This window comes from Phyllostomus discolor, chromosome 4 (assembly GCF_004126475.2).
Source record: "Phyllostomus discolor isolate MPI-MPIP mPhyDis1 chromosome 4, mPhyDis1.pri.v3, whole genome shotgun sequence".
Classification (NCBI taxonomy): domain Eukaryota; kingdom Metazoa; phylum Chordata; class Mammalia; order Chiroptera; family Phyllostomidae; genus Phyllostomus; species Phyllostomus discolor.
The window spans coordinates 126,737,246-127,025,603 of NC_040906.2; the positions used below are offsets into that span (position 1 = coordinate 126,737,246).

The window sequence follows — 288,358 nt, forward strand, 5'->3', positions numbered from 1 at the left end:
AAATCAGTGACTTCAAAGACAAGGAAGAAAAAGAAAACACCCAGGCAGAAAAGCAAAAAGAAAAAAGAATTTAAAAAATGAGGAGAGCTTAAGAAAACTTAGGGACAAGATGAAGCATAAAAACATCAGAATACCAGAAAGGGAAGAGTTTGGGCAAGGGATCAAGACCTACTTGCAGAAATAATGGAAAACTTCCCTAGCTTGGTGAAAGAAAAAGGCACACAAGTCCAGGAAGCACAGAGAGTCCCAAACATGATAGACACAAAGAGGTCCCCATGAAGCCACATCATAATTAAAATGGCAAATCTTAAAGACAAGGAGAGAATATAAGAAGCCACAAGAGAAAAATAGTTAGTTACCTAGAAGGAAGCTCCCACTTGATTGTCATCTGATTTCCCAATAAAAACATTTCAGGTTAAAAAAGATTGGCATGAAATATTCAAGGTGGTGAAAAGCCAGGATCTATAGAGAGTCTAAAAAAAAAACATAAAAAGAACAGTGAATCCAAGTGTTGGTTATTTGAAAATATAAACAGGATTGGCAAAATTTTAACCAGACTCAGCAAGAAAAAGAGAGAACCCAAATAAATAAAATTACAAATGAAGGAGAAGAAATAACAACAGACACCAAAGAAATACAAAAAATTATAAGAAAATATTATGAATAACTATATGCAAACAAACTGGAAACTTGAGTGAAATGGATAAATCCCTAAAGATGTACAATCTTCCAAAACTAAATCAGAAATAACTAAGAAATCTGATTAGATGGATTTTACTTTGTGAAATTGAAGCAGTAATAAAAAAATCTCAACAATAAAGGCCCTGGACCATGTGGCTTCACAGGTAAATTTTACCAAATATTCTAGAAGAACTAATGCTTCTCTTCCTCAACTATTTTGAAAAATTTAAGAGGAGTAAAGTCTCCCTAGCTTATTTTATAAGACCAAGATCATTCTAATTCCAAAACCAGATAAAGACACTACGAAAAATAAAATTTTAGGCTGATACCCCTGGTGAACATAGATGCTAAAATCCTCAACAAAATATTATCAAACCAAATACAGCAACACAGCAAAAAGATCATACATCATGGTCAAGCAGGATTTATTCCAGGAATGCAAGGTTGGTATAACATTTGCAAATTAATAAATGTGATGCATCACATATACAAAATGAAGGATAAAAACCACATGATCATATCATTAGATGCATAAAAAGCATTTGATAATATGCAGCACCTATTTATGATAAAACTGTCAGCAAAGTGGGAATAGAGAGAACATACATAAACATAATAAGGCCATATATGACAAAACCACTACCAGCATCACACCCAGTGGGCAAAAACTATAGGCATTCCCTTAAGATTTGGAAACAAGTGTGAGATAAACATAATATTGGAAGTCCTAGTCACAGCAATGAAATAAGAAAAAGAAATAAAAGCCATCCACATTGGAAAAGCATATGACATGATACTGTACAGACAGAAGCCTAAAGACTCCACCAAAAAATTGCTAGAACTGATATATGAATTCATCAAAGTAGCAGAATACAAAATTAATATCTAGAGATCAGTTGCATTTGTATATGCCAAAAATGAACTATCAGAAATTGAAATTAAGAAAGCAATTATATTTACAATTGCTTAAAAAAATAAAATACCTAGGAATAAATCTAACTAAGAATATACTTGGAAAATTATGACACTGAAGAAAGAAATTGAAGAAGATACAAACAAGTGGAAACACATACAGAGTTCATGGATAGAAAGAATTAACATCATTAAAATACCTGTACTACAGTACACAAAGCAATATACAGATTCAATGCAATTCCTTTCATGATACCAATGACATATTTCACAGAACTAGAACAAATATTTCAAAAATATACATGGAATCACAAAAGGCCTCAAATAGCAACAGCAATCTTGAGAAGCAAGAGCAAAGTTGGAGGAATCATGCTACCTAATATCAAACTATTCTACAAGGCCACAGTAATCAAAACAGCATGGCACTGGCATAAAAACAAAAACATAGATCAATGGAACAGTATAGAGAGGCCAGAAATAAATCCAGACCTTTATAGTCAATTAATATTTGACAGAGAAAGAGAGCACATACAATAGGCTAACGGTAGTTTATTCAATAAATGGTGTTGGGAAAATTGGAGAGATGTGTGCAGAAAAATGAAACTGGACCACTTTCTTACACCACAGACAAGAATAAATTTAAATTGAATTAAGTCTTATTTGTTTTAGACCCAAAACCATAAAAACCCTAGAAGAAAACATAGGTAGCAAAATTTTAGACACTGCTCATGACAATATTTTATTTAATATGTCTCCTCAGGCAAGAGAAACAAAATAAATAATGGGACTATGCTAAAATTAAAAGTTTTTACACAGTAAAGAAAATCACCTACAAAATAAAAAGACAACCCAAGGAACGGGAGAACATATTCACCAATACATCTGATAAGTGGTTAATATCCAAAATTTATAAACTTATAAAATGCAACACCAAAAAAACCCCAAATTATCCAATTAAAAAATAGGCAAAGGACCTAAATAGACAGTTCTCCAAAGAGGGCATACAGATGGTAGATAGACATATGAAAAGATGCTCAATGTCACTAATCATCAGACAAATGCAAATTAAAACCAGAGAGAGATATCACCTCATACCTGTCACAATGGCTATCATCAATAAATCAACAAAACAACAAGTGTCAGTGAGGATGTGGAGAAAGGGGAACCCTCTTGTACTGTTGGTGAGAATGCAGATTGGTGCAGTCACTGTGGAAAGAAGTATGGAAATTCCTGAAAAAATTAAAAATGGAATTGTCTTTTGAACCAGTGGTCTCATTTCTGGGAATATAGGAAGAAACCCAAGACACTAATTCCAAAAAACATAAGAACCCTTATGTTCATTGCAGCATTATTTACAATCTCCAAGATATGGAGGCAGCCCAAGCGCCCATGAGTATGAGTAGATAAAACATGGGAAGGTTACACAATGGAATAAAAAACGAAGAAAATTTTACCCTTTGCAACAGCATGGATGAACCTGGGGAACATTATGCTAAGTGAGTTAAGCCAGTCAGACAAAGACAAATATCATATGATTTCACTCATATGTGGAATCTAATGAACAAACTAAACTAATAAGCAAAAGAGGACACATTCATAGATGGAGAACAGAATGACAGCTCTGGTGGGAGGAAGTTGAGAGAGCAGAAGGATCAAGCTAAAAGTAGAAAGGGTGCATGGATTGAGAGGAGTGATGGAGTAAGGAGGATAAATAGTGAAGGAAGAAAATACAATAAAAACAAATTAAAAAATAAATAAGGAACAGAAAAACATCCCAATATAAATTGGCAAACACAGGCTTAGGCAATTCTGAAAATAAGGTGTGCAAATTAATGATAAATGCATAAAAATCTAGTTAAACAAATAAAAGCATCTGTCAAATTAGCAAATAATTGTAAATTATAACACCAAAAGTTAGCAGATTTATAGTAATAAAATCACTCTCATATAATACTGGTGAAAGTTTAACTCATTAATTCTGTAAGTAGATATTTGTAATATGACACAAACAGAAATGTGCATTTCTGATCACTTTTTATTTTGGCATTTATTTAGCAAAAAATTGAAATCATCTTAAATGTTGGAAACATTTTGCAAGAAAGGGTCATATAAATGTATATAGCTTGGGCAATCTTTGAACATCATTTTCAAGTGAAACATATAACAAGAAACCTTTCATTTAAAACAGTTCTAATTAACAAAAACCAGGCTACAAAACTATACAAACCCAGTTGGCTCCCCCAATAATTATGTGTACTTGTATGTGTGTGTGTGTGTGTATGTATTGGGAGTCATTATGTACCTAGTTACACAATTACATATATCAAGCCTGGAAAGAAAACTGTTAGTAGTGCTTATCTTTGGATGCTGTATGACTTAAAAATACTTTTTAATATTATTCATGACCTACCTCTCAAGGGAATGCTTGGCTGCAGTTTGAGAGGAATTAGCACAGTAGAAGAGAAGAAAGGATGAGGTGCAAAGTCGAAACAAGGGAATCTTGACTTCATTTGGGTTTCTGGATCTATCTAGTCAGGCAAAAATACAGGTCCCTGTTGTCTTCCCACAATTTTGTTAAATATACACATATACAATTTGATATGTTTTTTCATTTGTCTTTACTTATGTAGGTTTAACTGGATTTTATCATTTCAATCAGAGCAGTAAAAGGATTAATATAAACACTTATGAATTAGACAGCAATGAATTCTCCATACATAAGTCTTTGCCCTAATTTCTGCCTTTTCCCTTATAATAGATTCCTACAAAGTACCAAGTGTATCAAAACATTATTGGCTGCTGTTGCAGTTAAAAGAACTATATCATAGAGATGTTCTCCAGACAGATCAGCCAGTTGTAAAGGCAGGGTTTGAAAGGGCGATCATGCAGGGATGTGTTTGCCATTTCTAGGTTCAGACCCTCAGTTTTGAAAGTCAAGAAAATGGACTTTCCTTAGTAAACACAAAGTTCAGAGAAAAACATATCAACTCCAATAGAAATACCAATTTGTTGCATCAGAATTTTTTATTACCTTCATGCCAAATGAAATATTCATGGCTTTGATCAGTACAAATCTCTCTATAGGGAAGCCAAATCCTTCCACCTTCCAGGGGAACTTGGCAATGTCCTACTGGCATAGAGTTCATAGACCAGGAATATAGCTAAGCCCCCTACATTACGCAAGACAGTCACCACCATGAAAAAGAATTACTAATCCCCCAAACATCCACAGAGCCAAGACTGAAAAACCTTGCAACATAGGCATACACTAACTTAGAGATTCAAACCATTTATCCCAATTGGTCATCCATCTATCTATCTTCTTTCATAGTAAGTAAGAGGTGCATGAATACAATTTTTACCTCTGTTGTCTCTATTTCTAGGCTCCATGCTGACCATTTATCACCTCTTAATTCAGACACCTCCAAATAGGCTATAATACAGTTAATTAGATTTCAACCTTTTTGGTTCCAAACACATTCCATTCTTATCACCTTAGCATTATAACTGAGTTAACTCATTTAGGAGTTTCCAGGTATGGCCAAGTGCTTGATTTACATAGAAAAGCTGGATCATTGGGTTATGGATGTTTTAGCTTTTCTAGAAATCACCAAATTGTTTGTATCAGCTTACATCCCTCCAACCAAGTTTTACTTTATATCCTTACCAGTATTTTGGTTTATCCAGACTTTAACTATTTGTCCATCTGGATACAATGCAGTATTACATTATTGTTTTCATAAGCACTGTTTATTTCTAAGGCAGTTGAGAATCTAGCAATAATTGATTGACAATTCAGGTTTTGTCTTTTTACTATTCCCATGATATTCTTCAATCATTTTTGTTAGCTTTTTTTATAGTGTGTTTTACTGACTTACAAGAATCTTTATATTCCTTTTTTGTTTCACATGTTGTAATACAATTCAATAACTTGATAGCAGTCTGTATGATTAAACAGACATTTCAGATGATTTTTAATCTAAGAAAATATATACTTAACCGTTAGCTTCAAAATATGCTACCCTAATAGTCTACTAACTTCATAGAAACAGAGGCCTCCAACAGACCTCTCAATTACTGCATCTCATGTTTGAATGTCTTTGTCACTTTTGATAAAGTTCAAATTATAGTATTATTTCCAGTTTTACATATATATTTCAAGGTTCCTTAATAAGTTATTTTACCTTTGAATTTCCTTCAAATTCCAGATTTTCTGTGTTTGTCAATTATTTGCATTTATGCCATTCAAAGTGCCTATAAATGTTTCATTAATGATTTATAAATAGACTGATGTAATTTCCTGGTTTTTACAATGAAGAAACTATAATAGGGATTTATTTTCTACAGACCTGAATGGTACCTCTCACATTTGCTTATTCAACCCATATTTATTGCATTCTCACTGGATGGCAAGTGGTATTTTAAGTAGAGAGAATACAGTAGGATACAAAATAAATTTAACTTCTGACCTTTTGAAACTAACATTGTAGAGAGAGGGACAAATAATAATTAAGATAAAAATGTAAAATATGTTGGCTAGTGAGTGATAAGTGCCTAGGACAAAATTTAAGCCCAAAAAGAGTATCTGTGTGGGAGGTAAGAGTAGAAGTATGATTTTTCATAAAATAGCCTCTCAAGAAAGCCTCATTAAAATGACTCTCAGAGATTGAAGAGCATTTCAATCAAAAGGCAGAACAAGAACAAAGCTATTGAAGCATGAGGCTTTAGCCATGAGGCTTGGATGTTCAAACAGAAATGATCTTGTAAGAGAGGAGTAGGAGATAATGTAAGAGGCCATATTTAGAATTTGGCCTTTTCTCTCAGTAAGACTGGACAGTTAGTAGTAAAGAGTGATTGCATTGAACTTTGGGTTTTCAAGGGATCATTGTGACTTCTATGTTGAGGAAAGTCTGCCTGGAGACACTGACATAAACAAGATCAGTTAAAAGATGGACTTGTCTACACTTGTCCCTTCCTCCATTCCTTTTTTTTTTTAATTGAATGTATTGGTGTGACACTGATTCACAAAACAATATGTATTTCAAGCGTACAACTCAATAAAACATCACCTGCACACTACATCATGCACTTGTTGCCCCAAGTAAAGTCTCTTTCCATCCCCATTTTCCCCTCCATTGCCCACCTCTACCTACCCAATCTTCCCTTTTGTGACAGTATGGAGAGACCTGCAAATTGTTACATTAAGTGAAATAAGCCAGTCAGAGAAAGACAAATACCAGATAATCTTACCTATATGTAGAATATAATGAATGAAATAAACTGATGAACAAAATAGAAAAAGAGGCATGGATACATGGAGCAGACTGATAGTTATCAGAGGGGAGAGGGACAAAGGGACAGGATAAAAGAAGGTAAAGGAATTAACAAAAATACATATACATAACACATAGACACCAACATTATTTCTGGTCCAGATGGAGGTGTAGGTAAACACAGCTTTTCTTCTCATAAACCACACAAAAAAAATTATAACTAAACTATAAAATAACTATACCCAGAATTGTCAGAAAATCAGCCTGTATGAAAGTCCAGCAACCAAGAATTAAAGAAGCACATTCATCAGACAGATAGGAGGGACAGAGACACGGAACGGGCTACCCCACACCCATATGTAGTAGATAAAGCTCAGGAGTGATGCCTTGGGAGTGAGGGATCCCAGCACCACAACAGATCACCCAGCCCAGGGTTCTTGTCCCAAGAAGATAAGCCCCCATAACTTCTGGCTATGAAGCCAGAAGTCTGGCTATGAACCCCCCAGTGGGGGTTGTGGCGGCAGAAGAAACTGCAGGATTCTCAGGAGCCTCCCCTTAAAGGAAATAAGCAATGGCCTTAGGACTTACACAGACTCCCTCCCTCCAGGTTCTAGCACTAGGGAAGCAGCTGGAAGGGCACCAGTGGCTTATGGGAGAAACTGAAATGTCTGGCATCAAGGTGAATGCCAGGGGACAGCTTCCTCCCAGACAAAACTCCAGAGGCCAGGCAGTAGCAATTGTCCCTTTTTTTGAGCCTTCTCCCACACAGAGCCACAGAGCACAACACCATATCACAGCATATGGGTTGCCGCACCTTGGTGATTACCTTTGGCTCTGCCCCATCTAATTTACAGGTACACTTTTCTACTATAGGCCATGCTACTCAGGGAGTCAAAGCAGCTCTACCTGATACATAGAAACAAACACAAAGAGGCTGCCAAAATGAGGAGACAAAGAAATATGGCCCAAATGAAAGAACAGAACAAAACTCTAGAAAAAGAACTAAACAAAATGGAAATAAGCAATCTAACAGGTGCAGAGTTAAAAACACTGGTTATTGGGATGCTCAAGGAACTCCATGTATACTTCAACAGCATAAAAAAGACCCAGGCAGAAATGAAGTTTACACCAAGTAAAATAAAGAAATATTTACAGGGAACCAACAATGGGGTGGATGAGGTTGAGAATCAAACCAATGATTTGGAACATAATGAAGAAAAAAGAAACATCCGATCAGAACAGCAAAGGAAAAAGAATCCAAAAGAAACAAGGATAGGCTAAGGAGCCTCTGGGACAACTTCAACCCTACCAACATCCAAATCATAAGGGTGTCAGAAAGAGAAGAGAAAGGGAAATAAATTGAAAACTTATTTGAAAAAATAATGAATGAAAAAAAAGATGTTCATAGCAGCACAATTTACAATAGCTAGGTGCTGGAAGCAACCTAGATGCCCATCAGTAAATGAATGGATCAAAAAACTATGGTACATTTACACAATGGAATTCTATGCAGCAGAAAGAAAGAAGGAGCTCCTACCCTTTGTAACAGCATGGATGGAGCTGGAAAGCATTATGCTAAGCAAAACAAGCCAGGCAGTGAAAGACAAATACCACATGATATCACCTTTAACAGGAATCTAAACAACAAAACAAAAAAACTAGCAAAATATAACCAAAGACACTGAAATAGGGGATAGTCTGACAGTGACCAGAGGGGAGAGAAGAGGGAATTTAAGGGGGGAATGGGTAGGGTTTACAGGAACAAATTTGGAGGACACATGGACAAAAACTAGGGGTGGGGGGTAATGGGGGGAAGGGGGGAGGGTTGGGTGGGTGGGCTGGAATGGGAGTAGGGGGGAGAAAACTGTACTTGAACAATGATTAAAATTAAAAAAAAAAAAAAGAAAATTTCCCTAATTTGGTGAAGGAATTAGACATAAAAGTCCAGGAAGCACAGAGAGTCCCAAATAAGATGGATGCAAAGAGGACCACACAAAGACACAGAATATTTAAAATGCCAAAGATTAAAGATAAAGAGAGAATTTTAAAAGCAGCAAGAAAAAAGCAGAGTTACCTACAAAGGAGAACCCATAAGACTGTCAACTGATTTCTCAAAAAAGAAACTGCAGGCAAGAAGGGACTGGCAAGAAGTATTCAAAGTAATGAAAAGCAAGGATCTACAACCTAGATTATTCTATCATTTAGAATGGAAGCAAAGCTATCATTTAGAATGAAAGGACAGATAATGTCTTTCCCAGATATGGTAAAGCTAAAGTAGTTCATCACCATCAAGCCATTATTATATAAAATGTTAAAAGGGACTTATTTAATAAAAAGATCAAAACTATGAACATTAAAATGTCAATAAATTCACAACTATCAACAATTGAATCTAAAAAACAAACTAAGCAAACAAGTAGAACAGAAAAAGATCATAGATACGGAGACCATTTAGAGGGTTATCAGTTGAGAAGGGGAAGAAGGAGAACAGGGAAAAGGTTCAGGGATTAAGGAGCATAAATGGTAGGTACAGAATAGACAGGGGATGTTAAGAACAGAATAGGAGAAGCCAAAGAATTTATATGTACAACCCATGGACATGAACTAGGAGGGGTGAATTACCAGAGGGAATGGGGGTATTGGGTGGATGGGGATGAAGGAGGAAAATTGGGACAGCTGTAATAGCACAATAAATAAAATATATTTAAAAATTAACATAGACAACAGTGTGGTGATAGCCACAGGGAAAGGACCCACTTCAGCCGAGTATTTGGCCTCACCCTTTTTCTCTTATTAGGAGTAATAATGACTTCCATACAGAGTAAACTCTGTGATTGATTCTGGGTCCTCAATTTAATCGCCATCTCTGGACCATTTGATTGATATTCTTGATATACTTTTTTCACTTGGCTTCCAACATACCACAGTCTTTCTGTTTACATTCCTCTCAGCTTCCCTTTGCTGGTTTCACTCCCATCTCCAGGCACATAATGTACAGAATCCCAGGGCTCATTCTTCCTTTTCTCTTCTCCATCTACACTGACACCCTTGATGATCTCGTTCAGTTCCCTGGCTATAAAATACCAGGTAAATGCTGACAGTTCCCAATTTCTACTTCTACTGAGACTTTGCTGTTGAATTAAAACCTCATATATCCAACTATCTGTGACATTCATCCTTAGCCGTGCTCTATCTGCAGCCTTCTTCGTGTCAGTCAATTCTTCAGTTCCATTCCTCCATTTGGTTAGGATGAAAGCCTTTGGTTATTATAAAAAATTAGGGCTAGAAAACTAGGCTAGAGATATAAATGTTAGGATTATCAACATATAAATGATTTTCAGGGAATCTCCTTGAAAATTACATTCTCCTTTGTCTTAACAAGACACAAGAAGTCCCCTTTCTTTGTTAAAAGTCATGCTTCAATACAAATTAAATTGGAGAACACTGAAATGAATTTGTAAGTAGATAAAAAACTGAATTCCTCCATAGCAGAGTCAGCAAGTCACTTGAACCTCTATCAGAGAGAGTTTATTTGCATGTCTAAAGGAAGAAATTATTTTCCAACACTGTTAGTTACAATTTACAGAGTTGTGAAATACGCAAAGGAAATTAAAGATACAGAGCACTCAGAATCACACAACCCAGAAAAGGCTGCTGTAAACAATACAGTTTTTCACTGGAAATACTCAATAAACAATTTGCTTATTTCAAATTTCATTAATGAGACAGGTATTTATATTTAATGTCACATAAAAGAATTTAAAAAAATGAGAAGTAATAAAATAGAAAGGGGTAACTGTTTTTCACTAATTAAAACATATTTAGATTTTTAAGAGAAGAGGTGTTAAATACAATAAACATTCTAGTAACAGCCATTTTTCAAATGATCTTACTATGACATAAAATGTTATGTTCTTAGTCCTCAAGGTTATATTCAAATTTTCTATTTAATTGTAGTAATTCAATCAGTTGTGATAATACTAGATGACCTATTAGAAAACTGTTATTCTCTGTAATAAATTAGCACTTGAAAAATAAATGTCTTGAAATGGGTGGTATAATAAATAATTTCTAGTTTTTGTGCCTGGTTCCTGTCTTAGAGTTTCAAAAAACCTTGGATTTTCCAGAGTAGAAATTTCGTGAGTAGGAGTGGATTCGTTGTGCTAATTAGATGACTCATGTGGGCAAGGGATAACTTCCGGACCAGGGGCTGGTGTCCAGAAAGACTCACCACGTGACTGAATCTTTGGGCTACCCCAAAGTCTTGCAAGAGAATAGGAGCTGGAGTCTGAGTTCATCACTGGGTTAATGATTTCACCAAACACATCCACAGAATGTAACCTCAATAACAACTCTGGACAACAATCCCAATGTGTTTATGGGTTGGTGAACACAATGTCAATGTCAGGGAAGGTGGCATAACTAGAGTCTGCAAAGAGAGAGCATGGAAGCTTTGGACCCCGAAATTCCACCCCAGACATTACCTATATGTCATTTCCATTTGCTGTTCCTGAGTTGTACCCTTTATAATAAAACTGTAATCATAAATACCATGCTTAGGTGAGTTTTGTTAGTCATTCTAGCAAAGTACCCAACTGGAATGTTGTGGGGATGTAGTTGTGGGAACCCCGGCTTTGTAGCCGGTTGGTAAAAAATGCAGGTGTCTCTGAGTGGCACATAACATCTGAAGTGGGGCCTGGGGTCTCATGAACTTTGCCCTTTACCTATGGGGTTGGCACTAGCTCTGGGTAGTCAGTGTCAGAATTAAATTGAATTAAAGGACTTCTTGGAGAATTAGTGTCACAGACAAAGGTGAATATGATCAGCATAGAATAATATATGTCAGCAATAATGGGGAAATATTTTGCTTAAATAAAACACATAAGGGGTGACCAAAATTATTGCTGAATCTGTCCCCTTGATGCTCAATTATTGGCTCAATTAAAATAAATCAATTTATAAAACAAATTAGATTTTTTATGAGTATTGAGATCTCGTTGCACAAAAATTACAATAACTTTTACCCAAGTAACTTTTCCAGAGGATTTCCTTTCCCACCCACATAAATATACAAAGAGGAAGCTTCTGGGCCAGTTCTTCCTACTGCGAAGTAGAAATATGGCAGGTATCCAATGCATGTGAATAGTGTAAGTGGTAAGCCTAGATGATGCAGGAACAAAACCTACTTTTTAAGTCATCATATTTCATTGCTTACACATCTTTCTGGCATCAGCACATCTTGATTTCATTTAACCAATTCTTTCAGCCATCTACAAAATAAAAATGGAAGGCTCTTACAAAAAAATATTGGGAAAAATAAATCCAGATATAAACAGTACGTCTACAGAATTGTTATAGCAGCTCCAATCATAATGAAAGCAATGTTTTTAAGCTTTCTTGCATTATGAACATAATGCTCCCAGTATTTCAGAAGCAAGGGGTCTATTTATAATGGTCTTGGCCTCACTATGCCAAATCCTTAGCATGTGAACGAAAGCCAGAAAAATCAAGGATCCAAATTACACCATGTAGAATGCCAATGCTAGTTTCTTTTCCATTTCCTAAAGCATAATAAGACTAAGAATTTAGAAAGTCCAGCTAAAAATATGCCTACCCTTGAGTCTTTAAATGTGTGAAGTATAAAACAAACATTTGATCTGTTTCTTGATTCAAATCTACATAAAGCAGCACAAAAATTATTTGAAACTGCTTTTATGGCAGAGAGGAAGCATTACAAAACTTTAAACTACACAAAGGAATTAAATCAACATTAGACTTCACCTCTTTCTTGCAGGACACAATAGAGGAAGCTTACTAGTTTCAAGGGAAGAAAAGAAGCTGCTATTCTGTTAGAAGATCTAAGGATGAAACAAAGCACTGCAATTATGCCTGCTATCTGTAAATCTCAGGTGGTGAAGAAAACAAAACAGCTGGATGGTTGATGATAATTACTGGAAAACTATGCTCTGTTATTAAGTGAAATTAGTTCACTATGAACCTTCATTTCTAGGGAGGTCATAATGAGAGTATTGGTCTCCATACCTACATGTTATTAGGATATTTTATAAACTGAAACACCCAAACTCTAGAATGTGAGCTATTTTTCTGTTTTCCATTTCAACTTTTGAATGAGTACCAAACCTTCACAACTGTGTGTTTATTAATACACAGGTTAAAAGCTATGAAGCTTTCCATTATAAAAGTAAGTTTCTTCCTAAGAGTACTAAAAGTTTCCTTAGCTTGGATATTTCCAAAATATTGTCTAATCCAAAAATGAATTCTAAAATTTTAACTCCATATTTTCAACTTGGAAACAATAAATAAATAAGCATTCTGTTGAGCAGACATTGGCTTTATTATTACAACTCAAGAGATACATCGATGCACCACCTTCTCCTGCTCAGTGGTCATAAACATTATAAAGTGCCACACCCAGTCAGCCTCATGGCTCTGCTGATTGTCCACACCTACCAGGAGGGAGGCCCTTGGATGGAATATCTGCCTGGATGGAATATCTCCTTGGTCAGTTCCCTTCAATGCACTGCACCACTTCAGAATTCCTTAGGTTACTCCAGAATCCCCTCCTTACAAGGGACTTCTCAGGATTATTTATGTCTTAAAGGACAGTTTCCAAAGAAGGCAATGCTTAACAAAAAGATATAAATTATGCCAGAGGTATTTCAAGTATTCCACATTGCTTGTTCAGCTTCCACATTAAGCTGTTCCTGTCTCTGTAATGATGGAGATTACAAATTAGTTTCTCCTCTACAACCATGAAACTAATTTGATTTAAAAATACTTAGAGCTGATCATTTTAACCCCAAATATTTACTTAACATAGAAATGCTATCTTTTGGTGGATGGCATTCATTCTTGATGAAAGCCTTCTTTCTAAACCTAGAGCATACAAATTATTTCCTACTTCAACTTGTCTATTATGTATCTCAGTTGGCCTTGATATATTCCTTTCTATAGTCCCATGCTGGTACTAATACTTAACCAAAATCTCTATTTTCCTAAGTTACTTTTGTAGTTTTCATAAATATAAAAAACCTTATGAAGCCACATTAAGAGACAATAGTCATTCTCCTTCACAAAATGAGAATTGAAAAGGTTACTTATTTTAGAAGCTACCATAAGCAATTCATCTAAAAATCCCACTATTTTTATTATAGCACTTGACTTTATTTAGCCTCAATAAATCAGAAGTCACTCTAATAGTGATGTGACCTCACATTTTCTATCTATTTAGACAGCATTTTACTCCTAATTACTAAGGTTTTTGATCTATTAAATGTATAATCAGTTATCTTTTAAAACTTAATATTTGTAGTACATTTCCACATAATTCATTTATTTCCACATAAGTAAATAAAATTCAATTTAACAGTGTTGTTTTGTGTGTATTATTTGAATATACTCAATGTGTTTAAGAACAGGAATGCAGTCTAGATTTTAAAAGTAAAGAAAAGGAAAGGAAAGAAGTGCCAGCATAGGTTTAAAAATTTGAAATAGGTACCTGAGCAAGATGGTAGAAAAACCTCATGAAAAAGGAAACAAGCTTTTTCATGTTACAAAAGTAGTTACAGAAAGGAACTTTCTTCATACTTTTTTCCCCGATTTTTAGAGGCTTATTTACTGTGTTCTTTGTGGAATTTAGAGAGCCCTACCACAAAATCAATAGGGTTGGAAAAGCTATTCACTGCCATGTTCAAAAGAGCTGGAAAACATAACACATGTGGATTGCCCATCTTCTTTGGAAAGAGAAGAAACATACATTGATTCTTTTGAAAAGTGCCATGATTAAAGTGCTTGTGGTGAGACCTTTCTGAAATGTAGATATAGGTTCACATTCATAACTCGTTCCACCGGACCATTCCGCATTCCCACAGTGTTGCCTTAACGTCAAACCTCATACACTACTGTTCTGTTCAACAGCAACGGCACAGCCAAATCCATGCTTCTTATTTTGAAAGTTCTGTGTTTTTAAAGAGTTTGATCAATGCCTTCTACCCATTAAGTCAGCAAGAAGTATTTTACTAAGACCAGTTAAAGGGATGAGGTAAAGGCAGGCAAGGCAGGAGACTAAGCGTGGGGGGAGGTGAGAGCATGTGATGCAAATGGCAGAAAAGAGAAAGTGCTCCCAGGATTTATGGCTTATTACAGCATAAGTAACACAGAGAAGCACACTACAGGCTGATTAGCAAGGTTTCTTAGAGATGGTTTCACTCTTCTTTGACATAGCTTATATCATGTAACTTTTTTTTCTTTCATGGCCATTCTTAGGATAGTCTGCTTGTTTGACCTTTGCATTTATGCTTCACCCCAAGTGTAAATGCATTTCTCCAACAAGTGTTCAACTTAAACTCATGAGTACACATAAGCCTCAGGATATTTTTTAGTAGGTAAAATGATTTGTAACTAGATCTTCTCTTTTCAAATTAAAAAGTTAGATGGTATCTTTCATATTTTCTGATACTTGACTAGGGAACTGTGTAATTTCAGAAATGTACATGCACACGGGTCAGGAGAAAGTCTGAGTAAATTGCACAGTACAAAGTTTGGGGATGACAGTGAATTATCTGTTTGAGAAGTACTGAAAACATTTCTGAAAGGAAATGCTGACAATTATTTGAGAGCATTTTCTAAATTTGCTGGGAAAAATTGCCAATCTTGCTCTGATGACTCTTTTGGATCCAGAAGGCTGTGGTATTAAAAACTTTTTTATTTTATCTATCTTTAAATTATACATGATTTTAAAAATTAAATAGTGAAATATATGTTAAGTACTTTTTGTCTAATGTCTGGGAATCCATTTGATTTGGAAATATAATCTGACCAATTTTTGCTTTGTTTTGTTTTCTCTTGTTTGATTTTTGTAGCAGTGCAATATACAATAGATTTTGCCATTATAGGCCCAGGAAAGGAAGATCAGATCAGGCTTAAATGTAAATGTATAGAATGTGCAAAATGTCTAATATAGCTCTCTGCATATCACAGCCTCTAAATAAATAAAAATAGTTTAAAACACTTAGTTTCTGCTATGTACCTCCCTACACACTTACTAACATAATCTTTATACTAAGAGGTAAATGGGGATATCATTATCCCCATGTTACGGACAGAAAACTGAAGCACAGAGAAGTCAGGCAACTTGCCAGAGGACAAACAGCCAGTAGATTGCACAGGGTGCTTTGAATCTGGTAATCTGCTGGGATGATAACAATGTGGGTTAAAAGGGCAGGTGAGCCAACTGCAGAAAGTGAATGGAGCATGGTGCCAGATGGGACTGGAGAAGTGGGAAGGGAGCCAATCACAGGGGCTCATTAGCCATTTGCAGTAGTTTTCTCTTTACCCTAGGAACTCTGGGAAGTCATTGAGAGCATCTTCAGCAGGAAAATGCATGAACAGATATGCCAGATCATTGCTTGACTGCTGTGTGGAAAATGAATATCAAGAGGCAAAGTGGATATCAAACCACCACCACTTAGAAGGCGTTTAAGGTATCTATTGAGGAGATGTTTTCTGGATCTAGGAAGGTAGTTTGGGAGATAAAGAGATGCTTTGGGGAGTCATTTCATATCCTAAAAGCATTCATTTTCTTCTAACTAACATTTCCATTAACTAAAGTTCATTATCTTCAGAGGCCACTTAAAACAACTGAAAACAGCAGTATAAACAACTGATTTAATAAGGTTCAAAATTAAGCATAAATGCTGCTTTCTCCAAGAAGCTTTCCTTGAACAATTATCCTGGGTTAGATGCCTCTGCTAAAGGCTCCAATTATCACCTGTGACAGCATTTGAAAAAAGTGTCTTGTAATAATCTTTTACTCTCCCGTCCCCTCTGTGGAACCCCGAGCTCTTTGAGAATGCTATGCCCTTCCTTGTGGAATCTGCAGGGTTTGACGCAGTGCTATCTCTTTAGTGGAGTTTGAATGGCAAGGGAGAGTAGCTGTATCCCCCAAGAGCAGTTAATTAGTTCAAGTAAATTTGTCCTGGGAAAACCTGGGTCACATATGTGTTAGGGTAAGGAGAGTTGTGGTGTGTGGGTGTGGATGTGGGTGGCTGGAAGATGGGAGATGGTAAGATGCCCTTCTCCGATAAGGCACCTCTTGCTACTTAACAGGCCATTAGTTTCATAGTAGGCATTGCTTTTGTCTCATGCAGCCTCACTTCTGGCTAAATCAGTTGTCCCTTGTTGTCATCACACCTACCAACCCTATTCTCAAGCAAAATACTTTCACACTCACAAAAGAGTCTGCATTTCATTGGAATTAATAAAATAAAGATTTCATGGAGAAAAGTCCTTCAGAGAGTTCCTTACAATTGTGAATAACAGAATGAACACTAGAGAGAAACTTGTGTTCATACATACTCATTCTATATAAGCAATTAGAAACAGTGCACAAAAATATAGTTTTCCAACCATTTGACCTATTTCCAAAGTCAACTGGAATTGTAATTTTTATATAAACATTTGTTGAATTTATTGAGTGCCTATTACATGAAAATTTCTGTGAGTGACACTATGAGGACTACAAAAATAAAAATAAAAATTGTATTAAAACATTCATGTGTAAGTTTATATAAATAAATTCTATATTCTTATGACTTGAGAAAAAATACAGCCACCCATGGAAGTCAAGTCTTTCATGGAAGGTTCTCAATCACTACACAGTAATTACATGAAAACAAATAAAAAAAAACCTTAAAATTCCCTGAAGGGAAGACGGCATTTTCTAACCAAATATAACAACAGATGTACCCAAATCATCACTTTAACTTTGCTAGAAACCATATTGTATAGTTTATAAAGGACTTATTTTGAACTGTAGCAGATGTAGGTTCTAACCCCATCCTTTAATTATCATTTAGGGCTCTTAATTTACTTACCTATAATAACAGACAATGCCCACCTTGAGTGGTAGGACTCTAGGGAAGTAATGTACAATGTGTTAAATATCCAGCTTTGTGCCTAACATATCGTAGCAATTAGCCACAACTAACAGACTGACAGGCAGATCCCAAACTAAAGCAGTCTTTGAGAGTTCAGCTATGGGTCCTTCAGATTAATAAATGTCACACATAAGTTGAATGTAGAATTTCAGAAAAATATGCCAGAAATATTAGAGAAACAGGAGTTGGGAGGGTGGGAATGGGAATGGGCTGCATTTTTATGTGTGGTTCCCCACTTAAGATTTCTTTCTTGGGTTTCAGAGGCATGAAAGAGATGACATTTTTTTTCCTTTTTGTTTCAGTGTTGTTCAATTACAGATGTCCCCATTTTCCCCCCATTACTCTTACCCTATCCTACCCATCCCCTCACCTCCCACATTCAACCCTCTCCCACACAGTTGTCTTTGTCCATGTGTCCTTTACACACATTCCTTGACGACCCTTCCACTTCATTCTCATGTTATCCTCCCTTCACTCCCCTCTGGTTACTGTCAGTTTGTTCTTTATTTCAGTGTCTCTGGTTATATTTTGCTTGCTTCTTTGTTTTGTTATTAGGTTCCACTTATAGGTAAAATCATATGGTATTTGTCTTTCACTGACTGGCTTATTTCCTTTAGCATAATGTTCTCCAGGTCCATCCATGCTGTCTCTAAGGGTAGGAGTTCCTTCTTTATTTCTACTGCATAGTATTCTATTGTGTAAATGAGCAATAGTTTTTAGATTCATTGATTTACTGATGGGCACTTAGACTGTTTTCAACACTTGGCTATTGTAAATTGTGCTGCTATGAACATTGGGGTGCATAGGTTCTTTTGGATTGGTGGTTCAGGATTCTTAGGATATAATCCCAGCAGTGGAACTGCTGGGTCAAAAGGCAGTTCCATTTTTAGTTTTTTGAGAAAATTCCATACTGTTTTCCACAGTGGCTGCACCAGTCCGAGTTCCCAGAGATGATATGCTTAATGAAGCTAGAAAGACTGAGAACAGTACCAACTAGACCAATGATTTTCAACCAGTGTGCTGCAGAATTTTCACTTTTTAATTTTTAAATTAATTTTCTACCACCATATTTACCCCCATATCATCTTCCACCTCCACCCACCCTTCCTACCTCCACAATCACTACACTGTCATCTGTGTCCATGTTCTTTCTCTTTTTTCCCCCATTTTTACTCAATCCCTCCACCCCCCCAAACACTCTCCAGAGCTGTCAGCCTATTCTCTATCTATGAGTCTGCCTCTATTTTGCTTGTTAGTTCAGTTAGTACCTAACAATTTAGTCACAGGCACTGACTCATGATCTTTTTTCCTTAGATTGTCAAGTAAAAAATGACAACATCCAACACAACAATAGCCATCTAGGTGCAAATGCCCTGTATTGAACTGTAAACATATAGGTCATATAACAGCATTGTATCTTATTGTTCAAGTCGCATAATAAGGTTGTATCTAATTGGTTAATTCTTGGTAACAGAAATCATTATGTACAACTATAGGCACCTGATTTTTCAAAATCAGGACAGGACATAGCTGAGCAGTAGCTATTCTTAGGTAGGAGCTGGCCAGCAGCCATTCCCTGACAGCAGCGGTTCCCAGATAAGCAGTTATCTCAAGGTCATACACTAACCCCCATGATAAGCTCCTGTGCTCTATAGCTTCTGCAAATGTCCTCCTGCGCTTTGTTCCTTTGTTTCCCATATAAGGTAGCTAGACCTAACTTTCGCCGTTGGCTTCTATAACCTCACTTCGCCACATAGGTAGGAAGCCCGGGGCTATTTAAACCCTGGGAAGATAAAGTTCCAGGCTCAGAATCTGGAGGTTCTCCTCTGAGCCCAAGCACGTAATAAAGGATTGTGCTCCACCATCTCTCCCATGTGTGAGTTATTTTCCGCAACAACTTTGGAGCAAAGAGGGTAGGTAATTACTAATTTTTTGTGAATCAAAATTATACCTATTTTTTGTGAGAGTGGCAAAAACTATAAAATATCTTTTGATGTACTGTAGAATTTCAGTAATTAGTCTGTATGTGCCATGAGGTGAAAAAGGTTGAAAATCATGGTGTTAGACCATATCAAATACGTATGAAGGCTAAATATGAATAGACTGATTATTTCTTAAGCTGACTACTATGGATTTGCTCCATGATCCATGGAGTAAGTTATAGGTGTTTTGGAAAAAGTCTGGACCTCTGCGCCCATAATCCATGACTGGTTTCCTCAGCTATGTGGTGATCCACGTAACACCCAGGAAAACATCACTGAGCCCTGTGAGCTCCACCTCTTCTATGTCTCCTTAACACCCTTTCTCTGGAGGCTAAAGAGACATATGGAAAAGAGAATAGGCCTCTATATTTATTGTCATAGAGTACCTGCTTGATGACATTTATGACAATCTATCTGAGATGTGACTAAATCTCTCAAGTTGAAATAGGTATGGTGAGAACGTGGAGCAAGAACTCCAACTAAAGAGCAGCTGGAATCAAGACGCAGTCACCCTTACATGCGATCCACTGAGATGTTATGATTGAATGGAGTGGAAATTGTTTTGAGACTAACATTGTTATTTAGGATTTTAAAAGCTGGTTTAAGAGCCAAATTCTTGCTTGCAAAATATATATTAAGTTTAGTTAAGATCTGCTACTAATCATCTGTTTGGAAAAGGAACAGTATTTTTCAGATCTCCTGTGGCAAATCACACCAAGAGAAATATTGAAGGGATACTCGCCACTTGTATATATTTGTGACTGGTCATTTCAAGAAGGTGTTGCCATAACTGCATGCTAATATTTAAGTAAATGCTATCCACTGAAATTTATACCACTTAATTATAAATTTGGTCACTTCAGTAACTTTACTGCCGATAAGCAAAATGAGGAAGTACTCACGGGACCATGCAAGCTTTTACAACAACTGAAAGCCCATAATGTTGGCAAGCATTTAAGTAATTTTCAACATTGTCAGCTCAAAAAACAAAACTCCAAGAAAAATAAATACCCAACATATTTAAATGTCATTAATGTTTAAAAAATAAATATTTAATTGTCCATTTAACTGCTAGGACTATGCAAAACAAGAGCCTAAAATGCCTGAAGGTTGCTAGAAATCCTTGTAACACTAAATCTCAGCCATTCTTGGAGCAGAAGTATGGCTGAAATGGTAAACCTAAATAGAGAATCAACCATGTGGCCTTCTTTCTTTGCTCCCTACCTACTTCACCAACAAACGACATTTTAGTTTAAATAATAAGGCTAGCAATATCGAAAAACTAATAACAGAGAGGACAAAGCTTTATATTAGTTTTGTAATTCTAATAATATTAAGTAGATAAAAACTCTAGCCAGTTATAATGCTGAAAAGTACCCACTCTATGGGTTGTTACTTTCAACATATTACAGACACCAAGATTGATGCTGACTGTGGGAGTATTTTATTTCAAAGAAGACACTAATAATAAGAGATAGGGCTTGAATGAGAAATAAATACTACTGACATTATTTCTAGGATAATTAAATATAGGTATTTTAAATATACACTTAAGAGTATATTCACGATGTTGTAAAATGAATTTTTAAATAATATACAATAAAACTTTGGGGAAGACAAATCATCTGTTTTCTCAGGTATAAGAAATGAAAATGTGAATGCAAAATACAATTTATTAAGGTGAAAAAAGTCCCTATTAAGATGGTATGTACCCAAATCCTCAAGTCCTTTTCAATGTTTACATAGGTTCTAAAATTCCTAATGAATTTAAGAGTCTAATATACACATATAAGGTATACACTCTTAAAATTTAATTATTCCTCATTTAATCATTCCTCTTCATAATGGTCTGGCTTGACATCAGAGAATGATGAAAATGTAGAGTACATCTCACAAACTGACTGCAAAGAATAATATGCTTACTGACGATAAAAATAATATTAAACACTTACATTTTTAAGAGTCCTTATGATTATACAAGTAGAGCTAGACTGTAGTCACCTTTGGAAGTTATTTAAAGTAAATGTTTTCAATGTGAAATTTTTTTAATGAGGAAAGAATCAAAAAACAGTTTCAAATGATAACAAGGATTTATATCTACCCACTTTCTTTTAAAAGTGTGACATAGTAGCTGTAGATTTTTCCCAACATTTGGGGTCAGGATGTGAGGCCAGGCAAAGGGCAAAGATGATTCAAAACCAGTAGATTAATTTACTTTTAGCCAATTATAATTAATATCACATGAAGACTGTTTACATTTTTGCTGTCATCCATATGCATTAGCACCAGGTTAATGTTCAAGCCATGAACCAAATAATTGCTTGCATAAATCTCCACTGCTGTTAGATAGAAAGTCCATCGCCCTCTCATTACTTCCTGGGAATAACCTTTGATCTTCAGATCAACAGTAAAATAATTACTAACTTTGGCCAAACTGGGATTAGTCATTCCAGTTCTGAGTAGCTGCACAGCTGGAAACAGATGTGCAGGTCTCCTGCACAAATCCTAAAGGATCTTCCCCAAGCATTTATATCATGCTTGTCATCCGTTTATCAGAGGCCAAAATGTTTCTCTTTTGTAAACGTGTGTAGAACATTCTCAGAATTTCAAACAATAACAAAGCAGGGCTGAACGTGGCCGAAATGCAAAAAGGAAATCCCCCATCTGTCCAAATCAAATAGTTGCATTATCGGAAAATGAAAGGTAAAAACAACACATACACATTATTTTAATATACATTTTCAGTAATTTGTCCAAGAGGAGACACTACACAGGGAAAATGCCATAAGTTTAAACAAGACAGAAATTACAATGGAAAAAATTTTTTACATTTTTAAAATTATTGTTCTAGCACAGTTGTCTCCATTTTCCCCTCACCCCAGCCATCCCCACTTCCCACCTTTGACCCTACCCCGCTTTGGCTTTGTCCATGTGTCCTTTATACATGTTCCTGACCACCCTTCCCCCATTTCACCCCATTATCCCCTCCCACCTCCCCTCTGGTTACTGTCAGTTTGTTCTTAATATCGTAATTGTGAAAATATAGTTTAAAATGTATTAACCCATGGAGTTAATATTTATTGTTAAATTTATTTTGCTTCTTTCCCTTCTTATGCATCAATATCAATAGTTATTCTTGAAAAAAATTATCTATATAAATACAATATCACATGAAAAATTTTAAACTAATGGTTGATACTTTTCAATGTCATTTGTTCAAAAAAGATTATCCATTCAATTATTCAACAAATATTTATAGTCTATTAAGTGCTAGACACAGTTATAGGCATTGGGAATAAAAAATGTGAATAAGACAGAATGTAACTCTACATGGGCTCACATGGAATTGTGAATTCTACTGAAAAGAGACAGGCAGTAAACAAATAAAGTTAATTTCAAGTGGTGATTAAAGCTAGGATAACGACAAAACCAGTGATATGACAACTGGGGTGTGTGGGCAGCCTGCTTTAGAATAGGTACCTAGTCCAGGAAGACCTCCCTGAATCTGACGTCCTTGGTGTAAGTCTTAATGATGAGAAAGAACTAATGATGGGGAAACAGGGACTAAAACCATCTAGGACTGTAGGTGGAATGAACAGCAAGTGCAAGAGTCCTGGGAGACTGAGCTTGATGCAGTTAAGGAACACAGAGAAAGCATAACTGGAGTGTGGAAGCTCAGGGAACTTGGCAGGCACTAATTTTCTCTGGGTCGTGGAGGTATGATAAGGACAACTGATTTTATTGTACACATATATTGGGTTTTTCCTAAACATATTTTGAATCTTTTCCCATAAGGAACACTGATGGTATGGAAAAGCTAGAACTTTTTAAATATAAATTAATAACTAAGAAAGAAAAATAGTTACAATGAGGCCTATACTAATATTTAAAAATTTAATTTAATAGGCTCTTCTTGTTTTGAAAAAGAAATATGTAACCCAGCCAATTTTTTCCCTATCTCCTTAGGCTATTGTCAAACACAGAGTGATAGGAAAATTTCAGGTTAGATTTCACAACTGTCAAAAACCTCCTGGGGCTGATTTTTACATTTTATTGAGTTTGGCTCCTGGACTGTCTGATCTGACAGAACTGACGTGACTCGGGTATCACACAGACGCAGACTAAATAAATTTGCAGTTGGAACTCTATTGTTTTGATTCCAGTTGTTCACCACAGCTGAGCCCCTTCCTTGCTCACTTGAGGAATGATGATTCAGGGGTCACCCTCACATGAAACTAGCTCACGATTGACATATTTTTATAACTTAAGCAATACATTTCTGAAGAAATTAATAGCATTTTACTAGAGAATGAATTAAATAAATATTATTTAATTTAGCTTCCCAAGGTTAATAATTCTACACTGATTAAAATCCAATACATGTCTTGTAAAGACAACTAGAAAAACACAAAGAAAATCTCACATGCAGTTCCACCACCCAGAGATAGCCACAGTTAATATTTTGGTGTCCACCTTCCAAATAGTAAGGTTTTTTAAGACTACCTAATTATTACTTGTTTTTTTTAATTTTATTTATTTTTAGAGAGGGAAGGGAGGGAGAGAGAGAGAGAGAGAGAGAGAGAGGGAGAGAAACATCAATGTATGGTTGCTGGGGGCCATGGCCTGCAACCCAGGCATGTGCCCTGACTGGGAATCAAAACTGCAATGCCTGGTTCACAGCCTGCACTCAATCCACTGAGCTATGCCAGCCAGGGCTCTTGTTTGTTTTTTAACTTAATTTTTGGGGTTTCATATTATTCTAAGGCACAGAATTATTAATGATAATTAATGAGCCACAATTATATAACCAATACCCTACTGCCAGATTTTTAAATGATTCTAAATATTTCCATATATGTGTATATATATGGAAATGTATATGTATATATATGAAAATATATATACACACACACAGATGTGTATTCTTAAGCCATAAAACTAGAGGAAAACTTAGCCAGTAAGCTTCTTAACTTTGACCTTGGCAATGATTTTTGGGGGTTTGACACAAAAGCAAAAGCAGCAAAAGCCAAATGAACAAGTGGGAAATCAAACTAAAATGCTTCTGCACACCAAAGGAAACAATCAACAAAATGAAAAGGCAACCTATGGAAAGGGCTAAATCTTCACAAAATTTATATCTGATAAGAGGTTAATATCAAAAATAAATTTAAAAACTCATATAGCTCAATAACAAAAAAAAAGAAAAACAGACAACAATCTGATTAAAAATGGGAAAAGGATCTGAATAAACATTTTTCCAAAGAAGACATACAGATGGCCAGCAGGTACATAAAAATGTGCTCAACATCATTAATCATGAGGGAAATGCAAATCAAAAGCATGTCTATGTTTACTGCAGCATTATTTAAGATAGCTAAGATATGAAAGCAAGCTAAGTGTCCATCGATAGACAAATGGATAAAGATGTGGTAAAATAAATGAACAAACACACACATAGATACAAAGAACAGATTGATGGTTGCCAGATGGGCAGGGACTTGGGGAGATAGTAAAAAAAGGTGAAAGGGATAGAAAAAGTACAAATTGCCGGTTATAAAAATGGTCATGGTGAAGTATAGCAAAGCGGAGGGAATATCGTCAGTAATATTGTAATAACTGTGTGTGGTGTCAGATGTGTGCTACACTTCCTGTGGTGATCACTGCATAAGGTATAAAAATGCCAGATTGTTATGGTGAACACCTCAAACTAATATAATAATGTATGTCAACTGTAATTGAAAAGCAACTATTCTTTTAAAAGGCAAGCTATCACATTTGTTGAAATGGCTATTATCTAGAAGACAAGCAATAACAAGCATTGGTGAGGGTATGGAGAAAGGCAACATTTGTGAACTGTTTATGGAAATGTAACTTGGTGCAGCCACTGTGGAAAAAAAAATGTGAAAATTCCTCAAAAAATTTAAAATAGAAATACCATATGATCCAGAAATTCTACTTCTAAATACTTATCTGAAGGAAATGAAAACACTAACTCAGGAAGGTATCTGCACAATCACATTTATTGCAACACTGTTTACAACAGTGAAAACATGAAAATAACCTTAGTATACATTGATGGGTGAATGGATTAAAGAAAATGTGATATATACTTATTAAAGAAAATGTAATGTATATATAAATAATGGAATATTATCAGACATTAAAAAGAAGGAAATCCTGAATTTGCAACAACATGGATGGATCTTGAGGGGTTTTGTTAAATGAAGTAAGTCAGAGAAAGGCAAATACTATATGATCTCACTGATATCTGGAATGTGTAAACAAACAAAATAACTCAGAGAAACAGAGAACAGATTGGTGGTTGACAGAGGTTAGAGGTAGAGGTGGGTGAAGGTGGGGGTAGAAAAAATGGGTGAAGGGGGCCACAAGGTAAAAACTACTAGTTATTAAATAAGTAAGTCCTGGGCATGTAATGTACAACATGGTAACCATAGTTAATGTTAGATACTGTGTTGTATATTTGAGCATTGCTAAGGGAATAAATTTTAAAAGTTTTCTGCACAAGGAAGAGAAAATGTAACCATGTGTGGTGACAAATCTTAACTAGACATATTATAGCGATCATTTTGCAATGCATACAAACATCCAATCATTATGTTGCACACCTGAAAGCGATATACTGTTATATGTCGACTATATCTCAAAAAAAAAAAAAAAAAAGATTACCTGGTAATCAAAAACTATTGAAAGCAACAAGATTGAGAAACCTGGCTTAAGATAAGAAATATGTAATCTTTGGGATTAGAATGAAATCTGTGTTTTCTGTGAATGGCAGATCAGCGGTAGTCAGTCTACAGAGAATGAGAAAAAAGAATCAGTTTCTCAAGAGAAGTAGACATAACAAGGCTAATAGTTTCCTAGTCCTTGGTCTTTATACATTGAAGGAATGGCTACATTCCTCCCCTCTCCAGCTGTATGAGGCATTTCATAGTATCCTTATAGTAACTCCTACTTAAACTAGCTAGTTGGTTTCTGCTTCTTGATCTTGCTATGTGCTTTAAGAAGTGGTTCCCCAAAAATGTACTTTTTGTGCAGAATATAAATGAAGAATTACTGATTAATACACAAGTAAGATAAAAAAGCAAAAAGAAAAAACCCAAGAACAAAACTACCTACCCTGGGAAGTAGGAAGAGAAATTACCAGTGAATAATAAACATGAAAAAAATGCCTTCACAATAAGCTTATGTTTTTAGAGGGCAATGACTAAATTTCCTGGGTAGTAAATTTAAATAAGAATATGGAGTAAAATATGTTCCTCTTTACTTTAGATAAGTTGCCTAAGCTCAATTCCCTTATATGCAAAACCAGGGTAATAAAAACAATATGTTAGAACCTTTCACTTGAAATGAAAAAAAAATCTATTTTATGAATAATTTGTGTGTGGCACAATCCTGGTGCACTCTAAATTGGAAAAGTCCTTAAATCTTGAACACATCTAAAACCAGCTACTTGTCTGCAGTGACACAGACCTTTCTTTATCTTTCTGCTTCCAAGTCTCTGCTTCATTCATCTTTTAAATAGCAGTTTTCTTGAAATATAATTTCTATAGCATTAAGTTCAACTAATTCTAGCACATTTAATACCTCAAAATGAATCCCATGCCCATTAGTTTTGACTCGTCATTCTCCCTTTCTCCAGCCCTGTTCACTCAGTAATCTACTTTCTGTTTTTATGGATTTGCCTATTCTGGATATTTTATATAAATGGAATCATATACGTTCCTTTTTGTATCTGGCCTCCAGGTTGATCCATGTTGTAGCATGTATCATAACTTTGTTCCTTTTATCTTTATTGCTTTGGTGCTTCATTTTTCTAATTCTCTCTGGAAACCAAAGGCTTCAACTGCTCTGGTCCATATGGAAGGAAAGGTGGCTGCCAACAGGTCTGGAGCTTAACTGCTTACAGATTCGCTCACTGAAGTCAGACTGGCTTGACTCTCTGAGACCCAAGTGCACACACAGGAGCTCTGGTTAGTTAAACTCTGGGAAGGCTCATCTTTAAACTGGTCAACTGAGGTTAATATCTGAGTAGCTTATGTTGGGTTTCTCCTTGGTACCCATCAACTGTAGTCAGGGAAACAGCACCAGGTTATAAAAACGCCTGATAGGAGGACGTCACATAAAACAAAGATGAAGTCAGGTTTGGGAGTTACATTACCCAGAATATTTGGGGATGGATGAGTGAGGAGATGAAATAATGTGTTTAGTATAATTCATATCTGTCAGACTAATGAAGAATAAGAAAATAGACATAAAAATAACTTAAATATATGCCAGTACAAGATGGTGTCAGTTAGTTTACCCAAGAGAAGCTTAGACGTTCTAGAGAAATTGTGAAAGGATAGTGAAATATATTTGTTTCCAGGGTTTTGATTAATGGAGACCTCTCAGTATCTTCCCTTAAGAAATGCTGGGGAATCTGTTAGCTACTTTTTTTATATGAAAGTGTAGGGTTTTGTGGGGTGTAGCAGAAATGAAGGCCTGATGAATTGATGAGTGAAATGGACAAATAAGTGGCAGTGTATTTATACAATGGAACACTGCATAGTAGTCATAGCAGTTAAAATGTTTTAATTGCAATCACAGGCAACAATAGATTAGAATCTCAAAAATGTACTGTTGAGCAAAAGAGGTTACAAATAAAATATATATTTTTATATGTACAAAGTTTAAAAAGAAGCAAAACTGAATATCATAATTTATAAATTATTTATATATATGGTGTGTGTGTGTGCACACACATACAAACTGTGGGGGAAAGCAAGTAAATTCAGAATGATAGTGATTAATAGGCGAGGGTAAAGAACTTTAAAACAGGGGCAGGAGCCCTGCCATTGTGGCTCATTTGGTTGGCCATTATCCCACAGACAGAAAGGTCACCAGTTCGATTGCTGGTCAGGGCACATACCTAGGTTGCTGATTGGATCCCAAGTTGAGAAGCACACAGAAGGCAGCCAAATCAATGTTTCTTTCCCTCTTTCTCCCTCCCTTCCCCTCTCTTTAAAAAATAAAATAATATATATATTTTTTAAAAAAGGGAGTAAAGTAGTAGATAAGGAACTGCAACAGGAGAAGACTCCATTCTTTCACTTTGGTTATGGTTGTATGAATACATATTTTTATTATTTTTAAGTTATAGTGTAGTTTTTATTCACTTTTGTGTGTATATTTCATAATTTTAAAAATTATTATCCCCGAAAAAAATGAAGGGAGGGAGGGAGAGAGAGAGACTGTGAGAATGAATTCCATTTTTTGTTTTTGTTTTATGAAAAAGACAAGTGTTTCAAATTTGCTGTACCTTTTCTCTCCTGATAACTGGCCAGCATTTATACATTGCCAAAGACATATGTGGAATGAGTAGTGGGGAGCACATTTCATGCAACCTTCAAGGTAAAAATAATGTCTTTAAAACAACATAAGATAGAATCTTTAGAATTTATTTTAGAAAATATTTCTATCATTGTAAGATCTTATAGCAAAAAACTGATGTGTATTACCTATAAAAATTACATATGCAAATATAAAAATACATGAAAAAATGTTTAAGTACTTTAAAAACATTCAAAATGAAAATTTTCATTGAATACTTAAATCAATTTGTTAAAATTGTTAATGATTGAACTTCAAAATAGTTTGAAAGAAAGGTGATTGACACTTCAGAAAGATAGAAATTTACCAGACAAATTATAGCAAAAATTTTGGATCTATGTATCATTTTGAGTTACCTTTTCTAGCTGACAGCTTCAAAACCAAGCTTGAAAAAACAAAACAACAAAACTTGAAATCAGAACAAACCTTCAAACTGCTGTATCACACACATTATTAAAAAGACTTTAAAAACTTTTAAAAATTAATCAAATTACATTGCATTCACTGCAGTATTAGTATTTATAAATCAGTTCTACCATTAATAGTTAAAAACAAATTAATTTAGAAAAATATTTACTTAAAGCTTTAATTTATTTCAAATTTGCCAACTTATTTTAAAATCTTATTTTAAGCTTATCATTTTATCACATTATAAATGTATATTTTGAAGCCAGCAGAGTAGAGCAGCGGAAGTGTGCTGGGCCCATAAATGTATATTTTGTGTACTGTGTAATATTTATTGTCTCCAATTTCAGTGGCTTATAGATAACATTTTTATGTAAACATATAATATATTGCATTGTTGCTACAAAATTATAATGATAAAAGTGCATAATTTTTAAAAGTTTGAAGACTAATGGTCTAAATTCTTTCTATCATCGCAAGAAATACTAAATTTGGGGGGAGGGAAGACGGCAGTGTGGTAGATAGGAGCAGAGATTCCACTTCCCCCTACACACGGGAGAAAAACCTAGCTGATCTAAGGAGGAACAGAGTAAACAGCCAACAGTACCACAGCATATATGAAAATAGGAGATCAAAAATTGTAGCAGACATTGAAAAACCAGACAGTAAGGAGAGTGCTTCAGGACAATAAGGGCCCAGAGATGAGTGCGGGGACCAGCAAGGCTCCAGGACCAGCGCTACCTGGGTCTCCCGCAGGGTTCTTGGTAGAGAGCTGGGTCAACTGCTCCCTCCCAGGCCAAACAAGGATTGTGCAGCATGGGGGAGGCCTGGTTGCTTGAAGGTGCAGAGAGGGGAGTGAGGACTGAGTGGCAAACACACAGGGGCTGTGAGCACCCACAAATAGTCCTGGGAAGAGTGAGAGTCAGAGCTCGTGTGACCAAGGGTGGCCTGGCCCTGCAACCCAGGTAAAGTGTGCTTTGTGGAAGACCAGGAGCCCACACCCATAAACCCAGGGGGAGTGTGCTTAGGAGGGCCTGGATCCCACACTCAGGGCCCTGCAGAGAGGTGCCAGAGGTGCCAGACTGGCTCTGGGGAGAGTGCAGGGCTAGCCCTGGGGAGAGTACAGGGGGGCTGACTGAGTGCTGAACAGGAAGGGAGAAAAGCAAAACCAATCATTGCCCCTAAGCTGCTGCAGCCAGCAAGACCAGAAAAACTGGTTTGGCCAGTTTGAAACCAACAAGAGGTTTTTGTTTGTTTGTTTGTTTGTTTGTTTGTTTGATTTGGGGTTTTCTTAAGTGATTTTTTATTTTTTAATTTTTATTATTTTTATATCTCTCAATTCCTTTTGTTTCTCTTCCCTTCTTTCTAGTTGTATCCTTCTTCCTTTCCAATTTTATCTCTTCTTCCTTCCTTCCCTTTTTTCCTTTTTCTTTTTAAATACCCACAAGTGAGACAAAAAAAACCCCAGAACTGTTAAAAAGACTAGAGTTGGACCCAAAGAAAGGGCATCCCAACAGCTGAGACAGCGAGACAAATTCCACTTTGCTATTACAGAAAACCTGCAAGTTATTGCATATTTGTATTATTATTTTTCATTATTTGTACATCTTTTATTTTAATAGCATTTTTGTATTCCTCTTCTTTCTTTTTAGTCTTCTTTGCTTGGCTGGTTATATTGTATCATTTGACAGGTTTCCCCTGTTATCTCATTCATAGTGTATTGCTAATTTACTGTCCTTCCCTTCACTTGTGTTCCATTAGTACACTACTCAACGTTCTATACTCACTATTATTGTTATCTAGATCTCAAAGATTCTGTCATATGATTGTTGCTGTAATATTACTGTAAATAACAGCTATTCCATATAATTGTAAATACTATACAACACCCCTCTCAGATCTTAGCCCACTTCATGGTTTCCTGAACTCTATTACTATAGTAGTTAACTCTGTTCTCTCACACACTACACCTATCTACTATCCTTTACTCCCATCTTATCTCAGAACCTGACCTCCCACAACCTCACTGCTTTCTAAATCCAACTCACAAGCCTTCCCTCCCCAACAAGAATCTTATCTTCTTTCCATCCTTTCTAAAAAGTGGCTAGTTGGGTGTAATATCACAGTTAACACTATAAATAGCCAAAGGATCTCCTATTTCTTCTATACTAGCTGCTACTATAAATATCATAGAATACTCTCTTCCTGTCTTAAACCATTTTGCCTTACCCCTCCAACTGATCACAAAGAAGAGTAGGTGGAAGCTGTGAACACCAGGATACCCAAAGGAGACTACACCACTGAATCTCACAGGCATTCTACCACAGAAGTTCATGCCATAAACCCAGGGAGCCAGAACAGATCAATTTAAGAAGCTGAAGCTAAGAAGAAGAGTCTCACAAACAATGGGAAGACAAAGAAACAATCCCCAAATGAAGGGAAGGGAGGAAGCCTCAGAAAGAATGCTAAATGAAATAAAGGCAACTCAACTATCAGATATTGAGTACAAAACAATGATTATCAGGAAACTCAATGAGCTCACAATGAGCCACCAGAAACTATAGGGAAACCACAATGAACTCACTGAAAATTATATCAACATGAAAAAGGAAACACAAACTATCAACAAGGGCCAAGAGGAAATGAAGAATACAATTTCTGAACTGAAGAACACAATAGAAGGAATGAAAAGCAGGATCGATGAAGCAGAAGATCAGATCAACAAGCTGGAGGACAAAGTAGAAGAAAAACACCCAGAAAGAGTAAGAAAAGAGGCTCAAAAAGAATGAAGAGGGATTAAGAGAAATGCAAGACAATATGAAACATAATAATATTCATTTAATAGGGATACCAGAAGGAGAAGAAGACAAAGGATAGAAAACCTATTTGAAAAAGTAATGATGGAAAACTTCTCTAATTTGATGAGAGAAAAAGTCACACAAATCCAGGAAATACAGAGAGTTCCAATCAAGAGGAACCCAAAGAGGCCCATCTCAAGACACATCATAATTAAAATGGCACAATTTCAAGACAAAGAGAGAATCTTAAAGGCAGCAGGGGAGAAACAGAAAGTAGTATACAAGGGAGCCCCAATAAGGCTAGCAGCTGACTTCTCAATGGAAACACTCTAAGCCAGAAGAGAATGGCAAAAAATATTCCAGGCAATGAGAATGAGAGGTCTGCAACCAAGGCTACTTTACCCAGCAAGGCTCTCAATCAAGACAGAAGGCCAAATAAGAAGCTTCACAGACAAAAGAAGTCTAAAAGAATATGCCTCCATCAAACCAGCTCTGCAAGAGATGCTAAAGAGCCTGCTTTAAGGAAAGGAAGGAAAATAGAGAAAGAGGAACACAGGTCCAAAAATGGCAATGAATAAGAACCTATCAATAATAACCTTAAACATAAATGGATTAAATGCCCCAATCAAAAGACATAGAATAGCTGAATGGATAAGAAAGCATGACCCACACATATGCTGCCTACAAGAGACCCACCTCAGGATAAAAGACTTACACAGGCTGAAAGTGAAGGGCTGGAAACAAATTTTCCAAGCAAACAGACAGGAAAAAAAAAGCTGGGGTAGCACTACTTATATCAGACAAAATAGGCTTCAAAAAGGCCATAAAGAGAGACCCAGAAGGTCACTTCATAATAGTCAAGAGAAGAATCCACCAAGACATAAACATTTTAAATATATATGCACCTAACATAGGAGCACCCAAATACATAAAGAAAATCTTAGAGAACTTCAGGAAAGATATTGACAGCAACACAATTATAGCAGGGGATTCTAACACCCCACTGTCAAAAATGGACAGATCTTTCAAACAAAATATCAACAAAGATATTGCGGCATTGAACAATGCCCTAGATGAAATGGACTTAACTGATATATATAGAGCCCTCCATCCCAAAGAAGGTAAATACGCATTCTTTTCAAATGCACATGGAACATTTTCAAAGATAGACCACATGATAGGACACAAAACAAGCCTCAACAAATTCCAGAAAATTGAAATCATACCAAGCATTTTCTCAGATCACAAGGAACTGAAACTAAAAACCAACCCCAAGGGAAAAAGACCAAAACACTCAAAATCACAGAGATTTAATAGCATGCTATTAAACAATGAATGGGTCAAGAATGAAATTAGGGAAGAAATCAAAAGGTTTCTGGAAACAAATGAAAATGAACTCACAATAACCCAAAACTTATGGGACACAGTGAAGGCAGTCCTGAGAGGGAAGTTCATAACCATATAGGCCTACCTAAAAAAGATAGAAACATTTCAAACAAACAACCTAACACTACATCTACAAGAACTTGAGGAAAAAAAAAACAAAGATGGCCCAGAACAAGTAGAAGGAAGGAAATAACCAAGATTAGAGCAGAATTAAATGACATAGAGACTAAAAGCACAATTCTAAGGATCAATGAATTCAGGAGCTGGTTCTTTGAAAAGATAAACAAAATTAGCCCCAGCTGGCATAGCTCAGTGGATTGAGCGAGGGCTGTGAACCAAAGTGTCCCAGGTTTGATTCCCAGCCAGGGTGCATGCCTGGGTTGCAGGCTATAACCCCCAGCAACCGCACATTGATGTTTCCCTCTCTCTATCTCCCTCCCTTCCCACTCTGAAGACAAATAAATAAAATCTTTTTTAAAAAAAGAAAAGATAAACAAAATCAACAAGCCTTTACCTAGTCTCATCAAGAAAAAAAGAGAGAGGACCCAAATAAACACAATCAGAAATGAAAGAGGAGAGATTACAACTGATACCACAGAAATACAAAGGATTGTAAGAAATTACTACAAAGAACTTCATGCCAAGAAATTTGAAAACCTAGGTGAAATGGACAAATTTCAAGAAAAATAGAGTCATCCAAAACTCAATGAAGAAGAAGCAGAAAGCCTGAACAAACCAATAACAGCAAAAGAAATTGAAGCAGTAATCAAAAAACTCCCAACACACAAAAGCCCTGGACCAGATGGTTTCACAAAAGAATTCTACAAAGCATTTAAGGAAGAGCTAACCCCTATCCTTCACAGACTATTCCAAAATATCCAAAATGATGGAAGACTCCCAAACTCTTTTTATGAAGCCAGCATCATCTTAATCCCAAAACCAGATAAGGACACAACAAAGAAAGAAAACTTCAGGCCAATATTGCTGATGAACATAGATGCTGAAATCCTCAACAAAATATTGGCAAAACGCCTCCAACAATACATTAAAAAGATCCTACACCATGACCAAGTGGGATTCATTCCAGGGATTCAAGGATGGTTCAATATTCCCAAATCAGTAAATGTAATACATAAACAAAAACAAACACAAAAATCACATGATCATATCAAGAGATGCAGAAAAAGCATTTGATATGGTATGGCACCCATTTATGATAAAACACTCAGCAAAGTTGAAATAGAGGGAGCATCCTCAACATAATAAAGGCCATATATGAGAGACCTACAGCCAACATCATACTCAGTGGGCAAAAACTAAAATCTTTTCCACTAAGATCAGGTACAAGACAAGGTTGTTCACTCACCACTTCTATTCAATATAGTATTGGAACTTTTAGCCACAGCAATCAGATAAGAAAAGGAAATAAAAGGCATCCAAAGTGGAAAGGAGGAATCAAAACTGTCACTGTTTGCAGATGACATGATAGTGTACATAGAAAATGCTATAGACTCCACCAAAAAACTGCTTGACTTAATAAATGAATTTGGCAAAACAATGGGATACAAAGTCAACATCCAAACATCAAAGGCATTTTTGTATACCAACAATGAAACAGCAAAAGCAGAAATCAAGAAAAAAAATCCCTTTTGATATAGCAAAAAAAAAAAAAAAATACCTAGGAATAAACCTAACCAAAGAGGTAAAAGACCTGTATTCAGAAAACTACACAACACTGAAGAAAGAAATCAAGGAAGACACAAACAAATGGAAACATATACCGTGTTCATGGATTGGAAGAATTAACATAATCAAAATGCCAATACTACCCAAAGCAGTTTACAGACTCAATGCAATGCCTATTAAAGAACCAATGGCATACTTCACAGACATAGAACAAACACTTCAAAAATTTATATGGACCCATAAGTGACCCTGAATAGCTGCTGCAATTTTGAGAAAGATGAACAAAGTGGGAGGGATCACAATACCTGACACCAAACTGTATTACAAGGCCACTGTAATCACGTTTATGCCTGTACTGGCATAAAAACAGGCCCATGGACCAATGGAACAGAAGAGAAAACCCGGAAATAAACCGAAGTCTCTATGGTCAATTAATATGTGACAAAGGAGGCAGCAACGTAAAATGAAGTAAAAATAGCCTCTTCAACAAATAGTGTTGGGAGAACTGGACAGCTATGTGCAAAAAAATGAAACTCGAGCACCAACTTATACCATACACAAAAATAAATTCAAGGTGGATAAAAGATTTAAATATAAGCCATGACACCATTAAAGCCCTAGAGGAGAACATAGGCAGGAAAATCTCAGATATTTTCATGCAACAATATTTTCACTGATATGTCCCCTAGAGCAAGGGACATAAAGGAAAGAATAAACAAATGGGATCTCATCAAAATAAAAAGCTTCTGCATGGCTAAAGAAAACAGTACTAAAATAAAAAGAGAACCATCTGTATGGGAAAACATATTTGCCAATGATACCTCAGACAATGGTTTGATCTCCAAAATATATAAAGAACTTACACAACTCCACTCTAAGAAGACAAACAACCCTATTAAAAAATGGGCAAAGGACTTGAACAGACACTTCTCCTAGGAGGACATACAGAGGATCCACATGAAAAGATGCTCAATATCGCTAGCTATCAGATAGATGCAAATTAAAACCACAATGAGATACCACTTCACACTGGTCAGAATGGCCATCATAAACAAAGCAACAAACAACAAGTGTTGGAGAGGTTGTGGAGAACAGGGAACCCTAGTGCACTGTTGGTGGAATTGCAGACTGGTACAACCACTATGGAAAACAGTATGTTATTTCTCAGAAAACTGAAAATGGATCTGCCTTTTGACCCAGCAATTCCACTGCTAGGATTATATCCTAAGAACCCTGAAACACCAATCCAAAAGAACCTATGCACCCCAATGTTCATAGCACAATTTACAATAGCCAAGTGTTGGAAGCAACCTAGATGCCCACCAGTAAATGAACGAATCAAAAAACTATGGTACATTTACACAGTGGAATTCTATGCAGCAGAAAGAAAGAAGGAGCTCCTACCCTTTGCAACAGCAAAAGTATGGATGCAACTGAAAAGTATTATGCTAAGCAAAATAAACCAGGTGGTGAAAGACAAATACCATATGATCTCACCCTTAACAGGAACCTAAAGAACAAAATAAACAAACAAGCAAAATATAACCAAAGACACTGAAACGGAGGACAGGCTGACAGTGACCAGAGGGGAAATGGGAGGGAATTTCAGGGGAATGTCAGGGGAAAATGGTAAGGGTTTATAGGGACAAATATAAAGGACACATGGACAAAAACTAAGGGGAGTTGAAAATTGGAAGGGGGATGGGTGGGTGAGCTGGGATGGAAATAAAGGACAGAAAACTGTACTTGAATGATTGAAATAAAATTAAGAAAATACTAAATTTGGATTTCTTACCCTTGACCATAAACATGTGGTGAGAGGACCAACATTAGCCATCAGTGTAATTATGTAAGTATTAAAGTTCCAGATCTTTTGCCATACAAATAAGTACTCTTACATCATGTTTGCATGGTAAGTGTTCTTTAATGTTCATATTATTTAGCTTTTTCTTTAACCTGAGTTTCTAACCATTTGCATAGAACTTGCAAAAGTCTTCTAGGTTTTCAATATTCAACATACCAGTTATTAAACAGTATATTATACAAACATATAAGTAATTCAATCTCTAAGCAGAAAGGAAATGAATTTAGAAGGATGACTACTTTCTAATATATGAACTGTTCAACTATGATTTTAGGCCCTTTGTAGTTGCAAAGCTTGCAAAAATATATTTGTCTACAGGAAACATCTTCTCTCATTTTTTCTGGCAAATACTTTGAGAGTCAGCAGACAGAATAACTACTGTATGAAATAGCCTTTGTCTTCCTCAGTCTAAGGCTGTCTTTCTTCTGGCCTTTCTCTTCTTACTGTATAGGTTTCATTATATTTTAAAATATTATTTTTATAAGAAAAATTGTTAAGAGCTAACATGTTTGTCTCAGTCAGTAAACTCTAAATCCTTTAGGACAGAGACTGTGTCATATTATCCAAACTTGTAAGAGATGATCCAAGAATTCTTTTTAATGAATAAATTAGTCATAGATGCATTTTTCCTTACATCAGTGTTTTACAAAAACTGTTCTAAAGAATAGGACTACAGTAAAAATCTCTATGATAAAAGAGTTCCATTGCTGAATGTTCTTGTGTGATGTAATTTCTGTATTTCCTTACTAGAAATCCAAACTAGATATCAGTCTGTTAAAAACCTGAGAATTCTTACAGTAAATAAACCTGTTTAAATTCTTTTAATTCAGTCTTTCCCAATATATATGTCAAATGCCCTTGACTTTCTAGAACATTTATTAATGTCCTGTGGAAGTGGTTTTCTATGCAGTAATACTTTAGGAAATGCTATGTTACAACATTTCTGTTGTTAAATGTGCATGCAGAGAAAGCATTCAAGGGTAAGAGTAATAATTATACTTAAGTAATTTAGTGGGCTGTCTGCAACTAAAGTGAAGGAAATGAATTCTAAAGAGTTAAATTATTTACCCATGTAGAACTATGTAATCTGTTTATATTAAAAACATATGTTCTAAATTGAGAGGTAAATTTGATTCCATGTACATTTTTAGAGGGGGGAAGTTTTGTAGTTTCACTTGTCTAAAAATGACCATAATATAAAAACTAAAATGGTTTTAATTTAATCAACAGAATTCATAAATCGAGCAGCAACTATTGTATGCAGCCCTCTGCACTGTCAGCCTTGACAATCTCCATATTTAAAACCATGGTGTTAGGTAACTCTAGGGATAGGTCACCAATCACAACAGAAAGTCATTATCATCTTTTGATTTTTGACCTCAAAAAGCATTACAAATTTGACCACTAATTTCATTCTTCAAATTTGGATTTCAATTCTCTTACTCTATTTTTCTAAAGCAAAATCTGTTCTTAAGTGTATAAAATTATATTACTGAAGCTAATGAAAAAGAACTCATTGGATAGGTGAAAGTAGTTTTTAATTGTTAATATTCACCCTGAAATATAATTTGACATTTAAAAATCAGTCTCATTTGTTTACATAGTATGCATAGTAGAATGCTTCTATATGAATTTAATGATGAATCTGTTATTTGTAGTACTACTAAAATCACATATTTGAGGTGAACAAAATACTGAAGTAAATTGCAAATAGTAGCTCATCTTTATTCCTTCAAAAGGTATTACTTTTGTATATAACTAAATAGAATACATATCAAGCAAGATTTATTCTTAGAGTATATGTCTAGGTAGCAAAACAGTTTAAAGTATGACTCATTTTAGTGTCAAAAATATTATTTGATGGATTTTTTTAATATGGAAAAACAATGTTATTTCATTCAACCTCAATCATGTGATTTATGGAGAGTGGGGTAAGGGAGGCAGAAATAAACATGAAAACTTAAGAACTTGACCCATAATGATTTGGACTCCTTTTGCTACAGTTTGGGAATCATTCCAAATGTGTTAATATAGATTCTGCAGACTCTTAACTCTTTGCTCCCATAGAAACCTTCAACACTACAAAAGGGGAAAGTAATTTTTAATTTTTTGTGCATGTTACTTTGTTCCTTGGTAAAAGAAGTCAAAGGAAAAAAGTCCACTTGCTGTAAAAGAAGCATCAGAAAGAATAAAGGAGAATATTTCTTAGAATAAATTACATTTTTCTCCTCTTCTAAATGACTGAATTACCTGACATCAGTACAGGAGTAATGGATAAATTAGTCACATATGCTTTATTCCTACACCAGTGTTTCACTCTGCCCCTGGCTGGGACACACAGGGTAGGCAACCAATCAATGTTTCTCTCACACTGACATTTTTCTCTCTCTCTCTCTCTCCCTTCCTTGCTCTCAAAAATCAAACATATACTCAGGTGAAGATTTTTAAAAAGTAAAAAGAAAAGAATATGACTGACTATGAAATCAGTAAGAGTTAGGAGGAAGTAATAGTCACTCTATTGCCTTCGAACTATCCTTGAAGAACTCTGTAACGGAGGTGGAGAAGAAATAGGACAGTGAAGAGAAAAATAACCCTAACTTTGTACAGAATTTTGGACTACACACTTCAGCTTTTTGAAAACTACTTTCCATGTAGCTTTCTTCCCTTGCAAATGTTATTAATAGTATATTTATATTATTAATATAAACATATACTGGGACTAAAGTGGGATGTTTAATAAAGTGAAGCTTATGAGTGAAGAAAAGGAGGACAAAGTTATTTCTAAATGCTGGGAAATGCAACCTTCTTTTCAAACACTGTGGAGTACCACACACTTTAATAGTTAGACTGTTAGCTTCTTAAAAAATTATTTATGAATGGTATTTACTTGGTTTTTAAATAAAATCCATAGCTATTTCCTATTTCTATATACATATTATTATCATTGTGAAAATTTCAACAACTTACATTGATTTAAAAAAATTAGTTTCACATTTTTTAATTTAGAAGACTGATGAGTTCAGATCACACTATGTATCCATTTCTAAACATTTTCACACATAGTTACACTACTAAAATGTAGAGGTAACTATAAATTGTATCAAAATAGAATGCCCTGTAGCATATATTGTCTGTGATCTATGTAGTATGACCCTGTTTATTTTTTTAAAGATTTTATTTATTTATTTTTAGACAGAGGGGAAGGGAAGGAGAAAGGGAGAGAGATGTCAATGTATGGTTGCCTCTTGTGTGCCTCCCCACCAGGGCCCTGGCATACAACACAGGCTTGTGCCCCGACTGGGAATCAAACCAGTGACCCTTTGGTTCTCAGGCCAGCACTCAAGCCATTGAGCCATACTAGCCTGAGCTGTTTAACTTTTTTTTTTAATTTATTAACTGTAGAGAGAGAAATAACCATCAACTTATTATTCCACTTATTTATGCATTCATTGGTTGCTTTTTGTATGTGCCCTGACCGAAGATCAAATCCAAAACTTTGGCATGTAACAGGATGATGCCCTAACCAACTGAACTACCCAGTCAAGGATATGATCCTGTTTAAGAAACAACAGTTGCACAAAGGAAAATGTTAACCTACTCGAAAATAGTCTACTGACTTAAAATCTCATTCTATAATGAGATTTTCTGTTTTTAAGAATGCCAGCCATAACTGCAAAAGTGAAGCTTAAATGAAACTTGGTACACTGACCCTTGGGAGGGGAATGAGTAGTTCATTGGATCCCAGAGGAGCAGAGAGAGCATTTACCTAAAGCTGTGGGGGATAACAAAACAAGAGAAGTTTAAAGAGTCAAGAATTGAGCTGGAAGCAGATTTTAGTGAGCTATAGAAGTGAATCAAAATTAGGAAACTAAAAAGCATATTAAAATGTAGAAGCAGAGAAACCTGAGTTGAAAAAGTAGGTAGAAACAAAGTAGGGATGAGCTGTGAATGTTAACCTAATCTACGTGCATATTATTGTCCATGGCTAGCTTTAAAGAACCTAGCAAATCGTGACCTATAGAAAGTTTGGCATGTAAAGGACTCTCAGTTCTGACTACCTCATTTGACATTTTCTTTTCAAATTTATATGTGATTCATTTTTTTCCAGCAAACTAAATGGTAAACCATTTGAGTAAAGACAGTATTTCTTCTAGTTCTTATCCACTTAAGGAACAAAATGAGGTATCAGAAGAACTTGGCTCCAGTTTTAGTGTTTGTATTCGTGTTCTATTGTTGTCATAACAAATTTAGCAGGTTAAAACAGCACAAGCTTACCTCCCACTTTTATAAGTCAGAGTCTCTGCTTGCTTCATTTTTTTCATAGGCTGTAATCAAAGTGTCAGCTGGATAGACTTTTAAGAAATTCTAGGGAAGAATCGGCTTTGAGGGTCATTCAGTTTATAGGAAGGTTATTCCGGGTATTCCTTTCAGTTGTAGGACTGAGTTTCCCATTTCCTTGCTGGTTGGTTGTCTGTTGATGATTGTTCTCAGCTACTAGAAGCCCACCATGTTCTCTGGCTGTGCTCTTCTTCTTCCATCTTCAAAGTCAACACTAGTCAAGACCTCCCCTTCTGCCTCACCTCTGTAGACTTCCTCTCCTGCACCACTCGGTCTGCCTTTTCTGTCTTCACCTTCTGCTTTTAAGAGTTCACATAATTAGCCCTCGCACAGTGGCTCAGTTGGTTGGAGCATCAACCCATACACCAAAAATTTATAGGTTGATCTCCACGTAGGGCACATCCCTCAGTTTCAGGCTTGACCCCTGGTTAGGGCACATTACAGGAGGCAACCAATCAATGTTTCTCTCTCACACTGATGTTTCTCTCTTTCTCTCTCTCCCTTCCTCACTCTCAAAATCAATAAACATATAGTTAGGTGACGACTTTTAAAAATTTAAAAAAAGAAAAGAATTCACATGATTCACTGGGCCCACCCAGGTAGTCCAAATTATTCTCCCTACTTAATGTTACCTTATTAGCAATCTTAATTTCATCTGCAACTTTTCTTTTAACAGCAGTGCCCAGGAAAGGCAAGCTTACTGGAGAAGGAGAAACCTTTAGAATTCTGCCTGTAACTTTTACTACCAAAAAGTTCTGTGATCCTGGGCAGAAAAGGCATCTTCCCTTAGGTATAATTTCCCATTGCAAAATTAAGAAATGAGGCCCTTTAAATGCTAATATTCTTTCCAGTTCTGTGTCTATACCTAAAATCTCCAGACCTTAGCACAGTGACAAGTATTCATTTGAGCCCAATCAATATTTGAGATTAAATGGCCATCATTGTTGAATATTGATCTTGTCTCATTTTTGTTTTATTTTTTAAAATTGCATTAATAAAAGTGTATACAATTTATATTTTATTATATATAAACAAACATTTATATAACATTTGAAGAGTAACACTGGCAGACTTCAAAAAATAAAAAAGAATAAACACACTCCACTGCCACATACTTTATCCACAGATGCTCTTCCAGAACTGGCAAATTCTGTTTACATTGTACTATGCTTTAGTTATGGCTTTTTAAAAAACATACATATACTCCTCTGTTTTGATGTAGAATGCACCTATTGCTTAGTCACAATGAAAGATGAAGAATTTACCAAAATTACACTCCATTACCATTCTTCACTTACATCCCAAGTGCATTGGTGATTATGGCAGTTTATATTTTCCAAGATATGACTTTCTACCACTCATCTTACAAGGTGATGTTGATCTCTCCTCTCATCAAGATGTGGAATGCTTGCCCCTACCTTGAATCTCACACTCTTGTGAAAACTACTGATGTTATTTGACTTTTGAGGATAGGTCATAAAAAGACAATACAACTTTCTCATGGTTCTCTTGGGATGTTCATTCTTGGAACCTATCCACCATGCTTTAAAGAAACCCAGATCACAAAAAGAAGCCATATGTAAGTGTTCCAGCCAACAGGCCCCTCTGAGATCCTGGTAGACAGCCAGGATCAACCACCAAGCATGTGAGGAAGCCTTAGAGAAGACTCCAGACACAGCTACCACCTGACTGTAGCCACATGGGAGACCCAGAGAGCAGTGGAGCCAGGTCAATCTTCAGAACCATTAGGGATAATAATAACGATTATCGTTGTTGTTAGCTACTAGATTTGGGGTCAGAATGGTTCATTTTAATATATGAAGACTAGAAATGAAAAAAAAAATAGTGGGGACTTCTCGCCAAGATGGCAGACTAGGTAAATATCATGCTTACCTCTCCCCACAATCACATCAAATGTACAAATAAATTAAAAGACAACTGCCCTTCAGAACCATTTAAAGACTAGATGAACAGAACTCCTATAACTAAAAACATAAAGAAGCCATGTCAAGGCCAGTAGGAGCAGAAAAGACACAAAACACACTAGTCCCACACTAATGTGTGGAGGTTAAGAACCAGAGAGAAACAGCTATTGCCCCCTGAGGAGCAAGGGGTCCCAGTCCCACACCAAGCTCTTAATGCCAGAGCACCAGTGCCAGGCAGAGGAGTGCCCATCACCTCTGGCTATAAAAATCAGCAGGGATTCCATCCTTGTGAGATGGAGGACTCCTGCAGACCCAGGCATTCTCTAATAGGATGTAGCCCGAAACTCACACAACACAAACACTTGTGCTGAGCTCCAGTAAGGGGACAGTAGTTCAAAAAGCATCACAGCACTTAGGGAGGAACTAAATACTCTGGCTTCAGGGCAAGGGCTGGAGGGTCAGCTATATCTGGGACAGAAGTGCTGGCAGGCACTTTGTTCCTTTGTTGAGCCCTCCCCAACTCAACAGGCAAGTGCATACCATACCCATCAATTTGGTTAAAACAATCCATCAGCTTGGCTAACACTGCTCACCCTATCCTGATGATTCCCTGAGACCCTGCCCACCCAATCCTCAAACCAGCCCAAAACTCATTCAGTGGCTATTCTTCAAAAGCTGTCAGCTTCAGCCCAAGATGTGGACTTTCCTGAAGTCTCACAAATGTCTGAAAACCACAAACAAACAACAGCTGGACTCAGCATGACCTATACCTCTTGGTAAATGGCCTCTGGCACTAGTCTCAGATGGCCTCAGTTTATAGCATAGCTTCTCCCAGGGGTCTCCAAGTCTCGCATAGATAGCTACCAACTGCAGGTCACTTTATAGCTCCTACCAGGTAGCCCCAGACCAGGCACAGACAGTGGCTTATCTGGGCCTGCACCAGTATCCCTTGCAAAAGTCCCTAGAACCAGCATACCTGGTGACCAACTTCAGAACTCATAGAACACCACCTAATTAGCTCCACAAATGACATACCCAAAGGGCAGACTCAGCTGGCACCAGAACTCCACTACAATAAACCCCACTCTGTGGGGCCTGCCTCCACAACAGAGCTCTAGGGAGCTGCTTTAGTCATGACCAGTCCTCATAGCAGCCAGCTTGATGATCAGTTCCATCCACTGATATGCAAACAGCAATTGAGGCTCAATTTTAATGGAAGCATATATACAACTCATATGAAGGACACCCAAGGAGCACCTGGCTCAGGTAACCAGGGATATTGCGCCACTAGGCCACAGAGGAAAACTACTATATGAGGCCATTCTACCAAGAACAGGAGACTAGCAGGTCTAGTATTCAAAAACAAACACAGTGAGGCAGCCATAATGAGGAAACAAAGGATCATGACCTAAAAGAAAGAACAGGACAAAACTCCAGAGAAAGAAATGAACAAAATGGAGACAAACAATCTTCCAGATACTGAATTCAAAACACTGTTTATAAAAATGCTTAATGAACTTAGGAGAAGAATAGATGAACTCAACGAGAATCTACACAAAGATAGAAACCATTAAAAAAACAGAAATGGAGTATACGATAACAGAAATGAAGAATACATTAGAATAAATAAACAGCAGCTTAAATAAAGCAGAGAATCATATCAGTGATTTGGAAGACAAGGTAGCAAACAACACCCAATCACGACAGCAAAAAGAAAAAAAATTTTAAATGAGGAAAGTACAGGTGACTTCTGGGACAACAGCAAGCATAACAACATTTGCATCACAGGAGTACTAGAATCAGAAAAGAGAGAGAAAGGGATTGAAAACCTTTTGAAAGAAATAATGACTATAAACTTCCATAACCTGGAGAAAGAAATAGACATTCAAGTCTAGGAAGTACAGAGAATCCCAAACAAAATAAACTCAAAAAGACCCACACCAAGACACCATAATTAAAATGCCAAAAGTTAAAGACAAAGAGAGAATATTAAAAGTAGCAGGAGAAAAAAGAAGAAAAAACCAGCTAGTTTCGTACAAGGAAGTTCCTGTAATAGCGTCAGCTGATTTCTCAACAGAAAACCAGCAAGCCATAAGGGACTGGCAGAGAATATTTCAAAATGATGAAAAGCTAGGACCTACAACCATGATTACCCAGCAAAGCTATCATTTAGAATTGAAGGAGAGATGAAGAGCCACTCAGACAAGAAAAAGCTAAAGGAGTTTATCACCATCAAATCAGTACTACAAGGAATATTAAATGGACTTGAAAAAGGAGGAGAAGGAATATGAATAATAAAATGGCAATAGTTACATACCTATAAGTAATTACTTTAAATGTAAATAGATTAAATGCTTTAATCAAAATATTTAGGGTAGCTAAACAGAGAAGAAAATAAGACTCATATATATGCTACCTATAAGAGACTAATTTTATTTATTTTTTAAAATTTTATTTATTAATTTTTAGAGGGGAAGGGAGGGAGGAAGAGCGGGAGAGAAACATCAATGTGTGGTTGCCTCTCACATACCCCTTTCTGGGTACCTGGCCCTCAACCGAGGCATGTGCCCTGACTGGGAATCAAACCAGAGACCCCTTGCTTCACAGGCCAGCACTCAATCTACTCAGCCACACCAGCCAGGGAAAGAGACTCATTTTACTTGGAACAGCACACAGTCTGAAAGTAAAGGAATGACAAAGATCTTTCATAGGAGTGAAAAATTTTCAAAAACTTGTATAGCATTACTTTTATACCAGACAAAATAGGTTTTAAAATAAAGATCATAACAAGAGATAAAGAAGGAAATTTCATATACAAAACTCAATACATGGCAGCAACCTAAGTGTTAATAAATGATTGTATAAAGAAGATATGGTACGTATATACAATGGAGTATTACTCTGCCATAAAAAAGAATGAAATCATCATTTGCAACAACATCAATGGAACTAAAGGATATCATACTAAGTATAATTAGACAGAAAAAGACATACCATATGATTTCACTAATTGTTGAATCTAAAAAAAATAAATGAGCAATCAAAATGGAAACAAACTCATAGCTACAGAGCCTACCTTGATGGCTGGTACATGGGAGTGGGGCTTGGGGATAGGTGAAAAACATGAAAGAATTAAGAGTTACAATTTGGCAGTTACAAAATAGTCACAGGATGTAAAGTACAGTATATGGTTAATAATATCATAATAATTACATATGATGCCAGGTACATGTTGGATTTATCAGGGAGGGTCATTGCATAAGTTATATAAATGTTTGATCACTGTTGCATGTATACCCATAACTAATATGATACTGAATGTTTACTATAACTGAAAAACAAAAGTATTACTAATTACAAAAAAATAATAAAATGAAATTTAGTGTATTATGATATGCAGATGTGACTTAATTCAGGATTAAGAAATGAGATCAAACCAGTAGAGAAGAAATGCCTTCCTATGTACTAAGTCCCTATAACTCAAAGGAGAATGTCCCAAACATCAAGGTCCAATATATTCTCTACTAAGGTTTTAGCTTTCTTTTTATTTTCTTGGTCTTAATCAGCTATGACTCTTCTTTTATATAAAGACATTCTATTCTTACAGTGCTTCTTCTCATTTTGCTTGAGTAATTTTATCTTCATTAGGAGTACCATGCACAAAAAAAATATTGATATTATGTATTTGTAATGTATTTTGTCCTCCTACTTTCTTGATAATGTGGCTTGCTATAGAATTCTAAATTTTAAATACTGTTTAAAGGAAAATTAATTCATTGCTCTATTATTTTCTTTCCTGATGTCTAATGTTATCTTTGACTCAGTTTTTATTTTCAACTCATTTGTACACAAAAGCACTTAATCTAGTTCTCTAAAAGAGTTTGGAAAGTTCTTCCTCTTCTCTGGGATTTTGATTTTTTACCAGAAGGCATTAATGTGTAGGCCTCTCTTAGCTCATCCTTTTTGGCAAGTATGGGTCCTTTCAATTTAAATAATTGTGTCTTGCTGTAGCTTGGGAAATTTTCTTTTATTATTTAATTAGTTTCTTCCACATTTTTGTCTCTTTCCCTCTGCTTCTGGACATGCTTTTAAATACCTCCTAGATCTAGCTTTCTTGTCTTCCATATTTTTTCTCATGTTGTTTTCACATTTGTTTTAGCCCTACCCTATGGAAGAGTTCCTTGTTATTGGGTTATAGACCATCAATTTGTTTTTCTGGCCTAGTCTATTTTATTTTTGGTCCATTCATTAGATTAGTTTCAATTAAAAGAAATTATTTCTTATAATCTATGCCTTGATTTATAACTTATTTTTTAGTAATGATCTATTCTCAATTTATATAACAGTCTCTAAAATCTCTCGAAGTATTCCCATTGTTTCTCAAGTGAATTATTCCCCCAGGGGATATTTGACAACATGTGGAGACATTTTTGCTTGTTACAGGATAGAGGGTTGCTACTGATGTCTAGTGTGTGCAGGTCAGGAATATTGATAAGTACCCTACGACTCACAGGAAAGCCCATTAACAGGAAAAATTAGCTGTCCCAAAAGGTCAATAGTGCCAAAGTCCAAAAATTTTGAAATGTACCTCTTAGAAATTAAAATATTTCTTTGTTCCATATATCACTTTGGATTCCTCTGGAGTTAGTAGATATATTTTCTTTCTTCTGGTGCATGTATCTGTGTTCTCCAAATACATGTCGATCTTAGTTCTTAGTTCATGCTTATGCAATGAATACAAAGCTGATTCATGGATTTTTTTTTCTCTGATTGTGTTTATCTTTTTTTCCCAGAGCTTCTCCACTAAATGAGAGAGCCAACTACTGACATCTGTTAGACGGGGAGCCATGTCAACTGGTCAATTCCACTATAGAGTTCCTGTGTGTGGAGCAGGCATGCTAAAGATCTCTTCAATTATCAAATTAAAGAGACTTTTACTCTTGGGATAAAGTAATTTTCTGTATTTTACTACTAGGTGGAATTTTCTTTTTTCCTTCTCTCTCTTTCAAAACATGTTCTCAGTGTCTGCTTAAAGATATGGAGTTATTTTAAATCCTTCTCTACCTCTCTGAGACCCAAAATCATTCTAGAATACCTCCCAGACAGGTTTTAGGGACTAGCCTGGAGGCAAATACTACTGCTGTCAATCACATCATTTCCATACATGGCAGAGAAGGAGGGAAAGGGAATAGGATTCTCTAGGCCCAGCTATTACTAAAGCATTTATTTAATTAATTAATTTCACTGATGATTCCCAGGTCCCTCTCCTAGTCTTTGTATTGTCACTGATCTTACAGTTTCTCATGGGCTCCATCTGGATTAATTGCTCTCACTTCTGGAATCTTGGCTTGGATTCCTCTGCTCTGTTTTCTCCATTAATTCCATTCCACCTGTTTTTTAGCTTCCAGGGTTCGTTTAAACTTTCTGGTCCACTGGTAGCTGTATTTCCTGTTTTCCAACACTGTTGTGTTTTGATTCCTTACATTAAACCTATGTCCTAAACATTTTGTGGAAGCCACAGGTAGGAGGAGAGGTGAATATGTATACCAGAAGCTTCCCTGATCAATTATGGTACAAAGCTTAGCTCTACTAGGTATTTGTCACATTTGCCATGTATTTGGTCATGTTCCCTAGAAACACAACCTTAGGCAATGGTCCCTATGCAAATGATTTACTGAGGAAATGCTGCTAAGGGAAACTAGTCTGAGTATAGGGGAGAAGAGAGGGAAAAAGCCAAGTGTTATAGGAAAAATAATACCTTCCTTCCAGAAAAGAAGTCATATTCTAATCTCCCGAACCTATGAACTTGTTAATTTTTATAGCAAAAAGAACCTTACCATTATGATTAAGTTAAGGATCTTGAGATAGATTATACTGGATTATCTGGGTGATCCAAAAATAATCACAAGAACTGTTAAAAGTGAAAGAGGGAGGCAGGAGTGTCAAAAACTAAGATTTGAAAATGCTACCTTGCTAGCTTTGAAGATGAAGAAAGAAGGGCCCACAGCCAAGAAATAAAGACAGCTTCTAGAATGTAGAAAAGAGAAGGGAACAATTCTATCTTAAAGCCACCAGAAGAACAGCACTGCAAGACTGTATTAGCTCAAAGGAACCAATTTTGGACATCTGATTTTCAGTTTGCATACTTTTAAGCCACTGAGTTTGTGGCATTTGTTAAATTTGCAATAGGAAATGAATACATCAAGCAAGGGCAAAATCTTAAGCAAAATCCATGAGAAAGCATCTTTGGTCTGATCCCACAGGAGCACCTTAGGGTGCCAGAACTATCTCAGAGTTGCCCCCACCTGAGGCAAGGGGCCTGAAGCCTGGATACCGCATATTTGCCCTGTTGATTGTTATTGTTAAATGCCCAGGTATTTCTGGCATTCAGTCTGAGATGCAGAAACTGACCTGGTTCACTATACCTTTACTCATCTAATTTTCCCCTTAGAAACTCTGTCATTGTGTGATCAAGATTTTAGAGAGGTAATACATGTCCAAATGTCCATTTTCCAAGTCTAGGTCTTCAGCAGAATTGATTCTCTATGAAACTTATTTGTAATTTTTTTTATCTAGAAAAGTCCTCTTTTGACTAAGATACAGTCATTTTCTATTTATTGTAACATAAATTTTAAACAACATAGCAAATGGACTGCATGGAAAAATATCTCCAGAAAAAATGTGAGGAATTTGGTATTGGTAATCTGATGGAAATAGGCAAGAAGGTAGCAAAATTCTCATTAATATTCCAAGATGGGAATCAAACAGCTCTTAACATAAAATGATGGCACTTGATTAATGGTATTATCTAAGGTCATCAGTAATCAAGGGCCAGTAGGAGGCAAACATCTGGGGTATTGTGAGTCTGGTCCTAGGAAACAGTGTAACTGGTAGAAGGAAATCAAGACTGTGAGGTAAGTAAATAATTCTGGATTTGAAATGTTTACAGAAACAACCCTTCCCCCAACAAATCTAAATACTAAATAATAAGCTCAAGGAATTATTCCAGTTTACACACATCCTGAAGTCTAAATCTCTGCACTTAGCCTAATAAAAACAAACAACAAAAATAGGATGGTTTCATTCATCTTTTCTTTTGTCTACTCATTTATTTGAGTGATGATTATAACACATACATTGGCACCTGGATAGGTGTGTGAAATACCAGGGATGATATTACACATACATATAATCTTTTTCTCCAGGAAGTTTTTGACTTCATACTGTAAGACACATACAGAATCTTAAATATAAAATACATATATATTTAATAATGTAAAAAAATTAATACATTAAGTATATTAAATACATTGAAATACATTGACCCTCATTAGGCTGAAGCTGATAAAAACAGAATTCTAGCAGTTCAATCATTAAAGATAAACTGGCTCAAGAGATACCATGTTTGGTTAAATAATTACCTTTAAAATACGAGATAGTCAAAAATACCTAATCTAGGTAACATATTCCTTCCCACCAACACACGCTTCCTGATTTTACAAAGAAATTTCCATCAGCTTTTATAGAAAAAGTGTATTATGTATCATCTTCACCATGTGAAAATGTAATTGTCTGTATCACCAAGTCAACTTGGTACTTAAATGTATAAAGATTTAACCAGCTGTTAAAACAAACAAAAAAAAGTTACACTTCTTTGATTATAAGGATTTTTTTTTTAAATATTCAAGTTTAAATCTTGAATTCAAAGAACTCGTACTTGGTTTTCTTGGCGTTGAAATCCTATCCAAAGATTTAAGAATACAATGAAGTTTTTAGTGTCCTGAAAAAAATGTATATAAATCAGTTGTATAGCTCGGGTTTTGTCAATTCAGTCAGATATTCTGAAATACAGGTGAGACAAATTATGATTAAACTAAATTGATCCCCTTTGTGAGCCAGAACTACTCCAGTCAAAATTTTAAAACCTTAATCATTTTTGTAAAAGATACTTGCTTAAGTTAAACTAATAACTGAAATGCTTGGTAAAATAGATACACAACCCAATTATCATATTGCTCTTCTGGTGTTGCTTTTTACACTCGTCAGCATATGCAATATTTTCACTTTTTAATATAAAGGCTGCTAAGGCATTTACTTTTATTGAAAACACTTATCATTGTTTTTTATGGTGCACAAATTTTTAACCAAGTCTCAATTGTTTATCATCGCTGCTCCTCTTTCACAGATTATTTATTGTTATTGTTGATGGTGATGCTGTTTTTGTCATAGACAATGTCAGATAAAATGTCATTTATTTAGTCAGTTGTCCAAGGCCAATGTTACAGAGAATCAGTCCTTGACAGTTGATTCCTGGACAAGGAAAGTACAGTAAGTACAGTACAGTTTGTATCTACAAAAGGAACCTTTAACCTGTTGAAACTGAACACAAGAAAAGGACTAAACAAAAATGGCACCCAGTAGTTTATGGTATTTGGTTGCTTAAGTAGAACAGAGAAGAGACAAAGGTATTTGCTGCAGGAACACATACAGGCATGTCTGAACTGGCCTTGTGAGCTATATGGGCCTTCCAGACACCTGGGAGAGAAATGACCAGGAACAGAATGGTATTCTTTTAAAAACAAATCCCAAAAGAGGGATGGGGAGAGGTGAAAAGCAATGTGGTCTTTGTACTCCCCCACATTTCTCAAGATCGGGCTTTCATGGACAAAACACAGCAAATACTTTTCTAAAGTGTTTATTCTCCTTTTTAAAAGCTTCCAATTATAAAAACTTATGAAATTATTTTTATTCATGTCTTTCATCAGAGAACAATCAACCATTTTTAATAAAAAATAACCTTATATTAATGAGAACATATAAGAAAAGATGGCTAACAGCCATATAAGTGTTCATAAAACAAAATATATCAGCTGGTAGGAGACAATATCTAAGTGTAAGGATCCTTATACTATGTAATTAAACTAAAAAGTATTCTTTTATTTATTTGTCACTAAGTAGTTGCCTTGACACAAAATAAGCAGGATTATTATTATTATTATTGGGAAATAATTTGACTTTCAGCTCCCTAGATTGAGAAGATGGCAGCCAAGTAGATGGAAGCTGAGTCCACTTGCTCTGGCCCCAACTTGGATTCTTGGCTGATCTTCCAACAGATAATCTGAACAATCTACAGAATCTTAGCTAATATGAAATTTTGAGCTAAGGAGTACAGAACACACTTCACAACAGGCAGTAAGGAGATTTTAAAAGTCAAAGGGGAAATACCTTGTGCATGGTGCCTATAGATGCAGACAGATTGGTCAGAAATCACAGTTTTGTTGCTCCCTCCTTTCCCAGGGCAGTGGGGCCAGGGTCCTGAGCAGGAAGCCCACAGACCCAGGCCAGGAGAGACTTGGGAGGATGTGCAAATTGGGGAGATCTAGGCAAATGTACCTAGTGAGCAGCACATCATCCATGGCTGCAGCACCCAACGCCAACCAGGGGAGTACCAGAGAGAGAGAAGGACCCTATCTGCTCCTGGGTAGGTGGAAGCAGGCTGCGACCTGCTATGCCCCTGAGAGACTTCTGTATTTTTGGAGATGTGTTGAGGGTGGAATGCTGCACAGTAACTTGGTGCTGCAGTGGGTATGCCACAGAAAGACTTTTTAAAAAGGGAGCTGAAGTATGCTGGGCAGGGACCTTGTGCACAGCTGCCCTGCCAACAAAGGGACAAAAGTGAAAGTGGGGTTTGCTCCCACTTAATACAGCTGGGCAGGGAAAGCAGAAAGTTGCACTGTAACAGGGTTTTTGAGCTCTAGCCCAGAGCAGCAAGCAAGCTGAGGGCTGCAAAACAGAGAGTTGGGAACTGTGTCTACTGGGAAGGCAGTGGGCTGGGAATTACACAGGCAAGAGACGAGTGCCTGAGATAATTCACAGCCAGGCAGAATCCCCATCTCCAGTAAAATTCAAACTGCCTGGAAGGGAAGAGTGTACCCAGCACCTACCTCCTGCAGAATTAGCAGTGTTACAGGAAAGCAACTCAGACAGTGCTGGAGTTTGCGACGTGGAGTTTTATTCACGCATGCAGACCTAGAGGAGAAAGCTTCCAAATTCTGGGCTCCGAGCTCAGGCTGGGGCTTGCTTATATTCTTGTTACAAAGGCAAAAGGATGAGGGGGAAGGAGTGCAGCTGTTGAAAGCAGGCGTACAGAAGCAGAAAGCCGGGGTTAGCGTACGACCTTGAGATAATTGCTTATCTGGGAATGGCTGCTGTCTGAGAATGGCTGCTGTCCAGCTCCTATCTAAGAATGGCTACTGCTCAGCTATGTCCTGTGACGGCAGAAGACGCAGGACAGGCTCAAGAACCCCCTGTAGCGTGCATATCTATAGGAGAAAGGTTAAGAAGAGACTCTCCAAAAGGACCCATTTTGAATGACTGTCAGGGAGACAAAATACTCTGGTTGTTCCTAGGGCCCTATTCCACTGAGGCCAGCAAGGAGGGAGATTAGAAATCAGTGCAGCAAGGGATAACCAGGGCCCTGACCAGCTTCAGCTATCACAGAGCTGCCAACAGCACCAAACAGGAAAGAGCTGACTTTCTTAGATTGACTACTCCCATGAAAAGGACAAATAATTCAGCAGAAACTATACAATTTTCCCTGAGGACAGAACAGGGCCTCCCAGGCACAACCCAGAGGTCCAACTCTCTCGATCACAATAGAACCCCCTCTAGTGGCAGGTGAAGGTGGTACATACAGTGCTGCTAGAAGTCCAATGACCCACCCACCCCAGACCTTGAGCTGATGAAAAGCCAGAAGCAGGTCCAGAAGGAGAAGACAGAAGGCAAACACCAAACTCTGCTGAGATGAATTCCACCTCCTTCTTCAGAATTTGTGTTTTTTCTCTTGCATAGCCCTTTACCATTTCTTCTTTTTCTTCCATTGTATTTCAACAAATTCACTACTTTTTGTCTTTTTTTCATTCTTTTTATTTAGACTTTTATATATATTTATTTTCAAGTCTCACATTGTACCCTCCCCCTGTCTGACTCCATTTTACCTTCTCCATGATCTTTATTTTAGTTATAAATTTTACTTTCCCTCACACTGTGCCTTGTTCCTATTCCTTATACTTACTATTTCTCCTCCCTCTATCCTCTCAAAACAATTCTTCCTTCTTTTAGTCAGCTCACCTTCTTTTTCCATTTCTTATAATATTCTTATTTTCTCTCCACCTTTATTAATTGTGGTTTATTTGGCATAGATATTGTGGTAATTACTGTTTTTCTTCAACTGTATTCCTATTTGTTCACTATTTTTTATTACAAATCCCATAGGTTACTTTCCCCTTCTCTTATTCCATTTTACTTTCCTCCTGCCCTTGTTTAGTTGTGGATTTATATTTTTTCTGTTTCTTAGTTTGGATTCTATTCCTTACTCTTATTGTTTCTCCTCCATTTATCATCTCAAAATCATTTTTTAACTGCAGACACCTTGCATTCTCTTTTTCTTTCTTATAATATTCTTACTGTCTTTCCACCTTTATTGATCTTTGCTCATCTGTCATTATTATTGACAGATGTGTTTTTCTTCAATTTTGTTCTTTTGGTTCACTATTTTACTTTATTTCAAACCTTATATTATACTATTCTCTTTTCTTATTTCATTTTGCCATTGTCCTTCCCTTTCTTACCTCCATCTTATGCTCTCCCTTTCTTTGTTTTGTTTTTATTCCTTACTCTTATTATTTCTCTTCTCTCTCAAAATCATTTTTCTCTTCTTTAATCATCTCACATTCTTTTTTCCTATCTTGAAATATTCTTAATTCTGTCCACTTTTATTAATCTTTGTTCATTTGCTGTTGATATTGCTGATGTGGTATAAGGGTATTTTTTCTTTGTGGATTTGGTTTTCAGGGTAGTGTAGCTTTGTTAACTAGTACCTGTACAACAGCATAAAGACATAGTGGGGATTGCTACCTCCAATAAGCCAGGTGGGGTGGGGGGAGAATGCACCAATGAATAAGCCATCAATAATCAAAGCCCAAGTACAACAAGAAAGATCACATACACTGAATAAAGGGCATCCAGATCAGGAGATCAAAGAGACTGCACCAGTGAGTCCTACAAAACTCCTACCACAGAAGACCCCTTCACAAAGACAGTCAGTCAAAGCAGAGCAATGTGAGACAGAGAAACAAACAAAAATAATCACTTAAAGTGGGAAGACAAAGAAGTAACCCCCAATCAGAAGGAAAGGAGGAACCCTCAGGAAAAAAAAAAAAAAAACTAAATGAAATTGAGGCAAGCAATCTAAAAGACACAGAGTTCAAAATAATGGTTATAAAGATGCTCAAGGAACTCAGTGAGAGCTACAAGAAACCTTATGGGAGCTATAAGGAACTTAGTGGGAACTATAGCAACATAAAAAAGGACATAGAAACTATTAATAAGAGTCTGGAAGAAATGAAAAAATGCATTATCTGAAATGAAGAATACATTAGAAGGAATCAAAGGCAGGCTAGATGAAGCAGAGGACTGAATAGGCAAGCTAGAATACAAGGTAGAAAAAAATACATTCACAGCAACAAAATAAACAAAAAGACTCAAAAAGAACAAGGGTAGCTTAAGGAGACATCAGGAAAGAATGAAATGTAACAACATTCACATCATAGGAATATCATCAAAAGTAGAAGAAAGGAGCAAAGGACAGAAAACCTGATTGAAAAAAAAAATGACAGAACACTTCCCTAACTTGGTGAGGGAAAAAGTCATACAAGGTCAGAAAGCACAAAGGGTCCCAATAAAGATGAACCCAAAGAGGCTCACTACAAGAAGCATCATAATTAAAATGTCAAAATTTAAAGACAAAGAGAGAATCTTAAAGGCAGCAAGAGAGAAACAGATAGTAATATACAGGCAGCTCCAATAAGGCTATTAGCTGATTCAACAGGAATGCTACAAGCCGGAGGGGATTGGCATGAAATATTCCAAGTAATGAAAAGGACAAACCTGAAACCAAGACTACTCTATCCAGCAAGGCTCTCATTTAAAATGGAAGGAAAAATAAAGAGTTTCCCAGACAAAAGAAGGCTAAAAAGACTACATCTCCACCAAGCCAACACTGCAAGAAATGCTAAAGGGACTATAATAAGAAGGAGAAGAAACAAATACAGAGATAGAGAGAGAGAGAAAGAGAAAGAAAGAAGGACAGAGAGAGTGAGAGGAACACAGGTATGGAAAAATGGCAATGAATAAATATCTATTAATAAACCTTAAATGTAAATGGATTAAATGCTGCAATCAAAGATATAGGGTAGCTGAATGGATAAGAAAACATCACCCACATATATTCTGTTTACAAGAGACTTGCCCCAGAACATAAGACCTACACGGGCTGAAAGTAAAGGGGTGGAAAAATATTCCAAGCAAATGGACATGAAATAAAAGCTATGGTAGCAATACTTGTATCAGACAAAATAGACTTAAAAACAAAGCCCATAAAAAGAGACAGAGAAACTCACTACAAAATACTTATAGGACTGGTCCAAAAAGAGGATATAACCCTTGTAAGCATATATGCACCCAACATAGGAACACCCAAGTGTACATAGTCTGGCAGAAATAACACCTGCTTGAGTGTGGTTGGTAGGGTAATAATGCAGGTGTAATAATTTATAGTTTTAATTTGAACATTTCATCTAAAATGCCATATGGTGTGCTTGAGTGTGATATTACTATGCTACAGAATTACCTGCTTATAACTTTGTAATAAAAAATTTTGTAATAAAAAAGGGGTGTTATTTGTGCCAGATCCTTTATAAGGAAAAGTGTGGTGGACTTCAAGAAAGATACCGACATCAACACAATCATCATAGGGGATTTTAACACCCACTGTCAACAATGGATAGATGCTCCAAACAAAGAATCAACTAGGATATGGGGCATTGAACACTTTAGCTCAAATGTACTTAATTGATATATACAGAATCTTTTACCCCTGATAGGCAAAATATGCATGATATTCAAATGTTCATGGAACATTTTCAAAGATAGGCCACATGGTAGGACACAAAACAAGCCTCAACAAATTCAAGGACACTGAAATCATATCAAGCATGTGATTGGATCACATGGCTTGAAACTAGAAACTAACCTCAAGGAAAAAACTCAAAAACATTCAAATACATTGAGACTGGATAAAATTTTATTAAATAATTAATGGCCTAACAATGAGATCAAGGAAGAAATCAAAAGTACCTGGAAACAAATGAAAATGAACACATGACAACCCAAAACCTCTGGGACACAGCAAAGGCAGTCCTGAGAGGGAAGTTCATAACAACACAGTCCTCCCTAAAGAAGGTAGAAAAATCTCAAACAAACAGCCTAACTCTACATCTATTAGAACTCGAGGAACAACAACAAACAAAGCCCAGAGCAAGTAGAAGGAAGGAAATAATCAAGATCAGAGTAGAATTAAATGATGTACAGACTTAAAAAAAGGCAATTCAAAGGATTGATAAATCCAGAAGCTGGTTCTTTGAAAAGATAAACAAGATGACAGATGTTTAACCAGACTCATTAAGAAAAGAATAGAGAGGACCCAAATAAATAAAATCAGCTTCCCAAATTGACAGTGTAGGGGTTTGCAACAGAAATGTACCAGTTCTTCTTAATTGCCATGAGGACTAAAGTATCAGATACGGTACTATCTGTATATTACATAGTACTGTCTGCAAAATTAAAGAAAAACACATTGTGAAAATAATTCCAACTATGAGACAATGCTATTTGTTTAAAGAATAATAATTACCTTTGTGACTTAATAACCCCATTGAAATTTATTGGACATTATAGCAAAAATTAACTTTAGTTTCTTTCTTTTTTATCACAGTGTAATATGGGACATGATACAAAAAGTAGATTCTGAGTTTAACTCCCCTAGGAAAATAAATATATGAGAGAGATTGTGCATCTACAATCATTCTAGATATATGCTGTAATAACACAGATCTTCACACTGGCACAAAGCTAACATTTCTGAGAAACCAAAGCATAATGATAGCCACATTTAGGGCTTTGTCCAACCAAGTGTCATTCACCACTGAAAAAAGAAAAAAAGAGCACTTGGGACAAAATTGCACCTTATATTTATTGCTCTTATAAGAGTAAGCTAAATCTACAATAATGCTGTGTACCAGTCAACCACAGAAATCTCAATAGCACACAGGAAAAAGCATTGATTTACTCACAAGTCTTTAGCTAATCTAAGTTGGCCAGCACTTGGCATCTCTGTTGATCTGACTAAGTTCTTTCATACATCTGTGGGTTCTTAGCTCCAAGAGTTTCTCATTCTTCTCCTGGAATAGCAAGCTAACTTAAACATATCCATACGGTATCAGTAGAGAAAGCCCAATAATACACATTCTTTTCAATGCTTTTTCTCATATCACACCCTCTAATTTTCCATTAGACAAAGTAAATTATGCGGTCATGTTCAAGGGGAAATATACTTTAACTTTTTACTGAGAGAAACTTCAAAGTTCAATAACAAAGGATTTGGATATAGGAAAAGGTGACTGACTCCATTAATACAGTCCGCCATAACCCCACTGCAAGCACAAGGAGTTGATCCCAAATTCTATGATTTCCTTCTCTATTTCATGGACTGCAAGAGCCATCACATTTTTTACTGGTGATTTTCATTTGCTTTAAACATGTACTTACCACTTAACCATCTTACACAAACCATTCACAATGATTTAAATATAGTCAAATCTTTCTTTATCCATAAAGACGTAACTTAGAAAATGTCTCTTCCAAACTGCCTAAGTGGGGAAGAGATTTAGGGGAATGTATTATCTGTGGTTTATTCTTTGGGGAAAGGCTATTATCATAGGCCAGCACTTGAGCATCTTCTTTTAGAGGGGCCCTAGCAGACACCCAGTGCACACATATGCGGTAATGAGGAGGCAAAGGATAAAAAGAATATGGGTAATGGATGTTCTCCCACCTCTGCTTCGTGCTTCCCATCAATTCTTTAAATTGCAACTAGGATAATCTTTACACTTAATATTTTCTTTTAAAATTTTTCTCTTTATTATTTCATCCCCATTTGTTTTAAATTCTTTGCTATGAGCCATATACATCTTATATGACAAGGTAAACAATTAAGATAAACCTCAATACTTTCATAAATTTCTTTTGGCTTGAACAAGGTTAAATACTCATACACAATTTTCTAAACAATAAGCTCTTCCCCCTGTAATTTTTTAGATTCCAATTTCAGAGTTTTTATAATCAGCTCACTGCTTTCATAAGGATCCTAATAATAATCCAGAATATGATTACAGTATGAGATTTTTCTGACTTCCCACATTTCCTTGAATCATTGTGTGCAATGCTTGGCAAAACACAAGTTCTATTTACTAAGTAATCTTTATTTGTAAAAAAGCAGGCAAACTCATGTGAAGAAAATAAAGGATCATCTTCACATTCTTTACACTAGCTTAACATGAACTTGGGTTTGCCGGGATGCAGGAGGATTGTTCTAAGAACTTGTTCAAGATGCAGGAGGAGACCTCTCTTAAGAATACCATAAATCCTGATAAATGTGGAAACTCCAGAAATTTGATCACATTCTGGGTTCAGAAATCCTCCTAAAGGTTTTGTGCTGTAAAAAATAGCTTTTATTGTCCATGATTAAAATAGCTTCTATAAGGCCAGTTTGTATGCACTGAACTCTGTTAAACAGCCTGTTTGCCTTTCTAACTTCTTGCTTCTCAGAGTCACACCCCTTGATGACTTTGGTGTTTTCTCAGAATTCCTTTGCCACAAGAATTGTAACACCACTTACTAACTTCTTTCTTTGTACCAAGCACTAAAGTATATTATTTGAAAATATTATTACCAATAATCACAATAATCAGACAGTTATTGTTATTATTTCCAAATAAAATCAAGGAAACAGACTCTAGAACATTAAGAATCTTATATGGAATGTTAAGGACTTAGGATATTATTACCTAGGAGATGGGGAGTAATTGAAGGTAATGATGTGATCAGAGTTACATTTTAGATAAATTATTCTGATGTCACAATTTATCTAATCCTTAATAGATTTCATGCAGATAAGAATGGAGGCAGAGTCTTATCAGCAGGTAATCATAGGAGGAGTAATGGGTAATAATCAGGGCTAGATCTAAGGCAGTGGCATTGTTAATGAATTGCAGCTTCACACACGTTTAACCGTGTGCAAACTCACCATAAAATTTTTTTCAACAAATAATCTTCCAGGCAGCCCTTACTAATACATGAGAATTGACAAGCATAAAAAATATTTTTTGCTGTTCTATCTAGTTAAAGTTTTGTACTGGCCTTCTGAGGAGTTTCCCACCATACTTATTTTCACCCTGCTGCCTGATACCTTATATTACAATATAGTTACTAAAATGGCTAAATGCTATAATACAAGCAACCCAAAATAAAAATAAAGTCAGTCTCTCTTCCTCCCTCTCTCGCCCTCTCCCCCCTCCCCAACCCATACTCATCCAGCTAAAAATTCTAACATTCCAACATTTCATTTGAATGATAGGGAAGGAGAAGGAGTCCATAGGAGCCAACTTCCTTGATCCAAATGAGGAAAATGTTGCACATGTCACTTGACTCCCATTCCTTGGTGAGAACTTAGTTATGGGGCCAGAACTGCTGCACGGTGGGCTGAGAATTATGCTTTCCAACTGGGTGGCTACATGTCCAAAATGAAGAGAAGAAATTTGAGGGAGACATAGAATTCCTCTGTAAGTTTTTAAAGTAATTCTCTTAAATATTTTTCAATTATTTTAATTTACTCCCAAATAAGTTTCATACACTTTCTGCTATCATTCAAGTCCCTGTACTATCTGACACCTGCCTGTATAAACGGTATTGTTTCCAACTGCTGTCATTTAAGTGTATTGTTTCACTTAATTAAACAAATTCCCCTTCAACCTCTCCTTTTCTTGCTTTAAGCTTACTTATTCTGCTAGACTGTCATGTGTATTCATCGACCAAAACCTGAAGCCTGTACAATCATCAAATGCCATATCAAATGCTTCCTTTTCAACAGAGTCTGACTTGATAGCTTTGAAGAGAACAACTCTTTCCACATTATCATCCTGAACTGTTTACCTATATCTCTAAGTAGGTGTTAATTATTTTTTATAAGACTTTTATACATTTCATAAATGCAAACTAATATATAAAAATGAATGAGATAGATTGTTATAGTAATAATCCTCAACTTGTTCATGCCTATTTATATTTATTTCCCTTATGAATTTCCCTCGCACATGAACTCTGGGCTTGGACACATGACTGCCTCTGGCTTACAGAAAAACACAAAATGTGATACAAGACCCTACAAATGGCTTGTACATAAAGCTGTGCTTTCTAACTTCTAGGAATCCTGTGATCACTAACATGTAAATCGGCCTGAGTGAGCCTACTTGAAGATATATGGCCTAACCATGACCTTCACTCCTAGCTGACACCTAGCACAAACCAATACCCAAAACCGACTGCGAGAAATGTGCATGAGGCTAATAGACCACCCAAACCCATCAGATGCATAAACCAACTGCAGCTGCAGGAGTCCAGATATAGGTGAGCCAAGTCCAAAAGGCTGACCCACAGGATTGTCAGTTAATAAAATGTTAGCCCACTAAGATGTAAGGGTATTATCTTATACAGCAAAAGCAGAGACACATTCTTAAAAATTTTAATAAACCACCATTTTTATTATCACCCATAAAAAATAATAGCATGGTGCCTGGCTGGCATAGCTCAGTGGATTGAGCGTGGGCTGTGAACCAAAGTATTGTGGGTTTGATTCCCAGTCAGGGCACATGCCTGGGTTGCAGGCCACAGCCCCCAGCAACTGCACATGGATGTCTCTCTCTCTCTCTCTCAAAATAAATAAATAAAATTTTAAAAAAATAGCATGGTAAATAGCCCCCTCCTCAATTAAAATGATTATTTTCCCATTCCTATGGGATAACCATTATCTTGAATTATAAATTTTCAAAATCTTTACCTTGCTATTTTTAATGTACATATATAAGAACATATTATTTAGTATTGCTTTATTTTGATATTTATAAAAATTACATTATACTATATGTAATCTTCTATGATATACTTTATTTTTTCAACATTATGTTGTGAGATTTAACCATAGAGCTGTGGCCTATATATTTTCACTTTTACATGATATGAAATATTTGTCCATTTCCTGTGTAGATGAACACTTGTGTCATGTCTGGCTTTTTAGTTTTAACATATCATATATATATATATATATATATACACATATATATTCACTTGTTCATTAATTTGCTAAAACGAACACTTTTGTCATAAACCTTCTTGTATAATTTCTTTGTTCAGACCTCCACAAATGTTTTTGTGGTAAATATTTAGAAGAGGATTCATTAGGTGGTAGAGTATTGAATGTTATTTACATGATTATGCTCAATTGTTTCCAAAATTATTTTACCAATTATACTACCATTAGCAGCATAATAATCCATCTTCTCTCCAAAAGTCAATGCTGAAGCAGTCTGTAAAAACTACTTATCAAGCTGGTGTGAAATGTTATCTTATTGTGGTCTTTATTTGCTCTCTCATAAATGTTAGTGAGGTTGGACATTGTTTTATATTTACATGTCCTTTACTCCTTTTTTTTCAAGAAGTGCCTGTTCAAATTTTTACTCATTTTTCAATTGTGGTGTTCCTATACCTTTTTTTATCCATTGTTGTATTTTATTTTCTGTCTTCTTAACCTCAGAGTGTGGCTCATATAAAGTCAGTTAATAAGTAGGAACTCAAAATCTTCATCAAGGAAAGCTACTTATCTTAGACAACAGAGAATGGCACGTGTTAATTTATGCAGCTTTTTCCACAGGTAATATTATAGTAAACTGGTTTGAAATTCTTATTTCAAAACAGATTAAACATTTGCCATTCTATTATGATTATTTTTGTCACTCAAAGAAATGCTTAAAAGAGATGCTTAAAAGAAAAAGTAAGAAAACAGACTTCAAACTGTTCCTCCTACTTAAACATTCAAGATACTTGGCTCAACTCTTCCAAACCAACTCCCACAATATCATCGAGGATACACCGCTCCCTAAGAGGGCTGTCAGAAACCTTGAATAATAAAACAGATAAAATACAGAGCATACTTAAAAGACTTCTTCAGGCTCTAGAGACAAAATTTGAGGCACTGAAATTTAAAGCTAGTAAAATTGAAATAAAAGTGACCAAACAGATTAAAGAAAAATATGAGAAGAAAAAATTCTTACATTCTATGGTTATTACTATTACATTAATAAGTATAATGATAAATAAAACACCTTAACCCAATAAATATAATGTCTATCTATACAATAGTTACACTAGTACTACTACAACAAATTAAAGACAGAATTGTACCCTGTCAATGTTAAAAAATAGGGAAGATCAAAAAGCAATAGCACTTCTATGGAAGGGTTTTTCAAAATTTTTTCTTAGAGAGCCATCTTAATGTTCAGTAGTATTTTAATGCAGACATGCCTTCATTTTGTCTCTCCTAAACCTTTTTTACTACCATTAAAGCTCTCCCCTCATTACATATATAGAATTAATGGAAAATAATGTATTGTTTTTGTCTTATAAAGAACTCATTTGCATGCAGTGTTTATTTTATACATGTTCTCAGATATTCAGCTTCACCCATCTTTTTGTCTCATTGCAATGTTTGCTTCACTAAAGCTCTTTGGACTATTTAAAATGCATAGCAAGAATGATTTACAAAATATATGAAGATGTTTAGTAAACTTATACCTGTTAAAACATTTTATTTTCTGCAAAACTTATAGAGAGTTGCAACTGACTTTTCTCAGTGAACAGGGATAACCTGTTTCATAGTGTCCTGTGGCAGAGTGAGGCAGAGCTAAGGTGATGGTCTTCAGGTACACACCTGTTTCCCATGATGGGGCATGATCAGGCTGTGGGTAACAACAGCTGGAGAAGGGTTCTCACTTATTGCTAGTACCTTGTACCTAGCAATAGTGGTGATTTTATTGATTACATGGCTTTAAATGCCATCATATGCTAATGATTTACAGATTTGTATCTCTGACCAAGACCGCTCCATTAATCTAAGGATTTGTATTTCAAGCCACTTTCTGGACATCTCACTCAGAAGTTAACATGCCCCAAATCAAATTCTCAACTTCGTGAAGCAATCCCTCCCTGCCTTATGCTGGAACTCAGCAAACATTTATGCCTTCCTTCCATTTCTTCTGGTCATAGTAGTGGGAACCATTCTCAGTTCACTCTTCTCTTACCTCCCATTACCAAATCCTATCAACTCTACCTTTCAAACATGATCGGATTTTAATAAATTCTCACCACTTCTACAATTACCACACTAAGTCAAACTACCATGCTGTCTAGGGCAGGATTTTTCCAAAATCCCCTAAACTGCCCTCTCTGCTTCTGCTCTGGCTGTCCTACCCAGTGCTCTCCTCACAAGAGGAGAGCACTGTTCCTTTTAAACAAAATGACCATGACCTCTTCCACTCAAAGCCTCCTAGTGGCTTTGCGTATCTGGGTAAAATTTAAAGTCCTTACAGTGGCCTTTAAGACCCAACATCATCCAACTTCCTGCTACCAGCTCGAACTCGGGTCCCTCCTCTCTCCCCAACACTCTCACTTGCTTCTTTGCTATGTCTGAGAAATGCCAACCACAGTTTGGCAATTGCTGCTTTCTTAGGAATGCTCTTCCCACAGATAGCTACATAAATCACTCCTTCTGTCTCTGTGTTCAATTCTGTGTATTGCCCCCAAACAAATGAGGCATTACTTTCCACGTCTAAGGGGGCCTTTTTCCCCTCTAATAGCCTAGAAGTACTGAATCATCCTGTGGGCTCCAGATTCTGCTCCTTGTTTTATCCGGGTTTGTGTGCCCTACAGGTGCCAATTCAAGATGTTGACTAGGATGACCTTGACCTCAGTTCCTCCCAGAGGCACACTGAAACTACAGGTATATATGGAACAATTTCCTCTAGCTGGAAAAAAACCCTAAAAACTGGCTGACCCCTTCACATTCGGCAAAGGAGAAGAAAACCACATCCAACAGCAGGGAAGGCTGAGACACAATCGCAACATAGGCCTACGCCCAATGCAGGGACCACCTATCAGGCGGGAACTAGAAACCCCCAGCACCTCCCTGAGGAACAAAGGGTTCCCGCGTTGGACACCGGAGAGAGGAGCCCCCAAACAGCTGGCTTTGAAAATCTGTGGGGCTGGTACCCAGGAGACCGAGGGCTGTGACAAGATGAGGAACAATTCTTCAAGGACATTCATAGACTTACCTGCCCCAGGGCCCAGCACAGGCGCAGCTGTCAGAAGAGCAGGCTGACCTCACCTGAAAGAAACTCATTCACTCCTTTCCAGTGTCGGTCTGAGGGGCAGAGGCTGCTGGGATATTCTACATGGGCTGGTAGCTGCCATTTCCCTCCTCTCCCTTGCTTTCCTAAAGTCGGGGGGGGGGGGGTATGTTTATATTTTTTTCTTCTCCTGTTTTTTATCCATTTGTAATTGTTTCTGCCTTTTTCAGCAGATGCCACCCATTGCACTCCCGCCCGCTGTGCTCAAGCCTGGGGCGCCATCACTGCGCTCTCTGGAGGGCCAGTGTCGCCCAGGGAGGAATCTCCATGCTCTTCTGCTGGCCCGGTTTTCATGTCAGGTGATCCGGTTTTTTCGGCCTGCCTCCCAGGGGACTCCCCGTGATCACTCTCTCTCGAGGCCCGGGGACTGGAACAGTTGGAGAAACTGGTTTTAGCAGCCTATCACTGCAGAGCACTGCACAGACCACAGACGAAAACAAACCCTCAGTCTTTCTGTGAACGAAGCCTATACCTTGTCCAAGGAGCTTTGACCTAAGGAGCAGGGTGCTACTGTAGCACACTTACAGGAGCCTAATCTTTGTGCTTTCCTGCCTCCTTCCTGCTGTCAGGATCTTCCAGAAAGGAGCTTATAATCTTGTCTGGTGCTCTGATTTTTGCAGCTGCTGTCAGAGGACACCACACCACCTGGTCTTGTGGCCAGTGGGGTGTTTAGACTTGGAGCACCAGAGGACTGTACACATTTGCATTCTTTAAAAGCTGCTGCCTGATGCTCTAGCTTCCAATGATGCTCTAGCTTCCAACCAGCCTGAATCTAGGTGCTGACTGAAATCCTCATTTTTGGGTCTTGGCACACCCTCAACTCCTGGGAGCTATGAAAAATAAAATAGATTGCTTAGACAATTACAAAGATTTGAGAACATCCAAGAACTGGGGCAATGTTGAGCATTAAGGTTCCTGTACACAAGGCCAACCCTTCAAGACTGGCAGAGGTGGCTGCTTTATCCAACACATAGACACCAACACAGAGAATCAAGCAAAAAGAAGAAACAAAGGAGTATGCTTCTTTGTTTTTTTAAATTTATTGTTGACACTTTTACAGGTGTCCCCATTTCCCCACTTACCTTTTGGCCACCTCCACCCAGGAATATGTTTCAAACAAAAAAAGATAAAACTTGTGAGAGGGGAGCCTTGATAAAATACGATTAAATGCCCTAAAAGTGAAAGATAAAATTTAGTCTCCTTCCTGTCTTGATTTTGACAGTATTTGTTTTTTTGTTCACTCTTTCTTTTCTACTAAAATAATAAAGTAAGTTATTTCTATTTATTTCCATGTCACTTAGAGAACAACTCTGAGAACACAATGATTTTCAAGGAATTAAAAAATGAGTGAACATGGTGGGATTTCTTCACCTTACAATGTAAGCGTATTAAAATTTTTTCAAATAACTTGTCTATCCTCACGGATCTTTTTTTCTCTTACTCTATCAGTGAATGAGAGAAGTTTGCTAAAACTGCTCACTGAAATGGTGCACTTTTAATTTCACCTTGTAGTTTTAACGATTTTTACTTTATAGAGTTCTCAGACATAGAATACTATGCCTTACATAAGCTTAGAAATGAGAAGTGATTAAAACTGTTATTGATGTATTTTGATTCTCATTTCTTTCATAATGACTATTGTGTATTAAAATGCAAATACACTTTGTTAATATGATTAATCCAGTTTCCCTATGATAGGTATTGTTCTGGTATATATTTTACCTTCATTTTACTTTCAACCTGCCTATGTCTTTGGGTTCAGGTGTTCCTCTTTTGAACAGAATGTACCTCATAATTATTATTTTAAACCCCATCAAGAAACAGTGATCTTTTCAGTTAATTTACTTTTAATGTTAAATGACAATGTCTGGATTTAATTTTATATAAATTATTATAGGTAATATTTCTCCTTTGTTATGTTTCTTTTATCCCTTTACATTTTTGTGCCTTGTTGAATTGATTGCACTTTACCACGTTTCAATTATTCTCTTTACTGGTTTAGGAAATGAATCAGCACACTAGAACCCATGGGCCATATCCCACCCACCAGCAGTTTTTGTAAATAAGGTTTTACTGGAACACAGCTTTTCATATCAGTGTACATCTTGTGTGTGGCTGCTTTCACACTACGGCAGCAGAGTTGAGTAGTTATGTCAGAAGCACAGAGCCTAAAATATTTGCTATCATATCTTTGACGGAAATACTTTGTCAATTCTGGTTTAAAATATACATACTATTTTGTGTTCTGAGGTCAATGAGTCTAATGTAATCATTGTCATCAAATGAAATGCAAAACCTATATTTTAACCATCCATCTTCCATCATACATTCTATAGTTGTATGACATATACATTCTATAGTTCTGAGTTTTACTATATTTAACCCTATTTAATGCTATCTCTTACTTGCTTGTTAAATAATTGTTAGACATTATTTATGTCTACCCTTCACTTACCTTGTTCATCATTTTTGTATCATTTTTCCTTTTGGAGATAATTTTCTTCCTTCCTGAGGTGGAACCATACCTATGGCTTAGCTCTTGATGGTAAATTTTTTATCAGTTTTGTTTTCCTGAGAATGTTTTTATTTTGCTCAAATTTTTAACATAGTTTTGCTGGATACAGAATTCTAATTGACAGTTATTTTTCCTTAGCAATTTGAAGGTAGTAATTACTTGTTGACTGATTTTCACTTTGAGAAGTCAGCTTTGATAGAGATGTTAGCTGTTAGCCCCCAAATGGTTCCTAATCTTCTGCAATACTGATTAAATGGGCGTTATGAGCTCCTTTCTGTCCCCATGTACATCAAGTTCTTTTAGACTTTGCATCAGTCTATCTTTCTCAATCCTACCTTTTGGATAATTTTTTCATATCTATCTTGCAGCTCAGCATTTTTTTCATTAGTAACATCCAAGCTACTATTTAACACATCCAATGAATTTCAAATTAAGTATTACATTTTTCCTTCTCAGAGGTTCTAATGGTTCATTTAAAATACAGGATGAGGCAAAACAAGGTTTACAGTTGTTCATAAGGAATATTATACAATGATTAATAAATATGAATACAAGAATAAACTCTATGTCTCCCATCATCACAACTATAAACCTGTTTTCCCCATCCTGTTTCATATTCATGTTTCAGTGCTCTCATCTTTAAAACACATAAAATATATCATTTATGCTCCATATATATATATATATATGTGTGTGTGTGTGTGTGTGTGTGTGTGTGTGCATTTCATTAAAGAGAATATAAAAACATATAGTCTAAGACATCTTAATTGCCTTGTGGTTCAAGGTAGAGAATTATTTTCCTGTTTGGACTTTTTCTATAGGTACATGCAGAAAAATAAACACTGCCCAGCTTTTTAAGTAGGTTCTATTCTATTTCACCAGGTAGTGGTATTCACACCTGACTACACCATCAGTTTTGGTACTATTTCAAGACTGATTAAATCTCAAGGCTGCTTATATAGTGTTACCTCTCTCATCTTCCTATCTGTAGATCGCAAAATCTGAGGCTATCAACCCATCCATTCCCCTTTGTGTACATATTCAATGCATTCAATTTGAGACTAGCTAGCTTTGAGGTTACCTGCCTCTGTCAAATTGAAACTAAGATGCAAAGGTTAAGGTGCAAGTTTTTAAATGCCAAACATTTCTTTGTCATTTTTAATGGCTATATCTCATCTGGTTTCTCCTGTCTTTGAAATTCCCATTTTTCAAAAATCCTTTAACAAATATTACAATTGACTTGGAAGTAATTTTTGCAGAACTTTTGCTCTTTTTAAATTGCTAAGTTGGATACAGTGTCACTTTTATGCCTAAATAAGAATAAATTCTGGCATCTATTTTCCTACCTTCCCTTCAGTTATGATCTTAACCAAACTTGATAAAATACAGATGTATAGATGTATACTAAGCAATGAATATGCTTCATTGGCAAAGCCATCTTCACTTATAACTTTAAAAATTTGAAGCCAAAAAAAATGCATGTGAAGAGAAAACATAGACAAGGAGGTAATCCGAGATGGAAATTGGATGATAGATTGAGCACTTGACTAAGTGGTTATGAGACAATGACTTGTGTCTGGAAAGGAGGATTCCTTCTGCCTTTAAGGTAGCTGCAGCACTAGCTAATTATTCATTGTAAGTGTCTGGGGAGATGGTAGTTGCCAGACTGTATAGTAGCCATTAGACTCTGGCTCAGATTCGATGATGGTGTTGCAGGAATTATAAAATGAGAAAAAATATGTTTGAATGTTCTTTCTCCTGTTTTTATTTCTTTAGTTCAATGTAGACATTCATTTTTGCCTCAGTTTTAAAGAATTTGAGTATTTGTGATTTATGCCTTTCTATTTTCAAAAAGGATTAGGGACACATTATAAAGCAAAAATATGTAAAGCATAAAAATTAGAAGCAAACATGGAACAAACAAATCAATATATAACTACCTGAAAAGACTCAAGTACATTGGATCCTAATAAAATAGGCCAATTTATTCTGATTTCTATTAATAGCTTGAGCACAACCAAAGTAAAACTAAGAAATTACCACAACAGTTATTTGAGAATATATGACTGAAAATGTGTATATCCACATATATACATAATTTGAAAAACATAAAAATACCAATGTCAATAATCTCCCTTCTTAAATTAAATAGAACAAGTAAGATATTTTTCCATTCTCATCATTTTTACTCTTTAAAATATTTCTTTGTTGTTTGAACAGATTAAGAAAAAAATTAATTCATCAATTTTTGCTATGCTTATTTAGTAGTGAGTTATTTATTACACAAAAACTAGTTTTGGCAATTAAAAACAACATAAAGAATCATGTAATCCACATAATTTTTATATTTGTATTTTTGATGTTCTTATGGTCTCAATTTTATGACATACATGTTATATCACTCTTAAATAAAGAGTCAAATCAAGAAGCACAATGGAAACTAGCATTACAAGTTTAATATATTTTAAAATATAGAAATATATTTAAACAGCACATTTAAAGAATAATATAATAGACTTTCATTTCTTATTCTTACAATGGTATGCCATTAATTCAAAAATATATTACTTAATGTACCCCAATATACTTATTATCAAATCTTTAAGATAAACTGTATTTTAAAATAACATTGTAACATACCTGAATTACAAACAAAACCATAACATTTGAAGTTATTTCTATGTTTATTTGAAAGATCCAAAAGGGTGAGTAACAAATGGTGCTTTATGAATATTCTACAAGGGGGGACCCAAAAAACTCAGAATTTATTTATAAAACGTTGTATATTTATTCTCACATGTTTAAACTTTAGTCATTTTCAAAGAACTCTCCATTTGATGCAAGACACCCATCAAGACATTTTTTCCACTGCTCAAAACAACTTTTGAACTCCTTGATTTTGATGCCTTTTTGTACTTCTGCTCTTTTTTTGTTTCACCTCTTCCACATTGGCAAAAATGTTTATTTTGAGAACTTTTTTCATCCAGGGAAACAAACAACAAAAAATGTTTCCTGGGGCAAGATTGAGTGAATAGGGAGGGTAGGGCACAGGGGTCATGCTGTTTTTGGTCAAAAACTGCTGAACACTCAGTGAAGTGTGGGCAGGTGCGCTCCTAAATTACCCACCATGAGACGAGCAAACATGTTGAAAGAGTCTTCAAAAAAAATTTGCAGAGGCCAAATGCAGCCTCTCACAACAACAGCAGCTGGTACACTGATGCAGATGGGTTTTTAGCTCACCTAGCGGTGGAAGCTGTACTACAAGGGGCCCACCCTTCAGAAGATAATTCTGGTTTTGGGGGAGTTCCCCCCCACAGATGAACCATAAATAGGCATAACCATGGAGCCACCATAAATAACAAGTTATTCATCTAAATGGCATTCTTTAAGAAATCAGTGTGTGTTAACGAAAAGCCTTAGAAGGCAGAGAGAGAAATGGAGAGAGAAAATAAATTAATTTCAGAGGGAAGAACACACATGCACATATACACAACAGAACCTTTCCATTTGGAATTATTTGTGCTTGGAGGAGGGTTTACAAAATCCCTTTACAAAATAAGGTTTTCATTGAGCTCATTCTCAAAGATATGAAAAATGGATTTCAGCTGTTCTTTCAAAAGGGCAATTCTGTCAAAGCCATTCTGGGATTTTTGGTAATTTCCCCCAGTTTAATTTCAGTGCTTTTACTCTAAATAAAATCCCTTGAATCACATCAATCAGTGGACTCAGTTGTAAAGGAGAGCTAAAGAAAATGGCTCTGTCGGCATCTTGCTCCAGGATATTTTATGCATGCAGTGACTCTTGTCTGTGGGGAGCGGAATGGAGCACGTGTAAATTTTTCTTTATTTTGGACTCCTGTTAAATCAGGAAAAAAAAATCTGCAGCAGCAGTGTTCTAGATAGTAGGCAGACATGATTTATTTGAGGTAAGAAGGTTGTACTGCAATTTTTTTAGTATTAACTTGGAAAGTTATGGACACAGACTCAAGCCTGTCTCTACAGAGTTCCTGAAACTTTGAGCTCTTTGCAAAATCTACAATTCACCAGCCAAAAAGGAATGTGCTCCTACAGCTAGACTGATTCTGTGAAAGCAACAGTTATAACAATCATGTGCAATCTTTCAGGTTCTGTGTTCTGCCTACCATTTATTTTTTCAAATCCAGTTCAACATTTCACTTTATCTAATGAAGCAGAAACTGAAAAAAAGATGTTTAAGCATTTTTGTTTGGGTTAGTTTTAAAGTTTGATTTCTATAAATATCCGATTGTAGTTTTCATTTGTTCAACATAACCAAATTCATTCAATTTACTTCAAAATTATTTAACAGTCAAATGAGTTCTAATTCCAAAGTCCTATAAAAGTTGTATTAGAAAAAAATGTTGAAATGGAATTGAATTGGACTTAGCATATCCCATTGAAAGTTAGACTGGGTAATCTATTGTATAATGTAGTGACCTATAAAATAGATTTTAATGATAAGGCATTCACAAAGGAGAATATATACCTTTAAATAAATAAAAGTAACTATATACATAATATTGTACATAGGTAGAGAGATGAAATGAGCCAGACTAATTTTACAAAATTCTCCTTTTGTCTGACAGTATACTTTTTATTGTATCTGTAAACCTAAGAACAGATCTTTTTCTTATTCCCGTTATTATTTAACATTAGTGGCAGCCACAAGAGCGCACTACCATATTTCTGTATTTTTTCAAAATGACGTTGGAGCTGTCATCAAAATACAGCACAGAGATGGCGTTTAGTTTGGTTGGAGCACAGCAAGGCTTTGGTACATGGTCAGGAAACATCAGATGAACCTGGGAAAGAAAAATTGTTTTGTGTTTTAAAGAAATAGCATAGATATTTTGTCTGCAGCTTTAAAATAATATGCTTGCCTTATCCCTCGCAATCAGGCCCACCTTTCAGCTACTATTCTCCTCTTTGTGTTCAATAGCTGGGGTGGGCTGGGGAACTGGTAGTAAAGGATGTATTCTTACGCATTGATACCTAGAATCAAACCAGTAGTTCTAATTATGTGCCAGAGGCTTGAAAAATGTTCAAACAAGTAAGGAAAATTTCCTCTATGTAAAAAGTAGTGGAAATTTTCCTGGGAAAAAGAACATGGCAACTAGTACTAAGTTGCTTTTGGTTAAAACAATGTCTGTTTACTTCATGAGAAATACAGAAGTTATAAATGCAAATCAGTAAAGCCACACAATTGGACTGTAGAAAGATTTGGGTTTACAAATTATTTTTCAAGGGGTAATTAAACAATAAGTCATAGAATTTATGCCAACACTTAATTTTCCGTGGTAAAGGAAGTTTAAATATCACAGCAAAATAAACTCCAGGTATCTTCTAATACTTGCTTTAAAACCATGGTTTCAACTCTTCTCCACAATTTTTTTAATTTACTACCATAAAGAAATGTTCTTTTACTAAGTTATTACTGGTTCATGAGTATCTCCACAGAATTTTGTAGCAGATTGGCCAGAGTTTAATATCCTCTTAGTTTCTTTCTTCTCTAGACAAACTCTGAGAAGCAGGCTAAGCTAAATCAGAAGTAAAGAGCATAGAAATTTTACAAATTGAATACCCACCTCCTCCAAAAGCCTAAAAAAAGGTGGCTGCACATGGAAAGTGCAATGCTTAAGAAAGGGGTTTATTCTCATTCTGATCAGACTGGCAGTCTGCCTGTGGTTTGAGCAAGGAGCCAGAACCCGGTTCCCCGTTCCTACCCATCTACCCTTGTTCTTCCCTCAGAGGAGTTTATGGGAAGTCCCACTGATGAGTCCTAAGGGATCCACAAAAAGCAAATGTAGCCTCTTAGAGTTTGGCTGTACAATGTCTTGGCTGAAATGATATAAGAGCCCTGAATGTGGACAGAAACAGCAGGAAAAATGAGGTGATCTAACATGAACTTGAAATTTCCTAAGGCCTCACAAAGCTAAAAGTTGGATAGTTTCTACAAATTTCAGATGTAGCGTGTGTCCCTCATCAGTTTTGTCTTCCTTAGCACACACATGCATGGCTGATAACCTCATTTCAACAGAGCTTGGCTGCCTTACGAAGTAGTTGCTACAAAAAAAAAAAAAAATAGACCGTTCTTGAATGGTTTCTCAAAAATATTAGTCACAAACATGCTCTCTTTTAACAACAAACATGCCTGTCTGCTTGTTTCACATCCTTCAGAGAACAAACACAGAGAGCACAGAATGCCAGGAAAAAAATCAGACTTCCCGTGTGTGCTTCGAGTTTTGTGGTGACTTATGTCCCACATCCCAGGACAGTGATGCAGAGCAGGGTCTTGTTCCAAGTGCATGTCAGATTTTTTTAAATGTTTGTTTTTCAACACTGCCTTCTAGATTATAGCCCTAAAAGCTGACAATATGTAATTGTATATTAATTAAAAAAAAGAAAAAGAAGAGAAAAGGTAGTGTTTATAGTTTTGTTTTTGTCCAATAATTAAGCATTACTGAGCCTGAGGGAAACATTGATACACTATATACATATCTCAGGAAGCAAATGTCTACTTTCTGTGTCATTGGAATGGCAGTAAAAAAGAGGCAAAGAAGTTTCTGAGAAATTAAGTAGCTTTTTTTTTTTTGTGAGCTGATAGCGGCTGTTGCTCAGTGACATCACAGAGAGACAGTGATGTACCATGGCTGTCCTCTCAAGATGTGAAACAGCAGCATTCTCACAACACAATCAGCTTTCAGTCAATGAGGATTTTCAAGATGTGGATAAAAAGCTAGACTTCACAGAGATCTTTCTTTTACTAGTGGAAGTATGAATGTACAAGCACCCATCCTTACAGAACATGCCTACTCCCCAATAACATGGTACAGAAATGTTATTCTGTACCATGAAGTACTTATCTTTACCGATAGCAAAGGCAAAGACCTATCACACCTTAAAAATTCCTCCAGGAATTTTCTCTATACTTGGTATATGGCAAGGAAGTAAGCAATCTTATTAGTTAAGAATCAGAAAAAGAAGAAAATTTATAAAGGACTACGTTTCAAAATACATATGTGGTTTATCTCTCTCTGTTTCTGTGAAACCACAGCTTTTTTCCAAAATTTTTGGCAGTGCCATGTACTAGTTGTCATAGATGTATCTTCGGTATCTCTCTAGTCTGTGGTGTCTATGAAGTCAGTGAAGACACCAGCAAAACATTGGCATTCAAAAATTTAATCTGTGTATATATACCATTCCTCATTCAGAAGGAAACTCAGATTCTCTTTTCATCAGGTTTAAATTTTAAATTAATTATGAAAAGAAAAGTAACTTCCCGAAGAACTAACTCCTGACAAAATCTAATAGTTAATCTTTTTTTTTTTGGTCATAAACAAGCCTCATCCACAGAGACAGATTTTTTCCCCAATAGCTACTGCTCTCTTACTGCCATCTACCAAATAACCCCATTTCTATCATTACATCTGGAGACTAAAATAATTTGTTCCTTTCCTTCTCTACTAACTACAAAGAATTTTCATATTAATTAAAACATTAATTTGGAGTTTTATCACATAGCCTATTGCACCTTCTAGGAGTCTCTCACTTAGTGCACCAGAGGTTGTCCCTCCACCACATCAGTAAGTCACACACCATAAGGCAGGTACGTCAGACTCGCAAGAGATTTCATGAGCTCACTAAATATAGTGCAACCATTTAGAGACCATGAAATCAACATTTCATTATCTTTTCACAAAAATAAGCCTAGGTTACTACAGATTAAATCACTACTGAATTCCTGAGTCCAGATAGGAAGAAAAAGGAAGATTAATTTCTGCTTTAAGGATTACACAAAAAAAGTGTCAAGAAATAGAAATGTGCCTTCTACTTATATTCTACATTAAGAATTTCCATAATGTCACAGTGTGTTGTGGATTATCTTTAAATAATTAGAATAAGAACCCTCAGATGAAATTCACTACAGCTATTATTAAATGTTTTTGCAATGATTACAAATGAATTGCTAAGTTAAGAACAGTCACTGGGAATCTGTGTGGTTAGTCATGCTGCACAGTGAAGAAATTGGGGCAGAATGACCACATCATGTGATTACCCCAACTTTCCTAGTTGAGTCCTTCCCCAATCTGGAATCAGGATCATTCTTTAAACCAGCCTAAATTTTCTGACTATACCAATAATGTGTAAAAAGTGCCAAAGGAGTTTGAGAAGAAAAAATAATGCATTGATAACTGTAAATGGATACTTTTCTTTAAAATAACTTTACATGAGTCTTTCATTTTAAACCAGTTTCTATCCTACAAAAACAAAGCATACCAGAGTTTGAACTATGGCATGGTTGGTGGCATTCATATGGGCATTGAGTGGAAAAGAACATTCTCCATCACAATAAAATGCAGCATATCCTTCTGGTGCTATAATCCAGTCCTAAAATGCACACACACAAAAAAAGAAAAAAGTATCATCAAAAAATAGTTTTTAAAAATCCTCAAACAGATATAAATTTTGATAGATTTCTTTCTCTTCTTGGTCCAACGATTAGTCTAAAAGGATAGCCTCCTCCAAGCCCTTGATTTATTTCTACATTGAAGTTTACCAAAAAAATATAAATATTTTCACAAGAAAATATCCTCTGTAATTTCTCCCAGGAGATTGCTATGTACAATATTCATAGTATGTATAAACCCATGCATTCATGAATAAAACCATAATCATAAAATAGCATTCTAAATATTCTTTAAACAGGAAATGATAAACTCTGGAAAGTTCAAGTGAACCAGAAAAAAAAAGTATAAACTTGAGATAATTCTCATTACTTCTTAATAACTCATTCCTGGTTTCAGAAGCTTATCAACCTCCTAAAGCTTGAATATTTATTTGTTCCTTGTACTGTTTTTCTTTTCATCCATGAATCAACTTTATAGTCTCTTTAGAAGAAATGAATTGGAGAAAATTCCTCAAAATTGTACATTAAAATTTTTAGGAAGCTAAAAAATTGCCATATGTAATAACTGCCCTAATTTTTTCCAGGGAGGCAAAACTTGGCTCAAATGTAAAATTTGAAAATGTTTCCATTATAATATTACTTCTCAATTAAATAGGCCATATTCTGAAAATCATTGTAATAGGACAATATATTCTAAAAACTTCAGTTTAAGTGATTATTATAAAGACTGGTTTGTAGTCTCTCACTTAGTGTTCCAGAGGTTTTCACCCTGTTTGTGAAGCTGATCATATGTTTATGAAGCAAATGTAAAAGAGAGTTAAAAGTTTTAAGTTCAGGAACAAAAAATGATTGTCTGATTTTTTTTATGACAGAGACAGTATAATTGAGAATTCTATTTCTTAGGCTGATAGTTTGGGAAAATTGGTGGCAGAGGAAATTGCTTGAGGTAATCTGAAAAAATAGTTTTTGAATTAAAAGTTTGAAATATTTAGACAATAGTACCTTTTTTGTTTTTTAAATACTATAAATATCATTTGTTCTTCAATAGTTTTTCTTTTTACTGTAAAAACTAATAATTATGTGAAACTAATAATTTCACTGTTATCCTTCAATAGTGAAAGAATAATGAATAAATAAAAATATTGTGCATAATACATATATTTAATAGTCAGGAATTATTATTATAAAGCTGAATGGAAGCACCTGAATTGTTGGATCATTCTTACCTGCCATCCGAGATCCCGGAAACTCACATAGAGTTCATGCTTTTTACAGGCTTGTTTTTGTTCACTTGTATTATAATCTGAAGATAAAAATCAGATTTTAAACAAATGGAAGCTTATTGAGTATACTAATCATGTTTCTATTGTAAAGTCACTATTTAAAAAGAGGCTATATTTAAAGTTGTGAAATAATGAGTTTGAGTCTTAAAGCTAGAGCAACTTACTAACCACGTGAACTTCAGGTAGGTCATCTGTCCTGAGTTTCTTCTGTAAATGTGAACAATACCATGTACCTTTTGGGGTTCTAATAAGGGTTTGGTTAGACCTCCCTCTATGTATGGTGTGCAGCCTAATGCCTGCCACTTACTGAATAGTAGGTGCTCAATAAATGCTCATTCATTGATTTGTACACACCATAGTGGCACTCAATATATTTACACATATTAAATATTTATACAATATTCTTTAACATTGTCCCTGAGGAAGTCATGGGGAAAGTACCACTTGGGATCATACGGAATTGATTTTATTTTAATAAATATTTTAAACTCAGGATACCCAAAGTTGACCTTTAGGTTGTCCTCCCAAAACCTGTGCCACCTCTCCATTCTTGACTGATAGCAGTAAAGGTGTAATATTTTTTTTTACAAAACCAAAAAATATTGAAGTAAAAAAAAATACTCCTTTTTTCTCTCCCACATATAATATTTCAGGAAATCCTACACATTTTACCTTCAAATACATCCAAAATCCACCATTCCCACCACCTTGATGACGGGTACTTGTGCAAGCCACCATCCTTTCTCACCTGAATTATTGCAATATCCTCATTAATATTTTCCCTGCTTCTGCCCTGGCTCCCCTACAACAAAGCAGCCAAGCAGACCATTTAATAAGTCAACTGAATTATATCATTCCCTAGCAAAAAGTCCCATAATGGTTCCCCATAACCATGAGAATGAAATATCCGCACAGTGGCTTATAAGACTTTGTGATTTGGCTCCGTTACTTCTCTGACTCATTTCCTTCTCCTCTCCACTCCACTCTGGCCATGGCACCTCCTTGCTGTTTCACACATGTTAGCCTTCCCTCATCTTAGGGCCTTCGCTCTCACTGTCCTTTCTCTCTGAAATGCTCTACCCTTGGATATCTATATAGTAATACCTACAGCTTGTTCAACTCTTCACTTAAGTATCATATTGTCAATGAGGGCTTCACTGAGTACCGTAAACCACCTAGACATTCCTGATCTTCCCTCCCTCTGCTCAAAATTCTTTCCATTTCATTTATCCTCTTTAACATGCTATGTCATTCACTCTTACTATGTACTTTGGTTCTTGTCTATTTCATCCTACTAGACTGTCAACTCCACAAGGGCAAAAATCCTCATTTGGTTTTGTTCAGTTCATTGGTGAATCTCAAGTGTCAGGAACAGTACCTGGCACACAGGAAGTACTCAATAAATATTTGAGGCATTAATTAGAGTGTTCCACAAATAATTTGAAGCAAAAAAATACACTATTTCCATTACATATTTTGGACTATAACCTTAAAAACCCTTAACTTTTTATAATTATTTAATATATTTAAGGCTACATGGAGAGCCCTAATCTTGCTTTTGGAATAAAATGAAATATTGAAGCAACAGAGAACTTCTCAGAAAATCTTTCTATATTGTCTTTTTTCCCCATTTTCCCCTTTATTTTTATTGTTGACACTATTACAGATGTCCCCCTTTTCCTCCCTGTGGCCCCTCCTCCCATCCCCAGATCCCCCTTTCCTCTGGCCATCACCATTCTGTTGTCTGTGTCCATGGGTTTTTTATGTTGTCTTAAAATTTGTTCACACTTTATACTACCAGTATTTTAAAAGCTAGCCCATTTTGATTATTTCCAATATGAAATATGAAATAGGGAAGCATTTAGGGTAAAGGAGCCAGCAAAATAATTTATCTTCCAAGATAACGGCTAAGTTTTCCTCCTAGAAATCAATGTTATGTTTACTCTGACAGTCATCTCTGGAAAATCAATGTATCTGTTTACTATGCAGAGCAGTCTCTGATAAGATATCCCCTTTCAGTTTAATTATCCTCAGCCTCTAAAGAAAATGTAGGCACATCAAAGGTCCCAGGAACTTGTCTTAGTGGGCTCTGTCATCTGCTTTTCACAGTTACTTCAACTCATTATTTATTTAACGTTAGTTTATAAAATAAAACAATGATTAATTTTTGAGCCTAAAGACACCTTGCTTTCTAGTTAATAGGTATTCCTACTGCACAATTACCTTCATTAAACAAATTAAATATGTTGATAGTGATGAAAGATGGAGAAAAAAAGAATTTATTTGAAACTCAGCACTCTTATTCTTTGAATAAACTTCTCCCTTAATCGGAATAGTCCATGTTAACTTCCTTTAGGCAATGGACGAGTGTATTATAACACCACGTACAATGACGTGAAATAGGTAAGTTCCCTATATTATTTTTAGGGAAAAATTAGTTATGGTATTAGTTTGATTGTATAAATTTATTGATATTTAGCATAAAAGAAAATCAGCTCTGCATTAGACAGGAAACATTTTCTTTAAAAAGATAGTATTTTAAGCAGTGGGGGCCCTTCCCTTGCTGCAACTTAACATTGCTGCTACAACATGAAAATCCGACCCATAGTCAATATGTAAATGCATGGATATGGCTATATTCCAAAAAAGCTTCACTTATATACACTAAAATTTGAATTTTATATCAATTCTAGGTGAAAAAAGTATTCTTCTTCTTCTGAGTCTTTTTCAACCATCTAAAATATAAAAAATGTTCTTAGCAATTGGGCTGTACAAAAACAGGCAATGGGCTGAATTTGGCTCTCAGGCCTTATTTTGCCAACTTTGTGTTAGACAATAAAGAAAATATTCTTTTATCCTTATATTAATTAACAACATTGAATATGAATAAAGACATTGTAGCCAATAACACACACAAGTACATGTGAAAAACCATAAGCTATGCATGTGGTTATTTGAATTCCATGTTTATAAAAAAAAGAAAGTAAAACTTAAATGTCAAAATATATCTGTTCCATCTATGCAGCTTTTCATGCCGGCTAAGTGATGTATATAATGTAACATCGCATAAAGTAACGAGCAATGAAATTTATAACAGAACCTGGTTCCAAGAGTCTGATTTCATAGAGCGTTAGGACCATATGCTTGTTCTGTCAGAAATAAAAATTAATGGATACTGAGTGAAGTAAAGGTTGTACCCAAACCAGCAAAGTCTGCTGCTAGGTTTACTATAAATGGTTGGCTGAATAAACTGTGGGAGGAAGGGAGGGAAATGAGATTTATATCTTTAAAAAATATTGATTGGCAGCCCTTCAGATATTAAAATAAAATGGACAAAATGCTACTGTTGATGAACCTGCCCACAAATGAAGAGTTGTGCCAGAAATTGCAAAAACATTCTGGTGCCACAGCCAAAACTAGAAAAATTTGCTAACATTCCTCAACCACAATGCAGCTATCATAAATACATCATTTCTCTGTTTTGTCTTTATGGTAATAATATTGGGAAGTCAGTGCCAAAACATTGGAAGCACTGTTAAATACTTTATGGCAATTTCTTTAGTTAGTTTCTGAAATGAGTAAAAATTCAAATTTTTTCTTAGTTTGATTTTTAAAAAATATTTTGTCCTAGAAAAAATCATTACAAAAAAACAAAATAAAATACATGGAGATTTAAAGTGGATAAAAAAAAATCCTGAGATCTACACAAAGCTTCAATGGTCTGCCTACTCATACCTAAAAAAAAAAGCAACCAAATATATAAACAGAGGCTAGTGCAGCTATGAAGGGTACAAAAGAAAATCAAATCCAAAAAACTCTATGTACCAGTACGGGTTTCTTTTCTTTAAAATGTAGCATTAGCTTCTCTAATAGATGAAATATAGATAAATATGTAAAAAAAAAAAACAGAAAAATATCCAAAATAGAATTTAACATTTAAGCACAACAGCTTAAGCCAAATATGAGATATTGTGTTTCAAAGTAAAAGACAAGATATTAGCATTCCAATGCTCAGTTCCCAAAAGGAGAATGGCATTAAAAAAAATCAGTACCTACAGCATCAGGATTTTAATTAATTTATAGAAAGTGGAAATGACAAATGAATGAAGATACAAGAAAAGGTAAAGCAGCAGAAACAGCACATTTTGATTTGGCCTTGGGGATAGAGAAATTCATGATAAACCTCAAACAGTACCAATCCCCCCCACACCAAGATGAGGGATTTCAAAATCCAGTGAGCTCCTTATTTGACTGTATATATGCACAACCCAGGAGGAATTAGTGTTATTTATTTGTGAAGGAATAACTGTTTTTCTCTGTATGAATGTGTGATGCAGAACAGACAACACAAAATAATAACTCTCATGTGTTTGCTTAACTCTGCTTAGCAAAGCATCTCAGTAGGTGATTCAACCTTCTCACTTTAGAGCTCACTGACACAAAAACCTGTCCACAAACCTGAGTTTTAGACTGCCTTCCAGATATCTCTAAACACGAGTTTCCCAGATGCCTCCAACTCACTATTTTTATTTCTGACTTCACTTCTTCAATGTTGACTATTTTGATTAACAGGATCACCAAATCTAGAGGCCCAAGCCAGAAAATTCAGTTAAGTTTTTTGATTTTCTTTCTTTCTTCCTTATATCCTTCATTAAGTTGGTCCACAAAGCCTCACTAAACTGACCCATTTCTAGGCTAGTTAACCTGTTGGAAGTCCTTTACACACTTGGTTATCTCCTTCAACATCCTCGTCTGGTAACTTAATGTCAGGTAATACTTTATCTCTTCTCTCCTACATCTCTGACAATCATTGGTCTCTTTCATAGAATTGCTTTCTCCTTATTTTATACTTGAAGTGCTGATGTTCCCTCTGAAGGCTCTACCCTTGATTTTTTTCTTTCTTTATCTCCTATGGCACTATCAAGTCCTATGCTTCATCTAACAATTTAGGCTCATATCTACATTTGTTTCTGCACCTTCCACTTATTCTGGAAACTCCCATCTCCAGAGACCCGTTTTCACCCAGCCCCAACTGGCCTCATTGCACATGTTTCGGTTTCCACTTTCACTCTCTCCAATCTGTAATCTTTATTGCTTGGGGTGTTGGACTAGGCCCCTAATCATATTTGGGGTTTCACTTTCCTCTCCTGGCATTTCATCCTTCATTCTGATGCCAAATTTAAAAATGTGTATCTTGCTATGACTCTCTGTTTTTAATTGCCTTTATGAGGACACCATAGCTCCTTATCATCACATACCTACTTTTCATAACTTGCTTTCTTCATAATTTTCTCACTGATATCACACTCCTCTCACATGGTAATAATCACATAGCCACCTGACACTGGTATTTGGCTCTATAACTGTGCATATCAGTCTGAAATGGCTTCATCCACTGTTCCATTTCTGGAAAATGTCTATTCTCATATAAGTGCCTCATGGAGTCTTCTGGGCTATAGGGTAGCACTTGCTTAGGTTCTCTAAACTTATACACTTCACACTATCTCATACCTACTTGAATAGAATTTTTTAATAATTACAAATATGCATGTCTTTTCCACTGTATGTGACAGTGCTTTTTAAGAAGGAAGGTTCTTATGCTGTCCATATTTCTTTTAAAATATTTTACTCATTTATTTTTAGAGAGAGGGTAAAGGAGGGAGAAATAGAAGGAGAGAAACATCAATGTGTGGTTGTCTCTCATGTGCCCCCAACAGGGGACCTAGCCCCCAACCCAGGCATGTGCTCTGATCAGGGATCAAACCAGTGACCCTTTGGTTTGTAGGCTGGCACTCAATCCACTGAGCCATACAAGCTGGGGCTATCCATCTTTTATTAATGTATAGTTAATACTGGGCTTGTCACCATAATGTGTGCTTATTTAATATTGAATGAATATTATTATATAATAAATCATGTAGTTATATCCTTTCTATGGATTAATTTTAGACAGAAATGTGATAATAGAAGCAATACATTAATATCTATTGACAATTTTTTAAAATATTATATAACTAATTGCTCAGATAGATTGGCCAAATTAGGTTAAAGATTCTAAAATCTCTCTTGCTGCAGAATTCTCAAAGGCCAAGAAATCCTATTAAGGGACAAGGGATGGATACTTATTAGAGAGAGAGGGAGAGAAGGAACGTCTAGTTTTCTCTAATTTAAGGATCAGAGTTCTTGAGCATTTTAGTATCTATATTCATCAGAAATATTGGCCTGTAAATTTATTTCTTTGTTGTGTCTTTACCTGGTTTTGGAATTAGGATAATACTGGCCTTGTAAAAAGAGCTTGGGAGTCTTCCCTCATCTTGAATTTTTTGGAATAGCTTGAGAAAGACAGACATTAGTTCTTTGAATGTTTGGTAAAATTCACCTGTGAAGTCATCCTACCTTTTGTGATAGCATGGATAGAACTGGAGACTATTATGCTTATTGAAATAAGCCAGTCAGTGAAAGACAAATACCATATGACCTCACTTATAACTGGAATCTATTGAATAAAATAAACTAATGAAAAAAAATAGAACCAAAGACATGGAAACACACAACAGACTGATAGCTGTAGGAGGGGGGAAGGGAGAAGAAAAAGGGTGAATAGTGGAAAGGGGGGCAGGGACTAGTCAAAGAACACGTATGAACGACTTATGGACATGGGCAGTGGAGAGGAACTGACTGTGGGCAAGAGAGGTGGTCTGGGTGGATGGGGAAAAAAGGGAAAGAGAAAGAAATTGGGACAACTGTAATAGAATAAACAACTAAAAATAAAACATAAAAAATAAAGAAAGTAAAAAAAAAGAATCTGAGTTCTTTTTTTAAGGTTTTTTTCTTAGATTTTTATTCATTTTTAGAGAGAGAGGAAGGGAGGGAAAAATAGAGGGAGAGAAACATCCCTCTATCGTTGCCTCTCATGCGCCCCCTAATTGGGGACCTGGCCCACAACCCAGGCATGTGTCCTCATTGGGAATCAAACCAGCAACCCTTTGGTTCACAGATCCACGCTCAATTCACTGAGCTACACCAGCCAGAGCAGAATCTGAGTTCTTTATGTATCAGTTCTGAAAAATGAACCCATATGTAACAATGATAATGGTTAACCCTATAATAAACATGTAGTATACCATGGTTCTTAGTTCTTAGTACATATTAATTCATTTAATCATCTGAACTCATACAATATTACCCTATGGGTCAGATACTATTAACATTCTCACTTTATCTATGAAGAATCAGAGGCAGAGAGGTGACATATCTTGTCCAGGATTATATAATTAGTAAGTAGTGGGCCCAACATTAAATAATGCAATGATATGTGCGTGATAACTATAGATAGATCGGTAGATAGACACAGTGAGTTAGATATTTTAAGCATTAAAATAATTGTTTGTTTTAGGAGGGGTTTCCAAAATTTTTCATGACTCAAGGTACAGATATAAGCATTTAGTCTAAATTACTGTAAGAATCATACAGATTAGAAATATTATCATGTTGTGCAGCTTTGCAGGAGTTTCATTGCAACATTGATTTTGACAGCCCTGATTTAGAAACAATCAAAAATCTTTTAAAGGTGGTATGATTAAATAAACTCTGATGTAAGCACTATTTTGCATCAGAGGTCACCAAGAGTGAGGTCACCAATTTGAAAGATGGTGGAGATCTTTTGTTTAAAAAATAGACAAAACCAAGTGTATATGGCATTCTGAACAAGGCAAAACCACAGAGACAATGAAAAGACTGGTGGTTGCTGGAGGTAGGGATAAACATACAGAGGGCAGAGGATTCTTCAGTCAGTGAAAACACTCCCTATGACAGTATAGCAATGGATATACATCATAATACACTGTCCAAACCTACTGAATGTACAACACCAGGAATGAACCCTAAGGAAAACTAAAGACTTTGGGGGATTATGATGTGTCAATAGGGTGCACCTTTGGTAACAAATGTGCCACTCTGGTGTGTGATGCTGACAACAGGGAAGGGTATGCGCGAGTGGGGACAAGGAGCACATAGGAAATCTGTAACTTCCCTCAATCCCGGTATGAACCTAAAACTTCTCTTAAAAGTCTTTAAAAATACATAAATTTTATCAATTGTGTAGTTAAAAACCCATAATAACAGTCTATTCTCCAAATGGGACTACGTATGGAAGAAAAGTTTTGGAAGGACACGTACCCTGCTGATATCCATGTCAGGGTGACCTATCTCAAAAGGATTAAGTGATCACGGAAAACTTGAGCCTTATTTATGACTTGACTATTTTTAAATAATAAAAATTTATATTAATTATATGCTATAAAACATTCTAAATAATTAATTCCAATTCTTCTTTCTGGTTTTGATTAATATTTTTGTCCAAGAGGCATTACTTTACATTTTATCTATTAGGCAAGAGATAGTGCCTATTGGAGTTGAGAATAAGTGCCAAAATTTTCATTTTAGTGACTTTTGAAAGATTTGTGCTAAGAAATCACCATGGTTTCCAGCAGGGCCACCAAAAACTGTATTTGCCTTCAAAGTTCTCTATTTTGGAGCACATGATCTGTAATCTTTCCAAGCAATTCTGCAGTGAACCTGGACTTACCATTTGCCCTTTTATTTTTCAAAATTCTTAACACTCTATCCTTATCGGCAACAATATAGGATAGCATCTTTCTCTCAGTAGGTTCTTTCCAATTTTGTCATCCCAATGCCTTTGTATCTTACAGAGTGGCCGACCTAAAATTTAGCTATAGCTTCCATTTCCCCCCAACACCCAAATTCAAATAAATATCCATTGCTGCCTCATCATGAAAAAGGCTATTTCTCCCATAACACGTCTGCTCAATCTTCTTGCCAAAAAACTGAGAGGAACAAAGAAGGACCGTTTCTACACAAAACCTGGGAGCTGTTGTTCAGTGTATATTCACCTAAAAGAAGAGGTTAGTTTTGTCCATTTGGTCAACACATTAACTTGAATAATAAGTACTTTGGGGCTTTCTGTTTTATGCTAGACATAGTTCTAGGCTGTCCCGTAGGAGTACAAAAGAATAAGGAGGTATTGAGCAGTTGGAAGGCAGGAATCTTTGAAATAGGGAAGAAATGGAGTAAAGACAGAAAGAATAACCCGAGTTTTAATTCCACTACAGTAATTCAGACTTTCAGTATTTGATTATTTGATTTGCAAAAAAAAAAAAAAAAGCAATCAGGCAAACTTCTACTAAAACTCAGTCCTCCCTCTTTTCTTAGCCTTGGAGTCTTTGCACAGTATTTTATTGTAAAAGCCCAGTACTGTTACAGCATTTATTATTTATATTTGGGTAATTTTAAAATTTTGCTGGCATTTCAAATCTCTGAAGTATCAAATTTTGTGTTTATATTAGCATTCCCTTTCCTTAAAGCCCTGTCTTTTAGGCCAAATTCTATGAGACTTTTTCCCCGTCTGCTTGATTACTACCTATTGAAAGGTTAAGTCTCATAGACACAAACCAGCTACTTTCTTCCTTTTTATTATCAAAATATGAACTCGCTCCAAAACCATCTACCACATATTTCACAGAAATGGTTGCCAATGACAAACTTTTTAAAAAGAAAATATTGGTCTATATTAGAATAATTTTGTACTCTAAATGGTGTTAGGAAACTGGTGAAAAGTTACGTGATTTCTGCTCCATATGTTTTATTCATCTCTAGTTATAGAAGTACATTTGTTACTTGTGGTCAGAAAGAGAAGATAAACAGAGTCCACCAACAGGGAAAAGGACTTTGATGGGTCCAGTCTCCAGAACGCCTCTGCCGGAGTCGTTCTGAGCTCTAATAATAAGTATGCAACTTACACTTTTCCCTTTATAATTTCCTCAAAAAAATATTTACTATTCTATTCAAGGTTTAACAAACCTTTTTCTTAATGCAGTCTGCTACATTAAATTAAAAACATTTCAACCAATTTCAGACCATTCTACATGAAAAGAAAAATATACAACTTTGACAGGCTAGTATTTATAAGGAAGGAAAGGTCTTAGAAAGTTATTTTTCTCCATCTTTCATATTAACCAATTACAATTTTTGCCAAACTAAATATAAAGATCTTGTGAAGATCTTCATAAAATAGCTTGGTAATAAGGCACTACTAACATGCTTTATTTTCAAGTGAAAAAGATGGTCAAACTTATTTGTTGGAAAATTAATACATCACTCTATAATTCAGTATAATGTATTTTCATACAGAAATCTTCCATCTGCTTCTGTTGTTAAATCACCCAATTGATTTATTTCTAACATGATTCTCCTGGTGCCCATACTTTAGGAAGTTTGCAATGAATCCCACTTAGTATTTTTGTTGAAAGTCCCAGATTTAAAAAACAAACAAACAATTTATGTGTTCTTATATGAGTTATCAGTTTCAAATGACTCAAGAGAAAAAAATGAAGATTTCAGGAGTCATGGCAAACACTGTCTGCATGTGTCTTTTTGAATGAGTGAAGCATTCTAATTTGCTGAAAAAAACGTGTGCAGGGATTATGTCCATTTTATTTGCCAGCTCATCTGTTGTGCCTCACATGTGGGGACCATTAACATAGAAGAATACACATTTTACAAATGAACCAGCATGTTTAACTAAGTTGAGATGTTCCAGGGTAAGTTTTCCCCTTCAAATAGACTTATTTTTTATTGATAAAGATAATTTCTTGGAATAAAATAGCCATCATTTTTTTATCTAAAAACAGCTTAGGAAAAGCTATCTGTAGCCTGGACTAAACAAGGCATTTATTGGCATAAATAATATGATGAAATCATTTCATATTTTGGCAGTTAGACATGATTAGATCAACTGTGCTTTTATCTCCTTACCAATTAATGGATTAAATTGCAAACTCATTGGGGTCAGTTGTGCATTTGTAATATTTCATTGTTAGACTTTATACGTGTGTGTGTACCTACACACACTTAAAGCAGATTATCTAGATAATAGCATTCTAAATAATTCATGGAAATATAAACATTATCTTAATTTCTGCTTCTAATGTCAGAAACATTTAGGCTGCCTATTCACATGCATTGTTTTAAGTACAAAAGAGTTATTTTTGTGTTGAACTTACCTGGTTACCTATCCATACTTGAGAGGCTCTGGGGAAGTCAGCTCAGCAAGTTGTGCAATTCAGCTTTGGCTAGACTTTGTTGATGTAGCCATTTCATAATTTTATTACTGCCAGCTTGATTTTAATTTGAACTGAATCTTTCAACATATGAAGGCAAGCCATACTTATTTTAAAATGAATTACTGAGTGATTCACTGATGAAACATTCTGGGGATGCTAGAAACATTGCTGCATGATTTAATAAACCAAATAAAGGTATATCCAGAGGGTGAATTTATTGTGGCTACTTGATTTGCAACATGTGACCCCATAACTCTCCATGTACAACTTCTGCTCCAGCTTTAACTTACCTCCAACACTGGACATTCTGGAGGAGTCCTGATGAGAGCTGGATTTACTGCGGTTTTGGTTCTTTCGTTTGTTGGCTGCTCTCACTGATCGAAGAAGTACCTCACTTGCCTTAAAGAAAGCTACCATGAATGGTTGCTTTGACTGAGGCCCGTGTCTCCCCACAAGACCAGCAGATTTAACGTTGATACTGCGTCCTAGAACAGAAATACAAGCACTTGGTTTATTAAAAAAAAAAGATAATGTTTACCTGATATGAATGAATTCTGAGGGTACTTTGAAAAAAAAGTTTAAAAACATTATCAGAATGTTTTCTTTGCAGGCCAAATAGTCTTATAAACATTTGGAGTTTACTATTACAGACAATTATCCACGCTTGGATTTTCATTTTGCATCATTCTTTCACCACAGAACACCCTCGGGCTGCCTCCACTATCAGATATTCTCAGATCTGGAAGTCGGCAATGCTATCCATGGGAAGGCTTGACTACCATCAGCCTGGAAATATCCACATTAAGTAACAATTTCAAAATATTAGCTATGGGCTCTTCTGCATTAAACTCCCTATAATTTTCCTCTAAGTGATAAAAACTGAGTGGCTGGTTGGATGTTTCTACTTTCTCCAGCTTCTTTCAAGCTTTCAAGCATTAGTTAGTGCTGATGGCCTCCCCCCATCACCTCTGGCCTGTGCCCAGCAGATTTTACAAAGCTGTGCTCTACTTCAAGCTCTTCAAAGGTCATTTCAGAAGCCCCTGCTGAGGATGGAGCCTGTTTTAAGTGCCAGTGTTTTCTTAATGTGAAATGATTTGAAGTAAACATGAACATTTCAGAATTTCCCCTTCAGAGTTTTGACACAACTGAATGTTTACTGAAAGGATTTCAGAAGAAGCAAACCAAGGCTGGAGACTTTCAGAAAGAAGAAAAATGCCAGGTGGGCTTGGAGACTGACCTTCATCTCTCAACCAGCCTACACCGCAGACCTTTCTGAGCCAACTGGTGTGGCTGGGAATCAGAGAAGAAGGGCCTGTACAGGACTGAGTTAGAAGGCAAGGTGGCTTAGGGACTAGAAGTAGATCTTAATAAAGAACCTCTCCCATTGGGCTAGTAATGATATTTATAATAATGCGAAATGTGTTGGAGCACTTTTTGTGCGTGTGCTAGGCATTTTATTGATTTATGTGAGTTATTTGATTCTATAAATAGGAGTTACATATTATTATTATTATTTCCTCCTCTTACAACTCACTCTTGTTGTCCTCTCTAGTTTAAAGTAATCACTAAAAATATATATAATATAAATATATAATGTATATTAATACTATAATATATATGAAGAAAACCATTAGCTGATATCTAGTTCTATTAAAATCACCCGAAGAGAATGAACTCTGTAATATTAAGTTGTAAATTTAGTTGAAAATTACTCAAAACTCATGCAAATTTTCTACTCGACATACAGAAATTAGCAATATTTGAGGAGTGATAAATAATGTGGTTTGGAATATGTGCATGATTGACTCTGTTTCATCCCATAGGGGATGTGCATGTTTTCTTAAAATATTTATTCAGTAAAGACTGTGGAGCAACTTCAGTCCATTATAAGGTCTGACCTACCTTAGAAGACAGAAAAGGAAAACAAGTCCCTGAAATTGAATCAATGGCATTTTAGCAAGTAAACTCTCACTCTTAACAAAATTTATTTTGGCAGCATAAACACTTTTGTGTATACTTGTATTGTGCAGAGACCTTCTACCATCAGAAAATGAGACCGTGTCATATGAGGCTGTGCAGCTGTTGGGACGGACACAGAGGTCCTTTAAATGTGGAGGTATTGATTAAAAAAAAAAAAAGAAGTGTTCACCAATCCAGCAGCATCAGGATCCTCAACAAGTATTCTACAACATATTGGCAAAACCTGTTTGGTTCCTACCAATATTAAAATGGCATTCCACCTCACAAATGCCACTACACGCAGTCCTACCAAAGAAAGAACTTACAAATAATCAAAGCAGTAAACCTTAAACAAATAAGCATATAGGTTTCTCTTTTAAATGCAAACTTACAGTGGCTTTATGCCAGAGTCTATATTTCTTAGAAAAACTCTATCACTGGCATAAATGAAAGAGGCAGTTTGATTTGTGGTCAGAGCAGTTTCCATTCTACTTCCACTGTAACAAATGTATTAATTCAGCTCAGACTTCCTCCTTCTGGCAGCCCTTTTGCTGTAAAAAGAGAAATTAGAAGTTCCAGCCAAATACCATACCTTGAACTGACCCACTTCAATACATAAACACTTTTACAACATGTTTATTCAGGTGTAGCACTTGAAATTGGTTTAAGATGTTTCCAGTGACAGAGAGCTCAGCAAAAGAAAAAAAAAAGAACTGAGAAACTTAACTGTTATGGAATAGAATAACTGGCAATCTGTTCTTCAAATTTCTGATTTCTTTCCCTGTCTTGGAGTACAACATAAAAAGTATTTGTTGAGCTTTTATTTTGATTTTTTAATGAAGTGTTAATTTAACAGAAACTAAATTTTTACTTGTATACATTGATGACTGCAGAAATCATTTTTAATATATGATCTTTCTAATACCGAAATAGGTTGCTGCAAGATGTTCACAAATGGAATGCAGTAAAATCGGTTTTCCATTCATTACAACACACACAGACCCTTTTATAGTTAAATAAGCACTTAACACAAAGTTCCAAGTTTCCTTTGGTTTTCTAGAGGGTTTCTTTTATTATTCTACAGACTTTCAATATTTTAATTTTTATCTGTAGAGATGTAATACTGCTCTAAAGATTTATGTTCTAAAAACTGTAAAGATGTGTGTATGTTACAAATAGGGGTTTCGTTGGCTTTACAAAGGTGGATATTGTGTGTGAAGCAAAGTACCCTTCACACCAATGTGAACTCCCTTTAAAATAACTTTTGATATTATTAAGTTTCCTCTCGGTTTCCTTTTTACTTCAGCAATGAGGTGACTATTAAGATTCCATAAGTTAATGCTTGCTCAGTTACTCTTGGTCTTGAGCTACACCATAGCTTAACTATTTGACCTGCCCCTTCAGACACAATATACCTACATTGATTATATAGACTCAACCTTTTAAATGGCTGAACAGTTGCTTTGTTAGAAGTGCTAATGGGAATCCAGACTCTATCACAGGTATTAAAAATAATGAATCTTTTATCAAATGTAGTTGAACATGTTGAATTTTATTATTAAATATACTGTATGTTTCAGATATTGCAGACATAAGTAAAGGAGACTACTTTAAACATTCTGATCTAGGAAAACTATATGGAGGTATGTTATCACCATGCATTTACTTTTACAAGCTGATCCTTATTTATGGTGTCTGGTTTAAAATATATAGAATGATAATAGATAATATACAAAGATTAAACATTGAATATACAGTGAAAATAAAAATGGGATGAAATAGGAAAAGAGTATTGAATTAAAAGGGTAGTAAGAACATCAGCTTGATCCCAAGCTTAGTCACCTTAGGATTCAGACATATCTAGGCATAGCCAGCACACTGGTAGGCATAATTCACTAGGCAAATATTTGGATGAGGATGGAGTAACCTCATGGGAGAGTCATCCTAAGGAAAAGGTGAATCCTTAATTCACTGATTCAGAACAATGTCCCAGTGAGTATAAGGAAGCAGTGGTTTTATGTCTGTAAGTCAGAGATCCATCCTGTGCAGCTTCAATAAGTTTGCATGACTAACTCCTAAAAAAAACAAGAGAATTCAAGAAAACCTAATAGAACTGCTTTTACTGAAAGTCCCTGTAAAATACTGGGGAGGCAAGACATCACCACTTTGGAGTGTGGTTAATAATGTGACACAAGTGGTGAAACACAGGTTCTCCCTGTGTCAGAAGAGAGGCATGCCAGCATCTCCACATGGGCACAGGATGACAGAATGTGGGTCTAAGTTTATCTCCTACACTGTAGTCAACATTAGCATGAGCTTCAGAGAGTGGCAGCAGTTCAAAGGTGAGCAGAACATTGGGACTTTTAAGGTGTACCAATAACTGTACCAAAGTGAGACAGTGCCAGTGAAGGCATGAAGTGGCTGTTTGATCAAGAAGACACTTCTCTTGCATTATATCCATGACTTAATGCCATACACTAAGCAGATGAAAGGGAGGTGATCTGTTCAATGGGTAGGGTGATAACAAGAGCAGGAGAAGAATTTGTTTGCTGGGAGTTGTTCAAGCTTAAATAGGAGGAACACTCAGGGTCTCCCACACAAATAGGAGGAGGGAGGAGATGGGAAAGGTTCTCTGAAGAATATATCAGAAATCCAGTGATTTCACTGAAGACAGCTAGACCCAAAGAAACATTGTCTGTGTCCAACTATCCCAGGTTTGTATATCATAGAATTTTTGGATTATAAAATGAGAGGGGTAAAAGTGAAATTCCAAAGTTTGGTATTGGCAGCAGTATTGGTCTTTTGCATTTATACAAAGAGTACTCATTAAATCTTCGCATGTAAAAAACTTTTAGAACTATTCATATCTTGGCCATCTTACTTTCTCTCAGAATGATCATATGAGTACCAAGGGAAGAGAAACAATTTGAACAGCAAATATTTGGTCTTATAATTTCTCAGTTTTATTAGCTACAGAGTGAATGAAGACAGGGCTAGGATGATACCTTCTAAAAAGAAACAATTATTGTCCTCATATAGCAATCAAGAGGGAAGTATGTGATGCTGGGGCCCATACCCACTAAATTCTGTCATAACTGAAGCTGGGGATTCAAGACTGTGGATCTGCTTGAATCTGTCACTCTGACCCTTATAACTTTGTTGAGGCACCGGGGTCAGGGAATTGTATTCACATCTGCCTTAGAACATACCATTTCACATTTAAAGTCACAGAGAAGGTAAGCTGGCCAACCAAAGGTCCATCCCAAACTCACTGGTTTTGTATTTCAGACCATTCTTTTTGGAAAATGTGACTTTCAAAATGTTTATTTCTTTAAAAACAGGGTTATTAAAGGAGACTCTGACATAAAACAGCTCTTTAGAGACATGTTGATGTTATAAGGATAAGTGGTTCCAAATAGGAGCATTTAGTTTCCTTCCAGAATATACAGTTTGGAAAACATTCATCTGAGGCTTTATCAGAGTCTAAACGTTCATATTGCTCTACAATGTTAAGCATAAATTCCAGTTTGTTTTTTTTCTCTTATAAACCCACAGTAATTGACTGCTTAACCCAAAACACCTGTGATAGAACTTGTGCACAAATTATATTTCATTCATTTCAGAAGAGATTCTTGCAGCATCTTTTGTGAATGATTTTGTAGAAAATAAATCAATGCATTGTTTCTTATTCACATAGTCTCCTGATCTCTACTTATGTTCAATCTGTGATTAAATTTGATTCTGGTACTCTTAAATTATTGTTTCTAAACTCTAAATTCTACTGGAATTTTAACCCTTTTAGAAACAGATGGTTTAAATGTGCAGAATTCTCTACCAAGCATGTAGACTAAATCATTTTAAGTCAGATATTAAGGAACGTGGAGAAGATACAATTTTCTTTACTTAAATTCCATAAATACTTTAACTCAGTGTAACCTTAAATTAAGCATATTGCAATCTAGCTTTGAATTTCAACTCTGTTATAATTTGATGAAAACTTAGCATAGTTTCTAGTTTTATAGTAAAAGCATAGACTTATCACCAGCTATAAGTGCATGGATTTGAAATATCACAAACAGAATTTTACATTTGTGCTCAGAACTTTCTTGTTTTAAGATGGTTTACATTGCCTTATAAATGCAAAAACAAAGAAAGTCTTGGCTTTTAAGCTATTTCTGTGATCCTGGCAACTCATAGTTAAGTGGTATTTAGAAATATTTTAAATTAAATTTATTGGAGTGACAGAATAGAAGGTAGTAAGATTTTTGAGTGATTCTTCATTATAATTCTGGGATTCAAACAAACCAAACTCTCCATGCAATGCCTGTGCTATAGCTTCTCATTCTCTTCTTTATAGTGATATTTAAAAGAGTAAATTAAAAATAGCCACTTTATTTTATATTAAATTATATTTACAATTCTATTGTCAGTATTAAAAAGAATCAAAACAAAAGAAGGAACAAATGTAATAATATATGAGGATGGAGATAAGATTCTGTGGCTGATGTTAAAGGAGAAAAGACACAGTGGAGCTGTGCAAGTCACAGAGGGCAACTGGGAACTGAATCCTGAGGCACTGACATAAAATGGGAGTTGAGGGTTAGCTGCAGATAAGAAATGTGGTTATAATTCCAGGTGAAATGACAGTAGAAGGAATCCATTGTCTTCTATGATTGGGGTGTGTGAGATAGACAAGTTCAAAGGAAGTAGATACTGTTTTAAAAGATGAAATTCTTTCTAAAAATTTTGCAGATGGGACTATAAAACCCTACAGTTTGAAAACATGGTGGGGATTAGAAAAGTGGATATTTGGTCAGAAACATCTCAGCATGCTGACTAATGGCGTGATTGATGAGGGGAAAAGACAAACAGTTGAGAACCAAAGCTCATGGAACTCCAGGAGGAAAGGCCCGAGGAAAGGCCCAAGGAAAGAAAAGCTAAGAACCATAAAAGAGGAGGGCCAGAGTTGTGAGCCTATTTGTGGAACCTGTCCAGAACACTCAAATGTTTTATGCACTGAGGGTGGGACTGAGGTAAGGGAAAACAATTAGTCTCTTTTCATGGAACTTCGTTTTGAAATGAGGAGGCATACTGTAACTTGGGCTATATTTTCAGATAGTGGAATATGAATCTCAAACTAAGAATTTCAATTTACCTTCACATAAGCATTACTTATTTTCTTACTTATTTTTTATCCTTACCCAAGGAGATGTTCACTGGTTTTAGAGAGCAGAAGGGAGAGAGAGAAGGAGAAAAACATCAATGTGAGAGAGAAACATCGATCAGTTGCCTCTCATACCTGCCCCAACCAAGGACCAAACCGGCAACCTAGGCATGTGCCTTGAACAGGAATCAAAATTATGACCTCTGGATTATGGTACAAAGCTCCATCAACAGAGCCACACCGACCAGGGAAACACTTACTTTTTAATAGCTCTTCTCTTCATACAGGGTGGGACAAAAGTAGGTTTACAGTTGTGAGTATGCAAAACACAGAGTTTATTCTTATATTATTTATTATTGTATTATTTTCTATAGGAACAACTGTAAACCTTTTACCCCTCCATATAAAGCACCTTTCCCCTGAGGCCCTATGAGTTTTACAGATAGCATCTGTCACATGATCCAAAAGACTGGTCAGCAGTTGGTCTTACAGCCCTCATTTATTTTAAGAAAGTAGAAACATTCTTTTCAGAAGACCATGAGAAAAGTAATTTTTTTAGTTTTTTCCCCATTATGTGACTTTTTAAAATAAAAAGTGCACATATTTCTTTCCTTTAAAATCATAGGAGATTTAAATGAATATAATGATGAAGATTTTCAGCAGAAATCAACAAATAGGGCCTTTAAAAACTATTTTATATGTTAATATATCAATAAAGAAAAGATTTTAGACTTCAAACTCATGTTAATTTGTTTCATAGCAGTGAAGTTAATTTTATTTTCTGCATTTTGTCTATAATAGGAGAAAGTGGTCTTCAAAATGAATTTAATGCAGTTGCTTGGGAAATTTATTCATGTCTAAAGAAAACATTATTTTTTACCAGTTTATATAATATATAGTGCAAAAGATTTTTTATCCTACAGAAAAGCATGGTTCACTAAATGTTTGACCTTCCCTTTCAACTTGACGCACGACCACAAGCTATTATTCTTCTAGAATCTTTACAATAGGCTAGTACTATCAAAATGGAAGAGAAATATATTATTTTGACACCTAATAAAGAGAAAAAGTGAAAAGAGTAAGAGGTATTTTCCCAAATTTGCAGTAAAGAACTGATACTGAGATGTCTAATGTCTATGACATGATAAGTGTCTACTTTTGCTAAAAAAAAAAATGAGTTAAGATATTTGGGACTTAATTATTTCTTATACATATGAAGACTGGACACAAAAAATTCTTCTGAGTGATAAAAAACAGAACTTTTCTTCAACTTCTCACATCTTTGGTTATGGTTATGGAAAGAATGTAAACTGGCCTGCCCCACATAAGGACCAGTCCCAAGGTGAGATCTCATACCACTTTGATTCCATGGTGGCCCCCAGAACAAGAGCATCCTTCTGAGCTGTCCACATGCAAAACAATAGTTAGATTTCTAGAGTGTTCACCTTTGGATAAGCTTGGATCATTGGCATTATCTGATCTCATAACATAACTAGAACTTTCATGTATCTATCAGACAAATTACTTCAAAGAGAAATCATTTGATTATAGCTGGTACCTGAAAGTAATAATAAGCATGCCTTTCAAAGGATCAGAGAAACTGGGAATTGAGAAGGCTAGCTAATTCAATACTTCTGAAGTTAAGAAAGAAGCAGCAGCTGTCATCTATTGAAGTTAGGTATATTGATTTACATACATTATCAAATTTACTCATAACAAACAATGGCTATGTTTCAAATGAATAAAAGCTCAAGAAAGGTCAGATGTTTAACTCAACTCTGTCAACCCTACAGTACTGTTATTCCTTTAAATACACAGTGTTTCCCTTTGTTAGGGAGTGTTCAGGTCTGATGCTTTCATCTTAGGTCTGCTTTTTACCTTAAGACTTGAGGAAAGCCCTCCATCTCATAGGTCTGTCAGTGACCCACAAACTGTGTCTGTCAAGAATAGCGTTATAGCTGTTTGTTTTGTTAAGTTCAAAATCAGATACTCCTTGCCAGCCATGAAAGGGCAGGTGGTTTCCCTGGTTTCTATTCCACTCAAATTGAAACTTGACACAATACAAAGAAATTGATGTGCATTTACTTTTAAGGAGCTAGAATACATAATTTTCCTATCAAAATAATTTTCCTCTAATTTTAAGTTTTGATCACCACTTATAACATATACTATTGAACTTGCTTGTTAGATGCTTTTGTTTCGGTTTTCTTTTTTTCATCCCCTGTGAGCTTACACCAGGTGTGCCAAACTTTAACTCTCCACAGCACAGAACCACAGAGACTCCTAATACCTCACACTGACCAAAGGTTCTCTCTTCTTCCCATCATGCTCCCTGTTCATGATGCAAAGCCAGTGCTGCTGTTAGTTTTGCAGTATGTCTTTAAGAAATATGTACCAATAATAAGTTAAACTTACAGCAGAAAGAACAATGGGAAAAACAGAGTTAATGCTGGTATAGGCAAAAATAAGGAGAATTTCATAATCTTCATGGTCTTAAGTTGATATAAGCATGAAAATATTTACCCCTCAGATTATTAGTTAAACCAGGGTTATGAGAGTCTAGAATGAGGAATATAACAAACAACAAAACTGGAATATGTTCCTGACATTGGCATTTGTTGGGCAAGATTGGTGCTGTTCTGAATTAGGGAAAATCAAAAACAGAAACACAGATGTAGCCAAACACTTCCATATCCATTTTCATTAGGGGAAATGTAAAAGATGGTAAAATACATCTTGCACCAGATATTGAAGCAAGACTAACTCCTCTTTGTCTCTGCTTACTTTTAAATCATTGATTTCAAAATTCTATTTTTATGTATGTCTGTGTTGTGATGGTAACATTTGGATAAGCAAATTATGTTTATAGCATGTAGCTCTCATTCAAATATAAACATACTATAAATTAAAACAAAGGAAATGACCTTTAAAACCTAGTTTTGAAATATTGTGTATAAAATGGACAGGGTAAAATACCAATTTCAAGTTTTACAAGTTATTACTGAATATATTCCATAGTCAACCTCTGTTTATAAAGGAAAATTATTTTCTTATTACAAATTATTACACAAGACCAAACTAGACTATGAGAGGCCCATTTCAGAGTTATAACAAGAAAATATAATAGTAGATATCAAAAATATGGACAGTCAATAAATCAGAATAATGGTGCTTCATTGTCAACAGAACTGAGCTATATGTAAATTTGAAGACTGAAACAATTTCGTTCAAAATATGAGCTTTTTAGAAAAGCACTCCTGGTTCATCCAATGAAACTCTGCTTATATGGGGCAGGGTAGGGGGAGCTAAGCATGCTTGCAAATTAAAAATGTGTTTCATTGACAGAGATTTTTCTTTTTAAAAAATTTCCCCCAATGTTTTGCTCCCCAAAACAAAATTCAGGTAGTCCAAGACCTCTTTAAAGTTGTGACAATACCAATTCACTGTCAGCTTTGATGCTGGGAGAAGGGATGTTCTGATGAGAGAAAGGACTGATTTCATACTGACTTCTGCAAAATAATAAACTAATACACTTTTTGGAAACTGCATTCTTGACTAGACTCAGGGTGAGTTTGGGGCACTCTGGCTTAGATCACAAACTTGAACATCTGACACTTGAAAAGAGTTGGGGAGAGAGGGATACAGGATTCCTTGACGGGGAGATTGGATTAAGGGAGAGCAAAGCAGAGAAGGAGAGAAAACAAGAAAAGGAGAATCTATCAAAATGCATGAGTGAGCAACACAGGGCACAAAGGAAGGGGGAAGTTAGTTATCAAATTAAAAATAAAGAAATCAAATTTGGCTAAATTTAATTACACATTGAAGTCAATCCCTGGCAAGAGAAAAGTCACTTTTCCTTCTTTTCAATTCATGAATTTATCAAATTAACTTTAATTGTGTAAGGAGTTAGGAGAACTATTGAAGTCTGTAGTTAGATTGGGAAAACAAAAAATATGATAAAAGTGCTATTACATTTTTTGGGCCAGATCACATTTACATTCCAGACAGAAAATATAAAAGCCCATGGGTACTTCCAAACATATCCAATATAAAATTTAATTTTGTTCCATAACAGTAATTGGTAATAGCATTGTTTTATTTGGAAATTATAAAAACATTTTTATTTAGAATTTACACAAACTTCATATAATTTGTGAGAGTCACCGCATCTAAGACCTCTGAAAACAAATCATTTTTAGACTCATGGACAAGATTCTTAAACTAAGGCTAAGTTTACTCATGTACAATATGGAATAATGATGAAAATAAAGTAGACATTCCATTTAAAGAGCTTAGCAAATGCCTAGCATTTAGTAAGGTCTCAGGAAATGTTCGTTTCTTTTAGTTATTAAAATTATCTTGACTGACCCTCACAGCAAATACATGGTTTGAATATTTATTTAAAATGAACTAAAGATGTACCTAGGAAGTAAAACCTGGATTTAATCATGGAAAAGAAAAAAAAAATGAGATTTTAGCACAGAAGAGTAATTAATGTTGATAAAAACACTATAAAAATCAGGGTATATAAACAAAAGATTTTCAATTAGACAGAAATAAGTTTGGATAGAATTTGAAAATAAAGTATATTTTATGAAAATCTTATATGATTGATAAGAGAATTAATAAGATCTTGGGTTGAACAAAGTAGAAATTTAGCAGTGGTTCAATATTTATGTTTAGTTACTCTAGTCATGAAAGGCATATTGATGATTTTGCTCATCTTTATGCAGCAGGAAATAGAAAAAATCTAAAGCATACAGGAAAATTTATGTTCTTTGATGTACTTTAAGACATTATATGAGCTAGAAAACCCATAGGTCACAGCTTACATGAGTTGGGAAAATCAACAAGTACTGATTTTAGACACCAAGGAAAATCTATGTCATATTTATTTTCAGTAGACATCTAGTCATTTTCACATAAAAAAAATAAAGAAATTCTCATTTTTTAATCATTCATATAAAATGACCAATGTATATTTAGCTATATTTTAAAACTCTCTTCATGGCTTGATTCATACCAAAACCAAAAATTTTAGAAACAGATACACTGTCATAAATTAATTTATGTTTTCACGTTTTCAAATGCAACTGTAATATGCTCTGGAAACAAATTGATTTTGCTTTGTTATGATACTAAAAAATTTCTGTGGCACTTAAAGTAAAAAGGGAAAAAAGTAAAAGGGAATACACTAATGCTTTAATAAGAGCTCTCTGGAAAACTTAATAGTGATAGATTTTCAGTAGTGAACTTGTATCTGACTCCTCATGTGATAACTTGTGAATGTGTTTCTGCCTCGATATTCTCTTTTGACACACACACACACTTATCCTGAAAGAATGTGCATGAAATGTGTTGCTTCCCTTTACCAGTTTCTGCATCTCTGATTTTATATAATATCTTGAGTTTGAGTTTGAATATAACTAATTATCAGGCACCTTTATGACAGTACATTTCTATTCACCAAGGGCTCTGAAAATAATATTTATATATGTAGAATGATTAAAATGTAAGTATATGTTTCTAAATTACAATGACCTGATAAATTATCTCATGCAATATAATAATAATCCCTAGGCAAAAGGTCAAATAAATGGTGAATGCTTCCACTCACGTGTAACTCACTCTACAATACAAACAGCTCCATAGCCATTAATTTCTAATTCTTAGGCACTTTTTTCTTTGTGCTTTAAATCTTCCTGTTTTGTACACTAATTTAGTTTCTAGATTGCTTGAAAAAAATACAGCTTCACTTATTTATTTTACTTAGTTAAGTGTTTGAAGATGAATATTCCTTATCTATTCTCACAATTTATTCTTTTATTTATTTTTTATTGTTGTTCAATTATAGTTGTCCATTTCCCCCCATTACTCTCCCCTGCCTTACCCTCTCACTACCTCCCAAATTCAATCCCCCCCATTGTCTTTGTCCACAGGTCCCTTATACATATTCTTGACTTGACCCTTCCCCTTCTTTCTCCATTCACCCAAAAGTCAAGCCAGTATGCTCTGATTATCCTTAATGTTAAACGGTACATAAAGAACTACTTCTTTTATACTAATATTTACCTAGGAAAATCATGGTAGTATATGTTCCTTTTTTCCTTCCAGAACATTTAGCAAAATATGTGATCCTTGCAGTTTCGCTGATGTAGACTCTCATTTATTTATTTGAAACCAATTGTCATCACTATAAATTTAGCAAAAGGGAGCCCTATGCTTTAATGAACAAAAATGACTTAATTGTCTTATAAGATGGAGTTCAGATAAGGGAAAAGAATATTATCAAATCTCAAAATGTTTAAAAGATCCTCTGGTAAGTGGATATAGGTTAACTTTCTCAACCTTAGATAAATATTAATGAAAAACTATAGTCAGTAGGACAAAAAATATATCACCTTTGATCTCCAAATTTCTTTTGCTACTTATTAGCACTGTATCAGCTGATATTCAGATTAACCAGCCACATTAATCATTTGACCCTTGACACAGATAAATAGTCACCTGACAACAACTTAACTTGGAAATTTTTTACTGAGGTAAAAAAGAGTGTCCTAGAGATCCTAAGGATAACACAACAAACTTACTTAACCAAATACTTTTGTTTATCAATAGCACACTTAGGAGATATCACAGAATACTGTAATTTTGAAGAAATTTTTTTATCAGTATGTTAAATTACTCTGTAAGTAGTAAAAAAACAATAGGAATAAAAAACACCTCAAGATGGTAGAAAAATTACTAATCCAATCCTTACTATTAACGTAGATGTAGCAGTTGTCAATTTCTAGGAATGAGCAACAATAACAAAAGCGTCCTATGTCCCAGAGTAGATGACATGGAAAAACCCTGGGTAATAAAATTTTTTAAAATACCCACTTTTAATTTCATTGTATTGATAACTAAAACTAAAGTTAAGACTTTTAAGTTTTTGTAATAATGATAAGGAAATAAAAGAAGATTAAATTCTTGGAGATTTTAGGAAAGGTCTGATATATATATTTATATATAAATATAAAAAGATATATATATTTAAATATAAAAAATTTTAAGAAACAGAATAGAGAAAACTCTTGTGTATTAACAAGAGAAAAAAATGTAATTTACCTGTTTACAAAGTCTGAAAAATATGACCAAAAGATGTTATAGTCTAAGAAGAGGACAACCATTACAATGGTTTCTTTCCTTGACACCTTCTCTGATGTACTTCCAATCATTTCAAAGGTAGCTTCAGTTTCTGATTCTTTTATGGGAAATATTTATAAAATAGGATTTTTTTGCATTTTTCTATAAATATTAACACAACATATGTATATTAGAACTATCAGACCACTACTCTTTACTAAAGGCTGTTAATGTTTCTTTAACCATGTATTCTATGAGTATTAAAATACTGCTTGTAATTCTACAATCTTTGTAAGAAGTCATGTTGATATGTAAGTTTTGCTAATAGGTTTACTAGTCAATTACTGGTAATTTACATTGAGGCATCTCTGAGTTGTAAAATTTTCCTGATGGTAATTATCCTTCTATATAACCCTACTGAGTAATAGGAAGCTTGTTTCCCTTATATTTTTGATGCAATTACTTATCTCCAAAATAACTACGCTATTTTTTTCTAAGGATAAAATGGTTGAGACTCAAGAAAAGTACCATATTACTAATAATACCATAGTACTATAGTACAAATAATTTGATATTCAGTGGTGTCTACAAATACAAAACCAACATAAGCAAGCAATTAACCTTGACACATATCTCTGAACATTCATTTCTATTGGCTTCATACCCTAGACCAGAACATATTTTAAAGTTTCCTATCAAAAATTATTTCATCAACCAAAGTTATTAGTAACTATCTATACACTGTGCTACCAAATCAATATTTAAGAACATATGTCAATAATCTTACGTGGCAGACTATCTTGGTGGACTATCATTAGTGAATTTTCCTAAAACTTCCTTAAAACACATGTAAATCTTCTACAAAAAATAACTGACCCCAAGTTAAAGGAGTGCCACCTGGAGTAAAGAAAAGGCCCCTATGAACTACTGTGTAGACAACTGAACATAAAAACCTGCATTCCTGTCCTATTATAGGGTATTCTGGACCCTTTCATCTAATACAGCCTTATACTGTCCTTGTAAGATAATTACTATAACACTCATTTCATTGATACTATGGCTAAACTATGAAATATTTTGTATGAGCCAATATTTAAATCTAGCTTTCCTAATGATTTCATCTTAGAATTTTATTTCCAGAATAGAGTTGTTTACTTATCCTTCTTATTCAAATGAGTTACCAAAACTTTAAATTCTAAGTTAGCTGTAGCAATGACTATAAATTTATTCAAATTATAGCTAAGCATCCATTAAAATGGAATTTAATTCGACAGTTATATTTCTGAAATCTTTCTTTTTTCTTGACTTGGCAAAAAAAAATGTAGTAAAACTTTGAAATCTCTGACTTTAAATCTGAATTTTTACCTTATATGCTTGGAAATTATGCCACAAGTTTGTTTGAAGAAAAGTGGATTTTAGAGTCTTATTTAAAAAAAGAATCTTACAATGTTTCTTGGACATTAAACAATACCTTTACAAAACAACACTTTGATGACTTGAATACAAATGAATCAGAAACATACGGATTGAATTTTCCTTGACATATTAGTGGGTTTGAATAGGGAGGAAAAAAGTCATTGGCAAAATTCATTCTGAGTATTGCCAAACCTAAAATGTCTGAAAACATAGGCTTTTTAAAAAGACAGTCTAATGATCCCAAAAATACTATCTTTGTTTTTCCATCTCTAAATTATTCTATAAACCCAAGTTTGAAAAAAGAATCAATTTACTTGGAAGGTTAAACTATATAAAGCATCACATGCTAGAAAATTACAGTGTTTAGCATGAAAACCCCAACTTTGACCTAGATCAAACTACTCTGTAATAAATCTTGTGTGTGTGTATGTGTATAGGATAATATTAACACTTACCAATTTTCAATAGCAGTTTTCATAAAGTCCTAATAAGTCATATAATTAATATATTTTTATAATTTAGGCAATTGAAAATCTAACAATAAATTATAAGACAGACTTGAGCATACTTATTTGCTGTTAAAAAGAGTATATATTTTATCATTGAGGTTTGTTAATAACCATGAGAGACTGACTGAGAACTTTGAAACTGATTTTGCACAATTGGATAAAATCACTTGTCTGGAATCTCTATATTTGTCCATTAAAAAGCAGCAATTTTTTGCTTGTTTACTTGCTCCTATGATTGCTTTATTTTGCTGAAACAGACCTATGAAACTCAGAGGATAATCTACTCTGCATGAAAAAAATATATCAGGAGAATATTCTTAAACTCTCCAGCCAAACCCATGGCAGTTCATTTGTCAGATTTCTAAAAAGAACATTTCACAAACTAACATATTTTCCACAGGTCCTCTGAGAAATCATAATGCTACTTTTGATTTCAACAGTCTTCTGATTTCCAAAATATATTTAGGCCTCTGTGATTTTTTTTTCTTTGCAGAGGCAGGATAAGTAAAATTTAATAATATTCATCAGTGAATTTCTCCTCACCTTATGATCGAAACTATTTTAACTACTGTACTGTGGTTTGCGGTGCAAAATTCTTCTCCTGTGTTACACCAAACTGGTTTGGTTAATAATCACCCAAAATTTACAGTATGGAATGTCTTTTTAAGAGTAACATGTTCAGTGTCAGGTGGTTTGAAAGAGCCTTTTAAATCACAAACTCATTCAATGATCATTCAAGACGTGTTTTTAATACCTACAATCTGCATTGTACTAAGCACTGAGGGTGTAATTGTGAACAAGAAATACACATCCCATGACCTCATGAAACTGATATTCATTCCAACATGTAATCACGATGGTGTTGCTGTGATTGATTAAAGCAGCAAGCCTAGCTCTTTTATGAAGTGTGAGCAAGCTACAAGAATATACTATACATAAGTTAAATTTAATGTGCCTTCCATGATTTGCCTCCAAATCACTTTCCTAATAGCATCTGCAATCATATTTTACACATGGAAGTGGTTCTAGCTAACTCTGGACTATTGAATTTTTCCAGACTATACTACACCATTTTCCCATCCCATCTATTTACTCACATTGTTTCCTCACCCAGGAACGATTTCACTCTGCTTGGCCTCACCGTCACTCCATGTACTGCCACAACCCCCTCCTCTTTCACTCCATTTCTTGAAATCTTACCCAGCTGACCTAGTTTAAATGGCACCCGAACCATGGTCCTTTCTGTTTTCTTACAGTGTCTTGATTATACCACTATTTTTTAGCATTTATGGTACTTTATTCTTTCCAAGATTAACTACATATGTCTGTGTCTCCCAAGTTATAGTGACCTTTAACTTTTGTCTTGCATGTCCAGGCACTCAACAATTTTATGTTGAACAAACAAATAAATGAAAAATAGTCAACAAAGGAATTTGAAAGCAGATTTTTCTATCATTCTTTTATAACTTCATTACTTTTGCTAAGAAGTAAACATATTTAGAATCCATTATTTCAAATAAAAGATGGTGTGTCTGACCTGTTTGAAGCAATAGCACCATATTATGTTGAGAACATCAGCAGTAGTAATGAACGGAGCATCTGGTTATCCATATTTACAGAGAAACATCACATGTATATTCTCTATGAGTTGCTGTTAACAAAAGTAAGGCACTGGGAAGGTCACTTGCTTTGTTAAGGCTATGTATGCTCTACCACTGGTTAAAGCCTGTTTTAAGTATTGCTTAAATGCAAAAAGCCAACTTGTCTAGCACATTTAACCATTTAATATTTCATAGTAGACTATACTGAAGAGACAAAGAAGAATAGCAAAGTGCTGTATATATCAAACCTAATTCTTAAATGAGGAATTTGGGAACCTTTGAAACATGTGAAATGTTGGTTTATTTTAGGGCCTTAAAAACAGAATATATCAGTAATTTAAAGTAAATTTATGCTTAAAATATAAGAGCAATAAATCAAGGGGGGAGGGAAACTGAAAATATGAAATACTTCTGGCAGAGAAGAAGATAAATTGAAAGCAGATAGAAGCTAAACTGTATAGATAGCAAAGGAAAAAGAAACAATAGAAGAGGAGTGAAAAGACAAAAGAAAAATTTCAGAATTTTCAAATGGGTGGGGGACAGAATTAAAAGGCAACAGGCTGATCATGTTTCATAGATCTGTTCAGTTGTTTAGATCGACATTTCAAGCACATCCCCAAGGAGAAGACTGGGAGAAGCATATACCACTAATTTATTTTTTTTTGTTTGGGCCACATACCAGGGAAGAAACGACTGGCTCACCCTGACACTGCCAAATTCCCAGTCCCACTTCTGACTATAAATGTACACTAGCTTAACACTAAGGATTTTTGAAAGATTATTTAAATATGGGCTTTGCTCAGTCCACATATATAATGCTTGAATTCTGAAAATCCTTAACACTAATCTCAAAGCCACAGCTAAAAAATAACCTATCATTCAAAATATAAAATTGTTTATAAAAAATTCAACATTGTAATTAAAATCTGTGGAAAGTTTGGGTTGGCGGAGGGTGTGAAACTTGTCTATAACACTTTCAGCAAAAACACTCTTTTTTCAGTCAAAAACTGAGCCCCATGAAACCTTCACTACACTAACTCTGGAATTTAATTTATGGCTGTCAACCTCATTCCATACACAAAAACTTGGAGTGACAACATTGGTTATGTTGTTATTCTTAGGCTGTGAATTTGCTTATAAGTAAAACAATGGCATATGAAATCCTATTGCTTACAATAATGAACCCCTTAAAAATAAGAGATCAAAGGCAGACACATCTTATGCTTACCTATAGTTCAGTAAGCAAGGCAAGGAGAAATGAGTGAGACAGATTTTACGATTAATGTGTCTATTGCCTGATTCTGTGAAGAACCAAAAGCAGTAAAATTTAATGGGGCATGTTCTCTAATTATCATCCCTTTGAAAACTATTAGGTTGGTCAAAAAGTTTATTGTTTTTTTTCCCTAAGATGGCTCTTAGGGAAAGGAGTGCTTAGTTGTCTTTAACTTGATTCAAAACAATTTTGTTAAATTGTATTTGACAGCTGTCATATCAGCATGCATTTTTTCCTCTTCATTTTTTAACTTTTTTATTGTTCAAATACTGTTGTCCCCATTTTCCCCCCATTACTCTCCCTGGGCCTACTCCTCCCCCACCTCCCACAAACCATCCGCCCCCCCGCCGTTGTCTTTGTCCATGGGTCCTTTATACATGTTCCTTGACTTGAAGTCTATAAGTCTAGCCTCCCCCTTGTTCCCCTGTTATCTCCCTCCACCGTCCCCTCCGGTCACTGTCAGTTTGCTCTTTATTTCCATGTCTCTGGTTTTATTTTGCTCACTTGTTTGTTTTGTTGATTAGGTTCTACTTATAGGTGAGATCATATAGTATTTGTCTTTCACTGCCTGGCTTATTTCACTTGGCATAAGCTTTTCAAAATTGGTAGATTGTAGATTTTTGTATAGCCATCTGAATATTGAAGATGAAAGAAAATATGCAACATTTTTTGCATATTTTGCTTTATTATGTCAAGAAAGGTAAAAACACAACTGAAACAGAAAAAAAGATTTGTGTAGTGTATGAAGAAGGTGTCACTGATTGAACGTGTCAAAAGTCAAAAGTGGTTTTGGAAGTTTTGTGCTAGAGATTTCTTACTGGACTATGCTCCACAGTAGGATAGACCAGTTGAAGTTGATAGCGATCAAATCATCAACTGAAAACAATCAAAATAATACATGTGGGAGATAGCCAATGTACTCAAATATCCAAATTAATAAAGTTATTGGTGAAAATGAAAAATGTGTATTTTATTTTATGGAAAAAATCTAAATGGACTTTTTGGCCAACTGAGAACCCTCCCTAGGCCTGACCTTAACATTTGCAGGGTATGGGGCAAGAACACGATGTAGGCCCACCTGATACATTTCTACTACTTAAAAATATACTAATCAAGCTAATAAATCATTAAATAAATTATGTTCTAGACTCCTACCATGACAAATATAATTTTAAATAACCTGGAAATCCAGATTTGAATTTTAAAATTTTTGACTCTTTGAATAATCAAAGGCCAACGATACTCTGAATAAACTGGCTGTGGCTTCCGTGGCACCCTAACCAATGTGCCAGGACCCTCTTCACCACAGCCTGTAAATGCTTTTCTCTTTACCTGAAATGGCTACCCTTCTTCCCTAATCACATCTTCCTAACCTTTAAGATTATAGTTTGAACTCTCTCACTGTTCAATACTCATAAGTCTATCAGACTCTATTCATTGTGTAGTGACATACATTCAACAATATCATCATGGGGTTACTACCTTGTGCCTCATCAAGCCTAATGAAGCCATCTCTGCACTTGCTCACCATTTCATCTGTAGCATCTGGCCAAGCACATAGCACATAGTTGCTCAATGAATACTTGTGAGCATAAGAATAACTTCTGAGGTTTTTTAAAAATGAAGGTTTCCTACAGACCCCTCCCATAAATGATTCTGGAGCTGCTGTCTTTGACCAAATATTATAATATGTTAAGAGCTAACAGTATTATTTTCAGTGGGTTTATTTTGTGACTCTTTTGTTCTATCCCCAATCTCTTTTCCACCTTGTGTTATTAGTAGCTCTTTTGTCTGTTTCCCTAGCACTTTCAAAAATATATATTTCTTTGTTATTTTTAGTCAGATTTTGAGATGTAATTTACATAGTAATACTCATTCTTACTTAATGTATAATTCAATTCATGTTTACAAATTATATAGATTTGTTACCACCACCCCAAGAAAGTCATAGGTCTATAGCACTTTGTATATAGTTTTCTTTTGGTATTATTATTATATTACATTATTTCTCCTTGTTTGCATATAGGATTTCAATACAAGATTAAAAACTCCTTGACAGCAGGAACAGTACCTACTTTTTCTTTACCTCTCCACCCCTGCCACAGAGCTTGACAATAAATATGTGTTGAGTAAAAGTGTTCGTAAATCAATTAACTAATTAATATAGCACACTATCTTATGGAATACACTACCTTGCACATTTTAAGTATAAAACTTATTGGTTAAATTGAACAACAAAAAATAAAAACCTGTAACTCTCAATGTGTCAAAACCAGAACCACAAAGTACATGGAATTCAGTGCTTACCATCTCCTGTTTCTGCACAGAGCTGTAAACCCAAATTGTTCTGTGGATTAATCACCCAGTGATTGCTGGTCACAGTGATGTCGAAAACAAGCCAGCCCACATCTAAAGCTTGAGCCTTTCTTGTGTCTAACAAAAACAGATCTGCATCCCTAAGGAGAAAAAGAGCAACAATAAAAAAAAGTTAAATGTTTGAACAAAAACCATCACTTCCTATTCTTAAGTGAAAACATTACAAAATCACTTTGTAAAATAACAGGAGTTAATTAAAGAACAAGGGAAACAAGTGACTCAAATGATGAGTAATAAGATACAGAAACTCTTTTATTGCTAGACTCCTAACCCAAACCTGGTACAGATTAGTAATATCTGAAAGCAATTTTCATTTTCCTGCTCTTCACTGGCCTTTACAAACTGACTTAGTGAGCTCAATTTGATCCCCGATAATCAATGTTCCCTGAAACCACTACCTGTAAGTAGCTCTCTTCACTAGCAAGTTCACAGGCAAGGATTAAACTGCCTGTAGAGATGGAAGTGAAAGTAGTTTCTCTGGTTTGGACAAATGTGGATTCTCAGAGAGATAGAGCACAGAGATACTTTCCCATTTCTGTTGATTTTCATTATATGTTTCTTCATTTTATAATACATATTTTAAATTTTTACTTCATTTTCCATTTTTATATATAAATTATTTTATGGATACCAAAGGTTTAAAAGAGGGTTGGAGAGTGCATTATTTGATTAAGGGGTAAATTTCATGGACTCAGTAAAAAAATATACCCCAACTTGCTTTAACATATTCTGCAGCCATAAGTCCCCTGGGGACAGTAATAGCTAATGAATATGAAATTGTATGTCTAAGAAAAATCTCCATAATGTTATTGATATTAGCATCTATCCCTTAACTTTAGCATTATATTTACAAATGTATGAATGCTTGCAGAATTATGATGAATTATTTTATTTATTATATTCTTCCTACAGGCAGCCTCTGAGCTAAATGTCACACATTTCTGACACTTAATCTTTACAGCAGCTCTTTTAGGCTGATGAAGCTGAGGCTCATATAGGTTAATGGTAAAACATTGGAAGACCTTCAAAGCAAAACAGAAATACACTATTATGCATTTTATGACCTTTTATACTGTGCTGAATCTGTTAAAGAGCTTATTATATGTATGAGGAAACTCAGAACTGTGTCATAATAAGCTACATTAAATACTGCTTCACTGCGTTTGCCATCTATCTGCATTATAGAAGTTATTTCAAAGGTGGCTTATAAAATGTAGAAAGCAAATTTTGAATTAAATTTTGCACATATGTTAATTTTTTAGATAAAATGTTCTATAATTAAAATTAAACTATTTTTAACAGAAGTGGAAATTTTCACAGTATTTTAGAAGCTACGTCTTCATTTCTTTATTTCAACTAGATTTATGCCATTCCTCCATTAACCTAGAGAAGGTAAAATAAATGTATTATGATCAATTAAATTGTTCAGCTAACCTACTCCAAACTATGCAACTTTCATTTTCCTTCACAATTTTAATCATGGTGTTTACCAAAGGAGGGTTGCAGATACTTTTTTACACCTATTACATGATTCAGTTTGAGATACCACAGATGTAGGACAATCATGTACCACAAAACAATGAAAAGTTTCAAAAAGACTCCATCGAATTTTAAAAATCCATGATAATTCACAGTATGATGGAATGCCAAATTCTCCCTCTTCCTTCTAACTTAGAAAACCCACCAAATAAACAAGATCCAACAGAGGTTATCCTTACAATTTTGAGATATTTAGTAAATATCTTTGAGACAATTAACTTTATCTCATAAACAAAAGAAGGAGTCATCTTGCATCTTGGGAAATACCAAAGTACTACCCTGCTTTCAAGCCTGCTTTTGACCGAAGCATGGTAAAAAAATGTTCTAATAAATCCTGCCAAGCTTATAACATCCCTTGGCGTTAAAAAGTAAACCCCTAAAAAACAAAGAATGAAGGTAAATTTTGACAACAGTTTCAATAAATATCTGTAGGTATTAAGATGGTATTCTGTACAATTTTAAAATTAAGATGGTATTCTATACAATTTTTTTCTAGAAAAAAATCCCCAAAGAATCCATGTTCAAATCTCAAAACTGCCAAGCATGTCTATAGGAAAAATGGTTCTAGTTTTAATGGATATATATTGAAAAAACATCAACCGAAGTATTCAAGCAAACTCCAAATATCTGAAATTTAGTAACATAAATCCCAATTCATTGGAAGGTAAGTCTAGGCAAATAGTATGCTTGAAAAATTCATGTATTTTTAGTTCACCTCTGAAAAGTTGTGAAGTTTCAATTGCTTTCATAAGCTTTATAGTTTCCTATTCTTGAGCAAAGCTACTATATTTTTACTTTTTAAAATTTTTACTTTTGAGAATAAGTATTCTTTAATTTCATCTCTCATATAAGAAGATCTTCTGAATTATCTACAGACAGGAGAATATGGTTTGGGAAAATCAAGTAATAGTTACAATGGTAATAATTACATTATTTTCACTTATTTAGCAACTTAAAAAAATCCCCACCCATTCTGTAGATTTCTTTTGAAGAATGAAATTACTATGCTCAGTAATGGCACTCATCTCACTGGAAATAGTAGAATATAGTAAATAAGTCCTATAAACATTATAAAATAAACCTGTTAAATTGCCCTGTCTTACTATTTTTACTTGACATTTTAAAAGAAATATTTACAATTTTTTTGTATTAAAAAGAAATTTTTATGAACTCTCTTTTATTAAAAAATTTAAAATATTAATGCATTTAAAAGAATACAGTAGAGAAAATATATGTAGACAATTTTATTTATTTATAGCAGAATTAAATCCATAATATAATTTCTTTATATTTTATACAATTATAATAATGAAACTAAAATTAAAATATGCATTCTAGCCAATAAGAAAGTTCATTTACATGGATGTACAGGGTCCAGCACAAATAACTCCCTATTTTTATTACAAAAATTTTTATTAAAAAATTATAAGCATGTAATTCTGTAAAATAACAGCATCACACTCAAGCATACCATATGACATTTTAGGTGAAATATTCAAATTAAAACTATAAATTATTTTACCCATACTATTACCCTACCAACCACACTCAAGCAGGCATTACTTCTGCTGGACCCTGTATATAAGCAAATATTTCATTATTTTCCTAAGGCTGCCTTAACAAAGTTCCACAGATTGGGTGGTTTAAACAACAGAAATTTATTATCTCCGGTGGAGTCTAGAAGTCCAAATGTAAGGTTTTGGCGTGGTTGGTTGCTGTGAGGACCATGAGAGAATGTGTTCTACACTTCTCTCCTTGGTTAGAGGTGTCTGTCTTCTCCCTATGTCTTCATATCGTCTTCCTTCTATGTGTATGTCTCTGCATCCAAATATTCTCTTTTTATGAGGCAAATAATTTTGTGCTCCAAACCTTAACATCATCACCACATGCAAAAGCAGTAGTCTTCCATAAATTGTTTAACTGGGTCCCACAACTGTAGAAAGTCAAATCACTGTAATAAATCCCTTATTCCTTTTCATTCACAATGGTTTCATTTCTCTGAACTAACAGTAACTGACATGCTCTCTGTTATGAGTTGTATTTTGTCCTTCAAAAAGACTTGTGGAAGTCCTAACTCTTGTGAATGTGATTTCATTTGGAAATAGGGTCTTTGCGGTTGTAATCAAAGAATGACAAAGTCATTAGAGTGGGCTCTAATCCATCATGGCTGCTATCCATAGAAGAAGCAGCAGAAGAGACACAGTGATAGAAACACACAGTGGAAGACAGCATATCAAAACAAAGCAGAGATGGAAACTATGTTGACACAAGCCAAGGAACTTCCTGTGACCACCAGAAGATGGAAGAGTCAAAAAAGGATTCTCACCTACAGGACTAGAGGAAGCATGCCCCTACAAACACCTTAAATTTGCACATAGAACCTCCAAACTGTGAGCTTGGCTAAGATAGGAAGAAGCAAAGTACTATGCAGTTTGGGTGGTAGGAGAAAACAGAACCAGGTAGAGAGATTTTAGTTAATGCAAGAAACATGAAGATATTTACATGACATACTTAAATTCATATTTATAAAATAGAACATCTAGCATTATTTGAACACAAGAAGAAATGTTCATAGACAACACTGAAGGTTCCAAAATAAGTATACATGTATGCTTTGTTACTTTTCTATGACAGTGTCCTTAGAGTTCACATGTAAAACATCTTCATAAATTAAATCATTTCTTAGCAAGGGAATTCAGTAAACTAACAGGCAACGGATGTGTCCTTGGATGGAACCCCATTGATCTTTTGCTGAAATCAGTTTTATCAAGGGTTCTATATCACAGACTTGTAGCAAATAAATTATCTTGCTTGTTTCTAAATATGATTAGCAAACATTCCTTATTGGTATCTTATTTCTTGAACAGAAGTTATAGGACTCAGATCCTTGAGGAGCCCCATTACAAGTTTACCTTTATAAAGCAAAGAATCATAGTTACAGTTGAAGTTGGTATCTGTTTAACTTTAATAATGACTTGCTATACTTAGCCTTTGCTCAATGTTAGAAAAAATAATTGTTACTTTTCTGAGCTTTTATTTTTCTTCTTTGAATGAATATTAAAATAATATCTACCTCATAAGTCTATGGCAGAGATAACACAAATAAAAATGCCATTAAAATTACTGTAATTACAATTTTCTTACCAATACATATTTATGTCATTTAAGTGTATATATAAGTTGTATGGATTATACTTGAAGGCAAAATTCAGGTCAGAAGTGATTTATGCAATTATTACTGATAAATATCTTTAATAACTTATCAATTTTGGATATAGGAATCCATTATTTTCTTTAGCTTTACTAACATTTATTGGGACATAAGATCCATAGTAAAACTTTGTGTCTGAATTCAATAGAAAACATTAAGTTGGAAACTAATCAATTTAGTTAGAAGTAAAATTATTTCTATAGTGAACAAAGATAATTAAAGACAAATATTCTTCAGTTTGCTATAGTTTTCAATTATATGTACACATGTATATGTTTATATGTGCAAACATGCATTATATATTACATATATGTATGTATATAGAGAGAGAAGGAGAAGAAACAGTTCAAAAGTAAAGCCATTATGTACGCCTGGCCAAGAAAATCTTTCTTTGGGAAATTGTGTGAAAGAATCATGGACAGATTTTAGAGGACAAATGATACTTCTCCATTTTCATTCAAAATGAGCCTTACAGCCAATGGTGACATCTCCACTGTTCCCCAAATTTCCATTCATAACTATTTCACCTCCTTCCATCTCCTTTTATCTTCAAAGAGTTTATTAAATTTAGTAAAAATGTAATGATGACCACCCAAGGACAAAGCATACATCTTTCTCTGGGTCTTTAACATAAATACTACCATGCTGTTTAAGGAACTCAATTATAGCTTTATGACAGAACACATTTACAAGAGAATACAAATTAACAAATGGTATTCTCTGGAGTTTATAATGTCAGAAGTTTCTCTCAAGAGCAGCTTTAGCTTAAAAGTGTTAGAATCAGCAATTGTGACAACTAAATATGTCTCTAGACATTGTTAAATGTTTCCTGAGGGCCAGCTCTCCCCAGTTGAGAACCACTGAAATAGAGCACAATCCCAGCACGCTGAAGAAATGCAGTCCGTCCTGGTGTGCTGTCAGAAAAAAACATCATTGACCATCTGAGTGTCCTGCTCTGTGACACTGCTCTCTGGAGCCCATGAAATCCTCCTGAGAAGAAATTGTGAATGCACAACCTGAAGTATGTCCACACAAAAATCACAAATCTTAGAGAAGCAGGAGTGGGGAGATGATGTAAATATGAAGCTGACTGTGAACTGGAATGATGACAGCTTAGCTAAATATATCCAAGTAGTAAAGGTGGCTAATGACATCGAGCAAGCTTAAAATGTTTTTACAATGGAGTACAAAACTTTATATTCATAGCAGAGCATTAGGAAAAGGCTGAATTATACATAGCAGATTTTCTTTGGGGAATATATAAATACATATATTTGTGAAAAAATTAATTCAAGTAAAGCACTTAGCACAGTGCCAGACACATGGAAAGTGCCCATTAAATGGGTAGGTATTTGCTATTATTCATTGTAGTAGTATTACTGGTATTGATAATTTTATTTGCATTGTTTAATTTCTTTATAAATTTAAACATTTTAACACTTAGGAATATTTCTTCTAGGATCTAGCTCCCCCCCCCCCCTTCTCTCTCTCTCTTTCAGCAGTTTTACTCATCTCAAAAGACCGAACAAGAGTGAAGCCCACTCAGTGGCTTCCCCTGGGGTCCCTCACCCTCCCACATAAAGAATTAATTTTCCCTTCCTGTGTGTCTCCACAACACTTAGTGCATACTTACATCATAATTCTTAGCACATTGTATTATAGTTATTAAAGTCTGTGTGCAGCAGGCCTACCATAGCCCCCAGCCCTCAGGCTAGGAGCTTTTGAGATCTTACTTACTAGGCCTATGCCCCATGCACTTGCCACATGGTAGGCACTCAGCAAAAGCATGCCGAACTCAGCTGAATTATCTGGAAAATTCAATCATGTGGAAACCTCATTTCCCAATTGCACCAGATATATGAGGTGTGACTGAAGAGCAGTGCCTTCTATATAGAATTTGGGGCTGTCGAGCTTTATGAAAAGGTTAAATAAGTGAAATGATGCAAAGTGTGTTAACTTTTGACCAAGAAAAATAAAGATTTGGATAAATATCAGAACACTCCTTTAAATTACACACATTTAAATATGAGTAAGGATACATGGGGGCAGTAGTAGATGGTAAAATAAAATATATACTTTTCAGAGTTTTAAACCTCACTAAGATAAATAAGTAGGTAAAGAGATGACATAATTGTTGTTTCTTATTTGATTGTATAAATAGACTAGATAGTTAATAGATCCATGCCTTGAATATAAAACATACCTAAAAAACATCAGTTTAAATTATTTTGAGGATTCAAAATTTATACACACACATATATATAGACACACACACAAATATACACTGTCAAATGCACTGCATTAAAGTGTACAGTCTACATTGATTTTTCAATTGTTTTTGAGTTTAGTTCAAGATACTATGTAGACAAAACTCACAAGTTTGAGGTCTTAATGTTTTAAGAGGCGACCCTGGCTTTGAAAATGGCCACAAGTACTGGTTTCCTCTCCTTACTTCCATTTTTACTTCTTGATTTAAGAAATAAATGAAACCACAGGTAATAACAATCAGATTTTAAAATTACTTTTTTCAGATTAAATGTGCATTCTGATCATGTGAGATATGTAAATGAAGTGTTTTTCACCTATTTCTCCTCCATCTCAAAGAACTGAAGTCAAGGTTTCAGGTTGGCAGAAAATTTTTCCATGGAATAAAGAAAAAACAGTATTTATTTATCTTCATTTCCTGTGGGGAAGAAAATGCCTTCCATACGTTAAGAAAAACTATGAGCAATTTATTTTGAAATCCTGATTTTTGTTTTATTTTGTTTTGACTTTTCACCTCTTGAACTAGGGAAGCAGGAATGCTAATTTATAAAGAAATGTGTGATATAAAGTTGTTTCATTATCTTTTCTCTCAACTAAAATGATGCATGTTTCCGATTATAATGATAATGTTTATTATAAAAACATGGAAAGTACAGGAAAGGGGGAAATTAAAATTTAAAATTACCCACAAGCCAGCAATGAGCACTTGATTCTTCCTTCCATTCTGTTTTCAACATGGATTTATTTAAAATTAATAAAATAATATGTATAATTAAGTTCCCTGCTCTTGGTCAATTAATATTACAGTCTGAGACTTTCCAAGGTTACTAAACATCTTTTTAAAGATTTTAATTATTCACTTTTTTTTAGAGAGAGGGAGAGGAGAAAAAGAGTCAGAGAAACATCCATGTGTGAGAGAAACATTGACTGGTTGCCTCTTGCACACCCCCAACTGGGACCTGGTCCACAACCCAGGCACATGCCCTGGCTTGGAATGAAACCAGTGACTTTTCTGTTCATAGGCCAACACTCAATCTACTGAGTCACACCAGGCAGGGCAGTTACATAATATATTTAAAACACAATTTCTACTTGCAATGTAAAACATAGCATTTCCATTTCTCAGGAAATGGAGTATAACTTTTTCTCTCCTGATTAAAACTGGTTTTCTCGATTTATGCAATTGTAAACAATAATATTGGGATACACATTTATACATAAATTGTATTATCTTTCTACGTCTCTGATATTTCTGTAACATAATTATAAATAAGCAGTTTCCAATCCCCATACCACGTCAACTGTATTTAACAGAAGAGTAACTTTATCTAAAACATGTTTTCAGGGACAAGTTCACAGATAGTTTCAATAGTATTGCTGTTAAGTTGGGTGGTGTTAATTTCATTATTAGGTATAAAAGCATAGCAATTCCTACTATATGAATCAAATATCATATATTTGTTATTAATCAAGCATCATTTTGCTTACTTCATCTTTAAAAAAGTAGGTGTCAGCAAATGTTAGCTACTGTTATTATAATAACCACCCACTTGTGTTTACCCTATGTATACAAACCTGTAAATCCTACTGATATAAATGATCCTATTAAACTATATGAACAATTATATATTAACTAATATGTCTATTAAGTGTGAACTATGATCTTTGCATTGTGATAAACATTAGTCCTGCCCAAAGATCAGAGTTACCATTCATTGTTTTGAAATACTTATTTTTGTTTTTATTCTTTTCAGATTTATAAACTGTGACTCCAACATGTACAGCAATTTTCCCATGCATGAATTCCAAAGCCTATGAGCTTATTGCTGTACATTACCATTTTCTATGGTGACTTGGAATCCTGCGTAGAAACCAGAAATATTCTAAGAAGCATTTGTGTTGTTTCTATATTTTTTTATCCCTTAAATATCTTCTTTTGGAAGAGAAGGTGAAATGCCAAAAGTGAACCCTAGATCTATAAATATGATAGGCAGAAGATTGCATTTTCTTACCTTGTGAATTCATGAACATCTGGCAATGAGTGAGTGATTATTTCAAAGAAAAGGGAGGTATTTTGCCAGAGATTCTCTCACCTGATTGATGCTGTGTAAAATTGAAATGAAGGCTACTCATGTGTGAGTGTATCTGTTTCAGAGGTTGAAAAAGACAATTGGAGCAAAAAAGCCGATACACATTAGCAAAATCCAATGCTACAGCAGACAGTAGGTAGAGTATAACTCTGCAGGATGAAAATAATAATGTAGCCACAATTCATAATAGCAAATGTGTAAAAGTGTGAACTGGGTGGACTTCAATTAATACCAAGTTGAGTTTACAAAATTAATTTTTCAGAATAATATTTTGTATATTGGATAGAATCTATTCAATCTATGCCATCTAGAGTTTGGCACAACAAAGCAAGAGAACACCAGCTGAAGATATAGCTGTACTTTACATTTTAGAAATCATCTTTCAAAAACTCAGGAAAAATATCATTAGAATCTTAGATGTTAGGGTAGATTTAAGCACATGAAAATACATGAAGAGTACATTTCTATGTTACATGATCTGTGTATTGCATTGTGTACACAATTGAAACCTATATGATCTTATTAATCAATGTCGTGACAATAAATTTAATTAAAAATTAAAAAGAAGTATGTAAAGACTTAGCCAAATAATACCCAAAACACTAAAAACATGTAGATGTAGTTGTAGAAAAATAAATAAATGAATAAATAACTTTTTTTAACAAAGAAAAAGAGACCAATATTTTTAAAATGGGTATAATTGAAGAAATACCAAAGTTTCAAGATATATACTTACCTCATATTTTAACAGAAATGTAATTTCCCAAAACTATGAAGTCTGATAAGCTAAGTATCAATAGCCATAAATATTCCCAAAAAGTATTATTAGTAAAAATCTGCATGGATTCATTCAGAAAAAGATCTATAAATTACTATGAATAGACTCTAGTAGTCCTATTCCCATCATTGTTATCATGTCTTAAATTACACAGTTCACATACTTAGAACAGCTCAAAGGTGTTGTTAGTTCAATGGATGATATTCAAAAATATTCTAAGAAGATAGAAAAATGACCTAAATAAAAGTTTAGACCTTTAATCATGATCAATGTAAAAGTCTGTATATAGATTTTTAAAAATCAGTAAATATATCCCAGAGAATAGAGACCTGACATAACTAACAACTCTTCTTGAAAAAAATCTTTGTATATGAAATAACCACGTGCAAATTCAACATTCAACATGTGTAAAAATGTAATGTGAATGACCACAAACAAAGATAATTCAAGCATTTTAGAATATGTTAGTGGAAGTAGTCATGGCTAATAATGATTTCAGAACTTAAAGCACATGAAATAAATGTGTAGTGTTGGGGATAAAATAAATAATAAAATTATTTAAGACACTATCCCTGTTTAAGCAGCTGATAGTCCAAGTGAAAAAAACAAACACAGAAATATGTATTTGAAATATTATTTTCAATTCTTGTCATTTTATTTTCAAAGATGCCATCATTATTTAGTATTAAAAATAATGTAATAAGCTAGGCCCTGTCTCTGAGAAAGAGAAATTAATACCCCCATTTTATAAATGGAACTACTGGATTAAGATTAAAAAAACCTCACTGACATACAAATAGCTAGTAATTGTTAAAACTGATAAAGGAATACAGAAATTTCTGCCTTGGAATTACTGCTCTTAAAATAACAGTGCCCGAGGTCTGTCCAGAGGGTATCCAGCCATGTAATGTGAAAAATAGAGACATTTATTGACAATATAAAAAACATTGTACCTAGAACAATGATGTCTCAGTCCCCTTCAAAGTAGGCACCTTGGGACCTCAGTTCTTCCAACTGCCATCAGCTACCCTGTCATATTTTCCTGAATCTCATTGATGATCTGAAATATCTTCCTTTTCAAAGGTGACTTTAGTTTTAGGAAAAGCCAGCAGTCTCAGGGTACCAAGTATGGGCTATAGTGGGGCTGAGTCACCTGGGTGATTTGTTGTTTTACCAAGTAAACGGGCACCAGATGTGATGCATGAGCATGTGTGTTATTGTAATGAAACTGCCAATCATCAATTGCCCATAGTTGCAACTTTCTGAATCATCAAAATAGTTTCCTCTGAACTTTCAAATTTAATGCAAAATTTGATGCAGATTAATTGCTCTATTCACTTAGTCATTTTTAAAGTGATGGCCACACAGTACACATGCTCACACAACAATATCTACCACCCCCATTGACTAGTACAGTGAAGTCGTCATTGTTCACACATGTGGGTTCCAGTCCACTCTCCTTGGCTGCCAGGTTACATGATGTTGTGCGACCATTCTTGTTATATTAACAATAGCTGGACTTTTTTAGGATAGATCTCTTATACAGATCAGTTTATTAAATTATGCCCTGCTGAACCAGAGGTTTATAGGATATTAAGTATTACACATCCAGAGGAAAAGATTCCTTATCAAATAATTTTGAGCAAGACTAGGTAAGTCTCTTTATTACAAAGCCTTTCCAAGACTTTAACATTCTAATATCCTCCTAGAGGATGGTCTAATTGGTAGACTTTTCAAATACAATTGACCCCAGACTTTTTATTTTTTTCTTCAACGAGTATTGTAAAGCAGGTAGTGTTCCATGGAACACCCATTGGGAAACTCTGGCACTCCAGAAGACCAAGAAAAACTAAATGTCAGGAACTAGAAACATTCAACAAGGAGACAAAGGGGCCTTAGATGGGTTGTGGTAGCTCTCTTTAAGCAGTTGTCTTATCAAAAGAAGGACATTGTATTTTACCAAAGAGCACATCTATACCTCATGAATAGAAGCTACCAGAAATCTTATCTGATTTTATCTCAAAATAACATTTCAATACAGGTTTTTAAAAATGTAAGAACTGTCCAACAAAGGTGGCAAATCACCTGTCCAGTGTGTTACCTGAGCAATTGCATCATTGCGTGAAGGGTCTGAGAACACCACTAAGCTCCCTGCTTTATTCTATTTGATGGTTCATTTGCAGTGATTATCAACTGAGATTTTCATACATTTAGTATTTCATATTCTCTGTTCATTTTTGTACCATTTTGACTTAAAAAATATTTTAGAAACAGAAGACATATTAACTGTCAAACCTATTGCAAATATGATGTCTTACATCAAAAGATACATAATGTTCAGTCTAGATTTTCCAGTTCTTTGTGACTCAGTCTGTAAAGGTTATAGATTTATAAGAACTTGTCTGTTTCTTCCAGATTATTGAATTTGGTGGCATGTAGTCTTTCACAGTATTCTTATACGATCCTTTGTATTTCTGCGGTGTCTGTTGCAAGTTTTCCACTTTCATTTCTAATTTTGCTCATGTGAGTCTTTTCCCTTTTTTTCTTAGTGAGTCTAGCTGGAGGTTTGTCAGTCTTACTAATCTCTTTATTAAGCTCTTGATTGCATTAATTTTTTATATTGTCTTTTTGTTCTCTATTTTATTTAATTCTGCTTTGATTTTATTATTTCCTTCCTTCTGCTGATGTTGGGTTGCATTTGTTCTTCTTTTTCTAGTTTTTTAAAGATGTAATGTTATGTTTTTTTATTTGGGATTTTTATTGTTTCTTGAAATAGTCCTGTAATAATAAAACTTCCTTCTTATTACTGCTTTTGCCACATCCCAATTTTTTTTTAATTTTTAAATATGATACTGATTTGAAAGAAAAAGAAAAAATGTGAGAAGGAAACCTTGGTAGGTAGGATTGGTTGCCTCCCATATGCACCACAATCAGAGATCAAACCGGCAACCTAGGTATGTGTACTAACCAAGAATCAAACCCTCAACATTTTGGTGTGTGGTACCACATTCCAATCAACCAAGCCACACTGTACAGGGTTGCATCCCAAAGGTTTTGATATGTCATATTATCATTCTCATTTGTTTCTAGGTATCTTTGGATCTCTTTTTTATTTCTCCTTTGACCCAAAGCAATGAACAAAATAAGACAAAGAAACAAACAAAAACTCATAGACAGAGACAACAATATGGTAGTTCCTAGAGAAACAGGGGACTGGGAGAAAGTTAGTAAAGGGTGAATAGGGTCACATATATGGTGACAGAAGGAGGTTTGACTTTGGGTGGTGAACACATAATGCAATGTACAAATAATGTATTTTAGAATTGTACACTTGAAACCTATATAATTTTATTAACTAATGTCACCCTGATAAATTTAATTTAAAAACAACCTAGGTGCCCATCAGTAAATGAATGGATCAAAAAACTATGGTACATTTACACAATGGAATTCTATGCAGCAGAAAGAAAGAAGGAGCTCCTACCCTTTGCAACAGCATGCTTGGAATTGGAAAGCATTATGCTAAGTGAAATAAGCCAGGTGGTTAAAGACAAATGCCATATGATCTCACCTTTAACAGGAACCTAAACAACAAAACAAACAAACAAGCAACATATAACCAAAGACACTGAAATAGAGAACAGGCTGACAGTGGCCAGAGGGAAGAGGGGAGGGAATTTCAGGGGAAAAGGGGAAGGGTTTGCAGGAACAAGTATGAAGGACAGACACATGGACAATAACAAGAAGGGGGGGTGTGAAGATGGGAGGGAGATGGGGAGGGCTGGGGGGGGTGGGCTGGGACAGGGGTAAAAGGCAGAAAACTGTACTTGAATAACAATTAAAATAAAAAAATTAAATTTGATTTAATTATTAGAAAAGGAATAAATCCTGTATTCAGTCTCAAAAAAAGTACACCTAAGAACACATACAATTTACATTTAATGCCAATGAAAACCAAGCTTCTCTTCCCTAACTTACAAAACACCAGGTGATTTAAATCATTTTAATTATGAAGTTCATGTGTACAGAATAAAATGTATGTTTTCTCATTTAAAAAATTACAGAAGAGGTCTAGAAAACCCATATGTGGAAACATGCCACCATGTAGCACATAGATATCAGTCTCAGAATTAGGGAAAAGCTGTGGGATACAGAAGACACCCAGATTAACTACTTTTAATGTGTCTGTACCTGGCTTTCAATGCCACTGCACCCAAAGATTTGATAGACCACGTGAGTTACCAATGAATGTCACTATAGTTAACATTTGTTTGCTAAAATAAATTAGATATAAAGTCCATACCTGTTTGTATATTCCTTGATAATCTGATATATGCTAATCTTTATTGTTTCATTTTCAAACCGGTTGTTGCTTCGGTCCTTGTATATCCGGAATTCAGCTGCTGTAACTGCTTCTCCATGAGGAATTTGAGTAAGATCAAATCGGAATTCTTTGTAATGCCTTCGCTGGTGAGAAAAATCCTTGTCTCTTTCAACTGAAAAATAAAAGAAAAAAAGAGAGAGGGAAAGTGAGCCCATTAAAAAATATAAAATTAATGGTAAATTCTCCAGCTTTGTAAATAAAACAAACAAGCAGGATATTCTAAAACTGGAAAAACACTGAAACCACAGACTTATATATGCTTCCAGTTGAAGGAAACTTTACAAACCAACAGCCATTACTTCAAAAGCAACATAACCTCTGTGGTTTTATACAAATTCCTGGATCCTAAATGGAAAGGCTATCCAAAAACGTTTCTTAAAAATAAAGGTTGTAAAGTGATTACTAGTGTGTATCAAGTACCAGAACACAGAGGGTTCATACAAGAATTAGGACTGTTACAGAAAATTCCAGAATTCCAGGTGAAGGTGGTGGTGAGATTTAGCATAGCCAAGGGAGAAAATAGGAAGAAAGACTGAGAAATTGCAGGCACACAAGGACAGTGTTTATGACATTTTAGAGGTCAAATACATAAAACAAATTCATTTTCAGAATAAAGATTATTGCTAAAATGTCTTCCCCAGAGGAGTTTGTCTTCTCCTTTCAGCACATGAAATGTTTTAACATGCACTTTCATTAGTTTAGTCTCCTAAAGACCTCACTCTGCTCTCACTCAGAATTGAAGGGGAATATATTTTTCCCCTTCAGCAACTTCCCCATCAAATAAAGTCAGAGAATATCTCCTCTTGATAATATTTTTAAATATATTTTATTGATTATGCTATTACAATTGTCCCATTTCTCTCCCCCTTTATTCCCCTCCACCCTGTGCACTCCCTCCCACTCGCGTCCCCCCCCCTCTTTAGTTCATGTCCATGGGTCATGTATATAGGCTCTTTGACTTCTACATTTCCCATAGTACTCTTAACCACCCCTTGTCTATCTTCTACCTATCATTTGTGCTACTTATTCCCTGTACCTTTACCCTCATTCTCTCCCCACCACTCCTCCACTGACAACCCTCCATGTGATCTCCATTTCTGTGATTCTGTTCCTGTTTTAGTTGTTTGCTATTGTTTTTGTTTTAGGTTCAGTTGTTAATAACTGTGAGTTTGTTGTCACTTTACTGTTCATATTTTTTATCTTCTTTTTTCTTAGATAAATCCCTTTAACATTTCATATGATAAGAGCTTGGTGATGATAAACTCCTTTAACTTGACCTTATCTGGGAAGCACTTTATCTGTCCTTCCATTTTAAATGATAGCTTTGCTGGTTAATCTTGGATGTATTTGAATATTTCCAGCCCCTTCTTGCCTGCAAAGTTTCTTTTAAGAAATCAGCTGACAGTCTTATGGGTACTCCTTTGTAGGTAACTGTCTCCTTTTCTCTTGATGCTTTTAAGATTCTCTCCTTATCTTTAATCTTAGCTTATGTAATTATGATGTGCCCTAGTGTGTTCCTCCTTGGGTCCAACTTCTTTAGGACTTTCTGAGCTTCCTGGACTTCCTGGAAGTCTATTCCTTTCACCAGATTGATTAAGTTCTCCTTCACTATTTGTTCAAATAAATTTTCAAATTCTTGCTCTTCCTCTTCTCCTTCTGGTACTCCTGTGATTAGGATGTTGGAATGTTTAAAGATGTCCTGGGGGTTCCTGAGCCTCTCCTCATTTTTTTGAATTCTTGTGTCTTCATTCTGTTCTGGTTTCTTTCTTCCTTCTGGTCCACACCATTGATTTGAGTCCTGGTTTCCTTCCCATCACTGTTGATTCCCTGTACATTTTCCTTTATTTCCTTCATTTAGCATAGCCTTCATTTCTTCATCTAATTTGTGACCATATTCAACCAATTCTGTGAGCACCCTGAGTACCAGTGTTTTGAACTGTGCATCTGATAGGTTGACTACCTCTTCATTGCTTAGTTATATTTTTTCTGGAGCTTTGATCTGTTCTTTCATTCGGGCCTTTTTTTTTCTTTTTTTTTCTTTTTTTGGTCTCAGCAGCCTGTTATGTAGTAAGGAGTGGAGCCTTAGGTGTTCACTAGGGTGGGGCAACCCAGGTTACTGGGTTGTGATGCTGTATGTGGGGGAGGGGTCAGAGAGGGAACAATGGGGGTTGCTCTGCTCTCTGCCAGATTTCAGTCACTTATCTCACTACCCACAAGCAAATTGGGCCCTTCTGATTCCCAGTGGGTGGGCTTGTGTACATTCTAGGACACTGGGTCTCTCCAACAGACTCTCCTGTGATACTGGGAGTTTCTCTTGCTGCCACCTCAACCCCCAATTGAGAAGTATTTTCAATCATAGATGTGAGGCTTTGTTTCCCCTTGCTGTACCCCTGGGTTGTGTGGTCTGTCTTGCTCCCCAGTTGTTCCTCCTGGTTTATCAGCAAGAGAATGTGGGACCACTCAGTCTGCCAGCCACCACCTTGCTGAGTCCTCTCTGTCCAGCTGCCCATCTCTGCCACTCCTACAAGTCTGGATGAATGTTTCTTCTTTAACTCCTTGGTTGTCTGACTTCCATACAGTTCAATTTTCTGTCAGATCTGGTTGGTTTTTTTGTTTGTTTTTAAATTTGTTGTTGTTCTTCTTTTGGTTCTGTGAGGAGACACAGTGTGTCTTTCTATACCTCCATCTTGGCTGCAAGTTCCTCTTGGAATATTAAGGGCTGTTGAAGAATTCAGCAGAGTAGATGCCCAGCATATGATTAATATGGCTTTGTAAAATAGTTTATTATTTGATGCAGTCTTTATCTACTGGGTACCAAAACTTTCTTTAAAAATACCTATTCAAAAGGTTCATTTTCAGTAATGCAATATCATTTGATGGAGTTCAGTTTCTCAGCATTAGTAAGTTTTTCAAAATCTCTAGTTAATATAGAACAAGACTATAAAAACTCCACTGCAAAACACAGTATGCAAGGTGTCTCATAATTACAGCCTACAATAATTTTTAAAATTTTTCCAGTGACATGTTTCATTGCTAAAATTGGGTTCCAAGAAAATAAGAAAATATATGTTATATAAATAAATTTACCAAGTTCAAAAATTGGATTAAGATAGAAAAATATCTTTAAGAGATTAATTGAAGTTATGTCAATACCACTATGAATATATGAAACTTGGGATCCTAAACTAGAGAAAAGGTTAAGATTAAGAAAGGGAGAAACAGGTCATCATCCTCCAGGAATGACAGTAGGAGTGGTGGCTACTGGAGCTCTGGATAACAGTGTCACGTGGGTTCCACATTTGAGAGGAAGTTCATAAAAAAGGCCCCCAGAATTCTTAGCCTTCATGATCTAAAATAATCTCTGGTTTACTTTCCCCAGAAGAATAGGCAGTGGTTTAGGAGACCGAGGATCTCATCCCCACCTTCACCACAGGTACCTAAGCCAGCAAAGGGAAAACTAGAAGCTACATCTTGAAGTACTTTTGTCCTATAAAACTTGGCGAGGATGTTGCAAACAGGCTGTGTGGCTCACTTTAACACAACCTCACATGATCCATGAAGTTTCGTTTTCTTAAAATATCATTTTCTTAGTCCTAAGAGAGGTCCATTCCCAGGAAGATTATTTAACAACTTTTCTTTAAATAAGGAAGATACCCTTATTTTTAGAATCCTATATTGGTCCATAATTCAAACCTCTTTTCTGTGTAAGCTTCTGCTGGTAATAATGTAGACTGCCATGAACTTGGCCCCTTCATCTCCATTTGTCTGTTCTGACTGAGCCATTTCAGAGGGAAAATGTAAGGATAGAAAATACCTAGAAACTGGGTATCTAGTAACTGAAAGTACATGTATGAATATAAAGCCGTAAAGCTAGCCACAACTTTTGTTTAAAGAGAACTAAATTTAATTCAATCTAAACTCATTCTTTTCTGATCTTAATTTAAGTAAAGTAGATGACATTATGAAATAGTAATGTTTTATATGAAACAACTTTAAATAGCACTAATTTAGATGTCAGGCACTGTTCTAAGTACTTTTAAAGAGTAACATATTACACTTCATAACAACCTGTGAGGTAGGTTCCATCATTATCCTCATTTTGAAGATGACGAAACTGAGGAGGTATAGAAAATAAGTACCTTGCCAAAAAGTGTGAACCCAAGCATTTGGTGCCACCAGGCTATGGTTTTTAAATGTCAAATATACTACCTCTGCTTATGTATTATTTATTGCTTTGTCCTAATTTATGAAGTAATTATGCTTTAATAAAGATCTAAAACCTCACATTCACAAGCTCAAAATCCAAAAAGCTCTGAAAATGAGAAGTCTGGCTTCAAGTTCATTTGGCAGAAAAGTTGGAAATTAACTGATTTAAGGTCATTTGAAGTTTCTATTTATTCCACTTTAATATGAATAGTTATTGCTTTACTGCAGAAATGTTCATTTGTTTGACAAGATGGCATTGTCCCAGCTCTGCTTGAGGAGTTTCATACTTTATGATATATACATCAACCAGCCATTCAGAAATATATTTCTTCTATTTTTAAAGTAAACATTCAAAATTCTAAGTGGTAACATTTTTCATTAACAGTCTATTTTATATTTGAAATTTAGACCAAAAAACTATAGTCCTGGAAATAAGGGCTGAGTCATGAGTTTGTTAGGATCCAATCTAAAGCATGCACCTGGAAAATGCAGATAAGTTTTGAATATATATTATGTAAAGTCATCTACTGTTCTGGAAACCCCTGTGAGGTGTTAGTGTAGTAGAGTGGAAAGCTAGAATTTCAACTGTTATTATAAAATTTCAGCTTTATAATCCAGGCTATTTAACCTAACCCCTTAAGGGGGCAAATTTTCAAAGAGTTTAATAAAAATTTATATTAAGTATACCACACAGAATAAAGTTGCAGTGCAGATTTGTCCAGTGATTCAAAATCCTATATCCTACTGCTTTGAATTATAATTTCACTAGTAAATTTCATGGGACATGTTGGAGTGAGTAATGGAATAAAACTTGTATTTATATAGCCTAGCACTCCTAATGATGCTCACAAATATTCACAAGGTAATCTCAGTTACCTCAGTGAGTAATGCTAGGGAGGATCAAATATTAATATCCTGATTTAAGAATGAGAAACTGGGTGATGACAGCTAGATGGTAACAGATGTCTGTCTTCTAAAGCTCTTTATAAATCTTTGTTCGATGTCTGTACCAACTACATAATGACATCCTGCTGTTCTGTACTTTGAAACTAGTTCATTGTTAATATATTTAAGCAACGTTTTTCAACAATACACAAAAAATGTGGCAAATAAGATAAAGAATGAGTTTGACCATCAATATGTAATTAACATGTAACATAATACATTGCCTAATTCAAAGATGTCTTTCAAATAAATATTGATTGAATGAAAACTATGTAAATGGATCAAAATCAGGTTCCATCTTTCTACTCAGTATTATCTTTACTGCATTCCCCATTGATTAAAGATGTAATAATTTATTTAACTTTCATTTATTTCATTAAAACATATTTTGTTTAATCCACACAATGTTATGTGTGTCCATGGGTTTCTACAACATGCCTGAGCAACCACAATGTATTATTAGGAAACAACAGATTTGATCCAGAAGTCAAGATTTCAAATCCCCAGCCCTTGGCATCACGGCATTTTGCTTGTTTGTTCTTCCTGGGTTTAGTTTTGTTTGTTTGCTTTATCTAATTATCACTCAGGGAAGTTGGTCTTCTTTCAATACTTTGATTCTCCTCTCAGATGCTCCTACTCTATTGATGCCATACTTTCTGAATTCTGCTCATTCTTCTAGAACTCACTTCTTCCAATCAATCCTAGCAAGTGTTGTATTATATACCCTTATTTCATATTGACTCTATATCTTATGTACGAAAATGAATAAACAAGTGAATGTATTCATAAATAAATTAATGTTATCAAATATTTATACTCATATGTGCAGTCATCCTTTTACTACAACCATATTTTAAAATAGTTCTAACTCACCATCTGGATCCCTTCATGTTCCAACTTTTTTTCTAACATACTCACTACCAAAAACAACACTTCCATAACAGATGAAAAAGAATATACGCACACATTTTATATTCCCTAAATGTAAACTTTTTATAGGAGATACCCATGCCCTGTTTATCTGGTAATGATTTTGGTCAATATTAAGCATACTCTTTGTCATATATGCATATTACAGTGTACTAGTCCCCATTGCAATTGTAAATGACTTGGAAAGCTTTAAAGACAAGGGATAAAGATGAAAACATTTATATATATTATTCTTGTTTTTTAATCACATTGTGTTAAATATTTGATTCATTCAATTCACTATTTAATTTACACATTATATCACCTAAACACTGTAAGTATCCTAAAAAATCTTTATTATCATTTTTAATAAAATTACCAGATTAAAATATGCAAGATTCCATAAAGACCACAATGACATTCCTATCTGGTAGTAGAAAAGACTCTCAATTACTGGACAAAGGATAAAAAACAAATAAAACAAAAATAGCAGGAGGGTGAGCTCACTCAAGTCACAACCCAGACTTGTCAAGGAGACAGAATGACAAGTGTTAAAACATAGTAAGATCAGAAGGTTATCACTTTTCTCCAGTGGAGACCATTTGTTTCTCACCGACACCATTTTCCTCATATGAAGTGGAAAAGAGAATTTAGGAACAAATATATCTAGATTTACAGCACCCATATTGGATCAGTAAATTCACCTACGAAAACTGTGTTTGAAGGGTATACAATGACCTACCCAGACTCCTGTTTTCTGTCTGCTTGCATATCTAACAAGATCAAAAGGATCTATTTTGCCAAGCACTCACACATACATTGCACTTAATGCCACATGCTCTTCTCCCATTGTCATTTATGGTACATGCTTATTTTGAAGATTGTTAAGTATACTCCAATGAATATGACCATTAAAATAAAATAAGTTCATCAACATAGGGTTGCTTTTTTTTTTTTAAGCTGATGGTTGCTTAGAGCTCTCTACACAAATTTAAAAGATTTGCTTTACTGCATATACACATACCCAACCTCACTGAAAATAAACCATCAAAAATTCAGCAACATGTATACAGCTCACCACTCAAAACACAGTTATAGTGATGGTGGTGAATATACTTTGCTTCTGCTCCAAGGAAGCAGGTTTTTGTGTATACCAAAATATTCCATCTATGTGAACTACCTAAAACAACTGAAAGCTCATATCCACTGACATAACCAGAGAACAAATTTATTATATTTTGGTTTAAAGAGTGGCAACATCAAAGCATTCAAGAGATAAAATATGAATCAAAGGATTCACATTCCCTGATTAATGGGCTGATAGTGAAAAGACACAGGATTCCTGTTACATAAGCATCAAACTGCATTCTAAGTGCTCTAAATTGCCAAAGTTCTGCAAAGATTAAACTTCTTGTGGTTAAAGACATACACTGAAACCTTTTATTGTTGAGATATAACTTAACAGAAGTTAGTGACTGATTATAGTCTCTCTTTTTTCCAAACAAACACCTCTCTGAATGACTTTATCATTAATAGAAATTGGATAGAAATGTCATGGCTATATATTTTCAAGTCCACAATATCTGAAGAGTAAAAGTAATTAATAGAGAACTGCAGTTTTATCTCTTTAGTGATTTATCTACATTTTTAAGGAGATGCATTCTTGGACAATCAATCTTAATCTCCCACACAAGGGCTGTAACTTGGAAGACACAAATAGAATCAGTAGCTGAAAGGCAAAGATAGCATTCTCCCAGGAGCCTAGCCAGCTGTTGAAAGAATACACATCACTGTTTGCTGCTGAGTGCAGAAAATCATTAAGAGATTATTCATAGAATTATTACTTACCTCTGTTGCATTTTAAAATAAAAGAAAAAAAGCAAATACATCATGTACCTATCAAAATGTGTCACTTCACAAAACATCCTCACCCACTAGTCCACTGAGAAACATAAACTTGGTCCCATAAAGGCCTATTCATTGGTCAGTAAATGCACATTATATGTTTCTTTGAATGGATAACCATTCCAGAGAGTGTGGTAAACTCCAGATTCCAGAAACCCTAACAGCCTCTTAACACCACAACAAAGTGTGACCTAGAGGAGAGAAAATTGTCCTCCTACATGTTGTGTTTCAAAGAACAGTTTCAATGTACTTTCAAATGTTAAAATAGTTAAAACACCCTTACTTATACTCATAAATGGTTCATGAATCTAGTTTTATAAAGAAGGAAAATCTCAAAAGAAAGGTGAGATGGTTAAATAATTTAAATACTGTAATAGAATAAACACATTAATTTTTAAAGAAAAATTAAAATTCAGTGCATATAACTTTGAAATTTTAAAATGTAATTAATGATCTGATATTTTTTATTATTTTGCTTAAAAAATACAGCCAATTTAGACACACAAGGGATAAAGTCTTATAAAAAGAGAGCTTTGAAATAATTGGGATGAAGATGTCTCACGGTCTATTTCCTTAGATTGGATGGTCTCAGCAATCAGCCCCCAGTGGTTATTTAGAATACTGTAACAATAACAGCTATCTATATCAAATGTTGATATGAAAATTGATATATTTATGCCAGTACAAGACTGTTTTGATTACCATGGCCTTGTAATATAGTTTGATGTCAGGTATGGTAATCCCACCTACTTTGTTCTTCTTTCTCAGAATTGCTGCAGCCTCAGAATTTCTTCAGGGTCATTTATGGTTCCACACAAATTTTTGAAGTGTTCGTTCTATATCTGTGAAATATGTCTTTGGTATTTTAATAGGGATTGCATTGAACCTATAAATTGCTTTGGGTATAAGAATAGACACATAGATCAATGGAACAGAATAGAGAGCCCAGAAATAAACCCATGTCTCTATGGTTGATTAATATTTGACAAAAGGGAAAGAAACGTAAAATGGAATCAAAATAGTTTCTTCAACAAATGGTGTTGGGAGATCTGGACAGCTACATGCAAAAAAAATGAAACTTGACCACCAACTTATACCATATACAAAAATAAAATCAAGATGGATAAAAGACTTAAAAATAAGTTGTGATACCATAAAAGTCCTAGAGGAGAAGATAGGCAGGAAAATCTCAGATATTTCATGCAGCAATATTTTCAGCAATATGTCCCCTAGAGCACAGGACATAAAGAAAAGAATAGACAAATGGGACTTCATCAAAATAAAAAGTTTCTGCACAGCTAAAGAAATCAGCAAAATGAAAAGGGGACCAACTATATGAGAAAATATATTTGCTAATAATATCTAGGACAAGGGTTTGATCTCCACAATATATAGAGGACTCACACGACTCCACACCAGGAAGACAAACAATCCAATTAGCAAATGGGCAAAGGACATGAACAGACACTTCTCCAAAGAAGACATACAGAGGTCCCAGAGACATGTGAAAGGGTGCTCAGCATCACTAGCCATCAGAGAGATGCAAATTGAAACCACAATGAGATACCACTTCCCACAGTTCAGAATGGCCATCATAAATCAACAAACAAGTGCTGGCAGGGTTGTGGAGAAAAGGGAACCCTAGTATGCTGTTAGTAGGAATGCAAACTGGTGCAGCCTCTGTGGAAAACAGTATGGAATTTCCTCATGAAACTAAAAATGGAACTGCCTTTTGACCCAGCAATTCCACTGCTGGGTTTATACCCTAAGAATCTTAAAACCCTAATTCAAAAGAACCTATGCGCCCTAATGTTCATAACAGCACAATTTACAACAGCCAAGTGCTGGAAGCAGCCTAGGTTCCCATCAGTAAGTGGATGGATCAATAAACTATGATACATTGACACAATGGAATACTACACAGCAGAAAGAAAGAAGGAGCTCCTACCCTTCATGACGACATAGATGGAACTGGAAAGCATTGTACTAAGTGAAGTAAGTTAGGAGGTGAAAGACAAATACCATATGATCTCACCTACAAGTAGAACCTATTTAACAAAACAAACTGGCAAGCAAAATACAGCCAGAGACATTGAAATCCCACAACAAACTGACAGTAACCAGAGAGAAGGAGAGAGGAAAAATAGGAAAGAAGGGAAAAGGAAGTATATGAACATGAATGAGGGACCCATGGACAGAGCCAAGGTGGGGTGGGATTGAGGGAGGGAGGTGGGCGTGGATAGGGTGGGGGAAAGTAGTGGGAAAATGGAGACAACTGTATTCAAACATCAGTAAAAAAAAGTTAAAAAAATGAAAAAAAGAAAACTGATATATTTAATTATTAAGGTAATAATGAATAATAAATTATTGATTTCATAAAATTAATATATTTCAAATTTTTGTTTCTTCCCCCTTATTTGATGCAATAGATAAAGTCTCCATTTTCTTCTCCATAGTACAGATAAAAATAATTAACTTCCTCAATGTCACAAACTGAGTTAACTATTAAATACAAAGCCGGGAATAGTATCTCAGTTTTATGGTTCCAAATGTAGTGCTCAATGTCCCAGAATTTTGACTATTAATGACTGTTACTTTGGTCTCAGGGCAAAAGTTTTTTCTTTTATTCCAAGGCCAGTATTTCCACTTGAGCCTTGCTCCCAATTTCCTGTGCTCATTCTTAGCAATTTTTCTCCTGTGTGTTCATTCTCTCTCTCTCTCTCTCTACATTATGTCAATACCCCAGAAAATAGAACACTAGAAATATACCTACATTGAAAAACACAGTTGGGTTTATTGACTTGTTTCAACATATGTCATGGGACAGATGCCATAAAGATCCTTGGTAGAAGCTGTCGGAAAGACTTCATTGGGATTGTGTGGAGTGATTTGGGCAACAATCCAAAGCAGCATGGCTTTGCTCTGGAACTGGGTGCCCTCAGGAAGCAAAGGTAACATTTGGTATTTTAATGAGTTTTTCTAAGATTTTGGAGGGAGGGAAGTAGAATAAAGAAGTAAAATTGGCAAAGGAGCAGCAGTCACTCACCTTAACAAGGGTCATTTTTAAGATCTGAACAATGGTCTTATTTTTAATCTGTGCTCAATATGACCGTGAAATGGTCCTCTTTTTGGCTTCCTCCCTTATGGTCTCAGAATGGTCTTGTCCAGCATACTCCCCAACAGAATTGGGAAGGCTGAGCCAGCTCCTAGCAACTCCAAGCCCTAGCTGACAGGTTCAGTCTATCTCCCATCTGTCAGGAGGCTGCCTTTCTCTTTTCCACTAATCTTGATCATCCTGAAAATAGCTACTCTACTTCCACATTTGTTCCATCCCAAAATATTTATTGGCTGACTGGTCCAAACCCTATAATTAAGGAGATATAAGAAGCAAAGAGATAGGGGCTCAGAATAAAAAATAACGGACATGGAAAAGTACAGTTATGATGTAATTGTGGTGAGGTTCATGAGGGATATGTGTAACATAAAGCAGAGTAAAATGGAACAAAATATTAAGCAGGAGGCTTCAAAGAAGATCATTTGGAGTCTGGTCTTAAAGAATTATGCTGAGTACAGAAAAGAGTTCATACAAGTAAAAGGAGAAGTGATACCTTATGGCCAAAGTAATAAAAAACAAATATTTTATTGTCAATGCACATTATCGGGTCTATGGGGTCGGGGTGGAATGTGAAGAATAGTAAGAGTTGTCTGGGAATTGATCAATATTTTCCAGTATTCCCATCCCATTGATGCATACTATAGTAATTAATGACAGGAACTTATTTTTTAAAGTCATTATCACCTAATACAAGCAAGCGCACCATCAACACTCAAATAGTTAAGAAAGAAAGTTGAAGGAATTTATGATCCCTCAATAATTATCTCCCTTATCTAACTTCACTGTTTTGCCCATCCTTTCCAGTAACTAAAATGTTTTTCTGATTTTCAGAGATCCAGATTCTACCTCTACTTAATATTTCCAGTTCTACTCCCACAAACACAGCTTTGACTATTTCTATCCAAATTAATTTTCCTGCTGGGATCCCAATAGCACTTTTTCTGTGTCTCCCTTTGGTAATGGAGATGATATGTACCACAGTTAAAAGTCCCAGTTCTGAAGTAAGAAACACTTGAATTCAATCATAGTTCTCTAACTTAATAATGAGTGTGATACTAGGAAATCTACTCTTCCCTATGTGTTTATCCATCTTTAAAATGAAGGCAGATAAAAGCTCTATTTCACAGTGTGCTGTAAAGGATGCATGATATTTGAGACAGAGAATCTTCATTCGCATAGGGTCTGGAACACAGAAAGATCTCTGAAAGCATAGCTCTCATATTAACCATTTCCACCTGCATTATAATTATTATGCCACTTTATATTTACTCCATGAGTAAGACACTTCAGAGAAATATCCATTTTTTGTTGTTGTTTCTTTGTATTTCTGCACATACCTCAAACAGGACTTTTATATAGCAAATGGTCAATAAAAGTTTAATTACATGAAATTGCTACCTGTCCTAAAACATAGCCACTTTGATTATCAAAGTGTCAATTTATTTATCTAAAATATAGGTTTATTAAGTGGGATTTATGTCATTGCTTTTTGAAAAATAACTGTTATAGGGAAGTTAAAAGAATTTTCAGCCTGGATTTCTACAACAGTGGAAAGATAGAAAATAATTGTATTTACTTGATACATTGTTTAGATATTTCACATATACAAGGTGGAGAACAAAGGAGCACATATTTTGATGTTTATATATTGCCCATCAGCTCAATCAAACTTGCTTATTCTGACACAACTGTTCTTTAAATGAGTCTGAAGTCACTTAATTATTTTTATCCCTGAAGAAAACAATGCATCCCGAAGTATGTGTATATAAATACACATACAAATATATAAAATAGACATACATATAATACACATTTTATATAGAAAGTTATTAATTGAAATTTAAAACAAATATTTAACTTTTGTGTGTTGAACATTAATATTAAATTTCAAGAATTAGTTTAGAATACAGATGATACATGATTAATTCATTTTGTAAAATAAAAGATGATTGCTTACCAATGAGAAAGTATATTTAGCATATTAATAATATGTTTTAATCATACTGTGTACAAATATTTGAAAATGTGTGTTTGCCTGTAACATATCAATGTTACACATGGTCTGATATCACCTTTTGGCAAATATTTATTTCTCATGTTTTCTTTAGTGGAAATATCTGTGGATTTTACAGATTGCCTGGCAGCTAGAGGTCAACTAATCCCATCAGATTCCACTGAAGGACTTTGTGAATCCTTCTGCTCCATAAGTTAAAATAAAAATCCATTTTAACCACCTGAAGGTGACAGAGGTTACAGTAAATCAATACACACAAAGAACCTTCCTTTATATCTTGAATACAATGAAATGATAGTTTATCTGCAGTGAATATTTGTGGTTATCTGACAAAAACAGGTCAAAGGTTTTGTGAGTGTTCTTCTGAAATTGCTCAGTGCCTTCTCTAATGACTGATAATTGAAAACAGAGACCAGGACTATCAAATGTGGTGGGTGACAGATAAGCACTAGATTAATGCCCGGAATTGGTCAGGAAACACTGAAAGGTCAAGAGTCACAGGAATTAGCTATTGTGCTACTGTGAAAAGGCAGACATCAAATGTCTATTATCCCCTTAATAGCTGTTCTCCAAGCCCGAAATCCATTCTCACTTCCTCTGCTTATAATTTAGAGATAATCTGTTTTTCCTTATACACATCATGTCTAAGTGAAGCCACTCACCCTAAATAGTTAGGGCTCGCACATTTTTATGATATGCCAAAGAATGATTTTTTTCATAGCATATTTTCAGTGTATTCAATGCTCATTTTAGAGAATTTTACAAACATTTTATCCTTGAAGTTATACTTAATGGAAAGGAAGCAAAACTAGAAAACTTTTATGTTAAATGTGTTTGGAATTTCTCTATGGGGGAAAAAAAATGAAGGAGGTTTAGTACTAAGTTTCCATAGTACAAAAGATATGAGATTTTTGTAGCAGAGCAAATAAATGTCTCAAATTTACTGCTTTATAGTTTAAATTGGTATAAGTTTTATAGAGTTCACTGAAGTTCAATCTGTGGTTAAATCTGTCATTTTGAAACAAAAGCAAACTATATTTTTTCTCCACCAAATGGGTTGCATCAGTGAGGTTTGGTGCATGGAAGGAGGTCATAGAGAAATGTGGTCATACTTAATGATGTGTAACATTATTAGGGACACAATTACTTGATTGTATAGGTTTCTAAGAAAAGGAATAAAATGATGTATAAGAATATATTACATATATACTCTGTAGTAATAAAAGGGTAGCTGATTTACCTGCTCTGCCTAGGCAAGAAACCACAAATGGCTATTGGTGGCCTGTGTTTTTCCCTAAGAAGTGATCATTTGCTTTCTGTCTCTCCATTAGAGTTTAAGCTTGACAACAGCAGCACTTTTACTTGGCTGATTACTGAACAGGTAGGCTCCTAATTCAGCATCTGGCACACAGTATGTGTCTGATATGTATGTGGAATACATGAATATAAAAATAGAGGTCTGATTTGGGTTCCTTTTTGTTTTGTTTTATTTGGATTGTTTCAGAAGAGAGAGTAAATGTAGATCCTATTAATCCAACTTAGCCAAAAGCAGAACCCCTCGACCATTTATTTGTAAATGAATCCTGCTCGTGTGACAAAATACTATTATTCCTAAGGATGTATTTTTTCTTCTTTGAAAATAATTTAAATAAATAATGAAAACTTGATAGCTTAGAATCCTAATGTTTATATATCTATTTTCAGTTTCTATTAGCTATCTTAGTACTTAAAAACACGTTAGACCAATAGAATCTTTATGATGCTTAAATAGATATATTACACTTGGGAAAAGATAAAAAAAGTAATAGATTCCTTGACGTGTATAGCTAAGTTGGTTTAGCATCATCCTGCAAAGCAAAAGGTCTCCAGTTTGATTCCCAGTCAGAGCACATGCCTGGCGTGCAGGCCCAGTCCCTGTTTGGGGCACACATGTGAGAGGCATTTAACTGACATTCCTCTCCCTCTCTTTCTCTCTTCCTTCCCTTTCTCTAAGAATAAATAAATAAAATTTTTCAACAAATTTTAAAAGTGAATAGAAAAGTTAAATAACATTATTCTTATTTTATGGTTATTAATAGAATTGCATTTAAAATAATTTGCAGAATAAATTATGTGCTATAAGAGGGTGATATTTATACATTTTAGAATATAATATAAAAATTCCTATTATTCTCATTTATTGCTCTCTATTTGCATAAAACACTTAAGAACTTTATTCCTCCACAATAAATATATATAAGATAAAATTTTTGGTAGTATGCTCATAATGTTTTAATCACCTTCTTCCTAAAATATTAAAAATAGCTGTTTTCATTGTCCTGAACTTCCTTTAACCCCTCTTCAAAAGAATATGTGCACGCCAATGTTCACAGCAGCACAATTTACAATAGCCAAGTGCTAGAAGCAACCCAAGTGCCCATCACTAAATGGGTGGATCAAAAAACTATGGTACATTTACATGACAGAATACCACACAGCAGAAAGAAAGGAGCTCCTACCCTTTGCAACAGCATGAATGGATTTAGAGAGCTTTATGTTAAGTGAAATAAGCCAGGCTGCGAAAGGCAAAATACCATATGATCTCACGTATAAGTGGAACCTAACCAACAAAACAAACAAGCAAGCCAAATATTACCAGAGACATTTAAATAAAGAACAAACTGGCAGTAACCAGAGGGGAGGGGGTGGATAATAAGGGAGAACGGCGGGGTGGGGGGGTCATCAAGGAATGTGTATTAAAGGACCCATGGACAAGGCCAAAGGTGGGTAGGATCCAGGGTGGGAGCTGGGGATGGGTAGGGTGAGGGAGAAAATGGGGGGAAAATGGAGACAACTGTATTTGAACAATAAAAAAATGAAAAAAGTAAAAATAGTTATTCTCTTGGAGAATGTTTTGTTTTTGTTAGTTTCTTTTTTGTTTTAAAAATTTATTACAACCACTTTTATATGGTATGTTTTTAATGTCATCCTTGAAAGTGAAAATTTATTTCATCAGTCTGTATATTTACAGATAGAAACTGGAATACATAATACATGGCTTGTTTGTAATACATGACTTTGTTATAACACTGTATTAAAATTTTTCAATGAATCAATACATTGTTTTAAAAGATGTTTTCTAAAATTGGAATTTGTGCTGGATTTAGTAAAGATGTAACAGTTGTCAAAATCAATAAAGAAATCACACAATAGCGAAAGGGACCACATTGTAATTAGAGTGAGTCAAGGGATCCTTAGTGGTTTCAGGACAGAGAGTATTCATTCACATGAACAGTCTCATATTTTGGTTGATCTGGTTTCACACCCTTGGGCTTTTCCTTTGTATTGGGATTTTATGTCAACCACAAAACTCAGAGCAAAATTTAGCTAAGAATCATTGAGTTGTACCTGGTTTTGAGTTCAAACTATACAAAGCTTCCAAATTTCTTAAGATACACTCCTGGAAATGTAACTATTCTGAGCTCCTAGTCAGACAATCTCAGTTTAGAGTCAAATGTAATAATTTCTCAAGTAGCCAATCTAATTTTATCAGATGGACTGTTTTCTGATGCATTTGTTGCTAAAAGTTTGACTTTGACTTACTCTTAATTATATTTAATCCTCCATCCAACTAATATTTTGTACTATTATATAAAGAATTAAATTCAGCAATAAGAAAAGCTGAGTATTAACCTTCTTTAAAACAACTCAAAATCATTAGGAACTGGTGATATCTATGTGATATACATAGAAGTGAATATATCAAGCAAGTGTAAGTACAGGGTGAAAAAAAAGGATGTTTAAGTATTAGATATTTAAAAAGAAGGTGAATTTTGCTCTGGCAAGGTAGCTCAGTTATTTAGAACATTTTACTGATATGCCAAAGTTTTGTGGTTTGATCCCAGGACAGGCTGGTATAAAAATCAAGCAACAAATGCAAAATAAGTGAAACACAAATCAATCTCTTTCTCTCACTCACTCAAATTTGATAAATGCATTTCTTAAATCAGGTGATTTCCTAGATCATTCTCTACATCTGTGCTGCTGAATGACTGCTTTTCTGCACATGTGTAGTTTAGAAGTTTTCAGGAGAGAGAATGGTGGCATCACCATTCATCTATACATGTACATACTATACATACTGTACATACATACACATTGTGTGTGTGTGTGTGTGTGTGTGTGAGACAATTCCAAGAAGAAAGACTAAGTTTCAAAAAATGGCAAGGCAAGAATATCTTATAGAGAAAATGATACTAAGTTCCACCTGTATGTTAAAAGCTGCTAATTGGGTATTCAGTTTATCGCTATTAAATAAGAGAAGACAAGCAAAGATCACTGGGTATATGAGAAAATTCTCTACTTTGAAATATAGAGTTGAAAGTAGAATTTTTAAAGTAAGACATTTGAAAGAACGTTGAAAAAACACACAAAAAACTATCCAATGCCCTTTGAGAGCTAAGAGAAGCTTTTGCACCCATGAGACATGAAGAAGATACTGTAAAAAAATCAATGCTAAAACATCTTTTGGAAATAAAGCTGAAAATCAATCTGAGTTTGAAAGATTAATTTGGAGAACTTTCCAAAAAGAAGAGCAATTACTTAAAGGAATGGAAAATAAGAGAGGGAGGGAGGGAGGGAGGGAGGAAGGAAGGAAGGAAGGGAGGGTGGAAGAAGGAATTAGTTTCAAATGAGCCCTAATAAAATGATTCCTTAAAGAGAGATCAGGCAAAAAAAAAAAGAGAGAGAGAGAGAGAAAATGCTTGAAGAATTCAGTTCACTAATCCAAAGTGCAAAAGTTTCAAGACTGAAAATGTCTGCTTTGTGGATAAACAGAAGATTCAATAAGCTTCCAGAGACAGAATAGAAGTCACGTATACAGGAGAAATCAGGAATCAACATGGATTTAGACCTCTCAGAAAGAACCCTAAAATTCAGAAGACAAGGCAACAATGCCTTCAAAATCATGAGGATAAGTTATTTCTACCTTAGAACATCATATTTAACTAAATTATCCATCCAAATATGAAGATTTAATAAAGATACTTTTAAACATGAAAGGTATCACAAGTTTGATTCCCCTCCCCCCCCCCCAAATTTTAGGAGTTTCCTGAAGAATTTGATCTGCCAGAACAAGTAAACCAGAAAGAAGCTGAAGTCATGGGTATAGGAAAGAGAAGATTTAGCACAAGAGAAACAAAGATAATTCCCAGAGTGATATGAAGAGAGATCTCAGGATGACAGCTATGCTTCAGTCATTGAAGGCAAACAGTCCACATTGGAGTGGTGTGACTCAATAGAAAGATGTGTTAAGGCTAACATCACAAAGATCTGGTAACTTCTTTGAACTTTACAAAGTCAAGTGAGGCCAAACCAGACTTGCAACTGTAAGTAGCTTTCCTGACACATATTTATGAAGTCCCTGCTGTCTCCTCAGAACCCGGCTGGTTGCTTGGGTCATTTAAGAATTCTCACTACGGACTTCCGGCAAGATGGAGGCATAGGTGGATGCACTGTACTTCCACACAAAACCAAGATTAGAACTACAACAATTTAGAGCTAGAATAACACCTAGAACTAATAGAGAATTTATCTGAATGGAAGTCGGACAGCCAAGAAGTTGAAGTAGACCCGTTCATCCAGACTGGTAGGAGGAGTGGAGAGGAGAAGCTGGGTGGGTGCGGGTAGGTGGTGCAAGGAGGTCGGGGAGAACTTGGCGCAAACTCAGCGCATAAGCCCTCCAGGGTGCGCAAGATTGAAGCGGTGGACCCTGAGTACGCAAGTAGCGGCTGGTGGATCAGTGAGGCGGCGATTGTGGACCAGGGCAGAGCTCACAATCCAGGATACCGGAGAAGGGTCTGAGATCCCAGGAGAACAGAAATACTGCCATTGTTCCCTCCCATCCCCATCCCTGTTCCCACCTCCGCCCCCACATATAATGTCACAATCTAGCGACTGGGGTGCCCAGCCCCGGTGCGCACCTAAGGCTCCACCCCCCACTGTAACAAGAGCAACCAGACCGGGAAAAAAAAAAAAAGGAGAGACAGGGAGAGAGACATGTGTCCAACAGAAGAACAGATTAGTCCCTCAGGACCCATCCTTTTGAGCGACCAAGAAATAGCCAATCTATCAGATGCACAGTTCAAAACACTGGTGATTAGAAAGCTCATGGAATTGGTTGATTTTGGGCACAAATTAGATGAAAAAAAATGCAGGTTGCCATAAAAGAGATGCAGGAAGATGCACGGAGAGCCAATAGTGAAGGGAAGGAAACTGGGTCTCAAAATAATAGAGTGGATCAGAAGGAAGAAAGAAACAATCAAGCAGGAAAGCATGAAGAAATAAGATTTCAAAAAAATGAGGAAAAGCTTAGGAGCCTCCAGTACATCTTTAAACGTTCCAACATCCAAATTATAGTGGTACCAGAAGGGGAAGGGAAAAAGCAACAGATTGAGCACATATTTGAACAAATAATAAAGGAGAACTTCCCCATTCTGGCAAAGGAAATAGTCTTCCAAGAAATCCTGGAAGCTCAGAGAGCCCCAAAGAAGTTGGACCCAAGAAGAAACACACCAAGGCACATCATAATTACATTAGCCAAGGTAAAAATGAAGGAGAGAATCCTAAAAGCAGCAAGAGATAAGGGGACAATAACCTACAAAGGAGTTCCCATCAGACTATCAGCTGATTTCTCAAAAGAGACCTTACAGGCAAGAGGGGCTGGCAAGAAATATTCCAAGTCATGAAAGACAAGAACCTACATCCCAGATTGATCTATCCAGCAAAGCTCTCATTTGGAATGGGAGGGCAGATAAAGTGCTTCTCAGATAAGGTCAAGTTAAAGGAGTTCATCATCACCAAGCCCTTATTTTATGAAATGTTAAAGGGACTTGTCTAAGAAAAGAAGATAAAGAAAAAACATGTATAGTAAAAGGACAGCAAACTCACAATTATTAACAACCATACCTAAAGCAAAACCAAAAGAAACTAAGCAAACAACTAGAACAGGAACAGAACCACAGAAATGGAGGGCACATGGAGGGTTAGCAGCAGGGGGGTGGGAGGAGGAGAGAGGGGGAAAAGGTATAGAGAATAAGTAGCACAGAATGTAGGTTGAAAATAGATAGGGGGAGGGTAAGAATAGTATGGGAAATGTAGAAGCTAAAGAACTTATAAGTATAACACATGGACATGAACTAAAGGGGAATGTGGGTGGGAGAGGGTGTACAGGGTGGAGGGGAGTGAAGGGGGGAAATGGGACAACTGTAATAGCATAATCAATAAAATATATTAAAAAAAAGAATTCTCACTTCTTCCCAGAGAAATGGGTTTTTTTTTCCTTCCCTTTTTTTTTTTTTTTTTTTGCCATGATTTTTTGCCATCATCCTCAGAGCTGATTGTAGACTATGGTGTGTCTAGAAGCTGCCATTAGAGAGAAGATCTCTCACCAAGTTCCAGTTGACTGGACCATACCTAGCCCCACCACACTCAAGCACCCCTAAATTCCCTAGGATAATACAGAAAGGAGTCTTTAAAAACTGTCAAGTAAACTAAATCAGAATTTCATTTAGTAGTTCTGTTTAGCTCACCTTCTAGAAGCATGCACCTAAACACATTTATTTAAACACCCAGCTTTGTGCTTTCTGTTAGTTTTATTTAATTGGTTTTATATTTTCTTATATGTGAAATATATCTGATAAAATATAAAATATGTACTTGAGGTAGAGAAAAATGACACCCAAGTTGCTATAGATATTAATCTGTGGTGCATGGTTTCAAATCTAGGTCTGACCACATCAATGCCTTCAGAAAAACCATCATCAACATGGAAAAGGAACCATGTTGGCTGGTGTTGCTCAGTGGATTAAGTACCAGTCTGTGAACCAAAGGGTCATCGGTTCAATTCCCAGTTGGGGCACATGCCTGGGTTGTGGCCTGGGTGCCTGGTGTGGAACACATAAGAGGCAAACACACATTGATGTGTCTCTCCCTCTCTTCCTCCCTTCCTTTCTCTGTAAAAATAAATAAAATCTTTTAAAAATGAAAAGGGAATTGACCATGTGAGAGATCATATTTGCCAATGATACACTGGACAAGGGTATGATCTCCAAAAAGAACTCATCCACCTCCACACCAGGAAGGCAACTCAATTTTAAAATGGGTAAAGAACCTGAATAGACACTTCTCCAAGGAGGACGTACAGACGTCCCATAGACATATGAAAAGATGCTCAACACCACTACCCATCAGAGAGATACAAAGCAAAACCACAGTGAGATATCATCTCACACCAGTCAGAATGGCCAACATTAATAAATCAACAAGCAAGTGCTGGCAAGGTTGTGGAGAAAAGGAAACTAGAGTACACTGTTGGTGGAATTGCAGACTGGTGCAGCCACTGTGGAATTTCCTCAAAAAACTAAAATGGAACTGCTTTTTGACACAGCAATTCTGCTGCTGGGGATATACCCTAACAATCCAGATTCACCAATTCAAAAGAACCTATGCATCCCAATGTTTATAGCAGCACAATTTACAATAACCAAGTGCTGGAAGCAACCTATGTGTCCATCAGAAGATGAGTGGGTCAGGAAACTGGCACATTTACACAATGGAATACTATGCTGCAGAAAGAAGAAACTCCTACATTTTGCGAAAGCATGGATAGAACTGGAGAATATTATGCTAAGTGAAATAAGCCAGTTGGTGAAAGACAAATACCATATTACCTCACCTATGAGAGGAATCTAGTGAACAAAATAAACTAAAAAACAAAATAGAACCACAGACATGAAAACACAGAACAGACTGACAGTGACTAGAGTGGAGTGGGGAGTGGATAATGGTGGAAAGCAGGGGAAGGGACTAGACAAAGAACAGGTATGAATGACCCACGGACATGAACAACAGTGTGGGGATTAACTGTGGGAGCGGGGGTGGGATGGGTGGAGGATGGCAAAGGGGGAAAAATTGGGACAATGTAATAGAATAAAAATAAAAAATGATAAAAAAATTAAAAGTGGAATAAGAAAAAAAGAAATGTTCCAAGAGCCTATTAAATTTCTTTTTGAACTTTTATCTTTATGCTTTGCCTCAGTGTATATACTAATTCAAAATTTTTACTGTTTCTCACTTTTTCTTTGTACATCTTCCACTTACAAGTAATTATAGAGTGATTTGAAAAATCTCCCACTAGGGAACATTTTAAGTTATCTTCATGGATCACAGTACACTGCTCCTGTATATAAACAGAAAATAGCCCTTGAAGCTCTGTTTTATTTTCTCACCCTTCAGTGTGTGTTCACAAGGGTCAAAGGCATAACTCTGAAAGCATATGAACATTACTAAGGATTCTACTGGACATCCCACTTAACTCGTAGTGAACACAAATGTTATCTCAAAGCATATTTCCAGTTATAACTAGTTGCCTTTTTTTTTTTTTTTTGCTTTTGAAGGAAACCAGCTAAAGCTGAAAGTAGCAAAGTAAATAATTATTAAACAGAAGAGAGCTGACAATATTTATGGAAATATATAAGGAAACTTTTTTGGAAGAGAAAGAGGACGCATCTGAAAGAGTAAGGGATTAATAAAGCTCATTACTATCCATTATCTGATAAATTCAAGGGATGTCTTGGAACATGTAGACAGAAAAGCAAACTCAGAAAAGAAAATGAAAATATCTCATAAAATGTAGTAGTGATGGAACATAAATTAAAACCTATAATTTTCTTATAGCCTTGTTAGCCAGCTGTATGTCTTATTAGTTGAAGTATCTCTACATTTTCTGTACTTTTTTATTGAGTTGATTGTGAATTGATTTTTTTCTCCAGATTTATTAAGGTATGATTTACCAAAAAAACCTGTAAGATATTTTTAAAAGAAATAAGAAGCATTGTGTCTCCCTTTTATTCAAAATAATAGAAGATATTCCACATTCAATTATGGAATACTAATATATTTATGAAGCTTATATATTTACAGATCTTATAATATTCATAGTCTCAGTAATTATAAAATTATACCTACTAGCATTTATGACATCCTAAAAGTGCACATAATTTTATTTATTTTTTAAAATATTTTATTTATTTATTTTTAGAGAGAGGGGAAGGCACGGAGAAAGAGAGGGAGAGAAACATCAATGTGTGGTTGCCTCTCACACACCCCCTACTGGGGACCTGGCCTGCAACCCAGGCATGTGCCCTGACTGGGAATTGAACCCATGACCCTTTGGTTTGCAGGCCTGTGCTCAACCCACTGAGCCATACCAGCCAGGGCACATACTTTTATTTAATACAATATGTATTTAGTGAGGGAAGAAAAAGATATTTAGTTAGACTTACTGAATACTTACTATTTAGCAACCATTTTAGGCAGAGAAGGTGGAGAACAGAGAGGAGAGGGGCGGTAGAAAACCAAATGTCTTCCTGCCTGCCACTGTCTACTACCTGAGGTAACTTAATTCTGGAAAAAATAAAGATCATGGAAAGTAACCTGAAACCAATGTTAGTTAGAACATTTTTTCATCTGTGATCAGTGTCTTGCTTTTTGAAAGATGAAATTGTCTGTCCTCCTTTTACTTTATTGTATTCTTAATATTATTTTATTTTTTCCATTGCCCTTTACCACCCCCATACCCTCTTCCACCTCTACCAGCTCCCTGCCCCCTGCAATCACCACCCTGTTTTCCCTGCCCACAGCCACTTTAACTTAAATTTCATGAACAGACTTTTCCTCTTCTCTCTCCTTGAATCCTGCTTGTTATTCACCTCTAGCTATACTCTGAGAGAAGAATTTCATAAAAGCTAATCTTATTAATGTTATCTGCATTAGACTGATAATTAAAACTACATACTCATGTGTTTAATAGCACTTGCTTCTCATCTGTGACACAGAGGGCCTCTTTATTTTTGTAGGTTTCTGAACTGTCTCAAAAGAAAACTTGCATTTGGCTAGTCCATGTTTCTGTTTTCAGGATTATATCCATTCTGTAAGATTTTGGTTGTAAAAATTCAATCAGCTATCATTTCATTAATCTTTGCATGTGGCAGATAACTAGGTGTCATGGGATATATATCCCCACCCCTAAAATAGTGAAACTCACAGTTTATATACCCTTCTGATTTATCTAAAAAATAAAAGAACACATTTAAGTTGACAGCACAGATGAAATTTCAGTGATAGACTCTATATGTACTCAGAACATACCAAACAAATGGCACAGAACTCTGGGTGTGGTTTGAAAACACTTTCTTGTGAATAGCAGTCCCTATTTAGCCTTTTGACGCAACCCCATTTACAGGGAAATATTCACCTTATAGTTAATATAATATCTAAAAAACAATTGCATGAGAACCAGGATCCTGTCCCAAATGTACCCAACCAAATTCCTAACAATGAAAAGATGAGAAAACCCAAGATTTCATCAAAAGCAAGGGCATTATATGGATCAGGCAAAACTTCCTAAATGGGGAGGCCCACTCTCATTTAAAATGCATATGTACAAAAAAACTTTGACTTGGTTTAGGCAATGCTCTTTTACCTTTTGTACTAGGTACTATCTTAAAAATAAACTCAAATTGCAAATCTTATTTCATTCATACTTACTGGGTACCTGTTTTGTACAAAATACTCAATTTGAACTTATACAGGGAAAGGGGAGCCAAATACATATTATAGACATTACTTTTGTGCTTAAAACTAAACTACATTATTCAGGGCTCAGGGGTATATAGTTCTATTTTCCATCTCCTTCTGTCTGAGGCTTGGATTCTGTCCAATTTCCATTAACCCTTTTTTTTTCTAGAATTCCAACTATAGTCTCCATTGTGTTCAAAAGAAAAGGCAATAGATAGAACAGATTTGCAATACATGAAAAACACTTCAGTGGCAAGGGACTAAGACAGGAATTTTCTGTCAGAAACTATTCGAGGAAAAGTGTTACAAAGTTTTCAATTTAAATTTAAAACCAAAGTGAGAGATGAATTTAAAGTTAAATGGTACTAGTTTAGAAGAATAGGCATACAATGTACACTACTGTTTATATATATTTAATATGTTTTGATTTATCAAAGAAAGTACAGAATTTCTTTCTTAAATATTAAATGAAATCATAACACCATCTCATTTTTTATTTAAGTGTAGGTTGCTCAATTTTCCCAACAAAAACATATCAGATGAACACACTTGTAAATTTGATTAAAATATCTAAACATTCTCATAAAAAAATCAATGAATGAATGAACAATTATTAGAATTACAGTTGATGTTTATTGATAAGTTAAAGTATGACATAAAATGAATTGAGATATATTTTATGAAACACTATATAAAAATCTATAACAAAAGTTCAAAATAACCTTAAAACTGATTGTTATTGAATTATTGCAATAAATTTTTTAGCATTATATAGTCAACATTAACCAATTCCTGGAACACATACAGATGTAGAACTATTCTGCAATGACTAGAGAGCTTATTTCAAAAGCCAAAACAAACAAACAAAAGCCTTCCTTCATCACCCTAAAGGCCTTTAGGTCTAGAAGTCATAGTTCCATTATCCAGCATAAAAAATCTAACTTGATAAGTCTTAGTGAGCCAAGTTACTCGATGAATGGTAGTAAGAATGAAATTTTTGTCTCCTGGCTGCATAGACTCCCAGTTGACAGGCTCTAGGCTGCAGAGACGTGAATCCCCCAACCCAAACACATGAGCAGGTATCACTGGGAGACCTCCAAGATTACCTAGGTTGCCCCCCCTCCCTCTAAACTGGTGCCAACTAACATATTCCAGAGAACACTATCAATTTCAAACTCGTATAGCTGTACTTTTGCAATTTCATGTTCTTGTGTGCAATAGCAATGTTAGGAAGTCAGTATATGTATTTAAATACTATATTACACTACAATTTAAAAATGTATTATATTGAACTTGAAGGGCATAAGAATTAAATTTGGAAGAAATATTGTGGATAACTAATAATGAAATAATAAATTAATTACAAGCAAAATTCCTCAAATTTTTAAGACAACATTTTGCTAGTTTTGGTCTTGAAAGTAAGGTAAAAACTGTATAACTAGCACAAATTTTAAAAGAATTATTTATATCTTTCACAACTAATTTAGATATATGGATAGATGACAGATGATTGATTGATAGTTAGATAGATGATAGATAGATAGACAGACGATAAGTAGGTAGTTTACTTTGGGGTGAACCATTCCAGTCTCTTCAAGCTGTCTCATTAAATACCACTTTAACAACTCCTGCGGGTGTTCTCCAGATCTGGACCTCCTCCAAGTCATTCATACCTTGTTAAGAAATATTTCTCTATCCTATTATGACTTCACATAAATATCTATAAAATCACATATTTGCACGGTGATTTTGTTGTCAGACCTCTGTGTAAATTTATAATTGTCAAGAAAATTATGTTCAGCATCTCTTGTCCTTAACTGCATTTTGTAATTTCATACAACTCAGAAAAAGCTTTAAAAAATATTTACATATACAGAACCTACAGGGAGAGCAAATCTTAGAGTCCTATTCTATTGAACTGTTTTGTTAAAATGCATTAATAGATAAAATATTAGTAATGTTTTAGAGTAGATATTAATACCATGGTAGTCATAAGAATGAAATTTGACTAATTTTCCCAGTGTAATCTGTTCACTTAAAGATCCTTTAATAATTATTATATCATTTGATTTTAACATATTTCTAAATTAGACTGTTTTAAATATTGTCTAAAACAAAAAATAATAAAAACAAATAAATAATAGATTTGTTTATACCTTGGGAGAATATTTTAATTCTAATAACAAAAATTAGGCATTACTTTTATGGTGAAGTTTTATATAATTATTTATTCAATAAAATGGAGGAATTATTCTTCAGGTTGTACAGTGGAGTAATTTGATAATCAGAGAGGAAAAAATACTGAATCTGAAAAAGCAAAGTGACTTATATGGCACACTTTCAAATCCAATGCATTTTGAAACATAGAGTTCACTTGATAAACAGGTTTTGAAAAAATAAACAAGTTTTCCCATACTGCCTGAGCCCAGCCTGAAATGCAGGTTTGCCTGACTCCAAAGTCGGTACTCTTAGTAATCCTGCCCTGAGTATACCCTTAATATCTTGCAAAGAAACAAGTTTTTAAAATTATTTTAAAAGTGAGATCATGGCATCTTCACCACCATCCTTTGGATAAAGCATTATATTATTTATGTGAACACAGCCAGAGCCTGGGGCTGATTGTTCTATCTTCTCAATTAAGCCATTCCCCCCACCAAGATACTGCATTCAGAAGGACTAGTAAACAGAGCTCGGAGATGGGCCACTTATAATTCATCAGTTCTTTTAACTGTGCTGCTGTCATCATGTCATCACGCCTCATTAATTCAGTTTTGATTGTGATAACTGAATTAACATATTGTCAAGTTTTCTTCTCTTCAACATCAGTCTTAAGAGAGCAAACTTTTTAAAAATTAAAGATAAAAGTGATTAGCAGAGGGAAGATATTTTATCATGAAGTTACACAATTTTATAGCTACAACAGATTATACATATTTATAAACTCATTTTTGATGTTATATATTTTTAACTAGAAGTAATTTCCTTTTTATAATACACTTCCTTGCCTGACAGTTATGTTTGAGTTCTACAAATTAGCAGTTTCCATTGTTTCCCAAACTCCAGACTCACAGCAGATCTTTAAAATTCAATGGGTATTCAATAAAGGAATACCAATAATTTTATGAATAATTTTTTAAAATTACATGATTTACTAAAAATTTCATTCTCTCCATTTAAAAATCTTGGAAATGTACAGTTTAACTCTTGGTGTAAGTAATTTTGAAATTCTACAGAGGAGCACTTATGTTTTCATAAAGACATAAAACAAGAAAAAAGGATTAATTCTGTTTAACACTTGCCAAAATATTTTCTAAAAAACATCTAAATATTTTTAGATGTTTAGCTAAAAATGTACATTTTGAAATATTGACTCTGACATGTTCAATTCATTTTAAGTTCATTTCAAAAGCAAAAAAGGGACACCTTGTATATATCATATAGCTTCAGTTTAATTCACCATGTACATGACTGTCAGTTATATTTATTATTTCCTATACACATGAAAAATCATAAACAAATACTGTTCTACAAGTTATTGGAAACATACTGAAATCAGAAAGCCCCTAGAGGACACTCACCAAATTTCATGGCTAATATCTTTACACTGCACACGCACACAGTAGGATCTGTTGTATTTACTTCATTTAGGACATAATGACATTTATATTTTTGTCCCAAAATTCAAGTTGCACTACAAATCGGATATGCTGAGACAATTAAAAATAAATATGGCTCTTTATGATTTATTCCAAGATGTGATTTTACCATACAAATTACTTGACATCTGCAAGTAACTGACTCATTGTAGCAAATTCACCTGAAACCTAAAATAGACCTGTGGAGTAATCCTTGAAACAAAATTATGTCTGGATGATTTGTGGTAGTGATATAATCAGAAGCTGGAAAGATTTCCATGCAATGTGTAGAATGTGCATTACTTCATTTATTGTAAAGATGAGTGTCTCCTACTAGCTACTAGATTTTTTTTTACTTATTATATAAATCTATGTGAGATAGCAATAATGTACCATGGGCTCTCTGTAGTCTTGCATTCAACAACTGTGGATGGAAAATATTTGCAAAAAGTGTTACTCTGTTGCTGAGAAGTGCTTTGTAGTTAAGCCTATGATGGTTGTGTCTGTACTGAACACATATAATTTTTCTTGTCATTATTCCTTAAACAGTACAGTATAAAGTGTTTAGGAAGAAGGACACCAAATCCAATTGCTTCTTCTTCTTGACCCTATCCCCCACTATTCACATAGCATTTTCATTGTGTTAGGTTTTATAACTAATCTAGAAATGGTTTAAACTATAAGGGAGGACAATGCACAGGCTATATGCAAATGTTACTAAAGGACTTGAGCATCTGCATGTATGGGTTTTGGTACAGTGGAGGTGGGGTGTGGGTTCTGGAAAGTATCCCCCAACCCGATACAGAGGATGGCTACTATTACTTTGTAACCAATATACTCCAAAGTACATGGATTAAAATATGAGGTTGAACTATCATAAGACCACAGTGAGAAGTCTTTCAGAGAAACACAGGGAAGTGGGAATTGGTTCCTCTCATACAGCAAAGAGGTTACAGTGTTCTGTCCCTCAGTGATTTGGACAGTATGCTATGCCCACTCTGGGCTTTATCAGATTCCCCTAGGTCACCTTGGGAAACATGTAACATAGTTTCAGATGGCTATTTTAGTCCCTCATTCTCATATTTTCACAGAACAAAGTGCTTGGGAAGAAGAACACCAAACACAATTTCTTCTTTTCCCAGACCCCACCCTCACCCCCAATGTTCTAAGGCACAGGAAATCTCAGGAAGCCATCCTGTTCCTTGAGACAGTTTTGGATATTTAGAGTCTTGACATTCGGCAGGAAAAAGCAACACAAGAATCCCTCACAGGGAAGAGTTGTCTCGGGCCGCACACCGCCTTTGAAATGCTACCAGACTAAACCTCCACAAATGTAAATGGTCATTCTTTAGTACATAATAATATTGAAGATTTTTATAAGAACTTACATGAAATATCAGTTATTCATCAAAATTCAACATAGAAAGGGACATTTAGGTAGAATAAAGGCATTGTCTTGAAATTTTTGAATGATTTACTTGCTACTCTATACTCAAGTCCATGTATATTTAAATATCATGTGGCAATACTAAATTAAATGGAAAGGGATAGAATAGTTTTTATTTTGTTAACACTTTATATATTATTACTGAAAATACACAGTAGTTGCTTGGGATAGTCCTGTTTACATATTTCAGATATGGTGCCCAAAGTAGTTTAAAAAGATGACAATCTGAAGGAGTCATGATAGTATTATTTACACCCTCATTTGAGAAATTGTAATAGTCTCTCAGTCTCTCTACCTCAATAGTTGATCCTTTTTTTTTTTTTTTGCATGCATCCTGTCTTCAGTTGAACTTGCCTTTTATCCACACACTTACTACCATCCTCTTTCTCCTATGATATATGAATGGTCCAGTTTCTTCTTATCTATCCTCACACTAATTTACGTATTTCCCTGAATGTCTGCTCTTTCATTTCAATGTATTTTTTTAACAGAATGGCTTCCTACGTCAGATCTCTTAAATTTAAATATTTTCATTCCCAGTAGCTATGAGCAACTATCTTATTGTTTCATCTACTGAAGACCCAAATGTTTATATATTTAAATATGTAATACTTAAACATAAATTATTTTCTTTTTATTCTTCTTTTATATTACATTTAAGCATTAGTTCATATTTTATAATTTTGTATAGGTAGATTAAATTTTCATGACTGTCATTCAAGAATAAATATTTACAGTTAAAAGGTAATTCCAAGATGAAATCACTGCTACTGGGCAGGGGGCAGTAACCATGAGGGGGCGGTTGACTGTGGAGTGGGCTTTTCCCCAGCATGGTAGACCCACAATTATCTTGTAAAGTGGAAGTTACAGTCCCAACTTTATACACATGAAATCTGAAGTTCCAAGATATTTACTTACTCAAGTCCGCACAGCTAGAATGCAGTAGAACTGAAATTCAAAATAAAGTGCATTCTAAAAATACACTGAGGCCCCCCAGTCATCCATTCCAGGCCCAAGATAAAACCCACCAAGGCTCGTCCCATCCTTTCATTTCCAGCCCACATGACCCAGTGCATCCTGTCATGTCCAGTAGCATTTGTCATGTGTTATTTTCTGTCATGAAGTGAAACTCATAGAGAAGGCATCCTACCCACCCTCATAGTTTCTAAAACATCAATATAAAATCATTGTTGTGAAATAATTTATAGGTATAATGGAAAGAGAATTTACATCCCCCAGAATACAACAGCCTCAACTGTAGGCTGATATAGTTGTACTGCCATCAGCCATATTATTTGTAAAAGTGGAAAATGATGCTTCGTAAAATCCCCAGTACAAAAAGTGCAATCATCCATTAACTTACAAGGTAGATAGATACATTAAGGGGAAAATCAATGTATGTAAAAATGTGATAATATTTTTGTTTTAAGGGTAAGTGGGTTTATAACCTAGGTTTGGGGGTTTTGTTACCTATGGGAACATTCAATAGGGGGTTAAAAATTTGTGCAAGATGCAGAAAGTTCTTTCTGCAGAATAATTATTGTATCAGTGATGTATATCAATTATCATGAAAATAAAAACTGCACTGCAGAATTTCAAAGCAGGACTTTTAGGGCAAATCACAGCACTCCCATAGCTTTTTTCATAGAGATCACAAATATGGTCAGTGAAGAGTGCTTTTAAATTCTATTACAGTTAATTTTCTTTAGAAGGACAAATGATTCTAATATATGCACCTTAACTCTTAAGTTATTATTTTTAAAAAATAAAAATCTTTTTAAAGACATCAACTTACTTTTCTTAGTCAAAACTGCTGGTGTAGCCTAAACTATACGTAGACTTCCCTGTGTGAGGCCAAAAGTTTCTGCTTTTAACCATAATGGTTCTTTGTGTATATTTCTACAACACTGCTTGTAAAATGTTCTGTTTGTTGTTCTGTTTCCTGGAAGACCACCCTAATGTAGGAATAAATATCCTGCAAAAAATCGGCTGAGTCCTGGTTCTGGTTGACCAGTTGCTGACACTTTGCTGTAATCATTCAAAGACCAAAAGAATGCAAATTTTTAAACAAAGAAAACACTGCATCCCTGTCACTACATTTTAGTCTCTATCTTTGTCATTTAGAAATAACACACAAACCTTGGCTGATTTCTACACTGCTCATAATTCAATATATTCATACTATTCATAAAGTCAATGTATATACAGATATGAAAGGCTAGCTCCAAGATGATGGATGGAATCACAGTGAAAAGAACATCCTTGTTTATCTCATGTCCTGATGTAACCCCAGGGTTGACAAGAGTGCCTGGTACATATCTGGACCTCAATAAATATTTGTTGATAACTGAAGGGCTGGGACTTCATGCTGCAATCTGTGGGTGTCCACAGAGGGTTTCATTGCAGGGATAATATTATTTTCTAACGTTTAACTTCATTTTGTATAAGAATTCTTATTTCTCAGCTCTAAAATGTTATGATTCTAAATATGAGTCATGTATCAGATGTGACAAAAGATGCTTCAGGGATCATTATTTCTTCTGTTAGTCACAAAAGAGTGTAGAGTTAAATCAGCTCTTAAAGTTAATCTTGTCTGAGCACCATCCCCTCTAATGTTAACTGAGAAACTATATGGATGCTGCTTGAATATCTTTGGTAACAGAATGAACACTATCTGTAACAACCACTTCAGTCTGGGCAGCTGGGATTGTCACAGACTCCTTCCTCATCTTGAACTCTGATGTGACTACCAATAAGTGAGCATTATTCCAGATTAAGTCTCATAACACCTCTCTGTAAAAGTAACTCAAATATTTGAGAATAATGATTGGCCTCACTGCATGTTTCCCTCCTCCAGGTTAATAAATATTTATTGTAAGCCTACCAAGTATAAGACACAGTGTACAGCAATGAACAAAACTGTCAGTCCCTGTTCTTATGGGGTTTATAGTCTACCAGTGAAAACTGTGATAACCATGACTAAGAACTGATACATAGATAAATATCACATTGCAATTGCATATATTCATATGAGGATAAGAGGATACACACAATGTGAGTATGTGCCCTGACTGGGGGTCAAACCCATGCCCCTTCTGTCTACAAGGAGACACTCCAACCCATTGAGCCACACTAGCCAGGGACTTGTTTGGATCTTTCTAACAAACTATAAACTTAAAGGATGTTTTGTGTCCCATACTACTTAACATTTCTTAGAGAACAGTGCACAGTTGCATGAACTGTTAGTGGTGTGCATTGTTTTCATATTTGACTAATTTAATAGAATAAGGAAAAGAAAAGCTGTTTATAATTTTCTTGTCTTAAAGAATTTTACTTTCCCTATTCTAAGCAGCCAAAGGTCTTTGTGCTACCTTTTCCTTCTGGGGATGATTGTGTTTTATGACTTAAAAGAGGTTATGTGTAGGTAACTTCCCTTTCTGGCTCTTTTTTGGCCTAACTTAATGTCATTGAGGGGATTATGGTAGGTATGTTTGGATGGATACCAGCCAGCAGTATCCATCTCGGCTGCGGATGCTCGTCAAAACATGCTAAAAACATACACAGAGACAACCAGGTCCTGTGGGGGAATAGGAACAGCAGGGCCACTCCTCACTTGGGGAGCGTGCCTCGTTCCCCCTCTCGAGAGGCTTTTTATTGGTTTCGTTTGAATAAGAATTCAGGTAAAAGCTCATTACTCATTGCTAGGAAGTCAGGATCAAACAATAGATAACAAGGAAGTCTGAGGGCCTGTTTTGAGTCAGGATCATAGAGCTATAAAACTTTGAGGAACAAACTTACTTCTTCCTCGGACCCTTATCATTCAACTCAGAGCATTCTAAACAAAGCAGATTTCACAGGATTTTACATATTCTTTCTTAGGCCTGATCACCCAGGGAACCCGCCCTTTTCAGCACAGAGCTGCACCACCCTGTCATAGTTTCAGGCTTAGGTGGAGCAAGGGAAGTAAGGCAGCCAAAGGATAAGGAGATTTTCTCCCAGACAATGAGGATTCAGGCTATATCACAGCCGAGGAGTGAGGGTCCAACACCCCCTTTTGCTGTAGCCCCAAAAGTTCTTTCTTGGGGGCCTCCCACGTGATCGTGCCTGTCTTAGATCATTCCCGCCTTGGGGAATCTTACCCGTCATTGGTTAACTGACCAAGCTTTGGGGTTCAGTTATGAATGAAGCAGCAGAAGCAGCACTCCTGCCAGGAAGATAAGCTTTTGTCTTCTTGCTGGCTTATGGTCCAAGGCCACTCCCTCAGCCTTAGCCTTGGTGGGGGTTACAGCTTCTGATACCAGGCAGGGCAGTTCCCAACAGGTATGTTAGAACTGAAGAGAGAGATAGGCTAATGCTTTTGAGGGCAAGTAGAACAGAACAGATTTCCTGAGACTATAGAGGGGGTTCAAAGCCAATTCCTTAATGGAGGTAAAGAATGGTAGTATCTCTAGAAGAGGACGGAAAAGTGGGCTTCCAACACTAGGGAATATTATTGGATTATTTCTAGAGAGAGGGATACACAGCAGAGACGCTGAGCTTTAAGGGAATCTGTACATTTGGAAAATAGAGAGTACTTATTTTTTCTTAATAAGTCTTCATATCATGATTTAAAACATGTGCATGTATAATTTTGGCAAAAGAATTAAAATCCATCTAAAAGAATGAAGTACTACAAAAAGTACTTGTCATGGCTATTATATTATTACTCAGCTCATATGTCACAGAAAGCATATGATAAGAGAGTATACCTATTTCCCTTGTAAATGACAGAAAGTACATCTTAAAAAGTATAAAAGCTTTCTTTTAATTTGGGGTTACATTAGATTTTAAGAAGTATATTCATTGCAAAAATACTTTGAGATTATGAGTCTACAAGGAAATTGAAATTTCTATTACTTTTCCAGTAAATTTAGAAAAAAAATGGTATTGACCCAAAATTTCATGCTTCCCATTACAAAAAAAAAAAAAATTAAAGATAAACTTTTGTGTGTACCAAGTATTTTTTATTAAAAATTTTAGAAAGTTCTACTGCTTATATATCTACCCACACTATATTGAAATTGATCCAATTCAGGAGGTGTCTTATAAAAAAAATCTTGCTTTACAAATAATAGGTGCTCAATAAAAAAGGAAAAAGGAAGAAAGGCAAGCAGAAAACTTTGGAACTTAAATAAAGCATAAAATTATTAAATTATTATAAATTTAGTTCCCCCCAATTAAGCTTATTGTAAGGTTGGTTCATTTCTTCTCAGGCATTTTTTGAGACACACTTTCAAGACATACACATAGGTAGTTATATATTCCTCAACAGTAATTTGACCCACATCTGCATTATATTCCATACTCTTTAATCTATTAGAGTCTTAAGGCTTATGTTAATTTATAGAAAATCATTATACATTTAATATGTAATATTTATATTTTATATTTATCCTAGATTTGTATCTAGTTAATTGCTGATCTTCTAATTCTATTCCTCTTTTCTTGGGTGGAGAAATTAATTGCTCATTTGTGATAGAGTTAAATCTAGCTATTTTTCCAAAGTTTTTCCATTTTCATTAATAGTAGAACATCTTCCCCCAATGAGTGCATCGAAGTCAACATTAATATGTACATCATGATGGCTATAGTTAACAATACCGTGTTGTATATTTGAAAGCTGCTATGAGAATAAACTTTAAAAGTTCTCATCACAACAAAAAAAAATTTTAACTATGTTTGATGATGGCTGTTAACTAAATGTATTATGGTGATCATTTTGCAATATATACATACATCACATTATTATGTTTTAAACCTAAAACTAAAATTATGTTATGTTAAAAATAAATGTTAATAAATTAATTAACTAACACATATTATTTCCATTATGACTTATAACTATGCATTGATTGTAAATTATTTTATATGGTAGTATTTCTCTCTTAGCTATTTTGTTTTATGGATATATATCCTGCTATATTTGTCCACATTTACCTGCAGTTTTGCTTTCCACAGTTTCAGTTACCCACAGTCCTTTGTGGTCCAAAAATATTCAGTAGAGAAGTTCAGAAACAAACAATTTATAAGTTTTAAATTGCACACCATTCTAAGTAGCCTGGTGAAATTTCACACCATCTTGCTCCACCCTGCTGAGGACATGAATTATGCCTTTGTCCTGTTTATCAATGCTGCAGATAGTATGTGCCCGCCTATTAGCCACTTAGACGCCATGTTTGTTGTCAGATTGACTGTCACAATAACTCAGTGCTTGTGTTCATGTAACCTTTATTTTACTTAATAATGACACCAAAAGGCAAGAGTAGTAATGCTGGGCAATTTGGATATCCAAAGAGAAGTAAAGTTCTTTAAGTGAAAAGTTATGTTAATAGTTTCCTTTGCTGTGCAAAAACTTTTCAGTTTGATGTAGCCACATTTGTTTATATTTTTCTTATTTCCCTTGCCAGAAAAGATGTATCAGAAAAAAGTATTGCTAAGAGAAATGTCCAACATTTTACTGCCTATGTTTTCTTCTAGAATTTTTATGGTTTTGCATGTAATGTTTAAGTTTTTAATCCATTTTTAGTTTATTGTGTATGGTGTAAGAAGGTGCTCTAGTTCATTTATTTGTACATATCTGTTCAATTTTCCCAACACCATTTATTGAATAGACTATCTTTAGCCTATTGTATGTTTTTGCCTCCTTTGTCAAATATTAATTGACTATAAGGTGTGTTTTTTTTTTCTGGGCTCACTATTCTATTTCATTGATCTATATGTCTGTTTTTATGCCAGTACCATGCTGTTTTGATTACTATTGCCTTGTAGTATAGTTGATATTAGGTAGCATGATTCCTCCAACTTTGTTATTCTTTCTCAAGATTGTTATTCTTATTTGGGGCTTTTGTAGTTCACTAAATTGAAAGAATACTCACAGCCCTAGGTACACTGCAGAGTTATTTACAATAGCCAAGATTTGAAAGAAGCTCTAGTGTCCATTGGCAGATGAGTGGATAAAGCAGCTATAGTACATTTACACAATGGAATACTACTCAGTTGTAAAAAGGAAGAAAATTTTACCCTTTGAGACAGCATGGATGGACCTGGAGAACGTTATGCTAAGGGAAGTAAGCCCCTCAGAGAAAGACAAGTACTACGTGATCTCACTCATATGTGGAATCTCATATACAAATTGAAGCAAAATAGAAACAGACTCAAAGAGCAGGCTGACAGCTTGGTAGGGATAGCTGGGGGGTGGACTGAACACAAAAGAAAGAATTTATGAATACAGAGAACAGTATGGTGATTGTGAGGTGTGGGACAGGTAGAGGAGGAGGAGGGTATATGAGGGATAAGTGGTAGTGGAAAAAATAAAATAAAAAGTAATTTTTAAAAAGTTACGTACATGCAGGGAGAAACATAGTATATATAGGGTTTGGTACTATCTGCAGTTTCAGGCATCCACTGGAAGTCTTGAAATGTGTCCCATGAAGATAAGGGAAGGCTACCATATATACAAATACTATACATGTTCTACTATTATAACATTTTAATATGTTATAACACTTGGCAGGGCTATACCATGTATAATAAAATTTGGAAGGAAGATTTCTTAACTTTCTGTTCAACTGGATATTAACTAATTTTTATTTCAAAATGAATTTTAATGAATATGTCAACATCCAACATAGATCCAATAGAGTTTTAATTAGGATAGTAAATCTACATGCATTTAGAAAGACAATATTTTACATCTCTTTTTTTCATTCAGAAACTGGTTTATCACTAAGTCTATCTTTTATTTATATAAAGTTTAGTAATAAAGTTTGTATACATTCTTGCTAAGGGTTCCAATTAAACTTTTTACACTATTATGTCAGTGTTTGATTTTGCTTCTACTGTCATTGGGTTGTAATAATTCATTACAGTTTCTAACCAGTTGTTTATATTGAAGAAATTTGTGTGTTTTTATTTCTTTTCATTTAGCCAAACAAATTTCTTTTAGCGCCTTTTCAGTGGATTCCTGAAATAAGCAATAATATTAACTGTATATAATTAGACTTACTGCATTTTTCAGAATTTCCAGACCTATGTCCATTGTTGATGGTGAAAATCAGCACACTTGTTTTTGCTGTTGTGGTCTTGTTTAGTTTGTCTTTTTTTAACAGATCAGCCTTTAGTGCTGACACGTTTGCTGCAGATTCATGAAGATTTCACTAATCTCTCTCTCTCTCTCTCTCTGTTTCTCTTGAGTAATCTCTCTCTCTCTCTCTCTCTCTCTCTCTCTCTGTTTCTCTCCCTCCTGTTGTCTCTCTCTCCCTCCCTCCCACTCTCTCTTTCTCACCCCCTCCCTCTAACAGGATCAGGAATTGAATTTTATTATATGCCATTAAATTCTATCATCGGTGTACCAAGAGCAGGCAGTTTGAAAATAAGAAAACAAACTATAAAGTCATTCTGCTTTTTATTAACCCCATGCCTCAGCAATTCTAGAGTCAGTGATAAAATCCTCCTTTCAGGTTTTGTTAATTGAGGTTTAAAAAATATAGCTCCACTAGTTAGACCTTCATCCTGATATGCCAAAGTTGTGGGTTCAATTCCCAATCAGGGCACCAATAAGAATCAACTAATGAATACACAAATAAGTGAAATGACAAATCAGTGTTTTTCTCTCTCTCTCTCTCTCTAAATCAATAAATTAAAAAAGAATTGCTACTGTTACTATTTTCATAATATATATGTAAGCTTCAAATTACCACACTTTAATTATGTATACTTTAATAACTATTGAATTATTTGGAAGTTAATGTGGAGAACTGCTGGTTATACAGTCAACCTCCATGCACAGGAGTAAGAACTTGAGTCATTATTTTTTCCTCACAGTCACTGTGGTACCATTTTTTACACCTAACTTACTGTTTAAATGCAGGAATGTGTATTACCGCAACACTTGGAGACAGAAATAACATGCAACGCGAGCTTGAACCATTCTAAACCATTATGAACTTCAGAAGTTTTTGCCAAATTTTATTGTAAGTTTTCTGGTGAGGATATTTTAGCAGTGAACTTTCAAATATAAAAATTATTGAAAGCCATTAGAAGTAATTAAAAAACACAAACAGCCAGTATTTCAAGTTCTGGAAAGGTAAAGTGAGATTTTTTTTTATCAATTTCAAACTAATTTATCCTTTTACTTAAAGCTTTCCTTAACTATTTTGCATATCTGTGGTTATACATGAAAAGAACTTCCTGAAATTAAAACTTATGAAAATTATTTTTTGATTAAGTAGCAACAGAGATTGACAAAAATAACAATGCTACTACTAAACATAAATATACAAAGATGTTAAATAAAATCATTGAGAGATTTACAGTCTTAAAAACAAACTAATATTATTTCTTATATGTTTGACTAATATATTAATATTGGTATTTTTTATTTTTATTTGTTTCAAAAAATGCACTGTATAATTTGAAAGTGCTAATCCAGTATCTCTTCTTACTAGAAATTTTTTATTTTTTAATTTAGTGGCATACATCCATAGGTATATATGTGTATACTATATGAATATACATATAATTTAATAAAGAAATTTTTACTGTATTCTTTGTGATCTTATGTTACTGAATTTATTTCATGATTATTGAAAATAATAGGACACAGAGGAATGAGGTGTTCAAATGAACTACTCTGATTATCTAATATTCCAGATAAGTCATCAATTAAGAATATGTAATTTATTTGATAGATTCCTTGATTCTAAATATTTCTTTCATTACTATGATCAAACTCAATGGTAAAGATAAATGACTGTTCAAAATTACTCAATTTCAATTTGCAAATACTTTAAGATTTTGACTTTTACTTGCAAATAACTTTTAACTAAGACTTCTGCATACAATAAAGATCTCTTTCATATTTTTCTATCCAAGTTTACTAATTTACTAAAATTACTATGTAGCCCTGGCTGGGTAGTTCAATTGGTTGGAGTGTTTTCCAGTACATCAAAACATTGTGGGTTTGATGGCTGGTCCAGGCACCTATCTAGGTTGTGGGTTTGAATCCCAGTCACAGTGAATATGGGAGACAACTGATCTCACATCAATCATTGTTTCTCTCTCCCTCCCTCCCTCCCTTTCTTTCTAATATCAATAAATTTTTAAAAAATTAAAAATTACTATGTAGCCATTTTTAACATTCTGGAACAGTGAGTATAGCATTTGCTTTTCTATTTCTTTATATTTTTAACTCCCCACGCACAAAATGACCTATCTCCAAGTCTTTTAAAAAATAATGTTTTGAGCCAAGCTTTAGTAACTGCCAATTGTTTACCTACTAATTTTTCTAATTTCTAAGCCATCTCATTAATATTTTAACTTATTACCATGGAGTTAATGTACTAGTCTGTAACATGTTAAATATACATTTATAATTATATATCATTTCTCTTTTTATTTATCTTTTTCTATTTCAATTAGGATTCCTCAAAACTTGCTGATTACTTGGTCTTCCAAGTTAACAGCTCTTATATTAACTAATTGTACAGTTTGTTTGCTAATTCAGTAAATTTTGTTTTTATTTTTGTATGTTGTCCTTTCAGGATTTAATGGGGCATATTAATAGTATGCATGATTTATTAATCTGCATTTATATCAGTATTTTTAACAAAAGTTCTAAAAGCATGAATTTCACATAGAGCATAGCTTTGGTAACCATTCTTAAATTTTGATAAAATTTTATGTCCGATATTTTCTAAATCTTGTTTCTTAGAATTTTTTAGTCAAGAGATTTATTTTTAAAAAGATAGTTATTCTCTATTTTATGAATATTTAATAGTAAATACAGCATAGCATATAAAAGATCTACCTCTTTGTAGCATGCTCTCCAAATAAAACCTGCTGTTACTAGTTCTATGGCTCTGGGCAAATGAAGATGTCTGTGACACCACCGCTGTCAAGACACAGAAGTGTTCTCTCACCATCCTGCAGCTCCTTAGTAGTGCAGCCTTTGTCTGCCTTTAATCCTTGTCAAATACTCAACTGTTCCCCATCTCTACAGTTTACTTTCCATAGAATTGCCTATGAATGAATTATACCATATGTAGCCATTTGGGTTTAATACTTTTTCCCTTAGAAAAAGGTATTTTAGGTTAGTCTGTATATTAGCATCTCCCAGGAGTTCTCTCCTTTTTATTATTAAGAATTCCAGTGATGAATGTGCCACTGTTTGTTTAACCATTCAGCCATTGGAGGACATCTAGTTCTTTCTGCTTTTGGTCAATTATCAATAGACCTTCTACTAACATTCATATGCCAGTTTGTGTGTGAACCTCAGATTTCATTTCTCTAGCATAAGAACCTAGAAGTGAGGTTTCTGAGTCACAATGGTAAGTGTACATGTAATATTATAAGAAACTGCCAAGATATTTTCTAAGTGGCTACACCATTCTGCATTCCAACCAGCAGTTTTTGAGAGCTCTAAAGCCTTGTTAGCATGGGTGTTATGAGGTTTTTTCTTTTCCCATTTTAGCCACTTTTATGTTGAGTAGTAGTATCCTTTTGTGGTTCTTATTAGCATTTTCCTAATGACTGATGATGTTGAATGTAGTTTTATGTGCTTGTTGACTACCATAACTTTTATAATACTTCAAGATTTATATATCATATGATATAAGAACAAACTTTGGTTCCCAGCCCTAGCAACCTAGATGCCCATCAGTAAATGAATGGATCAAAAAACTATGGTACATTTACACAATGGAATTCTATACAGCAGAAAGAAAGAAGGAGCTCATACCCTTTGCAACAGCATGGATGGAGCTGGAAAGCATTATGCTAAGTGAAACAAGCCAGGCAGTGAAAGACAAATACCACATGATATCACCTTTAACAGGAATCTAAACAACAAAACAAAACAAAACAAAAAACTAGCAAAATATAACCAAAGACACTGAAATAGGGGATAGTCTGACAGTGGCCAGAGGGGAGAGAAGAGGGAATTTCAGGGGGGAATGGGTAGGGATTACAGGAACAAATTTGGAGGACACATGGACAAAAACTAAGGGTGGGGGGTAATGGGGGGAAGGGGGGAGGGTTGGGTGGAGGGGCTGGAACGGGAGTAGGGGGGAGAAAACTGTACTTGAACAATGATTGAAATTAAAAATAAATAAATAAATAAATAAAACTACATATGTCCCCCAAAAAAAAGAACAAACTGACAGTAACCAGAGGGGAGGTAGGAGGGGATAATCAGGGGAAAAGGGGCAAGCATTCTCAGGATACATGGACAAAAACAAGGGGGTTGGGGGTAGTGGTGGAGAGGAAATGGAGACAACTGTAGTCGAACAACAATAAAAGTAAATAAATAAATAAATAAATAATCATAAAATTTTTAAAATAAAAAATATTTATATATCATCTAATTAATATTTAAATGTTTCATAGAATCTCAAAAAAGTATATTCTGTACACAATTTGATATATGTCAATATATTTCAAAGTATGACCCTTGAGATACGTGAATTCAACTTTATTAATTGCATTATTCAAGTACATTACATATGTATGTGTGGGCTCTATTATACAGTTTTAATCATCATAGGATTAATACCATAATTTTGTGTCTACCAATTTTTATTTATACTTCTAACAGTTTTTGTCTTATATATTTTGATTTATTACTTTCCATACAAAGAAATGGCAGTACTGGAGCTTTGTCAAATTTGTTTTATTTCATGATCATAGTGACTTCTTCTGTTGCATGTCATTTATTTTCCCTCAAATTCTAGACACACTAATATAAAATTCTGACCTCTACTTTCTTCTGCTTGTGTTTTCCTGAAATATCTTATTCCTTGATTCAGAATTTATCTATTCTATGATTGTTACTTCAGTTGACTTATTTTTGCAGTTAGTACACTACTGTACTAAAATTTGGATTTCTAACTTTTACTTAAATGTCTTTTTGTAAAACTACCCTAGGCATCCAAAAGAATTACGTTTCAAAAGAACCTAGGAATAAATTTAATGAAAGAGGTGAAAGACTTGTACACTGAAAAAAAAAATTAAACATTGTTAAATAAAAGAAAAACTACCCTATGATATAGCACTGAAACTCAGAAAGTTGTTATGCATGATCCAATAATGATCAAAGCTAAGAGAGGTTGATATAATGATGAACATGTATAAAGAAAAACCAAGAGTTAGAGATTACATTTATCCAAAACAAAAATGCAGACATACTCTGGTACTCTTCCATAACCTCCTCACATGTAGCTATCAGCCTAGCAGGTGCTGAAGTGGTCATGGTGATGGAAGTGAGTTGTTAAAACTCCACAACACAGTGCTCATTTATATGACTTCTGTGACAGAAGTGATTCAAAAATATCTTGGGATTCTGTGAAAAAGGCTTAGACTCAAAAATCAAACTCGATACTAAACTAGAAAATATGTAACTTATGGGTAAATGTTGACCATTGCTAGTCAATTAAAAATAATGTGCTCATTTACTTAGTATTCCCTCCCTCCAATGTGAAAATGCCAACTTTAAGTAGTATAAAAATTTAGATATTTGTTTATTATACCTATCACATCTCAATTATTCTTAGGTCACATGTAAATTCAAATTTTATAATCAAATTTCAGAAGATCATCTGGACCTAAGGTTTTTTAGACCAAATACATTTTTTCTGTTGATTTTAATTCTCAAATTGTGGCCCCTTAAAGACTATGAATTCCTCATTCTTCTTCATTTTTAACCCATCTACAATAGACTTTTGAGAATTTCTTTCTAAAATGGAATATGGGTGGTGTGTTTCCCAAACTCTTAAATGTCTGAAAGTGGTTCCCCATGGCTGTTTAAAAAAGTACAAAATTAAAGTAAAAATGGAAAAAATAAGTGAATAATTATGAATATCTAGTCACAAGAAGAATTTTTAATCATAATAGTATTGAAATAAGGCAAAGAGAAAAAAAGAATAAAAACATCAACATAGAACTTCCCAAAGAGAAAATGTAAATGCCCAATAGATGTATACAAAAGTCAAGTTCAGAAGAAATACAAATCTAAAAAAAGATAAATTTTAGATCATCAAGAATCTAAATATTCCTGTTTAATTTACATTTCGGTCTGTAATCTAGCCTTAGCACTCACTGTTGGTGCAAATAAAAATTGAAACAACTTTAGTGAAAAACAATTTAGCAATACTTTTTAGGTTCAGAAAACAATCACACCTTTTGCTCCAAAGACTTGTCTTCTAAGAATAGATCCCAAGGAAATCACAGAAGTTTGTAAAAATACTTATATATAACTATATCCATTGAAACAGTGCATATGTAGGGAAAACTGGGAAAATTGCATGCCCAATAATGAAAGAATGTTTAACTAAATGATGAATTACCCAGATGAAATATTATTGTCATTAAAAATGTTCTCACAAAGAGCAAACGAGAGAAAAGCCATATACTAAAAACATAAAAAATAATATAAGAATACAACATTGCATAAACATAGCTAAACTCTATGAAAAAGTACATTTTAAAGGTATAGAAGGGAATACATAAAAGAATCAATGATGGTTGGTTCTAGATAAGGACATTAAAACTTTTTTTGCTGCTGCTTTTTAATTTTGGATATAAAGAGACCACAATGTCAACCAATTAGATCATGCTTTGCTTGTATTATTTCCAAATGGCATTTATAAAATGGTATGTCCACATGGAAGAATGATTCTCAGAGTGAGTTTCCTGTAACACCAGGTACCTGTGGTGCACTGTTAGGAGAGTCCCAGAGTCCAATGTTCATGTGAAACCACATGACCTATTCCTCCTTACAGAGATTCACAATACCCATCTGCGTAATAAAGATACTGAGAAGTCTCGTCTTGGAAATATTAAAACCTATTTAATTACTGCTCCACTGCAGTGTTCAAATTTATTTGACTACAAAATTTCAGATAACACCTCTTAAAAGGACGTAGAAATACTTTCAATGAAATACACTTTAGGAAATACTGACAAAGAATTCTGAGTAAAAAGAGTAAATGATTGACAGTGCCTGAGAGATTTAAATAATTATGATTCAGCATGTGCTTTAGTTATTATATGTCAATGTAGTTAGTGGAACTAAAATGAAATTTAATCGTTGGCCTATTGGTAAATAATCATTTTGTCATTTGATTTCCTAAGGAAATTTCAGTCTAAATTACTAGAAATCATTATTGAGATTGTTTACTCGTCTCCTCATTATTGAGATTATAGTTGGCCTATAAGTAGACTGTGTAGGACATGTTATGGGGAAGAAAAGACAGACAAAAAAATAGAACTTTTAAAAAGCAGCAGATGGCATCCTAAGTCTTTATTCTGCAGTTACCTCTTGGCTTGCTTTACAAAGCAGAGATTAGTTCTCAGGCAGTTAAATAAAAGTTGATATGTTAACAAAAATACCTGCTTTTTAAAACACCTCTTTTGATCCCCCTTTGCTTGATTTTGAGAGCAGCGCAGGGCTGAAACTCAAGTGTGCTCATGCACTTCAGCGTTTTACTTTAAGAAATATTGTCATCTCAGAAATATTTTCTTTTGGGAGGAAAAAAGTAATTTTCCAAAAGCCTTAGCCTTCAATCCATAAGATACTGAAGGAGCAGAAATAACATATTTATTTTGTGCGGTATAAGGGCAGAGAGTGAGCTATGTGAAAGGAACTCACTTTACACATGCAAGAGATTAGGACTGTAGCTGCTACAAATCAAGAGATGTGTATTAGACGTGGAGTGTTCAGGGTTACATGGAACACAGAGGGGATTTCAGCCATAACTAGCAGGATGAAGCAGAGGCTATCTGCCAGAGTTCCTATCTGCAGAAGCAGGAATTTTCTAACTTGTAGGTTATAATGGTCGTGCAGTCCAAACTTCACTTTAGTAGGTTTCTTCTCATGAGATTCACTGGTCCATTTAGGATTGGGTAGAAAAGCTGGGGCAAGGACTCGTATTTAACTGCAGGGCAGTCCTGTCTGCTTGTGTGGCCTTCTATACCGGCCAACAGGTTGGTAGTTTTCCAGTATCTAAATGAACTCACTATTAGTTTGTTCCAACCTCCAATCACTGTTTTTGAGGCCTTTTAATGTTCGCAATTTCAATATTCTTCCTCTTTTCTATTTTGCCAAATGTTACTCCTGTTCATGCCAAGTCTTTTAAGATAAAATCAACACAGATCACCTTTAAATTCCTCAGTAATGACCAGTTAGATTGCATGCAATACCCTTAGTGTCTGCCAAGTGCTTCTTTTCCTCTGCCTTGTGAGTACTACATTTGCCTCCTGCAAAAAGCCACAGCACCCCAATTCAGAAGGCCTGTAAGACCTCAACTCCAGGTGTAAGACTCTTTGTAAACCCACTAGTAGAGATATTTCCCTGAAATACAAGGCATTACTGATGAGGTGAAAATATTCTAAATCCAAAACATGAAATGTGGGAAAAATATATGGAACTTCACAAATAGTTCAATGTCCCAGTGAACTTCCCAATGGCACTTACAAAGACTCCACAGCACAGCAGTGACTAGCCTGGAATCTGAACCCAGTTCTTCTTATAAGATGAAATCAGCTAACATCTCTGGGTCTGACTTTGCTCATCTATAAAATAGGGTAACTTGGTGAGAAATAAATAAATTTGCACTTGAAATGCTGTTAGCACACTATCTTGGACTTCAGATGCACTGAATATGTGCTAGCAGTGGAAAATAGTGAATTTGCGGTAGAGCAGTCATTGCAAGCCTTAAGTCCCTCTACTTTTATTAGTTCACTTCAATGATCTGGTCTTTTCTCAATATGACTGGAGAGGTAAACACCAATAATTATGGTGGTGGACCAGGAGAGTGAGATCCACATTTTCCTGCAATATCCATTTCGCAATCACAACAGATCTTTGGTAAAAAGTAAAGCAGTTATAAAATGCTGGTCAATTTTTCTCAACAATCAACTTAAAGCAATAATTGCTTACTGCCTAATATCCTGAGTAGATTCAAAGTAATGTATCAAAGGGGTCTTTATACCAATTCTTGGAATTCTCTGTTATTTTCCACACTATAAAATGTGTCTCTATTAACTCTTACTCTAACCTGCACTCACATCATGTTCAGTATGCAGAGCCACAAAGTAAACCCTGAACACCAGCTTGTTAGCACACAATTGAAGAGGGAAGAAAGGGTCAGGGGTCAATATTTAGACAGATCAAACAACTTAATTTTGAAAAATGTATGACCTTTTACCCTTATTTCCTGAGTACAACACAAATAAATAATGAGTGTTTAAGCCACACTTATGCTCTGGAATGTGCAGTAGGCAACAGAAACCTTCTTTTAAGATATTTCCTTTAAAATCACTGGACCCTCCATGTTAAGGCCCTACAGCTACACAAGCAAATTTCTGACAGAGGCCCTAAGGTTTGCTGAAGCTTGGTTCTACTTTTGCTCTATGTCTTTTGGATTAAAAGGCTTCCTTAGGTTATATTTACTGGTAACAGGATTTTTAATTTTCCTTTAAAGGGATGGAGATTTAAAAAGCATTTTCTCTATATACAGAAGGCTAATTTAATTCTACCTGGTTATTTAAATAACAAAAGAACACATTCTTTTTTTTATAGTGTTTGTTAGTACTTTTAATTTTATTTGGTGCTGGAATTTTGGTGTGATTTCTGTAAAGTATGTGACATTGAGCAAAAAAATCCTGGCACAAGAATCAGGGATTCTGGGCCTAGGCCTGGCTCTTCTTGCCCTATAATTTTGGCAGTAAAACAGGCACAGTCTTTCGCACAGTGCCTGGCCCAATGGTAGGTAATCAGCTTATATTTGTCAAATGACTGAATGAATAACCTTTCAGACTTCCAGTATCCACAGATGTATATTGTAGAATCATATCTACCTCCTGGAGTGCAATATACTGCAATAATATAGATGAAAGAACATAATGCACATAAAGATGCTTTCAAAAAGTATTACTCACTAGTGTGGGGGTTAGGTTAGGGGTGGAAGGATTGAGCAAAAAGGAAAAAGGACCCATGGACATGGACAACAATGTCATGATTGCTAGGGGTAGGGAGGTATAAGGGGACTAAATGGTAATGAAAAAATAAAATAGAGATAAAATTATTTTATAGTTGCACATTTTTAAAATATTTTTCAAAATGTATTGCTTAGTTAAAGAGTAGTGGCAAAGAACAAGCCTGGATCCAGACAGAGCAAGGATCCAGGAGTGACTCTCCATTTACCACTTGGGTAACATTTGAAAGTTATTTAACCTCTGATAAAACCTCAATGTTCATATCAATAAAATGGGAATTGACAAATGTTTACCCGTACAACTAACATGCAAATTAATGTAAGTAGTGCATTCAAATCACTGTGTCCAATTTCTGGCAGAGGAATTATACATATTGTTTTTATTGTTGCTTTGATTAGTATAACTACAAGTATACTGTAATTTAAAATTATATATACCTGACAATGTCATACACTTTAAATGTATCATATATACAAAAAATATTTCACTTAATTCTGATAAATTCTTCCTCAAAGTAAATAACTATAGAATAATAACTGTTTTGACACAGCAGTGAAGTGTTGATTTGAATATGTTAATACATGTGTTGGAATCCATATCACATGAACTTTACTCACAAGTAAAAATTTAGCAAAGATCATCCTAATGACTCGTCTTTTATAGCATGTTATCAAATAATTAGAAACCAATAAATCCATATATTCCCACTCAACATATTATATCAAAAGTCAATACTTTACAATATGGATATTTTAAATGCAAGATGTCCACAGTGCATGTATAATCTTTTGTGTGACTTTTGGGATCAAATCTATATTTCTCATCCTGCTTCAAAATACTATAACAGAAAGCAATTCAATAAAATTAATAAAGAGATCCGTCATTGCAAAAAAAGAAAAGAAACCCAACCCAAACAAATAGTCTAGGAAAGTCAAGGTACTTGAGGTTGAATGGTGTTAAATAGGAACAGAACTATAATAATGATATCGATAGTAATGAGAATAGCTACAAATTAGAAAATCATAAATTTAAACATGATTTGAGTTACATACAATGCCAAAAGCTTCTGACTGAATGATTACTTGAGCAGAGTGGCTCTCCTGTTTAAAGTTCAGGAGTTTATTCATCAAGATTTTCCTCATGAATCAACTTTTAAAAAATTAAAACTAAAAACAAACAAGTTGACTTATGAAAATAAATATTAAAACTCTTCAACAGTTTTTCTCCCTTCATGCAAAAGGTCATTTTGAGCATGCCCATGTCTTTACAACCAAATATTTTCCAATTGTATATTATTACTTTGGCCTGCATTCAGTTTCCTTCTCTATAACAAGCAAGGAAATGGAATTGGTAATATCTGGAACTGAAGTAGTAAAACCATGAGTTCGTTCTAGGAATCTGACCAAATGTAATATGAATAGCACCTTTCAGCAGCACATCACAGAAAATGTTGCCTTTGGGTGCTCAAGGGAAGCCCCACAGTCGCCTGAGGGCTCCATTGTAGACTGACCTCTTCCAGGACACCCAGATGAGCAAATACTGTCCATCAACAATCCAACTTGAAGACAGAGTCAACAAAATCCAAGGGTTCATTTTCTTTTGGATAAAGAAAAAGTTATGTGTATGATATTCCACAATATTAGCAAAAACATTTATTTGACAAAGTCTGGTGGACTGGGTATGGATCTCTTCTTAACATTAGAATGCCATGGAGTCAACTCTGGTAGAAGTAGATATAGTGGCCATGGAAACCATTAAGTGAGCACTTTCTCATGTAGATTTAAAGGCCTATAAACTTACTTAAGCCCTAACTACAATCTTTTATTATAATCCCTAACTTACAGATAAGGAAACAGTTTCAATAAAGCGAAATAATTTGTTGGAGAATATGTTGCTGTTAATGCAAATCTGGTATTCAAACCAGTATGTCTCCAAAGACCTTACACTTAAAACTTAGTGAGATAGTTAAAGAACAAAAAATTCCTCCTTTTAGAGTTTTCAGTGTACAGATCTTTTACCTCTTTAAACTTGTTCCTAAATATTTTATTCTTTGTATGCAATTGGAAATGGTATTTTTTTCTTAAGTTCTCTTTCTGATAGTTCATTAATAGGACACAGAAATGTAACAGATTTCTGTATATTAATTTTATATACTGTGATTTTACTGAATTTATTTACTAGTTCTAATAGACTTTTTGGTGCAGTCTGTAGGATTTCCTACATATAGTGTCATGTTATCTGTAAACAGTGACAGCTTTATTTCTTCATTTCCAATTTGGATGCCTTTTATTACTTTTTTGCCTAATTTTCTTGCTAGGACTTTTAATGCTATGTTGAATAAAAGGGGCAAAAGTGGGTATTCTTGGCTTATTTGTGATCTTAGAGAAAAAGCTTTCAGCTTTTCACTATTGAGTATGATAGCATGTCCTCAAACAATCTACAGGTTCAGTGAAATTGCTATCAAAATTCTAATGGTATTCTTCACAGAACTAGAACAAATAACCCTAAAATTTGTATGGAACCCAAAAGACCCTAAATAGCCAAAGCAATTTTGAGAAAGAAGAAGAAAGCTCAAGGTATCATACTACCTGGTTTCAAAATATACTACAAAGCTATAGTAATCAAAACAGTAAGGCATTGTTTTGATTACTATAACAAAAACACAGATCAATAGTACAGAACAGAGAGCCCAGAAATAAACCCATGCTTATATGGCCAACTAATCTACAACAAAGGAGGCAAAAATATACAATGGGGAAAACACAGTCTTTTAAATAAAAAGGTGCTGGGGAAAACCAGACAGCTACTTGCAAAAGAATAAAACTGGAGTACTGTCCTGCATCATATACAAAAATAAACTCATAATAGATTAAAGATTTAAATATAAGACCAAAAACTATAAAACTTCTAGAAGAAAACATAGGCAGTAAATTCTTAGACATTGGCTTTAGCTATCTTTTTTGTTTGTTTGTTTTTAGATGTGTCTCCTAAGGCAAGGGCAACAAAAGCAAAAATAAGCAAATGGTACTTCATTAAATTAAAAAGTTTTTACATAGTGAAGGAAACAAAATGAAAAGGCAACCTACTGAATGGGAGAAGATATTTGCAAATGTTATATTTAAAAAGCAAGTAGATCAAAATATGTAAAGAACTCAAACAACTTAACACCAAAAACAATCTGCTTTAAAAATGGGCAGAAAACCTGAATAGACATTTTTTTATCCTCACCTGAGAACAGTTTTCTCATTGCTTTCAGAGAGAAAGTAAGGATAAAGAGAGAGAGAGATACGTCAATGTGAGAGAGAAACATCTATTTGTTGCCTTCTTGTATGCATCAATGCAAGGAACAGCTATTGGTTGCCGTCTCATACACACCCTGACCAGGGATCAAACTCACAACCTGGTTATTCCACAACCTGATTGGGAATCAAACCTGCAAACCTCCAGGCTATAGGAAGATGCTCCAACAAACTGAGCCACACTGGCTAGGGCTAAATAAACATTTTTTAAAAAAGAAAAACGCACAAGAAAGGCACAAGAAAAGATATTCAACATCACTAATCATTAGGTAAATGAAAATCAAAACAACAATTAGTCCATATTAAATTTTTTGAGGTATCTTCACACTCTTTCCCACAGCAGCGATACCAATCTGCATTTCCACCAACAGTAAAAAAAAGGTTTCCCTTTCTCCACATCTTCACCAGCATGTATTGTTTGTTGATTTATTGACAATAGCCATTCTGACAGGTGTGAGGTGATATCTCATTGTGGTTTTAATTTGCATTTCTCTGATGATTAGTGGCATTGAACATCTTTTCATATAGCTACTGGCCATCTGTATGTCTTTTTTGGAGAAGTGTCTATTCAAGTTCTAGGCCCATTTTTTAATTGGATTGTTCGTGTGTGTTGAGTTTTATATGTTCTTTATAAAATTTTGGATATTAACTCCTTATCAGAAGTACCAGCAAATATGTTTTCCCATTCCATGGGTTGCTTTTAACTCAGTGATCTCACTTATGGGAATATATCTGAAGAAAACCAAAAACACTAATTCAAAAGAACATAAGCACCCCTATGTTCATTGCAACATTATTTACAATTGCCGAAATATGGAAGCAGCCCAAGTGCCCATCAGCAGATGAGTTGATAAAACAACTATGGGATATTCATACAATGGAATACTATTTGTCCATAAAAAATAAATGTTTACCGCCCTGGCTGGCGTAGCTCAGTGGATTGAGTGCGGGCTGGGAACCAAAGTGTCCCAGGTTCGATTCCCAGCCATGGTACATTCCTGGGTTGCAGGCCATAACCCCCAGCAACCGCACATTGATGTTTCTCTCTCTCTCTCTCTTTCCCCCCTTCCCTCTCTAAAAATAAATAAATAAAATCTTTTAAAAAATAAATAAATAAATAAATAAATAAATAAATAAATGTTTACCCTTTGTAACAGCATGAATGGACCAGGATAACAATATGCTAAGTGAAATAAGCCAGTCAGAGAAAGCCAAATACCATATTATTGTACAAATATGTAGAATCTAATAAACAAACTGAATTAACAAACAAAGTAGAGACAAACTTATAGAGAGCAGAATGATAGCTATGAGGGTGTCTAGAGGGTAGGGATCAAGCAAAAAGGAAAACAGACTCATAGATATGGACAACAGTGTGGTGATTATGTGGGGTGGGGAATATATCAGGGATAAATGGTAATGAAAAAAATTCAATAAAAAAATAAGGAGATATACCCTCACACCTGTCAAAATGGCCATTACTAAAAAGACAACAAAATACAAGTGCTAGCGAGAATATGGAGAAAGGGGCCTCTAGTGCATTGTTGGTGAAAATGTACATGGATAGAGTCACCATGGAAAATAGTACAAAAATTTCTCAAAAAATTAAAAATAGAACTACTAGACAGTCTAGCAATTCTACTTCTGGGTATTTATCTAAGTAAATCAAAAACACTAATTCAAATAGATAACCCTATGTTCACTGCAGTGTTATTTACAATGGCCATAACATGGAAGCAACCTAAGTGTCCATTGGTAGATTAATATGAATGAAATCTTATCATTTCCAATAACATAGAAGGACCTAGAGGGTATTATTCTAAGGGAAATTAGACAGAGAAAGCAATCACAGTATAATTCACTTATATGTAGAGATTAAAAAACAAAATAAAAACAAACTTTCATATATACAGAGAACAAACTGATGGTTTCCAGAAGGGAGGAAGTGGGCATGGTGAAATAAATAGAGGGGATCAAGAGTTACAAACTTTCAGTTATAAAATAAATGAATCACGGAGATGTATAAAATAGTACACATGGTCAATAATATTGTAATAAATGTGTGGTGACAAATAAATAGAGATTGTGGTATTACTTAACCATGTATAAAACTATTAAATCACTGTGCTATACACTTAAAACTAAGATATTGTTGTATGTCAACTATAATTAATTTTTTAAAAAATCCCTCTATCTCTGAGCAAAGAAAACTCCTATAAAACATTAACTGTAGAACCAGATGATGGTGTAGGTGAACGTGGTACTCAGAATCTTCTACAACCACATCAAAATTACAATTAAACTACAGAACAACCATTCAGAATTGCCTGAAATCCAGCTGAATAAAAGTCATCCTTGTAACTAAGGATATACAGAAGAAGTGACACTAAAACTTGTAGGAGAGGCAAAGAAGTGAAAGGGGCTGGTCTTATACCCATGCATGGTGATTTAAATATTGGGAGGCATACCTCTGCTGTGAAGATCTCCCCTGAGGAGTCATGGGTCCTAACTCCACACCAGAACCCCCAGTCCAGGGATCCTGTGACAGGAAGAGAAGTCCCTATAACTTTTGGCTGTGAAAATCAGCAAGGATTGAAGTTGAGTGAGACAGAGGGATCCTGGAGTTCCAGGGTTTCCTCTTAAAGGGCCCTCATACTGACTTACTAGGACACACTTCCTCTGAGCTCTAGTGTTGGGGAAGCAACTTGAAAGGCGTCAGGGGCATGTGAAGATGAACTCAATTGCCTGGCTTCAGAATGAGGGCTACAGTGGCAGCTTTCTCTAAGAAGTGACAGCAGAAATATCATCCCTTTCCTGAGCCTTCCCCCTGCAGGTGCAGTCTGGCATCATATCTGAATCTCCATTAACTTAGCTAACACTATTTACCCCACACTTGTGATTCCTTGAGACCCTGCTTTACCCAGCTTGGGGACCCACCCAAGCCTTTTCTATAAAAATGGCCTCTCTTGGCTCCTCCTTTGGATTTTCCAAATATCTCTCCAACAAGCAGCAATCTGGCCTCTTCATACCCTGTATCTCTTGATAAGTGGCCTTAGGTCTGGTACTAGCAACAGCCAGGCCTGGTTTGCAGCTTGGCCTCTCCTGGGCACCTACAAGCCAGCAGCCATCTGCAGATCACTCTATATACCTCATGCACCCCAGGTGGCCCTGGGCAGAGCATAGACAGTAGCTGACCTCGGCCTATACTTCCCAGGAGGTTCCAGAACCAGTGCACCTGGTGGACAGATTCAGATTACATCAAAACACCACTTAACCACCTCCACAAGCAACACACTCAAGGAGTGAATGGCATGCACCAAAGCCCCACTGAAGGGATTCCTGCTCCATGAAGTCAGCTGCTGTACAGCAGCTCCTCCTCTGTAGTTACAGCTGATTCTCCCAGTCTATTGGCCTGGGGAGCAGGTTGTCAATCCCTCCCAGTGACATGCCAAGAGCAATCAAGGCTCTACTATAATTGGAGTGTGCACACAGCCCACATGGAGTGTGCACCTCAACACCCAGCTCAAGTGATGGGAAGCTATGCCCATCAGGGCCTTACAGAACACCTACTACATAAGTCCACTCTACCAAGACTGGGAGATATAGTTTCCCCACCAAATACATAGAAACAAACACAGGGAAGCAGCCAAAATGAGAAAACAAAGAAACAGTTGTCAAATGAAAGAACAGGAGAAGCTTCATAAAAAGAACTAAGTGAAATGGAGGCAAGCAAACTACCAGATACAAGAGTTCAAAAAATAGTCATAAAGATGCTCAAGGAACTTAGTGAGAACTTCAACAGGATAAAAAAAATGGAAACCATAAAAATTCAGAAATGAAGAATACAATAACTATAATGAAGAATACATTATGGGGAATCAATAGTACAGCAAGTAAAGCAGAGGATCATATCAGCAATTTGGAAGATTAGGAAATAGAAAACACCTAATCAGAACAGCAAGATAATTTTTAAAAATGAGGATAATTTAAGGGGCCTTTAGGAAAACAGTAAGCAAATACATATTCATTTTAATATTCATATTCATTTAAAATACATATTCATCTTCATTTAGAAGGAGAAGAGAGAAAGCAAAGGACTGAAAACCTATTTGGAAAAAAATGACAGAAAATTTTCTAAACCTGGTGAAAAAAACAGACGTATAAGTCCAGAAAGCACGGATTTCAAACAAGATAAATCCAGAGACCAACACCAAGACACACCATAATTAAAATTCAAAAGACTAAAGACAAAGAGAGAATCTTAAAACCAGCAAGAGTAAAGTAGTTACTTACTCACAAGCGAGCTCCCTCAAGTGTCAACTGACTTCTCAAGAGAAACTCTGAGGCCAGAAGGGATGGCACAAAGCACTCAAAGTGATAAAAAGCAAGGACCTGCACACAAGATTACTCCACAAGACAAGGCTATCATTTAGGATCAAAGGACAGATAAAGAGCTTCCCAGACAAGAAAAAGCTAAAGAGTTAATACAGCCCAACCAGTATTACAAGAAATGTTAAGGGAACTTCTTTAAGAAGAAAAATAAAATAAAAAATGTAAATAATAAAATGACAATAGCTACATACTATCAATAGTTACCTTAAATGTAAATTATTTAAATGCTATCATCAAAGAATATAGGGCAGTTGAAGAGATAAGAAAACAAGACCCATACACATGCTACCTACAAGAGACTCACTTCAGATCAAAGAGACACACAGACTAGAAAAAGATATTTCATGAAAATGGAAACAAACAAAAAAAGCTGAGGTAGCAATACTTATACCAGACAAAATAGACTTTAAAACAAAGGCTGTATGTCACAAGAGACAAAGAAGGGCCAGCAATGCCACTTCTGGGTATTGATCTGAAGTAACACAAAACACTAACTGAGATATACATCCATGTTTACTGCATCATTATTTAGGCAAGATATGGAAACAACCTAAGTGTCCATCAGCAGATGAATGGATGAAGAAGTGGTGCATATATACAATGGAATATAATTCAGCCATAAAAAAGGAAATATTGCCATTTGCAAGAACGTGTATGGACGTAAAGGGTATTGTGCTAAGTGAAATAAGCATGATGGAGAAAGACAAATGCCAGATGATTTTACTTATATGTGGAGTCTAAAACAAACAAACAGAACAGAACAGAAACAGACTCACAGATACAGAGAACTTTTTCTTAGCTGCCAGATGGGAAGAGGGTAGGGGATGGAAGAAAAAGGTAAAGGGATAGAAGTACAAATTGGTAGTTACAAAATTGTCATGGGGTTGTAAAGTACAGCATAAGGAATATAGTCAATAATACTGTAATAATTATGTATAATGTCAGGTGGGCACTAGATTTATTGGGGTAATTGCCTGTAGTTCATGTCTTATAAATGTCTTATCACTATGTTGTACACCTGAAACTAATATAATTTTGTATGTCAACTGTAATTTGAAAATAAAAAATAAAAATATTTGATACAAAAAAATTAACCATAAACGTTATTTAGTCAATGAACTTCACTTCTTCCCCACTAAGGTTTTGGTGCCTGTATCAAGGTTATTTGCAGAAGAGCCTAGACAGTTTCCAAGTAGAATTATCTTTTCCTCTGCTTTTGATAATTATAGAAGTAAAACCACTTTAAAATTACCATGCTTACTGGCTTTGAAAGGGAACATAGGCTGTACTGGAAAGGGGCCATTCTATTCAATGCTGTCTGTGATTAAAAGGCCTGGCTAAGGATCTGGCCTCAAGGCTTAGTGGTTGGTTATTTATGAGAACTAAATAGCAGACATACTTGCTCCTCCATCAAATTCTGCCTCTGTACGTCACAGGAACTCTGCCAGAGGAAAGGTAGCAAGAACACAGATCATAATCTCAATTTACTTCATCGTAACATTATTTCTGCCTGCAACATTAACTTTGGAGAATATTGCATAATTCCACTCAGAATTCCAAAACCTTTAACAGGCAGTCATGGGTCATTTCAGGAAGAATGACATAGGATTGAGAATGAACAGATCTAAAGGGTAAAAAATATATATATTTCTCTTTGTATTTGTTCTGCATATTTGCATACGCTGTAGTACTTTCTGTACTGAGTTTTTTTATTGGCAATTGCAATCTACTGTTTTTATTGTAATCTGAGAAGGCCACTTCTCCCTGGGATTTTGTTTTTGTTTTAAAGTTCAGTTTGCTCTAAAATAGTTTTAACATATCCCATGAAATTACTGATCCATATACAATACAATTTAACATGTTTTTTTTTCACATGCCATGTGCATTTTTGCCACTTTCTTTCACCAACTCAAGAACAAACTCTCACATTAACTTATGATTATCTCTGGAATTTTATAAATGAACCAGAACAAAAGTTAACATATGAGTAACTTGCACTAAAATTGAAGTGATTCTAGAACTCGCGTGACTACACAGACAATATTCATTTATGTATTTGTGCCAAGTATCTTCAGTTTGTGTCTCAAGACCCACTCTCCAATGCAAAACATGGCACAGAAGTATGGTCCAGGAATTTCTTCCTCAGTCTCCCTCCCTGCTGGGTACCAGGGGTTGGCTAAATGGCATCTCTCTCAAAAAGGTCACATTCCTATCAAGCTACCTTCCAGAAAAGCTCTCCTCTGAGTTTCCTGCCCAGGAGTGGTGAAGGAAGGTTTCCTTTCTGTTCCAGGTGCTGCATTATCCTGTTTTGTCAAAGGAAAAGAAAAAAGAAAAAAAAAAAACCCTGCCTACAACATTTAAAAAATTATATTAGTTAAAACTTCCACAAATGACTCATTTTACTCATGGTGTCTCTTTCCTTCTGGGACCCTGATACACCACTGGGGACTAAAAAGGATGAATAGGCCGTGGTTCCTGCCCCAACAATATGTAATCAAACATGCAGGGCTGGCTTCCCTGGCATTCGACCTGTGCAATCACACAGAGCCCTGCACTCCGAAGGCCCCGTGCTCGGCCTACTACTTTGCTGCCATCACCTTGTATGGAATTCTTAATACTTTCTGAGCAAGGGGCTCCACATTTTCATTTTGCATTGGGCTTCACAAATTATTTAGCTACTCCTGCAAATATGGTACAGATGTTGGACACAAATGCGGCTCTACTAACAATAACAGCCCTTTATGGAGATCTCACTCTGTTCCAAATACTGTTCTTAAAATTGTGTGCACATTAGCTCATTTAATCCTTTCAACACTCGATGCAGAAAGTACTATTATTATCGGTACTTTTTAGATAACAAACCAGAGGCACAGAAATAATGTAGGTAGCTTGTCAGAGGTCACACTGCTAGAAATTAGAGCATATGGGCTTCCAATTCAGATGTTCTGGCTTCTTCTGTGCTACTCCACTTTGTGATGGAAGCACAGAGAGGAAAGCCATTGGGTTTAGTTATAAATTAAACCTTAAATCCATTTAAGCAGTATGGACTTACGATTCTGAAAATATTCTGTGTCTCCTATATAGAAAGTCTGATCACAGTTACAATAAGGACAGAGAATCTGTGCAAAACAAGTGATACTGAATTTCTCATGTCATGACAACATACGAAGGTATTTATAAATGTTGACAAGTCTTTCGATTTTGACACATCTCATAGCTTTAAATAAGTCTAAATGAGATTTATATTTGTTAATCATAACATTTTAAAAATCATTTTTCTTTATTCCTAACAACTCTAGGAAAGCTGTTTGACAAGAAGATCAACAACAAAAAAAGTTATTTGCTTCCAGGCAGAAGGTAAACAAGCACAATATCTAAGAGATAATCTACTTAGATTTATTCACTTTTAAAATACCCAGTTGTTTCTTCTAATGCAAGCACAAACACTCCACTGTTTGGGAAAAGAAAAATGAGAGGATACATCATGATAAAGACGAGATCTCACTGTCTTAGATGTCATAAAACAATGCATACCCTAGTTTTATTTTTATACCAAACCATTGAACATTATATAAGGTCTTGGTTTCTAAGTTTTATGTAATATTTATGTAATTCACTGCTTTCAAAGTAGGGGATATGCATTTTCCTTAGTAGTGAAGGTTTGTTGTTTTCTCCCCAAACCAACTACCAGTTCTTCTTACTAATCTACAAATGATTTTTTTCTCATTTTGAACATTCCACACTTTAATCAATTGTGTTTCTACTTTAGTAGATTATGATTTACCACAACCATTTAGATAAGACAAAGAAAGGGTCACCATGTGGTTATGTGAATTCCTGTAAACATCTCTAAAAAGGCAGGTGAATACACTCACTACTATTTTTATCTTACTGTCATAGCATTAAGATCCGTAACTGAATCTTAAGCAGCCCAATCTGACATCAAAATCACAACGGATCTCTTTTCCCACCAAATAAACGAGCCAATTGTCAGGGCTGACTGGTGTGTTTAAAGAATATCTTGACCAAGGGTATTATTTTAAGAGATGAGCAAATGGGGAAACCCCACAGCTGAGCCAATAAAATATGAACTTAAGGTGCAAAGAAGCACTCATAAACATTGCTTAGAACAAGGGATTCATTGTTTCAGGCCGACCCCTCCAGTGGCTCCTCTGATCTCAGCCCTTCTCTGTGCGTCAGGAAAGCCTCTTCCTTTAACCTGTGGTTTTTCAAGCTGAGCTACTACATTATTTATGACTGTACATGTGAGTAGCCCGTCTGTATGGTCCTTGTACACAGACACTGAGAGCCCCCCTCTCTCCTCCCCACTTCGGTATTTTAGTGTGGAAGGATGAAAGGGTTTCCCCTGGAGCTGATGTTGCTGGGATGTTGAATTAGCTGCTGTGTCAGTGTGAGGTGGACTGAGGATTTCCCAACACACCCTCCACCTGCACACCCAAAGACAGCCTCTAATGACTCATTCCATTCATTTTCTTTCTTTCAAGGGCTCTTAAAGCTATTTTATTTATTTCTCTGTCCCATTCTCATTGTGCCATACCTGTTACTCTTGGTCTCTTTATCCTCTCACCATCTCCTCTCAACTTAAGAAAAGGAAATGTCTTCACAGAAGTGATATAAATAGTAAATAAAAATAATATAAGCAAAAGTGTTTTATGAACTCAAGAGAATCAGATGTTTGATTAGAGTTTTTGTTTTGTAATTTTTCTGCAATATTTTCTTTTTTCCCTTTTTTTAACTTTCCCTTAAATTTCCACTTTTAAATTTTAATTTATGTTATAAAATAGTAAAGGCAAAAACTATTAATCTCTGGCAGTGGAATCACTCACTGGCGAGAGGTGAGGAGGCCAAGAAGAATGGGATGGTGAAGGCAACAATTACAAGGGATGGCAACAGCCAGAGCAGTTCTGGTGCCCTGGGGAGCTTTTCTCCCCATGGGTGGAGGCTGTAATTGGCACTTCATAACCTTTTCCTTCTCAACTACAGAGAAAAAAGGACACTGTACCTAAATGATCACACTGTAACTAATTGATTTTCAGCTAATCTAAGCCTCCAGCTATGAAGAAACTAGGACCAAAGGCAGACCCCAGGAAGGGTGAGAGTAGTAAGAAGAAGGGTGCCAAGAGAGCCTGGGGCTAGAGAGACCACAGAACTAAAGAGGAAAGGCCCAAGCAAGGGGAAGGGGGGTAAAGGAAGAGGAGAGAGGGAGGTGAATACTTTAGAAAATGGAAGAATGAAAGGGTAGAAATTGGGGGTGGTGGGTGAGGTTGTCCCAAGCCTTCCTAGAGGGTGTTATCATACCTTCCTACTTCCAGCCCTTCTTATTGAACTTTTAAAACTTGCTATTTGTGAGTGACAATTAAAGCTTTCAAAAGCACGTTTATTTAAATGACAGTGGTATCTCTGCAGCCATGCCCACCACTGAACAACAAAATAGCTTTAGAGGAAAACAAGGCCCCCTTTGGTCCCTTGTATGAATGCAAAGGGTTGTGGAAGAAGAGAGAAAAAGCTCTCCAAGCATGACTTCTCCCTTCAGAAGTTGAGAGTTTTGCCCCCTAACCAGTGTTACCCCAAAAAACTCAATAAAAAAGTTAAGAGCTTTAAAGAATTATATTTTTGCCCCATATTAGTGTTTGTGATTCCAGACATAATACATGAATATGTACTCTAGTGGATTTAGATTATCTTTCCTCCCATCCCATTTCTCTTCCCTCAAAAAAAAAAAAATCTTGCATGTGTTTATGAGTGTGTTTATGTTACACAAGTGTTAATAACCCTGTTGGAGAGATTACATAGATAGGCATCTTTAGGTAGATCTATATACGAAGTCCTCTCCACTGGGCACTTGAATCAGCCAAAAACAACAATAAATATCAATGATGTCTCAAATCTTTCAACCAAATACATAAGCTTTTTTTTCTTCTAGTACCAGGAGAGTTTAATGATATGAGGGAGTAAGATGAGAAGAGTTTAATTTAAAGTTTTGAAAGCTGTTTTTTCTATTTCATATTTTAGCATGCTAAGTATATTGTTATAAAATGAATAAATTTAAACATTATATTTATATATTTTCCATTTTGAAAATTAACATATATTCTTTAAATATAATCTAAGAAGTATTTCAGTAAGACCATTAATAAATCCAAAACTCTTCTTTATCAGAAAACTACATGTAGATTAAGCATAATATAAACATAAATTTCCTGTACTTACTGTTTTTTTGTAATTCGCCTAAAACATTATGTTATTTTAATTATACTTTCTACAAGTAATCAAGTATTGGTTTCTAACTAAAAGATCTTAGAAATACACTACATGTTTATGTTTATGTTTATGTTTACGTTTATATAAAGAGGAGTTATACTTAAATATTGCAAGCAAATTACCTAGTCATTCATTGTATTTGCATAGGTATTTGAGATATAACTCAACATTTTTGAAAAACAGATGGTTAGAAAAAGAACAAATCTTTTAGAAATACATTGTTGTTTCTAATGAAATATTGTAGCACTAAGACAAAATCCCACTGATAGCCAATCGTCTCCAGGACAAATCAGAGAATTCAACCTGTAAAAGCTGGATTCTACGAAAGTGACAAAAGTTGGCCTAACAATAATAAGTAAATTAGAGTTGAAAGTTTTCGTTCACATAATTAATAATTAATATTTGTTTCTTCAAATAAGTCACTAAAATAATTTAAAGGTCAAAATAATATGTTTAGTTTCATAGTTAGTTGTTTTTATTGACCTTAATGTAATTTATTTACATTTTACTTTTTCATTTAGTAAATCCTAAACTGTTTTTCACATATGGACAAAAAAACTGTCCTCATGTGAAATTTGAAAAGTAGATATTTTGTTAAATAGGAATCAGAGTTTAAATTAAGCTTGATTGCTCTTGAGCAAAGCTTACACTGGAAAAAATAACTTTCTGATGACAACTATTATAGAAAATCTATTATTTGACTTGATATGACACATGCAAGCATTAATAAAAAGGGTGTCACTAGGTCCCTTTTATATAATTTATCTTATTATGGAAAATGTCAACAGATTCTTTCCACATATTTAAATATCCAGGTGACTTCCTCAATACAAATTCCTTACCTATTGCTAATTTGATCATTTGCCCTAAGTCCCCATCATGTACACATCTTTTAAGACACTAAAAAAATTAAATAAAATAAAATTCTCTTGACTTTTCTAAGAACATGAAAAAGGTACAGATAATATTTGTTAATGAATGTTACATAAGGACACTCAAATTCTTAGCACAGTTGATGATTATTACAGTGTGACCTTCTCTAAGTATGCTTTGACCTATTTTATTATGGAAGAAATACAGAAAAACTTTTTACCAAGTAATGATAGGTTGCAAGTTTTGGATACATTAGAAGACATTGTTTGAGGATAATGAAATAAAATTGTGGTTCCTTTTCCTTAGAGACTACTGGAAAAACTCAGCATCAGAATCAATTTATCAGTAATGTAATATGAAATGGAACATTTAGGTTGGAATATTAAATTTAAAACACCAACATGGTTTATTATTGAGGATAAATCATTACTCAGCAGTTCAAGCATGATAAAAATAAATAAATAAAAATTTTCTGAAGTTTATATTCCATTGTTTCTCTAGAGAAAAATGAATAAATATATTCCATGGTATGGTTATTAAACTAGCTTGTTATTTCAAGTCAAGCCATATAACAAAAATGTCATTGACTTTAAAAATATAATCATTCTTAAATGATCAAATTGGTTCTAGAAGTCACTGAATAAAACTGTTTATTATTGTTTCTGGTGTTGTTGTTCTATGTTCATTTATAGAAAGTAATAGCATACAGGTTTAAAATTATTCTTAATTCTTTCTAAAAAATACACTTCATTTCTGAATGATCAAAATATTCAAATATAATAAAATATATTATTAGATCAGATTCATGACTGAGCTATTGTCTTTTACAGTATATAATAAAACACATTCTTCTGTGTCAGATTTTATACGACCTGAACTGATTTTTTCAATGATTTATTTTGTAAATGCGTAAATCATACTAGGTTGAAATTTTTCTATTGAAAGGTTGAAATTTATTTAAGTAATTTAATATGCTTTAGAAATTGCTACAAAGTAAAAATACATCATCATAAGCCACATTTGCATGCTACTTACAGAAGGAAAAACAAGCAAACTAATTTAGAATTAAGCTATATTTTAATGGATTGAAAGTTCCCAATGGTATCTGTTAATTATACGTTCAAGAAAAGGTGTCCAGGACACCTAATTAGGGCAACCAGTGATGACTTACTAAAACTTAATAATGAGAGCTTTGTCTCTAATAACATGAGACATATGATTTATTATGCACCTTACCCTTCATGCTAGGACTGCTGAGAGCAAATGAACAGGGCACATTAAGTAACATATATTATAAAAGCATCATGTGTTATTAGGAGTTGCTGCTATCTGACTTTTCAAAGAATATTTTTGAGATATATGAAGTATTTAATTAAGTGTGTAATCAAATGTCAATTTTAAGTCAAAGCAGATTTCATTTTTAAAACAAAGTCCTAAAAGTTCTTTCATTAAAATGTTCTCCATCATTTCAAGTTGATTAAATTTGTTGAAAAATTTTATCTACAAAAATAAATATATTCTACATTATTATTATTTTGAATATCTGAAGATAGTAAATATTCACCTGCATCATCTATTAAAATATTTAAATAAAATTATAGCACTTGTAAAATTTTAAATTGGGAAACTCTTTAATATTAATGCAAGATAAATTATAAGACATTAATTTACTATTTGAGGTTGCCAATCTTTAAAAAACCACCATGGAAGTATTAGCATGGAGTAAAAGATAATTTTTAAAAAATATGCTATAATAATGTTCCTAATTAAATAATTTCAATGAACTTTTATCTCAAATGAAAAGAAATTTTGTATAGGTAAGGACCATCATGGCATAATTTACATTTCTCTTGATTCTGAAAAAAATCACAGAGGTATGATATATTTTAATCATTTCAGATAAGAAATGTCAGATTGAAGCTTCGCTTCTAAAATATCTTTCAGAGAATTTCAGCATCTCTCCCTGAAGCTATTTAATAGTCATCTTTTACAATATGATTTGATCTTAGTTCATTCCATTTCAATATTTTTGCAGTAGCCATTTCCTCTGAATGAGAGCTTTTTAAGTAGCATATAAATATATACTTATGTTTCCTAAATTACTAATGAAAAAATAGTTCAGAGTGTCACTTTTACTTTTCCATCTATAAATGCTTTTAAAAATTATTTTATTATTATTTTTGCCCAGAGCATAGCTGTCCTCATAAATTCTCCTTTTTTAAGACTATTGCCTGTTCACTCATACATTTATACATTAAACAAGGTTAATATTTTAACAAGATCTGAAAAGACCCAAATCTACTCCAACTATAAATGTTTAATTTTAGCTTTTTATATTAAAAATTAAAAAAATATATGGCTTTGTTGCCTAAGGCAAAATCTTACATTGCATCAGTGAAAGAAAGGAAACAGGAGCTGGAGAGGAGAGTTATAGAAAATGACTTTGTATAAACATGACCACCTACCAGGCAGCTACTTTACCATTAGAAAAACTTCCCCTTGTAATAACACAGATTAACAAAGAAACTGAACAACATACCTAAGTTGACAAAGCTCATGACCATGTCAGCATCATTCAGAAAGTTGGTATCATGTAGGCTGGCTAGAGGAGGGCTCTGGGTGGTCAGGGGAGTTGTTCGAGATAACTGTATGCGACGAGGATACCCATTAGGAGAGGCTGGGTACCCCTTTCTTGCTCCTCTGGTCTCTCCTGCCAGGGATGCCCTCCCTGAATATTCCGACTCTTCAGGATTTTCTTCACTGGCCATAGCATTGTATAGGTCCAGCATAAAGAGAGGTGCAGAGGAAGCTTGTTTTCCAGGTGAAAATGGCCTGGGTCTGTGAGGCAAACCCAAGATAGAGAGAATTTCCCTCTGTATTTCCCGTCTTTCATGGTTCCGTAGTCTTCTATAAATAAAACTGGAGTGAACATGATTGTCTCCCAGACCTCCTTTTGCATAACCTAGTAGAACCCAGCAGCTCCAGAGAAAACCCACAATACCCCTAAAGAAAAATACAGTCAGATGCATTTTTGTCCAAAAGCAAAGTTGATGTTTTTAGTCCTTCTTGTCCTCTTAAAAAAAAAAAAATCTAAGTTTCTAGGAGGTACAATTTCCCAGTAGCAGAAAAAACAAATTTACCTATCCTTCATGACAGTGACATTTCTGAACACAACATGCTCACTGATTTTCCTGTCCTATTTCAAATATTTTGGAATATGTCAAGAGTAGTTATTTCTAAGAAAGCTGAAACTCAAATTTCCAATTATCCACAGTTGTTAAGAGTTTTTGCTGCATTGATGTAGCAGAAGACGCTTAAAATTATTTGATCAGATGACCTAGGCATTCCTATATGAATTTATGATAATCAGGCCTTTGGTATTTGAATTAATGAAAGTTGATCTTCTGATAAGCTGTAGTTCCCAGAGTTATCTTCACTTGCTCTTGAGTTCTTCTCAACCCTGGAGCTCTTTCCAAGACAAATCCTGATTTCTGAATCACAGATCTATGCTGATCTGCACCTTGGTGTTGGAATATATATTTGTCCGGCAGCTTGGTGATAACTTTAACATCTTTTGTGTCGTCTTAGTGTAAAATACAACTCAAGGTTGTACTATTGAAGTAAATGTGTTTCCCTGTATTTACTTGAAAACCTTCCTGTAAGTCCATTCAATCCCTTTCTCCTTCTTACTGTTAATTCCACCTCCAGCAGGCACAAATATACCAGCCCTCTTCAAGGGAGATCTAAAGAGTAATGTAAGCACAACCCTGCTGGGAAAGAAGAGGCTTCTCATTGTAATTTGAAACTGGTAAAGCAAAAAGAACTTAACCCTTTTGCTACCAGGAAAGCCTCCATTTTCGCAATTTTATAGCCACACATCTAACACAGAATAGTGATGAATGGGGCATATAAATTCTAGAGGGGAAAAAAGCCAATTTTCAAACAGCAGATTGAAAATTTTGCAACTAATTTTATATAGTACACTTTTAGATCTTTCTTTTAATAGTACATATTTAATACACTTCTATATTAAGTCTCAGGTTGTGGCTAAATTAACATGATATATTTCAGTTCTATATTTAAGTTTACTTCTGGTTTTTATAAGTTATTAAAGTTTACTTCTTAAAAAAGAGGAGGAGTTGTAAATTGAGATTAATTTGTTGTTTTATAATTACAGCCAGATCTTTTTAAAATAAAATACAGTAGAAAATCAATCACCAGTAATTATATTTTAAGTATCAAAGCAGTAGTTATAATAATTTAATAATAGTAATTAGATAGCCTAGGTTTAATGGTCTTTAAATATCAAAAATTGAAGCAGAAAGTATATTCACATTTCTCTCATTAAGTCAGTACAGTTGAAATACAAGCACCCTAAGATGTAGTGTCATAATTCTTAACTTTTAAGTCCTTTCAGTTGAAATGCAAACAGACTTAAAAATTAGGTAGTACTTCCCATTAATTGTACTCAGTACTTTGATTTGTTTTAACCCATGCAAGCAGACGCAAGTCAAATATTCTTCATCACTACATACAGACTGAAATTTGCCTTTTTAAATTTGATGGGTATAATGGGGAAAGTGCACACCTTTTTAAAATGCCATACTTAATCTGAGGAAATGAGCAAAGTATGTGTTTATCCTTAATGTTTAATGCCTTTAAAATTTGGAAGTCTACAATGTTTTTGTGCAGCTATAATTCTCCTTACAAGCTCTTACTTAACCTTGAAAGGGCTCACAGTACTTTCATTGTCTGGAACAGTATTCTGATACCAGTGTAGATTTATCAAGTAAATTCTAGAACGATTATGAAATTTTAATGTTTTTTCCTTTACTCTGCCTTGAAGCACCTGGTTTCTTGTTTAATATCTTTTAAAATATTTCCTGTGAGTGTCTAAATCAAAGCCATATTTCTCACAAATCTTCAGTTTATTGGTAAAGGCAAGATACTGAAAAGGCCTGCAGAATCTTATTGTACACGTCATTTTTTCTTACACAACTAACTGCACTAAAACTTGATGGTGCCGTTTAATATTGGTCGTACTGAAAATTCTTTATTAATAGCCATGCAGGATGCCATAGTAGTAGAGCCACATACTGATATAAATGGAGCACCTTTATAAAATTGGTATCGTGTGAACAGCAGGACATTTTGGGAGGGAAGAAATACCATTTCAATAAATGGTTTAAACCATTAAAATTCTTGAAGTCGTTTATTTCATATCCAAACCAACTGAAGAATTGTTTCGGTCATTAATGCAAATTCTAACAAGCACTTTGAGATGAAGTTTCTCTTCTGCATTTATAAAATACATCCCAGATAAAATACACAATTTTCCTCTACACTTTAAGATAACTTACCAATGTTATAAATTTGCTCATGCCTCTAGAACACAGCACAGAGCTACAAGTAAAAACTGGTCACACTGGAGTAAGGAATAACTCTTACTCTTCACGTGTGCTTCTTTTTTTTTCCTTAAGATACCAGTGAGGAATAAAACTGAGTCTAGGGGTCATGAGCCTCAAAAAAAACTCATTTCCCAAAGCATGATATACATCAACCAGTGTAATTGTAATTTAACTGCTTAACCAGGCACAGAGCCTACCTCTATATTGGAAATCAGTTGTTAATAATCTTGGTCAGAATTTTTAGTATCCACCCACTCCCCCACCTTCCCTTCCAACTCAGACTAGATTTGGCAAACATTTATTTTTCAAAAGGATCAACATGTGCAATGAGAGAAAGAAGATAAAGAAGACAAAACTGCCAGGAATACAGAATAAATGCTCACCACCTAAGGAAAAGTCAGATTCATTTTCAATTGAAAGTATTTTACCACATCATTTGGATTTCCAGGTAGATTTGTATCTATGTATATGAGAGCAAATTGCAACTGAGTGGTATAAACATTCCAAATTTCAGAGCACGTACTTAAAAGGTGGAGGAGTCATTGAACATACTGAATAAATATATGCTGAGAAAGAAGTTGAGACAGGAGAAACATCCAGGGCAACACAAGAATTGTTTCTAAGTAGAAGTACATTTCAAGAAGAGCATTCTTCATAAAAAACTCACCTCACAAAATGAACTACTTCACTGGGATATTTACTAATATACTTGACCTTTAAGAGGGCAGCAAAGACAAGTGGATGCATGTAGAAATATTTCTCCATTGTCATTTGTTTTCTGTTCATTTTTTCTTTTCCTCCCTACAATTTGACACACTAGCCGATGTGTATGCAAACCGACTATGTCCAATAGACTGACTTTATTTATTTCCCAGCCTTTCAAGGCTGCAAAAACTTCTTTTGAAACTTGCTCAACAAAAAGTTGCAGCATTTGTAAATCTGTTTTGTTCTGGGATGGTCTTCCTAATTCATCTCTAGGTCTTGTTTCCCATTGTTATATTGGTTTCTCCATGAAACAAGATTTCTACTTGAACGATACGCAGTGAAAGACAGATGTCCAATATAAATGGTATCTGCATTCCAACATCATCTCTCAAGCTTGGAAAACAATCCAAAATCATTTGAATATGACCATAAAATTCTTAGGCAAAAGCTATCTGAGACTGTGTTGGAGGAGGAAAGGGAAAAGTGTGGGAAGGGACCACTGAGGAGACTGGAGAAGCGGCAGTCAGCAGAAGAGTCCGAGAAGACGTCCCGTCCAGACTCTTTGTGGTGAGTGCACACACAAGCGCAGAACAGAGCAGCATCTGTGATGTTAAATTGCCTTCAGTTAACTCTTTTTTTTTTCCTTGAGCCAAAAACATAGCATATAGAAACAGAGAATGTGGTGTGCATCGTAGTGATGCAAAGAAAAGCAGAGTGGTGCTCTAACACCACCGTCTGACTTAAATTTGCTTGCTATAATCTGAAAAGGATTGCAGTCAAGGGCAGTCTACACTTTTTGTCTATCTCATTAATAACTTGTTATGAAAAACTTAGAAATGAATAACAGAATACAATCACCAAAACAGTTTTTGAAATGTTTGGTATTATTTTTAATGGATAATGACTTTATAGAATATTTTTAAGGGAACAGTGGATGTTTCAATATGTTTTATGTTATATGGTTTTAAGATTGTTTTACATTATGGCAAAAGGGTGTTCTAATAGTTACTTAAGGGATAACAAACCAATACCTAATCATCAAAAATCAAACACTGTTAATAAAATACCAGTCTAATGGTATTTGAAAAATAGACTCCAATTAACTGACCTTCGAATATTTGATCAATGAAATTATTAGGGCAGATGTTTTATCCATCATCCAAGTTGACAGAATATTTTAGGTAGGTAGGTTGACCATTAAGCCATTATGTAGTTAAACCATAACAAAACATCTTCATTTGTGGAGCAGATTATAATGTAAAAATATCATTCACACCTTGGCTGTGTGATTCATTTGGTTGCAGGACCATCCCATACACCAGAAGGTTGAAGGTTTGATCCATAGTCAGGGCATGTGTGGGAGGCAACCAACTGATGTTTCACTCACGTGCTCTCTCTCTCTCTCTCTTTCTCTTTCTCCAGCCACCCCCATCCCATCCCACCCTTCCTCCCTCCTCCCATTCTCTCTCTCTCCCTTCCTCTCTCTATAAAAATCAATAAGCATATCCTCAGGTGAGGATTTTTTAAAAAACTCATTCATGATAATTTAGCACTTGGAGATATTTATTCATTTAACAAATATTTATTGAATGTCTGCTATGTAACTATAATGTTTATATGTTTTAGGTAACAACAAAAAATTCAAATGAGGTTCTTGAGCTTAATAGAGTTTATAATCACATGATATTATCATTTCACTTGATTTAAGGGCATCAGATTATTAAAGTGTGGTTATAATGAAGATTTCTACTTTTTTCTGAGAGATTAACTAGAATGCAAACTACATAAAAGTAGGGGGTGAGTTTCATTTTTCACCAGCACGAAACAGTACATATTAGCAGCTCAATTAACACTTGTTGAACAACTTTCTTAACAAAGATGAATGATATTCCAGAGATTTGCTTTAAGGTCAGTACTGCCTGAAAGCACAGCTGTAAAGATTCCTTAGGCACGCTACACTAGTTGACAAATTACTGTTATCTCTCATTAGGTTGGCTCACCCTACCTACTTTTCATAAGGAACTTGGCTATTGAATGCATAAGCCCAGTTTTGAATCGAAGTGCTAACTTTGGCCAATGCTAGATAATTATAACGAGCCAGAAGGAAAAGCATCATGTCATGAATCATGTTAGCCCTTGCAAAACACCTTGGTCTGTTATTACAGAGAGAGCTGATTTGGTGATTGCCTATTGAATTAAAGTGGTCCTTGACCCAAAAGAGCAACTTCTGTTCCTATTGATTAATACCTCATTTCCTCAAGTTGTAATGCCTTACTTGTTTCACTTATATTTTTGGTGCTCTTTTTATGGTCAATATAACCAATGCAAGAAGCCCTGAAATGACCACTTTTGTTTAACAAACACCAATTAATACTACACCTGCTAAGGTTCAAGCAGGTATACAGTAGCTTCTCCTTCTCCATAGCACTATGTGCCAAGACTCCCATTGGGTGACTGAGACCATGATAGTACTGAACCCTATATGAGGCCTGTCCAGAAAAAGTCCAGCCATTGTAAATATAATGAGAACAGTTTGCGCCACACTGATGTAATTTGGCAGCCAAGGAGAGTGGACTGGAATGTGCATGCATGAATAATGACAATTTCACTGTACTGGTCAGTGGGGGTGGTCGATGCTATTGAGTGAGCATGTGTACTGTGTGGCCATCACATTCAATATGATTAAGCAAGGAGAGCAACAAATCTGCATCAAATTTTGCATTACACTTGAACATTCCTCCACAGAACCTATTTGGATGATTCAGAAGTCCACAGCTATGGGCAACTGGTGATTGGCACCTTCATCATGATAACATGTCTGCTCATTCATCACGTCTCTTGCAGTTTTTTGGTGAAACATCAAATTACCCAGGTGACTCAGCCCCACTACAGCCCAGATTTGGCGCTCTGCAGCTTCTGGCTTTTCCCAAAACTAAAATCACCTTTGAAAAGGGAAGAGATTTCAGACTGTCAATGAGATTCAGGAAAATATGACAGGGCAGCTGATGGCAATTGGGAGAACTGTGTGAGGTCCCGAGGTGCCTACTTCGTAGGGAACTAAGGCATCACTGTCCTACGTACAATGTTTCTTGTACCTTGTATCTTCAATATATGTCTCTATTTTTCATATTACAGGGCTGAATGCCCTCTAGAAAGACCTTGTATACTACGATTTTTTCCTATACATACATATTTATCACAAAATTTAATTTATAAATTAGGAACAATAAGATGATAACTAATATTAATATAGAATAATCATAAAAGTATACTGTGATAAAGGTTATGTGAATGTGGTCCCTCTCAAAATATATTGCACTGTGTACTCACCCTTTCACTTAAAGGAAGCACTTCCAGCTTCTCTTTGGCATATGTGTATCTGAATTGCCAGCATCACTACTTTGTGCTTTGGGGTCATTACTAAGAAAAATAAGAGTTACTGGAACACAAGCACAGCAATGCCATGTCAGTCAATCTGATGATGGAGACAGCTACTAAGTCACTAACAGGCAGGTAGCACATATATTGTGGATGTGCTGGACAAAGAGATGATACACATCCCAGGCAGGATAGTACAGGAAGACATGAGATTTCATCATACTGATCAGAATGGTGCACAATTAAAAACTTATGAATTGCTTATTTCTGGAATATTCCATTTTTCATCCATGGTTGACTGCATGTACTGAAAATGCAGAAAGTGAAACCACGGTGAAGGGAGGAGGACTACTGTGTACGGAGTTGAGATGCTCAGTAGACACTGGGATGAGGTGAGGCCTGAAAGTGCCTGGAGTGTAGGAAAAGGCACTCGATAAGGCGAGAGGGAGAGTAGCAAAACCTCCTTAAACCCATACTTTTCATACTTCATGCTTTTGCAGATAAAAGACTTTACAAGTTACCTCACCAGCAAGCACATAGACAAATTCAAAATCTGTAGGAATTTTCAGTGAAAGACACAACTGCAAATTTATCCCAAATTACCCTGAACAGCAAGTTAATCCTCAGTGGAAAATAAAATCCATATACCATACTAATCATGATATGCTCATAATGAGACAATTTGAAGGAAATTTAAAAATTACCCAATGCAAAATTGCTTCGGTAGCATACGTCCTATTATCTGTAATGCTTTCGTTAAATGGCCCTCTTTTTCAATAGCATCTTTTCTCCCCAGGAAACAAACAATATTTCAAAGAATCATCACCCACAGCTTGAGGATAAATTTAGAGCCTAATAAATTAGCCCCAACTATGTCACAAAACTTGTCTATTGGCAACAGAAGAAAAATGTACGCACATGTCACCCAAGGCCCATTAATACCCTGCAACACAAGCTGGGCGATACGACTCTGTTTCCTAGAACATAATACATTTGGAAAATATAATTGACAGTGAAGACAGTGGACAATAATTATTAATAATATTCAAGCTGTAAGCATAAAATATTGTGCTAACACAGAAGTTCTCCAACCAGGTTGCTCATTACAATCTCAGATGGGGGACAGGGGCAACAGTAAAGAAATGCTAATGGCTGGGCCACACCGAAGACCAATGAAATCACAGCTCTTGAGAAGGAGCCCAGGCATCTGTATTTTTAAATGCTAATTAATATGTAGCCAGAGTTGAGAGCCCCTAACAAATATTCCTGACAACATCTAAACCATTACACACATGACAAGAGCATGTTTCAGTATCATACTAGAGTTTCTAAATTACAAGACCTTTGATTTTTTTTCCTGGATTGCTGCTAAGATTTCCATGATAAGCAATACATTGTTATTTAAACAAATGCACAACGCGTACACACAGAAAAATTTTTGCACTCATTTATATACTAAATACAGCTTATTCAGTACCTACTGTAGCAATATATAAAGCAGGCATGTACCCCCTGCTCTTTCCAAATTTAGACATCAGTTGTTTCTAGAATAATTTTCTTAATAAATATTTGAATGCAGAGCTTAAAATGTAATATTTTAATAACTAAAATGCTATTGTATCACAGAATGAGTAAGAATATATTACTCAAAATGGCATCTGTTTGTCACACAGTACTCTTTGCTCTCACTTGTAGCTGTTTCTTGCATTATAGTATGATATGAATTACAAGGCCTGCTCCATTATATGATCCTTAAAATTCAATGAGAAAATAGCCATCTAAACTGACATAACTGGTTGCCTTCATGCCAATACTAGATGCGTGCAGCTCTGAAACGTTCCTACCTTCCTTGTTTTTAGATGTGTGTGAGTGTGTGTGCAGGGGGTGGATGTGTGCATACAAATTCCTCAGATGTGCATGTGCCTCTGAAGTCCCCTCACACCAGATCTCCTTTCCATCTTCCTTTTCCTCTTACTTTCTATATTTAAAAAGCTATTGATTTTCTTTTCTTAAGCCTTGCATTCTCGTGATATCTCCCATTCCTCCATTTTACAATAAACCTTTTATCTAACTGTCTCCATTTTTAAAAGCCTTATCCTCTCTAGTTTTCTTATCTAGAACTCTCTTTCAAGTGTGTAACTGTTCTCTTTATCTCTCACCTTTCACCGCCCCTCTCTTCCTGCAGGGTAATGCTACCCTTCTCCCTCCTAATCTCTAGTTTTTTCTTCTTTCTTCTAGAAGTGTTGTATTTTCTATAACTGTGTGTTCATTAGCAAGGCAGTGATAACATCAAATTGCAGTATAAGAATATTCTCCCCATCTGACAAATGCATTTTACTATGAAGCTGCATCTGTAGAAAGGAGTGCAATTTTTGGAGCCTATCAACCCAGTACAACATCAGCATTTTCAGAGAAAGATATGCATTCTTTTGAAACATTCACAATTTTTAATAATAATAATAATAATCTGTATTTTAATGAGATATACAGCCTTACAGTATAAATACAAGGAAACAATCTGAATAGCTACTGAAATTATATCCTGATGACAGTCCACACCAAGCATAATGACTTATTCTCAATATTTTGATATTCTGATATCAGACATTTACCTTATGAGGGAGTTCTTATCCAATATACAATAGCATTGAATACTGTCTTCTAAAATGCTTTTTAAGAATTTTCCTAGAAATTGCATTAGATATAATGCTTATTAATTCTATGTTATCTTCCAATCAATTTTAAAAAATAGAGTTAAGCCAAACTGTCTACAATTTCTAATGTTACTCAAGAATTCCTCATATGTACATATACTACTCATTTACATGTATTTTCAAACATGCTTCTTAAGTTCACGAGAAAGACTCATTCATTATCATTAGGCAAAGGCAATTTTTGACAATGTCTGTTAGAGTGGTTTCAATGCCAACATTCACAGCTGCTCAAGCTTTCGAGCATGCTGTAGGTGGCAAAAGTCATTTCTGTGCAACTCTGGAGCAGTTCAGTTAGTCTGAGACTTTTCTTTTCTAAACCTACATATGCTAATGGATGCTTGATTCTACAATTATAAGCCCAAGAATATGCTGTCATGATACAGCTACTAAATGGAAGTACTGAATCATTCATGTACACTGGAATCAGAATTTAGAAGGCTACAATTAATAATTATAAGGCATGAACTTAAAAGTCATTAAATTAATTGCCCTGGAATATGTATAGTACAGGTTCCAGCACAAATAATGCCCCCTTACAAATACAAAACCAATACAAAACCTTTTATTATAAAATCATAAGCATGTAATTCTGAAACATAGCAATATCACACTCAAGCACACCATGTGACATTTTAGTGAAATGTTCAAATTAAAACTATAAGTTATTACACCCATATTATTACCCTACCTACCATACTCAAACAGGCTTTACTTCTGCCAGACCCCATATTTTCTTTGCAAGAATTCATATGCCAGCTGGATGCTTATATCTTCTAGTAGGTACTCACTACATCTTATCACTAAACATGTGTTCAGAGAACGTCAGCAAGGAAGCTAGATTTATATCTTGCTTTTGCCACTTACTGTCTGAATGCCCTTGGAAAAGTCCATTTGGAATCACATAAATAGAGGGTAACCTCTATTTAAGGGGTCATCTTTCTCAATCTAAGTTTCTTTCTATGTGAAGTGAGGGAAAAAAAAACAATACCTCACCATGGGTAGTTGAACCCATCAAAAGGAGAGAATATATAAGAAAATGCTTCATAATAGTCACACATATGGAATAGTGTGTTCCATAACTTACTGTCATGGCACATGGCCCTGTAGAATTTAGATTATTGTAAGCCTTTCCATTGTTTGGTGCACACTGATAAACTGAGACTCAGTGTTTGTATTCCTATTTAATCACTTAATGGAGAGAAATGCATTTGAGAATTACTATGAAAAGATCATTCTTAAAAAAAAAAAAAAAAAGCTTGTTATGTCTACCAATATCCAAAGTTAGATAAAGCCTGGGATTTTATGCTGTTATCTTTCTACACAATCTCCTAACATCTTGAAACATAAAGCATCTCTCTTCTTGGAGATATCCCCCTCTTTGTTTTATCAGTCCATCTCAGATCTCTTCCCATTTTTGCCCTACTGCAGTGGCAAAAAATAATAATAATGGGTTTCAGTAAATAACTGCTTCTTTACTGCACAAGGAAGAAAATGTAAAACACATATCTACACCGAGGTTTTCCATTAGTGTAAAGGAGGCAGTCTGCCTCTGAACGTGATGAGTGAAAAGAGAGGAAGTGACGGTTTGCTCAGCTTTGATTCAAGTAAGCAACATATGACCAAGGGCTGGGAAGAAGGACTGTCCAAAACATAGAAGCACGCCTGCGAAGATGTGGTATTCCCAAACAGAGACATTTACACTGCATAATTTATAGTATAGTTTTGGTATTAGAAGAATTGATTCAAGTAATAGTTCTGGTACTACCTACTTTGTTACATATGAGGAAGCTCACTTAACATTTTTGTCTCAATTTCCTCACCTTAAAATAAATGGAATAGAACCCCAGGCTGGCATAGCTCAGTGGATTGAGTGCGGGCTGCGAACCAAAGCATTGCAGGCTTGATTCCCAGTCAGGGTACATGCCTGGGTTGCAGGCCATGGCCCCCAGCAACCATACATTGATGTTTCTCTCTCTCTTTCTCCCTCCCTTCCCTCTGTAAAAATAAATAAATAAAATCTTTAAAAAATAAAAATAAATAAATGGGATAGTAATAATATTTTAGAGGATTGTTATGATTCTAAATGTCATAGTGCATGAGCATTCCCTTATAAGTGAAAAGCAATCATTATGACAGCATTTGACACATTTATTATTCAGAACACTTGCACTGAGAGGTATACTGGACAACTTCCTTACTTTTATACAGAGATGGCCTAAAGCATTCAGCATGTTAGTGCACATTTAGAATAAACAAAGATATTTTAATGTAGTGGTGATGAAGGGGAGTTATAGTATGTGGCATTTGCCAAACAAATCTTACCAGAAAGTTATTTATTTAAGGAGCTGATGGCTGTTTTGCACAACATAGTCTGGTCTTCAACCAGCACATTTTGGGAAAGAATGAATCTGTGCCTTGTTATTATTGAAGAGCCAAGATAAAACAGCGATTAAAAGTCCGTGTTCATGAAGTAGGCTGAATGTGAATTTCAGACTTCATTATTTCCTAGCTGTGTAACCATGCTCTGCCTCAGTTTCCTGGTTGGTAAAATGGGAATAATAACAGTGCCTACCCCATAGGGTTTTATGAAGATTAAATGAGCTAATAAATGTAAAAAGACTTAGCACAGGGTCTGGCACATAATATTGTATATAATAAAAGTCAGGTACAATTAAAGTTCACTACTTGATGACCAATTCCTAGAGGACAGGACCTTCTTATTTATTACTATATCTTTATGCCTAGCAGTGTTTGGCATATAGGTACCCAATAGAATGAATGTGCATTCATTTGTTTAAAAATGTCTACTAAGTATTTTCCTGTAGCTAAACAATGCCAACTGTTAAATAAACATTAATAAGTATTTACACATCTTGTTACCTTATTAACATAGCATCCAATTTTAATAAATGTAGGTCATGATTTTGACTGGTCCACATAAATTGCCATCACATTGATAACACAGCTCAACACAATGCATTCTGTAATTTAATATGCAAAAGGTCAAAATGCTTGTCTCCTAAAAACATTTTCTTATGCTGATGTGACCTATAACCTAGCCAAGTATACCAGATGGACTATATTGAATGTGAAAAACTGTGCTTTTAACAGTAAGTTGCTTGAATAGAAAAGATATGATTTTACTTTTTCAAATTATATAAATCCCCTGAAAACCCTACATAGAAGTAAACATAGTCTGAGTTCAAGCTACAAAAATAAGTTCATGACTTTTTATTCTTCCACCTCCTCTCATTGACCAACTGTACACTACTTCATTGTCAATACCAAGGCAAGGAAGGAAAAGAAAGATAAAGTTAAAAATCAGCCAAACCTGTTCTGTCCTAGAAATTTAGTTTAGGTTGTAAAGCAGTTCTAAAAGAATGCATGAAGGCATTCAAAAAGACTTTTTCACTAACAGATAAATGAAAAAAACTTTTTGCTCATTTTGAGAAAATCAGTTATAAAACTAATTTTGGTTCACCAACTGAAAATAGCTATCATTCAAATACATAAAGGCTTTCTTTAGATGTTGTTTTAAAAGTGCTATGAGTGATTCATTAATTGGTATTTGGAAATATTTGCCAAATATAGCCAATTATAATATTTGTATAGAGTAAATGGACAGAGATAAAATTCCCAAGTCTGAATATGTAACCATAATAAAAGGAAGAGTTTACTTTTTCCCACATTTATGAGAATGAAAATGAAAGTCTTTTGGTTTTCAGACCAAACTCAAGACAAAATTCCTGAACTTCTGTTTTAAAATTTTGATGCCAAGCCTTAGCTAACAGAGTAACAATCCACAGTACTGTTGCAAAGCTCTAAAAAAAAAAATGGGGTTTTATACAAACACTGACAGGCTCTGATCATCAGTGGCATTAGAAGGCGCCACCATAATTGCAGTCTCCTTAAGACAACTTATTTCAAGCTAAGTAGGAGAGCCAATATTTTGTATTTTAATTAAGAAACCTGGACTTTGTTTATAATAATTGGCTGTTAGCTCAATTCTTGCCAGAATACACTTGTAAAAGAGAATTTTTGCCTCAAGTAAGCTTTCATTTAAGATTTTGGAACAGATTTAGGATTTGGGATTGAATCCTTTTCAATTATTTATTTTAGTTGCTTTCATTATAATACTAATAGCTTAATATATTTGTGTATATTTTCTACCTACTCATCAATGGCCATAAATACTCATTATTTGCTTCTTGAAGAAAACTTTTAATCATACTGAAAATATGATCACAATGAAAATATATTGTTTGCAATGAACACAAAAGCCAAACTGTTTTCCTCATTTAATGAGTTGGACCTGAAAATAAATCACTGTTCGCATGGTGCTATAAAATGACTCAATCAATATTCAAGACAGAGTAGAACAGCAAAAGGATCATCTAAAAACAAACAAAACATCTTAGATGTGAAACACCCATATGCTGATGTTGAAAAATGCATTTTTTAGGGGAGGCTGTCCAGATCAAAGTATTCTATAAAGCTCCTATTGTCAAAAATATTTTTCTTTTCAGTCATAATTATCTTTTGGCACATGTGATAATAATAATATTGCTTATTATTTGTTTTAAAAGTAAATTAGAGGCAGATACATCTGAAAATTATAGCTCTAGAAAATTAGGTTCAAAAGGAAATCAAATGGAACACTGCCACCTTTTGGTTACAAGGAGTTGTAAAGTTGCAGTTTACTGTAGCTTTTTGAATGAAAATATTAAGACAGACTTTCAGCTTTTAGAAATAGAAATACTATCCCTGCTGATACAAAAACATCCATCTTAAATTTTTTTGTTTCTCAATTGTAGTCATTTATTTTTAAGTATTTTAGGTTTTATTTTGCAAGTTCGTCCCCAAACTCTTGAACTTGAGAACCTGGAAAGGGTTTTTCCTGTTTATTTTGTAAAAGAATGGCAAGTAATGACCTAGTACTGAAAAATACAAAGGGGCTTTTATATCCCAGGGCTCTGTCAGGAGTGTTTCTATTACTTCTCTTTCTACCAAACCATACCACTACCCTACAGGCCAGGATTCTGCAATGACACACTCAGACTCCCCAAAGCACTAATTGCATTTCTTTCAGCTGAAAGAATTTATGCCTTCTCACTCTTAAGTGTTTTATGTATGCGATTTTAAATTATAGGGGAAAAAAATGATACAGTAGGTGCCTATGCACATACAGGAACTAACTGGTGTGTGAGGAGAAATAAAGGGCTAAATATAGATGGATTTTATTTAGGGCAGAACTTGAAATGTTGAAGTTCTCTAAGCATAGGGACAAAACAAAATAAGGAAAAGCAAGAATGGGGATGTAGACAAACATTAAAAAGTGACGTAAATAAAGGAACTGGTTGAACAACAAATTATACTTTTTTCTCTTCAGTTCATTTCCTGCAACTTGGCTGACTATACAAAGAGCCCCTCTAACTATAAAAGTAGAAATAAGTAAATAATATATCATCAAAATGAAATAAGAAAATATATATAGATGAATTTAAAGAAAAGAGAGAGAAATGCTAGATGCCAGCAATAAAAAACAAATGCAAAAACCAGAGATTTGTGAAGTGACTCAGTAGACGTTCAGGGGCTTCCCAGACTCAGGTAAAACTTTATTTCTAGGAGTTGCAGATTAAATATCTATTTGCAATATGATAGTAACCTTGGACATATATGAATTTATATGTAAAACCTGTGATCTATGTAGAAAGCTAGAAAGATGAAGGTGTGACTCCTTAGGGGCAGAGGAAAGGAATAAACTCACTACACCTGGGGAAGTTTGAGGAAGAAACAAGGATATTTGATGTCACCTGAGAATCCAAGTTGAAATCATAAAATTCTCTTTTAAAAATTAAAACAAAGTGCTGCATGGCACTATACAGTCTTTCAAGATAGCAGTATAATCTAGAAGCCCAGAAATAAAAAACTAGTTATAAACTAATTAAACAAACATAACATTACTTCAGCAACCTGGGGTCCACAGTATTCCAACAGAAGGGAAAATACAAAGTAATGGGGTATTAATTCTGATTTCGGTTATAAAAAGACTGTAGTTTCCATCTCAGTTGCTTCCCCTTTTCCACTCTCTGACTCTCTCTTTTGAATCACCAGCTGTCCTGTTTTGAGGACATTCAGATGGCCTACAGAGAGGCCCCTAAGGAGGACCTGAGATCTACTACCAACCACATGAATGAACTTGGAAGCGAATACCTCCCCTCATCCACCCCTCTCACACCATCAGATGATACTACAGCCACAAACAATAGCTTAACTGTAGTCTAATGAGAGATCTAGAGCTACAGGCATCTGTTTATGTCGGGGCCAGATTCTTGGCCCACAGAAAGTATGAAATAACAAATGTTTGTTGTTTTGAGTCTTTAAGTTTGGTGGTTATTTGTCAAGCATCATTGAATAGTTTCTTACATGAGTAAAATGTTCCTTAACGTAGGATAATTTTGGTCAACATTCATAATGGAATGTTCAAGAATATCACCAGATAGTCCAGTTGCTAAAACAATATGGGCCTCCCATCAATCACCTTTACAGATACCAACATATTTTAGTCATCAAAGAAAATAAATATCAAAAGCATCACCTGAAATTTTTATTTTAAAATTTAGTACAGGGAAACATGTTTCTTCTATAATTTCATTCATTCAATAAATATTTATTGCCTTATCACAAATTAGGCATTTAGAATAGTACTTGGAATATACTTATCAGGGGTAAAAAATATCTCTGCTCTCATAGAAGTAACATCTAAGGAAAAAGTAAATATTAAGCAACTGATTCAAAGTAGAAAGGTGGTAAGGTGGAAGCTTTATCCAGCACCTCAAAATAGCAGGTATCAGATATCAAAGAGAAGTGCTAGACAAACATAAAAATGTTCAAAGGTTTATGAAAACCAATTAAACAACTCATAAGTCATTTACCTCAAGAGTAGAAAGGGGTCAAAAGTAGAAAATACTGCTGATGTGTTGTGGGCCCCTCCTTGTTTTTAGGGGAAAAACTCTGTAGGGGGTGCGGTTGTCTGCCTCTAACATCAAACTTAATGATGAGGGTTTCAATGAGTCCCCTCAGAGAACTTGACACTGCACCTTCACGATGAGAACTGAAACGGATGGTGTTTTACTCCCACCTAGAATCTGTTAAAGGCAAAAGTCCTGGGGCTAATGGCTCCGACAGTGGGTCACCCCAGTAACACCCCACCTTAACTAATTACATCTGCAAGGACTCTATTTCCAAATAGACATTCTAATATTCTGGGTAAACATTTATTTCTGAGGACACTATGCAACCACACACACCTCCTACCTTTCAAATTCCCAGGGTGATTAGAAAATGTAGTTAATTGTGGAGGAGGTGAGCAGACTACTTCACCTTCCACTCTGTCTTTGCTTTGGTTTTGCATCTTTACCTTATGCCAGGCTCCACCTTTCAGTCACATTTACCTTCTTTCAGTTCCTTGAACTTGCCATAGTCTTGCTATCAGACTTTTACGTTGCTGTTTTTTCTACCTGGGATGCTTTTCTGGAATATATCTACACACTTAAGTTATGCCTGTCCCTTCGGAATTCAGGTGAAAACTCACTTCTTCAGGGCCCAAATGCTAGTTATCCAGGCCAAGGCAAAGCTTGTATGAGAAAATAAGCAAAAAATAAGTTATAGAAATAATGATGCAACAATAAAGATGGATAGATGGGTATATACACATTGGGATGCGTATATAAATTTAAGTTCAAGCATTAGTATAATTGCATGCTGTGTTTTCTTTGGAAACATTTTCTGTTTCTTTATATTGAGATTTTGCCTTTCCTGCTTATTTATATTTAAATGCATTTTATGTTGCACATTATAGTGAAAGCAGATGACAGTTCTTCCTTTTATTGTCTTTAATTGTCAAAGATAAAAATATTTTTCTGACAAATTTGTCAGAAAAAATGAAATTTTATTGACTTATGAAATCTAGAAGTCTAGGAATAGCAAAGAATCTAATGATATGACTTTCATATGGGCCTCTAGAGTAACAAAAATGTGGAGAAATACTCAGCAAACAACAAAGGTACTCTCTTTTCACTAACTATAATTGTCATTCTGTGATTTTTACTGTTACCTTCACAGCTGCTAAGCTTGTTTTTATTTGTATATTTACCATTTCTTTACACTGTATTTCTCTACCCATTCACTCACTGTTTACTTACTCATCATAGTCCAAATTACTACTAATTAGGTGCCTCCCTCCTAACCAAGCTATTTCTTCAGGTCATTCCAACTGACTGCATTCTCTGGTGCTATCCACGGAGTCACACTATACCAGTGGGGCCTCGTCACTGCAACACAAGTCATTTACTGTTATTACTCCCTGTTGGCTCATTATTTACTATCTTTACAGGACTCGAGCTGGCCTAGTCATCTCAACCTCCTGCACCAATTCTACCCTCACGTTACCCATCTTCAGCTGGTTCTATAATTTACTGAGATCACTTAAGAAACTTTAAATTAATTCCCTTTCTACCTCAACGTGATTCTGTATCCCCATTTATTTTTTCTCCTTTATGCCACATGAAAAGTTACCTTGAATCTCTCCAATCTCCTACACTTGCAAGGATTCCATATCACCCTACTTTGCCCAAGAACAGCCTCCAGCACTCTCCTTTTTTAATGTTTTTTGCCATGTAGTATTGCCAGTCACATGACAAATGTTCTTTTTTTCCAAATATACATTGGTCTGAATATAATATAAACTCTGTTTTTACCTACCTATCATTGGCAAATTATCATTACTATATCATCTTTCTCTCCTGTCCAAACTTCCACCATTTTATCACTATGCATTTGTCAACTGCTAGTATTAAGATGTTGTCTTTACCACTTTAGCTGGAATGGTTTTCTAACATATCAAGTCTGATATCCTCATTTTATTATAAAATAAATTTCCCATTCTTGACTTTCCTGATATATTCCAACAGCATTTGAAACTGTAGTTACATTATATAACAGTGTCAACCTACGATACTTTTTCTTCTCTTAAATATATGGTGCTGATTCTTCTCCCCTTTGTGTGTGCAGGAAAAAAACTTTCTAATCATTAAAACTTGGAAAAATACTATGGGCCACTGTCATATGTTCACCTTTTCAAATAAGCCTATCAAGATCTTTCCCTCAATTCCAGGGACACTATCAATTATGGGTCTCTATGAATTTCCTCTCTATCAATACACTTATCTCTTTTGCTAAAACTCAAAAGATAATGTGCTCTTTGAAAGTAGGTATTCTTGCTTTTTCATCCTTGGGACTTCAGTGTTAGATAATGTTAGGCACATGTTTAGATATTCTGTAAATTATTATAAGTTAACTAATGGAAATCACTAAAGCAACACTGAGTAAGAAATCTAGGAAAACGTAAAAGCAAATATAGAGTCCCAGAGGTCAGAAAAAGTGTGTGTGTTTAAGGGCAGGATGCAAGGATTGAATACAGGGATAAAGCTGGAGAGGCAAGCATAACCCAGATTGCAAAGGGTCTTATCTCATGTTATAGGTTTTGAGAACTTATCCTAAGTATTATGAGAAACCCTTGATATATATTAGATACCACTTTATACCTGTTAGAATGGCTATTATCAACAAGAAAAGTAATAACAAGTAATGGAGAAGGTTGTGCAGTAAAAGGAACCCTCATTCACTGCTGGTAGGAATGCAGACTGGTACATCCACTATGGAAAACATTATGGAGGTTTCTCAAACAATTAAGTTACCATATGACCTGGCAAACCCTCTTCTGGATACCTACCTGAAAAATTTGAAAGCATTTATTTGCAAAGATATATGCATACTTATGTTCATAGAAGCATTATTTGCAGCGGCCAAGACATGGAAACAATCAAAGTGTCCTTCAATAGATGATTAGATAAAGGAGATGTGGTACATATACACATGGAATACTACTCACCCATAGGAAAAGATGTGACAACATGGATGGATCTGGAGAATACCAGGCTAAGTGAATAAGTCAGACAGAAAATGTTAACCATATGATTTCACTCATATGTGGGCTATAAAACTGAAAGCAACAAATAAACAAATAAAAACAAACAAACAAGAATTAATGGACACAGACAACCATATGGTGGTTACCAGAGGGAAGTGGGTGGGGAGCTAGTCAATGGTAAATGGAGTCACATACACAGTGATAGAAGATCTGACTTTGGGTGGTGGCACACAGTACAACATATAGATGACATATCATAGAATTGTACGCATGCAACCTATATAATTTTATTAACCAATATCACCCTAATCAATCTAATGAAAAAACAAGTATATTGTAATGTGTCATACCTTTAAACCATGAAATCAGATAAGCAAAAATGTAACATTTTTCTAAAATTCACTTCAATCTCAATTTTTATTCTTCATTATTACACTTTGCTCAATTCTACAGAAAATGACTATTTCTAAGTTAAATGCTTTCTCCTTACAATTTTTCTTCCTTCCTTCCACTCCTCTTTCTCTTAACTGGTTATTTAACTCCTTTTCATGAAAGAAAGGCATCTGGTCTATTGCTACTGGTATTTGTTTATGCTGCCAACTATTTAAATGCAGAGTCAAGCCCAGCTCCTCAGATTCTAACTGGGTCAACTGGATGAATGATTTTATATATATCTTTTAATCCTCACCCAAGGATATGTGTATTGATTTTAGAGGCAGGAATATCGACATGAGAGAGAAACACTGACTGTTTCCCCCCACTATGCACCCCAACAGGGGATCAAACCCTCAACCCAGGTATGTGCCTTTACCAGGAATCAAATCCAAAACCTTTTGATGTAAGGAATGGGGACAACCATTCTACCAACTGACCTACACAGCCAGGGCTGAATGAATGATATTACCATTCACTAAGAAAAAAGGTAGAGGGAAAAGAGTGGGGGTCAGAATGAAGAATGCTATCTTTGCAGGGCCTGGGAGATAACCAGGAGATTAATCCAAGAAAGCAGATGGTCATCTGGGATGTGGTGTTTAGGAAAAAGAGCTGAGCTAGATAGAGATGGTGATACGGAGCATCAACCCATGCAGGGGAAAAATAGGTGCTCAAAAAATACTTGCCCAAGAACATTAGAAATGATGGTTGAAACCATGAGAATACAGTGTAGAACAATGAGATATAATGGCCGAAAAACAGGTAGGGTAATGTGAATATGTGTGAAGGAAATTAAGAACCCACTGTTCTTTAAAGTGCCAGATGTGTAGGAAAAGTAACAGATAGTAGTGTCACCGAAACCAAGATAGCAGAGAGTTCAAAGGGTGGATTCAAAAGGGTGAACTATCATTCTCAATGAGTTCAGTGAGGTCAAGGAAGATAACAAATAGAAAGTATCTTCTTTATTAAACCACAGAGAGACCATCAAAGACTGTACCTAAAATATTTCAATGGTGTAGATTTTGGAAAACCTACATGATGGAAACCAGATTTTTGAAGTGTATGGAAAGGGAAGTAAATAGTTTGTTGCATTTAAAATTGAAAAACAATTTTTTCACTGGCTATATCATTCTCAGATCTGTGGTTCTAACCTTTTCTTTGTTCTCCACCTTACCAATATCAAAATCATTTCCTAAATGATGTGAATTTTTTCCAGGTAGCAGTTTTCACATTTGCCCCAGTTGTTTATTTCACCCTCCTAACAGCACTCCACTGTAATGTATCTTCTTAAACTCCCTTACCTCAACTTCTACAACAACTTCACATCATCTCCCTGCAGTAGTGCTCTGATCACATCACACACCTTTACAATATGTTCTCAGTGCTCTTCTACTGCTAAACAAATATGGCGAATAACATTTTTATTTACAAAGAGAAAAAACCCTCAAAATTGCTCACCTCAAAGAGTTTAACTTCATTGTTCTAAAAGTATGCCATTTTTCATGTCCCTCTCTCTGCCAACAGATATCCTTTTCACCTTCTCCACTTATCCAAATTCTACCTACCATCTCAGACGCAGTTCAGATGTCATTGCAACAGTGATATTTGCTTTGAACTCAAGTAGAAGAGATCACTCTTTCCTGGCAATCAGACAGTCCTGAATATTGACACACTTTGCATGCTAAAGTTGTGTGTTTAACTCCCCAGTGAGACAGTAAATAGCCTGAAGATGGAGAATATGTCTGGTGTATCTCTAAGCCTTTAGATAGCCTTATAGGATAGAAGTTCAATAACACCAATAAATATGTGAATTTACCTATGTCAGTGTAAGAAGAATCAAGAAAAAAGAACAGGTGCCCAAGACTGAGACAAAATAGTTTACTATTCAGTAACTAAGACAGTCAAATATACCTCTGTTATTATTATTATGGATCATAATATATAAAAAGGCTTCTTAATTAGGGTTGTGAGAAATTTGTTTAATAATGACTTCAATATACACAAATAATAATGATATTAATAGCAGAGCTGCCATTATACATTAAACACACCGTGGAACCGAGCATTGTGACAGGATTCTATCCCTTTCAGGATGTGCTAGGGAGCTAACTAAAGGGTCCTGCTTGCTTACTCTCCTAAAAAGTGTAGCAGTAAAGAAAGAACACTTAGAATATGGTCCTATGAAAAGCTCTGAACTAAGAAATAATTCCAAGTTGACTCAGCAAATAGCTTGAAGTATCTTTTATGTATACTAAACACTTTGTATTAACTTAGTGTGAAATAGAAAATTGAGATGATAAGACACAGGACCTCCTCAAGAATCTTACAGCCTAATGAGAGTGACAGAAAATTGTTAATAGCATGAGATTACTGCTTCAGCCTCAAAGGCCCAGCACCAAACACAAGATATCCATGGAAGTCACCAGGGACCACAATCATGGCCCCAGCTACAGTCCTCATCTGGCTGCCATCTGAGGCAGCCAAGGTGGCCTCACCTCAGCCTCCACACAAAGGAACCAGCAGTTCCCCACTGGACAACTCCCGTGTCTTCCGTCTTCAGCTCTGGCTTTTCACCCTGTAGAACTGGAGCCTCTCGGACACAATGCCTGCCGCCAAGTACAAAGGAAGAGCCCAGCTGCCTCCATCCCACCAACATTTATGTTATCTCTACACTTCAGCTTGAGTTTAATTTAGACCAGAACTGTCCTGTAGAAATATCACGCAACTCAGTGAGGCATGTATGAAATTTTAAATTTTCTAGCAGCCACAACTTAAAAAGGTACAATGAAACTAGTAAAAGTAATATTAATAATACACTCATTTAATATAATATATCCAATATATTTAGCATGTCAATGTCATAAAAAATTATTAAGATATTTTGAAATATTTTTCTTTCTTTTTATTAAATCATTTTTATTGTTATTCTATTAACAGTTGTCCCAATTTCTCCCCCTTTGCCCTCCTCAGCCCATCCCACCCCCCACTCCCACAGTCAATTCCCCCCCAGTGCCCAAGTCTGTGAGTCACAGAGACATTTTGAAATTTTTAAGTCTTTGAAGTACAGTATTGTATTTTATGCGCACAGTGCATTTCAGTGCAGACTAGCCATTTTTTAAGAGTCAAATAACAACATGTACGCAGTAGCTACCACATTGCAAAGCATGGCTGCAGACATTTGCTATCCATAGGGAGACTGGTCAACACATCCATAGGAAAAGATAGTCAACACAGTATGGTTTTCTTTGTGGGAAAATTAGCTAATGACTTGATTTCTATAAATGTTATACATTACTCACATTTTCTATTTAAGAAATCATAAGAAAAGACAGACTCAAATAAATGCCATACTAGAGATGGAGACCTAACTGCTATGGGAAAATCAACACCAAGATTGCTGAGGAAAAATGGAAAAGAAGAGGCTGCAGGTCCTGACCGAAAATTTGAAAGTTGAGTGGAATGTTGACAGAAAGAACTGTGGTGGGGTGGGAGAGGGGGAGATACTGACACAGTGCATCATTTGCATATTTTACAAGCATCAACGTGTATAATATATTCACAGAGGAGCAAGTGGTCCAGGCTGGATGTGTTGCATGGGAAAATATAGTAACATATGAAAAGCAGGCTGGAAATTTGAACTTAGTGCTTAGTTAGGTGTTTGGACCTAACTTTGACAATTATATCTAAGAAGAAAAAAAAAACTGCTTCCTTATCTTTGTTCTTCGACATATTAGGGCTACCTAATATCATTATGAGTCAGCATTTATTGTACTCTTTCAAGCTACTATCCTCAAAATTTTCTAAGCATAAAACCCCCTTCTACTGTATCTGAGAATGTAAACGGTGGGACTAGCCAATAGCTATTTCCCATCCTCAGTGTCTTTGCCTTTTAAATTTTATCTGAAAAGAGAGAATCAGGCCCATGATTAACCACCTATTTCCTAGAGAAAATAATGGTTTTCTCTGGGAAATAAAATGGAAAAGTGTAAAAATCTAGACATTGGTTTAGAATTGATTGAGTATATATCTAAACTATAATTTTTCATTTGATTATGAGTTTATATCTATCCTAGCCAGTTTAATTCTAGAAATTGTTATAAAATATTACCATACATGAAGAATGAGATCATGACTCACTTCTGGCCCCAGGAAGCCACAAGTTAGCAGCTTAACAACTGCTGGAGGAGGGGAGGAAGGACACAGCTCACTGACTACTGGAATGTGCCGAGTGCTAAGCTACGTTTCTTGCATATATATGTCTTGTTTACTCCTCACAATAACTCGATGAGTTGAATATCATTTGTTTGGATTCAGGGTATGGCTTTGGTTCTGAAATATATGCATTCAACAAATAATTTTAAATTTTAAAATTACTTTAAAAATTCACTTTGGTGAGAGCACGGTTCTGTGTGCAAACCATGTGTTACACAGTTGTACACTTGAAACCTCAATGGTTTTATTAACCAATGTCATCCCAATAAATTCAATAAAAATTAATTTAAAAATAAATGGTACATGTTTCAAAAATATTTGTTGGATAAGCCAATGTTCAATAACTTACACAAAGGCATACTCATATTACTTGGCAGACACAAAATCGAACCCAGATCCAAAGACCATGATCCTAACCATGTTTTACTGACTCTCTGCCACATGGCTCATAAATACAATATTGACTAAAATGAGGGGGTAATTGTTATTTGACAAATTTAAATTTCTTACATAACTGGGTCTATAAACATATTAGTTCAGTAGTAGGCACATATAAACAGTCAGTTGATAGTGGTCATTATTACTAGTATAATTCATATATTGATTAACAAGATAAGCCTCACTAAAATATCAAGCAGTAAAAATTCTATTTAAAAAATTGAAATACTGTGTTGGAATTCACCAGATGACTATAAATTCTTTGCTTTCCTTTGGAATAAAAGAGCTCTGGGGAGAGGGATCTATGTGAAATGGATATGGAGGCTTTGTGTCTGCCTCAGAGACACAGAAAGGGTGAGAGCCAAGGCGTTCTGAGGAAGGAAAAGTTCAGCGTATTTGTTTTTCTTTTCCCCAGGCTCACATTTCCAGAGGCCCCAAACATCAGCAAAAAAAAAAGAGTTGAAAGGTAAGGTTTAGAGATAAACATGACTCATTTGTTCGGAGAGAGAGGTCAAGTTCCAAAGAGATAATGGGGAAGGAGCACTCTGGAGAGAAGGGGCCCAGGCTGGGTCAGGCTTTTGAAGAGACATGGAAGCAAGTATCTGTTCGATCAGAAAAGCCAAACAGAGATTTTGATGGCAGGGAGAGCTTATAAACCAAGTAATAATTTAGAATTATCATGAAGAAACCAGTAATAATTCAGGAAGTCTATGACAGCAGAGAATGACAGTCTCACTTGCTAACTAGATAGAAGCCAAACTTGAGTATTCAACTTTCTGTGAAAAGATATTAAGATTAAGGTTTTAAAAGTACACAGACCAAAATAAACAGTATTTAAGATAAAAATCTTTGTGGTCTTATTAGCTGAAGTTAAAAAAAAAAAATAGAAAGAAAACCAAAGGACAAAAGAAAACCTATGTCACACTACTCTCAAAGTGTCTATCAGCAGAAGAGCAAGCAAATGAGAGGCAGAAAATAAATATAATTAATAAAGGGATGATGCCACCAACTCTGTCTTTGGGAAGTTACTTTAATAATTAATTCAGAAGGAATGGTGATAAATAAAATTAAAGTATTTTACCCAGAGATTTAATTTTAAAGCAATTTATTAAAGAACCTGAGAGGATTTGAAATAGATCATTTCCCACAGACTTAGAAATAATTTATTTAAAAAATTTAAACATCTTACAAATGCAAAACACCTACTCATTTTTTCCCACTTAGAAAACTCCCAGTCCTGCACTCAATTAGTCTCCATGAACTAATGAAGGGTAATGACCCTAGGTGCAGCCCAGGTCTATGAGGTCATGGCCAATATGAGAAAGCAGGTATATTTAAACTCTTCTCTAGATTCTCTAATTTTTTGTTTCTTTTTTTTTTTTTGAGGTTGGGGTGACATTTGGAGGAGAACACTTTCTCAGTGGGGTTAATTAATGTGTTAAAAGGCCAAATACACCAGCAATAATTGTTGGAACTCGGATATATCCTTTCTTTAATTTTTTAATTTTTATTTTTTTAATATTTTTTATTTTAATTGTTGTTGCAGTACAATTTTCTATCTTTTACTCCCAACCCAAGCCACCCACCCAGCCCTCCCCTCCTCCCTCCCATTTCTACCCACCCCTAGTTCTTTTCCATGTGTCTTTATACTTCTTCCTGTAAACCCTTCCCCTTTCCCCCTGAAATTCCCCATACCATATGATCTCACCTTTAACAGGAACCTAAAGAACTAAACAAAGAAATAAGCAAAATATAACCAAAGACACTGAAATAGAGAACAGTCTGACAGTGTTCAGAGGGGAGAGGAGAGGGAATTTCAGGGATATATCCTTAATAATTTTTTTTTCTATTGTCCATTCACAAGCAGGGTAGAAAGAAAGGTATGATGCTACCTCTGTTTCTTTACATAAAATCTTTGTCCCTGTCCCCTCCAGGACTCGTCTATAGTTTTCCTCATTAATTATACTTTAAAAGTTATTTTTCACCGGATCACACCTTGTGCATTGTTACTAAAATGCACAAGAGGGATCCTTACCAGACCAAAGAGTAGATATGGAATTTATGAGCTTTATTTTCTCTGATGCCATGGTTTGGTGAATGTACTATTTGGGGTTGCAGTCCTCTTACAAGTGAATTTCTAAGAGTTTACAAAAACATGTTTCTTAAAAACATGAATTTTTTTCTTTTTCTTAATATTAAAGTGTATTTTGAAACAGTTGAGGTCAATTTATTCTCTTTTTAAATTTTTCATTATTGTTCAATTACAGTTGACCCCATTTTCCCCATTACTCTCCCCTGCCCTGCCTACCCCCACATTCAATTCCCCCATTTTCCTTGTCAATTAAATCATTTTAAAAGCAAGAAAAAGTAAAATTAACTTTATAGGGATTTCTTGTCACTAACAATGGTCTGTGTTGCTTATTCGTGTAATTCTAGCATCAAAAAAGGCCAATGTCACCAAGAATTTGTTATATTTAGGGGTATCAGTCTTCTCTTGGCTAAAGTCCTCACTTGGAAAATTTGGGAAACCAGCCCATCTAAACAAGCTTGATCCTTCCTGTTTGGCATGATGATAGCAAGAATGAGCCAAGCAAATATGTATGAACAGTTGACAGGCAAGTCTCCCTGCTTTCACTGGTGACAAGGGAAGTAAGCTCCCCAAAGTCAAGCATAGTCTATGGCTATGGAATCTCCTCTCATAGAGCCCACTTTATTTCCTGCTGTAAACTTTTTCAGAGGTAAGGCAGTCCCTTCTCATAGGGTCTGCTCTGCGCTGTGTATCTGGCAGGAAGATTATACATAGGCTGCTTGCACTCCTGTCCTTTAGGCAGACCCTGCAGCTGACATCCAGAGCTCTTTCCTTTAGACTTAACATAATCTCAGATCTTTACTTAACAGATTTGCCATTTTTCCTTTTATTCAAACATTTCTCAACATAATTGATAAAGGCTCCCCCTACCTGGGGGAATCTCAATTTTCAACAGTTGTGTCAGTCCCCCTCAGACTTAAAGAATACAGAAGGACAACTGGAATCTCCTCAAAATGATATGACTTTTTCCATCTGTGTGGCTTTAGAATCTAATATAATGTCAGACTCCTTTTGAGCACTCAACAAATATACAGAGTCCACATAATCACAACTATTTCCTGTCATCAATTCTATTGTACATAACATAGAGTTAATTCCATTTCTCGTAAAATTTCTATCTCCTTAGTGTCCTTACCTGAAGTTTAAGAGAGTGTGGAATGTCTTCCCATACAAGGTCTAACCTTGATTCTATGAAACTAAGAATTTAGATTTTTCTTCTATTTATACCAATATCGCACTTAGAAATTTAGAAATTTAAAAGCAAAAAAAAAAAGAATTACTTTGGCTTCAATAAAAAATAAATATAATTACTATTAACTAATTAACTAATTATAAAGAAAAAGTTAAGGGCTTATTGAAATCTTTTCTCCCAACCTACATACAACCTTTTAAAAAGACTAATATTAGAGTAATTTTATTGTGATATAAACTGATAATATTTATACTTATGCAAATGAACTGCCTCAGCTGTTAGTGATATTTTTAATTCAAATTGGACATGATAATATCTACGATTTTTGTGTGGTAGAAAAAATTGGTCATTGTGTCATATTACACCTGCACAGTATCTTCATTTCGAGACAGCCTTATACTGTAAAACTGGGTCAGGAAAGAGACAATAGAAACAGTATTTGAATACATATGGTGTGATCACAGTACTCGCTATTTAATTTTCTTCTCTAGCTCCTTAATATATGATGCCAGAGTGGTATTATGAACTCTAGTGTTTTCATTTGTGAAAATTGTTACAAAAAATAACAAAAGAAATAGCTTTGTATCTGTCAACATCAAATCTTTCATGAAAATTCTAAGCTTATCTTGTAAAATTCTAATCTTATTTTATACTTTTATTTATATATTACCTATTCTGAGCAAAACATGGAAGACACTATGGGTTGAGTTAATATGCCAAGGATTTGCCAATGTTTAAATGTTAAACATTTAAAATGTTTAAACAGCCCTGGCTGGCGTAGCTCAGTGGATTGAGTGCGGGCTGCGAACCAAAGTGTCCCAGGTTCGATTCCCAGCCAGGGTACATTCCTGGGTTGCAGGCCATAACCCCCAGCAACCGCACATTGATGTCTCTCTCTCTCTCTCTCTCTCCCTCCCTCCCTTCCCTCTCTAAAAATAAATAAATAAATAAAATCTTTAAAAAAAATGTTTAAACAATGTTTAAAATGTTAAACAATGTTAAAAATCTGTTCTCTGGGGTGGAGGAGGGGGGAGCCCCGATGTGTACTGTTTGACCAAATTTTATGGTGTAAATTTTTCTGTCTATATTTCATCTAGGATTCTGGAAACAAATTTGATGCCATCAGTGAGATATACTTCCAATACTCAGAATGGAAAAACTGAATCAGAAACTTTCTCTGCTGGAAAGCAAAGTTTTAAGGATGTGAGATGTTGCTACAAATCATCTCACTGTTCCCTCTCCAGGTGGCTGGGTGCCCAGCCTCCACTATGGAGGCAGCAGGTACAGCTTTCTAATCCCTGGCTAGCAGCACCTTTGGGAAGCTCTTAAACATAAGGGAGCCCATAGCAGTCTTACATGAAGCATGAGAAGATTCTGGTAAGTCAGTTGTGTGATGCTCTGAGAGATTTTCCTGGAGGACTAGCTTAGCCCTCCACCCCTTTCAAACATTTGTAAACCCTTAATTCCCTATGTTAAATGCTTCATGATTAAAATTTGCCACATAACTGAATTTTTTTTTGTTGGTTCCCATGTACAACTTGTAATTTCTTCACTCTTCATATCTGGCCATTTCTTCTCCTCAACTGTCTGAATATTGGCTCAAATATTAATTTATGAAATCTTCTTAGACAAAGGTTTTCTTCTCCTCAGAAGTCCTATAACTACCTGTTTGTTCATTCTTGTGTTACAGGGATCCCAGCTATGTACATAAATTGTTCACATTTCAGGATTTAGACAAGTTCAGGACAGGTGAGGTAGACATAGTAATATATTTTCATATAGACAATAAAGTGTGGGAAAATTTTAATCTGAAGGAAACAGGGGTAGGCACACAAGACTGGTTCAGTAACAACCCCCTCTTTATTAGAGGATTAAGTGATTTGGGTAAGGTCTTCCTTCCCTATTTCTAAGAATTTATGTTGGAATCCCAGGGAGAGAGGGAGCTATCAACAAGCAAATATAAATGATCACTTCACTCAAATTCTGAATATTACTGGGGGACACACCATAAAGGCAAAGAGAAAGAATTCCCTTACTTTAGGTTATATACCTACAGAACCTGAGGACCATCAACTCTCCCAGTACACGAGGGGCTGCATGTCATTGGCACTAAATGTTCAGGAGGTAGTTAAACAGCAAGTTTGTTAGACCCGGGACAACCCTGTGGTAGGGTGCAGAATTGAGTCCGGGGCCCTTGAAAATGAAAAGAGGTAATAGAGTGTACACACACAAGCACACCTACAAAAGTAAAGCTTTGGGTGGCATGTAGTAATTCACCTACCAACATTTTCGAGCACATATAGCTAAATCTTTTCAGAAGAAACAGAAAAAAAAATGGAAAAAGAAATAATGGCATGTGGTGACTGTCACCAAAATACCATACTCCAAATACGTGTGAGTACCATGTAAGGAATCCTAGAAATAGCTAGGAAAAATAGTTTTGTGGATGGGGAAGACAGCCAAGGAAGTAATGTTTGCTAAAAATATAACCTACATTTATTTTCAGGCTCATGTGCCCTTAAGATTGCACAAGAAATGGGTTTCATGCAGTGATATGAACATATGTGATTTGCCCCATCTAATCTAGCTTGTAAACTCTTTAAAGCTCAGTTATGAATCCGACACAATACCTAACACATAACTGGTAAGCAAGACACATATTAAGTAAATGAATACCTTTTTTTCTACACATTTTCCTCTCTACCAAACACACATATACATGAATCCTACCAACACCATAAATCACACTAGTGCAAATTTTACTTAAGTAGAAATTGCAACAATAGGGTTTTATAAAATTTTGTCCTGAAAAACCTCAAAGCACTTTTAAATATATTTTCTTATGTATAAATCACAATATTTTTCCTAGCTAGTAAAAGTGCAGACACAAGATACATGTATTTTTCCTTAAAGTCATATTCTAAGTTCTTAAGAACAATAGTCAGAGAGGAGGGGATTCTGAAGAGAATTGAATCAGAATGACAAAAACAAAAATTCTAACTTCCTATCAGATAGAGAGTTAAATAACAATGTTATTAGAGACTTTGATGATTTTGGAGGCAAATTTAATAATGATTTAAATCAAATGTTAAAATAAACCTCTGAGGAAACTTACTTCATTTGGGAGAAAAATAAAGTTTCACCAGTAACCATAGTGAGTTGATATTATTACAGTTGTTTTTATAAATTGTTGCTATGACTTTTTTGACTTTTGGGCTAGATTCTACTTCAAATACAACAGATGGCAACAATTACACTTTTGTAACTCTTTTCTTGAATAACTAAATAGAGCACAATAAAATAAACAAGCTTATACACTAGAGATTTTTGTCTTGTTTCACATTTTATTAAAACTAAACGGAACAAAGTAACTCAAACCAAAAATTAAATGAGACCTCCAAGTACCCCAAACTTTACCCACAAATTTTAAAATATTAAAATATTCAATTTTTCACTTTCCTCATGGTTTCAAGAAGACTAAAACAAAAGAAAATAAAACTTGTAAGGAAGAAAGCTTGCAACGCTGACAGCTCAAATCGGAAGCAAATGTGAAAGCCTGGGAGAACGTTCCTCCGTATCTGCCCCACATGCTGCAAAATTTGAGAGATCAGATTTAGCTGGAATTAAAATCTGATAAAAACAATCTTACAATGAAAATCTGGTTCTAAACAGTATTAAATGTATTTCTTACCATTTTATGATATTGTTCCGTACCCTGACCTTCTCTTCCTATGACCCCTCCAAAAAAATGTTGGGGTAATTTTCAAAATTCAAACCAAAGTGTACAAATGAAGCCAAATTACAGTTACTGTTCACAGAGCACATCTTTAAGTAAATTGCTTCTATAAGGATTATCTGCCGAAAATGGCGTCGTTGTTGGGAAATACTTCTATATTAATAAATAGAGCATTTAATTTGATGTCAGGGAACAAAATTCTATTTGCAGGTGTTTAAAATGATGATGTATGTCCTTGGGTAAAACATTTAATTTTAATTCTTCATTTTTCTTACTCTAGTAAATGAAGACAATAAATTCTCTGACAAAATGGAATTTGTAAGTCATCATCAAATGTTGACACATTATAATGAGACGGGGACTCTAATGCATCATAATGACATCAATGTTAAAACTATCAGTCATCATTATTTCACTGGCATCGATAAGTCTTTTTCAACCAGTGTGTGGGAGGTTTCTAAAGAGCCAAGTGGCCTTTGTTAATGATCTCATCATGATTTCATTTTTTTGTTAACAGCCTGAGTATTTGATGGTATAAAGAGCTCTGACTGAGCAATACCCAAAGAATTTGCCTATAAAACTTTTCCTTGAAAACAAATCCTGTAAAAATTCAGCAAGTGACTAGTTAAAGGAGTTCAGCAAAACAAATCTTAGTAATGGTTAAAAGTCTAATGATTATCACTATTACAAAACCAATTAATTACTAGGTATTTTAGACTAGAGGTTATAGATCCTAGCAAAATAGACTAAAGTTTCATATTCATAAAATTTTTCCTACGATAAAAATAATATCTGAAGATTACTTTTTAATATTTGGAAAAGCAGAAAGAATAAAACAACAACAAAAATAATAAGCATTTATAATGTCCAGAAACAAACTATTACAATTTTACTATCTACCCTTTCAGGGTTTTTTTTTCCCCCTGGGATGTCCAGGAAGTCCTCTCTTTACATATGTTTGATTCCCAGGAAATGTATATAAAAATACATAAAATTTTTGTATATTACATATAAATAGATCAGGTTATATTCCCGAAGAATCAATTCATATGCTCATTACACACATATTACAAAGCCTACTTATTATAGTTTAAATGGGCCCAAGTTTACCTACCTAGTAGATGAGAATTTCCAGGCACAGAGAGACTGCCAACAAGGAGACCTTACTGGGACCGTACTAGCCACTCACTCTTGACCAGAACAGGCCTCCTGCCCCCATCAAGCCTTTTATAGGGGACAGAAGCAGAAGCCCCTCAGCCCCTGTGGCCTTAATAAGCTGACTGCCTTGGATGGGAGTGTGGGGAAGTGGCTACTCTTTCTCACCCACTCAAACCTAATGGGTCTTAGTCAGCCCTGTGCACTGTGGCCACCAACATGATGGTCCCAACTTGACCACCTAGCACAAAAAGCCAAATTCCTCTTGCCATTCACCAGAGTCCCCCAATTTACCCACCACATGTACCACCCTGTGTACACCAAGCAGGAAGTACAATAGAAGCAAAAATGAGTCACCTTTTCAGATTGTCATGGGTCTTAAGGGTCAGGGGCTTCATGGAGACCCCTCAGCAAAACAAATGAAAGCATCAGAAGAGCAAGACAGGCTGGCAGACTGGGTAAAGGGTCTGTCTGTGGGGCATGGGACCAGCAGCAGCACAGAACAGCTGAAATACACTGTCAAGGCTGTAGCAATCTGCCTTCCTTTCCCAGGCCCCTACCACTTAAGGCCTCAAAGCATGCTGTAAAAGATCTACTCATATAAAATTATACATGCAAATTAACCATAGAAATGTGCAAGTTGTAGAAATGCCATATGATAGATTTGTGCATTGATACAAATATTTTATACATCCACATCTGTATATATATAAATACATGCACATTTGACTGTAACATTGGATTATGTGAGTGTATTTTTAAAATATTGTTTCCCCATGTTGCACGTTGCATTCATTGTTTAAAGTTACTCCTAGTATTTTTTCATGAAAGAGTACAGATATTTCTATTTTTAAAATTTTTATTTCTTCTTTAATATAACTATCCATCAACTATTTGCTTATTTTCTCGGTTCCAGAATACATATAGAGTGGTGTCAGAATTGTTAACGTGTACTTTAATGAGAAACAATTTTATTAACTACAGTGCAGTGTTTATGTATAGTTCCTTTAGTGCTTAATCTTATAGTCTACCCATTTTTAAGTAGACAATTTTTCCCACTCCCTTCAGTGATGTTACAGCTTCTTTTTTAAAAAATAAATTTATAGCCCTTTTACTTATTTCTCACCTCACCCCCACCTTTGATAACCACCAATCTGTTCTCTGTATCTATGAGTTATTTTTCTGTTTTTAGATTCCACGTAATAGAGGTCATATGGTATTTGTCTTACTCTGACTTATTTTACTTAGCATAATTCCCTTGAGGTCCAACTATGTTGTTGCAAATGGAAAGTTTCATTCTTTTTATGGAGATATATATATTTGTATATACTGCTTTCTCTTTATCAATTCATCCATCAATGGACACTTAGGCTTTAGGGGTTTTCCTTTTCCCATAACTTGGCAGCTATAAATAATGCTGCAATGAACATAAGGGTGTACATATCTTCTCAACTTAGTATTTTTGTTTTTGTCAGATAAATACCCAAAGTGAAATTGCTGGATCATATGGTAGTTCTATTTTTAATTTTTTTGAGGAAACTCCATGCGATTTCCCAAAGTGGCTACATCAGTTTTATTCTCACCGACAGCATATAAACTTCCCTTTTCTCCACATCCTTGCCAACTCTTGTTATTTCTTGTCTGTTTGAGAATTGCCATCCTAGTGGTTGTGAGCTTTGATTTGCATTTCCCTGATGACTAAGGATGTTGAGTATCTTTTTATATCTCTGGGCCATTTGTATGTATTATTTGGAGAAATGTCTGTTCATGTCCTCTGCCATTTTTTAATTGGGTTGTTTGCTTTTTTGCTTTTGGGTTGTATGATTTATTTATATATTGTGGATATTAACACCTTATAGATAAACTTGCAAATATTTTATTCAGCAGGCTGCCTTTTCATTTTGTTGATGGATTCCTTTACGATGCATAACCTTTTTAGTATGATGTAATTCTACTTATTTTTGCTTTTGTTGCTTTTGACATCTGATTTAAAAATTCATCACCAAGACCTATGTCAAGGAGCTTACCACTTATGTACTGCTTTAGAAGTTTTATAGTTTCAGGTCTTATGTTACAGTCATTAATCCATTTTGAATGAATTTTTGTGTATGGTGTAAGATAGTAGGCCAGTTTTATTCTTCTCCATGTAATGTCCAGTTTTCCCAACATCACTTACTAAAGAGATTGTTCTTTCTCCATTGTGTATTTTTGCCTCCTTTATCATATATTATTGATCAAATAGTGGATTTATTTTGGGGTTCTCTATTTTCTTCCATTGACCTATATGTCTGCTTTTTAAATGCAAATGCCATACTGTTTTAATTACTATAGCTTTGAAATATAGTTTGAAGTCAGAGAACATACCTCCAACTTTGTTCTTTCTTTCTTTCTCAAGATTTCTTTGGCTATCTGGGTTTTATGTAGTTCCATAGAAATTTTAGGATTATTTGTTTTATGTCTTTGAAAAATGCTATTGAAATTTACATAGAGATTGCACTGAATCTGTAGATTGTTGTGGGTAATGTGAACAATTTAACAATATCGATTCTTTTATTTCATGAGCATGGAATATACTTTAATTTATTTGTACCTTCTTCAATTTCTTTCATTAATATCTTATATTTTTCATATACACATTTATCACCCCCTTAAATTTATTTCTAGGTATTTTATTCTCTGTAATGCAGGTGTAAGTGGGATTGTTTTCTTATTTCTCTTTCTGATATTTCATTCTCAGTAAAAACACAACAGATCTTGTATTCTTCAACTTTTGAATTTATTTATTGGCTACAAAAGCCAATTTGACGGAGTCTCTAGACATATACACACACACACATTATGTCTTCTGGAAATAGTGACAGTTTTACTTCTTCCTTTTCAATTTAGATGCCTTTTTTTCTTATCTAATTATTCTGACTGTACTTTCAATTCTATATTGAATAGGAATAGCAAGAGTGGGCATCCTTGTCTTATTCCTGATCTTAGAAAGAAAGGTTTTCAGTTTTTATTAGATGCCTGTTATAAGTGAGATCATATAGTATTTGTCTTTCACTGCCTGGCTTATTTCAATTAGCATAATAATCTCCATTTCCATCCATGCTGTCATGAAAGGTAGGAGTTCCTTCTTTCTTCTGCTGCACAGTATTCCATTGTATAAATGCACCACAGTTTTTTTAGCCATTCATTTAGTGATGGACACTTAGGCTATTTCCAGCACTTGGCTATTGTAAATTGTGTTGCTGTGAACATTGGGGTGCAAAGGTTCTTCTGAACTGGTATTTCAGGATTCTTAGGGTATAATCCCATCTGAAATAGCTGGGTCAAAAGGCCCAGGCATTTTTAGTTTTCTGAGGAATTCCATACCGTTTTCCACAGTGGCTGCACCAGTCTGCATTCCCACCAACAGTGCATTAGTGTTCCTTTTTACCATTGAGTATGATGTTAGCTGCGGACTTGCCATATATGACCTTTAATATGTTGAGGTAAGTTCTCTCCATACCCATCTTGTTGAGAGTTTTTATCATGAAAGTATTTGGGATTTTGTCAATTTTTTCTATATCTATTGAAATTATCATATAATTTTTATTCTTTATTTTGGTATATCACATTGACTGATACCCAGATGTGGACCATACTACATTCTTGGAATGAATCCCACTCGATCATGGTGTGTAATCCTTTCAATGTATTGTTGAATTTTGTTGATGATTATTGCATCTATGTTCATCAGGGATATTGGCCTGTAATTTTCTTTTCCTGAAGCTCCCTTGTCTAATTTTGGTATCAGGGTAATGCTGACCTCATAAAGTGAATTTGGAAGAGTTCCTCCTCTTTTATTTTTTGGAAGAGTTTCAGAAAGATTGATATTAATCCTTCTTTGAATTTTTGTAGAATTCACCAATGAAGCCATGTGGTCCTACACTTTTATATGTTGTGGTGGTTTAAATTATTGATTCAATCTCCTTATTAAAAATCAGTCTGCTCAGATTTTCAATGTCATCATGACTCAGTCTTGCTAGGTTGTATATTTCCAAGAATTTATCAATTTCTTTTAGTTTGTCCCATCTGTTGGTGCATAATTGTTCATAGTAATCTCTTAATATCCTTTCTATTTCTGTGGTATGAGCTGTAACACCTACTCTTTCATTTCTTATTTTATTTATTTGAGTCCAGTTTCTCCTTTTTTTTGGAGACTGTCTACCAACAGTCTTATCAATTTTGTTTTTCTTTTCAAGGAACCAGCTCTCAATTTTATTGATCTTCACTATTGCTTTTTTGCTCTCTATTTCTTTTCGAGTTTCTACTCGAATCTTTATTATTTCTTTTCTTCTACTAACTTTGGGCTTTGTTTATTCTTTTTCTAGCTCCCATAGGTGTAAATTTAGATTGTTTAGACTTTTCTTGTTTCTTAAATTAGGCATTTGCCACCATGAACTTTTCTCTTAAAACTGCTTTTGGTATTGCCCACAGATTTTGATGTGTTGTGTTTCCATTTTTGAGTGTCTCAAGATACCTTTTTATTTCTCTTTTGAATCCTTCTTTGACCCATTGGTTGTTCAGTAGCATATTATTTAATCACCACATATGTGAATTTTCCAGTTTTTTTTTGTATAACTAATTTATAATTTTATACCATTGTGGATGGAAAAGATGCTTAATACAATTCCAATCCTTTTAAATTTATTAAGATTTGTTTTGTGCCCTAATTCCTACTTGTATTAAGAATTTTGTCTTTGAATTATCATAACACCCAAAGGCAACTTTATTCCTACAGGTGATAATAAACCTCACATTAAAAAAAAAAGAGTAAGAAAGCTATTGAAGGAGGATGAAAGTACCCACTTAAATATTCTCAACATCACAAGGCATGGAAAGGTAGGATGGATCCAGAAACTGTTTTCAGGAGGATTGCACAGGAACACAGGGATGGGACTGGTACTTAGGAAACCCAGGATCTTTCCAGCTCTCATGGGGCATGAGATCTTAGAACAAACACATAAGTTATATTTTCCTTAGTTTTCTAAGAATATTTGTTTGTATATTAAATCAACCTTTGATCCATTCTTTCTTCAATACTTTTAAAGTATATGTGGGAATAAAAGTTGTAAATGAAGACAACAATAGGCCAAGGAAAGAATGAAGAGAGAACAGAGAAGAAGATAAAGAGAGGAAAAGGAGTCCATAAATGATCTTTGGGGGAAAGGAGCCAGAGAGTGGGGGAAGCAACACCAAAGTGGAGAAAAAAGGGTTTCAGGAAGGAGAGAGGTGGCTAATGCTAAGTCTCAGAGAAGTCAATAAAGAGGAGAATACAGAAAATTGTCTGTTGTCATTTCAGTTCAGTAAAGAGAGTAGAATTATGAGCACACTAGATGTGACAATCATAGACTACTCTTTTCAGAATCTTGACAGTGAAGGAAAGAGAAAGGATGGCATCTCCTAGCTAACTGACATCTAGAGTTCTCTTCTGAATATTGAAAAAGGACCTGGGATCTCCACTAAATTAATGAGTCATTTCCTCCTTCAGTCCAAAATCCCCCCACAGAATTCATACAAGCTGCCTCTACCTGAATAACCTCCATTGCAAACAACTGTGTCAACCACACCCAGAGTTCTAAATACATAAAAGGATAACAGTAAACTTCTCAAACCTGTGTGACTTGTTCATCTATGTAGTTCCAGAGACTCTTATAGTGATGGGCTCTTCTGAGTGTTCAACAAATGCTCAGAGCTCAGTGTGATCATAGATGCTTTAGGTCACTGTGCTAAGAAAAGCTCAAGGGGGGTTTGAGCTTTTCATTGGGGGGTTATTTTGTTTTTATTTTAGGCAAATTGAAATTTAACTTGCTTATATACAACAGAAAATGAAGCAACAAAGACAAACATACAAAAGAAAATGAGAGATTACTGGCAGACTAAAGATTACCAAGGAGGTGATAGAAGATGGGATCCAGGATCCAAGTGGAAGGACAATTCTCTCCACTGAAGAGAGGGTTCAGTGGAGATAAGGAATAGTGGATACAGATAATGGTCTATGGCACAATGAATGGGAATATTGGAGGAGTGACACAGGAAGGAATTTGAAACAGTTTCAATGTGCAAAGTAAGTAGTCAGGCTATCTCCTTAGTGTGAGCAGGAGAAAGGGTACAGTCTGACTTGAGTAGAGGTATGATGCTTTAAAGCAGTGTTGGGGGCGAGAGGCTGTTTGAGCTAAGAAAATGAAAGTAGTTTCTATGTTATGAAGGCTTGCACAAACTTAGGTTCTCAATAGTATATATTGGTCATATGATGTAATTTAAAAGCAATTGTAATGAGAAACCATGCATAAGTGTCGCAAGTTCGATTCCCAGTCAGGGTACATGCCTGGGTTGCAGGCCATGACCCCCAGCAACCGCACATTGATGTTTCCCTCTCTCTCTCTCTTTCTCCCTCCCTTCCCTCTCTGAAAATAAATAAATAAAATCTTTTTTAAAAAAAGGAAAGAAACCATGCATATTGATTTAAATGTATGGAGACCTCTAAATTCTACAAGAAAGGAGAAAAATAAATAATAAATTATAAAATATATGAATGTTAAATTACAAAGGAAAAAATAAATACTGGAGGAATTCTTCAACTGTGCCAGGACTCAACAAATGTAAGTTGAGTCACTATTTCTGCCTTTCAAATTTACTAGTTGCATTTTTCTATAAAAATTATCACATGGGTAATATATGTTCCTCTAATAAAAGAAAGATTAAAAATAAAATGCTCCCACAAAAAGAAAGTAAAATCACTTGATATTCAATGTGATTTTCATTGTGCAGTGAAGGTTCAAATGTGCAGATACTCACTATTTACATTTTAATATATCTGCTTTCAGATTTTTTTGCTGCACATTAGTTTCCTCAGGAAAAAAATTTTAAGTGAAATTTTTGGGTCAAAGACTTTGCCCATTAAACCCTTTGAAACAAGTGTCAAGAAATGCTGTGCCAGTTTTTGCCCCAAAGAGCAGTGTGTGCAGCTCATTATTTCCCTGAGCCGTGCCCGCCGTCAGCAGTGCCCTTTCATCCTTGCCAGGCTAATACACAAAACATGCTGCTATTTAACTTGTATTACTCTAGATACAAATGAGATTGTAATTTTTAGAAAAACATTCTTTAATGGTCATGTATATTTTTCTTTTCTAAATTGATTATTAATATTGTCTACTATGACGAATGTTTTTAGTAGTGATAATATTCAGTGCTAGTATCATCTATTGTTGGTAAAGTTTCAAATTCATTAATTCTTTCCCTGGCTGTGTCTCATGTGCTATTTAACCCATTCATTAAGTTTTCAACTTGATATTTTTATTTTTGATTTCTAGATGTTCTCTCTTTTTTAATTTCTGCTGGTTATTTTATAATCCTTTTCCCTTCGTCATTTTCTATTTCACCATTTATGTTTGCAAATAATTTATAGACATAATTTTAGATTATTAGGTTCTTAATAATCCAAATTGTTTTTTTCTCCTTACCTTCATTCACGGTGGTTTGTTTCATCTTATATTTGGCGACTTATAAATGTGATCTTCTCTTGAGTAGAGGAGCTACAAAGTTCCATTGTCAAGAGTTTGGATTCAGGGAGGCAAGCAGGATAATGGCCATTTTGTAATATACCATAAAAATAATGTCACTACTCTTTGTTAAGAATTTCCTTAGGCCTAAGAAATCTATTAGAAAAGGTGTTTACTGCCTTACCTTTGTCTCAACTGAAGACTCATCCTCAGCAAGCATGTGAACTGATGTTACTGTGATGTTTGTATGGCAGTCTGTGCCTCAGGAGACTGACAAGCTGTAACGCTGTCGCCATGTGCTCCTCAAGACACTGCCTTCCCTCAACTTCTAAATTCTGTAGATTTCTCTGGTATGTGTCATCAAAGCAAAGGAAATGCCTGCATGTCAACCTACAATAATTTTTTTTATTGCGTCTATAAACAAGTCATGAATTCAGGGTTCATGCCTCCAAATTTACTCCCTGAACTGGGCTTGTACGGAGCTAGAAAACTATGGCTTTTGGGCTTCAAACAGTAATAGATAACTGAAAGAGGGGTTGAGAACTAAGTCTTAACCAATTAATCTTTAATAAAATCTGTGGCACAATCATGAAAAGTGTGACTTTACCTACTCAAATACAACATTTGAGACAGTCTCAAGTGAGCATCCATGAAGTTGAGAGAAAAAGGAGTAAGTAAGCAAAGGAATAAATCAGCTTGAGAACTATTTATAGAAAAGAATTTTGAATGTGGGATTGGCAAATGGAAATGGCTAGAAGCAAAGTTCAGATGCCCTAAGATAAGAAAAGTTATTACTTAAAAATCCAGGAGTCCTGATGAAAAAAAATCTTGACTGACTGAAGCTCAAAATTTCCCATAAACCCTTAGACTTTCAAAAGTCAGAGACAGATTTTAAAGGCTGTATAGCCACCAACAGCTATTTCAGATATGGCCAAGGAGAATATCGGATGAGGATAATTCTTTCAGAGAGCAAAGTAAAGAAGCACCAAAAATACCAGGTAAGAGATTTACTCCATAGAGAAGAGAACTGGTGATGTCTGGAGCACTTTCCCCACCGACACAAACAGCAGGTCTTCACAGAGCTTGCCCCACAGGACTCCAGCATGGCTACAGAGCCGCGATTGTCAACCTTCTTAATCTCACAGCACACATAAACTATTATTGAAATGTTGTGGCACACCAAAAATATATTTTGGCCTATATGATAAAAAAATAAGTAGGCCCTGGCTGGCATAGCTCAGTGGATTGAGCATGGGCTGCGAACCAAAGTGTCGTAGGTTCGATTCCCAGTCAGGGTACATGCCTGGGTTGCAGGCCATGACCCCCAGCAACCGCACATTGATGTTTCTCTCTCTTTCTCTATTTCCCTCCCTTCCTTCTCTAAAAATAAATAAATAAAATCTTAAAAAAATAAGTAGGATTTTGATTCATTCACACCTGACAGCTATTGTCATATTTTATTTGACAATCTAAGGGAAAAGAGTCCTGTGCCCCTAACTAAAGAGTCAGGTATTGCATGTTTTAAAATTTCTTGCCACACACCATTGAAAATTGCTGCTATAAACCAATGACTACCAATTTCTTGGTACACACCATTGAAAATTGCTGCTATAAACCAATTTTTTCCTTTCTTTTTCCCAATAAGAGGTTTACTAAGTTTATCTTGCCCTGATCATTATTGTATATCAAGAATAGGAGTTGAAGGGAAGGAGAGATGACTTATTATTTTAGTTACAGATTAAAAGATCATGAGGAGGCATGTTTGGGTTTGATAGAAAGGACTACAGAGCCCTGAGGCCTTAAATTGTGAGCTGGGCACAGTGACTATGTGGACTTCATGCCACCTTCTTTGAGGATGGGATTAATGTGTTCTCTGTGTGCAGGGGTGAAAACCACACGATCTTCAGTGTCCAGAGGACAGGCAAGGACAGGCAAATGTTAATGGATATGCATGTGTGCAGTATATTTCCCAGTGTCTCTTCAGCCATGGACTGTCTTTAAATTTATATCACCTGTTAAGAAGGAAGGAAGGTCCATGCACATGTGGATGGAATTGATGAATGCTGTATTTAGACCTAACCTCAAGTATGTCTCTTGAATACACTTTCCATTATCTACATAGCTAGGACCAAAGGATTCTTAGATAGTGTAGTCACATTGGTGGAAGGAGAGGGAATTCCTGAGTGACAGTTTTTGTGAATCACACAACCTGCTTGAAACTGCAATGAGAAATCATGAAGATTTGTTACTGCAGCTAATGCTATTTACTCTGAATAATATAAAGCAGATTATTTAGCTGCTCCCAAGCCAAGCCACACCCTCTCACGGAACCAACAAAATATAGTCCACCATAGACATTAAATATTCCGAAGAATGTTTCTGGACAGCCAAGGAGAATGCAACAAAAGCAGTAGTAGGCTTAGAACATCCTCTTAGAGATCCAGAGAACTTTATAAGGAAAATGATTTATCAGCCCTTGGAAGCAAGGTAGGGACTGTGGGGGGAGCCATGTCTAAGAACACCGTGAGAGTGGATGTCCCAGACTGACCAGGGAATATGAGCTCATGTCTTCAGACCCAGACTTTTTTTTAAAGTTAACTCATACGTTGAAAGGAAAGGCAGGTCCATGGATGATAGATATATTGATCCTGGCTGGGACAGGCTCAAGATACGTCGGGGGCCACCTCAAAATTCAGGACTGGCGAGCTGTGGAAGGCACTAGAGCAGCAAGGCTACCAAGGTAGATGCTGCTAACTTTTGGAAACTTAAGGATTTACAAAGATGCATTAGGGATGCCCCTGGGAGGAATTTGAACCATAATTTGACCACACGATGATGGGAGTGGAAATTTTCAGAGAATTAAAAATAGAGTTGTGGAAATTTTGTAAGTCTCCTTGATGGAGGATTGTTTGTGGTTTTAAAAGCAACAAATTTATCAGTTTGGGCTCATGGCAGCTTGCATGCCTTAAAACAAGTCTTTTACTGTGTACCATGCCAAGTATACTTACAGCAAGAGCTGAAATTTGTACACTATAACTCAGATGTACAAAAAACACACTTTTAAAATCCAAATATGATGTCATCTGTCTCAAGTTTTCTTATTCAGTAGATTGAAAAAGTCTTTTAAATAGGTTTTATCCAGTAGATTTTTAAAATATTTTCTATTTGGTATATTTAAAACATCTTTTAAATAGTTTCAATGGAGTTTGGTCTTTTAGGGTCAAAAGTTTCTTTCAGGTATTAGTAACTCACATTTTCATTATATAAACTCTGAATTTTTAATTATTCCCTTGTTTATTCATCCTACTTTCCTTCCAAGAGAACCATGGTTGTAGGGAATTAAGCTACCTTCTACAATCAAATTTAACCCAATTACTCACTGAGAATTCTCTGCCCATGTATGCTAAGATGGGCTTGGACCTACCTGGTTCATTTGGTCTCTGGGCTAGCACCAGATGCTCAAGTCCAGCGCTTCTCCACAGCACCAAGACAGGTTCTCTGCAGCTGCCTCATACAATCTGGTTCTTTTAAGCACTTCTGTGTCAGCCAGCAGGGTACAGAAAACTTCTGGGTTACCTGAACACCATACTCTGGCTATGGGATATGAGACTAATATATTAATTCCATTTACCTAGACATTTGTTTCAACCAGTTATAATTTCCTGACCTGCCTTATCATTCCCAAACCACACTAACGTACAGCTCAAAATTTCCCAAGGTATATCCGTAGATGAACAGCAAATTTGCTTCTCCAAGATTTCCCTGGACTGGTCTCCAGCCCCAGAGCAGGAAGCAGAGACCCTCAGCTCTTATCTCAGTCTCAATCACTGACTCTTCCTTTCTTTCTCTCCAGCTTCTCCTCTCAACAGGAGAAAGGCTTTCCATTTTCCATGACAATAGGGTAAGAATTTCCCTGATGATATGTCCTTCTTAAGTGAAAATGAGCTTTAGTCTCAGAATTGTAAATAGTCTGAGGCTCTGCAGATGAAATCAGGGCTTACCCCCACTGTAGGAAGTGACATTTCCAGACTAAACTTAGTCAGTTTTTCCCTCAAAGTAGCTTCCTAAAACCCTGTACTTACTTCTGATATAGCAGTAACCAGGCTGTGTTGAAATGATCTATTTACTTATCTGTACTGAAAACTGTTCTCCCTTTACCTTAAACTGTCAGTTCGTTGAAGTTAAGGTTTCACTTTATTCATCTCTGCAACTCCAGTGTAATTCCTAAAGTTTGGTATTTAAATATGTGATAATGAACAGAAGAAGTGAAGCAAAGAGGAAGGAAAAGGGAGGAAGGCAGGAAGTTGTTGGGGAAGGTCATCAGGAAAATATGACTGCCAGTTTGACCAGCAAACTGGACCCAGGTAATCAGAGGCTCCTCAATCCCTCCCCCGTTCTTAGAATGTGCACTCCGCTTACCTTCCCCAGTCAAGAAGCTGCCCAAGGACACAGCCCTGAGACAGTAATGTTGTTGAAATTATCTGGACTGGGTATATAACTAAAATCAGTGAAGGACGTCTATGTGTGTGACTGACCCCCCTTAAGGCCTCTACATAGACTTTTAAGATTCTGAAGCATGGAAACAATGAACAAACTGACAGGGACCAGAGGAGTGGGGGGTGGGGTACAAGGAAGGAAAGAAGGGGAAGGGCCTAAAGAAGAGTATGAATGACCCATGGACATGGACAATAGGGTGGGGATTGCAGGAGTATAGGAGGAGCAGAGGAGAGCAATGGAGGGGGGGGCGGAATTGGGACAACTTAATAAAACAACAATAAAAAAAATTAAATAAAAAATAAGAAGATTCTGGCAGGCAGATGCAGAAAACTACTCGCCTTGCAGTCACCCGAGACAAACCTTTGTAAGTAAATTCCCTTGCTTATTAAACCTGCCACCTACCAATCTGGAGTTGTCTGCTTTTTCCTTTGTTCTCTTCCTGACCACTGGGGTCAGTTTCATATTCAACCTGAAGCTCCCAAGAGGCTGTGAACTAACAGACAGGGAAAAAAATGAAGGGGGACAGGAGGCTGTTTCTGTGGAGCAATTAAGGTCTGGAAATATTCTCCAGAGGCCCCTACAAACATATTAGACCTACAAGAGCCCTGATCAAAATCGTCAGAAAAGATCAGAAACACCATAAATATTTAGGATATGAACAAAATAGTCTGCAGGGATCGCTAACTATAAGTGCTTTATTTGGCAAACTATGCTAGCTATCACTTTTGTCTTGCTTGTAATATAATACATATTGCTCCAGGTTTCAGCAATTCCTCTTCAAAACACACTAATTCAAAAAATATGCAGCCCTAGTTCCTTGCAGCATCATTTACAATAACTAAGATAAGGAAGCAACTTAGGTGTCAATCAATAGACAATTGGGTAAAGAAAATGTTACACATATATACAATGGAATATTACTCGGCAATAAATAGGAATGAAATCTTGCCATTTGAAACAACATGCATGGGCCTAGAGGGCATTATGCTAAGTGAAATAAGTCAGCCAAGAAAGACTACATAATTTCACTTATCTGTAAAATCTAAAAACAAACAAGAAAACTGAACAAAATAAAAGAATAACAGACTCATAGAAACAAAGAATTGATGTTTGCCAAAGGAGGAAAGTCACAAGGCTGGGTGAAAAAATTGAAGGGAAATAAGAGGTACAAACTTTCAGTCATAAACAAAAACAAGCCATAGAATTATCGTATAGTCAAGGGAATGACTATAGTCAATTATATTGTAATAAATGGAAAGGGAATAAAGGGAAATAGTCAATTATATTGTAATAAATGTGCATGGTAACACACAGTTACTAGACTTAGTGTGGTGATCACATCATTAAGTATACAAATACTAAATCACTATGTTGTACACCTGAAACTAATATAAGATTGTATGCCAACTATATGTTAATTAAAAATGTTAATAAGTCCAAGTTTCTCACACATATAAATTCAGTTCTTGCAACCATACTATTATTACATCCATTTGGCAGAGGAGAAATCCGAGGTAAGGAGAGATGCCATCGCCTCCTCAAGATCACACTGGCAGGGCAAAAGTTTGAACCCAGGTAGCCTGACCCAGCGGCCCCTGCTCCCAGCTACTACACAACACTGTGCAGATGTCTTTTAATTATGTGAATTAGTGGAATCACTGCCCGTTACTGATTTCCACAACTCTTAGCGGAAGTTGTTTTTATTTCATATTTGTTTTGTAAGATGGGCAAAACAAAGAAATCACATACACAATCAAGAAAGAGAACTGCAATCGCCATGAACACATTCACGCTTAGAGCAGGCAGGACCGAAGTCAAAAGTATCTAAGCAACATGGATTAAGTATTCAACTGGCAACTGGGGTTGGGCCTCTTACTCTCCTACCAGGTGATATACTAAGTGCGCACATGTTATTATTTAGAGCTATCCAAGAGTTGTGCTCAACTGGATGCTTATCCCTCACTATTCCCTGCTTATGAGTCAAGGCATAAGACATTATTAGTCTTAGAAAGCCAACAATTATAGATAATCTCTCCAAATACCTTGCCCACCTGCCTAGATTCTACTTTAATTTTTCTTTAGTTCAAGTCTCTTTTTGTGCCACTACAAATGATTAAGAGGTTCTATTTCAAATAAATGGCATTTGACCTACTTTTCCTTCTGAATATAAGAAGGCTCACTCACTTTTTCCAGAACCACACTTAATGGTTGATTAAATGTAAGATGTTCCATTTTTATAGCAAATGTAAGATCTGTATTGCATTAATAGGTTGCCTTTAATTTGACTTTCCGTAGTTAATGGAAGATACTATATTCCTCAAATGTTTGTTGATGTGCTACAGTCTTATAGGCAAAAATATTCAAGATCTGAGCCCTGGCTGGCGTAGCTCAGTGGATTGAGCACGGGCTGGGAACCAAAGTGTCCCAGGTTCGATTCCCAGCCAGGGTACATTCCTGGGTTGCAGGCCATAACCCCCAGCAACCATACATTGACGTCTCTCTCTCTCTTTCTCTCTCTCTCTCCCTTCCCTCCCTAGAAATAAATAAATAAAATCTTTAAAAAAAAATATTCAAGATCTGGGAGATTACAAAGCACTTCTTATAACATTCCATGGTCACTTACACAGCCTCCGTCAGTACAAACCCCTCCAGCTGCCTGACCCACTAACAATTTTAATAGTAATGTACATAGCCTATTGCATGGAATAGTTTTCAGAAAGTATTGAAAAGCTGAATATCTTTTCATAAAAGCTGTAAATCTTTTATAAAAATACCTACTTAAAGAAACATTACGTATACAAGCAGACTAGCAACAAAACTGATTTTAACTTTTAAAAGCCTATCATATGAAAAGTATTAACTAATTTTGTCAGCCTTCTATCAGAAAATAGTTTTCATTTTTCCAAATTACCCCTTCAGTTTTCCAAAGATTCGGACTTCTCCCCCACTGCATTCCCTCTTGGAGAGATCCTATGAAGATCCATAAAATGATTCTCTTGTATCTCAAATGGCCCTCTTTTTCTGTTTCTCATTTTTTTTCAGAGGCAATAACACTTAATAGCTCATTAGCAGTCCCTCTACCAAGTGGGGGTTTTTTTTGGTATTTAATGGAAAATATGATTCTCTAAGGACTCACGCTTAAAGAGAAACACAATAGCTACCTACATGTATTTTAGTAGCAAACTTTAAAATCTGAAGCCTGCCTATTAATGAACATCCAAGCAATACTCAATTTAGGAGCTATGCTCACACATGCAGCTTCAGGCAATGGGTACTAACTCAACAAGAGGAATCACACACATTAATCCATGACATTAATTAGGTTTGTCAAAAAATTTTCACATATGGAAGAATTAAGAAATAAATTTTAAACATGAGTTAAAACAGGGCCAGATTTTAGAAAAAACAGCATTCCCAAACAGCTTCAAAGCCTGAGAGCAGACATAGGTAACCATAGGTTGAGGGGTCCAGCTCTCTTTCTGACACAGCAACAGGACAGGTCTGATTCACAGCATTCCTAGCCCAGAGCACATCACATGACCAATCTGATTAACCTGTTTTCTTCAATCACCAACTGCTAATCATCTGTAGATGGCAACATAGTTAAGTGCCTATAATGGACTGAAGTGTGCCTGCCCCCTACCTGCCCCCCCAAAAAAAAACAACTCTGTATGTTGAAGTTCTAACTCCAGTACCTCAGAATGTAACTGGATTTGGAAGTCATTAAGATAAAAGAAGTTATATGGGTAGGCCTTAATTCAATATGATTAGTATCCTTTTAAGAAGAGGATTAGGATATAGACATCAGACATGCACAGAAAGAAGTCCTTGGAAGACACAGGGAGAAGATGCCCATCTGTAAGCCAAGGACAGAGGCCTCAGAAGAAACCAACCCTACCAACATCTTGATATCAGACTTCTAGCCTCCAGAACTGTGAGAAAATAAGCTTTTGTTGTGTAAGCCACCCAGTCTGTGGCATTTTGCTCTGATGGCCTGAGCAGACTAATACAGATGTAGGTCAGCTTCACCAGATTCCTCTCCCAGGGCACATCTCATGAACAGCCCCAAGTTTATTTCCTTTAATCACCTACCCAGCTAATCATCTGTGGAGAGCAACATATAGGATTGGCCAAAAGATCCATTTAGTTTTTTCCATAAAATAAAAGACACATTTTTTTCATTTTCACCAATAATTGTATTGATTTGGATATTTTGAGTACGTTGGCTATTTTCCACTATTGGAATTTAGTGGTTAGAGGCCAGCAGTGCTGCTAAACATTTTTCAATGCATAAGATAGCCCCACAGCAAACAATTATTTTACCAAAATATCAATAGTACCAAGAAACTTCACAAACCACTTTTGATACATTTGATCAGTCACAGCACCTTCTCCATATGCTGCACAAGTCTTTTTGTTTGCATTTCAGTTGTGTTTTTGCCTTTCTTGAAATAATAAAGCATAGTACACTGAAAATGTGATGTATTTTATTTCATCTTCAATATTATAATGGCTGCACAAAAATTCACCAATTTTGATACTTTTTTAAATTCATGAGGATATGAAAGCATAATACAGTCTAACAAAATTGTTTTGAATGCAGTTAAAGAAAACTAAGCACTACTAGAGCCATCACACAGAAAAAACTCAACAAATTTTTCGCCAACACAATAGTTAAGCTGGCCTTGAACCTATAGTATATGTGCAGCTTCAGGCAACTGGAACTAACTGAACAAGAGGAATCAGCAAAATAATTTTCAAGATTAAGGGTTAAACTCTCTTTTCAGCGATTAAGAATTTCATATAACTCTAGTTAAAAATATACAAAAAGAGATGAAAAGGGAAAATTATTCATCCCATTTACAGTGAAAATATTGTCAACAGGAGTTCAAGCAACATTTTCATCTATGCTTTCTATTTCTTTTCATGTAAGGATTTTATTTATTTTTTAGAGAGAGGGGAAGGGAAGAAGAAAGAAATTGGTGGGTGACAGAAACATCCTCTTGACCAGGAATTGAACTGGCAAACCTTTGGTTTACAGTCTGGCACTTGCTTGACCCACTGAGCCACACCAGCCAGGGCTATGTTCATTATTTCTTACAGGTTATTTGTCCTTTAGTCTTTCTAAATATGTAAGTACTTTGTGTGGGGGGTCTCTTCTCTGAGTGTCTTCTAGAACTCCTTGAGTATACTTCAATCCCATCAGTAACAACTAGGACAAGTATTCTAATGATGAGTCTACATTTGAAATGGAAACTTCAAGCCTTAAATTACTCAGAAAATACTTTCAGAATTGAAAGGGATTGTAAAAGCTGTTTCAGCATTATAAGGTTAAATACATGCCATTTATTCATATACAGTTGCTTAATATAACCTCTTACACCAAGATCACGAAAAAGAAGTATAATAAAATACATAGGTCTATAAAAACATAGTGTGTTAAGTCATTATGAAACTGATTCATGGAGTCGTTAGAGACCTCTGTAGACCTTTTTGGGTACTAGAAGTAATCCATCACTACTTTAGATAATACTTTCTCTGCATTTTCCTGTATTCATGAACATTTGTATAACTCAAGGGTGCTTGAGATCTATGGCCATGTCTTATTTATCTTTGTTTCCCAGTGACTAATACAGAGCCCAATAACTGTTAGCAGTCCAATAATATCCATTTAGTAATATTGAATTGTATTGGCTATAAGTGAATTGTTTACAAGTAAGAGGCTCCCCTACTGAGGCTTGGTTAAATGTAAGGGAATTTAGAGGAAAGATATGAGAATCTCTTACAATTTCAAGAATAAGACTAGTGTTAGGCTTCAGATATGATTGGAACCTAGGATGTGAATACAGTCTTAGTAGAAAACAATGAGCAGACATTCTTGCTGAAGTCTGTGTTGTAAAAGAATCAATGAATGGATGAGTGAGTGAATGAATAAACAAACTGGAGGGAGAGGCAAGTGGTGGAAGGAAGGAGAGGGGACTAGTCAAAGAACATGTATGAATGACTCATGAACATGGACGAGGGAGAGGACATTGACTGTGGTCAAGCGGGATGGGCTGGGTGGAGGGGGGCAAAAAGGGGAAAAAAGAAATTGGAATAACTATAATAGAATAAACAGTAAAAAATTTAAAAAATACCAACTTAAAAAAACTAATGAATAAGTAGTCTGGCACAAGAATATTAAAATACTCTGAGAATACAAGTGCCTATAAAAGAACCAACTTATGTTATCATACTGATTCCCTATGTCATTGGGCTGTGAAGGGTTAATATATTTAATTAATTTGGCAAGTGATATATTATCAATAGGAAAGTTGTTAGCAATAGAAAATGACAGAAATATTAAAGAAACTAAAATCCTATTCATAAACAACTATTTTGTAGTGAAGCTAAATTTCATAAAAATTTTTAAGGTGTGAACATTCATTTTTTTCCAAAAAAAGTGACAGACATTTATGTAAAAGGTAGATTGGTTAGACTATAATATTGGAATATTAGAGAACAGAGCATAAAGTCCTTTGTTGGACATCCCATAAGTTTATTTTAGTTTCAGATGCATTATTACTGTTTTCCTCCCAAGCAGAATTAGCCAAATTTAGTATAGCTTTAATATTTTTTTGCATGAGATTTTTTCCCTCTGTCAAAAATCTTTGAAGCATGACTTCTAGAGGTTTTCTGAAGATGTAAAACAATATTTAGCATCATTCTGTAGCTTCTTAATATAGCAGGTTCTCAGTAGATATTTATTGAAGATATGAATCTCCTTTGCTTATTTTCCTAATTCTCAAAGGGAAAACCTGGGAAGTTTCCAAAGGGGGGAAAAATGACTAGTGGATTGTAAAGAATAGAGAATGAGAATTTATATGATTTTAGAAGTCAAGGAATTCTGTATGAATATTCTAAATTATATGTTACATATTTGTTCCACACTTTAGACCAAATTAGGTGTTCAGAAAAGCATTGACTTCATAGAATTGAAATCTTTTAGGCTTGAGTGATTCTTGGGGAACTGAGTAATTTCCAAATGTCCCTGCAAATGGCCTAGAACCAGCAAATGTTCCATTCCAACTGAATTGTGTTAGCAGTCTAAATCATCTTAGAAGTTCAGAAAATAGTTCAGTTCTTTAAAATCTTCAATACCTTAATATTTCTAAGAGTTTCTCTAAGATAATATAGGTTATAAAATGTTATATAATATGTATATTTTATATAGTAATAAAATAATCACTGAAAAGTTTCCACAAACATGTTAACTTGTTCTACTGAAATGTGAGTGAGATGTTCACAAGGCTGACAAGAAATTTACCATTGCTTGGTCATTCCACATCATTTCCTGTGTATTCCTAGAATTGAATGCGATAAGGTTAAAATGTACCTTAAGCCCCTTTCTTTTGGACTTCTTGTTTATAACTTCCATTTCTCTTCCCCATCCGCCACACAATGGTCCCTTTTACCAAATAATCTCTCATTTATCCAAGTAAAATCCTAGATTATGATTTGCATTTTCCTTGTTTTTACTGACTAATGAGAGTTGAGGCATTACAAATCCTACTATTTTATCCTGTATAACTGAAGCATTATTAATGTGGAATATGATTTCTTTATGGGGAGATAGATTTCACTCCATTTCCTCTATTTCATCTGGAAACATGAAAGTTAAATTACCCTTCTCAGACTAAAACTTACATGGTTCTACCAACACAATTCAAAGAAGGAATTAGGTTTAAAGATCCTACATAATAAATTTTAGTTCTCAGTTTCCAAATCCCATGAACCATCCAAATAAACTTTAGATGATTTGTTTAAATGTTCTCTTTCAGAGTATTTATTTAAAATATATGAGAGTTAATGTGCTATGTTATACTTAATTAAATGCCCAACAAAATGTTCTAAATTATAAACCTGACATATTTATCCAAGAATTAATTTCCTCATAAAATAAGGCATTAATTCAATATTTTTCATGGGTTTTGTTTGAATTATATTGTCAAGTTGCACATTATTACTGAGAATGTTCCTAAGCTGTTAAATTTCCATAATGAATCAAAGATGAAGTTACTATTAACACTCAGCTTAAACTTTGAACTTCTAACAGACAATACTAATTACTCATTTTAATTTTGCATTCTCTCAGTATGTTGCTAATTTCTTCTTCATCAAGGGGGATTTTAAACTATTTTCATTTCATTCACCATGTCCACTCAATACCCACAAAATTTTACTGATAATTTAGTAGGCCGAGGGTCCTGTCTTTACTTTCTTTGTTCTCCTGTGTAAACATCAGAACTCAGTGCATGTTGATTTATTTGAGTTATTTAACCATAAGTACTTTAATAATTTAAGCTTCTGATTCTTCACTTCATTTAGAACTAAACTCAAATAAATTAGGCCAGCACTAGACCATTTATATTGCATATTAGGACTTAGGAAAGGTATTATTTAAGGAGACCAGCACTATCTCTTATTATGATAACAAAAGAAAAGGCAGATGATATTCACATATGACTTAATTAAACCGTTTAAATTTAGGTTTAAATTAAAATTTCCTAGGATACCTACCATGCTTTGGGTTATCTATTAGTGGTTTTAGATTTCAAACAAATATTAAAATTAAAGCTAAGCTCACTGGTTTATAAAGCTCACAAATTCAGAAAGCCATGCAGTTTATTCAATTAAAAAATTTAATGCACATAATTTCATACAAGTGTTTTTAAAATTCTTACTTTTTTTTAATTCTTTAGATTCCTTTAAAACTCATTTATCAATGCTAAAATAACACTTTTACCATTTTAATACAGATGTATTGTAGGCTTGGCTTCTGAAGTAGTTTTTGTAATTTAAATCTAGCCTGTTTAAGTTTTCCACTGTTCACTTGCATTTAAACAAAATAAACAATCTTAACAAGAGCAGCTGCTAAAAGGAGGGCAAGGGGAAAGTCCATTTATTTGTTGCAGTTGAAAATAAAGAAAAGAAAATGCAATCAGTTGTCTAACTCCCTAACATTTTACTTCTGGTCACAGAGAAGAAATTCCCCCAATACTTGCACTGCTTCTCAAATAGGACCTGGTTGACCTACCTTAGACTAAGACTTTTCTAGCACCCTGAAAATTTGCAGAAATCGCAAGTAAATCATTAAACATTTGATAGAATAAGGGCTGGGGGCTTGGGCCAATTCTGTTAACATTTCCAAGCACAGGTCTTTCCACACAGAAATTGAAAATAACAACAAACATATTAAACAGCACAGGTAATGATAATGATAATGAAAACACTTCATATCAGAGTCTGTGAGATATATTTAAAGCAGATCAGAGAAAAACTTATAGCACTAACCATTTTTATCGTAAGAAAAAAATAAATGAATTTATGTCCAATTTAAAATACTAATAACAAAGTAAGCCAAAGAAAATGCAATAAAGGAAATAATAAAGAAAAAGCACAAAATAACAAGTCAGAGTGTAGAAAAACAGTACATCTACTTTGTGAATGAAAATCCTATTTTTGGAAACAATTAAAAATATAGCTAAATACTAGCGGAGTTGACCAAAAAAAAAGAAAAATTTAAATATGCATTGATACAGAAGAAAACAGTTTTTCAATCATAAGAGAATAATTTATAGACACCTATGCGAATATATTTAAAAATTTAGATAAGATGGGTAATTTTCTAGAATACCTAAAAAGACCAATCTCCATAAAAGTAATAAGGTGATTAAGGAACTGTACTTTTTTCTAGGGCTGTACAAACTTTGGTGATGTAAAACAAGAGGTACTTATTCTTTCACAGTTCTGAAGGCCAGAAATTTGAAATCAAAGTGTCAGCAGTCCACACCCCCTCTAGGGGTGGATCTGTCTCTTTGTCTGCCAGCGTAGGAGCTCCTGGCATTGCTAGGCTTGCGGCATTTAGCACCAGTCCCCACCTCTGTCTTCACAGGGCCTTCTGCTGTGTCTGTGTGTTCTCTCCTCTGACTCTTGTGAGGACACCAGCCATGGGAATTGGAGCCCAATCTAATCCAGGATGATTTCACCTCAAAATCCTTACTTTGTATCTGCAAAGACCCCCAAATTCTGTTTTGTTTTGTTTTGTTTTTTCCAAATAAGATCATCTTCAGTGGTCAGGGGGTTAGAATTGGAATATATCACTTGGGGCTACTATTTAACCTACTACAGGAACTACTCCACAACAATCACCAGCCTCAAATGGTTTCAGAAATGAACTCTACCAAAACATCAAAGACCAGATAAATCCAGTGCTCTATAAATTATTGCAGAAAAAAGGAATATTCCAAATTTCCTTTCTGAAAAAAAAATTACAGTGATACTTAAACCTGATAGACAATAAAAAGTTAGAAAATTACAGACCGATATTTCTCAGGCATCCACATGCAAAAGCACTAAGAAAAACACTAGCAAACAAAATACAATGCAGATTAAGAAGATAATGCACAAAGACTACGTAGATTTATTCTAAGAATGCAGGTGGTTTCATATTAGGAAATCCATAATGTCATACACCACATAAACGAATCTAGAGGAAAAATCAAATGATTGGTGCCATAGATGCTGAGAAAGCCTTCAATAAAATTCAATACCCATTTATGAAAAAATACTCAAAAATAGGAAATGAGGCATACTTTCTACATTGTAAAATATATATAAACATATCTTAATCTTATAGCTAGTATCTACTTTAGTGGGGAAACACCAGAGACATTTCACTAAGACCAGGACTAAGACAGGTCTGTCCATTACCTCCGCCACTATTCTGCATTGTCCCAGAGGTATCAACTGATCCAATTAGACAAAAATAAATGAATGAAAGACCTAAGAATGGTTAAAAAAAAAGTAAAATTATTACTATTTGCAGGTCATATAATAGTATGTTTAGAAAATCTATCAATCATAAAATGAACTGAAGCATAAATAATTCCATAAGACAGAAGAATATAAAATTGACATGAAAAAAATCAATGGTCTTCAGCCCTAGCTGGTGTGACTCATTTGGTTGGAACATTGTCCTGTAACTGAAAGGTTGTGGAATCAATTCCCAGTCAGGGCACATACCTAGGGTGTGGGTTCATTCACTTGTTTGGGCATGTATGGTACATACAGGAGGCAACTAATCGACATTTCTGCCTCTCCCTTCCTCTCTCTCTCTACAACCAATGAAAAAGTGTCCTCAAATAAGGATAATTTTTTAAATTAATGGCCTTCAAATACATAATACTAATCAATAGATATATATGATAGAGAAACCTTTATAGTAGCAACACAAAAGATTAAGTACTTAGAAATTAAAATTTATATGGAAAAATAAGCATTCATACATACTCGGGAAAAATTTATATGGAAAAATAAGCATTCATAAATACTCAGAAAAACACTGAAAAAGAAAAACTGTGAGTATGAACTATCCCAATCAAATATTAAAATATTATGTAGAGTGTCTATAATTACAACAGCTTAGTCCTGGATGATAAAGACAAATAGTCATTGAAATAAATAGAAAACACAGAAATAGACCCATTTATGGGGTCCAGCACAAATAACACCCCTTTTTTATTCCAAAATCTTTTAGTATGAAGTCATAAGCATGTAATTCTGTAATATAACAATATCACACTCAAGCACACCATATGACATTTTAGGTCAAATGTTCAAATTAAAACTATAGATTATTACACCCATATTATTACCCTACCAACCACACTCAGTAGGCATTACTTCTGCCAGACCCTATACATGGAAGTTTACTATATGATAATGGGGGTATCTTGAAACATTAGAGAAAAGATGGATATGATAATAAATTGTACTGGGGCAACCTGTAAGCAATTTGGGGAAAAATAAAATTATATCCATAGATTGTACCACACATAAGAATAAACTTCAAATAGGTTAGGAATTTAAATGCAAAACCTGAAACTTTATAAATACTAGAACTCAGCATGGAAAAATTCCACTTTTAACTACAGAGGGAAAAGTTTTCTTATGTTGACTACTAACCCAGACACAATAAAAGAAAAAACTAATAAATCGAGACATTTGACTACATAAAATTTCTAAAAGAAAAAGCATTTTTTCATGGTAAATGACAACATAAAGTCAAAAAGCAACTGAACAAATGGTAGAAAATATTTCCAACATATACCAAAGACAAGGGGCTAAAATACCCAATGGATAAATAACTCTTAAAAATTGAAGGATGTATGAAAATATGATAGAAAAATGAAAAAAGATATAAAGAGACAACTTATAAGAAATATATAAGAATAACCCTTAACATAGTAAAAATATTCAAACTCAGTTGTAGTTAGAGAAACATAAATTTAAATAACCCTGAGATACCATTATAAAATTTTGAAATTATGAGAACACATCATGTTGGCAAGACTGAGGGGTAAATAGGAACACTTATGCACTCCTGGTAGTAACACATCTATGCAGTATTTTTGAAATATTTCTGTAAGTTTAAAAATATTTTAAAATAAAAATTGAAAACCAGGCAACAAAAACTCTAAGAAGTGTAGGGTGAGGTAGCTGACATCTGGGCAACCTGTAAAATGGGAATGATGAATGAGTTGGATCAAATCCTACTTCAGAAAGGGTAGAAAATCTTTAATCCGTCACAGCTTGGAATCAGCTATTGTCTTTCAGCCACAGTTTCAACCTCTATATGCTGCTTTGTGATGTTGGAGCTGAAACTGTGCAAACTACTTTCCCCAGAATCCTTTGTCAGCTGGCTTCCTGTTAAGATTGGCCAATGAAGGAATATTGTAGTGGAGGCAAAATGAAGCAAAATCTACAGTGGAGGCTATTTGGAAGTGTGAGGAAGAGAAAAAGGACTGCCTTCCTGTTTTCCACTTCCTCTCAATATTACCCCTGTAGCTGCAGACTGTGCTCTATCCCCAGCCTCCTTCCATACTCCCAGCACCAGCTCCTGCTAGCTCTCTCAAGGCCCCACAGTAGCCAGCAGCTTGATTTTGGTAGTTAATATAAGAACCAGCCAAACCATGTGCTAAAGCAACTGACTCATACTCCAGGACCAGCCAAGCACCAACCTGTCACCTCTACACCAGCAGTCCAAGTGTCCACCAGGCCACACAACCTTCAGGGGTCTGACTGACACCCACCAGATCATGCCGCTTCTTCAAAACTCCAGCACAAATTGTATAGAGCTTGCCTCAGAGTTCCAAAGAATCAGACCCATTGAGTCCTCCCATCAAACTCCTAGGTTCCAAAACCTATCTCTTCCCCATTTTTTGTTCTAACTTCTTGAAGTTATTAAACGTAGATGCCTCAGTATCACCTTTTTACTATTTAAGCCTTCCTATACCTGTATAACCAATTTCCAATCCAGCCAATTTGAAGGCCCACTGTGGAATTTTCTTTTCAGTATCTGAAAGACTGTTTTGGAAGGAATTTCTGGGTGGGGGGAATGGAATTTTATTCACAGCTCATTTATTCATTAATTTAATATTTATTAAGCAAATAATTGGTCACTGTGACAAAGAATATATAAAAAGTCATAATTCCTGCCTTTAAGTGTTCACAACAAATGGGTGAGAATGCTCAGGTGCTAAGTAAGGGTGCAGGGGAAGAGGCACAAAGGTGCAAGAAGGCTTTCTGGAGGGGTGACATGAGAGCATGGCATGCCACATAGAAGTCTTAAGGAAAGAAGGACATCTTGTCAGAGGAAATATCTGAATGAGCATAATAGATTCAAAGAGTGTTGAAAATTTTGTAACAGGGGATAAGAAAAGGACACAAAAGACAAACAGGGAGATAATAACCATCAAAAGTCTCTAATGACATAATAATGAATTTTAAATTTACCCTAGAGCAATTGAGAACTACTGAAAAGTTTTTGGAAGATATTTCCTTTTTTAACATTATTTATGCAGAATATTAAAAAACAAAGACATCCTTCAGCCCCTAGACTCTCACCTTCTAGAAATGTCCCTGACATATCATTTCCAGAAAAAATTTGACTGATGTATAAATTCATAGTAAACATAAATATAGATCTTACTATATGCCAGACTCTATTCAAAGTATGTTTTTTCATCCATTTAAAACTCACAACACACCTATAAAGTAGTTACTATTATTATTTTTCCTTAACAAGGAGGAACTAGAAGCTAAAAAAAAACTAACCACCTTGTCCAGGGTCATGGAACTAGTAAGTGGTAGAGTCAAACTGAACCCAGCAAGGTCATGGATGGCTCCATGATCTACACCATTAACCACTGTGACACACTGCCTCCTGTAGTTATACGTGTTTTTATTGATGTGTGAAAAAAAAAAGAAATAAATATTCTAACACAAATGACTCATACTCCACATTTTACTCTGCACCTTGTTCATTCAGTTAGTGATGTACCCTGAAAATAGTTCCTTATTCTGACCCACATTTAGTCTTAAGAACTACACAGTATTTAATTATGTAAACATTTCAAACTAAACATTTCTATATTGATTAATATTAAGACTCATTATAGGTTTCGTTCTTACAAATAATGCTGCAACAAAATTAAAAGCAGAGGAATTGTTCAAAGGAAATTGTTTTAATATTAAGAATATTACACTATTTCCTGGCATCGATAGAGATGTTCAATAGCCTACGGTCAAGGTAGAAGGGTACTTGTTACCCCGCATTCCTGACAATGGCAAGTTTTCATCAAATTTTGTTTTAAAATTTTTTTGCCCATCTGGTAAATAAAAAGTAATCCCTACAATACTTTAAATAACTTGATAAATAAAAAATAATCCCTATATATTTTAAATGAACAGGAAGGACAGGCAGGATACAACTACAACAATCCATATAAGAAATGAGGATGGCATAGTTAGAGCAGGGCCTTGAATGCATTAGGAGGGATTATTGAGCAGGGAGTCCACATCAGGAAAGGCCAGCTGGTAAAGTAATCAACAGACCTTTCTTCACAACATTTAATATCGCATTAAAGGTGGTGGAGGCACAGAAAGATTCAAGAATATCTCCTAGGTTTATAAATTAGGAAGCAAGGGAGATTATAATGAAAATAATCATCCTAGGAAACACAGAAAAAGGCAAAGATCTGGGGACCTGCCAGAGGAAACTAGGGCGATAAAAAGACCCTTACAAATGTAAGATATTATTACTTATTTCTAGAAACTACCTTTGTGGAGGATACTGGCCAGCAGTACCCATCCCTGCTGCAGATGCTCGTGAGAACACGAGAAAAACATACACAGGGACAACTGAGTACTGTGGGGAAATAGGGACGAAATGGCCACCTTCTCTAGTGGAGTGCGCCCCGTTTTCCCACCCAAGCAGGCTTTTATTGAGAATACAGATACAGTTTGTGGATTCTAGTCTGGCAGGGAAGATCAAACAAGTAGGTAATTTTCAAAGGGACTGACAGAACTCCCGCTGGGATTCTGGGCTGAGAGTTCGTGTTTTATCACTTAAAAAAACTACAAGACCTAAAAGGCTAGTCTCGCTTCCTACCTGTGCCTTCATATTCTAATTCAATAGTATCCTCCAGTGAGCAGATCTCACAGGATCTTGCATATTCTATGTCCCAGGCCTGATTACCCCGGGGGTCAGCTGACTCTGGTCTAGACTGCACTGCCCCTGTTATTTCCACAGGTCTGAGTTGGGTAGAGGAGACAAAAGCAGCCGGGAGACTTGGATTTCTCACAACTAAGAACAAGGACTCAGGCTTTGACAAAGCCGAGGGGGCAGGGGTCAATGTTGATCACCCTTTCATTTCCACAACCCCGAGTCTCTTCCCTGAGGCCTCCACAGGATCATGCCTGTCTTAGGCAATTCCCTCCATGGGAAATCTTACCCATCATTGGCTAACTGATCAAGCATTGGAGGCCAGGCACAGAACAGGCAGCATTCATGCCAGGGAAATAAGTTTTGTCTCTTTAGTGGCTCCTGGTCTGGAGGACTCTCACTCAGCCTAAGTCGTGGGGGTTTACAGCTTCCTAAGACCAGGCAGGGTGGGCCCCAACATACTTTCATGTGTGACAGGGACTATTTCACAACTTCATTTCTATTTAATGCCACTTAATAATAAATCACTGAATTTTGCAGCAATATCAAATTATCCAGCACATTTCTGAACCAGCTGTACTCTGCCAGAGTATTCTTTTAGTATTCTGCCATCTAGTGAATAGCAATCATTTGTGCAACTTGGCCTATAAAACAGTCCTCCAGGACAAAGAAACCCGAGCGTTCTGTCTTCTCACTGTGTGTTTCAGTCTCCACATCACTGAAAATGCCTCACATTTTTGGCATAATCTAATCATGTAATTATGAAATGCTTAAACATAAAGAAGGAAAGCATAGAACCTATTGGCTTCATTCCAAAATCCAACTTTTAACTGATCTTGAAAATCCATGTCATTAAAGTCCTGGAGAAAGTTCTTGTGAGTTTCCTTCACATTCTGCTATCTCCCTCCATCATTAAAAACAGCAACAACAAAAATATAAAAACAAAACCTTTACTCATCAGAATTTTCTTCTCTGAAACAAAGTATCTCTAAGCAGCAATTTTTGTCCACTCAATGAGCTATGTTTAATAACATCATGAAAAATTTATCATCTGAAAATTATCCTACATGATGCATTGGAGACCTTATTTGAATGTTGAAGTGTATTATAAAAAACTGTTTTCTCTATATTTCTGTGAAACCTGTGCTAATTACTCTTGAGTTGATTTCTTGTAATATGAAATAAATGTGCTTTTGTGTTCCTAATGCACAGTATTACATACCACACTTTACACATATACATATATTAATTATTTGTTTGCAGGCCTGTATCCCCAAAGGGCTGAAGAGATGATGCCATCTTCAGTTTTATAACTCGTGTTCCTCTTATGAAAACCTTACTGGTTTTCAATAAATGTTAGTGAATGATTTGAAATTGCTGAATTTTATTAATTGCAAATGTTTGAAGTTTCATTAATTTTTTATCTTTGTTTATAATGTAGTTTACTTAGTTGTTAGTTTATACAATTTAATTCTTAATAATAACTGTGTTTAACAGCCAGCTTAAAAATTCTTTTTCTCACATGGCCTCTGGTGCAAGCCACCCAGACAGGACATGTGAGGGGCGGCAGGGTGGCTCACACATGGCATGGTAACCTGCCCATGATGGGTGGAAGTTTTATTAATTTTAATTCAAATCAAATTAGTATATGATTTAAAATAAGCAATCATTACACTCAGCTTTCTTCATTAAGGTTAGATGTGACCAAACATATTGCCTGAATACCCAAAGGGCACTAAACATAGATGTATGCTCATTAGATTTATTGGAAATAAGTAGACAAAAAGTCCTCCTTTGAAATTTGTCCTCATAGGTAATAGCAACACTCCCAGGCTTGTCAGCTTCTTTCTCTTGGCAGATCTCTGTGGTCCATCTGCTGAACTTGAAGGCTAAAATGCCCTCAAAGTGAGCATGCCTTATGGATATCTTTATTCTGCCTAATTCTATGCCAGCAGAATACACAAACCTAAACTATTACAGATTGTCAGCTGACATCGTTCCCATGAGAGTATTTCATTGCCTTATGGATAATGGTTATAGATGAAACTTCAAAACCATGAAATTTGTCCTGAGTTCAATTGATATCAGTTGAGGACATTGGTTGCAAGGTTGCCTAATCCTTATACATGTCTGACATCTTTAGTTTTACTATATCCAAGCTAATTCTAAAGAATTCAGGAAAGGACCCCATCTACTTTGTGGATTTCTGAAAGTACTGTTACCCAAATCCTGTTCCTTTAGGCAGCTGTTTTCATTTTTCTCTTTACTTTAGTACCTCTGCTTTTAGAAAACAAACCTCAGTACTTTTTATGGGTCATTAATCATATGTGTGTATCTCACAGAGCATTATCCCCATCTATCTTACAGTACTGAAGCTGTGGGAAGCTAAAAAAAAAAAAAAAGCATTATTTCTCTTAAGAAATTTGGCCTATTTTATAATTTATGTCTGACCTCTATGATATACATTTTCCATAATCACTGCCTCTTGGACAGCTGTATGTATCAGGAAATTTAGAGATGACAGGAGTAATCTCCCTGCTCAGATAGAGAACCAGCAGCAGCTTATCTTGACACGTGACCTCAGAAGAAGGAAATCAGCATAAGTCTACTTTTCTCCTTCTGGGGCCTTTTTCTCTTCCAAAATGTCTTTTTCTCAAGAAACACACATTTCCTACTCTATCAAGCTGCAAGTTTATAGGGGCACACTCTGTCCCTAAAGCTGGAGTGGGTGGGGAATAGGACCGTAGTCATCCAACTCTGGTTATGGATAGTAATTTAAATTTAGAACAAAATGTTAGAAAAACCCATGTGGCTCCAGATCCTAGACATAATGCCTATTATACCTTATCTTTAGTAAGCTGATATATTGATAGGCATTTGCTGGACACTACGTCTTAGTTCCTAATTAATTTTGAACTTTGGAAGTAAAGGAAGTTGTGTAATTTATTAGTAGCTCCCTCTGATGCAAACATATTTGTTAACTATGCATTCTTTTTTCAACTTGTGCTAATAACCTGGCTTTAATTTTCATAATTACCATGAGGTACATGATCTGTGTAATATGCTATTCTGCTATGGTCTTCAACAGGAAAAGCTTGAAAAGTTGCAAATAGAACCAATCAGCTTATAATAGGAAAAATAAAAAAGACTCACAGAGCTTTTAAAAAACACTTAAAACAATTATATAAAAATAATTTTACAAGCTCTTTTTTAAGATTCATACTGATACTTAAGTAAAGGGAGTCATATTAATTTGAGAGTGGATACATCAAAAAGAACTTTGTCTTTCAGAAAAAACCTGGGGTAAAAGGACTTTTTCAAGAGGACCATGAGAACATGGAGGAATACATGAATTTAAAGAATCAATACATTCTAAGGACACTAAAGTATACCAGGCAGGTTGGAGTCCCAAAGAAATGGAACACAAGCTGTTTCCTTAAGGTTTCCTAGATGAAAACAAACTTGTAGAACAGTATAAAGAGTACCTCAGATATCCAAGTCTTCTTCAGGGAGACACCATCTGCATGCATGTCTTAGAATCAAGCTTTCATACTAATCTAGAAGGTGGGTCCAGACAAGATCTTTTTCTCTTTCAAGCCACATATTGTGGATTTAATGGAGAAAAAGCTAGATGCCAGAGTGGCTGGGAATCAAAACCTGAGAATTAAGGATCCTGTAAGTCTGCTAGAGGCTTTGGATAGTGTTTAAACCCTGACACATTTTCTCAATTCCCATAATTCTCAGTGGCCACAGCTGAGCCTGTAGAAGAGTGCTATGTGAAACCCATTTAAAACTATAAAACAAACCAGAAGGATACCAGAAAATTGAACCAGTAGCATAAGGAAGTGAGAATAGTTTCCCACTATGGAATTAAAAGAATCCAACAGAGGATAAATACAAAAGTTGGCATTAGAATGAAAATGCCTTAAAGAGGATAATGACATGTTTGAAGATACTGGTCATTTTAACTGTTATGAGATCAGAGATACCAAGTTTTCTTCCTTCCTAGTAATCTAGGAAGGCACCCAGAAACTGAGTATTAAGGAAGGTCTAGCTGTAGCATACTTACAAACAAAGATACTCCTATGCACTTACAGCAACAGCTACAAAGACCCACCAAGGCTTAGAACCTTCCATAGTGTAGTTCTTTCCATTGACTGCCCTGATTAATCAACATCAGCCTGACCTGATTTGTGTAATGGGTCCTTAGAGTAGCTTCTGAAAAAAGGAACTGGGGTATGAAAGGAAAGTCAGAAACATATTTTGTGTGTGTGTGTGTGTGTGTGTGTGTGTATTGTAATCTTTTATACACAACTTTACATATAAAACTTCAGACTTCATAACCTAAAAATGGAGAACATTGATAAAAATTTAAAGTTAAGTGAAATAAAATACCAGTTTTTTACAAAATCTTTACACTCCCAGAGTTCATTGTGATTCTTAAACATCAGCATCACCTGGGAGTCCATTAAAAATACAAATTCTTCTGCCTCATCCTGACCTACTGGAGCAGAAACTGGGGGTGGGGGGAGAGGGGGGCAGTCTGTGTGGAACAAGCCCCTCCAGATGATTCTGATAAACACTGAAGTTTGAGAACCACTGGCATAGAGTATAAAGAAATAATAGATTAACCCCCAAGTTATTTCTAAAGAATCTCATTCACACTTTATGTAATAAACAAATGTTGGGAATTTAAAGTAAAAGGCGTAAAAACCTTAAATGGTCACATGGCAGTGACTAAATACATTTGATATTAATTACAGGTACAAATGGGAAACTGAATTATTTTTAATGACATAAATGGTGTTTTTATAAAGCTAGAATATTTTAAAGATCTTTTAAATGTATTCTAACTAGGTAATAATAGAAATAGTATTATATTATATTTTAGTATATTATATTACTGTTTATTATTTCTGCTCATCTACTCTTATAAGGAAGTTGGTAAAATTTTCAAAGGTAGAAAGTTTCCCTAGTGAAGCCAACTAAATGAAGAAAAAAATCAAATACAAACTCCTTATGCTTGAGAACACATAGACTTACAAACAGAGAACAGGAAGTGGACAGCTGGACTGAGCACATACTGAGTTCAGTGAGTAAAGAAAATTAAATCAGTAAATACAAGTTTCAGACGTCCAACTTGTGGCTTACAAAATGAATGAACATAAAGTCTGAATATTGCACTTTATTGATGACAGGGCTTGCTGCTGATTCTGAATCTAAGGACATGTCTAATGAGAAGGAAAATTGATGGAGATGAAATATACTCAGCCAACCAGGAGACCACTGGCATGAGAAAACTGAAAATGAAGAATGTCTCACAAATAAAAACTGTAGTAACAAGAATGGAAGATAGAGGCCGTTGACAACCCAGGATGAATGATGAGCTGTCATCTCAGGATGAAATGAAAACAGACAAATAACTTGGCAAATGACACTCTTCTCTCAAAATTGACCAAAACTTTAAAAAATGAATGCAAAGTTAGCTACAGAAAATGGAGACCCTTAAGGAAATCCATGAGCAAATAGATATGATGCTGTGAAATAAAATGAATCAAGAAGAGCATAAGCTAGAAGAGGAGGGAGGAAGGCTCTAAGATTTAGAGTAGAGGACACTTAAACCTGAGAGTTTAAGAAATAGAACATGACTGCAGAAGATGCAGAAACCTAACTGAAACCACATTGCTTGTCCTCACAGTCTGTGCCAATGGCTCACTGCTGCTCACGGCTCTTTATGTGCAGCACAGGAAACCTGATTTTGTTCCAGTTCATAGAATCTGATCAACTAACCAATGATGTCAAACCAAGTGCCATAAAAACACACTGCTTTTCAATAAATTTTAAACACAAAGGAAAGAACTATCCCTATATATTTTTCCTAGATGTCATGTCAGGTCACAAAGACACTGATTTAGGAAAAGATCCTGTAAAAAAATTTAATATATTTTAAAGTAACTATTTGGTTCTCAAGACAAGAGACATAAATTATGATTCTTAAAAAAATAAATAAAAATTTGATGATAATGATACAAAAGCCCCGAATAGGAAGAAAAGGACTAAAAGGGAAAGGAGGAGCAAAGAAAACATTTAGATTTGGTTAAAGGAAGAAAATATCTGTAAAGAATGAGAGAAGATGGGGTAGCAGCTCTTCCCTTTATCACCTAATCTCAAGGACCTGGACCATGATGGGACAACCAGGCCTCCCCTTCCCACCAATAGATGCAGTGCAACACAGATCTCTGCTTGAACAGAATCTTGGAAAATTTCTTACAAAATTGAAAAAAAGAGAAGATATTGTGAAAATGTGTAAGTCATTCACATCCTTACTATACTAGGTAACCATGTTTTTTGCATTTTGATATTTTTCTGAGCAATACTTTTCTAAGCATAACCATATTAGGGCCACTCCATGCTTTCGTGTGTGTGGTAGCAGTGACCTATCTTGAAGTTTCTCCTAGATGATAGCAATTGCCTCTCCTTGAGTTAATCTGACTGGTCAACATTTTTTCTTTCTTTCTTTTTTTTTTTGACTGATCTGGAACCAGCTTATTCTGCTTCTACATGGCTAATAACCCCATCCAGCATGTGAGGGTTCATTCCAACTGAAGGAAGTAATGCTGACATTTCATTTGACACATACATTTCATTATCATATTCAAAGTTACTACTTAGTTCTGTGTTGTTAATTTGTTGAATTTTATTAGGAACTTCATAGGGTTTTTCTCCTTTGCACTTCTCAATAGTCTGGCCAAAATAATGTTGCCCTTCTAAAGTTAGGGAGTATTCAATGTCAGATACAGAACAGTTCATACTTGCTTGTTATCCTCCAGTTCTGAATCCAAACTGCCATACAACAGCCACAACTAACCCTCCTAATTTCTCTGTTTCACTGAGCCAGGCAAGATTCAACTCTGCTTCTTAACAGGTAGGGAGTGGAACTGGGAAATATCGGGTAACTGGACTGTGTCATTTCAACAGGTAAGTTGCAAAGGCAACCACATATTGATTCTTGTAAATGATGGATTTATACTTTTTAACAAAATGACTTGATTTATATGTTTTTTAAATGACTCTCACCAAGCCCATTAATCATGCCTGATCTGCACCCAAAAGGACTGTGTCTCAGAGTTTTACCATTGATGAGGAAACAAAAGCACAAGCACCAGAAGCCAAGAATTTGGACAAAGCACATTAGGAATTGTCATTAATTTCAGTTTCACAGATTCTTTAATCTTCTTACATTAGGAAAAGAAAGATGTTTAGGCAGAAATCTCCCATGAGAGAAGATTTAATCATTCCTTTGGCAAATATCACAGAACAGGGGTAGATGTAGTCAAAATCAAGTGCGTTTTATGGCAAGGCCCTGCTCTCCATAAGCCTGGCTCTAAGCATACAGAAGAACTGCATCTCTGAGAAGAGACATTCTTCATTCCATAAATCCTTTCTTTAATAAGCAGAAGTTAGTGGTCCTATTCTAAGTTTGAACAATGTCAAATTAAGTAAACAGAGAAACATTTTACTTCAAACTACATTTCATCCAAGGATTTCATATGCTGAAAGGGTTTTATTTTTCACTTTAAAGGAAAAAAGCCAGAGAAGTTACATGACTTTCTTTGTTAATTATGCTACATAATAATTAATTAAAGGCTAGGTGTCAAGTCACCAGGTTTTAGATCTAGAGCAACACTGTGAAGTCATATTTGATAGGAGATAAAGAGGGAAAAAGTACACATAAATTTAGTAAAATGAAATAATCATTTTTATGATATATAAAACATTATTTTTATCCTCTCTGCTGTGATTCACATTTTTACAGGTTTTATAATATAACTTTTTATTGGCTTCCAAATATCTTCTGTAGAAAGAGCTGAAATATAAGTTAACACAGTATTATTTTTCAGTTCCTTATTAAAATGGTTAGATTGATAGAAAATAATAACTGGATTTTATTTTTAGGATGTTTTACATACTTTAAATGCTGTGGTTTATTTTCTAATATTTTTAAATTTTATTCTTAAAGATCATGAACCTTAATAATAATCATGAATAATAAACAAGTTTAATAAAAATTTGCCAATGGTAAGAAAATTAATAACTTAAAGCATACAATTATAGGCCAAATTAAATTAAACTTTGGGGAAAAAGAAAGTATCACTTTTTTAAGCAAGATGCAAATAAGAATATACATTTTTAAATATTTTAAAAATTTTTTATTGCTGTTCAGTTACAGTTGTCCCTATTTTCCCCGTTACTCTCCCCTGCCCAGCCCCCTGCCCACATTCACTCCTCCCCACCACTGTGTCCATGGGTCCTTTACACATGTTCCTTGACTTGACCCTTTTTTCACATACCCATCTATCTAAAGATCTTTCAGAATAATATTACATAATAATTCACCGGTTTTGCTTAACATGTATATCCACTATTAATACATTTTACTCAAATTTATGTCTTTCTCCAACTATAATTAGCACAGTACCTGAAATATAGTTGGCATTTGATCTATTTTAATTAGATTATAAAACTGTTTTTCAATTTATCTTGTGTTTTGTAATTTTCATAACTGGATGGCTCAATAGCAAACATGTTCTTTAATTAGTATTTTAATTGGGTTCACTAGCTACCTGATCTTACCTGAGAAAAAGTGATAAAATTTTTATTTTAAGCCACCAGGCCACAAAATAGATCTATAGGAATTCATTAATAGACAGTACACAAAATCTAAATAGCAGCCTAGACATATCCATTTCTTCACCAAAATTAGAAAGTCCTGTGCACTTTCATTAGGGACTTTCCACATTCTTTGTAGTAACCAAAATGATAGTGGCACAGTTTTCCTTGTCAAACCTTCTTCCTCCCTTTCTTCTTTTTTTCCACCTTTTCTACCTTCATTCCTCCCCCGCTTCTTCCTTCATTCTTTTTTCCCCTTCTCCCCAAATACCTCTCCCTATCTCTTTCCCTCTCTCTCTCTCTCTTTCTTGTTCCTCTCCCCTTCCATTCCCCCTTCTCCCTGACAAGCATATTAACAAAAGTTGAAGTTAATAGAGACAATCTTCCAGTACAAACTGAAAAGTGAGTTGACAATAGAAAAAAAAAATAAAGACAATGTACTATCACCCCTCTTCCCTGAAACTGGCCAAAATTCCAATGAATATTCAAGGAAAAACCCTCAGCTAGAAGTAAAGACCCTACAGAGCTCCATCAGTCAACATATAATCCTACAAAGGAAGTTTACTGAGGAAAATAGTGAGCTGAAGGGAACCAAGCAGAAGTTGACAGATGTAGAAGGAGTACAAGCTAATCCAGCATTCAATAAATGAACTGAAAATGTCAGAATAGAAGGAAACACTATAAGATACCAAATTATTATTAATCAGAAAGTCCATGACAAGTGGTTCAATATTTCTGCTGAAGAAAGAGCTTTGACACAGAGAATTACACAAGCTCTCTTCCTGAAACAACTAAAAACAATGCTCCAAAGATTCACAAATGTAAGGCTAATTCCAAAAAATGTCTGGTTATCAAATCCCTCTGCAAAAAGATGTCTAAAAGACAAATTGGCTCCATTGCCCCAGGCTGGTGGATTACATTCCCTATGCCTATATTAATCTGACAACTTTCTCTTCTAAACTTCACCAAAGAGAAATGCCTAAAATAAGCGTGTGCCTCTGGGTAATTACCCACCTGGTGCCAGCACAGCAGCTAAGTTTTCTTGAAACATAACTGTCTTTGATCTAAGCTGCCGTACAAATATTATTGAGATATGATTGAGACACCCCCCCCCACTTTTCCTGTGAGCAGTGAACAATCTAATTACCTCTTGATCAAAGAGATGTGTCAAGAAATTGTCTGGAGATTTCTGACCTGCTTCCATCTGGTACTGAGGGACCACTGATAGAGCAAAAAAGAAAAATATCTGCCTTCCATCTGGACACTAGGGCTGCTTCATTGATGCACAGTGGCTAAAATGTTGATTTGCCCATTCCGTGTAAGTGACAAAATGTCTAATCTACTGAAAATAGAGTAGAAAGACCAACTGCCCTGGATTTTCCTGGGACTGCCCAGATTTAGCACTGAAAGGCCTATGTCCCAGGAAACACCCAAGCTGATAAAAGTTGCTCACTCTGGGTATCTGTTGTCATAGACGTGCCTCCTCTGCATGAAAGAGACTTGCCCAGACACCAACATGAGATTGTGAATGGGGTTCCCCACAGGTGCAGGTGAATACTGGGCATGTGTAGGATCAAAGTACACTGTTCTGAGCCCAAAGCCAGAGAGGCCTTTGTTAGGACTTCCTTCTGAAAACTCCAAAATTATAAAGATTTGCCTCCTAAGAATAAAAGAAGTTGCCTTAGCAATTCTATTTTTTCTACTGAATCTAAATGACATATGCCCCAAGATTAGGACAAGAATAATCATAATCCAGATAATCACATTAGTTATTTGAATAAATGTTTACATTTTACCTGTGTCCTGACATATCTCCCTGCTGGATCTTTATAATGAAATTTATCCTGGAATTAATCTTCCCCTGATTATTATGTCTGTCCTCTTTAACAGAACTTATTTTCTGCTAACCTGGTATCATACATTCTTGAAGCAAACAAGTCAGGGCTGATCATGTGTTTTTAACTAAATGAAGACCACCATTTAGATGACTGCCTACAGTACTTGCATTGCACAACACAAAAACACTTATGCTTTACTTCAGTTAACAAAATTCAGGCAAGTGACAAGTTATTTAAGATATCAATAAAACAACGTTATTTTAAAATCCATAGTATAAAAGTAAGCTATTCCTTTCAATTAACTTCTTATTCTTCAAATACAGTGACTAGATTATGTATGGGTCCATGTGCTCCCTTACAAAACTACGTTGTAAGAAGTTGAGGGGATCTAAGATGGCGTCGGAGTAGGAAGGAGCAGATTTGGCTTTCCTCTGCTCAGGGGAGAGAGTCCTGACCCATCTTTGGAGTGGAAAGGCAAGCAACCAACATATTTCAGCATTTTTGAGAACGGAGGACCAAGGATTGTGGCAGAACCGAAAGAACAGGGAACGGATCTTAGGAGGAGTGCTGCATGAAGAAGAACCAGCCTCAACACAACCTGCCCTCACCAGCACAACAAAATACAGAAGGTGGTGGACAGAGTGACCCACATTTAACCAGCTGGCGGGAAGGAACCACCAAAGAAAGACTCAACAACAATCAAAACCCAAAGGCAAACACAAAGCCAACTTAAACAACAGCCCAAGACCAGCGAGCTTGGGGGGTCAAGGAAGTAGCACCACTGAAACTCACTGCTACTCTACTAAAGAAGTTCACATCATAAACCAAGGGAGCCAGAACAGATCAATATAAGAAGCTGAGGTGAACAAGAAGAGTCTCACAAACAATGGGAAGACAAAGAAATACTCCCCAAATGAAAGGAAAGGAGGAAGCCTCAAAAAGAATGCTAAATGAAACAGAGGCAATTCAACTATCAGATATTGAATTCAAAGCAGTGATTGTCAGGAAGCTCAATGAGCTCACAATGAGCTACGAGAAACTACAGGGAAGCTACAATGAACTCAGTGAAAACTGCATCAGCATAAAAAAGGAAATAGAAACTCTCAACAAAGGCCAAGAGGAAATGAAGAATACAATCTCTGAAATGAAGAACACAGTAGAAGGAATGAAAAGCAGGATCGATGAAGCAGAAGATCGGATCAGCGAGCTAGAGGACAAAATAGAAGAAAACACCCAGAAAGAGCAAGAAAGGGAAAAGAGGCTCAGAAAGAATGAAGAGGGATTAAGAGAAATGCAAGACAATATGAAACGTAATAATATCCATATAATAGGGATACCAGAAGGAGAAGAAGAAGAACAAGGGATAGAAAACCTAGTTGAACAAGTGATGATGGAAAACTTCCCTAATTTGATGAGACAAAAAGTCACACAAATACAGGAAACACAGAGAGTCCCAATCAAGAGGAACCCAAGGAGGCCCACCTCAAGACACATCATAATTAAAATGGCAAAATTTCAAGACAAAGAGAGAATCTTAAAGGCAGCAAGGGAGAAGAAGGAAGTAACATACAAGGGGGCCCCAATAAGGCTAACAGCTGACTTCTCAATGGAAACACTCCAAGCCAGAAGAGAATGGCAAGAAATAATCCAAGTAATGAGAACCAGAGGCCTGCAACCACGACTACTTTACCCAGCAAGGCTCTCAATTAAGATAGAAGGCCAAATAAGAAGCTTCTCAGACAAAAGAAGTCTAAAAGAATACACCTCCACTAAACCAGCTCTGCAAGAGATGCTGAAGGGACTGCTTTAAGGAAAGAAAGGAAAAGAGAGAGTGAGAGAGGATCACACGTACATAAAAGGCAATGAATAAGTACCTATCAATAATAACCTTAAACATAAATGGACTAAACGCTCCAATCAAAAGACATAGAATAGCTGATTGGATAAGAAAACATGACCCACACGTATGCTGTCTACAAGAGACCCATCTCAGGATAAAAGATCTGCACAGGTTGAAAGTGAAGGGCTGGAAACAAATTTTCCAAGCAAATGGACAGGAGAAAAAAGCCGGGGTAGCAATACTCATATCTGACAAAATAGACTTCCAAAGAAGATCCATAAAGAGAGACCCAGAAGGTCATTCCATAATACTCAAGGGAAGAATTCACCAAGAAGACATAAACATAGTAAATATATATGCACCCAACATAGGAGCACCTAAATACATAAAGAAAATCTTAGAGGACTTCAAGAAAGACATGGACAGCAACACAATTATTGTGGGGGATTTTAACACCCCTCTATCAAAAATGGACAGATCTTCCAAACAAAACATCAACAAAGATATTGTGGCATTGAACAATACCCTAGACGAACTGGGCTTTACTGATATTTACAGAACCCTCCATCCCAAAGAAGCTAAATACACATTTTTTTCAAATGTACATGGAACATTTTCAAAGATTGACCACATGATAGGACACAAAACAAGCCTCAACAATTTCAAAAAAATTGAAATCATACCAAGCAATTTCTCGGATCACAAGGGACTGAAACTAGAAACCAACCCCAAGGAAAAAAACCCAAAACACTCAAATTCATGGAGATTAAACAGCATGCTATTAAACAATGAATGGGTCAAGAATGATATTAGGGAAGAAATCAAACGGTTTTTGGAAACAAATGAAAATGAACTCACAACAACCCAAAACTTATGGGACACAGCCAAGGCAGTCCTAAGAGGGAAGACCATAGCGATACAGGCCCACCTAAAAAAGTTAGAAACATTTTAAACAAACAACCTAACCTTACGTCTACAAGAACTCCAGGAACAACAACAAAGACAGCCCAGAGCAAGCAGAAGGAAGGAAATAACCAAGATCAGAGCAGAATTAAATGACATAGAGACTAAAAGCACAATTCTAAAGATCAATGAATCCAAGAGTTGGTTCTTTGAAAAGATAAACAAATTCGACAAGCCTTTAAGCAGACTCATCAAGAAAAAAAGAGAGAAAACCCAAATAAACACAATCAGAAATGAAAGAGGAGAGATTACAACAGATACCACAGAAATACAAAGGATTGTAACAAATTACTACAAAGAGCTGTATGCCAAGAAATTTGAAAACCTAGATGAAATGGACAAATTTCTAGAAAAATATAACCTTCCAAAACTCAATAAAATGGAAGCAGAAAGCCTGAACAAACCAATAACAGCAAAAGAAATTGAAGCAGTAATCCAAAAACTCCCAACACACAAAAGCCCTGGACCAGATGGTTTCACAGGAGAATTCTACAAAGCATTTAAGGAAGAACTAACACCTATCCTTCACAGACTATTTCAAAAAATCCAAAAAGATGGAAGACTACCAAACTCTTTTTATGAGGCCAACATCATCTTAATTCCAAAACCAGATAAAGACACAACAAAGAAAGAAAACTACAGGCCAATATCGCTGATGAACATTGACGCTAAAATCCTCAACAAGATACTGGCAAACTGCATCCAACAGTACATTAAGAAGATCATACACCATGACCAAGTTGGATTCACTCCAGGTATGCAAGGATGGTACAATATATGCAAATCAGTAAATGTAATACATCACATAAACAAAAGCAAAGACAAAAACCACATGATCATATCAATAGATGCAGAAAAAGCATTTGATAAGGTACAGCACCCATTTATGATAAAAACACTCAGTAAAGTGGGAATAGAGGGAACATTCCTCAACATAATAAAGGCCATATATGAGAAACCTACAGCCAACATTATACTCAATGGGCAAAAATTAAAATCTTTTCCACTAAGAACAGGAACAAGACAAGGATGTCCACTTTCACCACTTCTATTCAATATAGTACTGGAAGTTCTAGCCACAGCAATCAGACAAGAAAAAGAAATAAAAGGAATCTAAATCGGAAAGGAGGAAACAAAACTGTCACTGTTTGCAGATGACATGATAGTGTACATAGAAAATCCTATAGACTCCACCAAAAAACTGCTTGACCTAATAAATCAATTTGGTAAAACAGCGGGATACAAAGTCAATATCCAGAAATCAAAGGCATTTCTGTACACCAACAATGAAACAGCAGAAGCAGAAATCAAGAAAAAAATCCCATTTGAAATAGCAAAAAGGAAAATAAAATACCTAGGAATAAACCTAACCAAAGAGGTAAAAGACCTGTATTCAGAAAACTACATAACACTGAGGAGAGAAATCAAGGAAGACACAAACAAATGGAAACATATACCGTGTTCATGGATTGGAAGAATTAATATCATTAAAATGTCCATACTACCAAAAGCAATTTACACATTCAATGCAATACCTATTAAAGTACCAATGGCATATTTCACAGACATAGAACAAACACTTCAACAATTTATATGGAACCATAAACGACCCCGAATAGCTGCTGCAATTTTGAGAAAGAAGAGTAAAGTAGGAGGAATCACAATACCTGACACTAAACTATACTACAAGGCCACTGTAATCAAAACAGCCTGGTACTGGCATAAAAACAGGCACATAGACCAATGGAACAGAACAGAGAGCCCAGAAATAAACCTCTACGGTCAATTAATATTTGACAAAGGAAACAGCAATATAAAATGGAATAAAAATAGCCTCTTCAACAAATGGTGTTGGGAGAACTGGACAGCTACGTGCAAAAAAATGAAACTGGAGCACCAACTTACACCTTATACAAAAATAGACTCAAGGTGGATAAAAGACTTAAATATAAAGTGTGAAACCATTAAAGTCCTAGAAGAGAACGTAGGTAGGAAAATCTCAGATATTTCACGCAGAAACTTTTTTACTGACTTGTCCCCTAGAGCAAGGGACATAAAGGAAAGAATAAACAAATGGGACCTCATCAAAATTAAAAGCTTTTGCAAAGCTAAGGAAAACAGTATCAAAATAAAAAGAGAACCAACTGTATGGGAAAACATATTTGCTAATGATACCTCAGACAAGGGTTTAATCTCCAAAATATATAAAGAACTTACACGACTCCACTCTAAGAAGACAAGTAACCCAATTAAAAAGTGGGCAAAGGACTTGAACAGACACTTCTCCAAGGAGGACATACAGAAAATCCAAAGACACATGAAGCGATGCTCAATATCGCTAGCCATCAGAGAGATGCAGATTAAAACCACAATGAGATACCACGTCACACCAGTCAGAATGGCCATCATAAACAAAGCAACAAACAACAAGTGTTGGAGAGGATGTGGAGAAAGGGAATCCCTAGTGCACTGCTGGTGGGACTGCAGACTGGTACAACCATTATGGAAAACAGTTTGGAACTTCCTCAGAAAACTAAAAATGGATCTGCCTTTTGACCCAGCAATTCCATTGCTGGGACTCTATCCTAAGAACACTAAAACACCAATACAAAAGAACCTTTGCACCCCGATGTTCATAGCAGCACAATTTACAATAGCTAGGTGCTGGAAGCAACCAAGATGCCCATCAGTAAATGAATGGATCAAAAAACTATGGTACATTTACACAATGGAATTCTATGCAGCAGAAAGAAAGAAGGAGCTCATACCCTTTGCAACAGCATGGATGGAGTTGGAAAGCATTATGCTAAGTGAAACAAGCCAGACAGTGAAAGACAAATACCACATGATATCACCTTTAACAGGAATCTAAACAACAAAACAAACAAAACAAAAAACTAGCAAAATATAACCAAAGACACTGAAATAGGGGATAGCCTGACAGTGGCCAGAGGGGAGAGAAGAGGGAATTTCAGGGGGGAATGGGTAGGGATTACAGGAACAAATTTGGAGGACACATGGACAAAAACTAGGGGTGGGGGGTAATGGGGGGAAGGGGGGAGGGTTGGGTGGAGGGGCTGGAACGGGAGTAGGGGGGAGAAAACTGTACTTGAACAATGATTGAAATAAAAAAAAAAAAAAGAAGTTGAGGCAATGCCAATTCTAAAATATATTCCAATAAATGTTGCAAAATAAACAAAATAAATAAGCAGATTTGGAAATGTCAGAAAGCTTCTTTGCAAATAACTGAGAATGGACCTATTTTAGCTCTTCATATTATCACAATAATAAGACAGTGTTCAGAAAGTAGCACAAACCCTGAGATTTCCCCAGGCAACAGGAAAGGTGTAGTTGTATGCTTGAACCGCATTTAATTTTTAACAGTGCATTTTTCTGGTTTTTAAAGCAATGGATATTATTTAAAATTTTATAAAAAATTAAAAACATTTTTTCAAAACAAAAATTAAAATCACCTACAATTGTTAGGTGATTTTAATTGTTCAAATTGTTAGGTGATTTTAATTATACAAATTGCTATCATATTTTGTTTCTGTTCAGTATTTTTGCAACACATACATATAGTATTTGGCAGATCATACTTAAAAGAAAAAGAAAAACTGAATTAGACCCATACTGCTTCTGACTTCCTGTGGGTAGTGAAAGACTCCAGAGGGGCACTAGGGCAGCACTCCCTTTGGAGTGGGTCGGAGTGACTCCTGGCATGGGAATGAGTATGACCACAATTGCCAGCCTAGCTGCATAGTCTTCCTGCCATCTACTCCAAAATTGTTCACAAAGCTACTTGTGTCCTGAAACCTTCAACAGGGAAGGGGTTTCTATCTTTTTCTGAATAGAGCCCACTCTGGTTTCCAATTTCTATGTTTGGTTAGGCTTCATGGAATTTTCCTTTCCTGTCTGGGTTTTCTTAGATTTTCCCAAGTGAATAATTATTTTCCTTAAGAGAGAAAAAGAGTAGAAAGGAAAAGTAAAAAATAAAGAAAAATGATGCAAGTGACTATACATGCTGAGAGAAAAAGGAAAAAAATGTTTATTTAAAGATATAGTTTGTAGAAAGGAAAACTATTCATATACAATTGAACTGAATTTGTTAGAGGCAAAACACCGAATTAAAATATCTGAACTCATCAGGACAGTACATTTTATATATACCATCACAGGCATTTGCACTTAATTTATGTTTCCTTTCTTTTGGTGGGGATGGTACCATTTATTTATTTGGATCCTAGAAATGAATATTTAATGACACCTCAAAAGAGGAGGATGATAAAAGGCCAGTTCCCCAATGAAGGGAGCACTCTGATTAAGAAGAAAGGTCATTTTCACACAAGCACCTCTATAATCAATCATTTTCTTTGTTGTTGTATATAAAGATTATTATTAAAATTATAATGTGACTTTTTAATAATGTTTAGGAATTTTTATATACACAGCAGAACTTTATAAAGCAAAGTCTATTGCTATTTCCTGAAAATATCAAACACCCATTTGTTTCTAGTTTTATTTGTTAGTTTGCTACAACCAAGGATTAACAAGATGAAAAAATCATCAAGGCCCACAATTCTCCATGCCCCATTAATTATTTCAACATGCAGAACCTCTTTTTGTGTTCTGCTCTGTCTTGTATTAATTTCTATACTTAGGCACATGGACAGCTTATATTTATTAGAATTTTTATATAGGTTTTTTTTTCCACAAAGTAAAGGCCATCAACAAGAGAATGTTCACTGTTCCCAGCACCTGTTGCCAGAGTCCTGAAGTTCCAGGAAATATCCGTTCCCACAAGTTCTTTGCCAATGCTTTTTCAGTATCCTGCAACCTTCAGACAAAATGGTAAACATACCCAATCTGCAATAGAAAGAGAAAAGGAAGGGAAACACATTCCATAAATACAGAGATTACAGTTCTCAATTTCAGCAACTTATTCTAAACTATAACTGATATTTCTTCCTTCATTGTTGACTTCTTAGTTCCCTTACCTTCAGCTGGCCTCTCTGCTGGTTAGGTTTTTTTTCTGGCGGGTGATCTAAGCCTGAATTCGTTAATCCTGAGGAAATCAGTGGACTATGCGATAGTTCTCTGTTAACTTCTACTACCCAATATGGTTATAGAGTAAGAACCCCTGATCACCCCCACCCTACACCCCTGCCAGAGTTTCCAGCCATTCATTTGGCTGCAACAATCCCATTTCTACTCAAATTCAGAATCAATTAATATACTTTTTTTCTGCCTGTTTGCCTACTAGAGTGAGAAGACCAAAGTAGCAGTCTCATGTGTAAATTAAGAGTGGAGGAAAAACGTGTTCTCCACTCCTCCCTTTACCTTAGTGGGGAAGAAGTTTTTACTGTATATTGGGTATTTTCTTTCCTCACCCTCTAATTCATCTTTCTGGAGTAGGAAATTTGGGAAAAGGTGTTATGATGTTTGCTCAATATTTTGGGCTCTCTCTCTATTAAAGCAATACCTCTTCCAGTTACAGCAGCCCTCCCCACCCCCACGTCAAAATACACTGTTCTGTCAGGGAGAAATGTGGTGGCCCATTGGTGCCAGCAACAGAGTGGATAAGTGTATTTAATTCAGAAGTCAAGGTGAGAAAGTTCAGTGTGCCCACATACCTGTACCACATCCTCCTATCCAGTTTAATCTCCTCCAAAGCTAATATTTTAGACTCCTTCTTTCTGACTCCTGTGCCTGTCTCTCAATTGGTTCCAAATTTGGAGCTGAGGATGTGGTCACTATTAACCCCTTCTAAAACCCACACTACAGATTAAAAGGATGTGATTATGCCCAAACCAGAGATTTTGTTTTCCTCACAGCTAGTGATCTGGAAAATTTCCCAAACTATTTTTACTTTTAGAGTCTTAGGTGCCACAAAAATTAGAGAACTAGGAACAATCTTCGTAAGCCAGTTCTATAAGGAGATACAGTTGTAGCTTTGTTCTATTAAATATAACCCAATTCTCAAACATTTAAGGATAAAATACAACATGTCTAAAGAACCATAGCTATTTTTCAAGTTTTTTTGTTGTTATCTATAGGTGATAAAAACCACCTTTCTTGGTGACAGTGTTTAGTAAACCAAACTAACCAAAGGAGTAATTTTATATGGAATCTAGAAGACAACTTTAAGCATCAGCCTTAAAGTTTTATAATATTGGAGGGATTTTTAAAACTGTTTTCTAAAATTGATTATGGTGCTAAAGATAATGAGTGTGTAAAGGTTTACATTGCATGGGTCAATGACTAAAAATGATGAAGAGCTATCTTTAATTTAATTATTTCATGTAATGGTATTTTCTGACTTATTTTGCTAAATAAAAAATTAAGGGAACATATGTTAACAATTGCCTTGAAAAAATGGATATTTATCATATGTTCATATAAACTCATATAGTATTATTTAAGTATAAACCATTATTATAGTTGATTTCTTTTTTTAGACTAAAGATAGGTTTTCCTACAATTTAGATAGAATGTTGACTCAAAGAAATCCAGGCTGGAAATATGGCCACTTTAGTTTAGAAGACATTCTTTTAAAATTAGAATATTATCTGAGTTGTAGAAATTGCTTAAATAGTTTCTACATTGCACATAAGTTTTTTAAACGTGAATTTAAAAGTAAAAAGCAATTGAAACAACTGTACCTGAACAACAATAAAAAAAGATTTAAAAAATAAATAAATAAAATAGAAAGCAATTAGAATGGATAGCCTCCATAAGTCTTTAATCTATGTATTTATTTTGAATAAAAGTTTACATATTATGGATTAACATGTTATATAGCTAGCTTCCCAATATTAGAAAGATGATTTTCAATTTATCATTAAGAATATAGGCCTTTATTTTCAATTTTCTGATGAATTTTTTATTAACTTTCTTCAGATTTATTTAAAATAGTATTTTAATCATTTGCTGCCCTCAAAGAACAAATTCTACCCTGACCAAATGATAGTTAGCTATATAATAATGAAATGAATACATAAACTACAGCATGTGTCCTCTAGCTCTGAAACTGATTGATATGCCAAAGACCCAGCAAAGTCTTTGCTGGTGGAGTGACTGTTTCAGTGGATTTCAGGAATAATAAGGGGTGAGGGAGAAATAAAGTAGACTACCTCTTTTCTCCTCCTCCTCATCCTCCTTCTCCTCCTTCTTCTCCTTCTTTTTCTTTTTCCAAAATAGGATAATGGTAGGGGACAAGCACATAAGGAAATACATTAAAATCCAAATGGTATTCCTTTAGGGGCCAGTTGTTCACATTTATTGACATATTGTTTCTCTGGATTTAACCCTTAACCTTCAAAACATACTTTAATCATAGTATATTACTGGCCCTGACTGGTGTGCTTCAGTGGATTGAGTGCCAGCCTGTGAACCAAAGGGTCATCAGTTCAATATCCAGTCAGGGCACATGACTGAGTTGCTGTCCAGGTCCCCTTAGGGGGTACTGGAGAAGCAACCACACAGTGATGTTTCTCTCCCTCTCTCCCTTTCCCTCTCTAAAAAATAAATTAAGCCTTTAATAAATAGTATATTATTGTTCCTTATGTTAATCACTTTTTATTTAGTTTCTGATAAAGTTAAAATAGATTGCAGTTCTGGGGCAAATAGTAAGGATGATTTTCATGTGATCAGTGTTGTTTCTAATTTATTGCTATGATGGAAAATGTGATTTGTAACAGTAAGAAAAACTTACTTTATGTTATTGTATCCTGCAGATACAACTTTCCATACACCAAGCCAAAATCTGAGTTAGAACACAATTTTTTTTGTTATGGGGCTAAGTGAGACGTGACAAAAAGAGAATAGCAAGAAGGTCAAGTTGAAGTTGAGATAGACCTGCAATTTAATCCAGGCTGTTTCACATGGTATCCTGGTTTCCAATTGACTTTAGGCAAGATAGTACTATCTGTGAGCTTCATACTCTTCATCTCTATAATGGAAATATTTACACCTATCCAGCAGGATTACTAAAGTCTAAGTACTTAACACATCTGACACAAAGGATTTCATACATTTAGAACACCCTTTGGTCCCTTTGCTCCAATATATATATTTTTTCTAATAAGGACATTTTCAGTGAATAAATGATGCCAGTAAAGAAAAAAGAGGAAGGTCTAGAGGATTGCAAGAAGTTCTCCTAGAAGATTTATTTAAAAATAAAAAGCAAATAGATACCATATCCAAACCAAAGGGAGTTTTTTCCCATCTGAGAAAACATATCTCATAACACTTTTCTTCATTAACCAATTTAAAAGTATAGAGCTTCCCTAATCCTCCTGTGCACTGTGATTATTAAAATTCTTGGCAGCTTGATGTGCTGGAGATGAGAACAGATTAACTCAATTATATGCAATGCAGCATGCTTTATTAGAATACTACCTTGCCTCTTATTGCTTGGGTTTAGCTTGTCAAAAGTAACAAATGAAAGACTTAACTTTCCATAACTTTTTCCTCCCACTTCATCTATTATATCTTTCAATATCCTCAAAAGTGCTTTTTATCCTCCAAAGAAACCTGGACTTAAATAGTCTTTGAATTTCATGTCAAAATGTCCATAATATATTAGCTTTGCCAGACAAAGTTTGAGCCAAATATTTTTTGTTAGCTTTTTATCAAAAAAGCAAGTTCTGTCCAACATTTTTTTTATTTATTTATAAAGATGTTCTGTTAGACACACTTGACTCTTTCCCACCAACAGGGACACACAAAGGAAACTTAACTCAGCTCTAGTGCCTCACTGTTTCTTAGTTTTAAAATTTCAAATAATAAATGCCTTCTTTGGGCTGGTATTGAGACTGAACTGATTTCTAAGTTGCCTTTTAATTTTAAAATTCTCTATATTTATGAGTAGCTTAAGCACTTACTAGACATCTTCATGGATTTGCCCTATTAGGGTACAAAATAAGCACAAATAAAATCTAAAAAAATCCAGGAGATTGAAATCTAAGCTTCCCTCCAATCTCAGTCCTTAACTACTAATAAGTGGGTTCATTCTCATAAGACACAAGGTAAATAAATTGATTCTCATTTACATTCGTAATTTAACACATATGCTATGCACCAGGAAATGGGGTTGCAAAGATAAACAGAATAATCGTAGTCTCTATTGTATCAAGGCCCAAAGTCTAGAGCAGGTGTCTTTGTCCATTCAAGCTGCTACAACAAAATTAGATAATTGCATGGCTTACAAACAACAGAAATTTTTTCCTTACAGTTATGGAGGGTAGACATCCAAGAGCAGGGTGCCAGCATAGGCATAGTCAGGTTCTGGTGAGGGCCCTCCTCTGTGTTTCAGATGGCAGAGGAAAGGAGACAGCTCTCTGAATTCTTTTGTGAGATCACTTACCCCATTCGTAAAGGCTTCATTCTCATGACTTAACTTCCTCTCAAAGTCCCCACCTCCAAATACCATCACATTGGGGGTTAGAATATTAACTTATGAATTTTGAGTCCATGTTCAGTCCATAACAAAAAGAGACAAGCAAATAATCAAAGACAGAATAAGGGCTTTGATGGAGAAAGTCTTTGAATATTTCTGGTTTCTGGCTTGAAGAACTGAATTAATGGTAATTGCCTTCAAACTCCAAGAGCGAGCACACAGTACTTGAAGAGAATAGAATAAAATAGTTTTTTCAGTTTAGGGTATTCAGCTTGGGATATTCAGTTGTGTTTTAAATGTCTTTCCCAGAAAGAGCTCTCAATAGTATGTAACCTTTCTCCAATCTTTATGCTGTAGCTATACTGGAATCACTTGATCCATGATTAAAGAAAGTGAAATCTCCTGTGGGAATTATTTTCAGATTCTCATAAACCTTCAACCAAATGAGAAAGATGATGACCATGTTCTCCAGCTGGCCAAGGAAGAAAAGTCCCAGAAGTCAAGTTCATTTTAGAATGCTGCTAAGACATGAAAGGTAACATGTAATCACAACTAGAGGATGATTTGGGGGCTGGGGCCCATGTTTTACTCTTTTAAAGAACAAAATTGGAAATTACTTCCTGTGATTGGAAAGAATCTAGCCATAGAACTTTTAAGTTCCGTGCTCTGTGAGCTTGTCTCTTTATCTCTTCTGTATCCTCAAGAACTGAAAAAACGGGGGGGCCAGAGGCTGTATTGTAAATTTTTTCCAGTCAGCAGCAGTACTGAGAAAGAAAATTAAACACCTTTTTTGATTAGGTTGGAAATAAGGGATCTCAAAAGGACTGTAAAAATAAACAGTGCTGAGGGAAAAGGAACTCAAAGCTCAGAGAAGTTCTTTTGATTATCAACTAAAAATTCAAATCTAATTAACACAGGAAAAGTTCAAGATACTGTATTTCATGGATCCTCAGTTCAAATTCTTTTGCAATAAAATGATAAATGATCTCTGAAATCAGCATCAATCACTTAAAGTTGAGGTTATTCTGGTAGCATTCTCAACGTTACTTAAGGTGAAGCATGTACAAACTTGGTAATAGCTATTTATTTTGTAGCTTGATAGTGCCTATTTGTTTTACTTTTAATAATTTTGAGGATTTTGAGTACTCGTGGTTGAGTTTAATTGCCACAAAATGCCCTCAAAAAGATTGTGTTATGATTCAGCATTGAATAAAAAGTTACCATATACCCACAAAGGCATGGAAACAGAGCAGTATAATATATTATAAATATCTGTGTCTAATAATTACAAAAAAACTTTTTCATAATTATAAAGTTTTTAAAAAATTTGGTGAGAACCCATAAGTTCTATACTCAGCAAATTTAATCACATAATACGTTCTCATCAACTGTAGCCACTATATTATACATTAGATGCTCAAAAAAGATAAATATGAGAGGTGATAAATGTGACAATTAACTAGATGGAGGATATCCTAAAAGATAGGAAAGTATAATATTATTGTGTAATTGGCAATGTCTTTTCCTTCTTAATGTACATAAAAGGACAGTGCCAGTTAAAATCAGACACATCTCAGACTTGATGAAATGTAGAAAGTGAATAAATCCCAAAATACTCCATTGTCTCTTCAAATGTCTTTAATTATGTGTATTTTAGTGTTATTTAGTCTTAGTTGATTATTTTAAGTTATTTTTAAACCTAGAGTCTGGATCTCAAGGAATATGTCTTTTTAAGGGTCTATATTTGTTGGTGCTACTTGATGGCAGGAAATCCTAATTATTGGGAAAGTATTAAAAGGAAAAACAATTTCTAAAGCACTGAAACTAAGTTTTAAAGTAATACATTCTGGCAAATATCCCAGACACTTTTATGGACCCAGAAGAACAGTTGTACTGGACTATATAAAGGAAGTGACATGGTAGATTTAGATTCTGATTAACTTTTCCCAAGAACTTAAGAGAAACATTCTCTAAGTCAAGGTTTGTCAGTGACAGGAATGTAAATTTCAGTAGTTTGTTTCCTGGAGTGGTAGCAGATCATTTATGCATGCCATTAGTGCTGAGCACCTGTTTGTACAAGCAACTGAGCTGGACTCTGTGGTGGATGTAATTATAAATAGGCAGAGTCCCTGTCATCAAGAAGCTTATAATCTGGACTAGGAGCTAACATGTGTGTACAAATAATTATAACTCAAATGGTAAAGAGCATCCAGGGAGGCATGAACCAAGGATCCTGCTGGCAAGGTGTTTATATCCTATTTTGGGTGAAAGTGAAAGGGGTTTGGGAAATCAGACAATCAAATACAGGTAATTGTGTAACATGAGGTGTTTTCATGAGCTACCTGTAAAAAATGTCAAGTTCTGTCTAAACTCTTCTTCAAAGTCAACTTCAATGCTCAATCACTTTGAGTGTTTCAAAATCTGGGGAAATAAAAGGGAAAATAGAAAGTATTCACATTGCTTTTCCTTATGAGGCAATAGCATTGGATTTTTAAAATAGAATTTAATTTTTTGTAGTTTTTAATGATATATCTCCTTTTAAAATGTGTTAGCATTTTAAGATCCAACTTGAAGTAATTTGCGATGTTATAGTTTTTCATCAATGATTTCAAGATTCATGCCACAATAGAAATCAATTTTTATTGAGTTAATAAAAACTGATTTAGTGCTTTTCCCTTTTATGTACGACAATTGAACAGTTTGTGTCCATGTCTTTTTAAATTACTGCTCAGCTGTTACCTTTGTGCTTCTTAATTTCACTTTCTATTGTAATTACTCATTTATTAAGATTATCTTTTTACAGCCCTGGCTGGCGTAGCTCAGTGGATTGAGCGCGGGCTGGGAACCAAAGTGTCCCAGGTTCGATTCCCAGCCAGGGTACATGCCTGGGTTGCAGGCCATAACCCCCAGCAACCGCACATTGATGTCTCTCTCTCTCTCTCTCTCTCTCTCTCTCTCTCTCTCTCTCTCTCTCTCTCTCTCTCTCTCTCTCTCTCCCTCCCTTCCCTCTCAAAAAATAAATAAATAAAATCTTTAAAAAAAAAAATTATCTTTTTACTTGGGCTGTGTGAGTATTTGAAGGCAGAGACTATGTCCTACTCATTTTCCTTCCCACATCACCTAATTAGAGTGCCTGAAACCTAGCAACAACTCAATAAACATGACATGAATGAGTGTATGCATGAAAAACGCCTATGCTAATGGAAATACATTTTAAAATATTAAAAAGCATATTAAAAAAGTCTTGATTCTCATGCTTTATTTGTCAAATTTCAATTCCAGAAGACTATATATTTTGTTTATATCAAATATCTTTAATATTGTAAAATACCATCTCTTTTCAAATGTAACAAACAGCTGTTGTTACATAGAAAACCACTTACCAGAGAGAGGATGGCATATGTATTATGTGCAATTCATCTGCCTGAAGTGAACCCAGTTCATATTATAAAGTCTAATTTAATTATTTTCCAAATAAGCTACTGAAAAATAGTTGTGAACTGTGCCTAAATACTCTTCAATGTACTTACTACAAATTAAACTTATAAAATGAATCTCACCCATTTCTATTACTTGGAACTCTTGCTGTTGCTATCGACAACCAACTATTGGTTGCTTATTCAGATAAATATCTAGATAAGTAACTATTGTATGGATAAATAAATCATGTTATCCAAAAATGGTGGTGGGGGGATGTTAGAGGAATAGGAAACATTTATAGTAAAGAGGTAAAGTCAGTATGCTGGGGTTGTGTTTGGTACAACCACCAGGCATCCAAGAACCACTGTGGTTGTTAATCTATGTTAAAGAGAAAACAGACTTAAGGTTTATTATACTTAATATCATAAAGAACAGATATTTTAAACACTGAGATGCAGAAAAGATGATACTACCTTTACACATGCTACTAAATAACATAAATGGTTATAAATGATGATATTTTAAGAGAGAAACAGAGTTCAGGTCATAAATACATCTTTGTACAGTTTTATCAACTAGATGTAGGTCTTTAAAACTGTAGATAATATTACTCATCTCCAGCACTTAGTCTGTCATTTGATTAACCAAAAAAAAAAAAAAAAAAAACCAGATTATATCACTGAGAGCTGCAAACACAATGCGTTACAGTGATCCATCATTTGTTTATTTATAATGAATTCTTTTTTATTTTAAAAAAGTACTAAATCAATTTGTGTGTTACAGTCTTTTTAAGTGAATGAAAACTGAATAAAGTAGGGTTTGAACACTTCTTCCCAATCTCTCTTCCTTCCCTCCCAGAGGAAACTCATTAACAATGTACTTAGAATGTGTTGCCCCATATTTTTAAGTTTACTTAAATAGATATGTATGTATTAGACAGATGTGTATGTATTTTTAAACAAAAGTAGAATCCTACCATACATAACATTTAAACAGCTTTATATCATAACATTTATCCATTTTTAAAACCATTGGTTTTTTAGCCATTGGAGACATACCAATTAAAACCACAATGAGATACCATTTCACACCAGTCAGAATGGCCACCATAAACAATCAACAAACAGCAAGTGCTGGCAAGGCTGTCAAGAAAAGGGAACCATAGTGCACTGTTGGTGGGAATGCAGAATGGTGCAGCCACTGTGGAAAACAGTATGGAATTTTCACAGAAAACTAAAAATGGAACTGCCTTTTGATCCAGTAATTTCACTGCTGGGATTATACCCGTAGAATCCTGAAACACCAATTCAAAAGAACCTGTGCACCCCAATGTTCATAGCAGTGCAATTTATAATAGCCAAGTGCTGGAAACAGCCCTGAGTGCCCATCAGTAAATGACCGGATCAAAAAACTATGGTACATTTACACAATGTAATACTACACAGCAAAAAGAAAGAAGGAATTTGTATCCTACACAACAGCATGGATAGAACTGGAGAGCATTATGCTAAGTGAAATAAGCCAGGCAGTGAAGGACAAATACCATATGATCTCACCTATAAGTGGAACCTAATCAACAAAACAAACAAGGGAGCAAAATATAACCAGAGACATGGAAATAAAGAACAAACTGACAGTGACCAGAGGGGAGGGGTGAGGGGGCTAACAGGGGAAAGAAGAGGAAGGGTCAAGTCAAGGAACATATATAAAGGCCCCATGGACAAAGACAATGGGGGGGAATGACTGTGGGAGGTAGGGGTGAGTAGAGTGAGGGAGAAAATGGGAGGGGGGGAATGGGGATAGCTGTAATTAAACAATAAAAAAAATTAAAAAATAAAAACATTGGTATTTGGTGATTTTACAGTTTTATTCAACCATCATAACATTCTAATTTTAGAACATATTTCACTCCTGAAGAAGAAACTTCATGCCCAGTAACATCACCTCTTCCTTTCCCCACTCTATGGCTAGATAATTACAACTTTATTTTCTGTCTCTATATGGATTTGCCTATTCTGAACACTTCATGTGAATGAAATCATATAAAATGTGGTCTTTGAGTCTGACTTCTTTCACTTAGAATAATGCTTTGGAAGCTTACCCACAGGGTTGCATGTATCAATACCTCATTCCTTTTATTGTCCAATAGTTTTCCATTGTATGGATTTAACATATTTTGCTTAGCATGTTAATGAACATTTGAGTTGTTTCCACTTTTGGACTCTTATAAATAATGTGACTAAAAAAAACTTACAAGTTTTTTTGTGGACATAGGTTTTCATTTCTCTGGAGTAGATCCATAGTAGAATTTCTGGATTTTATGGTAACTCTGTATTGTACATTTTTTTAAGATTTTATTTATTTTTTTTAGAGAGGGGAAGGGAGAAAGAAAGAGAGAGAGAGAAACATCAATGTGTGGTTGACTCTCACAACACAGGCATGTGCCCTGACTGGGAATCGAACCTGTGACCCTTTGGTTCACAACTTGCACTCAATCCACTGAGCTATGCCAGCCAGGGCTCGTATTGTACATTTTGATAAGCTACCTTTTTTTTCTGAAGTGGCTGCACAGTTTAACATCCCTGCCAGCAGCATGAGTGTTCTGATTTCTTCATATTCTCATCAATACTTGCTATCCCCTGTCTTTTTTATTTTAGCCATTCTAGTGATTAATGAAATGGTAATTCACAGGGATTTTGATGTATGTTTCCTTAGTGAGTAATGATGTTGTGTATCCACTCACACACAGATTAATGATTCTTACATCATTTTTGGAATATGTCTATTCAAATCCTTGGACAAGCTTTAATTGGGTTATTTATTCTCTTAAATAAATTTCTTCACTTCTGGTCAAGATGGTGGAATATGTAAATGAACAACAGAACAACCATCGTTGAGAACTACCTAAAGTCTAGTTGAACAGAACTCCTATAACCAAGGACATAAAGAAGCCACAATGAGACAGGTAGAAGGGGCAAAGGTGTAGAATGAGCTTCTCCCATTCCCACAGTGGTGGGGAGTATAGCTCTGCTGCAAAGGTTCTCCTGAGGAGCCATGGATCCCACCTCACACTAGAACTCCCACCCCAGAGTTCCAGTGCCATGAAGGAAGTCCCCATAACTTCTGGCTGTGAAAACCAGCAGGGTTGTGGCTGAGTGAGACAGAGAACTTCTGGAGATCCAGATGCTCCTCTTAAAGGACCTGTGCTTGGAGTCACTCAGACTCACTCATTCTGAGCTCCAGTACTGAAGCAGCAGCTAGAAAAGCACGAGAGATATATGGGTAAGAACTAGATTGTACGGTTTCAGAGCAAGGGCTCAAGGGGAGGATCCCTCACAGAGAAAAGTGCTGGAAGAAGTCATTGTTCCTTTACTGAGCCCTCCTCCTGCAGGCACAGGTGGGCACATTATCTGAGTCTACATCAACTTACCTAACACTGCTGTCCCTGCAATCCTGGTGATTCCCTGTGTTCCCACCTGACCCAACTTTTGGGGTTCCCCAAGCCATTTCCCCAAGACCAGGATTTTTGCTACAAATGATTGGCCTTGGCTCGCGCTGTTGACTTTTCTAAAATCTTACAATAGTTCATGAACCCCAAACAAGCTGCATATGGCCTCAGCACACCCCATACCTCTAGCTAAGTTGTCCCAAGCCTGACGCTAGTGGCAGCCAGCCTTAATTCTCAGCTTAGCCTCTTCCACATACCTCCAAGCCCAGCACAAGCAGCAACCATCTGCAGATCACTTGGTAGTTCATACCACATGGCCCCAGGCAGAGCAAAGGCAGCGGCTGATTTTGGCCTGCACCAGAGTCCCTCTCAAGATTCCCCAGAACCAACACACCTGGTGGCCAGCCCAAGATCACACCAGAGCACCACCCAACCTCCTCCACAAATGAAAAACTAAATGGGCAAACTCATCAGACACAGAGAGCCTCACTACTAAACTAAATCCTGTTCTGTTGTGTCAGTCTCTGCACAACAGGTTCTCTACTACAGTAATGGCCAGTCCTCACAGCCAATCAGCCAAAGGTCAATCTCTCCATTAATGTGCCAACAGCAATCAAGGCTCAACTACAACAGAAAGACACAATCAACACAAGGGGACACACCTGGAACACCTGGCTCAGGTAACCAGGAAGACTGCACCACTGGGCCCCATAGGATACTTACTACATAAGGTCACTCTACCAATCCTGGGAAATATAGCAAGTCTACCTAACAAACAGAAACAAATACAGGGAGGCAGCTGAAATGGGAAGACAAAGAAACATGTCCCAAATGAAGAAAAAGGAAATAGAAAACATAAAGAACCAGTCATAAATGAAGAATACAATGATTGATATGAAGAATGTACTAGAGGGCATCAACAGGTTAGATGAAATAGAATATCAAATCAGAACTTTAGAGGACAAAGTAGCAGAAAACACCCAATCAAAACAACAATTTTTTTTTTTAAAAATAAGGATAGTTTAAGGGACCTGTGAAACTTCATCAAGCAAATCAGTATTTACATCATGGGAACACAGAGAAAAGAAAGAGCAAGGGATTGAGAACCTATTTGAAAAAGTCATGACAGAAGACTCCCCAAACCTGAAGAAAGAAATATACATACAAGTCCAGAAAGCACATAGTCCAAACAAAGTAAAGAGGTCCACACCATGACACATCATAATTAAAATACCAAAGGTTAAAGATAAAGAGAGAATCTTAAAAGCAGCAAGAGAAAAGCAGCTAGTTACCTATAAGGGAGTTCCTATAAGGCCATCAGCTGATTTCCCACCAAAGTCTTCACAGACCAGAAAGGATAGGCAGGAAATACTCAGAGTGATAAAAGCACGGACCTACAAATAAGATTACTCTACCCAAAGACCATCATTTAGAGTCAAAAGGTAAACAAAGAGCTTCCCAGACAAGAAAAAGCTAAAAGAGTTCATCACCACAGAACCAATATTACAAGAAATGTTCAGGAGATTTGTTTGAAAAGAAGAAGAAAAATAAGAATAATAAAGTAACAACTACATACCTATCAATAATTACTATAAATGTAAATGTAGTAAATGCTTCAATCAAAATACAGAGGATAGCTGAGAGATAAAACACGATCCATACATATGCTGCCTACATGAGATTCACTTCAGATCAAAGACACCCACAGATTGAAAATAAATGGATGGAAAAATATATTTCATGCAAATGGAAACAAAAAACTGGGGTAGCAATATTTATGTCAGACAAAATAGGTTTAAAAACAAAGGCTATAACAAGAGACAAAGAAGGACCCCACAATTCCACTTTTGGGTATATATTTGAAGAAACACAAAACTCTAATTTAAAAAGACCTATGTATCCTTATGTTCATTGCAGAATTTTTTAAAATAGCCAAGATATGTAAGCAACCTAAGTATCCAGTGATAGGTGAAAGAATAAAGAGATGGTAGATATATACAACAAAAAATATTTGTCAGCTGTGAAAAAGAGTGAAATCTTGCCATTTGCAGCAACATGAATGGACCTAAAGCATATTATGCTAAGTGAAATAAGTCACAGAGAGAAAGACAAATACCATATGGTTATACTTATATGTGGACCTAAAAAACAATAGAATGAACAGACAAAATAGAAACAAACTCATATATACACAGAATATTTTGATGGTTGCCAGATGGAAGGACAGTTAGGAGGATGGGTAAAAAAAGGGAAAGGATTAAGAATGCAAATTGCCACTTATAAAAATAGTCACAGGGAAGTAAAGTACAGCATAGAGAATATAGTCAATAATATTGTAGTAATTATGTATGGTGTCAAATGAGTGCTAGATTTATTGGGGTGATTATTTCATAAGTTATATAAATAGCCAACCACTATGTTATACACCTGAATCTAATATAACATTTCATGTCAACTGTAATTGAAAAAATAGTCCTGTCTGGTGTGGCTTAGTGGGTTGAGAGCCAGCCTGCAAACTGAAAGGTCACTAGTTCAATTCCCAGGCAGGGCACATACCTGGGTTGCAGACCGGGTCCCCAGTTGGGGGCATGCAAGAGGTAACCACACATTGATGTTTCTCTCCATCTCTTTCTCCCTTCTTTTCCCTCTTGCTAAAAATAAATAAAATCTTTGAAAAAAAGAAAAAAATTATTTAAAAAATAAAGTGTTTAGCACAATGCCTGATAATAAATAAATAATTTAAACATCTTTTTAAAAGAATTCCTTATATATTCTGGATACAAAGTCCTTATTAGGGACATCATTTGCAAATATCCCCTCTCAGCCTGTGGGTTGTTTTTTCAATTTATAGGTGGTGTTGTTTGAAACAAAAGTTTTCTATTTTGATGTAATCCAACCTACTGTTTTTATTTAATGGCTTATATTTTTGGTCTCATATCTGAGACATCATTAACTAATTCAAGGCTTTGAATTGCTCCTATGTTTTCTTCTAATAGTTTATGTTTTAGCTCTTATACTCTCCTCTCATTAATCCCTTTTGATTTAAATTTTGCATTTGATGTGATAATAGGGTACAGAACCATTTGTATAAAGGAGTATTTCCCCATGTTAAATTGTCTTGGTACCTTGTTGAAAATCAATTGACTACCAATATAAGGGCTTCTTTCAATTATGCTCTATTGATCTCTATGTCTATCTTTCTTCCAGCACCATAGTGTCTTGATTACTACAGTTCAGCAGTAAGTTTTAAAGTAAAAAAGTGTGAGTTCTCCAATTTGATTCCCTTTTTAAATATTTTTGGTTCTTCTGGATTTCTTATTTTTCTATATGAATTTTAGGATCAACTTGCCAATTTCTAACAAAAAAAGCCACTGGTAGTTTGATAAGGATTATATTGAATCTGTAGACCAATGTGAGGAATATTGCTATTTTAACATTAACTCTTCCAATTCCTGAATATGGGCTATTTTCCATTTATTTAGATTTCAACTTTTCAACTATATTTTATAGGTTTTAATGCACCAGTCTTGACCTACTTTGGGTACATTTGTTCTCAAGTAATTTTATTCTTTTTGATTCCATTGTAATTGAATTGTTTTCTTAAATTCATATTTGGATCACTCATTGACACTGTCTAGAAATGCAACTTATTTTTGTATATTAAATTTGTATCCTGAGGTCTTGCTAAACTTGTTCATTAGAACTAGTATTTTTTTAGTAGATACATATTATTTTTAAACCCCTTTTTCATTTTACAACATATCAGTATGTACAGCTTTCCCACTCAGTTCATGTATATCTTTTTAATTCCCATTTTAAGATTTGTATGATTGTCTACATTATGATGTAACAAAATATATTTATTCATCCCTCTAGTGATAGGCATTTATATTGAGTTTTCTCCCTTTTTTGCAATCACAAAAAGACAGAATGAAAATTCTTGATCACACCTCTAATTATTCACACATGCTCATATTCTTATAGGTCAGAATTCTAAAAACAGAATTGACTGGTCATAATGTGTGTGTATATATATGTATATATAATTTTTATAAATATTACAAAATTATCTCTCAAAAGGGTTCAATATTTCTATCATCAATAGAAAAGAGATTTATTAAGGTGCAAGATCAAAGCAACTCCTTGTGTCTAATAATGGCCCTTTGAGTAGAAAGAATTCCTCCCCAATAAAGCAGCAAGACTCCTCCTGTGATAGTCAAATTAACTTGGTGCCAAGTGCAGAGAGATGCACAGCAGAACTCCTAGAGAAAGCATCTTTCTTTCCCAGACCATAAAATGGCCAGAAATAACGGAGAAAAAACGAAGAGGATTTACTGTAGTTCAATCAATCAACATACTTGCTGTGAAGCTTTCTGACAATTTTACTTACTGATTCCCAGAGGAACATGGTTGGTTCACTAGGTCTCAAAATAGGAAGCACATGTTCAGAATGCAGAAATCCATGCAGACTGGCTATAGCTATATACTGCTTCATATAAATGATCGCTCATTTGTACATACCTATGCACTGATACACAAATATGTGTATAAATTCTACATTAATTTGGCCTGAAATGGTTAACTAGAAATCCTCTTCTGCCGCTAGAGGGGTACATTATAACCATATTCCATAGGAAGTGTGCAGGTGGTGCTACCCTGCCCTTCACTGGGAGATTCTTGTTAGGTTACACTTTAACTTTTAAAAAGAGTTTAAAAGTACTTCTCCACTGCCTTGAAATGCAGAGGCCTGTTGATTATTAATGAAAGGATAAACACCAGAGGCCAAATGCCCATACCATGGGGCATCATACCATTGTTCTCCTTAGACTGTAAAACTTCCAGCCAGCATTGTGCAGAGAAAATTGAATAGAAACAATATATTCAATAGAAATTACTTACCAAAACTATTCCCTAAGTAGTATGCTAGCCAAGGCTAAGATCTTTTGACCTCACCAATATGTTCTCAGAATTAAAAGTCAACTGAAAATGTCATCCCCATTCAAGATAATCAACAGAACCTGGGAAATGAACAATATAGGCCACCCAAGACCATAAATTGTAACCTTAGCCACAAAGTTAAGGTTTCTTAATTTTTTTAAGAGGGAGAACTAAGTGACAACAGAATCCAGGGTAAAGGACTTGTAGTTGATAGGTACTTGTCTGGAGCTAAGTTAATACAGAAGTAAAATCAGAATTACTATTTTTCAAGATTACTTTTTTATTTTTTAAGTTTTTCTTCCAAACATTTTATTATGAAAATTTGCAAACTTCAGACACACAAAGGTATTGAAAGAATTTTTCAGTGAATACCCACATTGCCACCACTTAGATTCTACAATTAGCACATCACATCACTACCCATCTATGCCTCCATCAATCCATATTACGATTAAAATTAGCTTTTAATGTGTAAAATTGGATTGCTAGTTAGATTTGTTAGGCTAAGATTACAAGTTTGAAAGTAGAACACATTTTCTAGCCAGTTTTCTTTCTAACAGTCTTTTTTTTTACTCTCAAAACACGAATGAGAAAGAATATATGCACCCCTATGTTCATAGCAGTATTATTTACAATAGCCAAAATCTGGAAACAGCCCAAGTGTTCATCAATAGACGAGTGGATTAAAAAGATGTAGTGTAGTCTGGATGGTGTAGCTCAGTTGTTTGAAGCATCCTCTCCTGAATTGAAAAGTCACAGGTTCGAGTCCAGGTCAAGGTACGTATCTTGGTCAAGGTTGCAGGTTTGGTCCCGGGTTGGGACATGAATGGGAAGAATTCAAGGCAACCAATGGATGTTGCTCTCACATCGATGTTTCTCTCTCTCTATCCCTTCCACTTTCTCTCTCTCTGGATTCAATAATACAAAAAAAAAATAAGACATGGCACCTTTACGTAATAGAATACTTCGCAGCTATAAAAAGAAAAGAACTCTTACTCTGTGACAACATTGATGGACCTGGGGATTATTGTGCTAAGTGAAATAAGCTAGCCAAAGAAAGACAAATACCATATGATCTCACTCATGTGTACAATCTAATGAACAAAATAAACTGACAAACAAAATAAAACCAGAGGCATGGAGACATGGAGGAGATTAACAGAGCTCAGAGGGAAGAGGGCTGGGAGGAACTAGCAGAGATTAGCCAAAGACCGTATGAGGGGCATCCCACATATACCTGAAATTTTTTATAAAAAATTGTATATTTATTCTTACATGTTTAAATTTCAGTCGCCTTCAAAGTACTCTCCATTTGATGCAATTCACCTGCTGAAAAGTTTTTTCCACTACTCAAAACAGTTTTTGAACTCGTCGATTTTGATGCCCTTTAGTGCTTCTGCCATTTATTGTTTCACCTCTTCCACATGAGCAAAATGGACGGCCCTTTGAGGACTTTTTTCATCTGGAAAAAACAAACAAACAAACAAACAAACAGTTGCTCAGGGTGCAATTAGGTAAATAAGGGATGTGGGGCATGAGGTCATGCCATTTTTGGTCAAAAACTGCTGAACACTCAGTGTCGTGTGGGCAGGTCCATTTGTAAATCATCCATCATGAAATAAGCAAATGTATTGAAAGTCTTAAAAAAAATTCACTGAAGCCAAACACAGCCTCTCTCAACAATGTCAGCTGGTACACTGATACAGGTGGGTTCCTAGAACACTCACCTAGTGGGAAACCCTGTACTACAAGGAGCCCACCCTCCAAAAATTAATTCTGTTTTATGGGGAGATCCACCCTCACATATTCATATGTGCATAGTCCATGGACGCAGACAACAACATAGTAAAGCCCGGGGTTCGGGAGGCTGGCTGGAGGGGGAGAAAAGCGGTAAACATGGGGGACACCTATAATAGTGTCCATAATAAAAAAGATAAAAAATACATAATAATTAAAAATAGTCATTTGTTTTTAAATCAAAGTGGTTTTTTTTCAGTTTTTATCTCATCCCCAAGGCATACACCTACTAAATATTTTTGATACAGAAATTCTGGGCAAAACAGTGAGAATGGTTAATGTCTTAAGAGATCTTATAATTTGGGAGAGAAATAGGCATTATATAAAATATGTAATTGTAACACAAAGTCCTATAGAAATCTACTGATCATAGTTTGCAGAGACTTTTTATAAGTTTAACAGTATCAATAATCTATGAACAACTTAAAGCTTTAGTTAATCCTTTAAAACTATTTGCCAACGTTTAATTAATTATATTGCTTTATTCTCATATTTAAAGTTGAAAAAACAAAACTCTCCAAAGTCAAGGGCTGAGCTGAGTCTGTCTTTTTCATTGAATCCCCAGCATTTATCATAATACTTGTTATTTGTGAGTAGGCACTCAATAAACATTAGTTGATATAGGGGGAATTCAGATTAATGCACAAAAACATAAAAAAGAAACTAAAGATTTTGACCAGTTTTATAAATTCACTGAAGTATATATTTTTGTGCAGTTTTGTGACTGTCTTCTTAGAAAATTACTAAAAATGAAGTTACTCTGTTTAAAGTATATTCATATTTTTTACATTTTATTTTAATCATTGTTCAAGTACAGTTTTCTGTCCTTTACTCCCATCCCTGCCCACCCACATCCCTCCCTATCTCCCCCCCCATTTACAATGCCACTAGTTTTTGTCCATGTGTCCTTTATATTTTTTCCTGTAAACCCTTCCCATTCTCCCCTGAAATTCCCCTAAAATTCCCTCCCCTCTCGCCTCTGGTCACTGTCAGCCTGTCCTCTATTTCAGTGCCTTTGGTTATATTTTGCTTGTTTGTTTTGTTGTTTAGGTTCCTGTTAAAGGTGAGATCATACAGTATTTGTCTTTCACTACCTGGCTTACTTCACTTAGCATAATGCTTTCCAGTTCCACCTATGCTGTTGCAAAGGGTAGGAGCTCCTTCTTTCTTTCTGCTGCATATAATTCCATTGTATAAATGTACCACAGTTTTTTGATCCATTCATTTACTGATGGGCACCTAGGTTGCTTCCAGCACTTGGCTATTGTAAATTATGCTGCT

The 288,358-nt window shown here is 35.2% G+C and overlaps 1 protein-coding gene across 2 annotated transcripts; it reads right to left on the bottom strand.

The window, feature by feature from the left end:
* Window positions 1-71,823: 71,823 nt before the first annotated feature.
* On the bottom strand, window positions 71,824-191,493 carry BMP5 (bone morphogenetic protein 5). Of its 2 annotated transcripts, none has more exons than XM_028510409.2 (7): window positions 190,274-191,493; window positions 124,986-125,178; window positions 110,731-110,879; window positions 89,664-89,858; window positions 78,176-78,252; window positions 76,820-76,930; window positions 71,824-73,344 (listed from the first exon to the last, which is right to left on the bottom strand). In XM_028510409.2, exons 1-7 carry the CDS (start codon window positions 190,761-190,763, stop codon window positions 73,195-73,197), a joined length of 1,365 nt encoding a protein of 454 aa, XP_028366210.1. In that variant the 5' UTR covers window positions 190,764-191,493; the 3' UTR covers window positions 71,824-73,194. The 2 variants fall into 2 exon arrangements, with proteins under 2 accessions (XP_028366210.1, XP_035880151.1); XM_036024258.1 differs by lacking the exon at window positions 71,824-73,344 and adding an exon at window positions 73,374-74,605.
* Window positions 191,494-288,358: the final 96,865 nt, after the last annotated feature.

Coding starts and splice junctions, on each gene's coding strand:
- BMP5 (XM_028510409.2), bottom strand. CDS start 190,763: ATGCATCTGACTGTATTTTTCTTTAGGGGTATTGTGGGTTTTCTCTGG. Junction 110,880..124,985: donor ATCAAGGAATATACAAACAG/GTATGGACTTTA, acceptor TTTTCTCCTTAG/GGATGCAGATCTGTTTTTGT. Junction 89,859..110,730: donor CTGTGCAGAAACAGGAGATG/GTAAGCACTGAA, acceptor TTTCTGTTCTAG/GACGCAGTATCAACGTTAAA.